General features: G+C 43.5%; 9 protein-coding genes, 4 long non-coding RNA genes and 1 gene segment (V, D, J or C); 6 read left to right on the forward strand and 8 right to left on the reverse strand.

The window, feature by feature from the left end:
• Window positions 1–973: 973 nt before the first annotated feature.
• LOC310692472 (olfactory receptor 6E1-like) lies at window positions 974–1,915 on the forward strand (the record flags this gene model as incomplete). Its single annotated transcript, XM_083473418.1, has 1 exon — window positions 974–1,915. The coding sequence occupies one exon, from the start codon at window positions 974–976 to the stop codon at window positions 1,913–1,915; it is 942 nt and encodes a 313-aa protein (XP_083329544.1).
• Window positions 1,916–6,904: 4,989 nt separating this feature from the next.
• On the forward strand, window positions 6,905–11,513 carry LOC310692473 (olfactory receptor 6E1-like; the record flags this gene model as incomplete). Its single annotated transcript, XM_083473419.1, has 2 exons — window positions 6,905–7,847; window positions 11,494–11,513. The coding sequence occupies 2 exons, from the start codon at window positions 6,905–6,907 to the stop codon at window positions 11,511–11,513; spliced, it is 963 nt and encodes a 320-aa protein (XP_083329545.1).
• A 16-nt stretch (window positions 11,514–11,529) lies between these two features.
• On the forward strand, window positions 11,530–12,480 carry LOC310692474 (olfactory receptor 6E1-like; the record flags this gene model as incomplete). Its single annotated transcript, XM_083473420.1, has 1 exon — window positions 11,530–12,480. The coding sequence occupies one exon, from the start codon at window positions 11,530–11,532 to the stop codon at window positions 12,478–12,480; it is 951 nt and encodes a 316-aa protein (XP_083329546.1).
• Window positions 12,481–17,856: 5,376 nt separating this feature from the next.
• On the forward strand, window positions 17,857–18,879 carry LOC310692475 (olfactory receptor 6C74-like; the record flags this gene model as incomplete). The annotated part of the gene is made up of 1 exon (XM_083473421.1): window positions 17,857–18,879. The coding sequence occupies one exon, from the start codon at window positions 17,857–17,859 to the stop codon at window positions 18,877–18,879; it is 1,023 nt and encodes a 340-aa protein (XP_083329547.1).
• An 8,726-nt stretch (window positions 18,880–27,605) lies between these two features.
• Window positions 27,606–28,577, reverse strand: LOC310692476 (olfactory receptor 6J1-like; the record flags this gene model as incomplete). Its single annotated transcript, XM_083473422.1, has 1 exon — window positions 27,606–28,577. One exon carries the CDS (start codon window positions 28,575–28,577, stop codon window positions 27,606–27,608), a length of 972 nt encoding a protein of 323 aa, XP_083329548.1.
• Window positions 28,578–30,839: 2,262 nt separating this feature from the next.
• On the reverse strand, window positions 30,840–34,805 carry LOC310691419 (olfactory receptor 6M1-like). Its single transcript, XM_083471206.1, is given in 3 exon segments — window positions 30,840–31,878; window positions 31,880–32,084; window positions 34,025–34,805. Coding segments are annotated over 2 exon segments (978 nt in total). The 5' UTR covers window positions 32,059–32,084; window positions 34,025–34,805; the 3' UTR covers window positions 30,840–31,079.
• A 3,867-nt stretch (window positions 34,806–38,672) lies between these two features.
• On the reverse strand, window positions 38,673–41,653 carry LOC310691472. Its single transcript, XR_014518497.1, has 2 exons — window positions 41,338–41,653; window positions 38,673–39,093 (listed from the first exon to the last, which is right to left on the reverse strand). It is a non-coding gene; the product is annotated as an uncharacterized lncRNA (long non-coding RNA).
• Window positions 41,654–42,741: 1,088 nt separating this feature from the next.
• On the reverse strand, window positions 42,742–46,886 carry LOC310691473. The gene is made up of 2 exons (XR_014518498.1): window positions 46,090–46,886; window positions 42,742–43,045 (listed from the first exon to the last, which is right to left on the reverse strand). It is a non-coding gene; the product is annotated as an uncharacterized lncRNA (long non-coding RNA).
• A 4,770-nt stretch (window positions 46,887–51,656) lies between these two features.
• On the reverse strand, window positions 51,657–66,543 carry ABHD4 (abhydrolase domain containing 4, N-acyl phospholipase B). Of its 2 annotated transcripts, none has more exons than XM_083471188.1 (7): window positions 66,404–66,543; window positions 61,097–61,185; window positions 58,493–58,868; window positions 57,381–57,535; window positions 56,089–56,200; window positions 55,764–55,950; window positions 51,657–53,732 (listed from the first exon to the last, which is right to left on the reverse strand). In XM_083471188.1, exons 2-7 carry the CDS (start codon window positions 61,134–61,136, stop codon window positions 53,643–53,645), a joined length of 960 nt encoding a protein of 319 aa, XP_083327314.1. In that variant the 5' UTR covers window positions 61,137–61,185; window positions 66,404–66,543; the 3' UTR covers window positions 51,657–53,642. The 2 variants fall into 2 exon arrangements, with proteins under 2 accessions (XP_083327314.1, XP_083327313.1); XM_083471187.1 differs by lacking the exon at window positions 66,404–66,543 and adding an exon at window positions 64,728–65,734.
• DAD1 (defender against cell death 1) lies at window positions 66,174–69,656 on the forward strand. The gene is made up of 3 exons (XM_083471283.1): window positions 66,174–66,524; window positions 68,517–68,663; window positions 69,486–69,656. The coding sequence occupies exons 1-2, from the start codon at window positions 66,281–66,283 to the stop codon at window positions 68,645–68,647; spliced, it is 375 nt and encodes a 124-aa protein (XP_083327409.1). The 5' UTR covers window positions 66,174–66,280; the 3' UTR covers window positions 68,648–68,663; window positions 69,486–69,656.
• Window positions 69,657–78,453: 8,797 nt separating this feature from the next.
• Window positions 78,454–193,009, reverse strand: LOC310691403 (T cell receptor alpha chain MC.7.G5-like). The segment is given in 7 exons: window positions 192,869–193,009; window positions 191,862–192,168; window positions 98,804–98,856; window positions 82,386–82,661; window positions 81,169–81,216; window positions 80,363–80,470; window positions 78,454–78,810 (listed from the first exon to the last, which is right to left on the reverse strand).
• Window positions 156,125–157,322, forward strand: LOC310691491. Its single transcript, XR_014518521.1, has 3 exons — window positions 156,125–156,140; window positions 156,683–156,776; window positions 157,220–157,322. It is a non-coding gene; the product is annotated as an uncharacterized lncRNA (long non-coding RNA).
• Window positions 193,010–232,909: 39,900 nt separating the features above from the next.
• LOC310691482 lies at window positions 232,910–233,976 on the reverse strand. The gene is made up of 2 exons (XR_014518510.1): window positions 233,843–233,976; window positions 232,910–233,337 (listed from the first exon to the last, which is right to left on the reverse strand). It is a non-coding gene; the product is annotated as an uncharacterized lncRNA (long non-coding RNA).
• Window positions 233,977–242,132: 8,156 nt separating this feature from the next.
• LOC310692477 (vomeronasal type-2 receptor 26-like) lies at window positions 242,133–252,711 on the reverse strand (the record flags this gene model as incomplete). The annotated part of the gene is made up of 6 exons (XM_083473423.1): window positions 242,133–243,034; window positions 246,420–246,546; window positions 248,394–248,489; window positions 249,354–250,214; window positions 250,436–250,727; window positions 252,497–252,711. 6 exons carry the CDS (start codon window positions 252,709–252,711, stop codon window positions 242,133–242,135), a joined length of 2,493 nt encoding a protein of 830 aa, XP_083329549.1.
• Window positions 252,712–288,358: the final 35,647 nt, after the last annotated feature.

Below are 288,358 nucleotides of genomic sequence, written 5' to 3' on the forward strand. Positions count from 1 at the left end.
CATATGAGATGCTTATTCACAGAATCATTTAGATTTCGCTATGCTTATTGTTATTGTGATGCATCATATATGGAGATGTCTTTGAAGAGCATTTGGATGGGAACTGGCAAGGGCCTGCTTTGGTGGACATATCAGTGCAGACAATTCCCATGTCCCACCCACCCATCCAAGTTCAATGAAAATATGTTGCTTTGGTTCTGTTCCAGGGGTGGTAAACTTGTGGTTATTCACATGTCACTGGACTCCAACTCAGGGTTGATGGGGGTTTAAGTCCAATAATATTTGGAAGGCCATCTCTGATCTAAATAGTCTGGGAGTACCGAGACCAGGGAGAAGACTCAGTGGAAGAAGATTGGGGGAAATTTAAAACCTATTTGCAGAAATATTGTAAAATTTCTGAATGTTGATGACATTGAAATGAAATGCTGGGGTTCTAGCAACAAGGTAAAATCTAAGATTAAACCAACAACAGATAAATTAATGGGCCATGAATTTGCTGAACCAACTTTTAAAAGGGATACAAGAACGGGGGATGTGAGGAAGTCAAGCAAATATGTGAATTTAAGATGTAAAATTAAGGAAGAGGGAATTTTTGTGTCTTTCCTATATGTGCTTTTTCTTTTTATTATTAGTTTTTAATGTATGCATTTTGGTATTTTGTATTTTTGTGCTTAATGTTTGTATTGTTGTATTTTGTAGTATGTATTTTGTGTCTTTATATTCTTTTTGTCTTTGTCTTTGTATTTTTTTTTCTATACTTTGCATTGTTAAAATTTAATAAAAAACTTAAAAAAAATAGTCTGGGAGTAGGGTCTCTAAAGGACTGAAACAGATCTACTGGTCTGATCCAATTCTTCATGATATCCGAAACAGTCACACTCAGGCAATTGCAGAGAGTTAAAATTGATTTTTTAAAGGCTAACACAGCTCTGAGGTTTGATTTCCCATTCCTTTTAGGGAAGTGCCAACAACGATGAACAACACCATGGTGAGAGAGTTTATATTGTTGGGTTTGACGGACAACCATCAACTTAAAATTATACTTTTCATCCTGCTAATTGGGGTATACCTTTTGACGATAATGGGGAACATACTGATAATTGTAATAACACTGGTGAATCAACAGCTCTACACCCCAATGTATTTCTTCCTACGACACGTTGCATTTGTGGAGATTGGGTATACCAGTGCCATTATTCCTAAAACACTGGACAACATGGCTACTGGCCAGAAGACTATCTCTCTAGCTGGTTGCTTCACACAGTCCTTTGTGCACTTTGTCCTGGGAACCACAGAATTCCTTCTGCTGGCAGCAATGTCCATTGACAGGTATGTTGCCATCTGCAACCCTCTTCGCTACTCAACCGTCATGAACAATCGGGTCTGCTCATTGCTGGTGCTCTGGTGTTGGGTTGGGGCATTGTTGCTGATCATCGTTCCTGCAGTTGTACTATTCCGGATGCCCTTTTGCGGCCCAAACACCATCAACCATTTTTTCTGTGACAATGGGCCATTGGTCAAACTTGCATGTGCCGACACCAGTCTGCTGAATCTCCTCAATTTCGTCACTGCTACCCTCTCCCTCCTTGGGACCTTGTCTGTAAATACTGCGTCTTATGTCCACATTATCTCTACCATCATGCGCATCCGATCCACTTCAGGGAGGCAAAAGGCTTTCTCCACTTGCGCTTCTCACATCACAGTGGTCTCCATCACTTACAGCAGTTGCATTTTTATGTACATAAAACCCAACCATGATAGTGAAGTGGACTACAGCAAAGGGGTGGCTCTTCTGAACACTGTACTGGCTCCTCTTCTTGTCCCATTCATGTACTGCCTTAGGAACACACAAGTCCAGGATGCCTTGAGAGGAGCATGTAGACAGCTTGTTGCTATTAGGAAGCTCTCAAGATGATTTGGGGTTCAGTTGACACCAGAATAAACATTAATATTAAGCACTGACCATGGAGACACCCATTCAAAATCTGAATCTTGATTTCTTTCAATATCTGAATGCCAGTTATATTCGAGTACCATACATGAGTAAAATATATATCTTTGTTTAGAAAAATCAAGAAAAATCAGATGAAATTCAATATAATTTTTTGCAAATGCAAAACGTACATTCTTTTTGGAAGTTGATAATTCATGTAATAAATGAAATGTTTTGCCAACTAATCCCTTTTGGTTATGTTTATTATTGACTTTTTTACTGCATTGAGAGATGGCCATTCATTTACAAGAAGCTGCCTGTACAATAATCAGCTGCAGTGAGAATAATCTTTGTTTTCTGACACTGGCTGATCGATGAATGCTGTTATGAGAGGATGTTCATATGGTTAAATTGACAGATCTGGTTAACATGTGAGGAAGAAGACAACACAGTAATCAATTTATTGAAAAATTGAACCCTTTTTGTTAACTATGGGTGGAACAAACTGCAAGATAACATTGACCTGTATATTTTGTAAGGAACTTTATGCAGCCAGAATTAGGATAAGGCTTTAAATAGCAAATGATAAGTAAATAATAAACTAAAATTCTTTTTCTGTCTTTTGATTATATGTAACAAATTATATTATTATGCTATTATATATATTTCATAGAATCATAGAATCATAGAGTTGGAATAGGCCACAAGGGCCATCGAGTCCAACCCCCTGCCAAGCAGGAAACGCCATCAGAGCACTCCTGACATATGGTTGTCAAGCCTCTGCTTAAAGACCTCCAAAGTAGGAGACTCCACCACACTCCTTGGCAGCAAATTCCACTGTCAAACAGCTCTTACTGTCAGGAAGTTCTTCCTAATGTTTAGGTGGAATCTTCTTTCTTGTAGTTTGGATCCATTGCTCCGTGTCCGCTTCTCTGGAGCAGCAGAAAACAGCCTTTCTCCCTCCTCTATGTGACATCCTTTTATATATTTGAACATGGCTATCATATCACCCCTTAACCTCCTCTTCTCCAGGCTAAACATGCCCAGCTCCCTTAGCCATTCCTCATAAGGCATCGTTTCCAGGCCTTTGACCATTTTGGTTGCCCTCCTCTGGACACGTTCCAGTTTGTCAGTGTCCTTCTTGAACTGTGGCGCCCAGAACTGGACACAGTACTCCAGGTGAGGTCTGACCAGAGCAGAATACAGTGGCACTATTACTTCCCTTGATCTAGATGCTATACTCCTATTGATGCAGCCCAGAATTGCATTGGCTTTTTTAGCTGCTGCGTCACACTGTTGGCTCATGTCAAGTTTGTGGTCAACCAAGACTCCTAGATCCTTTTCACATGTACTGCTCTCAAGCCAGGTGTCACCCATCTTGTATTTGTGCCTCTCATTTTTTTTGCCCAAGTGCAATACTTTACATTTCTCCCTGTTAAAGTTCATCTTGTTTGTTTTGGCCCAGTTCTCTAATCTGTCGTTTTGAAGTGTGATCCTGTCCTCTGGGGTGTTAGCCACCTCTCCCAGTTTGGTGTCATCTGCAAATTTGATCAGGATGCCCTTGAGTCCATCATCCAAGTCGTTGATAAAGATGTTGAATAAGACCGGGCCCAAGACAGAACCCTGTGGCACCCCACTAGTCACTCTTCTCCAGGATGAAGAGGAACCATTAATGAGCACCCTTTGGAAGGTGGAAGGTGCTGTCCCATATATAATGTTGAAATAGATCTGATAAAGTTCTGTGTGTGGAATCTGGTTGGCCCATCTTCTCCTTTTCCCAGATAGGCAATTGTGTAAATTTGTGGAATCCCTTGCTTTTTATGCACAATGCATTGTGTCCAAGTTAACCTCACTCACTTTGAGTGGCCTTATGTAGCTCTGATACGCTTGCCTCTCACAACTAAATACCTTAGCATATAATGCCTACAGACCTTAAATGCTGTGAGTTTCCCTCAGATTTCCCTCTCTTCTTGGTCCCTTGCTCCATTAGTTCCCTACATCTTCCCAATCCAGCCTTCTCTTCAGTCACGAAACATTCCCTTGTGTTTCTCCTTCTCCATTCATTGCCCATTCAGTCCTTTCCTGCCTATGGATAACCAGCTTCCCCACCCCCGCCATCATTTTATGACCATTCAGGTACAGCCAATCTATTTCAGTGTGCCCAAAAGCATAAGCACTTCTCCTCATGACATTCACACCCACTGGTGACATTCATATCCTCCACACCAAATTTGTCCCTCTGTGTCCTATTGTGTGGGGTAGATTCTGTCAGGAGTTCAGCCTACACTCGAGTAGGACCCTGGCAGAGACACATGCCCAACTGGCATGTTCCCTCCCTCCTGGTTGATCATTTGGGAGCTTCATAAGCTTTCTTCACCCTAAACATCACAGCGACCGATGCCAACCGACACCGGCACACTTAGGGATCCACAGAGTTTGCGCATTTCGCGTGACAGACCTCAGCAACTCAGCGTTTTGGCTAATCTACTTTATTTACATATAAACACACACGGAGCACTGCAACATAGCTCCCGCTCTCTCTAGCATCAGACAGCAAAGAGAGAGAGAAAAAGAACAAAGGACAATAGTCCCACTTCACGGAACACAGTAACATAAACATCCTGTTTCTGTCACTTCCCACTCTGTGGAGTCAAAACATATAATGTCACGTGAAAGACAACAATCCCATGACTGCAATCATGGAGCAGGAATTCTAACAGATTCATCTTATTTTTATTTATTTATTCTGTTAATGTCTATTTCACTTCTGGCCTGGAGAAGGATTATAAAACTGAATGCAGTGGGCCATAGAAGGCCTGGCTATGACAATATTCATGGAATCACATCATATTGTACAAGCTCAGTATAGGTAAGTGAAGGTTAGGTAGGCAACCTACATGTCAGCTATGCTCCTTTGCTGACAGGGAATGAGGAAAATAACATAGAGAGAGAGCAGCTAGGAATGGAATGTGTGTGTGGGGGGGGAGAGAATCCGCATAGAGCAGCAGTAACAATCTCTGAGCATAGAGATACCGGAAGGGAGAGCCAGAGTGAAAGAATGCAGCTTGTCAGCTCAGACATGGACTCGGACACAAGAACACCAGCAGTGCTCTCTCCAAAATCTCATAGGGTCACAAGACTTTACGAGAAGCACGAAAAGGAAAGGAAGAGAAGGTGGGGGTTTTCCTATTGGGTGAAAAGGGGGCAGAGCTTAGTTCCTGCAACTGTGCCATCGGATGATGCCAAAGCCTAGCTGAGCTCTGACCCAGGGTTTGTTATTTGATTAATAAATCTGAAATAATGAACTGCTAGAGTCGTCTTGCGTGTGTGGGAGAGACCCAAGCCATTACACTACATGTCATTTGCAGAACATTAGAGCATGTGATGGATTCGGCCAAAGTCCCATCTTGTCCAACCAGGTGCCTATGGGAAGCCCTCCTGAGCAATTTTCATACAACTCACAATAAGTCTGTTGCTCTTTAGAGAAGCAATATGCATGTCCCTTGTGTATCCTAACAAGCAAAGAGTGAATACCTCTTGCATCATGTGTTTAGGAACATGAACCAGCACCTAGAGATTGCTTCAGTCTTCACCAATGCAGCAAAATATTACTAAGGTAACTAGTTTGTGCAGAAAGCAAGCAAGTAACCCTCCACAAAGCGTTAAGGATGTGGCATGTTCATGGGTTGTGAAAACAGGGAGTGGGAGCCTAAGGTCCATTTACTTAGTTAGCAGGAGAACATTGCCACCATCGCAACTGATGGTTTACTCTTCACCATCATAACCCGCAGGTTCCAACAACTTGGTTTGCATTTGTGAAAATAAGAGCATAGTCTCTCCTCCCTAATTTGATTTTACTGGTAATTGGTGAGTATTTCACTACAACCTCATGTTTTGGCAGTGCAAGAAGTGTTGCGAAGTATTGCAAAAAATTAAAAAGGGAACTGATTGTACATGCATGCATATTTACAACATCATTTAGATTAGATCATGTGTGGAATTGATTATGATGAGCCTTTGGATGGTGACCTAGAGGGGCCTGCACTAATTCATTGGACTGCTGGGGATGGAACATCAACTTTTAATATTTCCAGGACACCCCCCCCCATGTGCAATGAAAATCTTCTGCTTTGGATTCCAGGTAAGGGAAACCTGTTTTTCTCCAGATGTTGCTACACTCCAACTGCCGTCAGCCTCACCCAGCACGACCAATAGTCATGGAAGATTGCAGCGGGAGTCTTAACGTTATCGAGAAAGTCACAGGTTCCCCATTCCTAATCCATACCATTCTAAATAGCCTGAGAGCAAAGTATCTGAAGGACTGTCACATTCTATATGAGAGAGACTGTTCTGAAATATATGGTATATAAATAAATTCTGAATGGCATGATACAAAACAAAAACAACCTGTATCTTTAGCTGGAAGAATAAATGAGAACAGAAACTGATTAAGGCTTTATGGTACATTTATGTGCTTGCCGGATATAATGGGAGTTGTAGTCCAAAAAATCTGGAGGACACCACATTAGTGAAGGCTGGTTTACATGGTAGTTATGAGTCCTTTTGGACAGAGACAGCAGATAATTGACTACCAGATATGGGGTGGGTGGAGGGAAAGACACAACAGAGAACAGCCATCAGCTTGCCTGTGGCTGACAACCAACAGAGGTGGATTCAGGGGAGCACAGCCAGTTCATCCGCATTGGATGCTGAGCTGAGAGGATGGCACAGAGGGCACCACAGCAATAACTTATAATGAAGGCCAGAGGTGGTGGGGTGCCAAATTTTGACATCGCACAGGGTGCTGCTGAAATTTGAAAGCCCAAAGTCCATTGCTGCAACCCCTGAGATGATCCAATACTTCATGATACTAGTGGCAATGCAAGAATCAAAGCTGAACAACTTGTGCTTATTTTAAGTGGTCAGTATTGAAATGATTGATGTCTCTTTACTTACAGAGATGTGCCTAAAATGAGGAACAACACCATGGTGAGAGAATTAATACTTTTGGGCTTGACGGGCAACCATGAACTTGAAATCATCCTTTTCCTACTGCTAATGGGGGTATACCTTTTGACAATAGTGGGAAACATACTGATTATTCTAATAACACTGGTAAATCAACAGCTCTATACCCCAATGTATTTCTTCCTACGACATGTTGCATTTGTGGAGATTGGGTATACCAGTGCCATTGTTCCTAAAGCTTTGGCCAACATAGCCATAGGCCAGAAGACTATCTCTCTAGCTGGTTGCTTCACACAGTCCTTTCTGTACTTTGTCCTGGGAACCACAGAGTTCCTTCTGCTGGCAGCAATGTCCATTGACAGGTATGTGGCCATCTGCAACCCTCTTCGCTACTCTACCATCATGAACAATCGGATCTGCTCATTGCTAGTGCTCTGGTCTTGGGCTGGGGCATTGTTGCTGATCATCGTTCCTGCAGTTGTATTATTTCGGATGCCCTTTTGCGGCCCAAACACCATCAACCATTTTTTCTGTGACAATGGCCCACTGATGAAACTTGCATGTGCCGACACAAGTCTGCTGGAGCTCCTCAGTTTCCTCATTGCTGTTCTTTCTCTCCTTGGGACCTTAGCCATAAACATTGTGTCCTACATCAATATTATCTGCACCATCATGCACATCCCGTCAACCACAGGGAGGCAAAAGGCTTTCTCCACTTGTGTTTCTCACTTCACTGTGGTCTCCATCACTTATGGCAGTTGCATTTTCATGTACATAAAACCAAGAGGGACCAGTGAGTTAGGCTTCAGGAAAGGGGTGGCTGTTCTAAACACTGTTGTCTCTCCTCTTCTGATCCCATTCATATACTGCTTGAGGAATAAACAGGTTCAAGATGCTTTGAGAGCAACAATTAGACAGCTTGTTGCATTTTGGAAGGGTGGTTCAGGTATATCAGAGCAAAAAAATAATACTAAACAGTAAGTATTATACATATGGTTGCTGAAGCTGTACTTAGAAACTAACTTTCTTTTGTCAACTTCTAGGAACTCAATGTCATTTATATTCTGGTAATATATTGTGGGATAACCAGCTTCATATAAGCAATATGCTTAAGTTAAATTAATGCATGAAGGAGTTAATGCCATGGTGTAAGCTGTCCTGCCAGTCTTAGTTCCCTCCACCTCACACAGGCCTACTGTTGTACTTCAGTCAACCAGAGAAGTTCAGTGGTGAAAGAGGTCTGAACTAGTTTCTCCAAGTTCAGACTGTGTGGCTCTTACGAGACATTCTTGTGTTCCTATACCAATTATTTAAGAAACTTCACCACTGTAACTAAGCCAAGTTTTACTGCCTGTGCCACATTTTTTTGAATGCTGTATGGAAAAGCACATGAACCTGACCTTTGGAAAGTTTGTAAGTAAACAATTTCTTTAACTTACCAGATGCAGGGTCTTTTTCTATCATAATGGAAGAGGGAAATTTTGGAAGGAACTCACAAGGGCATATTTTAAAGGTCTAATGGCCTATATTTCCACTCTTTACTTTGCTGCACAGTTTGCGATTTTAAATCTTTGCTGCGGTTCTCTCCCCAAAGAGCACTTGCCCCAAATCTGGATATTGGCATTGAAGGAATTCTCCTTTTAATACCATATTTTTTTCCTTGCCACCAACATGTATGTGGGAAATGTGTGTGTGTGTGTGTGTGTGTGTGTGTGTGTGTGTGAGAGAGAGAGAGAGAGAGAGAGAGAGTGCACTGATTCACCAACACTGTATTCAGGAAATGTGAGACATTTTCAAGAAAAGAGCAAATACAGATAATCTGGACACAGAACTCCCCACTAGCCTACATTCCAAAACAGGAATTCAGGAAGTTGTGGTATGAAGTTTGTAAGGAGTGTGGTTTAGTAGTTAAGAGTATTGGACTGGGACTGGATAGCTCAGGCTTAAATCTGCACTCAACTTGTAAGATCTCTGTGTGACCCTTAGGCCAGTCAATCTTTCTTAGCCTTACCTACTTCACAGACCTCTTGCGAGGATAAAGTGTGGAGGAGAATCAACATATATCGCCTTGAGCTCCATGAAGAAAGACAGAAAATGCATACATACATATTTACATATGTGCATACATAATTCATAGGTGTGAGACAGTGGACACTTTTTGGGGTTTGATGCTGTGTGGGAAAAGTGATATTTGAATGGTCACTTGAGTTCCACAAGCATACTGATGTGTCTTTGCTTGCAGAAGGCTTATTGATTTTGAGGAATATTTCATCAAAGGGGAGGAGAAGGTAATTCCTTTTCTTTCCTTCTCTCTACATTGTCCCATACTTCCCTTCAAGTCTGCTCTAGAAGGTTGGAAGACCCTGTGGAACAGCATGAGACATGATGTTGGGAGCTAGAAGAGAAACACAATACAGTATTTGCTGAAAAACACCTTCCCTAAGTTGAAGGACAACACAGAAAACAAGGCTGACTATTTGTTCAATTGTTATGAATGGAGCATTTGTTAGAAATGTCTGTTCAGTCACCTGAGGGCACTGTGCTAGTTTAGGAGGTTAAAGGAAAGACCATGTGGCACACAAAGTTTTGCCCTTCAACACCTCACCATTTGTCAGGCTTTGGGGACTCGGCTTCCTCCCCGCTTTGGCTGGAGATAAGCAGAACAAAGCAAAAAGAGTTGCATACCATTTAAAGAGTCTTGAATGATCACAGCAAAAGAACAAAGCAGCCATTCTCAGAATGACGGTGTTCCCAATTAAGGTTTCCACCCACTTCCTCTCTAGTCACTTCCGCGCCTTGCAACCTGATCTCGCAACCGCTTCGCTTTCTGGGCTGCCACCTTATCTGCTCGCTGTGATCTTGGGCTGGGCAGATGTGGGCTTTCAAGTGAGAGAGTCAGATAACTCTCTCTCTCCCCCAGTTCTTCTTCTTCTAGCTGTTCACCACCACCACCCCCAGTTCGTCCCAACTTTTGTCTTCAGAACTATGCCCCTCTGCAAACCACTGCTTCAAATCTATACTGCTCCACTGCTCCTGGGCAGCTTCACAGTCCTGGTCAGGAGCAGGGGGCGGCTCCCACCATTCCTCATCAGGGCAGTATTCCTCAGCCTGGTCTCTGACATCATTGCTCCCTGCTGCTCACCATCCTTGCATGAAGTGGCCCTCTCATTCCAGCCAATGGTAGGGCCAGCACTGTCCATTGGTCCATTGGCCAAATCAAACAAAATTAACAAAGCATCCCAACAAAAATTTTGCATTCCTTAGGTAGCCAACTGATACCACCCTAACAAGATGTCAGTTCCGTGTGATGTAGAAATTAGGTCTTTAGTGTGGTGGCACTACTCTCTCCCATTTCATGCCTGACAGTGACCACCTCTGTTGTCTTCAAAGCACCAACTGATGACCTTCTTTTTCAAGGCATTTAAGTGGAGATTTTTATCATCCCTGGCTGCATCTACATTGAATTTCAAATTGTCTCTATATATGGCATTTAAAAAAATGTTTTACATACAAAACTGTTGTAATTGTTTTATCATCAGTGCTTTTATTATAAAATATATTCTAGATATTTTATAGGCAGTGATTCATGAATAGGGGTAAAATAAACTAAATGAATCCCAGCTTCGAAGTAAAGCAGTCCCTGCCTCCCACATCCCCGTACACAAAGTGAATTCTCTAGTGAATTTAGTTACGGTATTCACCAATTAACCTCAATGGGAATAGTTACAAGAGCAAAGGAGGAAAAACTTTGGCAAGCATGATGATGTCATCCTTATTGAACCAAGAAAGATGATCATTATTTATACAGGCACGAGAAGCAGCTTGAAAGATTTATCTCTCCTTCTTTTCCCCACCCCAGTCCCCACAAATTTTCCTCTCGCCGCTCTTTCCTTCTTTCTGTGTGTTCCACTGCCCTGAATGCGACACTGCTGTAGGCAGCTTGAGAAAGAACCATCCACCTTGGGCCTGCCTATAAGAAACAAGTCTAGAGTGAGAGACCTGGAACTGTTATCATTGTGGAACTTTTGTGGGTGAGGTGAGAGTTTGTTTCGACCCTGGGTGAAAACCTGGGGGCTGAGAGTTGTATTAATGGAACATTTTTATATGTAACTGTATATTTTTGTAATATTTTGTTTAAGTTGTCTGTGGTTGCTTGAGATTTTTGTACACTGCTTAGAGATATTTTTAATATATTAAGTGGAGAATAAAGTAAATAATCAACCAATCTTCAGCTAGTGGGTCAGTACCCACTAATAGATCATGACCTGTTCCAAGGTGGATTGCAACAGGAGAAAATATATGGCAAATATTAAGAAATAGGTCCATAAATGTATATTTGCCTTAAAAGCAGATCCTGGATCTGTAAAGACTGAAGGTCAATGTGTTGACTATTTGAGAAAGATATAAATGTTTAACTTAACATACATTGATTAATTCCTCCCATTGTTTCATTTTCCAAATTGCTTTATTCTTGGTTGCTCATATTTCAGCATTCCCTACAGATTGCTGTCAATGCTGCCTTTAGACATTATAACAATGGCTGGAGACATCTTGAGTTTTCCATTACCAATTGGATTTCTTTTCTTTTCTAGAAAACCTTCTCTACAAATGAATGATGAATGCCTACAATGGAAAACAAGTCTACCATAGTTGCTGAATTCATCCTTGTGGGCTTCACCAGTGTCCGGTGGCTACAACTTCTCCTGTTCATACTTCTCCTCATCACCTACTTCTTGACCATTGGTGGGAACGTCCTCATCATCTCCATCACCTTGCTTGACCATCGTCTCCAGACCCCCATGTATTTCTTCCTCAGAAATTTCTCTCTCTTGGAAATTGGTTTCACCTCTTCCACCATCCCCAAGGTTTTGCTCAACCTGGCCTTTGATGTCAAAACCATTTCTGTTGCAGGCTGTTTCACTCAGTCCTTTTTCTATTTCATACTGGGGACCACTGAATTCTTCCTCTTGGCTACTATGTCCTTTGACAGATACGTGGCCATCTGTAATCCACTTCGCTATACAACCATCATGAACAGTCGTCTCTGTACCCACTTAGTGTTGGGTTCTTGGATATTCAGTTTCCTATATCTTATTGTTCCTCTTATTTTGTTGTTCCGTTTACCCTTCTGTGGCCCAAATGTCATCAATCACTTCTTCTGTGATAATCTGCCATTGGTAAAGCTTGCTTGCACTGATACTCAGTCCCTAGAATTGCTGGATTTTCTCCTGGCCACTTTCAGTGTCCTGGGAACTTTAACTGTGACCATAGTTTCATATATTAAGATTATTTCTACTATCATGCACATCCCTTCAAAGGCAGGGCAGCAGAAAGCCTTCTCAACCTGTGCCTCCCACCTTCTGGTTGTCTTCATCACCTATGGAAGCTGCATTTTTATGTATGTCAAACCAAGGCAGAGTGGGGGACTGGACCTCAGCACAACGGTCGGTGTTCTGAACAATGTGGTGTCTCCGCTACTCAACCCGTTCATCTACAGCTTGAGGAACAAGCAGGTCAAGGAGGCCCTGAAAGATGTAATTGGTCAGAGAATTAAGTTTTCTGGGATTTCCAAGCACTGATGATTTGAAATGGGACTGTAGAAAGGTTTTAGAAACATGGGAGGGTGTATTGTACTGAGAGAGACCTTTGGTGCATCTGGCCCTGTATTTTCTATACTGATGGGTAGAGACTTGCCAAGGGTTCAGACAGAGGACATTCCTAATCCTATGTGGAGATGCAAGGGATTGAACCAGTGACCTTTTGTGTGCTCAGTCAAATACATGCTACCCCCACACAAAAGGTGGATGTTCTGCCCACACAAACACCGTTATTGTTTTGCTAATAGTGATCCTTCCTTTTCCTCTTTCTGCTCCTTCTATTCACTCCCCTCTGAATCAAACAGCAACAGTGTTCATTACATAGTATCAGTGACTAAAACAATTTAGGTAAAGAGCATCCAGGTTCAGGATTGAATTTGTTACCAGCAGAATGAATTCTCATTGTTTCCCAACGGCATTCAGTTCAACTGATATTCTGCCAACAAACGCAAAGGCATTCAGTGTGAATGGTTGGCAAAAAAACTTGAAAACTGCTGAGATAATAAAATAAAAAGGAGGGTAAAAGAAGGAAGAAAGCAAAGTTTTGGGAGAAAATAGTTTTCTTTTGTTAGTTACTGCCAATATACAGTGGTACCTCGGTTTGCCTACGTCTTGGTTTGCATATGTTTTGGATTACAAACACATCAAATCCGGAAGTGTGTGTCCAGGTTTGCAACCTCTCTTTTTTTATTACAACCCATTATTTTTTTGGGGACTACGAACAATTTTTGGGGGAGGCCTCATTGGCGAAAGCGCACCTTGGGTTACAACCTGTTTTGGTTTACAAACGGACCTCCGGAACGGATTATGGCTGTAAACCAAGGTACCACTGTATATGTAATTTTCATGTAAACCAATGAAGATTTTAAGTTGTATGAGTAACACCTCACATAATACAATTCACTCTAGGCTTTGCACACATTGTTTTCCAGCAAGCTAATACAAATATTAAAATTACAAAATGAAAAAGCAACAAAATAAGCACACACCAAAAGACTCCTAAAAGGAACAGATAATAAACTATCAAGGAGGTAAGTAAAGGTTGAACACTATACAGTGGTACCTCGCAAGACGAATGCCTCGCAAGACAAAAAACTCGCTAGACGAAAGGTTTTTCCTTTTTCGATTTGCCTCGCAAGACGAATTTCCCTATGGGCTTGCTTTGCAAGACGAAAACGTCTCGCGACTTTTTTTTCTTTGTCTAAAAACAAAGACATTTTTTGTTTATAAAGTTAATTTATTTTCCCTTAAATTTTTGAACTGCTCTTTACAGTATGTGTGACTTTAAAGAGCAGTTAATAAACTGTTGTTGTACCAAATTTGGCTTTGTTTGGACTTTTTTTTACCATAGGAACGCATTAATTGATTTTCAATGCATTCCTATGGGATTTCGTGATTCGCAAGACGAAAAATTCGCTAGATGACAAAAATTGCGAACGAATTAATTTCGTCTTGCAGGGCACCACTGTATTACATATTGGTTTGAATCTACAAAAATAATACTATGAAATGACTAAAAAGAACTTGCCAATGCACATGGAATGCACATCTATAACCTATGACCCTTACAGACTAATATGTTACAAAATTAGCTTTATTCATCAGTTGTACAGTAGGTTTCCTGCTCCTCAGAGAATTAGAACAAACGTCTCTTGTGTAGCCTACCTAGTAAAGACCCAATATCTCTTATGCTTTGTGCTTAGGGATGTCAGCATGCACCACTATGTCTGAGAGGCTGATTCCATGTTCAGTCCTGATGCAAAGAGATGTAGAAATACATACAGTCATGCTGATATGCTTATATGGAGCAAGGAAGCAAAGAATATTCAGGAAGGCATAGTCAACTGAGAAAAATGGAAAATGGGAAACCCATGTGTTCTAAACTAGGAGTAAATCCCCTATAATAGTGAGCCGTGTGCAGTTTTTAGCCTTTACCTTTGCTTGGGAAGCAAGCAGGAAATCAGCTTCAGCACAACTGAGTCTTGCATTTAAGATCCTTTAACAGCTGCAGCTTGCAAGTTCTAGGCACTCATCTACCATCTGCAGAAATCAGAGACTAGGCACCATTCTGCAGAGGACCAAGGAGAATATGCTGAAGCCCTCTGGTGAGTGTGGAGTGTAAGTGGTGAGTACTTTGCAGAGAACTCGTATCTGGATGGTGAATGGCTGTGTTATAAACAATATAACACTGCAACTCTCTTCTAACAACTTCTTCTCTCTGTAAGATGCGCAGCTTGGGGCTAGGTTTCTGAGAGTTACATCTGAATTATTATTATTATTATTATTATTATTATTATTATTATTATTATTATCCTCAGCTTACAACATAATAAAAACATCAATCCTTAAAAAGTTCCCTAAACAGGGCTGCCTTTTAGAAGAACAGATAGTTGTTTATTTCCTCGACATCTGATGGGAGGGCGTTCCACAAGGAGGGCACCCCTATCGAGAAGGCCCTCTGTCTGGTTCCCTATAACCTCGCAGTAAGGGAACTGCCAGAAGGCCCTCAGCACTGGACCTCAGTGTCTAGGCTGAACGATGGGGGTGGAGACCCTCCTTCAGGTATACTGGGCCAAGGCTGTTTAGGGTTTTAAAGGTCAGCACCAACACTTTGAATTGTGCTTGGAAATGTACTGTGAGTCAGTGAAGATCCTTTAGAACAGGTGTTATATGGTCCTGGCAGCCACTCCCAGTCACCTTCAAAGGTAGCCCTACATACAGCACATTGCAGTAGTCCAAGTGGAAGATAACCAGAGCATGTACCACTCTGGCAAGATAGTCTGCGGGCACGAAGGGTCTCAGCCTGCGAACCAGATGGAACTGGTAAACAGCTGCCCTGGACATATAGAATTGACCTGTGTCTCCATGGACAGCTATGAGTCCAAAATTACTCCCAGGCTACACACCTGGTCTTTCAAGGGCACGGTTATTCTGCTCAGGACCAGGGAGTCCTCCACACTCACCCACCCCCTGTCCCCCAAGAACAGTACTTCTGTCTTGTCAGAATTCAACCTCAACCTATTAGCTGCCATCCATCCGCCAACCACATCTGCTACAACAGATAGTAAGTACAGTGGTACCTCGGGTTAAGTACTTAATTTGTTCCGGAGGTCTGTTCTTAACCTGAAACTGTTCTTAACCTGAAGCACCACTTTAGCTAATGGGCCTCCTGCTGCCGCCACGCCGCCGGAGCCCGATTTCTGTTGTTATCCTGAAGCAAAGTTCTTAACCTGAAACACTATTTCTGGGTTAGCGGAGTGTGTAACCTGAAGTGTATGTAACCTGAAGCGTATGTAACCTGAGGTACCACTGTACCTGTATATATTTCCTACCACTATCATTACCAATCAAAAGGCAAGTGTGTATGATAAAATAATTTATTGAGATACAAATATTAAAAGGTCTGATGATTGATTAGTGTTACAGAAGTTTTACAGAGTCTTATTGGTTACATACAACACAGCGACTAATAACAGTGCTGGGCCTCCTTTATTAAACTAACTCTGCCACCATCCAAACACTCTTCCCATATCTCACTGCAATTACCACACAATTGTTTCTCTGAACTGTCTCCCATTATTCACACTCCCTTTCAAATTCTTATCCAATCACTACTCACTTCCCACATTCCAAGCAGACTCTCTTCCTCTCCCAACCAAACTCATACCCCAATTCATATATTATTGTTACCTACACATTTACTACTTATTAGTTTACCATAGTTTCTGTAATATTATTACATATCCGCACAATATTATTTACATAAATTCCAGATTTACAGTGCCCACATTTCTTCCTCCTTCCTCAAACAATTCAGCTGTGTTTGAAGAATCCATGCCAAAAGAATTCATATTGAACTGCTGAAAAATGGGGACCTCACAACTTTACACTGGCACCAAAATTCACTGATACATGGAGGCAACCAAAAATTTAGAGACAAACAACTGAGGGTCACAGTCCTCAGACATCTGGTTTGCCACTGTGGGAGAAAAAATATGATGGATTGCTTAGTGTCACGAGGGAGCTGACAGGCAACACACTTAGCGAACAGCCAAGAGAAACCAGGCATGCAGCAAGCTTCTTCTTCAGTTCATTTATTAGTATCAAGCAGAAACACATGGAGTCTACTCCCTCAAAGCTTGAGCTGTTGCCCAGAGTGTCCTCTCCTCACCAGATCACTTTCTATGTGTCTGCCCCCTCATGCTGCCTATGGCTGTTGCCAAAGGACTGTCTCTGTCTCTGTCTGGTTTTCTGCTCTGTGACATGGATGAAACACCTGGTCTTAGGAAAGGAGAGGGATGTGGCAGGCTCTCAAGGGACATACTGTCAACTGACTCCGGTACTGTCTCTGTCACATCTGGTTCCTGCCTCTGTTCAGAGCTGCTGTACCTGCTGGCTTCCCCCTGGTCCTCACTGTGGCGTTTGCCTCCTAGGATGGGTCATAAGGAAAGGGTTAAAATGGGTGTGATGTGATTGGCCAGTGAGGATGCAAGAGGGGAGTAAAAGTTAGAGTGGGAGGTTTTGAAAGTCAGTTGAGGTTTGGGAGTTGGAGAAGGAAGAGGGAGGAATAGGTAGTGGGTTGGTCGAGTTGTATTGTGAGAGAGTGAGAGGAATTGTTAGGTTGAGTCAGACAGATAGTTGGAATAATCAGTTTGGAGTTGTTAGGAACTAAGATTAAGAAACTGACAAGAGAAAAATAAACAGAATCCATACGCTTGTTCCTGCATTTAAAAATAAACTTGATTATTTGTTAATGTTAACAACTGTCTGGACTGTGTGTCCCCGTGAGAAGCGGGGTGGTGGCAGCAGTGAAGAAAGCAATCACAGTGGTGGCAGAGGGTAAATAGACTGTCAAACGTCCGGGGGACCTGTGTGATCGCCACACTCACCCTCCAATATGTCCCAGTTCCTTTCTTCTGGGGTGTGTCCTGTTTCCTACCACCATGAACCTGGGTCCATATTACCTACTTCTGTGCTCTCCCTGGAAGCCTCCTGGTCAGGCGGTCTCCACCACTCCTCCAGTGTGGTGTAGTGGTTAAGAATGTAATCTGGGGAACCGGGTTCGTGTCTCCGCTCCTCCACATGCAGCTGCTGGGTGACCTTGGGCCAGTCACACTTCTTTGAAGTCTCTCATCCCCACTCACCTCACAGAGTGTTTGTTGTGGTGAAGGAAGGGAAAGGAGATTGTTAGCCGCTTTGAGACTCCTGAAGGGGGAGTGAAAGGCGGGATATCAAATCCAAACTCTTCCTCATCCAGCCAGTCCCTGACACATAGAGACCTTGATTGGTTTCAGCAAGTCCATTCTTAAATATATGAGGAATTACTGTATTGATTTAATGGGAGTGAATCAACACTAAATGACTTCTGCTTTTGGAGAGGCCAGCCTTATTGACTCATTTTCCTTCACTTTGTTTTCAGAGAAGTGCCCAGAAATGAGGAACAACACTGTTGTGAGTGAATTCATACTCCTGGGCTTCAGTGACAAATGCTGGCTTGAAATCTTGATCTTTCTCCTGCTCTCCACCACGTATTTTCTGACCATATTGGGAAACACAGTGATTATTCTGATCACGCTGGTGAATAACCAGCTCTACACCCCAATGTATTTCTTCCTCCGACATCTTGCAATTGTGGACATTGGTTTCACCAGCACCGTCCTTCCAAAAGCTTTGACCAACATGGCCAATGGCCAACGGACTATCTCCCTACCTGGTTGTTTCACGCAGGTGTATCTATTCCTGGTTGTGGGAACCACAGAGTTTGCTCTGCTGGCAGTCATGTCCATTGACAGATATGTGGCTATCCGCAACCCTCTTCACTACTCAACCATAATGAATGGCCGAACCTGCTCATTGATGGTGCTCTGCTCTTGGGCTGGGGGATTTTTGCTTATCATGGCTCCAGCAATTACATTATTTCAAATGCCCTTTTGTGGTCCAAATGCCATGGACCATTTTTTCTGTGACATTGGGCCTCTGATTAAACTGGCATGCACAGATACAAGTCTTCTGGAACTCATGGTTCTCCTCATTGCTGTTCTTTCTCTCCTCGGGACCTTGGCTATAAACATTGTATCCTACATCAATATTATTTCCACCATCATGCGCATCCCGTCAACAGCAGGGAGGCAAAAGGCTTTCTCCACTTGCGCTTCTCACAGCATCGTGGTCTCTCTCGGCTACGGCAGTTGCATTTTCATGTACATAAAACCAAAAGGCGCCAATGAATTAATTTTCAACAAAGGGGTGGCTCTTCTGAACACTGTGGTGGCCCCTCTTCTCGTCCCTTTCATATATTGCCTTAGGAACAGACAGGTCCAGGATGCCTTGAGAGGAACAACTAGGCAATTTGTTGGGAGGTTTTGTAAGACTCCAAGTTGATTTTGGGTAGGATTTGGCATCAAAATCAGGAACCTTTGGGTGCCGGCTGCAATAGGCAACCATTTCCATTAAATTCTGTTTTGTGGAATGGGTCACATTCACACCATGCATTTAAAGCAGTGTTGCGCCTCTTTAAACTCCCATGGCTTCCCCTCAAAGTATCCCAGGAACTGTAGTTTATTAAGGGTTCTTAGAGTTGTTAGGTGTCAGGGACCGTGCTGAGGAGGGCTACAATGAGGAGGCATGGTGGGAGCCACTGCCTCCCCCTGACCCTGAATCTCCCCAGCAGCAGGAGGACAGTATAGATGTAGAGCAGTGGTTTGCAGAGGGGCATAGTTCAGAAGGGAAAAGCTGGGAAAATGGATGAAGAGCAGCTTGGAGAAGAAACACTGGAAGAGAGAGGGTTAAGAGATTCACAGTTGTTGTATAGCATCCCCCTTCCCTTCCCTCTCCACATTCTAGGAGAGCTGAGAAAATTGCTGAACAGAAAGTACAGCAACTACAGGCTCGGGTTACCAGACATAGGGGTGACGTAGATTGGGAGGGTGTGTGTGTGTGTAGCCTTAATTGGAAGTACCGCCATTCTTAGTGGGAGACATTTGTTATCCCTCGCTGTGATTCTTATAGAATTCAAACTGGTAAGAAGACTCCGCTCACTTTGTTTTGCTTATCTACTGCCAAGGGAGGAGGAAGCCGATTCCTTGAAGCCTGACATTAGGAGATCCCTTTTTCCCTTCCGGAGTGGTTTAACAACTCTTAACCCAGGAAGTGAGGGATGAGCCTGTTTGAGAGCTGCTATATAAGGGTCTCTATATACTAATGGAAGTCCTCACATTTATCAGTTGTGGATATTTTCTGTTGTAATCTTTGGAAGAATCAGGTCTTCTCTACACATTATCAGTATGTACTGGGAGCTTTTTCTGAATGGATATTGTATGTGCTCAACAGAATTAGTGATGGGGAAAGAGTTTTTTCAGTTCACATTTCAAGATGAGCCCACCTAATTCACACTTTCTGAAATAATGTGAGAACCAAAACATGGCCATTCTTTGAAATTTGCACCTCTTTGAATTTGTTTGTATTGGATCCCTTGCTATTTCGTATTTATTTGGATATCTCAATCTAGTTATCTCTTTTGCCTTTGCTGATTAAATTTGGTTTAAAAAAAATAAAGCTGGAGGGAGGTTGCTTTTTAAAATCAACAAAAAAACAATTAACTCATAGTGAGTTCTTTCCTTGAATCTTACGGGATTACTTTCCAATTGTTCTAAAATTACCAAGTTAAAGAATGGGGCACTTTAAAAAGCTATGTTTTTAATCATGACTGATCGTGCTGCGGTGTCAGGCTGCGGAGTCAGCCAAGAATCAGAGAAATGATTAAAAAAAATTACCAAGCAATTTATTCAAAAATTCACAGAAAGCAATGAAGGAATGCAGCCTTCCCTAATAATGGCATTGCTCCAAGTAAAGTCCCACCCCACTGCATCTTCCCTATTCTGCATTGGCTAATCTGAGCTTTCTGCCTCTGAGCTTTCTGTTCTACTACCTTCAATGCACGCCTGGTCCGGGGGGGGGGGTCAGGTATGCTTTCCAAGGTCACTGAGTCTGTCAGCTGCCTCTCTCCTGGCACTTCTTCTTCCTGCTGTTCCTGCTGTTCCTCTTCCAATATTTCCCAGCTTCTGCCATCTGCAGTGTTTAACTAAATACTGTTCTAAATCTATACTGTCCTCCTGTTCTCGGGAAGGTTCAGGAGAAAAGGGGGTGGCCTCCACCATTCCTCCTCAGTCCAGCCCCTGACATGGGGTCACACATGTCTTGTGGCATGGATCCTGTTTCCCAACGTTGCAAGAAAAGGTGTGGAGGTGCACCCTGAGGGAAGAGTTGAGGCAGGCCTTCAACACTTCTGTTGGGATTCTGTCTTATCCTGGGAGTTGATGGTGTTCTTCAGCTCATCAGGGGGAGGAAGGACATCTAACTCTTCCAAGATAGGCAGAGTCTGGATGCAGTCAATGGCTGTGTCAGCAACCATGCTTTCCTGCGAGTACAGTTCTTGATAGAACCTTCAAGGAAGGAGAGTCCACAACCTTCCAAGGGAGTCCATTTCACTGTAGGACAGCTCTTACCCTCAGAAAGTTCCTCCTGTTGTTTAGTTAGAATCTCCTTTCTTGTAACTTGGAGCCATTGGTTTGAGTACTACCAACGAGCCATTGGTTTGAGTACTACCAAGTAGTTTGTACTACCAACCAAATACAGTAAGTAGTTTCAACAAACTGCTGGGAAAACCAGTTTTCTGGGTGCAATTCACAATATATTCCAAGCACTTGAACAAAAATGTATTTCAGGTGTATTGATTTTGCATTTCATTTCATTAATTTACCGTACTTTATTCTTTAATAGTTTAATAGCTACTGTTAAATCTCTGGTTGATTTGTAGTAGATCAGGCAAAGTTTCTGACTCTCAACTGTCTGAAAATAACAGCAGTTAAAAATCTCCTTCACCTTCTAAATCTGGCTACTGAAAAGGCATTATCATAGTTCAATTATATGTTCCACTCATACATAGTGTGTGGTTTGGGGAAAGTCCTGAAAATCAAAAAGAGAGGCCAGGAGAACCACATTTGTCTCCCAAACCTGAGATAGCTCACCCCTGATAAACAAAATGCACCTGTCTTAGGACTAGATAGTTCCCTCTTCATCTCAGAGAATGATGACATGGTCCACTACAGTACATTTAGTTCAACTGTAAGGTATAAGTGCAGGTAAAATCACCACAATTCTTTCTATCATACCAAGTTTCTGGTGATCGTCTCACGAGCGAACAAGAGCTTACATTGAAAGAGTGTAGCTGAAAACAGATTTTTGAGGAATTGAACATGAGAGTCACTGGAAAGTTCCAGCTACGTATTGAAGTCAATGCTTTGCCCACAAAATTAAGCATGATTCATGAGCAGCTTCCGAAGCTTCTGAGTCTCCGAAGCTTTGCCCTGACCAAAAATCCCTTGCAAGATGCCCTTGACCAAATCATTTCTCAGTGTATACACGAAAGGACTCAGGAATGGGTTGACTATGCTACTCAGTAATGCTGGAACCTTGTGAGCCCCCAAAGCAGATTTCTTAGATGGGATCACATACAGTAAGATGGAGATGCTTACAGCCATTAGGAACAAGGTGAGATGAGAGGCGCATGTGTTGAAGGCCTTCTTCCTCCCAGTGTCAGTGGGTATGGCCAAAATGGTGGAGACAATGTACGCATAGGAGATGAGAGTTAGAACCAAGGAGCAGAGGATGACCATTGTTGACAGCAGAAAAGTGATTATCTGTATCAAGCCTGTATCGGTACAGGATAGTTTCAGCAGAGGCTCACTGTCACAGAAGAAGTGGTCAATGACATGGGACTTGCAATAGGAGAACTTGGTGATCATGATGGTTGGATAGAGGACAGAGATGAACCCACCCAGCCAGCAGACCAATACCAATTGGACACAAACCTGGCCATTCATAATGATGGGGTAACGTAATGGGTTGCATATGGCCACGTAACGGTCATAGGACATGGACGTCAAGAGGAAGTACTCCACTGTGGCCAAAAAGAAATAGAAGTAGGATTGGGCCATGCAGCTAGCAAAAGAAATGGTTTTGGCTCCAGAAAGAAGGCCCCTTAGCAAGCTCGGAACAGTCACAGTCGAAAAAGCAAGGTCCAGGATGGAGAGGTTGCCAAGGAAGAAGTACATGGGTGTATGGAGGCTGCTGTTGGTGGAGGTAATGAACAGAACGACCATGTTACCCAAGAGTGTCAAGATGTACACAGCTATGAGAACTGTTGCCAACAGAATCTCTGCTTCACGTTGCATCAGAAAACCTATCAGGATGAAGTCTTCATATCCGGTGTGGTTTCCCATCTCTAATCTTTCAAAACAAAACACACACACACACACAAACAAACAAACAAACAAACACAAAGAGAATTTGCCTCCATAAATTGGCATACAACAGCAATAGAATTAATTTCTAGCGCAGGTTTGAGTTTCAAAGAGTTGGAAGGGACCTCAGAAATCTTGTAGACCAACTCCCTGCTGATGTAGGCTATGTGTTGCTACACCATCCCTGAAAGGCTGTCATCCAGCATCTGCCTAAAAGTTTCTAATGAAATCTGGGAGCCCATGGAATCATATACAGATTCGGCTGCCTAAATTTCAAATACAGTTTTAAGGATTGTATATCAGCATTGAAAACTGTACTTCTTCTTCCTCCCTCCTCATCCCCCATCTACAACCACAACCTGATGATCTACAGCAGGGGTGTGCAGATTTCTGACTTGTCAGATCTATTTTGAATGATGATGAACTATAATCCTAAGATCTACCAAGCAGAACCAGGTGGAAAAGACTTCCAAATAGACTGAGAGACCTTGGTGCCTCTGAGTGGAACTGAGCTAAACTGAGAAGTACTCTCTTGGTTAGCTTTCTTCATTTCCGCAGTCCAATTCAGCAGAAGAAGCAATTTTGTTGCTCTCAATGCCCAATGATTGGGAGTTTGAAACCCTTTCTGGTCTACTGCAAATCAGCTACACAACTCCCAGTAACTCCTGGTCAACCTTATTTTAGGGTTGCCATATTTTAAATAGTGAAAATCCAGACAGAAAAGTTGTTGAGCCATTTTTATGGGAAATCAGCAAAAATGACACTGTTGACATGGGTTGCTATACGTCCAGATTTTGCCAGATATTTCTGCCGATTTCCACCCAGACACCGCTACCAACTACAATATTCCATATACATCCGGGGAATTTCAGACCTATGTCACCCCTACTGATCTACAGCATTTGTTCACTGATTGTGGTTTTGAAACTGTAAGACAATTGACCCAAGAGGCTTAGAGAGGACAACAGGAGGAGGGGACTGTGGCATATAATCCAAACTTTACAAAGTGACTTCTGATTTGTCCTGAAAACAAAGTAATACCCCTTTTGTGCACATTTTCTCCCATTATCAACATTTTTGTACACTTTTTTTTTGGTTTAGTAAAACCCTCCAGATTATTCACACAAGAAAGACTAGCCTCATCCTACAATATAAATGGAAGGCAACTTGCCTGAAACAATGAAAAGCGGCTGTGTAAAAATACTCACTTTAGCATATGAACAAGATGCAGTCTGATGTTCCTTTTAGTTCCATTTCATTTAATGAGAGACACTAGGTGCTCTTCTTCTTTGCTGTATCCATCTAGTGATGAATGAGCATCTATCCTCTTTTTAATTGTCTAACAGCACATTCGTAAGACTCAGAAGTAAGTCCCCCTGAGTTTGAAATGACTTTGCTGAATCACTGCATTGAAAGGAAGGAACCTCAAAGGTCATTTGGTCTTCAGCCCTTGTGGCTGAAGTGTCACACTTCCCGCAAACCACTTCATGTAGTATTAGCTTAATCTACCATTAGCTTAATCCATTTTGGAAGCATATAGAAATGGCAATATTGTTGTTCCAGGGAAACAACTGAGACAGCATGAAACGGTCAGTCCGCACTTTCCCTGCTTACCAGTGTTTTAAGCATGAATTTTTGGGAGCTTAAATGAACATCCCCTTCAATAAGAGATCACAACATGTAGGGGTGTTTTCCTCCTAAAATAGTTTTATACAAATGCTGTTTCTGTGGAGTTGATTGATAGCAAATGTGTAGACAGAATGGATTGGAAGGAAAGGGAATGAGACAGAAAAAGGCCCACTTACTGACAGGAGAGACATTATTCCAAAAGTATTTAAAGGAAAAATGGGAAGTGAGGTGAGTCCATAAGTTGAACAAGAAGTCAATGTTCAATTTGTACTCTACAGAAAAATCTGAAGCTTCTTCTCACCCAAAATCTCATCCCTCCTCCCCTTCTGCAGCCTACTTTCCCAATCCGTTGTGTGTTCACTTTCCTAAGATGATTCTATTCATTTTCTCTAGGGATGCGATCAGAAGAACATCCCAAGGCAAGGCTTACTTGTTAACAGGAAGCTAAGGGAGTCCATTATTTGTCACCCTACAAGGTGAAGCACATCTACCACTGAATTTAATGAGACTTCAGGACAGAAGTTCAATGGTAGGGCACATACTGTGCACACTGAAGGTCCCAGGTTTTGCCCCCTGGGATCTCCTGACAGGGCTGGCGTTAGAGTTATGGTTGCATTGGAAAAGGAGAAAACCTCTTTCTGAAGCTTTGGGAATCTTTTGCCAATCACTGTGGGCAATACTGAGCCAGATGGACCAAGGATCTGACTTGGTGAAAGGCAGCTTCCTGTATTTCTATGCTTTTTAGCAAATCTGTATATTTTCCAGTCATCATGCCAAGGCTTGCATCTACGTAGTTCCCGCACTGTGTCTATACATAACAAAAATTCTGAATTTTATTATTTCCTTTCTTATGCGTACGTTCTGCCTTTCTTCCATCATGGAATCCAAGGTGGTATGTGCATATGGTTCTCAAGTGGTAATCCATCTAACCACTGGCCAGACACAGACCTACTTAGTTTCAGTGGTGGCATCATGTGCCTTCATATGGTATTGACCTTGATTAAAAAAAACACAAAAACTACAAAGTTATATACAGCTGCATCAGAACAAAGTTCCCCTTAGAACATTGATCCATCAAGCTCAGTGTTGTCTCCAATGAGCACCTGTCAGTCAGTGAAGACCATTCTGAACTAGATGGACCAACGACCTGTCTCAGGATAAGACAGCTTCCTGTGTAGCCCATAATCTTGTGGCCTACACTGAGTAGTCCAGGGATGGGGGACCTTTTTCAGCCCAAAGATCACATGCAATTCTGGGCAACCATCTCAGGGCCACATACCAACGATGCGTCAGCTAGGAGTGTTAAGTGGATGGAGCCATGAATGTTAATTTTACCACTGTACACACAGACACCTCCATCCTCCATCCAGTTTAGCAAGAGACTTTATCAGTCAGGGTTCAGGGATACATTGTAGCTGGGGGGAAACACTCAAGAAGGTTGTGAAGCAGGATTGGTTGGGGGGGGTGGCCTGGAAATAGTCCTAAGGGCCAGAAAGGGACATGAAGCGCTGCTGTCAGTCATTGGGCCTAAGGTCCACCAGCCCTGGACTCTGCCTCAGCAACAATACTCTTTTGTTGTTCTGTGATTTCCCACCCCCCATATCCTTTTGAAGCAATCTAAAAACCACTTCTCACACCAGTCAGCTCCAGAAGTTTAGTATTTTGTGAAAAAGTATTTTACCTGGTATGTTCTAAATCTGTTACCAGTCAATATCAGGGTGACCTAGGTTGTTATAGCAGTGTCCTTACCCAGGAGAAGCCTAGGCATGGTCAGTTCATTTATGTTAGGGATAGAAAACTGGTGGCCCCCTAAATGTTGCTCCCGCAGTCCCTGACCTCCAGGTCAAACCGACTGGTACTGATGAGAGCTCATGTCCAACAATGTAAGCAGGTCCAGAAGTTCAGTTTCCTTAATTTATATACCTCATTTCACACATGCATCATGTTCAAAGTGTTTTGTTTAATAAAAAATAGAGAATTTAACTTCGTCTGCTATTGCCTTTCCTTCCTTTAATCACAGTGATTACACACTTACTCCCAAGCAAAACAATTGGATTTTGTTTCATTTCATTCTCTCCTTGATCCTCTGAGTCACCTGCAAACTTGTTTAAAAGGGCCTTTTTTCCCTCCATGGAGGGAACAGCGGTACCTTGGGTTACAGATGCTTCAGGTTACAGACACTTCAGGTTACAGACTCCGCTAACCCAGAAATAGTACCTCGGGTTAAGAACTTTGCTTCAGGATGAGAACAGAAATTTTGGGGCAGCAGCAGCAGCAGGAGGCCCCATTAGCTAAAGTGGTACCTCAGGTTAAGAACAGTTTCAGGTTAAGAATGGACCTCCAGAACGAATTAAGTTCTTAACCCGAGGTACCACTGTAATCAACACCTTGTATTGCCTCAACACATCTTTCAGTTCCTGCTTCACAGTGTCATTTTTCAATGTTTCCTCAGCGCCCTAACCCAGAAGAAGCCTGATTGAAGTCAGTTTATTCATATCAGGGACAGGGAACATGTGGCCCTCTAAATGTTGCTCCCACCATCCCTGACCACTGAGGCCTGATTGACCATCACTGATGAGAATTTGTGCCAGGCAATGTCAGCTAGTCCACAAGTTCACCTTCCTCGAGTTACGTACTGCATTTCACACAGATTCACCATGTTTAAAGTGGGGGGTATTTTTAAAAGGAAATAGAGATTTCCAAACAGTATGAAAGACATATATTTTTAGTAAATGCATTCCAAATACTATTCTATTTATCCATATACTATCAGCACCTAAAAGCAATCCATTCATACGTTGCAAGAGTTGTCATATCTTTGGTCCGTTGTTCAAAGGGGACCATGGTATTATCTTTCCAATCATAGACTCGAAGAGTTGAAAGGGGCCCAAGACTCTCATCTAGTCCAAACCCCTGCAATGATCAATATCAGTCTTTGGCAGAAGTTAGGGCATGGAGAGTCCATCTACATTTATATGCTGTCAAACTTCATATAAGCGGTGTATGGTTTAAAATAATAATATTTGAGAATTTTAAATCCCCCCTCCAAAATGGTATATATACATTGGCTCTCCTCCCTTCAATCACAGTGACTACAAAGTCTCAAACAAAACAACTGGATGTTGTTTTAGCTTCTTCCATTTTCCCCTTGTGCCTATGAGTCACCTCTAAACTTACTTAAAAGGGTCTTTTCTTTTGCAAGGAACCCCAAGCTTTCTGAGTGATCAACACCTTGTACTGTCTCAACACATCTTTCAGTGCCTGCTTCACAGTGTCATTTTTCAATGTGAAGATAAATGGGTTCAGAAAGGGGCAGACGATGGTGGTGAGAACGGCAGGCACTTTGTGAACTTCCAAGGTCTCTTTCTGGGAAGGTGTAACATAGATGAAGATGCTGATGCTGCAGGAGATGGAGATTATGGTCAGGTGTGAAGCACAGGTGTTGAAAGCCTTGGCCCGGCCAGTGGAGGTGGAGATGCGCATTACCGCTGAGATGATGAACATGTAGGAAAACAGAGTCACAGTCAATGAGCATATGATGACAACAGCAGACAGAAAAAAGTCCATTAGCTCAATGAAACTGGTATCGCTGCATGACAGTTCCAGCAGTGGGCCGCTGTCACAAAAGAAATGATTGATGACGTTGGACCTACAGAATGACAATCTGGTGATCAGGATGGTGGGAAAGAGGACCGAGAGGAATCCACCCAGCCAGGAACCAACCAGCATTTGAATGCACACCTGGCTGTTCATAATGGCATGATACTGCAGGGGCCTGCAAATGGCAACATATCGGTCATAGGACATGGAGGTCAAGAAGATGAACTCCACCGTGCCCAGAAAGAAGTAAAAATAGGATTGGGTCATGCAGCCAGCAAAAGAGATGGTCTTGTCGTTGGAAAAGAGATCCCACAGCAGCTGTGGGCTGATGGCCGAGGTGAAGAAGATATCTAGGGCAGCAAAGTTGCCAAGGAAGAAGTACATTGGGGTGTGGAGCCGGTTGTCCACCAACACCACAAAGAGGATGACCATGTTGCCCAGCACGGTCACAACGTAGAGGACCAAAAAGAAGAGGGCGAGAAGGATCTCTTCGTGGCGGTCAATGGAGAAGCCCAGCAGGATGAATTCAGACACGCTCTGGTTCTCCATCAGACTTTCCCCTCTTCACTCTCAGCACATTTTCTTGAAGGAACAGTAGAATGGTGAGAGTCAAAACTTTGAACTCAAAACACAGGTGGTGCTTTACAATCCTTATTCATCTTTCCCACCAAACTTTTTAGGCATTTATTTGGGATGGGATATAACTCTACTAAATGACTTTAATCAAATACACAATTATGACAAACATGAACATTTACTTACTGTAGCAAGCAAAAATCCAGTCATGTCCAATACTGAATTTGTAGGCATGGTTGCAAGGAAGATGCTTCTAGAAACCTGCTGTCTGTCTATCAAACTGGATTTGTAAAATACTCCATTCTTCAACCCTCTTTGATCTCAACTGCCCCTGTTTTCTTAAAAGAAGAATTCTACTGAAAAATCTTCCTCCCTCCATGCTCTGTAGCCAGTAACCCACCCATTTGTAGTTAGAATTGAATTGTTTCCAATGTGTGCAAATGAGAGAGGACAGATTTGAGGAATCTCATTTAGTAATGCATTGAGAGTCTGAAGTCATTAGTGGGGCTCTAGAGAGACAGACTCCAGGGATATTGTTAGAATAATTCTCTAATACAAAAGTTGATGTGGTAGTCGATGAAATGGGAATTTCATTTAGCTCTTTTGAACCAGTTCCTTTCTAATAAAATCATCATCATCATCCTATTCTCCCATTTACCAATATACTGTGCTGGAATGAGTGTTCAATTTCAGGTGGAGAGTTTTGGACTCAAAAAAATGTTCTTCTATGAAATGCACTGGGTGGCCTTGGGATAATCACTATGTGTATCTCAGCCGAACTTACATCACAGGGATCCTGAGTGGAAAGGAGCATTGGAATAGAACACAGCCATGTTGCATCAAGTCAAAGGCCCTTCTAGTCAAGAATTGTGTTCTCACTGTGGCCAGCCAGATACCCATAGGAATAACTGCACAATAGAATGTGAACACAACACAAGTTGTCATTCCCAGTGACTGGTGTTCAGGTGCATACTGCCTCTGATGGTGGGGGCAGAACATAGACACTGTGGATATGGAATAGCCCTTGGTAGTCTTCATGAGTTTGTCTAATCCTCTTTTAAAGCTATCCATTTGCTCAGTCATGATGCTTGCTCTTCTGGGAGCAACTTCCTTAAAATGGAAAACTGGGAGCAGGGGGTCAAAGCCTTGCAGCAGTGTCAGACAGAAAGAAGTTGAGTTATTCTCTGGCTCAAATCAAGATCCAAGCCAGAGAAGAACTCAGGGGATTATAGTGTTCCAATTTACATTCAAGATGAGTTTTATGAGTTGCTAAGAATCAGGTGACGCAGGTGGCGCTGTGGGTAAAACCTCAGCGCCTAGGACTTGCCGATCGCATGGTCAGTGGTTCGAATCCCCGCGGCGGGGTGCGCTCCCATCGTTCGGTCCCAGCGCCTGCCAACCTAGCAGTTCGAAAGCGCCTCTGGGTGCAAGTAGATAAATAGGGACCGCTTACCAGCGGGAAGGTAAACGGCGTTCTGTGTGCTGCGCTGGCTCGCCAGATGCAGCTTGTCACGCTGGCCACGTGACCCGGAAGTGTCTGCGGACAGCGCTGGCTCCCGGCCAATAGAGTGAGATGAGCGCACAACCCTAGAGTCTGGCAAGACTGGCCTGTACGGGCAGGGGTACCTTTACCTTTAAGAATCATAAGCCAAGTGAAGTAATATTCATATCATGTCTCTAATATTTTGCCAGATGAATAGGATGAGATGTGATGAGAATTCAGTGCATACTCAAAGGTATGCAGTACCAGCACTTTTTTTCTATTAAAAAGCACTGTTTAAAAGAATGCCTATACTTGCACCATACAAGAATTGGGCATGCAAACTTTAAATCAGTTCAAATCAACATAAATGTCATTTTGTGAAAGTTAGCAAGAATATCTATGACAGTCTTCCACCTCAAATTCTTCCCTTGAGAGATTCTTCTCCTTTCCCTCTCCCGCTACCTGCAATTCCAGGCCAGCATTTCTTGTACATCAGCAACTGTGCCTGACACAGACAAAAAATCACTCATTTTATGCGTTGACCACAAGGGGACAGTCCTTTTCAGTGTACTCAGTTCACACTTTCAGCTACTCTTCTGGACCATTCAACATGTGTGAATCATGGTCTGGGGCTAGGGTCTGACAGTACACAGTGCAACAACTACGTAGAAGCTAAGCAAGTCCAGGTCTGGTCAGTGCCTAGATGGGAGATTTCCTGGAAACCATATGAATGTTGAATGGAGTTTAAGACATTTGAGATGTAAAATGCATTTATTAACCTAGAAGTAGAAGTAAATAAATGGAACTGAAAGTGATTCTTGGGTTACAATGAGTAAATCATCTTGCTCTGGGGAAGAAAGAAGAATATACTTGTTTCATAAATAGAAATTAGTCCAACATTGCCTTGAAGGTACTCAGTGAAGGAGCTCCCATCCTTCCCTGTGGAAATGTAGCAGGACCCCCAAGACCTACATCCGGTCACACCAGCAGCTTCACATCTCACTTGCCACAATTTTGTGAAAGTTCTTCCCAGTCTTTTCCTTTACTTCTTCCTTGAGGCACAGTCCTCTCTTCCTTGCAACATCTCGAAGGGCTTCCTTGACCTTCTCATTCCGCAGGGTGTAGATGAAGGGGTTGAGCGATGGGGCCACCACACTAGTCAAAAGAGCCACCACTTTGTCCACCCTTTCGGTATAGGTGTGTGTGGTGCGGACATGCATGAAGATGTGGCTGCCGTATACTATGGTGACCACAACCATGTGGGAGGCGCAAGTGGAGAAGGCCTTGCTTCGACCTTGCACGGAGGGGATCCTCAGAACAGCCAGGGTGATCAAACAATAGGAGATGACAGTCAGAACCAAGGATCCGAGGATGAGCCCCCCAGCCAGAACCAAGTTGATGGTCTCCACCCATTCGGTGTCAGTGCAAGCCAGGTTCACCAAGGGCGTGCGGTCGCAGAAGAAATGGTTGATGACGTTGGAGGCACAGTAGGGTAGACCAGTGACCATGATGAGCGGGCCAAGGATGGTGAAGAAGGCTGCTACCCATGTCCCACAGACCAGCTTAAGGCAGAACTTCCTGGTCATCAGTGCTGGGTAGCGCAAGGGGTTGCACACGGCTTGATAGCGGTCAAAGGACATGACTCCTAAAAGCAAGAGCTCCGTAGCCCCGAGGAGAAAGTAGAAGTAACATTGAGTCATGCAACCAGCGAAGGAGATGGTGTGGCTTCCCCAGAGGAACCCGGCCAAAAGCTTAGGCACCGTCACCGTCGTGAACCAAATTTCTGCAAAGAAACATGGGGCTCTGCAGGCGATGGTCGGACAGAGTGATGCAGATGATGACTGTGTTCCCTGAGAGTGTGATGAGGTAGTTGGTCAACACCAGGAAGAAGAGAAGCAACTGCGTGGAAGGTTCTGTGGGGAAGCCCACCAGGTAGAACTCCCGCACGGCTGAAGAATTGGCATAAGGCATGGACGGATAGTCAACTCTGGTCTTTTCTGCAGGGGCAAAACAAAATTCGCAAATGACATTCAACTCCGGATGGGGGAGAAATCAGATTGCGTTCACAGATTGCGTACCTCGGGTTACGTACTTAATTCGTTCTGGAGGTCCGTTCCTAACCTGAAACTGTTCTTAACCTGAAGCACCACTTTAGCTAATGGGGCCTCCTGCTGCCGCCGCACCATCGGAGCACGTTTTCTGTTTTCATCCTGAAGCAAAGTTCTTAACCCGAGGTATTATTTCTAGGTTAGCGGAGTCTGTAACCTGAAGTGTATGTAACCTGAAGCATACGTAACCCGAGGTACCACTGTATATGCATTTTGGTACATATTACTGGGCTGAAGAATTGCGTTGCAAATTTCAGAGAAGTATGGCTGTGCTTCGAATCACATTTCATTCTAGAAATTGCACATTGGGCAGGTTTACCTTTAAATGTGAATTGAATGGGTTTCTGCCCCATCCCTTGCTGAGCCCCAGCTCTGTAACAAAGATCTATTCTACCTTCAAGAGGCTTAGGATTCTCTGCTTGGTTTTGTGTGCTCACTAACAGTGTCAAGGGAGCCTGATGATTTGGAGGGAGCAGAATCCAAACTGTACATATTTTACACTCTGACTCTAAGTACACCTCTGCAGATGTTCATCCCATTGAAATCAATGGCATTACCTCAACCAAGAGGATAAAAACTTTATAAATGAATGGGGGAAAATTATAAACTATTTAGGAGACCACTGTAGGCAGATGGAAACATTAGCGGGATTTTTATTTCACTTGTTGTGTACCAATTACCATGGATAATTATGGATTGATATAAAAGTTGGAGTATCAAAGAATATGCAGTATTAAATGTTTAAAATTGGACCCCATGGAGGGGATGAGTGGAAGTCCTGAGATTCAGAGGAATCTCTGTTTATGGATTTATATTTGGATAACTTTGTATTTGTAAAGCCAAATAAAAATGTTTTCAAAAAAAAGGAGAAATCAATGGCATTACCCCTAACTGATGATGTGAGGAGCTTCTAGCAGGCCATGTCATTACAACATTCCAATGAAATATATATCACGTTGCTCATTATAATCCCTTACCTCAAACAGGTGTGCATTCTACAGCATGGAGCACATATATATTTTGTAGAATCTGTTTTTGTTTTTGTTGTTGTTTGCTGTGTTTAAACTACAATTTTATTTGTACAGCCCCTGTAGAGCTGTTTGGTCAAGTAAATGTGGCTCCTTTTTTTGTCAGTGAGCCAGTAAATGTGTTAGCACATGGGTAGGCAAACTAAGGCCCGGGGGCCGGATCCAGCCCAATTGCCTTCTAAATCTGGCCTACAGACGGTCCAGGAATCAGCATGTTTTTACATGAGTAGAATCTGTCCTTTTATTTAAAATGCATCTCTGGGTTATTTGTGGGGCCTGCCTGGTGTTTTTACATGAGTAGAATGTGTGCTTTTATTTAAAATGCACCTCTGGGTTATTTGTGGGGCATAGGAATTTGTTCATTATTTTTTTTCAAAATATAGTCCGGCCCTCCACAAGGTCTGAAGGACAGTGGACTGGCCTCCTCCTGAAAAAGTTTGCCGACCCCTGTACAGTTAGCAGATGCATAATATTTCTAAGCATCTTTGAATGGTGTGTATGATTTATTTCATTTTAGTTTATTCAGATGTGCTTTCTATATCCGCACATATATAATTCAGTGCTCTGTGTGAATAGAGCCCAAAGGCATGTTCAAAGTCCGTTTTGGGGGCCACCTTTATGCAGCCCCTATGGCAGTTGTTTTATTGGGGTCAAATCCTTAAAAAGAAAGCTCAACAAGCTCATTCTTAAATAAAAGCTCAACAACTCTGCCCTCACGCATGTTCACTTCATCAAATCTGGCCCTCTTTGAAAAAAGTTTGGGCACCCCAGCACTAGAGAGACCGTAGCAATTCCACATACCTACCCTAGTGCTCACAGCCAAGATCACCCCTCGGAAGCTGTTTTGTCTTCCATCACAGAGGCTGGGTGAGGAAGGTCAGAAGCAAGGTGATGTCTTGACAAAAGAGAAAAATGATGATGAACTGTGTGCATACGAGAGACACAAGAATTAGAATGGGGCTCAGCATCAGCGTCTTAATGCTTTGGTGAGGATCGTTTCCCTGATTTCAGAAGCGTTTAAAGGAAGCTATTCTCCGGGGGCAGAAATCCCAATAGAAAAGTGGCTGTTGAAAAAAGATGAAGTATGTAAAGCTAATCTAGGATTCATTGGCCTGAGATGTTGACATGATAAACTTATTGCTTGAATGTGCAGAAGCTCCCTGCATTTAAGTGATCAGAGCCCTTAAGCTGCAGTTCCATGAAAATATTAAATATTTCATACTGTATATAGCTATCAAGGATAGCTTCAAGGATGCATGGTTCTATCCCACCCCACCCCCCACTGCATTATATATTCACAACACCCCTGTGAGGTAGATTGGATTGAGAGACAATGTGGATTTCATCACGTGTTTTAAGATCAGATTGGTGTTTGGTTTGGCTAGGAATCCAGCATTTCCTTAGTACTTTGCCCAGCTTAAGCCCATGGTAAATACAATGACAAAGAGGGTATGAAACCAGGAGACATATTCATGGCGGGCTGCACAGTTTCTTGTGTAGGCTTGAAGATGCTCGAGAACTGGAGTTTTAACTCTGTAACAGAGCTAGGAAGATCGCAGTGCCAAGCTCCATCACAGTTTCACAGAATTCCATGCAGTCCCAGAGGACGCGGGTGGCGCTGTGGGTTAAACCACAGAGCCTAGGACTTGCCAATCAGAAGGTTGGCCGTTCGAATCCCCGCGACAGGGTGAGCTCCCGTTGCTCGGTCCCAGCTCCTGCCAACCTAGCAGTTCGAAAGCACGTCAAAGTGCAAGTAGATAAATAGGTACCACTCTGGTGGGAAGGTAAACGGCATTTCCGTGCGCTGCTCTGGTTCGCCAGAAGTGGCTGAGTCATGCTGGCACATGACGCGGAAGCTCCCTCGGCCAATAAAGCGAGATGAGCGCCGCAACCCCAGAGTTGGCCATGACTGGACCGAATGGTCAGGGGTCCCTTTACCTTTTAATAATAATAATAATAATTTAATAAAGAGGCCTAGAGTTTGAACCTCCCTGTGGACACTGACAAACTGGAACGTGTCCAGAGGAGGGCAACCAAAATGGTCAAAGGCCTGGAAACGATGCCTTATGAGGAACGGCTAAGGGAGCTGGGCATGTTTAGCCTGGAGAAGAGGAGGTTAAGGGGTGATATGATAGCCATGTTCAAGTATATAAAAGGATGTCACATAGAGGAGGGAGAAAGGTTGTTTTCTGCTGCTCCAGAGAAGCGGACACGGAGCAATGGATCCAAACTACAAGAAAGAAGATTCCACCTAAACATTAGGAAGAACTTCCTGACAGTAAGAGCTGTTCGACAGTGGAATTTGCTGCCAAGGAGTGTGGTGGAGTCTCCTACTTTGGAGGTCTTTAAGCAGAGGCTTGACAACCATATGTCAGGAGTGCTCTGATGGTGTTTCCTGCTTGACAGGGGGTTGGACTCGATGGCCCTTGTGGTCTCTTCCAACTCTATGATTCTATGATTCTATGATTCTATGTGTACAGGCACCAGTAGGTCGCTGCATCACATTGGAATGTACCTTTTACCAGAGGCAAAGCACTCTGAGAAATAAAGATGGGGGCCAGAATGACACAAGAAACTAAGAAAAGCCCTGCTTGATCAAGCCAAAGGCTCATTTAGTCCAGCACCCTGTTCTTCACAGTGGCCAACCAGAAGCCTGAACGCAGGATGTGAGCAAAGGATGTGGTATTTTCAGAGGCATAAGACTTAGAACAGTGGAGGGAGAATATAGCCATTGTGGTACATAGCCATTGATGTCCACGATGGACTGTCTGGTGCTTTGCTCTGCAATGCACCAACTTGGTTTTTAAAAAAGAGGACAGACATTGTGGTTGACTGCCACTAACGGGATGGAGTTATTTTGGGATGACCTTGTGCCATACTGGTGCCACTGGTTCCACACAATAAAACAGTCCTTGTGTTACATCAGCATCTTGCAATATGCTGCCTTATGGTCCATTGTCTTTAACATTCAATACTTTTACACCTTGCATTGATGTATCCATTGGGGTCTAATAATTTATAATAATATTTTATTATTTATACCCCAACCATCTGGCTGGGTTTCCCCAGCCACTCTGGGCGGCTCCCAACAGAATAACAATAATAATAATAATAGCGATAAAACATCAAACATTAAAAACTTCTCTAAACAGGGCTGCCTTCAGATGTCTTCTAAAAGTCAGAGAGTTGTTTATTTCCTTGACATCTGATGGGAAGGTATTCCACAGGGCGGGCGCCACCACCAAAAAGGCCCTCTGCCTGGTTCCCTGTAACCTCACTTCTCGCAGGTAGGGAACCGCCAGAAGGCCCTCAGAGCTGGACCTCAGTGTCCAGGTTGAACGATAGGGGTGGAGACACTACTTCAGGTATACTGGACTGAGACTGTAAATGGGGGTAAATGGTGTTGGACTCCAGGAAATCAAAGGTGCTCAGATTCAGCTCAGAATCTCCGCTTGACCACGTGATGCTATCTACGGTTGAAATGTACCAACTTTCTGGAATCACTAGAGTAGTAAGTTTCATTGAACTATGCTGGATGTTGCACCTGAGAATATAATTAGTAATGAGCTACAAAACTTTAGTCTAAGATCCCCATTCCCTTAAGAAATTGCCCAATTAAACTTTGTGGTGAACTTCTTTTAAACAAAAAACAAAAAAAACAGGATTGGGAGCTAGCAGCTCATAGACCTAATTAAGAGCAAGGGATCCCCTGGGTCAAAGAATATCCCTGGACAGGTGATCCTCTCCTTAATTAGAAGGAGTTTGTTTTTCCCCCAGTCCCCCTTAGTTTATTTTAGGGAAAAAGGAGAGTTTCCACAGATTTTAAAAGTCCCACCTGAGCATAGTTCTGCTTCCCCCTCCCACTGTTTACTGATGAAATAATCCTATTATTTTTATGTTTCTTTCTATCACTGCCAACAAACTGCTAGTAGAATAAGCATCCACTGTCCTAAGCCACCCCTAATATGGTGAGGGCTTGTAGACTTGTCCGTGATGCACAGCAGTTAGGCATGTATTGCTTCAAAACACTTTGGCCCTGACTTTCATTAAAAATATATTCAAAATATATTCAATTGCATATATTTGTGTGCACCTCACTGTTTTTACCCAGGGTTGGGTGTCCTTGGAATGAAGGTCAACTCTAACGTTTGGCCTATTTTCCTCCATCCTAGAATGAGTGGCGTATCACCAGGTGAGGCGGAAAAGGGGCTCAATTTTAAGATGCTGATGATGGATACTTAGCTGAGCAGCTAAGGCCACTAGCTAACAAATAAGCCTTCCTAGATGATGATGGTGGTGATGATGGTGGTGATGATGCCACATATCTGACTGGTTTGCCCAAGCCACTCTAGGCAACTTCCAGTAAATTGTAAAACCTCAAACATTAACACCTTCCCTACGCACGGCTGCATTCAAATGTCTTCTAAAAGTCTGTTGTTATTCTGTTTGACATCTGATGGGAGGGTGTTCCATGAGGCTGGCGCCACTACCAAGAAGGCCTTCTACCTGGTTCCTGGTAACCTCACTTCTCTCAATGAGGGAATTGCCAGAAGGCCCTCAGATCTGGATCTGAGGCTGACCAATGGGGCTGGAGATTGGTTCAGCATCCTATTCTGAACCTCTCTGGGAAGAAGATCACAGGCATAGAAGGGAGCTATGGTTATCATCAAGACTGATCCTCCAAACCTTTAACAATACCAGTGGTACCTCGGTTAAGAACTTAATTCGTTCCGGAGGTCCGTTCTTAACCTGAAACTGTTCTTAACCTGAGGTACCACTTTAGCTAATGGGGCCTCCTGCTGCCGCTCCATGATTTCTGTTCTCATCCTGAGGTCAAATTCTTAACCCGAGGTACTACTTCCGGGTTAGTGTAGTCTGTAACCCGAAGTGTTTATAACCCAAGGTGTTTGACCGTACACCCATATACAGCCCACATCTTCAGCGCCTGCATGGGCTGGGGGTCGGTAGCACCTTCTTCGACCTTCCGATCACAGGAACACAGCAACAGCAGCACAGCATTCTGCTGGAACAGGTCCTGGTGTAGTGGACTCACATTTGCTATTGTGAGCACCTCAAAAGCAGCAGAGAAACAGAAACAAAACTGTGGAGGTTTTGTTGCATACCTAATTTTAGTTCTACTGATTAAACAAATAAAAGCACACAACAAACATGTACAAGAGAGTCAGCTCTCTCATACTGCCATCCTGTCTCTAGACAGATCAAAAGAAAACAGGCACAGTGCTAGGGACGGAAGTCTGGAAGAATGGTGTCCACCCCCTCCTTTCTCAGAGACAAAAAGTAAAACAAACATGATCTGGTGATCTTTGCAATGGGAGGGATGAAAATACTGACAGTGTTTGTAACCCAAGGTACCACTGTATGTGCTTCTGTTTTTCACAACTGACATAGCCATGGTTGGAATAAGGAGACACAAAGGCACGCCATGAGATGCTTCTACCAGATGTTTCATTTTATTCTCCCCTCTGGGTGCCATGGTCAAGGTTGAGGTGGGGCAAGGGATGCCCTTCTGCCATGATCATGCCGTTAGCCAGGTATCGGAGGGGAGGAGGAGGAGGTGGACCCACAGCATCGTCTCTTGGGACCTCATACCACGTGGGGGGAGGCAAGTCTTCTTCTGCCACCATGGAAGAGACAAGGTTCCCCATCAAACGGTGATACCTGTAGTTCTCTTCGCGCTCGCCCCCATCTCCGGCCACCCACAACGTTAAAGAGGACAGTGGAGGACAAGATCTCTGAGCCGCCCGGCGGAGACGGGCACCTCTACGTCCCCAGGAAGACAGCATCTCCTTTCGAATGGGGTCCAGGTCTTGGTAGAATATCTCACTAGGGGCAAGCGATATTTCTTTGGGCTGGAACAAAAGGTTTGAGGTGAAATGGCTCCCTTTCTTAGGTGGAGTGGGGAGAGACAATCAAGAACAATAGCAAATTGCAAGGTACAGTGGACCCTCGAGTTACATACCCCTCTGGATACGTAACTTGTGGGTTGCGAATGTGGTAAACCTGGAAGTGTATACTTCCGGGTTTCACCGGGCACGCATGTGCAGAAGCACTCTATCGCACCACACGCGTGTGCAGAAAAGGGCGCCTCCAGTTACAGACTTTTCAGGTTAAGTACGGACCCCCGGAATGAATTTAATCCGCACCTGGAGGGTCCACTGTATTTGACATCCTTGTTTCCCTTTGGAAATCCTGGTGGTTAAATGGAAATAGACAAATGGGGGCCATGTTCAGCGCCATCCAGTGGCTAAACTGTATAATGACACTTATCCATGCATACACAATGGTCATATCAAGAAAGGTTTTGAAAGTATGACATGCCTAATGGTAGGCCACATTCATGGATGGGTTTGACTTTGTTAATAATAATAATAATAATAATAATAATAATAATAATAATAATAAATACACCACCCGTCTGGGTTTTGCCAGCCACTCTGGACAGCTTCCAGCAAAATATATAAAATAATAAAATGTCAAACGTTAAAAACTTCCCAATACAGGGCTGCCCTCAGGTGCATTCTAAAGTTGTATAGTTCTTAACTCCTTGACATCTGAAGGGAGGGCATTCCACAGGTTGGGTGCCACTACCGAGAAGGCCCTCTGCATAGTTCCCTGTAACTTCACTTCTCACAGTGAGGGAACTAGCAGAAGACCGTCCAGGCTGAATCATGGAGGTGGAGATACTCCTTCAGGTATACTGTTTCATAGTGATTTCTCTTCTTTTCATGGTATTGATTGAAAAGTGTCTGTACTTGTTTCAGAGTACGAATGCAATCATTTCAGTTTGTTACAAAATCACTTATGCTGTTATAAGGAAGGTGAATGAACTATATGCTAGATTGAGTCTGGCCTAATTTGAAATGAAACCATTCCACTTCATTTTACACACACATACACTTTTCAAGAATTGAGGCGAGCAATGGGTGTTAGGAAGTGGTGTTTTTAACTTGAAATAATCAACATGAATGGGAGTCACCTTCATGTAAATGGGTGCATAGGACAGCCCAATAAATGCACTTTGACCTTCTCTTTAACAATAAATTGCAGCCCCTAGTGATATTCAGTTTAACTCAAAGCAGACTAATTGCAGCAAGAGAGGGGGGGGGGGAAGAAAAATCTTGACTTGGGTCCTCCTGACAAATGTGCTTCAGAAATTAAATGATATGTTCTCATGCTTCTCATGTTTATGCATTTTCTGTTAAAGATCTTCATTTGAAGGTCTTTTTTTAAATGCAAAATACTAAATTCACCATTTGTATTGTTGCTTCATACCTTCTGTGAAGACCACCAATGTTCGACTGTGCATCTCCCGCAATCACAAATTTCTTGCCCCTTTCTAAAATTAATTTACTGGTGTGTGTGTGTGGTATTTTCCCTTTTTGTAAATCTAGCAAAGAATAAAATGAAATCAGAATTAAGTTTTTCTCAGCACTCGCTCTTCTTCTGAGAGGAAATGTTCTGTGGGGGCACACAGAAAAAGGGGGGGTCAAGGCACATCGGTCAAGCATGCCCCCTTGCCCCCCATGACTGAGGGAGCTTTTTTAAGGATTGAAGTTGTTGAGGTTTATGAAAGATTTTACCACAGGAAATAAACTGCCAAAGGGGCCAGATTAAACCGACCGATGGGCCGCTGAAACGGACTTTGGACATGCTTGATCTAGGGTGAGAAGCTATTATTTATTATTATTATTATTATTGAATTTATATACCACCCTTTACCTTGAGGTCCCAGGGCGGTTCATGGAACAAAATCAAAATATAAAACCACAAAATATATAATCAAAAGAAAAAAACAACAACTCCATAACACGCCTCCCAACTCCAACCCCCCCCCCCCAACATTTAAAAAGGGCATAGGGTGTCAATCAGATCAACCAAAGGCCTGGTTAAAAAGGAATGTTTTTGCCTGGTGCCTACAGGTGTATAATGAAGGCAAACTTCCCTGGGGAGAGAATCCCACAGGCAGGGAGCCACTGCAGAGAAGGCCCCGTTCTCGTGCTTCCACCCTCCAGACCTCTCAAGGAGGCGGCACATGAAGAAGGCCCTTGAGACCCAACGGCCCTGCAATGCCACTTCCATACCCCAATACTCACTGCCCATTGGCCTCTCCGAAAGAACTTCATCAACCCCTGACTTCCCCTGTCTGGTTTCTCTGACTTAGGTTCTTCATCACCTGTTGCCTCCAGCTTCCTTCCGGAGGCCCAGTTCCCCATTCCAGGGGGCTCACCCCCCCTCTTGCTGGGAGATGCCCTTCCCCCCTTTCTCCGGCTTTCCCCTATGTGGCCACCACCACTGGGGCTGAGGGCTGTGGTGGGGATGGAGCCATTGTGACCTCAGCTGGTCGCTGCCAAGGAGATATTGAGACCTATGGCCTTGACTCCAACCTCTTCGGGAGCTGTGCAATTCGGGCTGTCTGAATGAACAGGAATCCGTCCATCCCTTGTCGGACCAACACAATTCTTTTTGTTTATTTTGTCTGAAAAGCAATAGTGGGGAACTTCTTGCCTGCCTGAAAGACCTTCCAAGGGCCACATGCCAATGGCAGGCAGGGCCATAGGCAAAAGTGGGTGGGGTGATTATGCAAATGTTACTCTGGTTTAGCAGGCTGGTTTCACTACATCTCTCTTTGTCCTCATAGAACCGCAGAGTTGGGAGGTCACCTAGCCCCAACTCCCTGCAATGCAGGGATCTCAACTGGAGATTCATCCAGGCAAGCAAAGTTCAAGGACACAATCCAGCCAGGGGAACCTCCACTTGGCGGCAGTGAGAGATGCATCTGTGGGATTGCTCTAAGGACCAAACAGAGAGGTCAGCAGGGACAGACATTCCCTATCCCTGCATTTAGGGGACGACCTATGCCATGGAAGTCGGAGGGGACATTTCCAAACTGTCTTCAAAGGCAGCCCCAACTATAACACATTTCCACAATCTAACATAGCAACAACAACAGCTTTTTATTTATACACCGCCCTTGCCGGTTCAAAAACTGGGCTCAGGGTGGCTAACAACAAAGCAGCATAAAATACAGTATAAAAACATGAATAACAATAAAATTCAAAATTCTGAAATCAATTTAGGGGTAAATTAACATTAGATAATCCCCAGGGCTAGCTGGCTGAATTAGTCCTACTTGGGTAAACCTAGAGTTTACCAGAGTCTGTACAAGAGAAACTAGACCGTTGGCCCTCAGGACTCAAACCCCTCACTCTCCTTGCATGTTTTTGGCCTGGCTGGAATGTGTTATTGAACTCTGAAAATAGCTCTTGCTTGTCTGGAAGGAGCATAGGGAGGGCAAAGTATGTGTAGAAACTAGTCTACTGTACAAAGTTTGCCCCATTTTGCTACTGGCCCTTCTGACTGCTTCATGTGGCCCCTCAAAATGTTTGTGACCCTTGATCCCCACCTTTGGTGTGAAAACACCTCACCACAAAATGTATGGCGGGGGACCTCCCTTCTTACCGACCAACAATGTAATCAAAATGACCTGGAATGAAGACTTAGCTCTCAGATCTTTATTGTCCAGCAAAACGCACAATTTACCCCTTCAAAATTCCCCCCTACAGCCCCTCAGAACATTGTCAGGTTTTTCCATCGGCGCTTGATCTCACGGGCTGCTTGATCCAGCCACCACTCTGCGTACATGACCTCCTGGAGCCAGAGCTGGAACTTTTCCCATTCGTAGGAATTCTTGAAATCCTGAGACGTCAGCTCCAAAAGAGCCGTCTCCAGCCTACGGAGCGTGGCACTGGAAAGTCGCAGGTTCCGATAGCGGAAATTCTCTTTCCAGCCTCTGACTTGCCCCTGTAACACAGAGTTGGTTACGCAACAGGGTTACACTTTCATTTCTTACCACCTCTGGCAGGGCTACCAGGGGCAGATTAAGACCTTTGGAGGCCTTAAGCACTTAAAGGATTTTGGTGCCCCCATATATATATCTAATTCAAAACATAAACAATAATAAACCGTAAAATAATATTTTATTTTTCAAAATGAAATGAAAACTATGGTAGGATGGAAAATAATGTGGTGGGGTTTTTTTGTATACTTCCACTTTATTAATTTTTTAATTTCCCTCCCTACATTTTCTAATTGCAAAGTCTTTGATCAGATCTTCAGGGTACAGGGTTATAAAGACTAGGACTAGCCTCCTGAGAAACAGTTTCTATTCAAATGAGATTTTGGTTTTAAACGCAGTGTAAGGTAGTCTCTATGGGAGTATATTGTATTTAATTATGGGGTACCATAGTTTTTAGGGGGCTAACCAGGCTGGGATAGCTGGGATAGCATGCTTGTTGGTTTCTGAATGTCTGATGTAGATTTTCGATTTCGTTGTGCTGTATGGGACAATGACAATAAAGATTATCGCATCGTATCTTCAAATCAAAACTTACATAACACATCTGCTTCTATACTTAGTAAAGATAAAGAATTCAGCCTGCCTCATTGCATAGTTCTTCTGTTTTAATGTAATGGAACCTCAGTTTTCAAACGTAATCCTTCCCGGAAGACCGTTCGACTTCCGAAACGTTCAAAAACCGAAGCAGTTATTTCCAGGTTTCCGGCGTTCGAAAGTCGAAATGTTCGACTCCCTAGACGATCGAAAACCGAGGTTCCACTGTATATTTCAAATGAGAAAACAAATGGCTCCACTGAGCAATTTGCTTCACCCCGCCCCACAGCCAGCACAGCACACAACATGGAGTTGGAGCTGCTTCGGAGGCAAATGGCAAACAGCAGCACCATCAAAATAAATAAATAAAGTGCAATGGAATGGGGTCCTTTGGCCTAAAATGGCAAGACAGGCTGGGGTGGAGGCCTGTCTACCCCCTTCTATGGATGTGGCAGCTGCCCCCTTTCCAGTCTGTCCCCTTTCCAGTCCTCAGAAATGGCACAATCCTGTGTGATCCAGAAGATCGTCAGCAGCAGAAGCAAAGGTGCTCTCCCACCAGCAGGGGGCAGCACAGAATCATCACAGAACAATAGACCCGTAACACTGGGGGTTTGTGACTATTTATGTTAAAAATCCAGCAATGGAAAATTTCTGTGGTGCTCCTCTTCCCTCGATGCCCTAAGCATGGGCTTATCTTGCTAATCCAATTCAGCGGCGACAGCCAGCATGCGGCGGGGTGTTGGTGGCAAGAGGCCGGACACCCACAATTTTTTTTTGTATGGGTGCCCCCAAGCCCCCCTGGAGTTAGCACCCCTATCAAAAGTAAGTACTTTTGATAATAAAGAGTTACTGTGTTTTTCTGTGTATAAGACGCCCCCATGTATAAGATGACCCCTATTTTTTAAACCCAAAATTAAGAAATTGTTTAGCTTTGGGGGGGGGGAGTGGGGGAAGTCACTTCCACCAATCGCTCACCAGCCTGCCCGCCACTACTGACCCCTTGCCACAGCCTCTGCCGATCACGCACTTCGCTGCAGCCACCAATTGTCTACCCGCTTGCCGCCACCAACAGCCCACCTGCCCACTTGCCGCAGCTGCCAATCATCTGCCTGCCTCGCCACAGCCACCAATCACCCACCCAATCGCCGCTGCCATTCTCCCGCTTGCTGCTGCCATTAATCGCACACACCCCTCTGAATTCACTATCCATGTATAAGACGACACTCGATTTTTGCCTATTTTTGTTTTTTAGTAAAAAGCATTGTCTTATACATGGAAAAATTCGGTAATTCCTGACTCTGGACATCCCTTGCCTGATGGCGCCATGACAGGCATTAACTCTGAATCGATACTGGTTGGGGAGTAGAAATAATTCCTTGAATGAGATTGGCTGCACCAACAAGCAAACTTTAATCTTACATTGACCGAGCATAATAATATCCGCGTAGAAAGCTACTGTTGGGGCCATAGCTCAGTGGTAGAGCATCTGCCTTGGATGTCAAAGGTCCCAAGTTCAATCCCCAACATTTCCAAGCAGGGCTGGAAGAGACCTTTGTCCAAAACTCAGAAGTGACCCTGCCAGTCAACATGGCCAGAAGTATGCTAGATCAGCCATCTTCAAACTTGGATCTCTATATGTCTTTGGACTCCTATCATCACCGACCGTTGGCTAAGCTTTCTGGGGATCAGAGTTGCAGTCCAGCAATATCTGGTGACTCAAGGTTGAAGAGCGATGAGCTAGATCAGGGGTTCTTAACCTGTGGGTCCCCAGATGTTGTTGGACTAGATCTCCCATCATCCCTGAGCTCTGGCCTTGCTAGCTAGGGGTGATGGGAGTTGTAGTTCAACAACATCTGGGGGATCCACAGGTTGAGAAAAGCTAAGTTAGATAGACCAGTGGTCAACATAAGGCAGCTTCTTGGGTTCCTATGAGAAAAACCACCCATGCCCTGTGGCTTGTGGCAGTGAATCTTCTGAAGATGTCCATCCAATGGTAAAGGTAAAAAGGTAAAGGACCCCTGGATGGTTAAGTCCAGTCAAAGGCGACCATGGAGTTGCAGCGCTCATCTCGCTTTCAGGCCGAAGGAGCTGGCGTTTGTCCATAGATAGCTTTCCAGGTCAAGTGGCCAGCATGACTAAACCACTTCTGGTGCAACAGAACACCATGACGGAAACCAGAGCGCACGCAAACATTGTCTACCTTCCCGTCACAGTGGTACCTATTTATCTACTTGCACTGGTGTGCTTCTGAACTGCTAGGTTGGCAGGAGCTGGGACAGAGCAACAGGAGCTCACTCCGTTGCAGGGATTCCAATCAACCTTCTGATCAGCAAGCCCTAGAGGCTCAGTGGTTTAGACCACTGCGCCACCCACATCCCTCCAATGGCATGTTAGTTAAAACATCAACTCTCACGTTGCCTTCCCTGTCTTCCTCCTTCACTTCCCCCATACTCACAGCACAACAAATCCTTGGCCAACAGCAGTCAAACAGGTCCAGCTGTTTCTCCGGTCTTCTTGGGCTGCTGGATGTTGCCTGGCTGAGCCCAACTTGGGAAGGAACACTCCCCATTAGCCCCCCAGGGTGCTGGTTGGGACGGAGGCTCTGCTGTGGCTTTTGCTATGTGGAATGAAAGGAGCCCTTCCCATGCTGCTCTGGTGGCTTCAAGACCCCGCCTGACCTCACAATGCAAAGGTGAAATCACAGAGAAACCATGCACACTATCTCTGCAATATCCATAAGGGTTGTGAACAGGGCCACAACCCAAGGGAAATCATGCCTGATCTGGATCTGCCCCCATATCAATTCAAGGATAGGGCTCATGTTTAATTAGGGTTTCTAATTAAAGATACATTTGGGAGGGGAAGCAAGGAGACACTAAGTTCTGTTCCCTCCCTCTCAACCACACTGTGAGCCGGAGGGTTTAATCCTGCTGGGGCAGCCTGCCTCTACTTCCTGACTGCTGCCTCACCTTGTGGCAGGGACCAGATTCCTCCAGGTGACTCGACTCAACCTAGGGCTGCCTGGGGCTATCTCCACCCAAGTGGGATGCAGGTGGCGCTGTGGTCTAAACCACTGAGCCTCTTGGGCTTGCTGATCAGAATGTTGCTGGTTCAAATCCCTGTGAGGGGGTGAGCTCCCGTTGCTCTGTTCCAGCTCCTGCCAACCTAGCAGTTCGAAAGCACACCAGTGCAAGTAGATAAATAGGTACCACTGAGGCAGGAAGGTAAACAGTGTTTCCTTGTGCTCTGGTTTCTGTCACGGTATCGTCCCATTGTGCCAGAAGCGGTTTAGTCATGCTGGCCACATGACCTGGAAAGTTGTTTGTGGACAAATGCCAGCTCCCTCGGCCTGAAAGCGAGATGAGCACCACAACCCCATAGTCGCCTTTGACTGGACTTAACTGTCCAGTGGTCCTTTTCCTTTACCTTTTTTTTTTTATCACCACCCAACTCAGCTGAAGCGCAAATCCTTCTGGATCGGCTTGATTCTGATCAGGGGCTAGGATTTAGCCAAATTTGGCACACAGCCCTAATATATATCCCTTACCCCCCAAAAACCAGGATTTCCAAAAAAACATGGAGGGGGGGAGGAGGATCTGCAACAGAACTGATGGTTTGCTCTTCAGTCAATATTTCGCTGACTGATAGATCTAGTGGTTGGAGTGAACTGGTTTGGTTTAACAAATTTAAATGCATTACCTCCAAAATCTCCAAGCTATGCCAGACAATAGTGACCATAAAGCCTGGGTGAAAGTAATATGAATTAAGTTAATTTTGAGGTGGGCTGCTTTGAATGATTTTTAGGTCATCTTCAAGTTCATTTTCTTGCTTGTGTGTTTTTTGTTTCGGTCCTTTAAGCATGAAGGTCATAATTGCTGCAGGAAAATAAACTTAAATGTTTTGCCATTTTGTGCTTGAACTTAAAAGGGTCCAAGAAAAAAAAAAGACAATAGGGGGGGGTAGGATGTCTAATTTAAAGAAATTCCCTGGCCCGGGATATGCAAAAGAACAGTTATGGAGAAGTAAGTGTAAAGAAGCCCTACTCTATCCTTCATTGCCTCAAAGAAATGGCTGCAGTGGCTACTTTAGTGACTAAGAGTGCTCGGGCCTCAGAGTTCTGAGTTCAAATCCTCACTCAGCCATGAAGCTCACCTTGGGCCAGTCACTGTCTCTCTGCCTAACCTACAGGGTTACTGTGGTACCTCGGGTTACAGAGGCTTCAGGTTACAGACTCCGGTGCTAACTCAGAAATAGTACCTCGGGTTAAGAACTTTGCTTCAGGATGAGAACAGAAATAGCAGGAGGCCCCATTAGCTAAAGTGGTACCTCAGGTTAAGAATGGACCTCCAGAACGAATTAAGTTCTTAACCCGAGGTACCCACTGTATTGTGATGACAAAATGAGGGGAGAACCAGGTACACCCCTTGAAGTCTGTGGAGGAATATAAACGCACAACCAGCAAGGTTAAATATTATTGTCACTCCAGAGGAAACACGGAAGACATGAAAGCTGTGTGTCCACAAGATGGCCGCTGGATGGCAGCAGAGGATCTAGAATGGGAAGAATAAAAGGTGAAAGCAGCAGCAGCAACCTGGATGGCAATTTTGTCTCCTGCCTGAAGAGGAAGGAGGAGGAGGTCTGTAGAGCAGGAGTCATGAAGCCCTGGCCCGGATCAGTCTCCACCCAAGCAACCCTCCCAGCAAGACAAGAAGGGAGTGACATTAGATATCACTAGGAATTGCTGTTTAGTCATTTAGTCGTGTCCGACTCTTTGTGACCCCATGGACCAGAGCACGCCAGGCACTTCTGTCCTCCACTGCCTCCCGCAGTTTGGTCAAACTCATGCTGGTAGCTTCGAGAACACTGTCCCACCATCTCGTCCTCTGTCGTCCCCTTCTCCTTGTGCCCTCCATCTTTCCCTACATCAGGGTCTTTTCCAGGGAGTCTTCTCTTCTCATGAGGTGGCCAAAGTATTGGAGCCTCAGCTTCAGGATCTGTCCTTCCAGTGAGCACTCAGGGCTGATTTTCTTCAGAATGGATCGGTTTGATCTTCTTGCAGTCCATGGGACTCTCAGGAATCTCCTCCAGCACCATAATTCAAAAGCATCAATTCTTTGTCGATCAGCCTTCTTTATGGTCCAGCTTTCACTTCCATATCACTAGGAATAGCACCCCTGAAATATGCTGCATGTGATCAATGCCCAAATTCTCTTTTTCCCTCCAGACACAATCTGGGCCTTGGGATCCCAGTTTGTACCTTCAAATGCTACTTCCTCTTCCAAGGCAGAATGGCAGACCGAATAGGGAAGATTCCTCCTTTTTAAATTTATTGTATTTATACACAGTCCTTCCTTCTTGCTGCTCAGCACATTACCCCCTTCGCCACCCACGTTCTATCCTCACCATAAGACTGTGGTGTAGTTTCGGTTGTGCTCTCTATTCTTCCATCTCTCCAGACCAACGTAAGGTCCTCTATAGTTGGACTGTAACTCCCATCATCGCCAGTTAGCATGGCCAACGGCCAGGGATTATGCAAATAGAGGAACTGGAAGGGGCTGGCAGTGAAATCTACTACTTAGGGTAACAGTGCACAGAGACTTGATTGGTTTTCATTCACACTTCATCTTTCCTTCATCATGCAACTCTTAAGTGATGTGCATGGGGGCAGGAGGTCTCCCATCCAAACACTGACCAGGCCTTGACCTGCTTAGCTTCAGCAAATGGGTTGCATCACGTGCCTCCATGCCACAGGCTTTGGCCTCCTTCATTTCTGGCATTCCAAGTCGCGACAAAACCAAACTAAGACTTAGCAACTCCCCACCCCCCGCTGAAGATAACTGGACATTTTGAAAGCTAGTTTCCTGCAGTTTGAAGCCCATGGCTCAAAATATGGAGTGTACATTCTCATGTGCTGAGAAGCTGTAAATATTCCACCTCCCTCCCAAAAAAATAAATCACATTTAACAGAAATAAGCTGTCTCCGATGTTGCTTATTGAAGTCCACCAGATGGCAGCAGAGTTCAGCTTTCCGCCTCCGTACTTTCAGGTGGTGCTTAAGTTTCTCAGGCTATGTGCACATTTTAAATTCAAATGTGCATTGAATGCTGTTTTTCCTGTGTCTTTTGACTGCACACCCCTTCCTCTCCCTGTTCACTGAGCAGTGCCCAAGTCAATCTGCAACTGAGCATACCCCACCCATTGTCAAGCATTCAGTATTTCTTACCTGAACCTGTGTCTTCCAATGTGAACCGTCTCTTCCAATGTGATACAGCAACCTACGGGTGCCTGTACACACGGAGGTTCAAACTCTAGGTCTCTTTATTAAATATTATTATTATTATTATTATTATTATTATTATTATTATTAGGTAAAGGGACCCCTGATCATTAGGTCCAGTCGCGGACGACTCTGTGGTTGTGGCGCTTATTTTGCTTTATTGGCCAAGGGAGCCGGCGTACAGCTTCCGGGTCATGTGGCCAGCATGACTAGAGTATCTCATGGAAACAGTATTTACCTTCCCACCAGAGCGGTACCTATTTATCTACTTGCACTTTGACATGCTTTCAAACTGCTAGGTTGACAGAAGCAGGGACCCAGCAACGGGAGCTCACCCCGTTGCGGGGATTCAAACCGCCAACCTTCTGATCGGCAAGCCCTAGGCTCTGTGGTTTAGACCACAGCGCCACCCGTGTCCCTATTATTATTATTATATACCATATATTATATTATGATAATAATAATTCAACTTATACAGCACCCTATATATAGAGGTCTCAGAGCGGTTCACAACAAGACCACGACATATAAAATCAAACCAAAAGCAATAACCCAATACACCCCCCTCAAGCCACATTCTAAAAGGGTGTTAGATGTCTGTAGGATCAACCAAAGGCCTGGTTACAAAGGAATGTTTTGGCATGGCACCTAAAGCTGTATAATAAAGGTGCCAGGCGAACTTCCCTGGGGGCAGCATTCCACAGATGGGGAGCCACTGCAGAGAAGGCCCCGTTCTCGTGTTGCCACCCTCCAGACCTCTCAAGGAGGCACACGAATGAGGGCCTTGGAAGGTGATCTCAGGGTACGAGTAGGTTCATATTGGAAAAGGTCCTTGAGGTACTGCGGTCCTGAGCCATTTAAGGCTTTATAGGTCAAAACCAGCACTATGAATTGGGCCCCGAAACTAACTGGTTGCCAGTTCAGCTGGACCAGGATCGGTGTAATATGCTCAAACAGTCTTGCTCTGGTGAGCAACCTGGCCACTGAATTCTGCACTAGCTGAAGTTTCTGAACCGCCTTCAGAGGCAGCCCTACGTATAACACATTGAAGTAATCTAACCTTGAAGTTACCAGAGCATAGACAACAGTAGTTAGGCTATCCCTGTCCAGATAGGGGCATAGCTGGGCCACCAGCTGAAGCTGATGGAAGGCACACTGGGCCACCTGAGCATCAGGCAACAGCAAAGGATCCAGGGGGATCCCCAAGCTATGATCCTGCTCCTTCTATCAAATTCTCAGGACTCTGTGCCCAGGACACCCCCCCTCCTCTCACCACCCCCCACTCTTCAGCTTCAAATGCTACTTCCTGGCTGAAGTGTGTTCTTGACTTCAGTAATGCCTCTGGCCTGCCTGCGTGGAAAAATGTGCCTGGATCATACAATCATAGAATTGGAAGGGACCATAAGGATCATCTAGTCTAACCCTCTGCAATGTAGGAATCTTCCACCCGATATAGGGCTCGAACCCACAACCTTGAAATTAAGAATCTCACACTCTACTGACTGAGCGGTCCATTTCAGGATGTACTTTGATAAACCTCCGAATTTGGCAAGGCTGGGATGCAAGCCTGCTCCACAATCCTAAGTGTCGCATCCTTTGCCCCTCCCACTTTTGCCTAAAGCCCCGCCCACCACGGGCATGCTGTCCATGAGGGAAATGGCTCATGCCTCAGAGAAAAACATGGGGCATGAAGGAACGGCAGAGAAAAGGGGTGCGAGGAAACGCATAGAAATGACACGACCTCCTTCAAAACAACACTTTTGTTTTACTTTACTAAACATACAAAATTTAGTACAAACCGAGGTGAATTCTATACAAAGCACCGGCAGGCGATTAGGATCAACCTCCCACAGATAACGTTAACATGGCACCACCGAGCAGGTTACACACGCATGCGCTACTAGAAGGCCACAGCTCCCAATGGGCCTAAGGAGACGGGATAGATTCTTTTATTTTTGCCCTTTCAGTAAGTGCATCTCCCCCACCTCAGCCATTGCCTCATGCAGCAGGGGAGTTGGGGGCGGCGAGTTCGAGACAGCTAACATCTCAGTAAAAATAGCAAAGGAAGAGGAAAGCAGGCAACATGGGGTTCTTTCCTGCCCCCCCACCAAGATGGCAGTTAGTAGGGATTGTGGACGTGTAAGTGTCTGAAAGAAAGGAGCATCTTTTGCAGGCAGGAACCCATCTCATGGGGTAAATGGTCACACAACCTGCGCCACTAGGTGCCAACCTGCGCCACTAGGTGGGGCAAGTGAGAGAGCAGAGCAGGAGCGATTCCCAAAACCCTTGCGCTGTGAAAGCCAACCGTGCTTGTTCTCTCTCTCTCTCTCCCTCTCTAGGCAATTTTTGACTGCTGCCGTCCGGAGTTGGACAACGGTACATAAACCGAACACTTCTGAGGTTATGTCAGGATTCTCAAGCTTTCTTAAAATATTAAATTCCTCTGCCCCTGCAAAAAAAAAAAAAAGGCCAATTCACAAACGGCAAAAACAGAATTTGTGAATACCATGAGATTGCAGAAATGGTTGTGGCCGAGGGATACAAATACTGGGGTGCTCTTTGTTTGATGGAGGGTGCTGGGCTGTTTTCAGCCTCCCCTCCCTGCCACAAAAGTGCTAAAAAGGTCTTCCTTTAGAAGGACAACCTATCGTTTCCTTGTTCTAGTGATCTGATTCTCCCCTAGCATCAGAGAGGATGTAGTAGGGCCAGCAAATCATGCTCAAGCAACAACTGTCCCCCCCCCCCCGATTTCTTGATCCCATCTGATGTGGCTAGAGGTCTTAGCCGCATCCCCGCTTCCCAAACTCATTATATTGTCCTGATTCAGGACTGCCTCGAGTTGCTGTCTTTGCATCATGCCTGGAGCATTGCATGGCAGCCCACAACGGACCCAGACTACCTTGATGTGCACACCTTGATCGTGCTCTCCTATTGGTGAGCAGGCATGGCCACAGCCCTCTCCCACAGCCAATGACCATTCAAGTGGATATCGGTACAGAACGGCGCCGCCTTAAAGAGAAAGGGGCAATAGGGACACATATCTCAATTCCCCTCCAATCCTGGCTGTCTTCTTGATTTAGGTGAGGTTAAAAGTGGCATCTGCCAAAGGGAAATATAATTGCATTCCTTCCAGCTTCATAAACCAAGTAGCCTTGACTGACCAGATTTGCAATAGCATCTCTGGCAGGGAGAAAAACAGTCTCCACATTTAACCACTGGCCTGAGAGAGAGTGCAGGTATAAGCAAATGTTACCCCAGTGTGACATCAGTGGTTGCAACAGAATTTTTTTTTTTTTTTAAAAAAAAAGCTTTCCAGCATGCAAATATTGTGGATGGCATTGCAAAAACAAAATGAATGGGAAGAACCAACAGCCAAGGGGGTCAGAAAGGTGAGTGAGGTAGCAGAGGACAGTCCTGTTGCAGCACAGAAAGAGGAATGTCTTGGAGGAGGGAGGCAGGATAAAGCACACCAGGAGGCACATGAAATTAGGGGGAAATAAAATGACTGGAGCTTCGATTAACCCAAAGCAGGCGGCCTGCAACCTTTAAGTTAGAATGAAGATTCAGGGACAAATCTGGGAAGGAGGGGAGGGGGGCAAGTATCCTCCAAGACCAGCTGGCGGCCATCTTGAGGAGCTGGCGTCCCCGCTTCTCGGGGCGCACAAGCGATGTCTTGCGTGTGTGTTGTGTGTCTTGTGTGCGTCGCACCAGCTCTTCTGGGTCACGGGCGGTCAGTCAACAGAGTCGCAGATCTCTGCCACAGCAGCGTTGAAGGCATGGGGTTGGTCGGCATAGACGTGGTGGGAGGCACCCGGAATAGCCTGAGGGCAAGGGGGAGAATCAGAAGGGGAGACAGAAATACGCCCCAGCCTCAGGCAGCCACCCGTCAACAAAGCATGCCCCTCAAAGTCCAGAGGTAGAAGTTGCGTACAGACGCGGACTCGCCATGGACAAATTTAACAATATTTGGAATTCATTTTTATAAATACTGACTTAGGTTAAGGTGTGGTTAACTACCATAATAAACTTTCTTATTTTTATTTTTTGGTTCTGTTTTTTGTTTTCTACATGGGTGCTGTCTCTTTTTCTTTTTCTTCTTCACGTATCATCTTACTCTGTGCACTTGTAATTACAGTCGTACCTTGGTTCTTGAACGTAGTCCGTTCGGCTTCCGAAACATTCAAAAACCAAGGTGCAGCTTCCGATTGGCTGCAGGAGCTTCCTGCACTCAAGCAGAAGCCACATCAGACATTCGGCTTCTGAAAAAAGTTCAAAAACCGGAACACTTACCTCCAGGTTTTGGGCATTCGGGAGCCAAAACATACAAGTACCAAGGCGTTCGAGAGCCAAGGTATGACTGTACTTCTTATTTTCAATAAAGAATATGAAATTTTTAAAAAGGTCCAGAAGAACCAACCTCCCCATGAATAAGGGCCTTCAAGAACAAGGTGTCTCCTTGAAAGCAATAAAGCTTGAAGTCTGGGCTAACCATTTGCACCTGAGTCAGAGCCTTCAGCCTACATGAGCACTCAGACCCAGAGGGTTTATTGCTTAACACCACAGCTCCTTAGCTGTGCAACTGGCTTCCTGTTCCTGATTCCTACTCTTGTGCTACTGACCCCTGTGAATACCTCCGCACTTTTGAATCCTGACTGCCTTTGGCCTGCTCTGCTGTGTGTGGCGCTGGTCTTCCCTTATGATGCTGCTATTGCTCCACTCATGGACTGCCTCACTGTGCATGAGTCGAGCTTAGGGCCCTGCATATCTGACTGATTTGAACAGCGGCGTAGCGTGGGTTGTCAGCACCCGGGGCAAGGCAAGTAATTTGCGCCCCCTAACCCCTAACCTGCCGCCGCTGCCAACTTCTTCTTGCTCCTGCCTGGTCTGGTCTGGTGTGGTTCTCTCCCGCACTCAGCGCTGCGCTGGGCGGCCGCTGCACTGTCCCTCCCCCAGATAGTCCCTCGCTCTCTCTCCGCACCGCACGCCTGGCACCCACCCCCTCCACAGTGGGCGGCGACCCAGCGGCTCGGATCGGATTCGCACAGCCAGCACTGCAGTGAGAGAGAGTGAGTGAGCCAGGTAGGGGCAGAGAGCTGCGAGTGCGAGCGCGTGCCCCCCCAGATGTTGCGCCCGGTGCGGCCGGCCCCCCCTGCACCCCCCACGCTACGCCACTGGATATGAAACAGGACAGCTTCCCTGCAGTCCCCAACCAACCCTGACACATCAAAGTGCTCTACTGAGATGCCTCAAGCAAAACCATTTTGGAGTTACACATCAGAAGTGCTTCTAGCTGGCTTTTTGACCACAAGGTCTTCAGGGCAGCTGAAGAAGTTAAAACGTCATATGTCACTGAATGGGGAGAAATCACTATGCAGAAGGATTCCAGTGCCTGATTATGGGTGGGAGGGAGGCGCAGAGCCAGGGTACCACTGATTCATTCTCCTATGCACGTATGTTGAAAAAGTGGAATTCTAACTCTCCTACCCTCTATGCTCAGTCCTCTTTAGCTCCTGACTGTCACTAGAATTTGGCCACGTTTTCCCCCTAAGTCATAGGGATGGGGAAATCTGAATTGCAAAAATGCTGAGGATTTTAGGCTAGACTGCAGCCTTTCTCAACTTGTGGGTCCCCAGATGTTGTTGAACTACAACTCCCATCACCCCTAGCTAGGAAGGCCAGAGCTCAGGGATGATGGGAGTTGTAGTCCAACAACATCATGGAGACCTACAGGTTGAGAACTGCTGGGCTACAGGATTCTCCACTTAGGCCTCTATTCCCACACTGGGAACATCCAATGCAATGACAGCTACGATCATGCTCTGCTCCCCATCTCTACATGCCAAAGTTCCTACCATGTCGCAGACGTAGCTCCCTGGCCGCAAGATCTTGACCTTCTCCCCGGTGCTGGTATCAATCCAGGAATTGGCACCGTAAATGAGAGTGATCGGCAAGTCGCGGCGCACCAGGTGGATGCGTTCCAACATGGGGCGCCGGGCCCAACCAAACGCCTCCGACATGGCCTTGAACCCGGCCTCGCCACTGCAATGAGGGAGCGCATGGATGGAAACACAGTAGAGTTAATTACAGGAACATGGACTGCAGCACATTCCCCACAGCAGCTGGTATTCCGAGGCATTCTGCCTCTGACAGCGGACATGAAATAGTGGAGGCCCTCACCTGGGTGTCTGGGCATTGCAGTGGTAGATGTACTCCGAGATGGTATCGTCATCAAAGAAATCGGCAAACTTCTGCTTGAAGTCTGGACGGAAGCGCTGCACTAGCCCAGGCCCTGGAGGAAAGGGTGGAGGATGCAATCAGTAGGTTCTCATCAAACTTTTCCTTGAGCTTCCAATAAAAAATAAAAACATAGCGATGAACGAATTTCTCTTTTCAAGTTGGGTAGCAGCCTTCCTCTTTGCCAAGGGTCCACGAGCAGGACTGTAGATCTGAAAACATCATTGTTTACATCTCCAAAAGAACTGCCATCCCAAGTGATTCCTGTGAGAACAGCTTCCTCTCCGTGTTTATCTCCAAACACAGCTCTGCCCATTTTACAGATGGAAGTGCTAAGGGAGGTGGGTGATGCCTCATTTGAGGTCATCCCGCAAGCGTGTGAGATATGGGACTAGGTGTCCTGGATTCAAGTCCTAGGGCAAATGTTTTCATCATCCATGCAATCTCAACCTACCCATATGCACTTGAGATTATGTCCCCCTCAATATCTATGGGACTGGTCTTCTGGGATTGTTTGCTTTTTAAGGAGGAAAAAAAAGATAAGTAAAGGAAGGTTTGCATGGAATGGAGAAAGTGAAAAGAGCTTTTCTCCCACTTATTTAAATATTAGATATTAGGGTCACCCAATTTGGGAATATTCAGGAAGAGAGGTAGAAACAGCTCAGAACAAGAGAGTCTTGTGGCACCTTAAAGATCAATAAATGTGCTATGGCTTAAGCTTTTGTGATGGATAATCCACATCAGATGCATGAAGTATTCCAGGAAGGGAATTCACTTTTCTTAAATACTAGAAAACAGAATTCTTTGAGCATGGATACTTAGGTAGCCAAAATGCATGCTATCAACAGGCTTGGGGAAACCCTGAGATTTACAAAAGTACAAAAAAAAAATGTTTTAAGGAAAAATAGAAATAATCAAAGGCAGAGTAAAATAGCCCAATGAGGACTGAGAATGTACGGTGGCAACAGAATGCTAACTAATTGGGGTGGGGGGATCCAGAAAACCAGGGAGAACGGAATGCAATGGAGTATCATGAAAGTGGGTATGGCTGTCACCCTTGACATAAGTATTTCACCTATAGCATTTTTGTTGCAGGTACCACTTGCCTCAGCAACTTTCAACAACAGGGATAAGAAGCTCGGCCACTTCTACTATGAACAAGTGACAATTCCGGCACATCCCGCTGCTTATTCTCCCGGCACTCTCCGTTTAATCTTCTTGCCAATTTCACTCACCCCAGGGCCCAGCAGCTCGAAGCACAGCCAGAGGGTTGGACCGTCCCAGCACCGTCGCCACAGCCTTGACCCAGGTTGGAGGGGCGCGGATCTGAGCCGGGTCGGACGGACGCATGGGGAAGCCCCAGGGGTCCACGAGGATCAGATGTTTCACCCTGGGTCAGGAGACGCATGAAAAGCCGCCTAAGGCTACAATCCTACACCAGTGAAGTCAGTGGGGTTTACTTCAGGGTACATGCGCACAGAGGCCACTCACAAACAGTGTTCAAAATCTCCATTGTTTAATCTAGGCACATTTTGTAACCGGGAATTTCATTAGCACGAGCAGTTTCTGGGCTCTGGGTGCAGTACTGCGCCTAAGATTTCAGATTAAAACTGCAGAGTGAAATGAAAGTAGGACCTTTTTCTGCTTCCCCACTTTCAGCTACTCTCTGAAGACTGGAGAAGAGACCCCCTTAAGAATATTAGAGGAGTGGGCAGGAGAAGTACTAGACCATGTGAAAAATGAGCATAATATTTTAGCTGCAGTTCATTTATTTTCAGCTATGTATTCTTATTTTAAAGAGCACCTAGACATTCCACTGTTGTGCCCATAACCCAGGTTTAAGGTGTCATTTAGCTCCTAGTTTTCATATCTCAGTTTCTAACACTGGTCACAAATCCAGCTGACTGCTAAAGAAAATAATAATTCCCCACTCTAAAAACTCTGCATGTTGGAAAAATAGCATGTTAGGAAGATCTTTTCTCTGATATACTAGCTTTCTATTTAAGAGGATCATTCATTTATGATACTTAGTTGAGTATCTGATTTCCCACACCTAAATTCTCAAGTGGTACAAACCAGCAAAGGATATACCATCCAACATTTATCCCAAGAGCCTACATAGGTACCCAATTAAGTACCTCCAGGGAGGCCAGCTTCTTAATAACATCTATATGCTTGACTTAGATGGGAAAGGCCGAAGGTCAGGCATTACTGGCAGGTCTATTCCACTAGAAATTATGACAACACTACAGATTCTCTGCTGTCCTAGCCTTAGGAACATTCTGGAACTTCTGTAAGACCTACCTGTCCAATTCCCATCATCCCTGCCTAAAGCCACAAAACGTACCTCTCTGGATACTGCAAGCTGTAGGAGGCTGCCAGGAAGCCACCAAGACTATGGCCGAGCAAGATCATGCTGGGGATGCCCATCTCCCGACGCCAGGCCTCAATGGAGTTCACAAACTCCTCTTCGGCCCCCTGGGCATCCCGGGGAAAGGGGGGCCGGGAACTGCGGCCAAACCCCAGGAGGTCAAAGGCGTGGAGAGGGCGACGTTGGCTCAGCGAGTCTAGGTTGAGGATCCAGAGTCCGATGCCCCCACCAAAGCCATGCACCATCACCAGGGGGGTGCGTCCCTTGCCCCGTTCCGGAGACAGTGATACGGTCCAGATCTTGGCATGGTTTGGGAGGGAGATGTATCGGGCCACAAATCGGTTCTGGAGGCCTGAAGATGGGAGAGAGAAGGGGGAAGGTGTGCATCTATTATCCAGGATCCCAAAAACCCCAATTCTGTCAGATGTTGCAAGGCACACTAGCACTAATAGCTGCAGAAAGGGATTTGATGGGATGGGAGGAAAAATGTACCCTGGATATAGGGGAAACTGTGGGTTCCAACTATCATCAGTCCCACCCAGCATGGCCAATCGTCCAGAAAGATGGGTTGTTGTCTTCAGGTCCCTGCTTACAAATCTCGTCTATCTAAAAGGTCTACCTAAAAGATTTTGTCAACTCATCAGTTAGGCTAATCATTTCAAAAACCTTCTGACCGATTAGCAAGGTGCCCATGGCAATTTTCAGATCAGATCACAATGAGCAGAGATCTGTTTTAGAAGAGGCATTCCACTTTCTCTCACCCCCACTCCGTTAAATGCTTCTTCTACCCAAGAAGCTTAGACAAAAGAAAGCTTTTCTTCCTCCAAAAAGCATTTGTCTGTGTGCAAATGCATGCATGCATAAACTGACTGATCCATTGAAACTCACCTGATTAAGCAATCAAGATTTCTTTAAGAAGGCGGTGGCTCTAGTTACGAGCAGTAAGATCTAGGGGGGAAATCTTCATATTCAGGATCACAATACTACCAGGTATTATATGCTGTACGTTGACAGAGAGGGCTCTCTTGACAGCCACGCTCAGAAGTGTGGGGAATGGCTCTCTCTGTGGTAACCTATAAGCTGAGGAACTCCTGCCCCACAGAGGTGCATCTAGGATCTTCATTACACAGCTTCCGATGTATGCTGAAGTCACACCTCTTTACCCTGACAGTTAGGCAATTGTTATGAGACCCAACTCTTTTACTCTGGTAAATCTATACTGAGTTGGTTTTGCTTGGAAGTGTTTTTACCCGCTTTTAATATTGGCTCAAAATTGTTTTACGTGTTTGTTCTATTGTGTGACTGCACTTCTAATGCAATGGAAGACTAATACAACTCATAAGCAAGTACACGAGGAGCATTGTGGGAAATAAAAATGGCACCTTAGGCCCAACCACCTGGTTTTGCTCAAGAGTGCTGGGCCAGGGGGAAGCAAATACCAGGGAAGCCCTGAGCAGGCAACCACAGTGAGCCTTGGGGTGCCAGGTGTAGACATCCTAAAACTGATGCTCAAGGTAAGAAGCAAAACCCTTCCACTTCCTGGTGGATCTTAATTAAACCACAGAAACTCCCCCCCCCCACTGTTATTTGCCAGCTAAGATTAATATGGAGCCATGACATTATTTTTTTCCTGGCACCTTCTCTGGAAAGTTTCTCTCTGTGCCTGTCTTGGCTTAAATTTGAGGCCATTCAATGAAGCTGAATGTTGGAGGACTCGGGACAAACAAAGGAAAGCACTTCTTCTTACTGCACATCATTAAACCATGGAAATCGTTCCCAACCAGAGGTAGCGACGGCTGCCAACTCGGGACAGCTTCAAAAGAGGATCAGACAAAATTCCTAGTGGGCAAAATTCCTAGTGTGTCCCTGTAACAGCAATGAAGTCGAAACCATTGGGCATGTCATCTTATACTGCCCACTATATCGAGACTCGAGAAAAGAGTTGATCGAACCGATTCTGAGGAAAATACCTCGTAGTACAGACGACACCTATATCAGACACCTCTTAGCTGACAAAGAGCCCTAAATTAACAGGTCCGTGGCAAAGTACTGTTACATTGCAACAAGAATAAGACAAGCAATAATGTCTACAAAGGAGTCCAAACTGTAAACATCGAAGGAATGATAATAAACAGTAGCGACTCCTGAATTGAATTTTAAAAACTTAAAACTCGAAACCTGGTCATAAATATAAGCACCAATTCTGAGAATTGGCCATATTTTTTTACTGCTACTTGTAGCACAATACTACTCTTAATGTCATATTTTATAAATTGCTTCCTGGTCACTGACCGTATTAAAGATATTTGATTTGATTTCCTAGTGGGCAAGGTTATCAGTGGCTACCAACCCTGATGACTCTGTTCTCCCTCCACTGTCAGAGGGGAGTTGCTAGGAATTGCAAGAGGGGAGTGTCCTGTTGTGCTCAGGTTCTGCTTGTGGGCTTCCCATAGGTTGGCTGCTGTGAGAACAGGATAATGGACTAGATGGGTCTTTGGACAGATCTTATAGGATATCAGTTAGCATCTCTATTTTGGACAAAGGAGAAAGAGGACGCTTCTCAAGCCCTCCTTTACTTACACTGCAGGATCCGAGCTTCCACGTTCTTGAGGTGGGACATGGAGGTGGGACGCCAGGCAGGCAGCCAGCCCCCTAGCCAGCCTTGGGTCCTGTGGAAGGGATATAGTTTTGTTGAGACATGGGTGGGCAGAGGCAGGCAGAAAGGGAGAGCAAAGGGGTTGGGAGAAGAAAGGAAAAGGAAGACGTCGAGGGGGTCAGTGATAAACAGCTGCTTCCCATAGCAAGCTTTTGCAACTCTGTGATCTTTGGGGGAGAATGTGACTTGCTAAGAGCAGGAAAAAGCCCTTGAATAACTAGGGTCTCTATAGCACAAAGAGAAGGGATATGTTCACATTTTCCCAAAAAGCACCCAGAGGAAATGCTACCATGTTTCTAGGCGTCACTCCTGATGGGCCACCTTGTTTTTCTCAGTAAAATGCAAAGCTTTCACTTCCCGAAAGTGAGAGCTGATGCAATGCAAATAACTCCACACGCAAATACTGAAAATGAACAGAAAGGGCGGCCACATGGAAGTTTCAAAGCAGAGGTTAGATAGCCTTCTGTCCTGGATGCTTTAGTTGAGATTCCTGCATTGCAGGGGGCTGGACTAGATGACCCTTGGGGTCTCTTTCCAACTCTACAATTCTGTGATTCAACAAGGCTGCCACCCTACATTATGAACCTAGGTCCCATTAAGGGCAAAGTGAGTTAATACCTAAGTAAATACGTTTAAGAATGGGCTTAATAATCAGCCCTGAACTCACTTAGTGGCCCAAAGGCAATACCTTCTCCCTTAGCCTCCCTTTCTCACCGCAAGGGTGATAATACAGGTTCAGCAGGATACTGACACACCTATCCGTGAAATCGCTGAAAACCTGCCAATATCCTAGCAGTGCTTTTCAGTTTTGAATCATGCAGAGTTTTCACCACAGCCTGAAGACTAGCCACTTGCATCTTTTTGTTTCACTTAGGGTACGGCAGCCCATGATGGTCAAAGCAGAGTGTGGATTAAACCTGGGTCTCCCTGGTCCTAGCCTGACACTCTAGAATAAAAACACGATTAGATAATACCGGCCAAGCTTGTGGGACTGTTGTAAGGAATAATGTGTACACCATCATCAAATTTTGGGGGAAGGTCTTTAACTTAGTGGTAGAGCACCTGAATCCGTTCCGGAAGTCCGTTCAAAACGTTTAGAAACCAAGGCATGGCTTTCGACTGGCGTTGGACGTTCGGGTTCCACAGAACGTTCGCAAACCGGAACACTCACTTCCAGGTTTGTGGCATTCGGGAGCCTAAACGTTCGACTTGCAAGGCGTTTGACTTCCGAGGTATGCCTGTACTGCACTAGATGGACTGACTCAGCATGAGGCAGCTTCCTCTATTCCAACATGCAATGAAACTTCCAATATGTTGTATAAACGCTGAACTTTATCCTTATGGTGGTATCAGAGTCCGTTCCATGATCCTGTGAGTGACAGGATCCCCTATAGCCAGAGTCATGTGATCAGGTAGGCAGTTTTCAGTGCCTGCCTGCCTGCCTGCCTCCCTCTCTTAACAGTTTGCAGTGGACGGAGCGGGGGGGGGGAGAGATTAAACTACTGGACTCGCATTTAAGTTTCTGCCATTTCATCTCCTGCCCCCTGGATTTCCACATAAACCCCACTATCAAAATTCTAGTTATGAGAGCTTAGTTTGCAAAGAAGCAGTGGAGAGGTAAGGGTCCTCCCTTTCCAAACTTCAGCCAAGGAAGTTGATAACAACACTGTAACTAACATATAGCACACATCAGCACATTTAGAGTCATTGCAAGCACTGGGTCAGTTGCCAAACAGCACCACTCACACCCCCTGCAGAGTCTTTGTGGGAATGGAAAATGGTTACATTGAAAAGACATTGGCTGCCTTCCTTGTCCAGGGTGGAGGGGAAGCTTGGGAGAACAAGGCTCTACTGTTATGATGCAATGATAAGGACAGCTAGACAAATTGCCTAGTCACTCTCCTTTTCTGCTGAATCACTTCCAACTCACAACCACCTGGTACCTTGAATTAGAGACAGCGCAGACCTACACAGCGAGAGACATTCTGAAAGGGTTTAATTGCAGGGCCAAGTAAAACTAGTAGCCATTCCAAAGTCTTTCCTTAAACCGGGCAAGTCTGCTTCCTTCCAATAGCACCACAGCTAATAATTGTATCTGGGCACAAAGGATATTTCTTCAGCATCTGGAGTTCAGAGGTGTTTGCCTCTCTTGTTGCCTGGGCAACTGCTCCCCTTCAAAATCAGTTCAGGAACCCAGCACCTAACCCCAGACTATGTAAAGATGCAAGAAACTCTGAGCACATGCAGAGGATTTCTCCCCCCCACACACACACTTCACCACTGAATAGTCCCGTCCCACCAGCTAGGATTGGAAGAGAGAAAGAGATCTGTTTTCATACTAACTCTGAATTCCAGAACCTCTCATTTAGAACTTAATCATCACTGCCTCTGGAATTATGAATAACAGTCTGTCTCTTGCCAAGACCTTGAAACTCTGCCTAAAATGCTGCAAGCCTTGTTACTTAGTTCTGTGTGGGAGGGAGGGATGTTATGCTTAACTAGCAGAGAGGGCACTGTATTCATGCTCACATGCAGTCTGGAATTCACACATTCCAGCTAGACACTCTAGTGCAGAAAACAGTTCATGGGGCATGGGGTAGATTTATATTCTGCCTTTCAATTCATATGAATGTAAGATCAGGCCAATGCCCCATCTTCTCCAGCATCCTGGATCTCACGCTGGCCAAGCGGATGCTTGTAGGAAACCCACAAGCAGGGCCCAAGAGCAAGAGGACTCTCCCCTCTTTTGTTTAACAGCAACTGGCATTTCTGTGGCAGCAGAGCAAAGCTATTATGGTTAGTAGCCTTTGATAGCCCTCCCCTCCACAAATTTGTCTAATGCTCTTTAAAAGCCATTTAAGTTGTTGGTCATCTCTGCCTCCTGTGGAAGCGAGTTCCATAGTTTAATTATGGTTTGGTGGGAAAGTTAATTTATCCTGGTAATTAATCCCCCTCATTCTTTTCACATACTTCCCCTTGGCTTGCAGGCTATAATTTCATCTCACAGGCCTGATTCCCTCAGTATCTTCCCCTGTTAAATCCTTCCTCCCTTGCCATTGGGAGGGTCTTTTGCCTGCCCACCACACCTAGCTTCTCCTGAGCACCCATTTGCCTTAGGAGAGAAGGCAGGTTTAGCCTTAAGCCTGATACAGATTCTGGTCTGCCTTTTCTTCCTTCTTCCCCTGCCAGCTTCTTTGCAAACCCAGCCTGCCTCATCCCTTTCTAAGATCAGACCAGAACACCTTCCCCCTCAGCAGAACCCAGAGCAACGCTTCCATCAGCAAGTCTCTTTAACTCCTTCTAAGTGCTGAGCCAAAAGAGTGCTTAGCCAACAACCCACACAACAAAGCACATCGGACCCGAAACCACCTGTAGGAGCGAGTGAAATGCACAACTCCGTACACTGTAGGGCCTACATTAACAACCACCCCGTTTCAAACCTTAATCCCCTCCCCCCCTTCCCTCCAGAACCAGGATCTGTATTAAAGCAGCAAAATTAAATTAATCTATGACTGAGTGGCTCCGCGACCCGGAAATATCCCACAGTGAACTCACGACTGCTCAAGGTCTTCCTCCATTACTTCCCAAGAAGGAAAACATCACAACAGCTGGTGAGGAAAGGCGTGCGTAAGGAAGGGGTGGAACTAGAACTTGGGGGCGTGGTTCATATTTTATGAATGGCTTGGGGTTGGCGGGGAGGTGTGGGTGAGGCCAGTTGTATAACCTTCCTGCTGGGTTATATAAGGGGGGCGGGAGGGATTCTCCAAAAGAGAGCGCAGCAGCCCTCCCTGGACTCCCTCCGCTTGCCGGGTAGATTGGAGTGAAAGAGAGAACAAGAGGGCGGGCTCTTTCCCCCCTGATGTGGGCGGAGGCATCATAAAGAGGGGAGGAGTCTAGCGGGGGTGATTGATGGCTGCAGGGAGGAGGGGCAGGATTAGAAAAAGGGGGAAATAATGGGGAGTTTTTTCTGTGCAATAGCGAAAAGAGAACTTGCAAGGGTTGGGAGGGAAAAGCGTTCGTAGTGTGGGTCCCAGTTAGGAGGAAAAAGGACAGTCTACGATCCTGCACCCCCGGACTAGTTTTCGGTGTCAATGCTTTCTTGCATGCATTCGTTTATTGAAATCATTTTTTTTTCTTTCATCCCTTATGATGCGACATTAGCAAATTATTGTATTCTGTATGTATTAAATGTCCACTATTCTTTCCCCGCTCATCATTAAAAAATGGTTCTCAGGGTTGTTGGCCGGGAGAGTTTCTGAACACAAGCAGAGGGGCATTGCCTCTTTTTCAGTTAAGGGCTGCTACTTCCATCCACCACGAATTCTAAGGTAATTTTGAAACGACCGCATAGGGCACTTGTTACCTATCTGTAACTGCATAGGGCATTTGTAATTGTATTAGGTAGCCTATGTTGTTAGTAGCATGGGGCGTTTGAGGGTATAATTATGGGGTGGAAAGCGGCATGCTATGGAATGGGAAGCTATAATGATGTGCAAAGCGCCTTCCTTTCAAGCTGCAGCTTGCAAAGCTGTTTACTTTCGTTACCGTGAGGCTGGAAGCAGGGAGTTCTAATTCCGCATGCGCAATCAGAACCTATATGTTCTATATGACACCTTCTCGTAACTGCCAGTTGAACAAACGCATGCGCATTGAATTCTCTCCTTAAATTGGATGCCTGCAGCGCAAATTAATAGACCCTTAACAGCATACTATTGCTGCTAGTTTTGCTCTTTTCATTTTTTAAAATTTAAGACATGCTTTCTTTTAACTTCTGCCTTGAACCAAAAGCTTATGTGTAAGGATGAGTGTACCACACATGCGCAATAGACAGCCCCTACCAGGAAAAGGTCCGTGATGGTTTCCAATCCGATTGTGCGCCTGCGCTGCCTTCTTGCCGCCCCTCATGCACAACGCATGCGCACGAATCAGCCCATTCTAGAATTGCCCTTTCGGCAACCCAAATGCACAACACGCATGCGTAGTAGGGACTATACCGTCTCTGCGCATGCGCCTTGCCCCATACTGACACGGGAAGCGTTTACCCGCTTCCGGCCACCTCATTTTTATTTTTTCTTTAATTCAAGTTGTGCGAAACCCTCTCCGTCGCTATGTCAGGCGCAGCTTCTGGGTCGTCCGGGGCCGGAGCGAGCTCGGTGGGCTCGGTAGTGCGGCGCTTCCTAGCCGAGTACAGCAGCGGAACGCCGAGCCGCCTGAAGGTGCTGGACGCCTACCTGCTCTACGTCATGCTCACGGGAGCGCTGCAGTTCGGCTACTGCCTCGGCGTCGGCACCTTCCCTTTCAACTCCTTCCTGTCGGGGTTCATCTCCGCCGTGGGGAGCTTCATCTTGGGCGGTGAGGACGCTCCTTGACTTGGCAGCTTCGAACGCGAAGCCGTTGCTTTTTAAATTTAAGTGAGGGGGGACGTGTGCAACGGTCGCCGGGTCAGCCTACCAACGGTCTTTCCGTGAGGGAGGGGGGGTGTTCACATGGCAACGTCGCGGGGGTTCCATGTGGTGACGTAGAAACTTAGCCTTTAGGGATGGTGAGGGGCGCGAAGGTTCTGCGTCATCGTGGCAACGGCGCTGTTCAGCTAATGGAGACAAGGAACAGGGCGGGGTTATGACAATTGCCATGGCAACTGCGGAGTGTGCGTGGGAGGGGGAGTGGGGGCTATGCTAGTGACTCCCACCTATGCTCTCCTCTGGGTCTTCCTTCAAGCAGGACTACAACTCCCATCAGCCCCTGCCAATATAAGCAGTTGCTTTAGGGACTCGTACAGCATCTGCAGGAGTAGTAATAAGAATAATAAGCCACTCTGGGCGGCTTCCAACAAAATATTAAAATACAGCAATGCATCAAACATTAAAAGCTTCCCTAAACAGGGCTGCCTTCAGATGTCTTCTAAAAGTCTGGTAGTTATCTTTGACATTTGGTGGGAGGGCGTTCCACAGGGCAGGCGCCACTACCGAGAAGGCCCTCTGCCTGGTTCCCTGTAACCTCACTTCTCGGAGGGAGGGAACTGCCAGAAGGCCCTCGGAGTTGGACCTCAGTGTCCGGGCTGGACGATGGGGGTGGAGACGCTCCTTCAGGTATACAGGACCAAGGCCGTTTAGGGCTTTAAAGGTCAGCATCAACACTTTGAATTGTGCTCAGAAATGTACTGGGAGCCAATGCAGATATTTCAAAACCGGTGTTATATGGTCTCGGTGGCTGCTCCCAGTCACCAGTCTAGCTGCTGCATTCTGGATTAGTTGTAGTTTCCAGGTCACCTTCAAAAGTATCCCCACGTAGAGCGCATTGCAGTAGTCCAAGCGAGAGATAACCAGAGCATGCACCACTCTGCGAGACAGTCTGCTGGGAGATAGGGTCTCAGCCTGCATACCAGATGGAGCTGGTAAACAGCTGCCCTAGACACAGAATTGACCTGTGCCTCCATGGACAGCTGCGAGTCCAAACTGACTCCCAGGCTGCACACCTGGTCCTTCAGGGACACAGTTACCCTATTCAGGACCAGGGAGTCCTCCACACCCGCCCGCCTCCTGTCTCCCCAAAACAGTACTTACGTCTTGTCAGGATTCAACATCAATCTGTTAGCCGCCATCCATTCTCTCCAACCGCCTCCAGACACTCACACAGGACCTTCACTGGTTCTGATTTGAAAGAGAGGTAGTTCCCATCCCTCCTGTTAAGCGTCTCATCCAGACCAGTGAGCCGCCCTATTTGGAGCCCCTTACCCCATGGTCATGGTTGTGACTCAGCCCCAGGACTAACGTTGGGGGGTCAGCACACGTGCCAGTGGGCCCAGAATGGCTCGTTCCCATGCCCACCAAGGCACCTACCTGGCCTTGCTGCAGAGTGGGCGCTGGGCACATGGTGTGAATGCTACTGCCCATCACTTGCCTTCCCTGGATGTATTTCTGACCGGTGATGGAAGCGTCGGCATTGTGCAGGATATCCATCTTAGATATCCAAAAATGCAATACCTGGACCTCAGAGCACTGATGTGCTTTACAAAGTCCTGCCTGCCTGCCTGCCTGCCTGCCTGCCTGCCTGCCTGCCTAGAAAACATGTTGGAGCCCAGAGGGTGGAGGGTAGTGATGTGTGATGACTGTTCCTACTATAAAAGCAGTTCTGGGAGATTTATTTTCTAAACACAAAAGGGCAAAGGTTCTTGCCAGAATAGATAACTGGTGGCAAGGATCCACAGTCTCACTTTGTAGTTCTTAAATTGGAGTATGAGGTTATGGTAATTCTTTAAAACTTGCTCCGCTCTTTAGTGTGATGTGCTGCATTTTCTTCCGGCAATCCATTACAGTTTGGATTTTCTTCTCTGTCCCTCTCAAGTTTGTTTGAGGATCCAGATCAACCCACAGAACAAAGGAGAATTTCAGGGGATCTCACCAGAGCGAGCCTTTGCTGACTTCCTCTTTGCCAGCACTATCCTGCATCTTGTAGTCATCAACTTTGTGGGCTGATACTGAAGACTTGGAGGTATGTATACCTGGCCGGGGTATATGATTTTAGAAGGGAAGACTTCGTAGTCAAAGTATTGGCTGATGCCATCCTTACATTCATCTCTTATTTAGGTGGTAGATTTCCCAGGTAAGATTCAAGACTTAGCACTTGGAAATTGTGTACTAGTGTAGGCTAGAAAAAATGCTTAGAAGTGCCCTGAGTATTCTCTACTACTTTGGTATAGTTTTTATTCCTATCATGACTTCTTACAGCTGAACCTCATTATACAAATAAGGTCAGAGAGTCTCAATGATGGGTGGAGAAGAGGGACTGCTTTAGTGGGGCCTGGGGTGAGATCCTCTCCTTCTGTGTCTTTTCAGCTTGTGAACATTTTAGAGAATCCCCTGGAATATTGTCTTGAATTTTTCTTGAGTCAGTGAAGTCACAGCTTGATGGGGTTCTCAGAGTAAAGCCTTTCACACTGAACCAATGTTAGAATTCCATATTTGTGAAGGTACACACACACAGTATTTGTGTTACCTATAAATAAATACTTGTGTATACAGTGTGGACTTCGGGCATAACTTTAGTTTTATACTCCTGATTGTAAAACCCTATTCCTTTGCACTGACTGAAAAGGCGATAAGTCATTATGGGTCTGAGCATGGGGTGGGCTTTTTACCAAAGAGAGGATTAGCATGTGGCTGAGTTTAGTGCCTACCAATCATTTAAAATTCCAGTATTTGACTTGTATGTGTGTTTCAATTGCAACACGGTGTGTTGGTATACAATATAAGCCCTCAATTTCTTGCAATCTCCACATTAAAAGCTCTTCACTTTTTTCTTTCCTTCTTGTAGGTCCTGGATTTGTCTTGTTTGCTGAAAACCCAGCATTCCACTGAACAGGCATCACACCACACATCACAGACTCTGAATAAGTTCCCTGGTGGCAGTAGGGATGGGAATGTTCCCTGAAACATATGGCCATTGCCTTCACTTTCTATGATTTTCAATAAACCTCTTTTCTTAAATTTCATGTATCTTAACTCTCGGTGATAAGTGGAGAAGAGGGCCAGCCTTGATGAGCTTTGGGGTGAGATCCTTCTCCTGTGTCTTTAAACCCATGAAGGGCATCTTGCTGAACCTATTGGAGTATTGTTCTTTTGGAGATCACTCCTTGTGATCTGTCCTGGGAATAACAAATAAATAGCCTATCCCAAAACCTAAGTATTACTTTAATCCAGGAATCCGTTTCTGTCATTTGAGCCCTACTGATTTAAACAAAAATCGCACTGTGGCAGTGTGTGGCATAGTTTGCATGACACATTAAACCACAGCTTAAACCAAACTATCATTTAGTGTGAACGTGTTCCTGAGGTGCTGCTTCTCCACACCAGCTGCTTACAGGCCGTGGACTAAATGACAAGCCCGTGAGTAAGATGCAGTCCAGGAACCTTTGAGTACAGGGCATCACCTAAACTCTTCTAAGCTGAAGTAACAAGATAATGATTCCTTATAACTAGGATGATTGGAATGGAAAGGTTTGTCTGGCAGGAGAGAGAGAGAGAGAGACAGTGATAATACAGAGCCAAATCCTCAAATCCAGCATGGGCCCAGATGATTAGGAACTTCTTACTCAACAGTTCCTGCAATATTTTTTCTCTTTCACTATCTTTTGCTGCCATCTAGTGTATGATTCTGTGAAGTGCATCTTCAAACCTCATGTCAACTGGGAGGGTAGATTTAGAAGAAGTCCTTAAAGCTGTGCTTTTTTTCTGGGGGGATGCAGGGATACGCATACCCCTAAACATTTTGTGAATCTTTGCCCTTTTGTCCATTTAATGCATTTATTTTTCCTGATTTGAACTATAAAATGGTGATTTTCTTGAGTCAAAATGAGAGTACCCCCAAACATTTTTTAAAGAAAAAAGCATTGCCTTAAAGTATATTGAGATCTGTAGGAAACAAAACAAATCTCCCACAGTTCAAGACAGCACAATTCCACCAATGCCCATAGCTTTTCACTTGCCCGTGTTTGTTGAAATCTGGATCCAGCAACCTTGAAAAACCTACCTTCCAAGACTAGAGTAAATGGGTATTTGCACAACTGTATTGAGATCAGTAATTCAGAATTCACAAAACACCCAGCAGACTACTTGCTACAGTCTCCATGGGAACATGACACCTTGGATATGCATGCACAGGACGGCATATTAGAATTCACCCATCCCAACTGACCCAAGCTTTTGGCTCTTATTTCCCATTTATATGCTGGATTTGTACAACTTTGTCATATGACTTCCTCCCTTGACTTAGTTGACTGGTTTGGGCCAGTTTACAGTTTGGAGTTGTGTGCTCAGTGATCTATGCTTGTAAAGGAAACCAATGATGTTTAGATGTGGGTTCTCCCTCTCTGGTAAGTGTGTGTATGTGTGGAGGAATATAAAAAATTATCAGTCTGTTGCTCAAGACAGGCCACTAGCCATCTTAATTGCAGCTTTTCACCATCTTCACCAGAAGTTCCCAAAAGCTGCAATGGGGACTTGCTGTTGTGGGAAGTGATACATAAATTCAGCATGCTCAAAAATGTAAGCAATTATGACTGAAATCTCAATAGCTGTTGGGTTCAATGGGATTCTTAGTAACTAGTGAGTATGGCTTGATGGGCCTACATAGTGCTTTACCAGTCCCAGGACCAGTAGATACTATGCAAAATAAATGTCAAAGAAGTGAAAATAGGGTACAAACTCTTATATCCCATCTATAAATGGTTACTGGTGTAGATGTCTCCCAGCAGTATCTAGAATTCTAGATGAACTAGTATAGATAGGTCTGCTAATAGCTTTTCATTATCCACTCCTCAACAGAGGTGGAATCTCTTCTGTACAGAGGTAGCATAATTCTGAATACTCTCAGAGCTGGGGGAAGATAGCAGGGGATCGCTTTTGGGTTTATTTCCCTGAAATGGGCTTCTGGGGGGTCATTGGCTGACCACTTGGAAAAGAGAATCTGGGGACAGATAGAACCTCAGTCTGATCTTGATGAACACAGCTGTTGCCAATAGTTGGTGCCTTAGCCAATATCAGAACTGCAGGAAGGAAAACCCATGTTTCATAAACACTTCTGTATCTATCCACTGTCTACCAAATAACACTTCCCACCATATGTAGCTGGGAAATCTGTACCTATTTCACTTGGGCTTTAGTGACTGCATGGACAGAACTGGGTATTTGGTACATGGATAGAGAAGCAACCAAGTGACTATTAACAGCATCACTAAAGAACCTGCACTGATAACTTGTTTGATACTGGGCTAGATTTAGGTTTCAAGGACCTGAACTGCTTGGGCCTAGGTTACCTGGGAGGCAGCATAGATTGTCATAGAGATCAGAGACCATCCTTGTGCCACAGCCTGCAGATGTCCATCTAGCAACCACCACAGAGTGTCTTCTGTATTGATGCTCACACTCTGGAATGGCCCTCCTTCCTCCCCAAACCCCCACGGTCTGGCATGTACCAGCTGATATAATTTGAGTGCATACTTTTAAAAAAATAATGATCCTGTTCACCACGTCCTTTGCTGGCTTTTGATGCTGGCTGCTGTTGCATTTTAAGTATTAAGAACATAAACATAGGAAGAGCCTGGATCGGGTCAACGTCCCATCTAGTTTAGCATCCCCTTCTCTCAGTGGCCAATCGGATGCTTCTGGGAATCCAGCAGGCAGGACCTGAGCAAAAGATGTACCCTTCTGCTCTTTACAGCAACGTATTCAGAAGCTATACTGCACCAGACCCTCAGAATATAGCCATCGTGGCTGGTAGCCATTGATAGGTTCTCCATATATCTGTCCAGTCCTCTTAAAGCTGTCCAAGTTGATAGACCTGGGAGTGACGAAAAAAGTATTCGTACCAGCTGGTCTGTTTAGGTTTGATTTCATTTCTGCATCTTGCCTATTAATCATAGGACTCAGCAAACTTTTTCAGCAGGGGGCTGGTCCACTGTCCCTCAGACCTTGGGGGGGGGGGGCAGACGATATTTTTTTTTTGGGGGGGGGGACAAATTCCTATGTCCCACAAATAACCCAGAGATGCATTTTAAATAAAAGCACACATTCTGCTCCTGTGAAAACACCAGGCAGGCTCCACAAATAACCCAGAGAGGCATTTTAAATAAAAGTACACATTCTGCTCATGTAAAAACATGCTGATTCCCGGACCGTCCGCGGGCCGGATTGAGAAGGCGATTGGGCTGGATCTGGCCCCCGGGCCTTAGTTTGCCTACCCATGCGTTAATGTGTGTTGCCTTGAAGTGGAGGCATGATAGGTAATATATAGGTGTCTTAATAAATAAAAGTATTCAGTTTTGACTCTGGAAGACTCTCCCATTCAAAGAGGGTGTTGGAGGTCTTCAGTTGCCCCAGATTTCATTTCCAACCTGCCCACAACTAAAGCAGCCACGAAGTTATTCTTAGACCTTGCAGACTCCTTGAGTGGTGATATACTTAGCTATTCTCTGCTTCTCACCCCCCCCCCCACTTTGCACCTGCAGCCTCCATCTTGACTCCACGCAGCACCTTGAACCCTGCGCTTGCGGTCTAACGTTTTCTCCGCCTCCCTGGCTGCCTGCTCGAGCCCTGCCACGTGCCGTCTCTTTGAAGCTCCCCACCTCTCTGGAAAACAACCCTTGTTTTCGAGAGGAAGTGGTTTCTGTGGGGTGAGCTTCAAACGCTGACCCAGAAACACCCACACGCTTCTGACATCATGGAAGTGAGCTGGTTGGCTTTGACCCATTTAGGGGGTTGACATAGTTTCCACTTCCTGCTGCCTTGTTGCCACCTTACCTAGCTTGGGGTGGCGGGGAGAAGTTATTTTTGAGAATTAAAACTTAAATAGGGTCACTGGGTTAGGGGTTGAAGGCACCTGTTTGGCGGAGGCTAAAAATAAGCTCACGAGGTCAAGTTTCTAAAAGAAAGTGGGTCTTTGACCTAGGCTGGCTGAACATCAAAGTCTCCCCCCCCCCCCGGGTTGGCTGTGCACAAGTTATTCTCGGTCTTGCACACCAGTGCTAACTGCAGTTGCCCCCACAATAAGTCCACATCTGCTTTGTTGTTGTTTAGTTTTTTAGTCGTGTCCAACTCTTTGTGACCCCATGGACCAGAGCACGCCAGGCACTCCTGTCTTCCACTGCCTCCCACAGTTTGGTCCAACTCATGTTGGTAGCTTCGAGAACACTGTCCAACCATCTCGTCCTCTGTCGTCCCCTTCTCCTTGTGCCCTCCATCTTTCCCAACATCAGGGTCTTTTCCAGGGAGTCTTCTCTTCTCATGAGGTGGCCAAAGTATTAGAGCCTCAGCTTCACGATCTGTCCTTCCAGTGAGCACTCAGGGCTGATTTCCCTAAGAATGGATAGGTTTGATCTTCTTGCAGTCATAGTTCATTTTATTTGTGGATGATTCCTTGTGTAGAACATGTGACTATGAGTTAAGGGTATCTGAGCCATACATTTAAAACACTTCTTTATCAATCATGGCTTCCCCCACTGCATCCCGGGAAGTGTAGTTTGTTAGGGGTGCTGAGAATTGTCAGGAGACCCCTGTTCCCTTCATGGAATCAAAATCTCCAGAGTGCTTTAACAATCCCCTTTCCCGGAGAAATGGGAATTGTAGCTCTGTGAAGGAAATAAGGGTGCTGGGACTTGTTACGTGACTCCCTAACAAACTACAGTTCCCAGGATGCCTTGAGTGAAGCCATGGCTGTTAAAGTGGTATAATAGTGCTTTAAAGAGCCAGTGTGCTGTGGTGCTTAGAGTGCTGGAGTAAGACCTGGGAGACCCGGGTTCAAATCCTCTCTCGGTTGTGAAGCCTACTGGACCAGGCAGACACTCTCTCAGCCTAACCTTCCTCACAGAGTTGTTGGCAGAGTAAAATGGGGAGAAGTCTATGAGCCTCCGTGAGCTCTCAGGAGGAGATATAAATGTAATAAATGACAGATAAATGTTTGGTGTGGATGTGACCCAAGTCCCATTCATTGCACAACAGCTATGGGACTTAGGATAGGAGTGCCAACTTTAAGGTAAGCAGTGGAACAGATTCTAGAGTGGATGGGACACGAATAATACAATTGTTATTAATAATTATTATAGTTCTGCCTTTTAACAGTTGGGCAAGAGAGAGTTTTGCTGTCTTCTCTTGGTCTTGCCATGCCAAAATCCCCTCCACTAAGAGTGTGGACCCCTGACCCCTGCTGAATCTGATCATTATTCATCTATGCAGGAGAGAGCACTTTGCTGATGGGATGGATGGTGGTGTTATTTTTTTAAATAAATCAGTAAAGTATTATCTGAGACAAATAGGGATCTTACATGGCTACCAGCCGTGATGGTTTTGCTCTGCCTCCACAGAGAGAGTAATACCAGTTGCTGTAAATCATAGGAGGAGAGAGGGCTCTCCTGCCCAGGTCAAGCTTACCAGTTTCCCACAAGCCACAGTGAGAACTGGTTGCTGGACTCGATGGTCCATTGGCCTGATTCAGCAGGCTCTAACCTTTGTACGTCTTCTGCAGACACCGAACCCAGAAGACACCTGGATTTTCACTCCTCTGCTGATGTGCATTGGGCAGTTGTGATGGTAACTAATCAGATACGGAATCACAGAGTTGCAGGCCAGGGTGGAACAGCTCAGGCCGAAAGGCCAAATGTGGACCTCCAGGTCTGTCTATCTGGCCCTCAGGACTCACCCAAAGCTATTCTCCTTCACCAGCCCTGCTCCATAACCCTCCTTGGGTGTCTCTTGTCAGGCTGGGATGTGTGATAGAACTGCAAGAATGCTTCTTGCTGTCTGGATGGAAAACAAAGTGCATTGGTTCCCCCAAAGAATCCTGTACCCCTCGCAGGTATACAGTTCCCAGCCCATTCAACGCATTTTAGTTCCTACATTTCTTTGGGCATGTGCTTTAAATGCAAGGTGACTGAAATTCGTATCCATTGCTCCACCCATTTTTGTCTCTGGCCCTGCCCATCACTGCCACGTGACCCATGGACGATTTCCCCCAAAGGAATGTAGCCTGAAAAAACTTGGCTTCATTTCCAAACTCCTCTAATTGTTAAGAAGCGTTTCCTAGTGTTCAACTGAAATCCACCCTTCAGTAGTAACCTTAAGAGCATGAGATCCAAGGTCCTTTCACATATTACACTGGACACACACAGGTCCAAGCTATCTCTACGCATGTGCAAGCATTTGTGTGAAAGAGTGTACACATGTCATTTTGATGTGGGTTTAGGGCTGAAAACCTGGCTTAATGCCCAGCCAGGTTTCAATTCCAATAACTCTCACTAAAGAAAAATATGTATTGCATTGTAGGCAGATAAAGGACTGAGAAGGTGATTTTAACCTCTGGGAAAAACTTTGGAAAAATGATTTGAAGTTTACAGCATGTTATTCTTTGAAAATGTTTTACAGATGGTATTTAACTCCAACTAGGCTTGCTAAGATGTATACGACTGAATCAGATAAGTGCAATGAGGTTGAGGGAACATTCTTTCACATGTGGTGGACTTGTAAAGGGGTAAAAGAATATTCGGAAATTATCCATAATGAACTGGAAAAAAAGTTTAAAAGTACTTTTCCAAAAAAACCAGAGTCCTTTTTGTTGGGGATAATTCAGATGGATATTCCAAGTTGTAAAAAAAAAGGGGGGGGTATTTATGTATGCCAGTACTGCAGCCTGTATTTTGTTAGCCCAAAAATGGAAAACGAGCGAGGTCCCAACTAAAGATGAATGGTAACTTAAGTTGACAGAATATGCGCAGCTTGCAGAGAACTAGAACATATGTTTAGAGAAGATTGGAAAACATTTATTGAATATATGGGGGAAATTGTGTACACTTGAAAACATTGGCAGCAATAAGATAAATTCAACGGTGTAAATAAGTTTTGATGGATGTAATAATGGAATACTGAATGGTTTCATTTTTGTAAATTGTGCAGGGATCTATGATATGTAAAATGAACCATGGAAGGAGAAGAAGGGAAGTCACTGATATTTTAAGGATGTTTAAATGAATATTTTAAATGGTAAAACAGAAAAGTTAATAAAAAATATATGTAAAAAAAAGGGGGGGATTGAGAAGGCGATCAGGCCAATGGCCCATCAAGACCAGCTGCCCATTCTCAACATGGCCAACTAGATACCTATATGAAACCTATATGCAGGACCTGAGCACAAGATCGTTCTCACCACCTGTGGTTTCCAGCAACTGGTATTGTGAAGAATTTCTGCCTCTGACTGCAGAGGCAGAACCGAGCAATCATGTCTAGTTGCTATTGATGGGTTCTTCCCATCTCACCACAGCACTCTGGTTTGGAGGAAGCATACTCAAGGACAAGCCCTGCTCTTCATGCCAAAACCGCAACCTGGCAAAAGAAAGTACCCCTGGGCATGTGCAGAGTGCCTTCCCCTAACTTCACAGTAATTTCACTCACCTGCCTACCTATTATTGGAAGATGGGTTTCAAGATTAGAGTATTTGACTTGCAGACATATGAGGCCTCAACAGCTCTCATTTCAGTAATTAAGTAACAAGCAAATAACTTTTTCTCCCCCTTTCCTAGAGTTCCCACACTCCATCTCATTATGCCTCGAAGGGATGAAAATGCAATCTGGGTGTTTAGCTTTTGTGTCCTTATAACATTTGTATAAGGGCACATTGCTAACTTGGCGGAGGGGAGTCAAGAAATAACTAGCAAAATATGAGATCGAGTTCCCGAGGAGGGCAAACAGGATGTTGCAGACTGAGTTGAGGGATACAGTGGTACCTTGGGTTAAGAACTTAATTCATTCTGGAGGTCCGTTCTTAACCTAAAACTGTTCTTAACCTGAGGTACCACTTTAGCTAATGAGGCCTCCTGCAGTCATCGCGCCGCCAGCGATTGATTTTAGTTCTGAAGCAAAGTTCTTAACCCGAGGTACTATTTCGTTAGCGGAGTCTGTAACCTGAAGTGTCCGAATCTGAATCATCTGTAACCTGAAGTGTCTGTAACCCGAGGTACTATTGTAATTGTATGATATATTTTAGCATCGTGTTAACCTCTGACCCTTCCGGTCTCTCTCATTTCTTCCTCTTGGCTACAAATGTGAACTCTCCTTAGAAGCTACTTCTGAATAAGAATTCAGAACAACACATTTCACGCCTATGTTACTGTCGTTTCTGAATTTCTTATTTGTCTATCATGTAGCAGCAAGAACTTTCTGACAGCAAGAGTTGTTTGACAGTAGAACAGACTCCCTCAGAAAGTGCTGGGCTCTGCTTCATTGGAGGTTTGAAAGGAGAAGTTAGATGGCCATCTGCCATGGATGCTTCAGTTGAGATTCTTGTGTCGTGGGGGTTGGACTTGATCCGTCCTAACTCTACAATTCTAGTATTCTACCATTTCATTTTTGTGGACCAGTGGGCGGGGGTGGAGAAAAACCACCACATATTCATAGAATCATAGAGTTGGAAGAGACCACAAGGGCCATCGAGTCCAACCCCCTGCCAAGCAGGAAACACCATCAGAGCACTCCTGACATATGGTTGTCAAGCCTCTGCTTAAAGACCTCCCAAAGTAGGAGACTCCACCACACTCCTTGGCAGCAAATTCCACTGTCGAACAGCTCTTACTGTCAGGAAGTTCTTCCTAATGTTTAGGTGGAATCTTCTTTCATGTAGTTTGGATCCATTGCTCCGTGTCCGCTTCTCTGGAGCAGCAGAAAACAACCTTTCTCCCTCCTCTATGTGACATCCTTTTATATATTTGAACATGGCTATCATAAAGCACCAAACATGCATAGAGGATTTAAACATATACACTTTTAATATTCTGTAACAATACAGGATGCTTTGTGTCGGTTATATTCACAAGATAGTGCGATACAATGAAGCAGGATGTTGGTTTGTTGACGTTATCTCTCTCCCAGAGCTCATGAGCATTAAGCAGCTGTACAAAAAAAAAAGCAGAAATCCAGAAGTTGAAGCTTTTCCCCTGTCAGAATAAAAGCTGGCGGCACCCCTAGCTGAAAGGAGTGCAAGAGTACGGTTCTTTCCAAGCAGTTGTAGATGTTCCTCATGTACTGGAGATGACTTTGTACATGTCTCTGTTCTTCCACAATGTACCAGATATGTTCCCCATGTTTCTGCCATTTCTGAACTGGAAGAAGAGATTGAGAAATCCTGGTTATTATCTAGATCGGAAGCCATTGCATAGGCAGTTGCAGAAAGATGCATGCATCAAAGACAGGAAAACATACATTCAGCTACAGGGTTTATGGCTTTTGTTACAGGGAGTGAGGAAGGCAATCTGGTCCCCTAGATACTTTTGCAATTGCATAATAACAGAGCCCTGCAGAAGCAGACAAGGATGGAGAACCTGTGGTCCTTCAGATCTTGATGAGACTACAATTCCCATCAGTCCTGTGTAGCATCCCCAATGGCCAAGGATGATGGGAGTTGTAGTCCAGCAACATCTGGAGGGTCACAGGTTCCCTGCACCTGCTAAATAGATAAGGGAAAAGGTAAAGGACCGGTTAAGTCCAGTCAAAGGTGACTATTGGGCATCTCGTTTTTCAGGCTGAGGGAGCCAGCATTTGTCCACAGACAGATTTCCGGATCATGTGGCCAGCATGACTAAACCGCTTCTGGCACAATGCAACACTGTGATGAGTGCCAGAGAGCACAGCAATGCCATGCTATAAATGGACACCTTAACTCATTCATCCAACTCCCACCAATCCCAGCCATCATGGGCAATGGTCAGGGATGATGGGAGCTGTGGTCCCACATCTAGAGGGTCTGTTTAATCCAGCATCCCCCCACCCGGCAAGCAACATTGCCCAGCCCACAAATGTCTTTGTGAAGCCCACGAACAGATCAGCCCTCTCCATCCAGGATCCATGGACCTACTGGTCTCAGGTTGAAGGTCCCATTTGGCCTTCATGGACTGAAAGCCTCAGGATAATTCTTAGCCTCTGTGGATTTGTCTATCTCCCCATCTCAGGCAATGAATTCTATAAATTAAGCTTCCATAACTAATCCAGTTCTTCAGTCCAAAAGGATGTAAAATCAAACCCTAACACCTTGGTACCCATTCATCAGAACAGAGTTGGAGAGGACCTCCAGTCTGCAGGTCAACCAGCCAGTTTGCCCTGCGACACCACTTTCCCCAAACCACGCCCACCTGTCAATCAGCTGGTGGCATTAGGTGATGGGGGAGGGGCTCAGTCCTGCCTTGCTCAGCTTCCCCAGTGTGTTCCCAGTAGGGAATGCTCTGGCATAACAAAACCTCGGCAAAGAGCAGGATTGGCACCTCTGCTCATCAGCTGGTGAATGGAAAGTTCAAGCCTGCATGTTCCTTGTTGACCACTCCTCTCCAGCAGGTCAACTTTGGCATGGCGCTGACATCATCATGATGTCAGGTGGTGGTGGGGCCTTCTGGGAAAGTGGGGAGATTAAGAACTGCCACCACCTTCCAGGCCAAAAAGGTTCCTCACTCCTGTACCAGAGCACAAGGATAAGGAGCGACGATGGTTCCTCTGGGGCAACAGCCCAACTGATGGTGAACTGTGAATCACCGTGAGATACGGAGACCATATTAGGGAAAAAGCCAGAGCTCCAAAGACAACCTTCGCTGACCAGATACATTTTGGACCACAGCTCCCATCAGCCCCAGCCAGGACTCTTAAGTGAGTCTGTTCCTTGCTTACCTCAGCTAGACCAAGCGTGGAAGGTGAACAGCAGGTTGAAGGCAACACACTTGAGGAAAACGACTCGCAGTCCTAGCACGGTGAGGGAGAGGAGATTCAACCTCTCGTCTGATTAAAACAAAGGATGGGGGAAGAGAGAAAGAGAGAATAAATGTCACAAAAGAACAGGTGTCCGTTTGCAAGCTACTGTCATGGACAATTTGGACGATGAGTGTTGTTGTTTTTAAAGCAACGAGGTCTCTTCTGGACTCTCGCCATTTTTGTGGGAGGGATTCAATCACAAACTGGCATATTTAGGTTGGCCCAATTAAAGTGGATTGACGTGCTCAGATGCACGACGGAGAGGGCTCCTAGCCACAATGGCGACACCCTGTTGCCACAGTTGGAGGCAGAAATGCTTCTGAATAACGCTTGCTAGAGACTACAGGAGGGGAGAGGGCTCCTGTGCTCAAATCCTGTTTGCTGGCTTCCCACATGCAACTGTTCAGTCACTAGGCGAAAAGGATACTGGACCAGATGGGCCATTGGCCTGATCCAACGGGCTCTTCTTGCCTTCTTAAGCAACAAACCTACTTTTCTTTTTAGGCCAGAGTGTGCTATTATTACACCAATGGCATGTTGCAGAATACACCCCCCCTTTAATATTCTCACTGGGTCTGCTTTAGTCAAATTCTGGCAACTAATCTATAGAGAGCTAAGCCAGAATGGCTGGTTGTCAACCCTATTTGCTCACGGGGGCAAGATTATGATTTGATTTTCATTCGGTTCCCAGTCAAGTTGCACATCCCTTTTTGCACATAACGTACCTGTCTCAAAACCGCCTGTTGTCTTTTCTGAGCAGGTGGTTGCAGCCTCTGTAACAATGATGGGAATGACAATTAATGATGATGATAAAGGATTATTACATTTTCAGTTTTCATTGATTCTCTTTCCTTTATCAAATAATTTTTAGTGAAGTTTTAAAATTACAAGGAAAGGGGGGGATTGGAGAAAGGAAGGAGAGAAAGATGTTGCAAGAAAAGCATTAAGCAGCATCAATGCAGGCGTGAAACATGCATATAGCAAAATATGAGGTAAAAGGATGGGACTGAATTTCCTGATCCCTTGACCTCAGGAAGCAAGGCTGGTGACGAAGCTATTGCAGCTTCCAACCTGTACACCACAACTTGCCAGATGTGGTGTCTCCTCACTGAAATTGTTTTAGGTGGTTGGTAAGAAGAAAACTGGGACGCGGATGGTGCTGTGGGTAAATCCTCAGCGCCTAGGGCTTGCCGATCGCATGGTCGGCGGTTCGAATCCCCGCGGAGGGGTGAGCTCCCGTCTGCGGTCCCAGCTCCTGCCCACCTAGCAGTTCGAAAGCACCCCTAAAGGACAAGTAGATAAATAGGTACCGCTTTCTAGTGGGAAGGTAAACGGCGTTTCCGTGTGCTGTACTGGTGCAGGCTTGCCAGAGCAGCTTCGTCACGCTGGCCACGTGACCCGGAAGTGTCTCCGGACAGCGCTGGCCCCCGGCCTCTTAAGTGAGATGTGTGCACAACCCTAGAGTCGGACACGACTGGCCCGTACGGGCAGGGGTATCTTTAAGAAAAAAACTACCTTTTCTAAAAATGCTTTCACACCACTGTTCAGTTTTGGCTGGTTCGCCTTTGTGGACAGTTAAAGCACAAATAATCAATCAATTCTTTCCCCAAAATAATCCTGGGACACTGCAGATCACCCCTCACTGAGCTACAGTATCCAGCACTTTTGAGAAACTGCAGAATTATTCTGGGTTGAAATAATGTGATTTAAAGAATGTTTCTTTATGTGACCTTTGTTTTGATGGCTATTTTGGGTTGTGGTTATGGGGTCTTAGCACAGACGCCAACGGTTGTGGCTTCAGTGGGCACTGTTGTCTCCTCATTGCTTTTTAGCGTTTTGGATGGTAAGCTGCCTTGAGACTTTTTGAAGACCAGGCAGAATATATAGCTTTTCAGATCATCATCCAATTGGCTTGCAAACATTTACACAGTCTGCTTTTTACCTGCTGACTCCGATGGAAATCTATTGTTATTTTGCTCAGCATAACAACCATCAGCGTCTTTGTCTTTGCCCCAGATCACTTCGCCGTAGCTGGGTGTATCCTTGCCATTTTCTTTCACTACGACGACTGAGCCGTTGACCTTGTGTTCATCAATTCCATCAGCCCCCACTTTGATGGGTGCGGGGGAAAAGTCGGTGATAAGGCAGGCAGAAATGTCTCTGTCTCCTTCCTTGGATGACTGTAGTTTGTAGACGGAAGGCTCAGATGGCTCAAGCTCTGAATGGGGGGAAGCAAAGGATAACCAGAAGTTAGAAACTGCAGCTGAAATTGACATATGCCGTGAAAGTCAATGCCATACTAATAATGGGTAAAGGGGTGGGTGAGAGGCAGAATTAAATTATCCATCCATTCCGCAAAAATCTGACTCTGGTTACATATGATCTCCCCTCTCTCTTTCACCGGTCCTTCAAGAAAAAAGGCATTCAAGGCATCTCAGAATGAAAACTTATGGAAAACAATATAAAAATGCACCACTCAACAATAATCTTCAAAGAAAATATCAGAATAAATCAGTAGCAGAGAATCTCTGCCCCTCCAGATATTGTCATACTCCGACTCCCATCATCCCTGATCATTGGCCATGCTGGCTGTGGTGGGCTTATGGGAGCTGGAGTTTCTGGAGAGATTCCATTTATCCCTGGAATAAGCGGACTGAAGAAAGGTTTGTATCCAACTAAGTCTTAGGCCACTTTCACACCATGCACTTATAGTGATGCCACTTTAAACCGTCATGGCTTCCCCCAAAGGATTCTGGGAGCTGTAGTTTGGTAAAGGTGTAGAGAGTTGTTAGGAATCCCCTGATCACCTTGCAGAGCTACAATACCCAGCGTTCCCTGTAAAAATGGACTGATTGTTAAACAACTCACTGTAGCTGTGAGGGGAATAGAGGGTCTGCTAAGACCTCTCAGCACCTTCAGCAAACTACAGCTCCCAGAATCCTTTGGGTGGGTGGGTGGAAGCCATGACTGTTTAAGATGAATCATGAATCATAGAGCTAGTCCACCAATCTCGGAATGCAGGCATAATTGTATCATAGCACTATAAATGTATGGAATGAATATAGCCCAGAGTAAACAGAGAAATTAATGCTTCTATTTTAGCCATTCTTCTCAACAAGCATATGTTGGAATGTATGTTGCAACAGCTTGCTCTGAGTAGAACTACCATTAGCTACAACCCCAAGTGAGCTGATGCTTGTTTTGCATTGTTTTGCAGTGAGCAACTGGCAAAAAGTTTGCACTGAAGGACCCTGTCTGCTCCGCTGAGCTCTCGCTCAGTGCAACCGAGAGCACACTCCTCCAGCTCTCAGAAACCATTTCCCAGAAGCGCCCACAAAGTTCACACCTCGCTGTGGGCTGTTGTTTCGCTATGAGGATGACGGCACAACCTGAGAAGCAACCCACAGCTCTTCTCTACAGTTCAGTGAGTAAATGAAGGCATATCCGCAGGTTCCCCAACCCTGCTATAGAGCAACTCCAGGGTCAGCAGCCGACGAGCAACGACTAATCCCACCAATAACTACAATAAAGCTTAAAATATGCATAATGGTGAATTGGATGGTACTGAACTGGCAAGGTCCAGAATTCCATGAGGACGCTGGGGCATGGTTGGAATTTTTGCATAAGCCATTTTATTTATTTATTGAATTTATATACTGCTCTACACCCAGACATCCCATCATTGTGGTTCCTGCATTTCAGGAGGTTGAACTTGATGACCATTTTGGTCCCTTCCAACTCTATGATTCCCCTTTCTCATTCAAATATACTTAATTCTGCATATGCCTCTTGTGCAGTGAAGAATAACTGGATCCAAACATATTCCAGAGCATATTATTTCTCTCCTTCTTTCTCTCTCTCTCTCACATACACATACATACACCCTGACACACTCGCAGAAAGCTACCTTAATAATAATAATAATAAAATTTTATTTATATCCCGCCCTCCCCAGACGAAGTGGGGCTCAGAGCAGCTAACAACAGTAAATGTAACACATCCCAAGCACATAAAATCACAATCAATTAATTGAAATACATTCTAAAATCAATTCATTCTAAAATCAATTCAGCATGCTAACATTAAATTTGCAACCTAATCCCAAAAACTTTATATGAAAATAACTCCTACTGAAATGAATGGAAGTTCCACAAAAGGTGTTTGGGATCAAGACAATAATTTCCATTTAGGGCAGCAGATTCCTAGATTCAGGATATTATAGAAAAGCTTTAACAACAATTACTGTACATTCTGTAATGTACATACTGTACACATTAGATTATTTCACTGTGATGTTATATAAACCTAAATATGTTTCTGTTTTAACTGACCTATTTTTATCTAATATTTATTGGTGTAAATAGATGTTTAAAAAGGTATTTTCCTGGACAAGTCTGAGTCAGATCTTTGGTCTATCTAACTCAGTACTGTCTGCACTGACTGGGAACAGGTTATTCAGGATTTCAGGCCAGAGTCTTTCCCAACCCTACCTGGAGCTGAAGGGGATTGAACCAGGTACGATCTGGATGCAAAGGAGATGCTCTACCACTAAGCCATGGCTCCATCCCCATTTGAATGTTTCCAATATTTGACTTACTTGGTTTAACACTCAGTTGAGTCCCACCTCCAAACAACAATTTGTTAGCAGTTCCTCCATAAGTCACCCAGTGGGTTAGGGTACGACAAAAACACATCATGACATAATAGGGAACATCATGGGAGCACAGGAAGCTACCTCCAACCAAGGTAGGCCAATGGCCCAGCTAACTCAGTAAGGCTGATGCTAACTTGCTACGCCTTTCCAGGATTTCAGCAACGTCTAGGCAACACGATGACCATGTACATATGCAACAGACAATCTTTATAGAATTCCTTCAAACCATAACAGTACAAAATGAAATCTTTAGTCTCAAAGTCTCTGAAAATCTTTAAATGAAGCGAGGTACCAGACTTTGTACGATGACAGACAAGCTGTGAAGCTTTGTGTATTCAGCAAGAAGGATATAGAATTGCTACATAAACTGAAAATCAAATTTTATTTTCAGTTTTTGAAGCAATTCTATATCCTCCCACCACACTGACGAAGAATTCTACAAAACAGAAGTCAATATCCAGAATCACTGTTCAGTGTTGGACATCATATTTGCCGAGTACACAGAGCTTCACAGCTTGTCTTTCATCGTACAAAGTCTGGTACCTCGCTTCATTTAAAGATTTTCAGAGACTAACACGGACCTCCAACCCCTCCCACCTTTATGTTTAGGGGTGAAGTCATAAGAGCATAAGGATGTATCCAACTAAGTTATTGTCAAAATAGGTACACTGAAATTAATGGATCTAATTTAGTCATGCCCATTCGTTTCAATGTGTGTACTCTGACAGCATTGTAAATACAGTTACCCATGTTCTTCTTTCCCTGTCCTGCCCCCCAGGGTTTGGCTCAATGGGTGGCTGGAACAGCCCGAATATGAGTTGGCTGAACTGTGTTGGGTGAAACTCTGTTGGGCTGCATGTGCACCCAATCTCTCTGTGGATCAACAGGGCAGGTGGGCACGGTACATTGCTGACAACGGCTTGGGGTAGCTACATTAGCTCTTTGAATCTCAGTCGACACCACCAATGTAATCATCATCAATGTTGCTGTTGTCATTCATCACCATCAATTATTGCCATTTATTATTAACACAGTTATCGTAATCTACTGCCAATGCTCCATAAATAAATATATACATATGCAGTGTTTTAAATTAATCCTGTTTGCTTATCTTTGAGCTGCCTATGGATTTTGGTGGGCTTCTCTGAACGTTTGAAGCATTTTGAGAGAGTCTAAAAACATAAGAAGAGCCCATTGGATCAGTTCAGTGACCCATCTAGTTCAACTTCCTCTTAGCCAATTAGATACCTGTGGGAAACCCACAAGCAGGAGGATCCAAGCTCCAACCTCCTGTAGTTTCCAGAAAATGGTATTTTCCAGCAGGTGCTTCCAGTTGTGGAGGTAGAATATAGCCATTGTGGCTAGTAGCCATCAAGAGCCTTCTTCTGCATGAGTGTGTGAATGCTCTGTCAAGGTGGTAGACAAAACCCATACAGTGCGAACTATACTAAGTGTTCAAAGGAACTAAGAGGTACCAAATCCAGTAGTAAGGGGGCATGAGAGTTTACTCGCTGCAAGCCAATCAGATCTTTGGGGTAGTTGAAAATTCTAATAAATAGATGGTGGACTGGACCAGAATGAATGGACCTGACCAATGCTTAGAAAACATTTTGGAACCTGTGTGGTTGGAAAATGACATCACAACTTCCCACCCAAGAGATGGCAGAACTATAGAATGCATTAAAATTGTGTGCATGGAGGGCGGGGAGAAAAATAACATTTTTACACCATTCTCCATGTTCCCTCAAAACCAGCACAAACAGAAGTGTCAACTTACCAGGGGTAACTACAAGTCTGGTCCCACCTCCCAATGTGAATTTAAATCCAGCAGTATTATCACTGTGAGACACGTCTATACAAAATGGTGGTTCTGTGGAAGCTGACGTGTGCCATGGTTCAGCCTGTTGGATGGCATGCTATTAGAACCATGTGGGGACTTTCCCACTTAAAAAAAGTAATATTTCAGAATGAAAAGTCCACTTTTGAGTGTCTTGTAAATATTTTGATCTACAAGAGGTTTGAGACTCCTGGGTAAAGTAAAAATCAACAAATCTGCAGAATACATGGTTGGATAGATCAGTACATGTCTCCTTGTGTCAGACTAACCTGGTTTAATTTTATACTACCTGATGCTCTAAGCAGTCTAAAAAAGCATCAATAGTCTGAGATCCAAAGAACAGACCAATGAGTGGTTTGGATATGGGGTTTTTTGCTTGTTTTCATCCACACTCCTTACTTCCCACCCAACAAAAACTACTTTTCAGAACAGTTTCACAACTTCTTTGTGATAAGGCCTACTGTTCTAAGATGAATAAGAGAAAACGGAAATCCAAAAGGGTGAACCCAAAGCCTTTGGGAGTGCACAGAGTAGCCTTTGGGATCTTGGCCAAAATAAGCAAATAATGTTATTTGCTCACCATGTCCCACTGACAACCTTGTCTCACTCCCAAATATAATTGTATTACCTGCATAGTTCACCGGTCCTCTTATAAATACATGTCTTTAAATAAATGCAAAGATGTGAATTTCTGCTGTCTGTGACCACCATTTGAATAGTTTCCTAATGTGAGAATTGGGTGGTGTTGATGATGGTAGTTGTGGTAAAGAACACAGAAGCATAAACATTGCAATCTTATATGGCAGAAATGGTCTGCTAGCATTCTTCCTCTCAACAGTGGTCAACTACAGTGACAAGAAGGACATTATGCTATCCACTCCTTATTAGTCTCAGAGAGGTTATATCTAGCCAGGTTACACTCACAGTAAATACTGGCTCCTTAAAAAGAGGACTGAGCTTTATAGAACAAATCAAGAAATTCCCCACAAAAGTACATAAAATGAACACCCAAGTTTCCCATGATGCCAGTATAGGCAGAAATGCTAACTTACCCGGTATAACAACAAGTTTGGTCCCACTTCCAAATATTTGAGACCAACCAACATTGTTAACACTGTAAGACACGTCTCTACAAAATGGTGGCTCTGTGAGATTTGACATGTATCAGTCAAGTTGTCCATTTGGTTATTATTGCATGGAGGGAAATATGAAAATGTAGTCGTGTTTTAGACAGAAAAACTATAGACCATTTCTATAAAAGAAAAAATTTGCTTGCTCTACAACTGAAATGTATGAGGGTTGAATCCAGACTTTCAACCTTGCCATCTTTAGACTAAATAGTATTGTCCTCCTCAGAATAGACATAGGACTAATTGTGCATTTACCTCAACATTATGATTGCAAACTGACACCAGTTAGGTCCCTTCTGGAAGGTGATAAAGAGGACATGAATGAGTTAGTCAGTTCCTGTTGCTAGTCCCCAGCACCGAATGCCCAAAAGTTTAATTGAATTGACACATATCCAACCCAGGAAAGGGGATCCTGTGGTCCTCCAAATAATGATGGACTCCAGCTCCCATCAACCCCAGCCAGCATGGGCAATGGTCAAGGGTGATGGGACCAACAGCTAGAGGGCCACAGGTTCTTCATCCCTGAACCTATAACAATGCATAGAAATCTCACAGCCTACAAGAACAGAGTCCTCTGGAAATTAATGTAACCATAACTTGAAAATAGAAAGTCCCAATTGACTGTGATATGGAATGAATCAAGACAAAAGGTACCTCTCTAAAAGGTAACTTTTGTCCTCCTCTCAATTCTATTAATTGATCAATCAATCAATCAATCAATCACAGAGTTTCCAAACTTGGGTTGCCTTCTGTTTTTGGACTACAACTCCCACCATCCCTAGCTAGCAGGACCAGTGGTCAGGAATTATAGGAGTTGTAGTCCAGAAACGGCTGGAGACTCAAGCTTGGGAACCCCTGATCTATCATATCAATATTGCTTTAAAACACGAAGAAGGAAAAATATATAAAGAAGTTCACTTACTAGGCAGAATTACAAGTTTTGTCCCACTTCCAAATATGGGTTTATTCCATCCACCACTGTTAACACTATGACACACACCTTTACACCATGTTGGAACAGGTAGTGCTACCTGCTAAATTTGTCTTCTGCAAAACTTACATACATTGTAGCCTGCATGTTCACAGCAGCAATCTGTGTAGTCTATATTTTTACAAGTTAGGTCAGGAACATTATGCTCATATTCCAGATATGGGGCAGATCCAGCCATCCACCTAAAGCAACCTAGAGAGTTAACAGCAGTTGTCCCCATGTAGCATAAAATGACCATAAAGAAGGCTGATCGCCGAAGAATTGATGCTTTTGAATTACGGTGCTGGAGGAGAATCCCATGGACTGCAAGAACCTATCCATTCTTAAGGAAATCAGCCCTGAGTGCTCACTGGAAGGACGGATCCTGAAGCTGAGGCTCCAAGACTTTGGCCACCTCATGAGAAGAGAAGACTCCCTGGGAAAGACCCTGATGTTGGGAAAGATTGAGGGCACAAGGGGAAGGGGACGACAGAGGACGAGATGGTTGGACAGTGTTCTTGAAGTTACCAGCATGAGTTTGACCAAACTGCGGGAGGCAGTGGAAGACAGGAATGCCTGGCGTGCTCTGGTCCATGGGGTCACGAAGAGTCGGGCACGACTAAATGACAACAAAGCATAAAATGGCACATATGAAATAGATCTCAAATGACCTAAGGAATCTAGGTCAGGGATAGGGAATATGTGATCCTCCATATGCTGGATTCCATCTCCCATCAACCCTAGCTAGTATGGCCAATGGTGAGGAATGATGGGAGTTGCAGTTAGTTCATGATCTAGATTGAGTAGGTCATTTGAGATTGTTTTCATATGAGATCATTTCCATTTTTGTTACATAGTGGAAACCTCCCTATAATAAAAATATTGTATACCACCATTCAGGTATAAGTACACAACTTTTACTTTTTTGTGGGTGCAGGTCACACTTGTACATATGCTAAGCTATCAAATCCACATATGTGGAATAAATCATTGCCACAAACTTAAAATATTATGCTGGGCACATTTTCCTCTGGAGAGTGAAAGGTCAATACAAGCTAAAGAAAATCCATCTTGTTCTGGTAAGTGGTCATTAATATGTATCTAGCGCATTTACAAGATTTGGGCCAAAATGGCTCACCTGCCAACTAGAATATTTCCTGTATTTGACTTACTTGGTTTAACAATCAGTTTGGTCCCCGCTCCAAATAATAATTTGGTGCCAGCTCCTCCATATACACAGTGACTTCATGTATAACGAAAACCCAGGTTTCACTTTGTATCCCTCAAGAATCAAAAATGAATAGCCACTTAGAACACAGTGTGACCAGAAAATCCAGTTTTCTGCCCAACTGCGTTAAGGAATAAATGAATATATATTTGTTTTTAAAAAAGATTTTTACGTTACAGTCAAGTGTTCTTAAACAGCGGCAGCAACAGAAATGCCAACTTACCAGGAACAATTGCAAGCGTGGTCCCACCGCCAAATATGAATTTTCCCCATCCACTATTAACACCATAACATGTACCTCTACAAAATGGTGGACTTGTAAGACTTTAATGCATCATGTTGCCTGCTCTATTGGTGCTACACGGTGGTGGTTGTGAATATCTAGTCATGTTTCAGAAGGAAAGAACTTCAAAAAGCATCCATGACAGATCCACAACCTCTTGAGGGAGACTGTTCCACTGTCAAACAGCTCTTACTGTCAGAAAGTTTTTCTGTCTAGTCAGAATCTCCTTTCCTGAAACTTGAAACCATTGGTTCAAGTCCTATCTTCCAGAGCAGGAGAAAACAAGCTTGCTCCATCCTCCATGTGACAGCTTTTCAGATATTTGAAGATGGCTATCCTATCTCCTCTCAGTATCCCCTCAGTAGGTCACTATTTTAAAATAACAACCCCCCCAGACACAGAACTGGCACCTAGCAGTCAGAGATATGATATAACAGACAAATATACTGTCGATTATCCATCCCAAAGTCCAGTTCTTTTTATCTCAAAGGTGTTGTTTCTTTTAAGGCAGTTGTATACCTTCTCTAGAAGAGAATGCCAATTTACATTGGGTGATAGTCAACTGAACAATACTCAGAGTAGACTCATTGAAATCGATGCACTTAAATTACAAAAGTCCATTGATTTCCAGTGGTGTGTTCTAACTATGACTAACATTGAATATCACTGATAGTAGATGCTTCCATCCAATTTGTAAAAAAATGCTTGTGATAGTGTCATGCAATATATGGAAGCAACATACCAAGGCAGATAATGATCTACCATGAATACCTTAAACATAACAATACGTGAAAAAAAAGAAGTGTCATCTTACCAGGGAGTATTACTAGTTTGGTCCCACTTCCAAATGCAAGTTTACCAAATCCACCAGCAGTGTTAGCACTGTGATATGTACCTTTACAAAATGGCGGCCTTCTTATGGGCCCAGGCATTATCCTGGTCCTTTGCACCAGAGATATAACAACATATATAGAGCCGATTGCCCATTGGCTTCTCCTTTTCAAGGCACTCAGATATCAATTTGGAAGTTAGGTCAAACAAACTTTGGGTCATATTCAGACTAGACCCACTGAAATCAATGTAGTTATGTCACACAAGTCCATGGCTGTGATCGCCGTGTATGGTTGACATTGGCTCATCACTCATGGATATTAGATGCCTCCATCCAATGGGTAGATTGGACTATGTCATGCTATTGAGGCAAATAACACATCCACTGGGATAAATAATGGTGTACCATGATTACTATGAGAAAATTAACATAAAAAAATGTAAAAAGTCTCTGCTTACCAGGAAGTACTACTAGTCTGGTCCCACTTCCAAATGTGGGTTTCCCAATCCCACTAGCAGTTGTAAGCACTGTGAGATGCACCTTTACAAAATAGTGGCTAAACTCTTTGTCCTGTGGGCTGGGGTGAGGAACCTTTGTCCCTTCAGCTGCTGCTAAACTACAACTCCCATCATCCCCGGCCATTGGCCATGCTTGCTGGGTGTTATGGGAGCAGCAGTTCAGGAATATCTGGAGTGCAAAGCACCTAATAAAGTGGTAAATACAAGCATACTGTGTAATATCTTAGCCATAGAGTAAATCCATTTATTTCAATGGGTCTACTCTATCATTGGATAGCATAATCATAAATTGAAATTAATTGTGATTTCAAACCAGTTTTGGGTTTTTTTAAAAGAAAAAGAAATAATGTTCTCAATTAGGTTGTATAAAGAATCAAGAATTATCCCACAAAGATAAACAGAGTAGGGATGATGTATTGGTATAATCAGAAAATTTCAATACACAACAAATCATGAAAAAGAATCCCATAAAAATGCACAAATCCAGTTTCTTTAAATGTCACTGTAAACAGCAATGTCGACTCACCAGGAATAACCACAAGCTTGGTCCCACTTCCAAATATCTTTTTCCAACCAACATTTTCAGCACTGTGAGACACATTTCTACAAAATGGTGGCTGTCTGAGAGTTCATTGACATGCATTATGGTGCAGCGGTGTGTGTGTGTGTGTGAAAATGGAGTTAGGATTGTAGATTAAATCCATTGGGGTAGTAAAAATAATGGGGAGGGGGGAGGACAGAATGTAAGCGATAGGCAAGGCTTAGTTAGAATAATCTATACTACTTTGTCCATCCCAGCAGCTACAAGTCAAAGGTTTAATTGAATGGACTTTTATTCATACTTACACCAACCAATCTGAACCAAAGCAGAGAAATTTGAGACCCCAAAGTCCACCACTGAGCAAATCACAACTCTCTCAAGGTCTGAGCAGGGGTGAGAAACCCACAGCCCTCTTAATGGTGTTGGATTCCCAACTCCCACCTGCTTCAGCTGGCATTTCCAATGGTCAGGGTGATAGGATTCAAAGTCCAACAAGATTAGCAGCTTCCCCACCCCAAGCTAAATAACAGAGTCAGCTGGCTGGTGCTGATGGGAGTGGCATAGCGATGGACTTACAACATTTTCTGATTGTCAGATACCTGTGCTATGTGATTCTGTTCCAGAGCCAAATAAAACAATTCTTGCATTTTCATGGTTGGTCACACATGGTGACTGTTGGTCACACACATTTCCCCCCCTGGATTTGACATCAAGCACAAATTGAATGAGCCTTGATACTTACTGGGATTCACCTTCAGGATAGTTCCTTTTCCAAATATCACCTTATTTCCAGCTGCATTCCCACAGTGATTCAATGTCTCACAAAAACCTCTAGAAGAGGGACAGGGAACATGTGTCTTTCCAGATGGTGTTGGACTACAACTCCCATCACCCATGACCATGGGACTTGGTGACTGGGGCTAATGGGAGTTGTAGTCCAGGAACCTCTGGAGCACACAAGGTTAGTTAGGCATAGCTGCTGTGTGAACCAACACAGTATTCCTGGTCTCCCCCCTAATCTCAATTTATTTATGGCATTGTAAGACTTGGAGCCCTGCAACATCTTGAGGGCTAGCTGTAGGCAACAGGATGATTGTTTAAATGCTGGCTGGTAGCTAATACCTACATTATCTGTGGTGCTGGAACTTTGTAAATATATGTATGTTTCGAAGGCAAGAGAGTTGGCATGGGACTCCAATGGTATGTTCATGGTTTGAGGGAATTCACAAAGCTTTCAGCTGCAACTCCCATCATCCCTGACCATTGGCCATGCTGGGTTGAGCTGTTGGACTACAAAAGGCCCCGAAGGGCAAAAAAAAAAAAGGTTAGAGAAAGTTGCTAAAGACTGCCTTCTTGGTTGCTCTGTGAAGCTCAACTTGACCAGGGCTTTTTTCCAGCTGAAACTCACCAAAGGTTCCAGCAGCTCTCAAGTGAGCCATTGCCATTCTAAGAGAATGAGGAAGGTGTTCATGGTGAGTTCCAGCACCTCTTTTCCTAGAAAAATAGCACTGGGCAACACAATTTCAAATTTGGAGGGTTGCATTTGGATGAGGAAGAGGGGGGTATTCTGATCTGTCACACTCACAAAATGAAACTAAATAAGGGTTTAAATTTACCTGGTGTCACGATTAGCCTAGTCCCACTGCCAAAGATTACTTTCCAGTTACCAGTTACACACAGTGCTTCCTGCTTTGATAAAAATTGCCCAGACACAAGGAGTGTACAATGTGCTCAGGGATAGTATAGAGCAGGGATGGTGAACCTGGTGTCTCCGAGACTGGACCACATCTTCTATCATCCTTGATCATCAGATGCTGGATGATGCGGATGGGAGTCATGGTCCAAAGCAATTGGAGGATGCAATGTTGGACAAAGATGCTTCACAGACTAATATTGTGTTCCTGGTCACTCCACTTACTCCAGACCAAGTTTTGGGGACTGCATTTGTTTGGAAAAGAAGGTATTATGATCTGTTGCACATAGAAGGAATTAAGGCTTGAAACTTACTTGGTGTCACAACCAGTCTTGTTCCACTTCCAAAGGTTACTTTTCCATAACCAGTGGAAGACCCACAGTGTTTCCTGCCTTGACAAAAATTGTCCATGCACAAAGAGCTGGACATGAGAAAGGGTAGCATAGGCAGGGAGGAGAATCTGATGTCCTCTAGATATGCCTGGACTGCAACCTTCATCACCGCTGACCATTAGCCATGCTGACAGGGGCTGATGTGAACTGGAATCCAACATCATTTGAAGAACCACAAATTCCCCATCTCTGGTATAGGGATGGACTTGCAACACTTTTTGATTGGCAGATACCCATACTATGTGATTCTGTTCCAGAGCCAAATAAAACAATTCTTGCCTTTTCATGGTTGATCACACATGGTGACTGCTGGTTACACACATTTCCCCCTTGGATTTGACATCAAGCACAAATTAAATGAGCCTTGATACTTACTGGGATTCACCTTCAGGATAGTTCCTTTCCCAAATATCACCTTCTTTCCAGCTACATTCCCACAGTGATTCAATGTCTCACAAAAACCTCTAGAAGAGGGACAGGGAACATGTGTCTTTCCAGATGGTGTTCAACTACAACTCCCATCACCATGACCATGGGACATAGTGACTGGGGCTAATGGGAGTTGTAGTCCAGGAACCTCTGAAGCACACAAGGTTAGTTAGGCATAGCTGCTGTGTGAACCAACACAGTATTTCTGCCCCCCGCCCCTAATCTCAACCTATTTATGGCAATGTAAGACTAGGTTCTAGGGGACACGGGTGGCGCTGTGTGTTAAACCACAGAGCCTAGGGCTTGCCGATCAGAAGGTTGGCGGTTCGAATCCCCGCAATTGGGTGAGCTCCCGTTGTTCAGTCCCAGCTCCTGCCCTCCTAGCAGTTCGAAAGAACGTCAAGTAGATAAATAGGTACCGTTCCAGTGGGAAGGTAAACAGTGTTTCCGTGTGCTGCTTTGGTTCGCCAGAAGTGGCTTATTCATGCTGGCCACATGACCTGGAAGCTGTCTGCGGACAAACGCCGACTCCCTCAGCCTATAGAGCGAGATGAGAGCCGCAACCCCAGAGTCATCCACAACTAGACCTAATGGCCAGGGTATGTTAACCTTTACCTTTAAGACTAGGTTTTGGTGTTGCACTTGGATGAAGAGGTGTAACCCAAACTGCCATACACCCAGAATTTAAGAGATTAAGAACTATAACTAACTTGGTGCCACCACCAGTCTAGTCCCACTTCCAAAGATTACTTTGAAGGACCCACTAAACACCCAGAGTGTTTCCTCCCTTGACGAATATGGCTCAGTCACAAGAAACACACAAAGTTAAGAGTTGAACGTGCTAATAGATATTATAGGGCAGACGATATGAGGCAGCTGATGTCCTCCAAATTATATTGGGACTACAACTGGGTTGGCTGAGGCTGATGGGAGTTGTAGTCATAAGCACCTGGAGAGCTCAAAGTTGGAGGGAGCTGCTCTAGGGACTAGCACTGTGTTCCTGGTTGCCCCCCTAGGCTCAACCTGAAGACTAGGTTGGGGGGTGGGCTGCCTTTGTTTGGGGAAGGGTGGAGGTAATCTGGTCCATTACACATGCAAAATGGAAGGAATTAAACATGGAAACTTACTTGGTGTCACAACCAGTCTTGTCCCACTTCCAAAGGTTACTTTCCAGTTACTACTAGAAGACCCACAGTGTTTCCTCTCTTGACAAAAATTACCCAGGCAGAAGGAGCACACAGAGGATGGGGATAGTCTAGGACAAGAAGGGTATCTGGTATCCTGCAGATATTGCCTGACTACAACCACGACCCCTTGCCACTGACTATGCTGACTGGGGCTAAGGGGAGGTGGAGCCCAACAACATATGGGGGGAGTCACAGGTTCCCCATCAATGGTGTAGGGATGGACTTGCAATGCTCTTTGGTTGTTAGATACCATCCTATCTGTGGTGGACCTTGGGGTCTCAAATTTCAGTGGCACCCTGTGTGATACTAAAATTTGGTGCCCCCTTACTCTTGCACTGCATTCTAAATAATAGTTGTGGCATCCCCTGCAGTGCCCATTGTGACGCAACTGGTTGTGCTCCTCTAAATCTTCCTCTGATCCTATACAGTTCAACTCCAAGGCTGAGTTCTAGGGAGAGAGCTTTCCTTGCTTCTTTTCAAGAATGGAATGGTGGAATTCCTCTATATGAGCTTTCTTCTTCTATCCGCTTCGCCTTAGGAATTAACCCCCCTCGATTCGGAATTAAGCCCTGTGCTCCCCAATGTGGTTGGATTCCAACTCCCATAAGCCTCAGGCAGCATGACCAATGGTCAGAGAGGATGGGAGCAATCTCTGGAGGGACACGGACTCCGCACCCTTGCAATCAAACAATTCTGACATTCTCATGGCCAGGGTAAGTGTTAATAAATACTAGCATATTCAAGATGACACAATAGTGTGTTGGGCTGAACAGGATTCCCTTTCCTCAACAAGATTTGTTGCTAAAACAACAACATGGGGAACACTGGGTCATCTGCAGATACCCTTAACTCATTGTCACACGTTCCACACACAGAAACATCCACAAATAAAATGAACTATGACTGCAAAAAGATCAAACCTATTCATTCTGAAGGAAATCAGCCCTGAGTGCTCACTGGACAGACAGATCCTGAAGCTGAGGCTCCAATACTCTGGCCACCTCATGAGAAGAGAAGACTCCCTGGAAAAGACCCTGATGTTGGGAAAGATTGAGGGCACAAGGAGACGACGAGATGGTTGGACAGTGTTCTCGAAGCTACCAACATGAGTTTGACCAAACTGTGGGAGGCAGTGGAGGACAGAAGTGCCTGGTGTGCTCTGGTCCATGGGGTCACGAAGAGTCGGACACGACTAAACAACTAAACAACAACATGATACTTACTGGGATTCACCTTCAGCTTAGTCCCTTTGCCAAAGATCACCTTGTCTCCACTGTATTCCCACAGTGATTCAAAGTCTCTCAAAAACCTCTAGAAGAGGGACAGGGAGCCTATATCTTGTCAGATGGTATTGGACTACAACTCCCATCACCCTTGACCCTTGGGCATGGCGGCTAGGTCTCATGGGAGTTGTAGTCTGACAATACCTGGCACAAGGGCACAAGGTTAGGAAATCTATGGATCAACACTGTTTGGGGTGTTGAATGGTCAGGGGGGGGGGGAGCTGCAGCCCAGAAACATCTGCAGGGTCACAGCTTTCCCACCCTGCAATAAAACAATTCTTACATTCTCATAGTCAAGGTTAAAGTCTAGTATTTTCAAAATAGCAGTGCAGGGCAGTGCACAGAAAAGGCTTTCCTTCCCCCAGTAGTCTTTGCTTCTAGAAAATTCACAGCCATCACTGATTCATGAGTAAACACACAAGACGTAGCCGGCTGTACATTTGAATAAATAAGGTATACTATTCATTGTATCAAATTGTAGATTTCAACAGAAGTCTCATAAAGTTCCACATGTAAAGGGTTGTTACAGTTCCACATCGGTAGAACAGGCTCATATGCAATATTACAGGATAGTGGATCTTATAGCATAGTAGTGGTTGAAGCCTAGGATGGTGAAAGGCTAATATTCCGAAAATCCTTGTCTTAGACTCTGTGAAAGGATTCTATGGAACTGTAACAACCCTTCATGTGGATTATTGGACTCTATGAAAAGACAGGTGGAATAGACACTTATACATGTATGGACCTTATGCATGAACTGACTAGAGAATGAACTGATCCACAGGGTCTTCTGCTTTTTTCATTGAACTTTATGAGACTTCCGTTGAAATCTACGATTTGATACAATGAATAGTATACCTTATTTATTCAAAAGTGCAGCCAGTTACGTCTTGTGTGTTTATTGAGCATTTATAACTGCAGCCCTTAACTGTTAGTAACTCTCACCATCACCAACACCATGCTCTGGATTTGATATCATGAACAAATAATATGAACCATGATACTTACTGGGATTCACTTTCAGGACAGTCCCTTTACCAAAGACCACCTTGTTTGCATTGTTTCCCCACAGTGATTCAATGTCACTCAAAAACCTCTAGAACAAGTGGTGGGGAGACCTGTGGCTCTGCAGATGATGTTGGACTACAGCTCTTATCATCCTTGACCCTTAGACATGGTGTCTGGTCTGATGGGAGTTGTAGTCCAATGACACCTGGAGGACACATGTTTAGAGACTGCTGCTCTAGGGATTGACACTGCATTTCTGAGTCCAACTTGCATACAATTGTATAAGTCAAAGTTTTGCATGTTGCATTTGTGTGGGGAATAGTATTCCCAATCACCATCCATCCAAAACAAAAGGGATTAAGAGCTGAAACTTACTTGGTGTCACCACCAGTCGGGTTCCACTTCCAAAAGCTACTTTCCAGGATCCACTGATATAGCCACAGTGTTTCCTGCCTTGACAAAAAGTGACCCAGGGGCAGACTTAAGAGGAGAAGGTGATAAGGGATAATATAGGGCAGCGATCATGGGATATCTGGTGTCTCCCATATGACAGTAGACTACGACTCCCATCATCCCTGATGATTGGCTGTGCTGGCTGAGGTTGATGGGAGTTGTAGTCAAAAGTGCCTGCAGAGTTCAAGTTTGGAGGAAGCTTTCTATAGAGTAGCCCTGCAAGTTTAATTGGTTGTCTTTGGTTAGGGAAGGGGATCCCGATCGCTCACAGTCACAAAATGAAATGAATTAAAGGCTAAAACTTACTTGGTGTCACAACCAGTTTAGTCCCCTTTCCAAAGGTTACCTTCCTGCTGCTAGTGCCATCCCCACAATGTTTCCTGCTTTGACAAAAACTGCTCAGGCTCAAGGAGCACACAAAACCAAGAACTGAAGGGGATAGCCTAGGATAGGGATGGAAAACCAGTGCCCTCCACATCCTTTTTTGGACTACAATTCCCATCACGCCCAGCCAGCATAGCCAATGGTTGGGGATGATAGGAACTGTAGTCCAACATTGTCTATGGTGGCACAGGTTCCCCACCCTTGCATTTCCTGGTATGGACATAAACACTGACTGCTAATGTTCCCCAGACTCTAACTTCTATTGAAGATACAGGCACAGAAGCATCTGGGAAAGCTGACAGTTCTTTAGAAATAAAACTCTTTTTTAAAGAAAATAAATAAATCAGAATGACCTGTGTGGAGAACTCAGAGAATTTTCAATTATGAACGAAAGCTGTGTTTTGGTTCACATATTGTTTTGAAAATTGTAAATTAGGTAGGGTCACAAATCCAAAATCAAGTATGTTTCCCTCTTGACAACATACAAGGAGAACATTATGTGAAGTTTGAATCTAAGGAGGTGTATGTGGTGGGGTATATATATATATATATATGCTTTCGTAGATTTTCACGGGTACAGGAATGCAGGTTTTGGTGTCTTCGGGTGTCTTCCCGTGTAAGAGTTGGGGTGTCTAGGCGACGTTTCGACGAGGTCTCACTCGTCATCTTCAGGCTGGTGCTTTCGGCTTCTTGTTACTGGAACAGAGCAGGATCTCAGTGTTTGAGTTCCTATAAATACTGTTGAGGGGGTGTGGTGTATAGCCTCCGACGTTCTGGGCAGAGAGGAAGTTCCCAGGTTAGTGTGCCTTTTCTTCTTTTGTTCCTTAATTACTTGAGGGATATCTTGAGTGATTTCTTGAGTGATATTCTGAGTACCACTTAGGAGGGTCATTAAGTGTGGATTAGTTGCTAAAGCTTTCGTGTCTTGACCTCTTGAGCTTGTGAAGAGTTTTTCTGAGAAGATGGCTGTACTGCACTTAGTTGTGCTCTGGCTTGGCTTCGTGTATAGGGGCGAGCTGTGGTTTTGTGCCCTGTGCCAGCCAGATTTGTGTAGGGATTGCAGGGGGGTGTAGCATCCGGAGGTGCCACTATGGTTTGGCTACTGGATGGTGTCTGTAATTTATCTGTGGAGAGGGTCTGGGTTTGGGTCTGGTGGGGAGGGCTAATTTCCAGATGTCTGGCAGGCGGGACGTGTCGTCACGCTTGTTCATGTTGTGAGGGTGTTTCTCTATCTCGATGGCCCTCCCCACAAAAACCGACACCAGAACCAGAGGCACACAGAACGCCATCACCAATCAACCAGCACCTCCGGATGCTACACCCCCCTGCAATCCCTACACAAATCTGGCTGGCACAGGGCACAAAACCACAGCTCGCCCCTATACACGAAGCCAAGCCAGAGCACAACTAAGTGCAGTACAGCCATCTTCTCAGAAAAACTCTTCACAAGCTCAAGAGGTCAAGACACGAAAGCTTTAGCAACTAATCCACACTTAATGACCCTCCTAAGTGGTACTCAGAATATCACTCAAGAAATCACTCAAGATATCCCTCAAGTAATTAAGGAACAAAAGAAGAAAAGGCACACTAACCTGGGAACTTCCTCTCTGCCCAGAACGTCGGAGGCTATACACCACACCCCCTCAACAGTATTTATAGGAACTCAAACACTGAGATCCTGCTCTGTTCCAGTAACAAGAAGCCGAAAGCACCAGCCTGAAGATGACGAGTGAGACCTCGTCGAAACGTCGCCTAGACACCCCAACTCTTACACGGGAAGACACCCGAAGACACCAAAACCTGCATATATATATATATATATATATATATATATATATATATATATATATAATATTGAGGCATTCATGTTGTAAAATCCCTTAAAGATAGAGATGAAAAATCTCCAACCCATAGGAGGGTCTCAATTTGAGGAGTGAAAATGATTTTCCCTAGGGGCAAACAACAAGGGAACCTTCAAATAATTTCTGTAAACTGTGGAGGCAGAAACAGAATATTTGGCTAACAGCACAATCCCAAACATGACGACTCAGAAGTACGTCCCATTGAATTCAGTGGGGTGTATCCTCCAGTAAGTATGGTTAGAACTGCAACCTTAATGGTTCTAGCAAGGCTACCTGTATAATCTACTTCTAGAAAGTAGTTTACATTACTTACTTGGCTCCACCACTAATCTTGTTCCTTTCCCGAAAACCAGCTTGAAGTTCCCGGTATTCACACAGTAAGATTAGCCATAGCAAAAACCCAGCAAGTGTGTTTTGCCCTTGCTGAAAACCAAAGCAGCATGTTCTGTCACAAAAAAAGATCTACCAGGAGGCTGACTGTGCTGCAGTGCAGGCATGGGGAATCTTTGGCCCACCAAATATTGCCAAACTACAACTTCTGTCAGCCCCACCAAGCATGGCCAATGGCCAGAGAAGATGGGAGCTGTAGTTCAGCAACCTATGGAAGTGCAAAGGTTCCTCACACTTGCTGTAGTGGAAAGGCACCACACAGCCAGGATTTGATAGGGAGCAGATCACAAAGCAAGGACTCTTGACATCTACTGCTGTGGTGTCAATTAGACAACACTCTTAGAAATGCAGAGGCTACCTTATTCCAGTATTGATCCATCTAGCTCAGAATTATCCACACCAGAGATGGGGAATGTGTCTCTACAAACATTACTGGACACCAGTTTCCCGTAGTCCCAACCAGGATGGCCGACAATGAGGGATGATGGAAGATATAGTACAACACTTGATTGACTACACTGATTGACCATGGCTCTCAGGTTTTCAGGCTCTAAAGGTGCCCAATCCTTCCCAAAGGTGCTGGGGATTGAACCTGGGACTTTCTGCATGCAAAGCAGATGCTCTACAACTGAGCTACAGTCCTTCGCTAATATCCCCAGAAGTGGTAAGTTAGCATTTAGCACGTCCCATGCCTGAAACACTCAATTTCCATGGAGGAAGAAGAAACAGAAGGAGCATTCTGGGGAAAGCGCCTTTGCAGGTGGAAGCAGGGAGCTCTCTATCACCCTTGGAGGTCTCATTTTGCAGGAGGGGGGAGCCTGCAGCCATTTAGATGTTGTTGAACTACAGCTCCCATCACCCAGGCCATTAGCCATCTGGTTGGGGGTGATGGGGGCTGCAGTCCAATGATATCTTGATGGCCACAGGTCCTCCAACCCTGGATTAGATAGAACTTTCAGTCTGATCCAGAATGTATCTTTTGAAATGATATTTCTATTGGCTGGAGGGCATACTGAGAACATATAAAATACACACTCATGTTTTTCATAGATTGAAAATGACTTACTTGGCTCCACAATTAATCTCGTTCCTTTTCCAAAAGTGATTTTGTAATTGGAGCCTCCACTATTCACAGTCATACAGGCCATAACAAAAACCCAGCAGGTGTGTCTAGGACACTGGGGGACTACCTCCTCTCTCAGAAACATTCACCTGTATATCAACTATCCATGTTTTCAGCCCGAGGACCACATTCCCTGATAGGCAACTTTCCAGTCCAGTGGTGGGTGAGGCCAGGGGCATAAAGTGGGTGGGACCAAAGCAAAAGTGGGAGGAGTGACAGAGGTGCATAGCGGGTGAAACGCCAACAATGCGATGTCAATTTTAGTTTCTACTAGTTTCCAATTTTCCCAATCTTAACTTCACCTCTTTACATGTCTGCATCAATTCATGATTTTTATAAAAAAGCCTTATGGAAATTCAATAAGTGTGAATTATGTAGTTTTGCACTAAAATACAAAGGCTATCTATAACTTCCCAGCCCTACGTATATTCAGGGATAAGGGATAAATTCAATGCAATTCACATTTAAAGGTGCGTTTACATGATTTGCACTTTCTAAAGCAATATGTAAAGCAATACACTTCCATCCTTCAAAATTCACACTTCTCTCCAAATTTTGCATTGCAGTTCTCCTGTCAAGTAATATATGCAAAAATGCATATGCTAGGCTAAGTTTGCATAAAGTTTGCATAGAGCTGCATATATTAGTGAAAACAACACACCAAAGATGCATCATATTAGGGAAAATATAAATATTAGGGAAAATACGATTGGCAAAAATGTGTATATTAGACCAAAATGCATATAAACTGTGTAAGGAGAAATTTGCACTTAAATGCTGGTGAATTTTCAGGAGGAATCAAACTGATTTAGAAATGTGGAGGACAGGATTGGAAGAAAGAGAAATAAATAAAAATGGACAGATTTTTCTATTTCGACTTGCTAACAGCTTCAAGTTTCAAATTTGGTGGTTCAAGATATTTGGATGCCTGAGGGAGAAAACCCAAGATGGGGTTCTTCCCATGGTCACATCTCTGACATACGCTTAAAGCACCATTATGCCAGACATGGAGAATCATGGGAACTATCATTTTTTAAGGGTGCTTGAAACTCTTGGTCTTTGTGGTCAGCACCCCTTAACAAACTAAGAAACTAAGAACTTTCCCCAAGTTTCTTCAGGGGAAACCATAACTGTTAAAGTAGTATAAGGGTCCATATAATTTGTGGTGTGGATGTGACCCGTGACAACAATGCAATAAAAATGAATGAAAGAGCAGAAAAGTATGCTACTTTGATGATATCCTGCCACAAGGAAGAGGGGCACAGGGATGAAAGAAATGGAAAATAAATTCTGTCTGCTGTCACATTTGAAGAACTGGACAAATGAAGTCAGACTTACTGGGCAGGACAGTCAGACTAGTTCCTGATCCAAATGTCACCTTCTCACCAGAGCTCCTCACTGTGTTCTTCACCTTAACATAAACTCAAGAATTGCTACATCTACCAAGTGTGAAGAGAGGGAAGTTTCTAAGATTGTCAAGCTGAACTATATACCATGATGAGATGTATGGATGTTTGCTACATTTGTATGGGATATAATTGGGGGCAGTCGTGGAGGTTTCTGGAAAGGGAAGAATATCCTGAATTGCTGTGCCCAATACAAATACAAGACCAGGGGACTGAAAGAGCAGGGCCTGCCTGAAGTTGATGGGAGTTGTAGTCCAAAGTGCCTGCAGAGTTCAAGTTTAAAGGAAGCTGCTCTATGGACTAGCCATGCATTGTATATCAGACCAAGTTTAATTGGTTGTCTTTGGTTAGGGAAGGGGATCGTGATCACTGACAATCACAAAATGAAATGAATTAAAGGCTGAAACTTACTTGGTGTCACAACCAGCTTTGTTCCACTTCCAAACGTGAGCTTAGTGTAGCTAGTGCCAGACCCACAGTGCTTCCTGCCTTGACAATAAAGTCCTCCCCATTTTAGTGGTTCCCATCTCAGCTTTCTTTCTTTTTTAAAAAAGTAAGTTTCTAGTCCCCATGACTGAAATATTGGTACTCTTTCCTACGGTAAATCTAAAGTCACGTTTCTCTACACTTCTGCAACCACATGGCATTCATGTATTCTGTCTGGGATTGTAGCAGAGGTGGGATGATTGCTGCTAACCTGTCATTGTGCCTTGAAGCAAGTAGAATTGTTGGGAAATGGGTAGAGATTTTTTTAAAAAGCAGATTGCATTTTAGTTAGATTTGATGGCTGTGATGGAGAATGTATGAAGAGCTCTGGTGCATCAGGTCAACAGCCCATCTAGTCTTGCATACTGGTCTCACAGTGCCCAATCTCAAACAGTACCAGAGCACTTTCGGACTTATGAACCCAGTAAGTGATATTCAGAGGCATACTTCCCCTGATATTGAAGGTGGCACATAGCCATCATGATAGCCTTCTCCTCCATTACGAAACAACAACTCCATAGTGTTTCTTGCAGAGCTATAGACAACTCATTTAAAATAATAATAATAATAATAATCTTCCTGGCTGGTTGATTTACCTCTTCTGTTCTCAGTAAACAAGACAGAAAGTTCTTAACTACGTGACCAGATTCAAACCTTTAACCGCGTTTAAGTGTGCCCACAAAATTTGAAAACATTTTCAGTTTCTATTTTTGAAATCCCACACAGAGAACTACTTTGTAATCTAAAATGTGTGGAAGCATTGTAGGATGACAATATGCCATATCAACTTACAAAATCCAAGGCATAGCTGCCTTTTACTTAACTCGCCCCATGGGTGAAATGTTCACAAGCCCATACAATAATAACATTGTTTAGAAAAGGTCTCTGGCCATCTAAATCATCACTAGTGAATTTTCTTCAATGTTTATTTCAGCTCTGCTGCACATGGATCATTTATTTATATTTTTATGGAAAGGTATAAAGGACTACTGGAAAATGTTGCACTGGAAGCCGATCTTTTTAAAGCAATAATGCAAGCAAAACAGAAAATGAATGAATTAACTGATTTTGGGGAATGTAGCTGCTTTTGAGCAAACAAAGCAAACTTACGTGGCACGACAAGCAACTTTGTCCCAGATCCAAATGTCACCTTGTTTCCAAAATTTACACAGTGATTTCTCCTTTAGCATAAACTCATACAATGCAACATAAGGGGGAGTGCACACATTGGAGAATACTTTGCACAAACAACAACACTTCTGGGCCACATCAGTGGTAATTCTTACCTGCCCTGCCTCTAAGTCTAACATTGTAGTAGCATGAAAAGTTTGCCATATCTCCCCCTTGTTTCCAATACAATCAAATGCTGAAGGAGACTGCCTGTGTTTTTTACTCACACTTTACCATGAATATTCATACTGGTACTCAGTTGCAAATTTTGAAGCAGTGCTCCTTTCAAAGGATGCATGATTGTGTTTCAGTTCACACACTGCTTTAGGATGTGCAAATTAGGTACATTCATCTATAAATGCAAACTGGGCAGAATTCAACACCCATCTCTACTTGCAGGTGCAAGAGCCTTGGGGGGATATTCTTATGATTCTACTTTCCTGCAGAATGGAAGGAGTCAACAGCTGAAACTTACTTGGAGTCACAACCAGTTTAGTTCCACTTCCAAAGGTTAGCTTGTAAGTGCCACTAGTATACTCACAGTGCTTCCTGCCTTAACAAAAAAAAGAGTCCAGCATATAAGAAGACTGGCGCAAGAATGAAATGGAGGGATTGCCCACACTTCTGCCACTTCAACCCAGAAAACCTGCTCTTTAGTTCTACATTTGAACTGCGGTTCCTGGGAACATCAATGCTGTTTGTGCCGATTCAGCACTAAAGATTGGGTTTCTCCAGGGGAAAGCGATGGGCAAACGGGGGTGCAAAAAAGCCCTAAGAGGGGAATGGTGAAAGGAGGGTTTATATTTTGTCTGTGTGGTTGTTTTCAAGGAAACAAAACAAACCTACAGGGCAGGACAAGCAATCTTGTCCCAGATCCAAGTGTCATCTTCTGACCTTAATCCAAATTGTGATTTTCACTTTAGTGTAAGCCATGGTTTCCCAAACTTGGATCTGCAGCTGTTTTTGGACTACAATTCCCATCATCCCTGACCACTGGTCCTACTAGATAGGGATGATGTGAGTTGTAGTCCAAAAACAGCTGGAGACCCAAGTTTGGGAAACTCATACAGTGCAACATCTGTGGTCATCTGCATATTGGGAAATACTTTGCATACAAACCATTCTTCTGCGTGGCATCAATGAACCTGACTATCTGCCCTGGGCTGCTCCTTCTGTTCTGCCCAAAATTATTATGTTGTAACAGAGTGGGAAGTTATCCATATATTTCCCCTGTTGCCAATGCAGTCTGATGTTGGAATACACTGCTTGCCTCATTTGCAGCCCTGTTAATCCCTTAATCCTTTGAGTAAAACCATTTTGGGTGTATTTACAGTTCTGGGTCATTGTTGGAAACTGAATGCTGAGCTAAATGGGAAGTGATATGTTTTCTTAACCCATTAGCTATATTTTCTTCTTCCAACAACCAGGGTTACGATTAATAAAAGGTTACCCTTTTCATAATGATTCAGGATAAAAAAAAACTTTAAAATAGATTGTTGGAAATCCCACTGTAATCATTAGTTCACCTGTAGTTCTTCATAACTACAGAACCTTTTTTCACATTTGCTGCTATTTCAGCATCTCAATTTCTCATCCCCCCCATCTTAAATTCAGTTCTTTACATTTCCTAATCACTTTGCAAATTCCGGGACCTAAACTGGAAATGGTGGGGATTGAACCTTCTCCATGCAAAGAAGATGCTCAGATTTCTATGCTATATTATGGTCAGACAACATAAGCTTAACACATGAGCTTTTGTGTAGCTAATAGCTAAGTATGTTTATTTAACAGGTACTGGTGGCTGCAAGAGGTTTACTTAAATGCTTGGTGCTCACTAGTTAGCTTCCAAATGGTCCAAATATTGTCAGATTTGCTAACTTGCAAGGGAGAGAGCCGAGTTAAGGGCATGGTGATGTTTTGGGTGAAATGATGCTGTTTTGGAGACTAGCACTATCTGCCTGGTTGCTCTCCCGTGCTCATACAGTAAAAACTGAGTATTTTTTTGGGGGGGGTGCAAGTGTCAAGGAAGATACCTAGAGCTGCTATTTCTAGCAAAACTGGAGGAATTAAAGAGCTGAAACTTACTTGGAGTTACAACCAGCCTAGTTCCACTTCCAAAGGTTACTTTGTAAAGACCAGTGCCAGACCCACAATGTTTCCTGCCTTGACAAAAATTCACCTGGGAACAAGGAGAAGGCTGGCACAAAAATGAAACTAAAGGGGTGAAAGTTTTGCTCTTGGATTTTAGATACCCATGCTGAAGAATTCTTTGCAAACATTCCCTTTACAGTAAAGCAACTGTAGCAAAGATAAGAAGAAATATATATTTTCCCATTTATCATTCAGCTGAACTTCTGCATCTAGGTGACCACTGTTAGTTACATAATGCTAGAATACAGAGGCATCAGTCTGAACTGATAAATCGATCAAGTTCAGCTTGAACAGGCTAACATGAAACGGGCTCCCCTATGAACTTAAAGTTTCTACTCCTCATATTTTATGTCTCTCCACCTAGAAGCAATCAAAGACGCTTTGGCAAGAAACCCAAAAAATCAAAAAGGTTCGCCCCATGGTTGCAGAAACGCAATAACAAACTGAATAATGTAATGGTTCTCTTCATAGTATCCTACAGTCAAAGGTGAATAAAAGGGGAACCGAAAAGGCAATCTGCTTGCTATTAGGTGTGCAGATTCAGGCAAACAGAAGAGACTTACGAGGCTGGACAGTCAACCTGGTTCCAGAGCCAAATATAATCTTGTAGCCATCATTAACACAGTGGTTTATGCTTCAACATAAACTCATGCAGTGATGCAGATCCCAAGACAGGCTCTGGGATTGCAAACCAAAATGATATAATACACTTTGCACTTAAAAAAAGAGAAAAGCTCCTAAATTTTAGAGTGCAAAGAACCCCAAATTTTCTACCCCAAAAAATGGAACCCAGTTTATGCTGATCCTTGCAAGCTTGAGAAACTTTCTTCATAGATTTTAGGTGAGATTCTCAGGATCTTGTAAACTGAATTTACAAAGAAATGAGTATGAGACCATCTTTGTCTTTATAGGAATTGGCATTGGTAATATTTATAAGACTTTTAGACAGGGACCACAGCATTTTGCTATTCTTGTACAGCACCTAGCACATTGTCAGCATGTAATTGAAAGTATAGTAACTAACAGGGAATTTGGGGGGCACCTTAAAAATCTAACAAATCATGCAATGATATATTTGCTGGCTTCTCAGATGCCTTGTTCTTTATGCTGCAACAGACTGACACAGCAGCCTCGGGAAGACAGGAAATATAGAACTATATCTCTCCCATAGCTGTTTCTATTACTGTCGTCATACAATGAGAGATGACATTTGCTACAGCCAGCCGATGTCTGTTTAGTGGGCACTGATGGCTACAAGACCCATAACCTTTACTAGTTATGGAGTATGAAGAAACCACTTTGACCATTTAGAATGAAAGCAGCTCTAAGGACTCTAAGGGAGCAAGGATGCTTTGGGGAAATCGATGCTGCTTTGCAGACTAGCACTGCCAGCCTAGCTGCTCCCTTGTGCTCAACTTTGATAAGATACAGACCAAGGTTTTTTGTGGGGGGTCTGTGTCTGCAAGTGTGTGTGAGGATCTTCTATTTTCTAGCAGAATTCATAGCTGAAACTTACTTGGAGTCACAAGAAGTTGTGTTCCACTTCCAAAGGTTATTTTGTTAAAACCACTAGTATACCCACAGTGTTTCCTGCCTTGACAAAAATGTCTGGTGCTCTTGAGGTACTGATGTCTCTTTGCCGGCTACCATGGTCAGGCTTATTTTTCCTCTGTGCTCAACTTGGATAAAAATGGCAAAAAAGCTGGGATAGAGCCGTTGGTAGAGAATGAGGCCCTAAATCCGAGGGTTGTGGGTTTGATCCCCATGTTGGGCAAACCAGTTCCTGCATTGCAGAGGGCTGGACTAGATAACTTTTATGGTCCCTTCCAACTCTACAATTCTATGATTTTAAGCATTTGGGGTTTCAAGTGTGGGTTAGAAGTGGGGTGCTATCCTGAACTGCTTTTCATAGCAGAATGTCAGGAATGAAGGGCCAAATTCTTAACAAAAGATGGAATCTAAGGTTGCTTGCAGATGACCTATTTATTGGGTGTTCATTGTGAGGAGGTCACATAACATAAGAAGAGGCTGCTTCATGAGGTCAAAGGCCATCTTGTTCAGTATCTCTTTCTAGATAAAGGTAAAGGGACCCCTGACCATTAGGTCCAGTCATGGCTGACTCTGGGGTTACAGCGCTCATCTTGCGATGCCGAGCGAGCTGGCGTACAGCTTCCAGGTCATGTGGCTAGCATGACTAAGCCACTTCTGGCGAACCAGAGCAGCACATGGAAACACCGTTTACCTTCCCGCTGGAGTGGTACCTATTTATCTACTTGCACTTTGACGTGCTTTTGAACTGCTAGGTTGGCAGGAGCAGGGACCGAACAATGGGAGCTCACCCCGTTGCGGGGATTCGAACCGCCAACCTTCTGATCAGCAAGTCCTAGGCTCTGTGGTTTAACCCACAGCGCCACCCGCGTATCTTCTTCTAATAGTGGTCAAATAGATGTCCATTGTGGGAAACCCAAGAGCAGGACTTGGGCACTTGTGATTCCCAGCAACTGGCATTCAGAGGCATATACTATCCTCTGAAAATGGCAGTAGGACATAAGCATCATGGCTAGGAGCCACTGACAGCCTTACCCTCCATAAAGGCTTATATGAAGCCACTCCAAGCAATGCTATCCACACTTTCAAGTGCATTTTCTTAGTGCAAAAAGTATTGGGTGGTTTTTTGGGGGAATCCAATTTGTTGTGCAACAGTGTCAAATCCACTTAAATCCTGTAACCTGAATTTGCTGCTATGCAACTGAACCTCACCCACAAAATAGTGACAGATTGAAAGCATCCTAAGGGGGAATGGTGATACTATCTGTTCATAGATGCCCACACTGAATAATCTGCTTGGCAGCAATTATTTGGGGAGGGTGTGTGGCATGGAAAGATTTTGCGAACGGCTAACAGCTAGCAAGATAGAAGAAAACAAGAGCTGAAACTTACTTGGTGTTACAAGCAGTTTGGTCCCACTTCCAAAGGTTAGCTTATTGAAGTTTCCACTAGACCCACAGTGTTTCTTCCCTTGACAAAATCTGCTCAAGAGGGAAGGAAGAATCTAACAGGAGAGTGGAACTACCTAAGAGGTGAGGGAAAGGCAATGCCTTCGGATTCATAGAATTCCCCTCACTTCTGTTCCAGTGGTGTAGTAGTGAATTCTGAGGTGCAGACACTTTTCCTGACAAATCTCCATGCCACACTCTTTCTAAGGCTATACACCAAATATGAATTTTTGACCCATGCAGACCTTGGCTACACTTACAGCATACATTTAAGTCACTGTGATACCACTTTAAACAGGCATAGCTTTCCCCAAAGAATTCTGGCAGCTGTAGTGGCACTGCCATGACACCCATACCCTCAACCCATCATCAAATGTAATAATTTACTGTAACTCAGTTCTGGCATCTCTTGGGTGGGCGCCATTGCCATTATAAGAGAAGAAGGGAGGTGTTCCTGGTGAGTTCAGGCACCTCTTTTTCTAGAAAAATAGCACTGGGGACATCATCATCATCGTCAATTTTATTCCTTATACCCCACCCATCTGATTGGGTTGTCCCAGACATTCCCAACATATATAAAGACATCATAAAAGATAAAACTTTTTTAAAACTTCCATATACAGGGTTGCCTTCAGATGTCTTCTAAAGGTTGTCTAGTTACTTATTTCCTTGGCTTGGGGGTCGCATAACTCCATACCTTCCAACATTTCTGCAATGAAACTAAGGACATCTTACCATGCTCTCCTACATCTCATCGATGAAAACAGGGATGTCCAAAGGGAAACCAGAACATTCTGGGATCAAACCAGAAACCAGGATGGTGTCTGTAAATATGGGACTGTCCCTGGAAAATAGGGACACTTGGAGGGTCTGATCTACTCCAGCATGCCATTCTCACAGTGGCCAAGCAGATGCTCAGATGGGAAACCTGCAAACAGAACTCCTCCTCTACCATGGCTGCCAGCAACTGGGATTTAGAACAACAATGCCTCTCAACAGTGGAGGAGAAACATAGCCATGGTGGGCAGCACCCACTGATGGCCTTGTCCTCTCTGACCTACAGTAATTAAGCATTGAATCTCTTGTGACTGGGAGGTCTATTCCATTCTCATACTAGTCAACCCACAGTAATCACAAAATCAATTGCCGAGATGGTCATGCTCTTCCGATGTTGTCAGAGACAGTACAAGTATGTCTCTGGACACCAGTTGTTGTGAATCACAAATGGGGAGAATGCATCTAGTTGGAAACTGTGAGAACAGAATGCTGGGCTAGATGGGTCTTTAGCCTGATCCAGTAGGGCAGGCATAGGCAAATCTGGCCCTCCAGATGTTTTGGGACTACAGCTCCCATCATCCCTAGCTAACAGGACCAGTGGTCAGGGATGATGGGAGTTGTAGTCCCAAAACATCTGGAGGACCGAGTTTGCCTATGCCTGCAGTAGGCTCTAGCGTTTCTTGAGTATCAATTAATTGCATAACATTTCAAGTCCTGCTTATTCAGTCCACCACAAAATATGATACTTACTGGGATTCACCCTCAGAATGGTTCCTTTACCAAAGATAATATTTCTTGCAGCTGTATTCACACAGTGATTGGAGGCCCTTCAAAAACTTTTTTAAAAAAGACTTCCTGACTAGTCTTTAGGGATCAGATCTGCAGCAACAGCTGAAGCAAAATTCTAGAGACCTTCAGAATGCAGTGGAATGTTCCAGGTAAGCCTGGAAAAAGTCCTTCAAAACTTTAAATATTCATATATCAAATCCTGAAATTTTGTTTTGGGGAATTCTCTTTCCCCTTACCCCAAGATAGTCACATGAAATTTCAGAATTCAAGAAAGAGAATTAAAAGCTCCACAGTCAAACCTGATATGTACAAATAATGAAATTTTCCTCTCTACCACGTTTTTGATAAAAAGAATAACTAATAATAATATCGCCCATCCCAATCCAGGAAAGGTAAGCACGATAATCACATCCACACCACATATTTAAGCGCATTTAACACACATTGAAAGCAAATTATTTTCTCCAAAGAAACCTGGGAACAGTCATTTGTTAAGGGTGCTGGGAATTGTAGCTCTGTGAGGATGAAACTAAAATATCCAGGATCCTTTGAAGGAAGACATGTGTTTAAATGTTTGGTGTGGATATGACCCATGGGTTGTATCCAACTAAGGCCTTCTCAGAAGAGACCCACTGAAATGAATGAGCTTTAGCTAGTCATGTTCACTAACTTCAATGGGTCTACTCTGAGTTGGATACAACCCTATCCAGTGCAACCCTCTAATTCCTCAGAAGTAAGTCTCATTTCAGCATCCTTTTGTCTAAGCAGAAATATCCTTATCTCTCCAGCCCCATAGATTCCTTTCCTCTCTAGGTACTCTTGCCTCCAGATGGGAGAGATTCAAGCACATACTAGGCATTTAAGTTTGCATAATTAAAAAGGCATAAAGTGCACTGACACGAAACATCCACCTTTTTTAAAAAGAGAGAGAGATAGAGATGAGGATATGCACCGAAAATTTGGATGCACCAATGATTAACTGGGAAGCCTATCAAGATGAATCCTCATTGTTGTACAACCTCCCTGGAAACAACTCAGAACGAATCTTCATTAAAAGCATAGTCTAACCTCTATGTTAGATTTGCTCAAGCAAATCAGAGCAAACACTCAAAAAAGGAGTCATCTGAAGGAGCTCCATCTCTGCCATAAAACTTACTAGGTGAGATGAGAAGTCTTGAGCCACCACCAAAGACGAGTTTGTTACCAGCTCCAACATCCACACAGTGGTTGAGTCTAAGACAAAAACTCCAGCAAGGGTGCTAGAAACTGGTGTACTGGTCACTTATCACGCAGAAAAACAAAAAACAAAACACCTCAGGATTGGGATTGTGTAAACCATCCAGAATGAGTTCCAGTAAACGGCTACTGTTTTCTAAGCAGGCCCCATTCACTTCAATGGGGGGAAGGAAGTTCTAAACAGAGCAGAGGTCTGAAAGGAACACTTTGGGAATGCAGATGTGTGTAACGTGGGGAAAATAATTCTGAATTTTCGTTATCTTGAACAATGGAAGTAATGTAGGCTTAAGAAACTTACTTGGTGTCACAATCAATCTAGTCCCACTGCCAAAGGTGTACCTGTAGCCTTGGGATTCCCACAGTATTTCCTGCCTTGACAAAAATCACCCTGGTGAACTGTGTAGTCTAGAACTGGGTGAGTGAAGTCTAGAACTAGGGAGGGGAACATTCACAGATTTTCAGATATCCAAGCTGAGGAATCCTTTCCAAAAGAGAAAGTTCCCTTCTCTTCACTAGAAACCGAAATGGAGGCACCCAATTTCAAGGATAAGGTAGCATTTCCTCTGCTTTCTACTGGAATTAACCTCCTAATTTTGTACACTTTTCGGGAATCAGCAAGGCCAATAAACGAGCATCTGCATTGCATGCACAAGGCCACATATCCAACCCCTGGCATCCCCAAGTAATATTGGTGAAGGTTCCTGCCTGAAATTCTGGATAGCAGCTACCAATCACTCTAGTCTAGACAATACTGAACTACATGGACCAATGTTCCAACTTGGTATGGACTAGTTGCCTATGGTCCTGTTGTCTCACAGTCTTCCAGTTTTAGTGCATGCTTTTCAACTTCCATTTCTTGAAGTCTCTAGTCCTCTTGATGGAAACTGCCTCCTGCTGCTACTGAAAAAATCTCAACTCTTGCTTGCACTTCTGCACCTTCTGCAGATGTGACCTCTCCTCTGAGCTCTGTATTTGCTAGAAAACACGGGGTTCTGTGGTTCTAAGCAAGGGAGAGGGCTGAATGGGGTTCAAAGGTCATGCTGATGCTCAACTTGGGTGAGATAAAGACCAAGTATTTGGGGCTGCAAGTGTGTGGGAAGATGCTCTTAGCTGCATTTTTCTTTTCATTTAGAAAAATGGAAGGAATTAAGGTCTGGAACTTACTTGGAACTACCACCAGTCTCGTTCCACTTCCAAAGAGTGGCTTGGAAGCAGCATTGCCATACCCACAGTGTTTCCTGCCTTGACAAAAATTGCTCAGATGCAAGGAGAAGGGATTTGGTTCACAGAGGCAATTCTGATATTCCTATAGCGGGGTGGGCATTTGTTCTACTTCAGAGAGGATAATCTACTCTGAGTAAATGTTAGCTGAATCCTACCCATTATCTCTACAAAGGGATCTATTCATATAGATTAGCACATGCAAGTTATATGCAAACCCGCTTCCATTTCTGCCACTTTTTAGTGATGCATGTACTTTTTTATATACGTGGTTTATTTTTTGGCAGTGCATAACTGGACATCCTATCCTATTTTTTAGCATGAGTAGGCGAGCAGAGGTGAGAATGATTCCCTTCCCTGAATAAGATTTATTTTTAAAACACACACACACAGAGAGAGAGAGAGAGCGCACAAAAATGGTAACTAGGTGATTTGTAACCCTCTTTAACAATCAGCCATATGACTCTTTTTGTTCCATTAGTTAGTAAAGGAAATCAAGCATGACTTACTAGGATTCACCTGCAAAAGGGTTCCCCCGCCAAAGACCACTTTTGTGTTTGTATTCCCACAGTGACAGGAAGCCCTTCAAAAACCCCTCTAGCACCTTTCTCTCCTTGACTACCTAAGGCTCATTAAGGCTGGCTTTCAAGGCAAGAGCTGAAATGAAACACAACCCACATTTCATTGTCCTGGTGCAGTTTTCAACTGCTCTTGTTTTCAGCATTGCTGCATTTCGGTCCTATACATGGTCACCTTACAGTGCAGTCATCTTGGATGCTTCATATTGGAAGCCAATCCCACTGCAGTCAATGGGGCTTGCTCCCAAGGAAGCATGCACGGGATTGCAGTGTTAGGCTGTGTTCAAAATTCCCCAGGTACTAGGCACGTTTTCCTACTGGCACAGGTCCAATTGCAACTACGTGGAGATTTCTGGGTGCCAGGCTGGCAAACATGGCTTGAAAACCTCTGCCTTAGTCCATACCATTTCCATTTCCACTGTGTGTATTTCTGCTTCTTCCATACTGGGACAAGTGAATTGAGCAAACTACAGTCATGCAACGTAGCCGAGATAATCGAATCATAGAATTGAAGCATTAAAAGGTACCCTGATGGGCATTTAGCTCAACCTCTTGGCAAATAAACATTTTGTTGTGGCTACCATAGCCCAGATTTAAGCTGCCATTCATTGCCTAGCTTATATATACTGCTGTTAGGATGCATTTATTGCTCAACATGAAGCTGCATTAAAGGTAAAGGGACCCCTATTTATCTACTTGCACTTTGGGCTTTTGAACTGCTAGGTTGGCAGGAGCAGGGACCGAGCAACAGAAGCTAACCCCGTGTTGCGGGGATTTGAACCGCCAACCTTCTGATCGGCAAGCCCTAGGCTCTGTGGTTTAGGCAGTAGACTGAGGAAGCACACAAGCCATGGTGAACCCCCCTCCCCACCATCTAAATCTGGGGTCAGCAACCTTTTTCAGCTGTGGGCCGGTCCACTGTCCCTCAGACCATGTGGTGGGCTGGACTATTTTTTTTTTGGGGGGGGGGGAATGAACAAATTCCTATGCCCCACAAATAACCCAGAGATGCATTTTAAATAAAAGGGCACATTCTACTCATGTAAAAACATGCCGATTCCCGGAACGTCTGTGGGCCGGATTTAGAAGGTGATTGGGCCACATCCGTCCCATGGGCCTTAGGTTGTCTACCCCTGATCTAAATCATAGTAATTATTTCTAAATCTGTCGCTAGCAAGGAAGAGAGTTGAGTAGGACTCTAATGACAGGGTGATGCTTTCTGGAAACTGGTGCTGCTCTGCAGGTTAACACTGTCTAGATGATGACTCTCCTGTGCTCATCTTAGAAGAAATAAAGACCAAGTTAGTGTGTGGGAGGATATCCTGACCTGATTTTTTATTTTTTAAAAAATGGAGGGAATGAAGATCTGAAACTTACTTGGGGTCACAACCAGTCTACTTCCACTTCCAAAGATTAGCTTGCCAGCACCACCACTGCCATACCCACAGTGTTTCCTGCCTTGACAAAAATTGCCACATGCACAAGGAAAATAGATGTGGGTCTTTATAGTGGGCAGTCTTTTCTGAGTAATAAGTTAGTTGAATTTCTAGCAGCGCAAAATTCAGCACCCTATCCTATAGTAGTTACAAAGTATTAACAACAGATCAGTATTTTCAACATAGTATAATAGCAGTGAAAATGACTCACTTCCCCAAATAAGATTTATTGCTAAATAAAACCCTACACCTATCACTGGGTTATTAGCAACCATCATAGAATCATAGAATCATAGAGTTGGAAGAGACCACAAGGACCATCGAGTCCAACCCCCAAAAGACACCCTAACTGCCAACATGCACCGACGAGGGTGGGATTCGAACCCACGCGTGCAGAGCACAATGGATTAGCAGTCCATCGCCTTAACCACTCGGCCACCTCGTCCTTAACAATTAGTCACAAAACTTTTTCCTTCAACTGTTAGCAAAGAAAACCAACCATGGAACTTACTGAAATCCAGTGCACCCCCCAAAATATATATATATATTTAGGGGTACTCTCATTTTCCTGCTCTTATTGAAATACTACCCCTCAATGAGGCCAAACTTAGATTCACAAAATGTTTAGGGGTATGCGTACCCCTGCGTCCCCCCAGAAAAAAAGTACTGCTTAAATTCACCTGCAGAAGAGTACCTCTACCAAAGACCACCTTTGTGTTTGCATTCCCACAGTGCTATGAAGCCCTTAAAAAAGGCGTATTGCACCTCGCAATCCCTGACCACCTAAATTTTCTTAAGGTTGAATTTTGAAACACATACTGAACTATAATCCAACATATATTTCCTTTTGCTGATGCAGCTTTTAGTTGATCACTTTTTAAAAAACACCACATTTTTTTGCCCTATAGATGGTCATTTTATGGTATAATCATATGCAAGCTTACTCAGAAACCAATCCCACTGGGTTTAATGGGGCTTACTCCCAAGTAAGCACACACAGACTGTTTTAGGCTACATTTCATTGCTGTAAGCTCCCTGCAAACAAATCAGGTTGAAAGAATAATAATAATAATAATAATAATAATAATAATAATAATAATAATGATTTATTATTTATACCCTGCCCATCTGTCTGGGTTTCCCCAGTCACTCTGGGCTGCTTCCAACAAAATATGAAAATACAATAGTCCTACAGATATTAAAAGCTTCCCTAAACAGGGCTGCCTTCAGATGTCACCTAAAAGTCTGGTAGTCGTTTTTTCCTTTGACATCCGATGGGGGGCATTCCACAGGGCAGGGGCCACTACCAAGAAGCCCTCTGCCTGGTTCCCTGTAACCTCACTTCTCGCAGGGAGGGAACTGCCAGAAGGCCCTTGGAGCTGGACCTCAGGCAGAACGATGGGGGTGGAGATGCTCCTTCAGGTATACTGGGTCGAGGCAGTTTAGGGCTTTAGAGGTCAGCACCAGCACTTTGAATTATGCTCGGAAACATACTGGGAGGTCTCGGCGGATGTTGCACTGCACACAGAGATTGGGCAAATTTGGTGCACACTATCAAGAAGAGGTTATCTGAAAGTTACCAAAGTGCTTTTGGGGTGGAGGAGTCTTTGTGGTGTGGGAGGGGGGTATCCCTGAACTGCTACAACAGACTGAAATGAAGAGCTGAAACTTACTTGGGATCACAGCCAGTCTGGTTCCACTTCCAAAGATTAACTTCTCAGCACTCCCACCATAACCACAGTGTTTCCTGCCTTGACAAAAATTACTCAGCACAAGGTTCTGGACTTAGTTCTTGTGGCAAGGTGAGGATGCATCGTACTTTGCAGGTGCAGGGCTCCATTTGGTGAGTTGTAAGAGGACAGTCTTCTATTTGAAAGTGTCCCCTATTTGAAAAACTGTGTGGTCAAAGTCCAGTTAAAAAAATCAAGAACCCTAAGAAGGGACACTATAGAATTGTAGAGTTGGAAGGGACTTTGAGGATCATCCAGTCAAAAAAGGAATATGCAACCATCCCATACAGGGATCGAACCTGCAACCTTGGTGTTATCAGCACCACATTCTAACCCACTGAGCTGTCCAAGGAGATCCATGAGGTTGCTGATCATCCACAGCTAGCATCTAAAAGCTAGACAGTAGGCTGAGCAGGCACACAAGCCACAATGAAAAAAAAATATGTTGGTTCTCTTAAAAAAAATAAGATAGAGGGATGATTTTTTAAATTCCATCTATTAATAAAAAAAAAAAGCACATGCAAATTTTACACAAACTGGCACCATCTTTTGATATTTTTTGGGTGGTATATTCCCTTTTGGCTGGGTGTGTGTGCATAATTGGGCACCCAGTCTTACATGGTAAAGATTACTAAGTAATAAAGAATAGTTTCATAAACTACTTTGAGATTTTTGTTCTGTTTTCTTCAGTCAAGTGGTGTATAGATTTTATGACATTAATAAATATAAATCAATAACTGGGGCATTTGCGATTGCTTTAACAGTCAGGCACATGAGACTTTTGGATGCATCTCTTAGCAGAGAAAATCAGCCATGAAACTTACTGGGATTCACCTGCAGAAATGTTCCTTCACCAAAGACCACCTTTCTTCCATTGATATTCTCACCGTGATCTGAAGCCTTTCAAAAAGCCCTTGATGTCCCCAGCTGCCTGAGATACATTAAGGCTGAGTTTCAAAGAAAGAGTCCAAATCCAATCCAACAGAAATTTCATTCTGTTGATGCTATTTATTTTTGGTCACTATTGCTTTAAGAATTCCTGGTTATTGCCGTATAGCTGGTCTTTTTATGATGTAATCATGGGCATGATTGCTTGGAAGGCAACCCCACTATGTTCAATGGGGCTTACCCCCAAATAAGCATGTACAGGCTGTGTGGGCTGCATTTTACACCTTGATGTGAGATTTGTATAGCCTCCCTGCAAACAAATAAGACTGAACGCTAAATAAACCATGGGTATCATATCACACATGCACACTGCAAATTTGTGCACAACATCAGAATGAGAGCTCAATAAACAGGTTGCCTGGAAGTGATCCAAATTCTCCCCCCCCCCATTTTTTTGGGGGGTTGCTTATGATGGGAGGGTATGCTTGAACTTCTGCAACAGAATGGAAGGAATAAAGAGCTCAAACTTACTTGGAGTCACCACCAATCTAGTGCCTCTTCCGAAGACTGGCTTATAGCCAGTCCCCTGAGACACACAGTGCTTCCTGCCTTGACAAAAATTGCCCAGAGCTCAAGAATACAGTGGTACCTTGGTTTACGAACTTAATCCGTTCCGGAAGTCCGTTCTTAAACCAAGGTGTTCTTAAACCAAGGTGTGCTTTCCCATAGCAGTGGGGGACTCGGTTAACAAATGGAACACACTCAACATGTTCTGCTTCCAAGGCAAAGTTCACAAACCAAAACACCTACTTCCAGGTTTGCAGTGTTCTTAATCCAAGTTGTTCATAAACTAAGCTGTTCTTAAATCAAGGTACCACTGTAAATAGAAAAATGAGTGAACCATGGAATGATAGGTCAGGGGAATGTGAAGACTCTCCAATTCCTACTCAAAAGGGCGGGGGGCACCTCCTTATTTCAGTTCCCAAGCAGCCAACTTTCCACTGATAATCAGACTTTCTCTCTGGTCTCAGCAGGGTCAAATAAACAACAGAGCATCCTCATAACAACGAGTCACACACTCACTCACTGTAGTTCATTGTGGTCCCCCCGACCCAAGATTATGTTGATGGTTTGGGGGACTGATGCTGTTCCATTTAGAGGAGATAAACATTAAGTTCTTAGGAGTGCATGGGTGAATATCAAGACTTGCATTTTTTAAAAAAAAGAAAGAAAAAATGGAAGGGATTAAGACCTGAAACTTACTTGGCATCACAACCAGCCTAGTTCCACTTCCAAAGGTTAGTTTGCCTGCAGTACCACCGCCATAACCACAGTGCTTCCTGCCTTGACAAAAATTGCTCTGCATATGAGGAGAATGGGTGTGGGTCTGGTCCATGGAAGCCAATTCTTAGATTCCTATTTCTCCTATTGAATCTATTCATAATAATTAGCATATGCAAATTTTGCACACATCAGAGTCCATCTTCTTCCATGGTGAGTCCCCTCCTTTTGTGGTGCATGACTGGGAATCCTTAAATATCCTTAAATATCATAGGGTGCCAGGCAAAGCCTTTCCTCTATAACAAAGCCCTTATCTGTGGCCATTTAGAAGTCGGTGCGATATTTAAAAAGTATTTCTTTTTCCCCTTGGTTTTAATGTATTTATGTGGGAGCTTTCGTTTGCCTGTTTGCTTTGGGTTACTCTGGGCAAGACTAGCAAATTAAACAAACAAATAATCCTATCCTATATGTAAAAGTTACATGTATTAATAAAATACCAATATTTTTAACACGACTAGACAGGGTTGCGGTGAGAATGACTCCCTTGCCTTTAAAAAGTTGGTTTTTTAAAAAGGGCCCACCACAACCCACATTCATTATTAGGTCATTTGCAACTGTCCTTGACAATTAGCCACACAACACTTTTTGCTCCATCTGTTAGCAACGAAAATCAGCCATGAAACTTACTGGGATTCACCTGCAGAACGGTTCCCCTGCCAAAGACCACCTTTTTTGTGTTTGCATTCCCACAGTGATCTGAAGCCTTTCAAAAAGCCCTCTCCCTGCCACTGCTGCCCCTGATTACCTAAAGTCCTTTAAGGCTTGGGTTTGAAACAAGAGCTGAAATGCAACCCAACCCACATTTCATTTTGCTGATATAGACTTTAGCTCTTCTTGCTTTAATCATTCATAGTTTTCATCCTATTGTTGGTCTTTTTAGGGCACAATCTTATGCATGCTGGCTCAGAAGCTATTCCCTCTGTGTGCACTGGGGTTTACTCCCAAGTAAGTGTGCACAGGCTGTATTTTATTGCTTGGTGTGACATTGTACAATCTCCCCACAAATGAATCAGATTGGAAGCTCAATAAACCATGGATGTTAACTCTCTCTCACACAAACCTTTATCCAGCATCTTATTTGCACACTATCAAGATGAATGCCTGAAAGAGACCTGTCTGTTTTGTTTTTGTTTTTTGGTGAGGGGGGATGTTTGTGGCGTAGGTAGGAGGTTATCCCCAAACTGTTACAAAAGAATGGAAAGAGTAAAGAACTGAAACTTACTTGGGGTCACAACCAGTCTAGTTCCACTACCAAAGACTGGCTTATAGGCACCACTCTGTGCCACACAGTGGTTCCTGCCTTCACAAAAACTGCCCAGATCTCAAGAAGAATCAGAACAACCAGCTACCCATGGAGCCCAGTGCTTTTTTTTTCTTTCAAAAAAAGTTTGCAGGGGTCAGCAAACCTTTTCAGCAGGGGGCCGGTCCACTGTCCCTCAAACCTTGTGGGGGGCAGGACTATATTTTGGAGGGGGGGAAATGAATGAATTCCTATGCTCCACAAATAACCCAGAGATGTATTTTAAATAAAAAGACACATTCTACTCCTGTAAAAACACACTGATTCCTGGACTGCCTGCAGGCCAGATTTAGAAGGTGATTGGACCGGATCCAGCCCCTTCACCTTAGTTTGCCTACCCCTGGTTTAGAGGTACTCTCATTTTGACTCAAGAAAATCACCATTTTATAGTTCAAATCAGGAAAAAATGAACACGGTTAATGGACAAAAGTACAAAGATTCATAAAATGTTCAGGGGTATGCGTACCCCCAGAAAAAAAGCAGTGATGGAGCCCAAGGTCAGGACGATGGGGAGATGTTCCAAGTTCTACTCAGGAGCATAGTGGGAAACACCTCCTTGTTTCTGTTCTGAATCAGCCCACTTTCCATTGAGAATCAACTTTCTTCCTGGCCTCAGAAGGATCCAATAAACCACAGGGCATTATAAAAGCAAGAAGTCACATGCTTACAGCAACCCTGGACACTTGCTTTCATGTGCTCAGCTTGGGTGAGATAAAGACCAAGTTTCTTGGAGGTAGGAAAATACCCTGAGATGTTATTTTCTAGAAAAATTGAAGGAATTAAGAGCTGGAACTTACTTGGGGTCACAACCAGTCTGGTTCCACTTCCAAAGGTTAACTTGCCAGTGTTACTGCTATAACCACAGTGTTTCCTGCCTTGACAAAAACTGCTCAGCACATGAGAATTATTGTTGTTCTAGTCTATCAAGAATGTTCTTAATTTCTCATGGCCAGGTGGGAACCTGTCCTACTTTACAGAGGCAGTGCTCCATATGGTGAGTTTTCTATTTGAAGGTGCCCCCTATTTGAAAGACTTTCTGGTCCAATTCCAGTTTAACCTTAAGGAGGAAGAGCAGGAACATCTGTGAAGTTGCCTATCATCAACAGTTAACATCTGAACACAAGTTGCCTAATCATAGCCTCTCTATTATTTTGAGATTTCTCCTCCCTTTTGGGGTGATGCATCTCCTATCTTTTTGGGGTGGGAGCATGCAGGGAGATAATTGGCAACCCTATCCCATACTAAAGTGAAATAGGTTTTCCTGAAATACCACTATTCTTAACATGACCTGACAGAGTAGAGTTGAAAAAGCACCCTTTCCTCTAAATAAGATTTATTGCAAAATAAAACTCAAATAGTGACCACCAGATCATTTGCATCCATTCTTAACAATTCGCCACATGGTACTTTCCGTTAGTAAGGAAAACCAGCCAAGGAACTTACTGGGATTCAACTGCAGAACAGTTCCTCTATCAAACACCACCTTTCTGTCTCTTTTCCCACAATGATCTGAAGCCCCTTTCAAACAGCCCTCTGATCCCTTGCTTTTCCTTTAAGTCCCTTAAGGCTGAGGTTTGAAGCTAGAGCTGAAATGCAATGCAACACAACACACATTTCATTTTGCTAATGTGTGTGTCTGTGTTTTAGTTGTACTTGTTTTAAACTTTCCTAGTTTTTGTTCAACAGTTGGTCATTTTTGATGGTGCAATGATACGCATGCTTACTCAAAAGCTAATCCCATGGTGTCTGATGGGACTTACTCTCAAGTAACTGTGGACAGGCTGTATGTATTTTCTGGCTGTGTGTAATTAGGCAACTATTCTTATATAGCAAATCTTGCTAAGTATTAATAAAATACCAGTGTTTTCAACATGACTAGGTAGAAGAGAAGTGAGAATGACTCACTTCCCTGAAGAGGGTTTATATGAAAAGAAAAACAAAACAAACCAGTAATGATCGCTGGATCACTTGCAACTGCCCTTAAGAATTAGCCACATCATATAATTTTTGCTCCATCTGATAGCAAAGAAAATCAGCCATGCAACTTACTGGGATTCACCTGCAGAATTGTTCCTCTACCAAAGACCACCTTTTCTGTGTTCCTATTCCCACAGTGATCTGAAGCCTTTCAAAAACCCATATTGCACCCTACCATCTCTGACTACCTTAATTCCCTTAACGCTGAGCCTAGAAGTGAGAGCTGAAATAAAACCCAGCACAGATTTCATTTTGCTGATGCAGGTTTTTAGCTGTACAGGCTGTGTTGGGCAGCAATTTATTGCTTGATGTGATGTTGTATAAACTCCCTGCAAGTAAATGCTCAATAAACCGTGAATGTACCAAACACACCCCACACATTTTGTGCACAATATCAGAATGAAAGCTCGGTAATCAAGTTGTCTGGAAGTGTTTGTGTGGAAGGTTGTGTGGAGTGTTTATGTTGTGGGAGCGTGAAGTGCTACAAAAGAATAGAAAGAATAAGGAGTGGAAACTTACCTGGAGAGATAATCAGTTTAGTGCCACTTCCAAATGCGAGTTTATAGTCGTATACCCACAGTGTTCCCTGCCTTGACAAAAGAACCAAACCCACTGCGTTTCCTGCCTTGACAAAAAATGCCCAGAGCTTGGGAGAAGTAGAACAGTGAGTGAATGATGGAACAAAAAGTCAGGGGAAATGGAGAGACTCTCCAAGTGCTACTCAAGAAAGTGAGGAAACACATCCTTGCCTTTGTTCCCAAGCAGCCCACTTTCAATTGAGAAATAAACTTTCCGTCTGGCTTCAGCAGGGTTCAATAAACTACAGAGCATCCTAGGAGCAAATAGTTACACAAACACACACTTACTGAGGTCTGGTGTGGTTCCCCACTCTTGGCACTTTTGTTGGCTTCATTAAAGCTCTATCTATCATCTATCTATCTATCTATCTATCTATCTATCTATCTATCTATCTATCTATCTATCTATCTATCTATCTATCTCTATCTATCTATCATCTATCTATCTATTTATCTATCCATCCATCCACCCACCCACCCACCCACCCATCCATCCATCCATCTATCATATCTCTCTCTCTCTCTCTCTCTCTCTCTCTCTCTCTCTCTCTCTCTCTCTCATCTAGCTATCTTTTAATCTTTTATCATTTATCTTATATCACAGTGAATCACAGACTCTCCAAGTATCCCTGTTTTCCAGAGACAGTCCTAGATTTACAGAAGCCACCCCAGCTTCTTATTTGATGCCAGAATGTCCCACTTTTCCTCACATCTCTGTTTTCATCGGAGAAACATTGGAGGGTATGGAGTTATATGTACCCCCCCCCAAGTCAAAGAGATAAGTAACTATACCACCTTTAGAAGACAGCTGAAGGCAGCCCTGTACAGTCAAACCTCGGTTGTCGAACGTAATCCATTCTAGAAGCCTGTTCTGCTTCCGAAACGTTCGACGACTGAGGTGCAGCTTCCGAATGGTTGCAGGAGCTTCCTGCACTCAAGCGGAAGCCACGTCGGACGTTTGGCTTCTGGAAAATGTTTGAAAACCGGAGCATTTACTTCTGGGTTTTCAGTGTCCGGGAGCCGAAAAGTTCCAAAATGGAGCCGTTCGAGAACCAAGGTTTGACTGTATAGGAAAGCTTTTAAATGTTTAATGTTTGATTATGTTTTTATATCTGTTGGACGCAACCTAGAGCGGCTGGGGCAACCCAGTAAGATAGGTTGTTGATAAAGTTGTTGTTGTTGTTGAACATTTTCATGTAAGATAAGTTGTTGATAAAGTTGTTGTTGTTGAACATTTTCATGTAAGATAAGTTGTTGATAAAGTTGTTGTTGTTGTTGAACATTTTCATTGGAGAAATGTTGGAGGGTATGGAATCACTCACAGGAACACAGGAAACTGGCTTGGTATATACTGAGTCAGTATATACTGAGTCCCTCTAGCTCATTTCAGTCTACACTGACTGGCAGTGACTGTCCGGGACTCTAGGCAGGGTTCACTCTCAGCCCTACCTGGAGATGCAAGGGCTTGAACATAGGAACCTTCTGCATGGAAAGCAAATGCTCTACCACCAAAACAAGGCCCTTCCCCTTATTCCTTCTAACAGTGAACCAAGGGGGCACTTGACAGCAGAAACTGAGCATGCTATGCAGCAATGGAATGTTGATTTGAAAATTAACAAGAAAAGCAGGAGGGAGAAAGCCCCTTACATCTCATAGTGCAAGGATGGGAAACCTGGTGGCCCCTCAGATAATGCTGGACTTCAACTCCCATCAGCCATACCCAATGATCAGGGATAATGGGAGTTCTAGTCTGGCAACATCTGGAGGTCCACTGATTCCCCCATCTGTTATAGTAGCTTGGAAAAAGGAATAGCTGTCTGTCAGGAATGCTGCACCAGAGCACTCTTGCAACAAGGATATACTGCACCATTTTGTTGCAGAACCTAGATGTGTTTTACTAAGCAGTCAAAAGGAAACGGGCAAAATTACTTGGTACTGGGATTCTTGCAGACAGTCTAGTTTTGCAATCAGTTCCAGTTCTTATCTGAAAATGGAAACTGCCTTCAGAAATCAGTGGTGATTGTGGTTCTCCAACATGAGGCAATAGCTATAGTTCTAAATTCTACCTTAAATATTTCAATTATCCGACCAGAGCTTTGGCAGCTGGTTGTGGATTTGGAGCACAAGAGGAACCAATATTAGATAACTGCCTCAAGTCTGCCTCAAGAAGGGCAGCCCAAAACTGTCTATTTAATATACAGTGGTACCTCGGGTTAAGTACTTAATTCATTTCGGAGGTCCGTTCTTAACCTGAAACTGTTCTTAACCTGAAGCACCACTTTAGCTAATGGGGCCTCCTGCTGCTGCCACGCCGCCGGAGCACTATTTCTGTTGTTATCCTGAAGCAAAGTTCTTAACCTGAAGCACTATTTCTGGGTTAGTGGAGTCTGTAAGCTGAAGTGTATGTAACCTGAAGCGTATGTAACTCGAGGTACCACTGTAGTCCCCTGCTGCATGCTGATAGCAGAAACCACAAAGAAGTTCGAGATTTGAATCAGCTCCTGTGCCAGTCTAAAACCAAATGCACACATTTCTTCCAGTAACTCAGAGTCCAAAAACCTCCCAACAACAATAGATGTGACCATCACCTACCAGGAATCACCACTAGTCTTGTCCCAGCCCCAAAGATGACTTTCCGGTTCGACCCAGTGTCACACAGTGATCCACCCCATGACAAAAACTAGAAAGTATGTCTTTTACCCTTTAGGACCCACCAACCAAAACTCCATTGGAATGAAAGCTGAAAACATAGGCAAGACACTGCATAGGATAGGAACATTGGAAGGCTGCCTTATATGGAGTCAGGACATTGAGCTAGCTGATTATTCCCTGCACTGACAGGCAACAGCAGCTTTGCAGGTTTTTAAGTAGGGGGCTCTCCCATCCCTACTTGGAAGTTTTTACGCGTATTATACTATGACCAGGCAATGTAAGTTTAAAATTTCCTCTTGGCTTAGCTAAACATGTTTGTTCTAGAGGGACTGGTGGCTACAGGAGGCTTGCTTAAATGCTAGCTGGCAATGACTAGCAGCCAAAGGCAAACACCTTAGAAAAAAAAGACTTTGCAAATTTTGAATGTGATTAGCAAGGGAGAGAGCTGAGCAGGACTCTAAGGGTAGGTGATGTTTTGGGCAAACAGATGAGGAAGGCTGACACTGCCTGGATGGTTAGCTACTTTCCTGTGGTCAACATGGATGAGATAGTGATCAAGTTCTTGGGGGTTTGGGAAGATACCGTGAGGTGCTGTTTACTAGAAAGAATGACAGAGTTAAGAGCTGGAACTTACTTGGGATCACTACCAGTCTAGTCCCACTTCCAAAGATTTGCTTGTTGCCACCACTGCCATACCCACAGTGTTTCCTGCCTTGACAAAAATTGCTCAGGGGACATGGAGAGTGCTCTACCACTCAGCTTCAGACCTTCTCCCTTCTCTTGAGCAGCTTATTAAATGCAATGAAAGGTGATATTAATGCAGCAGACTTACTTGGCAAGACAATCAGCCTCGTTCCAGACCCAAACGTAGGTTTGGGGCTTGCATTTGATCACAGTCATACATTTCCTTACAAAAAACCCATCAACTCACAACTTTGTCAGTTTCGTTTTTTCTTAATTTCTCACTGTTTCAAACTTCATCTCAGTTCATTTCATTTATTCACCAATCTGTGATGTTCTTTAAAAGTCTCCATGAAACTTTCTCCTGATAATATACCCACATATTTCCTAATAAACACCTTTTTTATTTGCAAGTTCCCTTGCAATTCCCCTTTACACGGATATTTCTACCTACGCAACGCAGATTCCCCCCTCATATAATCATTTGCACGTGATAGCTGAATCCACACATTTTATGTGACTGTTTTGCTAACGCTTGCTCTTTCAATACACTTTTTTTTGGGGGGGGTGGTTGAGAAATGCCATTTCAAATTTGGGAGAACTTCAAATTTCAAAATTTCAGTTCACAAATTCGTTTATGAAGCTCAAATTGTGTAAGTTTGCATTTTAAATTTTAAATGCAAACAAAACCATACAGGTATTTTTCTCCCCAGTCATTAGTGACTAGGCTGACATGCATTTTTTTAAAAAATCCCATTATCCATGCATTATTCCAACTCCTCTCAAAACATCAATCTCCTAGCAATTTTTTAAAAAAAGTTGTGTGCATAGAGGTGATGTGGACCGGGGCCCTGAGAAAGGGGATGGAGTGCTTTAACCCTTCGTAATATTAATCCCCCCCCTTGCATCAGACACACACAGCCCTACTTTTTTGTTTTCCTGCAATAGTAGGCTTGGGGGATGAAATCTGGGCCAGAAAAAAGTAGGAGCATGATCCAGCAAGGTTATCCAGTGCAATCTTCTGTTTCCTCAGAAGTAAGCTCCACTTTAGCAACCTTTGTTTTAATAAATAAGAAGAGCCCTGCTGGACCAGACTAATGGTCCATCTAGTCCAGCACCCTATTCTCACAGTGGTCACCCAGGTGCTTGCAGGAAAATTCACAAGAGAATTCTCACTTCCTGTGCTCTCCATCAACTGGTATTCAGAAGTATCACAGCTTCCAACCAGGCAGAACATAGCCCTCATGGCTGGTAAAACAGAATAGTATTAGACTCATGCCCACCTCTCCAGCCCCATAGATTTCTTCCTTTCCTAAATATTCCCATACCACCAGCAGCACCATCCATCTCAACCTTATGCAAAACATCTAACACTTACTGGGTGTGATGAGAAGTCTCGAGCCAGCACCAAAGACGGTTTTGTAGCCACCACCACCACCATCCCCACAGTGATTTGGTCTCAGACAAAAACTCCAGGAAGCAAGCCAGAAACTGGTATAATGGGCACATCTTACATAGGAAAAAAAAAGCTCAGGATTGGGAGTATGGAAGCTGTAATCCAGTACAAAGTCCAGTAAACAACTACATGTTTGCATTCATTTCAAGAGAGGGAGGTTAAGGGTACAGCAGGTGCTTCAAGTGGAAATGGGGAGGTCTGTGTGGCCCATCCAGCATCTGGAGATCACAGCATTAACTACCCTATATTTCATATCTGCACAGATGGCACACAGAAAGTGACCTTCTTTGCCAACCCAGGCAATACTGGAACGAAAGAACTAGTGCAGTCTGCTTTTAACTTTCATGAGCATGAAAGAGATGGAAAGGAGAGACTAAGATGTATAGCAGAACTGAGGAACCTGTGGCCACAAATCCTTCTTACTGTTGGAGCCACTGAAAACAATGTGACTTTGACAATGAATCATTTGCCCCATTGTTTTCAGCGGGACCTACTTTCAAGTAATTTGTGATAGGTCAGTCCTTAATCCTCAGACCTATTGGGTTTGTGTTTATGCATCCATAGACAATATAAATTTAATAAGGGGACTGTCAAGGTTTTAAGCATGATCAGCATATTAAATTTTCTTGGTTCCCTACCGGATCAGGGAGAGCCCTAGATGGTCTCAGTAGATGACAAGTCTTGGAACAAAGACAGTGGAAGCCACAAGAACCTAACCATATAAGAAAAGGCTTTATTTCTTTGTATGGGGGTGGTTGCCTCCTAATGACTTGAGCATCAGTTAGCGCCTGCACATCTGGGATGTATAGCATGAAGTCCTCTTTCCTTAGGGTCAGAGGTGGAAAATAAGGTTGGTTGTATGGGTCTCAGGTGCTCAGAGCTCTGCCCTTCTGCCAGGGGTACCAATCTGAAGAAAATATTAGAGGAGCCCATGGAAGCCCCATCCCAAATAATCAATCACACAACATGACACATGCACACCATTTGGATGGCAATGTCCATCAAATATTTTTTTGGGGGGGGCATGAAGGGACCTTAGCCCCTAGGAGTTGACTCCTATGCCATCTACAAAGCTCTGTACAAGGTCTCAGGTGTATCCTCCTTGTTTTATCTCTCTCCCTCCCTAATCCTAATTAAATCCAGATTTGATGCAAGCATAAGAGTAGTTGAACCATTGCAGCCTTCTAGTGCTAGGATTAAGTGGCTACAGAATCAATGTGGGCAGGGTGGGGGAATCACACATTACAAAATTATTGGGAAATGGATTCTTCAGCTACGAGACCTATTAGCAAGGATTAAAGATTCCATGATCGAGGTGGTTACAACACTTTTGCTACCATATGCAGCAGTGAAAGACATGACCTTGGTGCTATGCTCGCATCTGGTGGGTCTTAGGGAGAAATAGATGGTTTTGTTAGATCAGAAATGGGGAAATGGGGACCCTGCAGATATTTTTGGACTACAACACCTACTTTCCCTGACAAAGTGGCCATGCTGAAAAGGAATAGGATCTCCATCTTTGGATTAGACGGAACGTCCAGCCTGAATGTAAAATTTGAAATTATTATTTTTAATGACTGGAAGGCATACTGAGCACAGAGAACATATAAAATACATGCTTGGGTTTTCAATATATTTTAAATTACTTACTTGGCTTCACAGCTAATCTCGTTCCTTTCCCAAAAATGACTTTGTAGCCTCCAGTATTCACACAGTCCTACAGGTCATAACAAAAACCCTGCAGGTGTGTGGATGGCACTCAGGGAGAACTTCCTAGAAGTAACTTTTAACTGTTATCTCTAGCACAACAGAAGTAATACACTTACTTGGTCTCACAGTCACTCTAGTCCCACTGCCAAAGGTTAGCTTATCATAGCCTTGTGAGGCCCACAGTGTTGCCTCCCTTGACAAAAAATGCCCAGGAGAACTATGAAGGAAGTCTAGAACTAGCCAGTGAAGGATAGTGATGTTCTCAGATCTTTACATACCCAACGTGAGAAAATCTTTCCAGATGAGAAAATACCCTTTTCTTCACTAGAAACTAGAAAAGTGTTGCCCGATTCAAAGAATATATTTTCTCTATTTTCCACTGGAATTAATCTCCTCTTAATTTTTCACTCTAATTTTGGACTCAGGGGGACCAACAAATTATGGAGCATTCTGAGGCCACTAAACACTGGTCTAACAGACTTCCATTTCCCACATTTCAGTAGCCAATTCTTAAAGCAGAGTTGGGGGCCCTCAGCCGAGGGCCCTTCTGGGTAGCCTTCTGAGGGCCAAATGCCTGAGCTAGGTGGGGCCACAGGCAGAAGAAGACAGAGCAACACATGCACCTTTCACAGCAGGCTGGTTTCTACACATGCTCACACACTCCTCTCTAGCATTTATCCAGACAAGGGTGGGGCACTGGCCATAAATTTGTTTTAATGCACCTGAAAAGGATCGTGTTTGGTTCTGGAATTCACAGGTGAATATAGTTTAGTATATTGTACAGTGCTGCGTCAAACTCTCTTCCTCTATTTTGCAAAAATAAAATAAATCATGTCAAGATTATGACCAAACAATTGTAGAAAGAAAGACGGAAGGAAGGAAATAATTTGGACAAGGCAGATATAATAACTTACTGGGTCGGATAAGCAACTTTGTCCCCAATCCAAAAGTTATCCTGGTTTGATCACACAGTGATATTCACTTTTGCATAAAGTTGTGCACCTGGGACAGGCATGAGAACAGCGTTTGTTGGCTTAGAACAATGGTCCTTCCTGGCTATAGTCTTGGGGTGGAGAACCTGTGTCCCTCCAGATATTATTGGGCTCCATCTCTCATCACCATAACTTAAAAGAAGAAGAAGAAAGCCAAGACATACCAGGAATCACCATCACTGTTGTCCCAGGCCCAAAGATGACTTTCTCACTTCCCCATGATCCACACAGTGACCCATCCAATAACAAAAACTACAAACCACCCACATCCTTTCTGTTTATAATGTTATACTACCCATCCCATTGTGTCAGCTACCAAATACAATGACCTGTGATATCTATTTTGCCAACTTACTTGGAAGTACGCTCAGCCTTGTACCAGACCCTAAGACGAACTTGAAGTTGTTATTATTCACAGCAGTGCAACCCTTTACAAAAATTCATCCACTCTAGGCATTGCCATTGAGCCAAAACCTGTAATTAAACACCTGTCCATTAGGTGCCTGTTTAGCACCACAAAGATCCACACCAGTGACTCCTAGACTGACCCTTTTCGTCCTCCTATCTAGAGACACTTCTGTAAATTTTCAGTGTTTGAAATCTGAAGGCTTGTTACACTGAACACAGACACATGCTGTCTCTGGCCCAAAGATGATATTCCTCCCTGTCCCAAAATTCACACAGTGATCCACCCAATGACAACCCCACCCAAATTGTTATAATATGTCTCTTCTAATATGCCTTTCGGAAGTTAGGAATTGATCTCCTAGAGATACCTCTGCATGGCAATCAAAACCCAAGGCATGGTAAAATATTTATCCCATTGTGTGAAATATCAAATGTCATAATCTATTGTGTCTCTTCTGCCTACTTACTTGGGAGTACGCTCAGCCTTGTACCAGACCCAAAGGTGAACTTGTAGTTGCTATTGCCCACAGCAGTACAACCTCTTACAAAAACCCATCAGTATTGCCATTGAGCCAGAGCATCCATTTAAGCTCCCATCTATTTGGTATCCATTCTGGACCATAAATATCCATCCTAGTAACTCGTGGACTGAACCATTTGTCCTCCCACCCAGTTCATCCTCTTTCGCCATTTTTTAATGATGCATTTGCTCTCTTATTTATTTTTATTTTTACAATGGCACTGCATAATTAGGCACGCTTCCCTACATGACAGATATGTCCAACATAACAAGGCAGAGTAGAAATGAAAAAACAGTCCCTTCCCAAAAAAAGATTGATTGCTAAATAAAAACCCTGGCATGATCAATGCCAACTGTCCTTAACAAAAATGGAAATGGAAATTTGTCAACATTTTAGTGTGAATTTCTCCTGATATCCAGCTGTTTTGTATGAAGCAGTTTCCCCATATGTGATGCTTTTTCGCCGCAGTGTATGTATTTTTGTACCCATTAAGTGACTGGAGAACTGCAGTGAAGACACCTCATTTCTATAGTCTCCCACTGTGCGCTGATAGCAAAAATCACACTACAATCAAATTCACACACTCTTCCACAATCCTGATCCAAACAGATGCCACCATCATCTACCTACCAGGAGTTACGACCAGTTGTGTCCCAGTCCCAAAAGTTACTTTCTGGGTTCCCTGAGATTCCACACAGTGATCCAAACAATGACAAAAACTGGAAAGTAGGTCAGATTCTTCAAGGCTATATTGCACAAGTCAGGAATCTCACCCTCTAGAACCCCCCTACAAAACTCCAACAGAATGAACACAGGAGGGACAGGAAAGCTGCTTTGTACTGAGTCAGACTATCAGTTTATCTAGCTCAGTGTTGTTTATACTGACTGGTAGCAACAACCATCCAGGGTTTTAGACAGGGGAGAATCGCAGCCCTACATGCCAATTATTATAGTGAGGCAATAAGATTTAGAATTGGCTTGAGTGTAGCTAGTAGCTGGATGTGTTTATTCTAATGGGCAGTGATGGCTCTAAGAGACTTGCTTAAGTTTTTTCATAACTCATATTTGAAAACTCAGGTGCCACATCACCTATCAGGTAAAGGTAAAGGTAAAGGACTCCTGGATGGTTAACTCCAGTTAAAGGTGACAATGGGGTTGCAGTGCTCATCTCGCTTTCAGGACAAGGAAGCCGGTGTTTGTCCATAGACAGCTTTCTGGGTCATGTGGCCAGCATGACTAAACCGCTTCTGGTGCAACGGAACACCGTGACTGAAGCCAGAGCACACAGAAATCCCATTTACCTTCCTGTCACAGCAGTACCTATTTACTTGCACTGGTGTGCTTTTGAACTGCTAGGTTGGCAGGAGCTGGGACAGAGCAATGGGAGCTCACCCCATCACAGGGATTGGAACCACTGACCTTCCAACTGGCAAGCCCAAGAGGCTCAGTGGTTTAGACCACAGTGTCCTAGCCCTAAAGGTGACCTTCATGTTTGACCCAGATAACACACAGACATCTAGGCTGTGACAAAACCTAGCGAGAAGGTCCTATCCTTTCCCCCAAAGTACTGACTTAATGGATTTCACCCTCTGGTACCTACCTACAAAAGCTCCATTGGAAATAAAGGTGGAACCCAGGTATGTGAGACTTACCAAATGCAATAAAGAGGAGTTATATTATTTCAGCAGACTTACTTGGCAACACGACCAGCCTTGTACCAGACCCAAAGGCAGGTTTCAAGGCTTGGCTGTTACCCAGTGATACATTCCTTAACAAAAACTCAAAATTGTCAATTTACTTTTCTGTGTTTCAACCTTAACTTCAGTATCTTATGATGATTTTCACAAGGTCTGGATTAAAATTTCTCCTAATACCCAGATTTGCCCCTAACAGTGGGTAAGAGGGTGAAGCAAAATATTTTATGGGCAGAGGAAAGATAAAGTAAGGCTGAGTATTTGGGCAAAAGAGATGGAACAAAAGAGGATCCCCGAATAATATATTAAAAGCTGAAACTTACTTGGTGTAACAAGCAGTCTACTGCCACGTCCGAAGACTGGCTTACTGAAACTTGTACCAGACCCACAGTGTTTCATGCCTTGACAAAAATGTTCAAAGGCATGAGGAGAATGGTGATTTTGAGATGCATTTCAACATGAAGCTGTGAAATGGCTGACAACAACGACCCTCCTCACACCTGTTTACAAAGGGCCTGAACACAAAACTTCACTTTGGCTTAAACTCCCTCCCCCCACCCAATTTCCCCCTCATCTCAGCAGTATGATTTTGGGAATCAATTCCACACAGCTATTGTAAACCAACTGGGAGTCAGAAATCCTTGCAGATCTACTTGCAAATCGCCCAGAGATCTATTCAGAGATCAAAACACACCTTTAAGGTGTCCCTGCTTTAAGATGCCATTAAAAGTCCTTGTTATGAGGCACAGAATCATAGAACTATAAAGGGACCCTGAGGCTCATCTAGTCCAACCCCTGCAATAATTATTATTATTATTATTATTATTATTATTATTATTATTATTATTATTATTATTATTATTATTATCCCTGGGCTTCCCCAGCCACTCTGGATGGCTTCCAACCAAATATGAAAATACAGTAATGAATCAAACATTAAAAATTTCCCTAAGCAATGCAGAAATATGCAGCTCTCCCATACGGGGACAGAACCTGCAACCTTGGCATTATCAGCAACACACTCTAATCAGCTGAGCTATCCATAGGAGGCACGATGTCAGATTTGAAACCTTGGGTCTTCCAGGTCCTGATGGATGCACATGCCTAGATTCTGCTTGCCTTTGAACATACCTGGCTGGATTGTTAAGCTGGTCCCCTGGCCAAATACCAGCTTCCCATAACTAGCTGTGCCTGCACAGTGAAAAGGTGCTTTACCAAAAGTGCAGGAAGAAAATAGTTGGTTACCCTTTTCCACTCTACTCACCAAACAAACCCAATCTCTCCTCTGAAAAAAAACCCCTTTTTGGATGGAACTAAATGTTGGATTTAGTTCCTCATCCCCAAACTGAAGAAGATTATGTGAGTGAATCTGCAATTTTTTTCCACTGCCTTTTGAAACCCCAGGGAAAAGTTGTGGTTCAGTGGCAGGGCATCTGCTGAGCATCTCCAGATAGGGCTGGAAGAGATTACCGTATTTTTTGCACCATAGGACTCACCGGACAATAGGACACACCTTGTTTTAGAGGGGGGAGAACAAGAAAAAAAAAATCTCTCCCTCTCTGCCCAGCACCCCTTCAGCGAAGCGGCAGGAGGCGCTGCACAGAGAGGGGGAGAATTCCCCCCCTCTTGTTTTCCCCCTCTAAAACAAGGTGCCGTTTAAGGTGCGTTCAGACCCCTCTCGCTCTCCAGGCTTCAGGTTCCTTTCGACCTGATCTTTGGGGCTGGCGGGGGAAGCCCACCACCAGCCCCAAAGAGCAGGTCGGGGAGCAGTGCTAAGGCGCGTGGCTATAGAGGCTCCTGCCAGCTGCCCTCTCCTGGCTGCCTGTCACCTCTCCAGCCGGGAGAGGGTCGCGGGGGGCTTCTTTAGCCCCGTGCACGCTCTCCCAGCTGGAGAGATGGCACGCGGCTAAAGAGGCTGCTGCAATTGCTGTGTGTCACCTCTCCAGCCGGGAGAGTGTAAGCGGTGCTTCTTTAGCCCCGCGCGCGCTCTCCCAGCTGGAGAGGTGGCGCGCGGCTATAGAGGCTCCTGCCATAGCTGCGTGTCACCTCTCCAGCTGGGAGAGGGTAAGCGGGGCTTCTTTAGCCCCGAGCGAGCTCTCCCGGCTGGAGAGGTGGCGCGCAGCTATAGAGGCTCCTGCCATAAGAAGAAGAAGAAGAGTTTGGATTTGATATCCCGCTTTATCACTACCCGAAGGAGTCTCAAAGCGGCTAACAATCTCCTTTCCCTTCCTCCCCCACAACAAACACTCTGTGAGGTAAGTGGGGCTGAGAGACTTCAAAGAAGTGTGACTGGCCCAAGGTCACCCAGCAGCTGCATGTGGAGGAGCAGGGAATCGAACCCAGTTCACCAGATTGCAAGACTACTGCTCTTAACCACTACACCACACTGGCTCTCACACCACACTGGCAGAGGGTCGCGGGGCTATGCTGTCTTCGCTCCATAGGACGCACACACATTCCCCCTTCATTTTTGAAGGGGAAAAAGTGCGTCCTATGGTGCGAAAAATACGGTACTTGCCTTGCACCAAGCAATCAGTGTAGGCAACCCACAGTTAATGAACCACTGGTCAGACTCTGTATAAGGCCGCTTTCCATGGTCCTAAAACCCACTTGCTCTCAACTTTTCAGACTGCAACTTCCATGAGGACGTTTGTCCTTATGCAATTCTGCAAAGCTCAAAGTACGCTGGTGCTACAGCATGAATAACACCAAGGTAGAACTCAGGTTGATTACTGAAGATAAAGCAGGCAACGCCTCCCCCAGCCTAAATTACAAAATATATAATTTGTTTTATTCAAACGACATAAAAAAATGCATTATGGTGAGGCGAATTTCCTTGTGGTCAACTTACTTGGGTGAACTCTCAGCCTTGTTCCACTACCAAATACAGGTTTGCGATTTCCTCCTGCATTACACTGCGAAACAGACCTTTACTTTATCTCCTCAGCTGAGATTTACTTGACTAGCTAGACTTGGCTGATGAAAGGGGCAGGAGGTTTCCAAGCGAAATCTGCCCATCAAAATTCATTTGTCAACATTTGAATCAATGATCTTTGAATGTTATCTTTTGCAATATACCCGCTTATGGGTGCTGTGCATTTTTACAGCTTTAAATATTTGCATCTTTGTTTATCTATTTTTGGTTCAGCGCTACCCACCAGTTCAGTACCTACCAAGTACTTACACCAATAGGTGTATCTGGGCATTTATCTTGGGTGCAAAACAGGGGAATTTTTTCCTCCCCGAGGGTCACATTCTCTTCCAAGGGCCACATGCAAGTAGTGAATGGGGATAGGGGTAGAAGTGGTCAGAGAAACAATGTCAGTATTACTACTGTACAGTAGATTAGTTTACACATGTAAACACACATCCTTCTCTGTTCTCCAACTAGACAAGCAAGAGTCATTATCAGAGTTTAAGGTCACGTTTTTCTGAACCGAAAACATTTGTGGGCAGGGAGTCAGGCTGTGGTCTTTGCTGAGGGTGGAGGCTGTGGAGATTTCTGGGGGCCAAAAAGTGAACCACGGAGGGCCACCTGAGATTCCCCAACCCTAATATAAAAGGGAGGAGTTTAGTGGACACAGTAGATTGTTAGAGCTTTAAATATATGCATTCGTATTTATTTATCATTGATTCAGTATCAGCAGAGGATAAATTAAGCGGCAGGTTTGTAGATCTGGCACATAATTACTTGGTGTCACCATCAGTCTAGTTCCACTTCGAAACAATGGCTTACTGAAGGTACTGCCATACCCACAGTGCCCCACACCCTTAAAAAAATAGACAAGGCCACATGGGGAAAATAGAGAAAAGAATAGGGAACCTGTGGCTCTTCAGATATTGTTGGACTCCTCCCTTCAGCCCCAGAAAATGCAATGGTCCAGCAATGCAAGCGATGGTCCAGAATGATGGGAGTTGTACTTTAGCAGCATCTTGAGGGCCACAGGTCCCCCATCCCTGATAGAGAGTGAAGAAGGGATAAAGAATGAGGGACTGAGGGAATGGGTTTTTACAAAATAGATCGCAGGCACAGCAGTGATCTGTCCTGTCCTGATAAAAGGGGTAGTGGGAGTTGGGATTAGTTATTTTTTCATTTATTCTAAATAACTAGCTTTTTTAAAAAAAAAAAGTTAAAAACTTACTTGGATAAACTCTCAGTCTTGTCCCACCTCCAAATATAACTTTGTTATTGCTTCCAAAATCACACACTGGAACAGAGCTTTGCAAAAACTGGCTGGCAACGTTTGGGGTGAGGGAGTTTCAAGCAAAATTTGACACGTTTTTGGAAAACAAATTGAGAATTTTTGGATTGTATCCAATAATAGTCATATGCAGAGCAGACCGATTGAAATGAGTAAGCATGTCTAACTTAGGTTGATTAACTTCAGTGAGTGTACTCTGATCATAACTTAGTTATTGGGTCATTAAGCAAGCAAGCAAGCAAGCAAGCAAGCAAGCAAGAAAGAAAGAAAGAAAGAAAGAAAGAAAAAAACAATATTACCAAGAAGGGTGTGTATCTGAAGAAGTGTGCATGCACACGAAAGCTCATACCAAGAACTAACTTAGTTGGTCTTTAAGGTGCAACTGGAAGGAATTTTTTTTTATTTTGACCAAGAAGGGAGTATTTGTGAGTTTAGAGATTTTACCAGTTTTTGAATTTGTGCAGAATTTCATCTCTACTGTTACTAGTTATTTTTCCCTATACAAACTGGTAGCTCCATCTTTATCTTTTCTCATAGAAACTATAGCCTTAAGTCAAGCAAGTTATTCAAGTTCTTTTCTTTAGTGATGAACTTTCAAGCCCTCTCCCATCAACTGAGAATACCCACAGGACATGAAATGGAGCTATGCAGAACACCCAGATCATGTTCAAACATGCCCAAAATTCACAATGATTAATACACATTTATGGAATTATGTTTTTTTCTCCTCATAGGGGAGGTTCAAAACAACCCCAGCAATATAAAACAGGGCAGGAGGGAATCATTTTGGAGCTGGTATTGTTAACTAACAGGAAGTCAGAAATCTTTCTTGATCTACTCTGCTTTTGTGCAAAACAGGCATGGAAAATCTTTCTGCTAAGATGAAGCAAATTGCTAGAGAGGGGTTTTAGTTTGTAAGCTTTCTGGACCGTTCCTGTTTAAAGTACAGTGGTACCTCGGGTTACAGACGCTTCAGGTTACATACGCTTCAGGTTACAGACTCCGCTAACCCAGAAATAATACCTCAGGTTAACAACTTTGCTTCAGGAAGAGAACAGAAATCGTGCTCCAGCAGCGCAGCGGCAGGGGGAGGCCCCATTAGCTAAAGTGGTGCTTCAGGTTAAGAACAGTTTCAGGTTAAGAACGGACCTCGAACGAATTAAGTACTTAACCTGAGGTACCACTGTACATCTCCAAGCAGCTACCAGTGCAAGACAAATATTAACCAGGAGAGAGAAAAAAGAGTCTCAAAACATAACCAGGAAGGGGTATCTTTTTAAATATCTGAAATAGTGACTAAAAGAGGGGAAATTGAGCATCATATTTGTACATTTCAGACATACGTACTTGGTGTCACAATTAATCTAGTTCCACTTCCAAACACTGGCTTACTGTAGGCACCGTTAGACCCACAGTGGTCCAGACCCTTACAAAAAATAGACAAGGACACCAGGAGGGCATAGAGGGGGAATGGGGAACCTGTGGCCACCCAGATATTGTAGAACTTTAGCTCCCTTCAGCCCCAGCCAACACCCAGGAGCTCTCATCCAGCAATATCTGACGAGTAATAGGTCCCTCACCCGCGGCAGAGAGTGAGAGCAGAGCACAGAGAATGAGATACTGCAAAACAACTAGTGAACAAGGAAGTATTCCAGAATGGGTGATAAAATGGGTAGTGGGACTTGCAAGTACAGTGGTACCTCGGGTTAAGTACTTAATTCGTTCCAGAGGTCCGTTCTTAACCTGAAACTGTTCTTAACCTGAAGTACCACTTTAGCTAATGGGGCCTCCTGCTGCTGCCGCTCTGCCGGAGCATGATTTCTGTTCTCATCCTTTAAGAAGCAAAGTTCTTAACCCGAGGTACTATTTCTGGGTTAGCGGAGTCTGTAACCTGAAGTGTATGTAACCTGAGGTACCACTGTAATTTGATTTCCATCTGTTCTGGAGAGCTAGCTGAAAGAAAGTGTTAAGACTTACTTACTTGGAGAAACATTCAATCTTGTCCCCCCTCCAAATATAATTTTGTAGCCATCTCCAGAATTACACAGTGGAACAGAGCTTTGCAAAAAGGTGCCAGAGACCATTTTTTATATTAATTTGGGAAACTCAAGCTAACTTTGACATTTTGGGGAAAGCAACTCGAGAATCAATAATCAGCTGAATGTCAAAGAGGTAGAAAAGCTAGGGTCAGGGAAAAACACACCAATTATTCCAGGGAGCTAGGCTTTGTTTGTGTTTAACTATTGAAACTTACTTGGATAAACCCTCAGCCTTGTCCCACCTCCAAATATAACTTTCCTGCTGTTTCCCACATTACACAGTGCAACAGACCTTTGCAAAAACTGTGGCAGTACATTCTAGATATTAACTTGGGTCATGGGAGTCTCAAGCAAATTTTGACCGTTCGGGAAGGCAATTTGAGAATCAATATTCCTGTGTGATTTTTTAACAAAGCAAGATTGACAATGAGCAAGTGTTTTCCAGTCGAAAGATGTGCCAAATTTCTTGTGCAAAATTTGTGTTCAAACACAGAAGTCACAGACCAGATCAGTCATAGCAATTTCATCACAGTTATGGAATTATTCCCCACCCGCTTAGTGGATGTTCCAAGAAGTTTATCCTGAACATCCTTAAGTCCTTTTTGCCCCAGGCATTTGGTGGTGGAGTGGTTATTTTAATTATGTTTTATTTAGTTCACATTAGATCATGTACCTGCTTTTGAATTATGGTGCTGGAGGAGACTCTTGAGAGTCCCATGCACTGCAAGAAGATCAAACCTATTCATTCTTAAGGAAATCAGCCCTGAGTGCTCACTGGAAGGACAGATCGTGAAGCTGAATACTTTGGCCACCTCATGAGAAGAGAAGACTCCCTGGAAAAGACCCTGATGTTGGGAAAGATGGAGGGCACAAGGAGAAGGGGACGACAGAGGACGAGATGGTTGGATAGTGTTCTCGAAGCTACCAGCATGAATTTGACCAAACTGCGGGAGGCAGTGGAAGACAGGAGTGCCTAGTGTGCTCTGGTACATGGGGTTATGAAGAGTCGGACACGACTAAACGACTAAACAACAACAACAAGATCATGTACCATCTGTATCTGAGACGCCATGGGCTATAAACATTCCACGCAAAGCTTGAGAAGCATAGGGACATAGGAAGCTGCTTTTTACAGAGTGGCATTGGTGCGTCTGAATCACTATTGTCTACCCTGACTGACGACTGCTTTCCAGAGTTTCAAGCAGGGGACATTCCCAACTATGCCTGGAGATACCCAGGATTGAACCAGGGACCATGTGTTTGCAGAGTGGATGTTCTGTTATAGAGCTATGGGCTTTCCCTTACAAAAAACACCAAACACACAAACCTTTCTTCCTAAATACCTAATGGGGTCCACAGATGTTGTGAAGTTACTTCTCTGAAGACCCAGGCTGGGAATGAATCTGGTTGCTTCTGACCTACCTGGCTGGATGGCTAATCGGGTTCCCAGACCAAACATCACTTTCCCATAGCTGCCTGTAGTTAGGCACACTAAGAAAACCCTTTACAAAAATGGCAGGTGAAAAAATGGCTGATGGCTGCTTTTTGCTTTCTTATCATCTGCTCAAGTTAAATAGACAATGGACTGTCATGATCCACAACTGAAACAGAGCCTAAGTTAGCAGTTGTGAACACACTTACCTGGAAGTAAGTCCAAGTGAGCTCAGTGAGGTTTACTTCCAAGTAGTGACCAGGAGAAATTTGATTCACTTCTCATTTAAAGGCAAACCTACCTAATCTGTACCTTCCAAAGCAATACATAAACCAAAGCACAGCCATCCTTTGAAATTCACACCCCTTCCGTTTTGTTTTGTTTTGCAATGCAGTTTTTCAGCCAAGTAAAATGTGCATTCAAATATGAAATGCAGATGCATAACATATACATATATTGATGAGAATAAAATAGAAAAATGAATTCTATTTGAGGAAATTGGGAAAAAAATTCATATGTAAGTGTGTGTATAGAAAGGGAGATTCACACTTAACTGTTAATTAATTTTCATGAGGAACCACTCCTGCTAAGGAGCTGAGATAACATTGCGACATTTTGTTGCAGGTCCTACTTTTCATGCGTGTGAGAAAGATACAAATTCTCTGTGTAAGACACAACTTGGAATAGATCTCGATCTCTCTCTCATGCACACACACACACACACACACACACACACACAGGTTGCCATATCTAGAAGAGCAAAAAAGAGGACAACCTGGGCTGCTGCCAGTCTGAGCCGGGGAATGAAGTGCATGGGCACTGCAGTGGCCCTGCACACCCCTTTCTCTGGCTCAGGCTGGCAGCAACCACAGCAAGCAGAGCAGCCCATGTCTGTGCCTGAGCCACCGGCGCCCAAGCCACCCCACCCCCACCTGGACATTTCCTTTAAAATGTAAAAATCCCCCTGGATGGGCATGTTGGCCCCCCAAAAGAGGACATGTCTGAGAATTCCCAGACTTATGGCAACCCTAACACACACACACACACACACACACACACACAGTTTAATGGCAGACAAAGCCCAACACACAAGCGACATGTGATATGCTATTTATCTCATTGCTTACAATATCAAATGCAACTATCTGTGAGGTTTATTCTTCCTACTTACTTGGGAGGACAACCAGCCTCGTCCCAGACCCAATGGTAAGATCATAGTTATTGCCCACAGCAACACAACCCTTTACAAAAACCCATCAGTACTAGGCATTGTGTCAGGCCAGCAAAGGTGACTATCATCCTCACATTCAAGCAGAGGAGGTCAACCACTTCATATTTCGTCTCCCAGAAGCTGGTGGGTGATGTCAATGGACAGTGCAGTACTCTATCGTGATATCCAACTCATACTCAGTCATACTCAGAGGAGACACCCTTCAAATGAATGGTGTGTGCATGGAGGGGGGTACATTTTGATATCTGAAATAGTTTTGATATCTGAAATAGTTGCCAACAAAGAGAGTTGGGAGTTGACCACAACATTTCTGCTTCTCAGACATACATCTTTGGTGTCACCATCAACCTAGTCCTGCTTATTGTTGGTACCACTAGACCCACTGTGTTCAGTTCCCTTACCAAATATTACACACACACACACACACAGAGAGAGAGAGAGAGAGAGAGAGAATTTCTGAGCACAATTCAAAGTGTTGGTGTTGACCTTTAAAGCCCTAAACGGCCTCGGCCCAGTATATCTGAAGGAGCATCTCCACCCCCATCATTCAGCCCTGACTCTGAGGTCCAGTGCCGAGGGCCTTCTGGCAGTTCCCTCATTGCGAGAAGCAAAGCTACAGGGAACCAGGCAGAGGACCTTCTCAGTAGTGGCGCCTGACCTGTGGAACACCCTCCCACCAGATGTCAAAGAGATAAACAACTACTGGACTTTTAGAAGACATCTGAAGGCAGCCCTGTTCAGGGAAGTTTAAAATGTGTGACATTTTAATGTATTTTTAATCTTTGTTGGAAGCCATCCAGAGTGGCTTGGGAGGCCCAGCCAGATGGGCAGGGTACAAATAAATTATTATTATTATTATTATTATTATTATTATTATTATTATTATTATCCTTAGTTGTGTTTTGGGAAACCTCTGCTCTCCTCTTAGCTTGTAGTTGCCAGGCATGCACAGAAACTGGAACGGAAAAGTCCCTGCTTAAGTAGAGACTTCAGTAAGTGCTGGCAGTTCAGCTGGAAGGGAGTTTCATACTTCTCTCTATCATATACCACTTGCTCACCTTTCCTTCTGAACTAAAAAGCTCCTAAATATTGCAACATTCGCTCACAGGAGGATTTCTAGAGTTCCTTGATTATTTTAGGAGCCTGTTTCCCGAAAGCTTTTCAGAGAGGCCATCACATACCAGGAATCACCGCCAACGTTGTCCCCGTCCCAAAGGAGATTTTGCCACCTGATATAGATTCACACAGTGATTCATCCTGTGGCAAAAACCCTATGGTCATTCACAGGTCTCATCTAAAAGCATTTCTTTTAAGAGTATCACAGTGTAGCCCATTGCAATGACAGCTGAACACTCCCCCCCCCCCCAAGCATCTTGTTAGGGATTGGGGGGCAGATTCCATTCTCTTCACATTTTAATGCAAGCCTACCTAATTCACATTCCCCCAAACAATATATGAACGAAAAGGCAGCTGACATTGGAAATGCAAGCTTCTCTGAATTTTGCAAAACAGTTTCCCAACCAAAACATTGAGTAGACAAATGCATATACTCATGGAAGGTCTGTAAAAATTGTGTAAGTGGTGAAAAGAACGAATAAAAAAGCATTATATTAGGGACCGCTGTTTGAAAAAGGTGCATATTAGGGGAAATTGCATGCAAAACTATGTATATTAGGAGGGATGTACACTAAGATTATTGTGAATTTTCATGCAGACATTTCTTAAAATAATAACCATATTGCTGCAGATATGTGATGGACTGAACTTAAGATCAGAAAAATGAGAAACCAAATATGACAGAATCATCCATCTCTATGTTTCTTACACGTGACTAGATGTGAAACGGAGCCAAAAATGGACTTTTTTTCTCTGCTCTATAAACTTACTTGGTGATACAACCAGCCTTGTACCAGATCCCAAAGTGAACTTAGCATTGTTGCTCACAGTAGTACAGACCTTTACGAAAATGCATCTACTTACATTGAGATCTCATACAGATCCACTCAGAAGCCAGTTCCATTCAGTTCAATGGCATGAGGTTGCAACACATGCACATTCCTGTTTCATAGCTGCTGTGATGAAAGCAGAGGACTCCCTATAACTTGTTAAGATATTCTTTTGCAATTGCTCTGTCATCCTTCTGCTCACAAGAAGAAAATGTCCCTCAATGCACTCTCATTTCAAAAATGCACACTGGGAAAATCTCTATTCTAAAGGAAGGGATGGAAAGAAGCTATAGGCCCCCATGATGATGATGATGATTACATAAATACACATTATTCATTTAAAAGTAGCAATATTTTATTGGACTCCAACATCCATCAGCTCTCCTGGCCAGCATTGACAATGGTGGGGGGGGGGTGACAGGCACCTCAACCCAGGAAGGTAAACAGTGTTTCCGTGCGCTCTGGTTTCTGTCAGTGTTCCGTTGCACCAGAAGCAGTTTAGTCTTGCTGCCCACATGACCCAGAAAGCTGTCAGTGGACAAACGCTGGCTCCCTCAGCCTGAAAGCGAGATGAGCGCCACAACCCCATAGTCTCCTTTGAGTGGTCTTAACCCTCCAGGGGTACTTTACCTTTTACCTTATCCTGAACGTATTTGACCTGGCCAGGCAATAGATGGGTAAAGGTAAAAGTAAAGGGACCTCTGACTGTTAAGTCCAGTTGCGAACAACTCTGGGGTTGCACGCTCATCTCGCTCTATAATGCCGAGGGAGCTGGCGTTTGTCCGCAAACAGCTTCTGGGTCATGTGGCCAGCATGACTAAGCCACTTCTGGCAAACCAGAGCAGCACACGGAAACGCCATTCACCTTCCCGCCGGAGTGGTACCTATTTATCTACTTGCACTTTGACATGCTTTCGAACTGCTAGGTTGGCAGGAGCAGGGACCAAACAATGGGAGCTCACCCGTCGCAGGGATTTGAACTGCCGACCTTCTGATCGGCAAGCCCTAGGCTCAGTGGTTTAGACCACAGTGCCACCCGCGTCTCATGGTTAGAGTCTAGTAAATTAAAATGTGTTTACTATCCCATTTTTATTGATTGCAGGATTGATTTGCAAATACCAAGCATGTCTAAGACAGGGGAGGGATTGGAAGCTTATATAAAGAAACGAGCGTTCTTCTCAAGGCTGGCAGTTATTAACTTGTTGGAAACTACAACGTGAACCTAGAGATGAGGTGAATCCCCCCCCCGGATTCGCAACCAAACACGATGGACCAAGCTACTTGAACCTGCTTCCTCCTGAAATACCTGGTTGGATTGTCAGCATGGTCCCTTGGCCAAAGATCAACTTTCCAGCATTGCCTTGTCTTACACAGTGAGAAAGCACTTTACAAAAACTTCAGAAGCACAGCAGCTAGCAATTGCTTTTCACTCTTCCCTAAAGTATGCATTGGGGAATGGGCACAGCTCAGTGACGGAGCATCTCTGAAGGAATATAGGAAGCTGCCTTATACAGAATCAGTCTCAGCATCAAGCCCCAGTTTCTTCCAGTAGGGCTGGGAATGCCCCTTCTTGGAGAACAACAGCAGTCAGTGTGGACAACACTGAGTTAGGTGGACTCAGGACAAGGCAGTTTCTCATGTTCCTGATCTGAGGAGCATTAGGATTTGCTGCTTACTTGATTGTTGTCCTATTGAAAGGAAACACTTATTAGATTGTACACATCCTATGCTACAAAGAGCTCTGTTTTGGTGCAATTGCATTTGCTTGTATTGGTCTCTCGCTGCCATTTCCCTCCTCTTTCTCCCCAAGCCCACATTAGGACAATTATTTTATTACACCATCCAAAATCTCAAAAAATAGTATGAAGTTTTTGAGTTCTCCAGAACTTTACATCAGGCTAGGTGAAGAGTTCTGAAGGGTTCAAAAGCTTGCACACTATTTTGTGGCATTTTTAGTTAGCCTAATAAAGGGGTGTTTTCACAGACAACCATCTGTATTTTGGATTTTTATTTTTTTATGAGGCAATACATTTAGTTTTTGTGTGACTTGGAGATTTCTCTTGGTTGTCACCTTCACAGTCAACACTTTTGATTGTAAAGGACAGAGACCAGGTTTTGTTTGGTTGTGGATTTTGTTCTGTTTTGTTTTTGCTTCTGCAGTTTTTCAAAGAACTCTGTACATTTATGATACTAAATAATCCATTCAACTTTAAAATGAGACTAAGAAGATAAGAACTTTCTTTAAACAAACACCAACAGTCACTCGCTTGAGTGAGTTATAAATATAAATCTTCAGTTCTTTGGCTTGCAACATAGCTTTGGTGATGAGCTTGTGATGTGAGCACAATAAGCTACTGCTCCTTATCTCAATATGGTTCCTGTTCCAAGTCACAACGCTGTACTGGAAAATAATAATCAAATTTTCATTTTGGAGGAACACCTTTGAGATGGAATCACTGTTAGGCTCATTATTATTGAGGGCAGTGTTATGTCCATGACTAGACCACAAGACAGGAAAGAACCAGGTACAAGGAAGTTTCTGATTCATACAGTAAAAAATGGATGCAGTTAGTTGTACTTAATGGACTGTGGTGGGAAGAGAGATGGTGACGTGCCAGGTTGGCAGAAGGTGGTTGAGTGGAGGAAGAACAGTTAAGATAATGCATATGTGCCTATATATTGTGCTCTCGCAGACTCTTTGAACTCTGTCCAGTCATGCATTACTGAATTTGGTGTGAGTCTCCATATGAGAATCCTTAAGGGGAATTTCTCAATCCCTTATTATATGCTGCTTCCCACTAGCTAAAACCTCTATATGCCCTCAGTGGAGAATTTCTCTCACACTTTCATAAGACTGGATCCTAAATTATGCTTGTCAGTTTGAATACACTGTGAAGTAGTCACATATCACAGACAGTTACTTGCATTATGCTTTTCTTTAGAAAACACTAAACCAGAAGATGAGTAGGGAGGTGGAGGAGGGAGACCTGTGACAAATTATTGTAGATACTCTAGTTCATCCTTGCTCTACTTCAGGATACCCTATTCCACTCACATCCAACTTTTCTATATCCACCTTGTAATATTCAGTTGGCAATACACTATCATTGTTTTCAAAGATCCTTTTCTACATTTTTTTTAACAAACAAACAAACACAATTTTGGTACTGTGGAAAACACTGGGTACCCCTAAATCTGCTAATACCGATCCTTTGTGAATGAATAGTGCTGTTTTGGCTGCATGAGAATCCACACAAACACACCCCTTGTACCTTGGAAATAGAGGGGACAACACCAAATGGCTATCATGGCCATAATTGGCCAAGGAGAAAAGAGGTGGTGAAAATTTTGAACTAGGGCAAAGATTTATTCTGAATGACTCATTCATAGAAAGTGTGACGTGGGTTCTTCAGCTCAGTGAAGAGGATCAAAGCTCTTCAGGTTTTTGTGCAGCTGGCCTTGCATTTCCCACCACTGTGTCACTTGCAGCACAATGGTAGATCCCGGCGTCCCCCATCTCCACCTTGCTGATGGACAGCTCTGTAGACAGGTTGCCTTTGTCAGTGTCCATCTCAAACCGTTCTTTCTTCTCGGTTTTAGAGTAACTGTAGATGACTATGGAAGGGGCTGCATCTTGGGCTTGCTTGTACCAGAAGACCGAATCATATGTAGAGAGTCCGTGTTTACAGGAGATCCGCGCTGTTTCCCCCAAAGAAAATGAAACTTCAGAAAGCTGAGAAGCATCACCACTGACATATTTGCCTGGAAAAGGAAAAACCATCATTGATCCATAACTCCATGGCTCTTCAACATGCCTCTCAATACCAGATGGCGAGCCTTCCAAGTGGGAAGAGTGCTGTTGTGCTGACATCCTGCTTGCAGACTTCCCAGAGACATCTGCTTGGTCCTTCTAAGAACAGGATCCTTGACTAGACAGAATATTGGTTTGACTCCACAAGGTTCGTATGTTCACATTTCCTTGGAATCTTCCATAGATATACACAATTGCCATGATGATCTTACTGAGTACAGTTAATAGTAATAAGTCAATAACTGTGTCTAATATCAGTTACACACCAAGAGTATAAAATTCTAAAAATCAGTAGCAATACATTTGATATCACTTAGCGACCACTAGCTAATAAAGGTTCAATTGTGTGAACACTTCAATTCCAGATCCATGTCAGTTCTATTACTGGTGGTACTGGTAATAATCATTGCCATATGGCTTCTCCTCCTCATAGTAGTAGGAATTAGCTTATGTTGGTCTTTGGACAAATGGAATCCACTGAACGGAGGATAGACAGAGAGATCCCAGAGGAAACAGCAAAGTAAGCATATTTCTGTGGAGTAGACATTATTAGCTACTTTTCTCCTCTTGTTACGGGTTAATATATTCTGTAAGTTTTGGAAGCTGCCTTATTCTGAGTTGTTCCCTTGTTCCATCTAACTCAATATAGTCTACACTGAAGGGCAGCAGCCCTCCAGAATTTTCAGACGGGGTTTTCTCTAAGCCCTACCTGGAGAACCGAGAGAATGAACCTGGTTTCCTTTGCATACAAAGCTCTACCACTGAGCTCCGTCCCTTCCCCAAATTACTAAGGATTCCCCAACTTACACAGCAGAAATAGCCCAAGGAGAATCCACTGAGCTGGGTGGACTCTCGAGGTCATTCTGAAGAACCCAGATGCTCTCACCAACAGAGATTCCTCCTAGTAAGGTCTGGAAATTCAGAAGAAACTAAGGTCGCCGTCTTCCCCAGTTCAATGAATTAGCAATGTGTGCTTTCTCTTTGCCTTTTTATTTTTGGCTCTCTCCTGCTAGTCAGAAGTAGAATTGTGAAAATCTTAAGTTAACACAGCTAATGAAGGGTTTTGTGAGGCAAGAATGACTCCTCATTGCTATCTAGTGGAAGAAAACAAAGATAGCAGGGTTGCTTACAAATTGTGTTTGTGGCTTCTGTCTTGTGGTTTTCTTTTGAGCAGATGGTTTTTTAGTTACATTGGGGTCACATATACGGGTGCTATCAGCTTCCCCTTAACAGATCTGACCTTATGCCAAGGGTCTCTCAACACTTTTTGGGGGTACATTTTGGAATCCAAGAAACTGTGGTGGACACCAGAAAGCACTTGTCTCACAGAAGGAAAAATGGATGCTCAGAACACACATGCACCCCATCACAAACCAGGTGAAACACTTAAGCAAATAAAGCACCCTGAACAAAAAAAACCAGGCAACCTTCCCAGAAACACCCCCTATCTATATACTTTTTCAGAAATAAAAAATTCAGAGGATCAGGGGCCCTTGATATCCACCAAGGGAGATTGCCTAATGGCGCCACCTTGGGGATCCCTGAAAGTGATGCTTTTAAATGCAAATGATGCAATGAGTTTCTAGGAAGACCAGAGAGAGTAGGCACAATCTGTTGTGTGTATTCTACATCAAAGGTGTTGATGTGTTCACAATCTACTCTTGGGTTTTCTTCTTTAACAGACTTGCAGCAGAGTTTCTTTTTTAGTTTAGTATCTTTATTATTTACAAAAATTTACACTGGTCGAATACAAATAAAGTAACATAATCCTTTCCTCTTCCAGCCTCCCAGACCTAATGCTGACTCATGCTCATTTATACACTGACAATTTTACACTGACCCTTATTGACCACATGACCTTAATAAAGGCACCTGTTTGCTCCGTAGGTTTTTCTGTTGCTTAGCAACCTGTTCAAGACCATATTCCAACCAAAGGTTGGGCAGGAGCAGCAAAGTTATGATAAGAGAGGTTGCCAGTTAAAGCACGACGCACACTAGAAATTCTTAAATTATTATTATTATTTATTAAATTTGTTTACCGCTCCCTACCTGCAGGTCTAACATTGTCCCTAAGGCTTATTCTTCTAAGAAAACCTCTGAGTTTTCTTTTTTCTCATCCTGCTAAGGAAAATGTCCTTCTACATTCTTAACTACAACTGTTTCAGAATTATGATGTACATTTTTGTTTTCAAATTGTGGGTCAGCTTGCTGCCTAAGGCTCCTTCGGGAACAAGAGTGTGATATAAATCCTACTAGTAGCAGTAGTAATAGTATTACTTAACTACTGTCTACATATTTTGGAAAGTTATTTCCCCATAAGTTCTCTATCTGTCCAGACAAGTCTTAAGATATCATAACTAAAATAGGCCCAATGCTTCCTGAGATCAAGGAGAAGGTTTTTCATCTCTGCTTGAATACTATTGGACATCATTTTGATGTTATGATGGCGGACTGAACATAATAATTGCTCTGATTTGAAAATGCCACAACCCAGTTTTGCATAGTGGTGCTTAAGAATGAGGAAGGGCTATCAGTCTATGTTTGCCAGCAATAGGACAATGTTTTAAACCAAGATGGCAGACTGCACTCATTTGTCACTCTCCTGAGATATCACAACTCTCATGTCCTTGGGGGAAGAATCTTCTTCAGAGGAGGACCACCCCCTCAACACACACACAAAGTACATGTTGCAGGGGAGCAGGCTGTGTCAATGGACACTGAGGCAGAGCAGGGGAATCCTGGGCCTTTTGGGTCATGGTACTCCAGTCTCCCCCATGAGATACAGACTCAGAGGCAGATTGGGCCAGAAGTGGGCCATGATGGAAGCAGCTCAACAGATAATCCTCACGTAGTATCTCTAATGGGGAGGAGAGCCTTGAATCATGCTGCTTCGCATCGTTTGCCTATTTGGCTGGCCAGCCCTCTTCAAGAACCCACCCACTTCTCTTTCCAAAAATCTGCATGAGCTCAAACCTTCAGTTCTTTGGCTTGCAACACAGCTCTGGTGAGGAGCTTGTGTTGCAGTCACACTGAGCCACTGCCCCTTGTCTCAATATAGTTCCTGTTCCAAGTCACAACCTTGTATTTGGAAAATAATAATCAAATTTTCAGTTTGGAGGAACAACTTTGAGGTGGGATCACTGTTCGGCTCACTATTATTGAAGCCAATGTTATGTACACAAGTCCATGACTTGACCACAAGGCAGGAAAGAACCAGGTACAAGGAGGTTTCTGATTCATGAAGTAATTAATGGGTTGAGTAAGTTGTACTTAATGGACTGTGGTTGGAAGAGAGATGGTGACATGCCAGGTTGGCAGAAGGTGGTAGAGTGGTGGAAGAACAGTTAAGATAATGCATATTTGCCTATATTTTCTGCTCTCGCAGACTTGTTCTGAACTCTGTTCAGTCATGCATTACTGAATTTGGTGTGAGCCTCCATATTAGAATTCTCAAGGGGAATTTCTCAATCTCTTATTATATGTTGCTTCCCACTAGCTAAAACTTTTGTGTGCCCTTCAATGGAGAATCATAAGATTGGATCCTAAATTATGATTGTCAGTTTGAATACACTGTGAAGTGTTAATATATCATAGACAGTTACTTGAATTATGCTTTTCTTTAGAAAACAGTAAACCAGAAGATGAGTAGGGAGGTGGAGGAGGGAGACCTGTGACAAATTATTGTAGATACTCCAGTTCATCCTTCCCCTACTTCAGGATACCCTATTCCACTCACATGCAACTTTTCTATTTCCACCTTGTAATAATCAGTTGGCAATCCACAATCATTGTTTTCAAATATGCTTTTCTACATTGTTTTTTAAACAAATGTAGAAAAACAAACATAATTTTGGTAGTGTGGAAAACACTGGGTACTCCAAAATCTGCTAATACCACTCTTTTGTTAATGAATGATGCTGTTTTGGCTTCTTGAGAATCCACACAAACACACCCCTAGTACTTTGGAAATAGAGGGGACAACACCAAATGGCTATCATGGCCATAATGGGCCGAGGAGAAAAAGAGGTGGTGAAAAATTTGAACTAGGGCAAAGATTTATTCTGAATGACTCATTCATAAAAAGTGTGACGTGGGTTCTTCAGCTCAGTGAAGAGGATCAAAGCTCTTCAGGTTTTTGTGCAGCTGGCCTTGCATTTCCCACCACTGTGTCACTTGCAGCACAATGGTAGATCCCGGCGTCCCCCATCTCCACCTTGCTGATGAAAAGCTCTGTAGACAGGTTGCCTTTGTCAGTGTCCATTTCAAACCGTTCTTTCTTCTCGGTTTTAGAGTAGCTGTAGATGACTAAAGAAGGGGCTGCATCTCGGGTTTGCTTGTACCAGAAGACCCCATTATAATTAGAGACTCCATGTTTGCAGAAGATCCGAGCTGTTTCTCCAGAAGAAAAGGAGACTTCAGAAAGTTGAGAAGCATTACCACTGATATATCTGCCTGGAAAAAGAAAAATCATCATTGTTCCATAACTCCATAGCTCTTCAACATGCCTCTCAATACCAGATGGCGAGCTTTCCAGGTGGGAAGAGTGCTGTTGTGCTGACATCCTGCTTGCAGACTTCCCAGAGACATCAAGAGTATAAAATTCTAAAAATCAGTAGCAATACATTTGATATCACTCAGTGACAACTGCTAATAAAAGTTCAATTGTGTGTACCATTCCAGATCTATGCTATTTCTATTACTGGTGGTACTGGTAATAATAATTGTCATCTGGCTTCTCCTCCTCATAGTAGTAGGAATGGTATTAGCTTGTATTGGACATTGGACAAATGGAATGGAAGGTAGACAGAGTGGAAGGTAGACAGAGAGATCCCAGAGGGAACAGCAAAGTATTCATATTTCTGTGGAGTAGACATTATTAGCTACTTTTCTCCTCTTGTTAAGGGTTAACATTTTCTGTAAATTTTGGAAGCTGCCTTATACTGAGTTGTTCCCTTGTTCCATCTAGCTCAATATTGTCTACACTGAATGGCAGCAGCCCTCCAGAATTTTCAGAGAGGGGTTTTCTTTAGGCCCTACCTGGAGAACCCAGAGAATGAACCTGGTGTCCTTTGCATACAAAGCTCTACCACTGAGCTCCATCCCTTTCCCAAATTTCTAAGGATTCCCCTACTTACACAGCAGAAATAGCCCAAGAAGAATCCACTGAGCTGAGTGGATTCTTGAGGTCATTCTGAAGAATGCAGATGCTCTCACCAACGCAGATCCCTCCTAGTAAGGTGTGGAAACTCAGAAGAAACTAAGGTCGCCGTCTTCCCCAGTTCAATGAATTATCAATGTGCGCTTTCTCTTTTCCTATTTTTTTCAGCTCTCTCCTGCTAGTCAGAAGTAGAATTGTGAAAATCTTAAGTTAACACAGCTAATGAAGGGTTTTGTGAGGCAAGAATGACTCCTTACTGCTATCTAGTGGAAGAAAACAAAGATAGCAGGGTTGCTTACAAATTGTGTTTGTGGCTTCCGGCTTGTGGTTTTCTTTTGAGCAGATGGATTTTAAGTTACATTGGGGTCACATCTGCTGCCAGCTCCCCTTAACAGATCTGACCTCATGCCAAGGGTCTCCCAATACTTTTCGGGGGTACATTCTGGAATCCAAGAAACTGCTCTCAAAGAGTCTTTTGACTCTGTTCAGTTGCACATTAGTGAATTTGGTCTACCAGAGGGTGATTAACAGATACACTTTATTATCATGTACAGCTGGATGGGGCTAGAAGGACTTGTAGTCCAAAACATCTTGTGGGCATCTGGTTGTTCCACTACTACCCCATAATGTAGGGTTGGTCAATGCAGTGCCCTCCAGATGTTTGTGGAAAGGTTTTTCTTCATCCCTTACCATTCCCCATGTTGAATGGGGCCGGTTATTTACAACTTCTGAAGGGCACAGCATTCGCTGTCCTTGCCATAATGGGACAATTAGAAGAAAACAAGGTGACATTTCTGACCTAGGCCAGTGATTCCTTCTTAATGACTCATTAAGTACAGTGGGATGTGCATGTGGCTCTCCCAGAAGTGAACCTTCAGTGCAGTGAAGGTTTTTGTGCAGCTTGCCTTCCATTTCCCACCACTGTGTCACTTGCAGCACAATAGTAGATCCCGGCGTCCCCCATCTCCACCTTGCTGATGGACAGCTCTGTAGACAGGTTGCCTTCGTCAGTGTCCATCTCCAGCCGTCCTTTCTTCTCAGTTTTAGAGTAACTGTGGATGACTGAGTAAGGGGCTGCATTTTGGGTTTGCTTGTACCAGAAGACCACAGTGTATGAAGCGAGTCCATGTTTGCAGGAGATCTGAGCTGTTTCTCCTGAGGAAAAGTAGACTTCAGAAAGCTGAGAAGCATCACCACTGATATCTCCACCTGTGGGGGGAATCAATGTTATTCCATGACTTCTCATGCTGAGTTTCTGACTGTTTATCATGCGTTGCTTGTGAACCCCCATCTCTCTCCAGCTGACTCTGTCTTTCTGCCTCTTACTTCATCATTAATTTGGTCATCTCATTCATCCACCCATCGCTCCATCTATCATTCTCAAGGGTCTCTCCCTCCTTCGGACATTTCCATTCTATGTATTATAGTCAAGTGATGGATTTTGCTACCCTTATGATGACTGCTAACTTGAACAGCCTTAAAATATGATGAAGCAAATTGATGAAGGGTAAGCTTATCAACAGCTACTACTATTAATTTTTCTTGTTTACTTGATTTATTTGATAACCCACCCTGCCTCCTAAACAATCCACAGCAACTGCTACCCATGATGTCTATATGGTCTCTAGCATACACCAAGCAAACATCATTTTCTTGGAATTGCAAGTGTGGAGAGCCCTGTGGCACTCAAGTCCTGTTTGTTGACATCCCATAGACACCTGGCTGGTCACTGTGAGAACCAAATCCTGGACTAGAGGCTTTTGGTCTGATTCAGTAGAGCTCTTAGGGTCACATTGTCTTGAAATCTCCTATAAATATGCACCATTTTGACCTTTCTGATTGCAGTTAATAGTCCTTCATCACTAACAGTATCTGATAACATCATATTATTATTATTATTATTATTATTATTATTATTATTAAAAGAACAATAGCTATACATCTAATAAGGGTTTCGTTGTGTGTCTCATTCCAGCCGTACATCTCTTTCTATTATTGGTGGTTGTGTTCATAATATTGAAATTGTAACTTGTCTCCTCCTCCTCCTAGGAGTCATAGAGGCATTATGCCTAGATTCTACTCTGCAGTGGATCAATGGAATCAACTGAAGTGAAGCTAGAGAAAGATCCCAGAGTGGATGTAGGTGAGTGTAGAGGAGACATTTCTACCTATTTTCTATTATCAACATTTTCTCTAAGCATAGGAGCTGCCTTATACAGAGTCAGGCCACTGTCCCATCTAGCTGTATTGTCTACACTGACAGCTGCTCTCCAGGATTTCCCAAACAGGGTTGATGTCAAGGTCCTGCCTGAAACTGGGGTCTTCTGCATGAAAAGGATACCATCTCCCACTGGGCTATGGCACTCTCCCAAATTTCTAAGGATTCCCCAACTTACACAGCCAAAATAGCCCCAAAAGAATCCTCCACTGAGCTAGCTGGACTCTTGGGGACATCCTGAAGGACATGGATGTTCTCGCCGTTAAGGATTCCGTCTGGTCCACTCTGAAAATTCAGCAAAGAAACTAAGGTTGTCCTCTCCAACTCAATGAATTCTCTATGTGTGCTTTCTCTTCTCCTTTTCGCAGCTCTCCTCTGACAGTCAGAAGGAGAATCGTGGTTCTTTTGTGAAAACAGGGTTAGAGGAAAACCTCAGAAGGTGAAGAGCCTTCTGTATTTAGTGAAAGGGGACTTTCCCATTGCCACCTGGTGGAAGAAAGCAAGTATGGCGTCAGTGGAAAACCAAGACTTTGGAGTGATTAAAAATTGTGTCTGCGGCTTAAAACCTGTGGTTTTCTTTAGAGCAGATGGATTTTTAGTTACAGTGGGTTCAGTTCTGCAGGTGCTATGACTCTATGCATGGTTATGACCTAATGGTTAGAGTCTCTGACATTTTTTTTTTTTGTGTGTGGGGGGGGGTAGATTGGAAAATATAAGGACCTGTTTCAGACATCACAAAGCACGCTTGTCAGATAAGAGAAAGCAGGGATACTCGGAGCATGCACGCACACACGTACATCAGATAAACATCATGCACATATCTGCAAACAAATAAAACAAGAAGAAAATACACAGATACACAAACATACATATGCATGTTTTTATATGCCTGAAGGAGGGTCTCCACCCCCATCGTTCTGCCCAGACACTGAAGTCCAGCTCTGAGGGCCTTCTGGTGGTTCCCTCACTGCAAGAAATGAGGTTACAGGGAACCAGGCATAGGGCCTTCTCAGTAGTGGTCCCCTCCCTGTGGAACGCCCTCCCATCATGTAAAGGGAACAAACAACTATCTGGCTTTTAGAAGACATCTGAAGGCAGCCCTGTTTAGGGAAGTTTTTAATTTTTTGATGTTTTATTCTGTTCTTAATGTTCTGTTGAAAGCCGCCCAGAGTGGCTGGGGAAACCCACCAGATGGGTGGAGTACGTATGTATGTATAAATAAATAAATAATTTTGTTGTTGTTGTTGTTGTTGTTGTTGTTGTTGTTGTCGTCATCATCCCAACCACAGAAAACCAGTGGCTTATGATTAGTTACAGTTTTGGAGGGCTGTTGTCTTCACACCCCGCTCATGGGATTCCTGTAAGCATCCGATCAGCCAAGTTGTGATTGTAGGTGTTTAGCATTTCCGCTAGAAGAACCTTAGATCTAATCTAGGCTGGGATTCTTATATGTTCCAAAACTGATGTAAAAGAAGAAGAACCAGACCTATGAGAGTCTGTAGGAAACTCCTGCAACTGGACTGATGCCACCACCTGGTGGGGGAAAAGGCACACTGCAGGCTAGATAAGATGCAGAGCCTTAATTGTTTCATCAAAATACTGTAGTCAGACAATTGCTGATTGGCTGGTTAGTTGCTTTAAGCCAGGCTTCTCCAACCTGGTGCCCTCCTGCTGTTTCAAACTACAATTCCCATCAGCCTGAACCACCACATCTGCTGACTGGAGCTGATGGGAGCTGTAGTCCAAGAAAATGCCAGGTTGGAGAACTCTGACTTAAAATAATAAAGGACAGTCCTGGTGTGTGAGCAGAACACATAGCTTAAGTATTATTCTCCCCGCTAAAAAATAAAGAACCCACGAGTGGTAGTAGAGCTTCAGCACAATTTAAACAAGTTGGAACATTCAGAAAAAAGCTGCTGGATAGCTAGGGGAAGATTCAAACATATGTACCCCACTCCCAAAACATATAAAACTAAGTCAAGTGTGTGTTGGAAATGCCAAATGACAGAAGGAACATTTCTTCACATGTGGTGGACTTGCAAAAAAGCTAAGGGCTACTGGGAAATGATATATAATGAGATGGAAAAGATGTTTAAGTTGATGGTTACCAAGAAACCCAAAGCTTTTCTTTCAGGAATTGTAGATAATGATGTTCCAAAAGAGCTGCTTAACTTATTTATGTACACAATGAAAGCAGCACGAGTATTGTATGCCTAAATATGGAAAGAATGTGACCTCCAACAAAGGAAGATTGGCTTTTGGAAATGATGGAAGATCTGGAACTAGCAAAATTAACAGTGAAAATTAGAGACCAAAATGACTAATAATAATAATAATAAAAATCCTTGAGTACTGGAAACTTTTTATTGCATATTTAAAGAACTACTATAGTGAGATGAAAATGTGAGCAGGATTTGAAATATGAGCAATTGCATGAATTATTAAGAAAAATGGGTTAAATTGAATGTATTGAACAGTATAGGCATAATATGCAGCATTTAAGGGTAAATATGGAAACGATGGAAGGGGAGGATAGGAAGTCAATTGATAAAGTAACTTATGGTTTATGTTAAGATTTGTAAAGTTTTTCTTTCTTTGTGAAAAATTCAGAAATAAGATTGAAAAAAAGAAAGAAAGGAATCCAGGGATTGAACCTGGAATGTTATTCCTGCTCCACCAGCGAGCAACATTCAGTCATTCTAGCATTGCAAGTAAGTTCAGGATCAAATCTCCATATTTCAGACTGGTTCGAAGTTAAGTGAATGGCGGTGGCCTCAGCTCCTTGAGCTTCAATGCAATTTGATTTCCCAGCTCATAAAGAATACACACTTTAAACCCCATTGCTATGCCTGCTTCTTTTGCATGTTCTCTGTTGACTTATCTCCCATGCCTCCTCCTGCCTGCCTTAGCTCCTCCTCTGCTCAGACACTGAGAAGAGTTTTTGCACAGGGATAGTCCCTCCTTGACACACTGTGTCACTCAGAGCACAGTAGTAGATAGCAGCATCTGCCAGCTTCACCTGATGGAGAACAAGTGTGCTGGATTTCTTGTCCTGTCCAACGTACACTGTGCTCTTTGGCTCAGCCCCTTCACCAGGATGCCCTGGGATTGCACCAGCAATATACCAAAGCCCTTCTCCTGGGAACTGCCGGTACCACTGGATCACATCACTTGATTCAGAAGAGAGGCTGCAGCTCAGGGTGTGTGGTTGTCCTTCAAATGCTCTAGTAGATCCCGGCTGCTTGACCTCTTGAGCCCATCCAGGGTTATCTGCAATTGAGAAGTTTCAGATTTACAAGATCTCGTATAGATAAAGGGACAGAGATCATTTTGTTTTAAAAGAAATATTATTAAGGTTTTCAAAATATTACAAAATAGAAAAAGAAAAAAAGAAAAATACAAAATAAAAATAGTTAAAAACAATTCAATCTTTCAGTAACTTATCTTTCATTTGCTTATTTCCCGGACCTCCTCTCGCCTCCCTTTTCTGTATTCCAGTTCAGTTTGTTAGTTCAGCAAATCCCTCCCCTCTTTGTTTATCCTGGTCTTCAATCTTAAAATATTTTAGCATTGGATTTTTACCTATTAATAGTTCATTTTCTCATATTCCCTTATAACATTACAGCTATAAACCACTTAGTTTCTATCCAACATCATTCTAACATTCATAAATTTTACAATATTTCTGTAGATAGTCTTTAAACTTTTTCCAATCTTCTTCCACCGACTCTTCTCCCTGGTCTCGGATTCTGCCAGTCATTTCTGCCGATAAAGGGACAGAGATCATGACCCCCAATGATTCCTAGGTCAAAACTGTAATGTGACCTAGCTCAGGGTTTTTCTGGGTGATCCTAGGAGGAAGTAGAAGTGACTTGCCTTTTTAAGAAATGGAAAGGTTAGAAATATGAAGAATGACGGTGAGAAATGTAATAAACACTGTTTGTTTATTTAATAAATGGCACACACACACAGAGAGAGAGGTCTTTCAGGTAAATGTGCACAAGGATTGCTGCTTGGATATCTGAATACGCTATACGTGCTCCCTTTCTCTCATGTCTCTTTCCCCTTTGAATGTTTTTGCTCTGCTTCTCCATTGTTCTACTTCACTGTGTCACTCACGGCACAGAAATAGACAGCAGAGTCATTCAGCTGGCTGGCAGGCTTCACCATGTTGAAGGTCCCCTCGTCTTTCTTGTCTGTCTTCTGCTCGGCTTTGAAGCCAAGAAGAGCCCCATCAGCTCGTGGGTCATAGCTACTCAGGAAAAGCTTGGGAGGTTGGCCTGGATGCTGAATGTACCAGAATAGAGCATAGACAGTCCCTTTGTAGGAACAGTTGAGCGAGATAACCTCTCCTTGGGCGACATGCACAGTGCCTTCTGTTTGGTCCACTGACTGTCCAACACTCCCTTCTGCAGAAAAGATTATGCCATAAGAGATTATGTTAGATGGGCAGGAAGACCAACCGATACATCAGTGGAGAACTCAAGACCAGCTCTGTGGTGCTTGGCATCTTGGGGCTATCTGGAATAGGGTTGGGAATTTTGTAAATCTTCTTCTACATTGTTGGTTCATTATAATTGTGTTAGTTTTGGTTCATTATAAACAAGACTTTTCTTTTTTTACATTTTGACTTGTTTCCTAATTTGGAGGTATAAGCTGTCTCTAAACATGTGCAGGAGTTTTGTGTGAAAGAGTGCCACACTTGTTGATTTGCACAGCTCGCCTGTTGTGTACAATAGTTCAATGTTGCATCTGAACAACTGCACAGCTCGGGTATTGCTTCACACCGATTGTACACTCATTGAAAGTAATGTGTTGTCTCACTGCCCACTTCTACCTCTTTTCCTTCTCCACCTGCACAGGTAACATAACACAGGAACATACTAACCTGCCTTACACAAAGCCAAACCATTTCCGACTCACACACATGTTACATTCAACCCACCAATGGGCTGTGTCATGAGTAAAAGTGTCACAATAAACACTGCATGCTTCTTTCAAGGTGCAAATGTTAACCCACTGAACCATAGCTGTCAACTTTTCCCTTTTCTTGCAAGGAATCCTATTTGGAATAAGGGAATGTTCCTTTAAAAAAGGGAAACGTTGACAGCTATGCACTGAATTAATGAGCTTTAGCCTGCCAAGATAGCCATGCTAATATGGTATTTAGAAAATGAGCAAAAATCAGAAACTCTATACTTACTTAAAGTCACAGCCAAGAAGATAATACATGTTGACATAGCAATCATGGTGATCCAATTTAATAGAAGCTGGCCTGACTTATGATTTATCCTCAGCAGTAAATCAAGTCCATCAGTAAGTTACATTGACTTGATGTTCTGCAGGACAGACTGCTAAAATTTGCCTTCCAGGAGGCTGGCTTCCTCTCTCTGACTTAACCACTAATGGTTTCCTCCTCTCAAGAAATGACTAGTCTGCCACTTCTGCAGGTGATATGAATTCCCTCCCCCTCAAAGCTTAGACTAGAACCACAGCTTTCTTCTTTGTCAGCTGTGATGTGTTTTGTGGATGAAAAGGGGAGAGAGGTGGTGAGTGAATCTGGGGAGTCGTGGCAGTGCCCCCTTGTGGTCCAGGCATGAACTGAAAACTGGAATATCGTGCATTTTGGAAAACTTTATTGGGGTTGAACAAGTTGCAGCTGTTTCAGAACAGATGGTGTCTTCATCGCTTCCAGCCTTGTGATCACGTGTTGTTTCCAAACCTTCCTTTCCAATTTAATTTTTAGTAAACAAGGAGAGCTGACAGCTAAAATTCTATGATGTTCTGCTCCATCCGTTGTATTGGATATCTGCCCAGAAGATGTCTGCCTGGTGCTGGGTGAATTTGACCATTGCAATTTGCCTCCGATCCTTGTTGTTACATGGCTAAATTCAGTTCTCAACATTTCCACATCCCTTTCTGATTATTATTATTTTTTAAAAGAAGGTTTCTCAGAAATACATCACTTCACCCTAATATATTGTATTTTTAATCCTATTTTTCACTGTGCATTTTTATATACACTTTACCCCCCTGTATCAATGTCTGTACATATTACTTGCTTGGAGAACTTCACTGCATTGAAAAAAATCACAAAAATGTGCATCTCGAAGTATGATTCTGTTTCTGTTGCGTATTCTGCAAGGGAAATGCCCCTTTATTAAAATGGAAAGGGGTCAAACCATCAGGTTGGATAGTTACAATGGAATGGTCTTAGGGGTGGGGTGCACATTTTTAGTTGCTATTTATTTATTATTATTACTTTGTTCAAGAAAAAAGGGGGGAAATCCCCTTTAAATACTAAAAAAACTGCACTTCTCTGACACCTGTAATTCTGTGTCATTCGTTGAATTCTGGCTGCTTTTGTCCATTAGACTTAGAGAATGTGCAAATCTCCAGCTTTGCAGAGAACAGGGGAGACTTGAGGGAAATAAGGAATGGCCAAGTTGAGCCCCTCAGTATTTTTTTGGGGGGGAGGGGGGAATCCTAGGCATCTTAACCAGATCCTATGCATGTCTGATATCCTCAGTTCTAATGCCTGCCCTTTTAGCCAGACAGATCTTACATCCAAGCTAAATGAGCAACTTGGATCCCTGAATACTCTGTTCTGTGTTCTGTTCTGCCTTTCTTCTTTGCAAGTTTTTGCTCTGCTTCTCTATTGGCCAACCTCACTGTGTCACTCATGGCACAGAAATAGGCAGCAGAGTCGTTCAGTTGGATGGCTGCTTTCTCCAGATTGAAGGTCTTCTTGTTCTTTTCATGGGTGGCACTGAAGCCTCGAAGATGCCCCTCATCAGATACTTCTTCTGAAAACTCTCTCATGAATAGCTTGGGAGCCTGGCCAGGATGCTGAATGTACCAGAATGGGTAGTTAGTCGCGAAAGATGACTGAAAGGAGCATTTGAGAGAGAGTTTGGATCCTTGTGGGATGATCACAAGACCTTCAGTTTGTTCCACTGTCTGCCCAACACTTCCTTCTGCAGAGAAGATAATAGCACAAGAGGAGATGTTAAATAGACAGGTGGACCAATGAACACATCCAAACCAGCTTTGTGGTGTCTTTTGGATTTCTTTGTTTTTTATAAGTTTCTGTATTTAGCCTTACTTCATTATAGTCCTGTAAACCTGTGCAACATTATTTCTAATGTCTTTCATTTGGGAACTTCAGCTCAATAACTGACTGCCTAGTTTGCACAAGCATCAATGCTGAGAAACTATGGAACGCATGGCAGTTCCATGCGATCTTCTGCATATTTCAAGATGCAAACATTAAGCAGGTGAACGGATGAGTTTGGTGCCAGTTTTGGAGAGCCATTGCCAGCCTATGTCGACCGTCCCGGGTTAGATGGACACCAATGGGCTGAATTGGTATAAGGAAGCTTTCTATGATTTATAGAAAATGAGCAAATGTCCAATGAAAGAAGATATTTTAGAAAACGCTACTCACTTAGAATTGCAGCCAAGAGCATAACACATGCTGACACGGAGATCATGGTGAGGAATCTGTTGACGTCCAGATCCACTTCAGGCAAAGATTCTTTCACTTAAAATGGATCCTCAGCACTAAGCCGATGCAGTCAGTACATTATGAAGACTTGGTGTTGTCTCAAAGTTGCCGTGGAGGAGGCTGGCTTCCTCTTTCTGACTTAACCACAGGTGGTTTCCTCTTTTGTGTAGTTGACTCTGCTTTCCCTTCAAAGGTGAAACTGAAGCCACATTTTAGTCCGCTGCGACCTATTTTGTGGGCATCCCCTGAGATGAACAAAAAGTGGGGAGAGGCAGAGAACCAAACTGTGGGTAACTGTGCCCCCTTGTGGATATAGGCAGCCCTGTTTAGGGAAGTTTTTAATGTTTGTTTTATTGTGTTTTTAATATCCTGTTGGAAGCCACCCAGAGTGGCTGGGAAGGCCTGGCCAGATGGGTGGGGTATAAGTAATAAGTTGTTGTTGTTGTTCAGGTGAAAAAACTAAATCTATGTAACTGGAACCTATGCATGTCTTAGCCAGGGGTCAGCAAACTTTTTCAGCAGGGGGCCGGTCCACTGTCCCTCAGACCTTGTGGGGGGCCGGCCTATTATTTTTTGGGGGGGATTAAATGAATTCCTATACCCCATAAATAACCCAGAGATGCATTTTAAATAAAAGCACACATTCTACTCATGTAAAAACACGCTGATTCCTGGACCGTCCGCGGGCCGGATTGAGAAGGTGATTGGGCCAGATCCTGCCCCCGGGCCTTAGTTTAGTTTGCCTACCCATGTCTTAGGCCATCAGATCCTATGTAAGTAGCCTGGGGGGGGCAGGGGAGAGAGACAATTGAGAATGATACTTTTTCCTTCGGTGATAAGCACAGTGTCTTCTGTATGTTTCACTCACTGTCCAACTCTGGCACCAGATATTATGATAGATGGGGAGAAGGAATATTTCTTTTTTTGTGGAGCTCTTATAATTTTCCCTCTTCCCCTTTCCTTCCTTATACCCTTCTAAGCATGTGCACTTTTAAGTTCGAATCTTTTGTTTTGTGGAAAGGGTAGTATTAGGCTTGTTTCTACATTCTACAACACTGGCACAAGCTGTCTCTACACATCACACAGTGTTTTGCATGGGGGAAAAGAACACTTCTCAAATTGCACAGTTCAGCTGTTGTTTTACACTCACTGAACATTACATGAGCACAGTTGTTGAGTTGTGCAGCTCAGCTGTTCTGTACATATAGTGTCAACACACTGAAGGTTACACCAAAGGAACTTCATGAGTTTGTAGCTTCTGTAAAATCTAACCTGTGTTGATTTCACCGTTAATGCACACTAGAAACCCCGCTTGCACACTGCACTTGCTTCTCTTGAGTGTTGTCTGTTGACTTATCTCCCATGCCTCCTCCTGCCTGCCTTAGCTCCTCCTCTGCTCAGACACTGAGAAGAGTTTTTGCACAGGGAAAGTCCCTCCCTGACACACTGTGTCACTCAGAGCACAGTAGTAGACAGCAGCATCTGCCAGCTTCACCTGATGGAGAACAAGTGTGTTGGATTTCTTGTCCTGTCCAACATACACTGTGCTCTTTGGATCAGCCCCTTCACCAGGAATCCCTGGATATCCACCAGCAATATACCGAAGTCCTTCTCCTGGGAACTGCCGGTACCACTGGATCATATCACTTGACGCAGAAGAGAGGCTGCAGCTGAGGTTGTATGGTTTTCTGTCAAGTGCTGTAGCCAATCCTGGCTGGATGACCTCTTGAGCCCATGCAGGGTTACCTGCAACGAAATTCACAAAGAGCCATTTAGAAAGTCCATACACATGAAATTTGACAACTCTGGTATAGGGATGAGTTCATGATCAATGAAGGTTCAAGCCTTAAATTTCATCTTGCCTGCCTCCAGATAACGACATTTCTGGGTGATTCTGGCAGAAGGAATTAGAAGCTGCCTAGGTGTTTTAAACAGCAGCGCTAGCGACTGCCATAAATCCTGTCCCATAAGCCTAATTTGAAACCACATGAAGAATATCGTGCACCAATTTGGGGGGATCTATTTTGGCTGGAGCAGAGAAGCAGTGCTCCACAGCAGACAGTCCTGAGGTCCTAGCTGGCTTTGAGATTCCATGATGTTTACCAAGATTCCTCTTCGGTAGATCTCTGTCTGATCACTGAGGTTGTTGACCACTGTCAGTGGTCCCTGCTGGCTCAGATGCGCAACAAAGATCCACCAGGATCAGTATTATGGGTCCAATTTTAAAGAACTGTCTTCCAGCTGAGGTCAGACAGGACCCATCCCCATGGAACTTTGGGTGCCTAATGAAGATTTCACTTATTCCAGCTAGTGTTTTAACTGAAATCAGTTTTTTTGGAACTTTTTCTGTATCATATTTCTTGTCCACCTAGAAATAATCATAGTTAAGTGGTATATAAAAAGTCTGAATAAAAATAAAATAATGAAAATTATTTCATGAGGAAAAAGAAAGAAGGGTTGACAGCTAAGTTTTTATCATGTTATCCAGCTCTGAAACACACACCCACACCCTGCAACATTCCTAATTCTATGTCTTTCATTAAATTCTGAATGATTTTGTCAATTAGACTTGGAGCATGTGCATATCTTGAGCTTTAAAGAGAGCAAGGGAGAGTGAGCAAAACATCAAATGCCCATGTTGGGTCCCTTGGTTTTCAAGAACTAATTGGGGGGGGGGTGTAAATATAAGCATGTCTTTTGCCATCAGATCTAATGCAAGTTCTCCAGTGCTACAGAGATCTTCCAAGGATATGAGCACAGGATTGCAGCTTGGATCCCTGGATTTCCTTTGAGTGCTCCTGTGTTTTTCCCCTTTGTATGTTTTTGTTCTGCTTCTCTACCGGCCAGCCTCACTGTGTCAGTCACGGCACAGAAATAGACAGCAGAGTCGTTCAGCTGGCTGGCAGCTTTCTCCAGGTTGAAGGTCTTCGGAGTCTTTTTGTGGGCAGCACTGAAGTCTCGAAGATTTCCCTCATCAGAGTCATCTTTTCCAAAATCCCTCAGGAAAAGCCTGGGAGGCTGGCCAGGATCTTGAATGTACCAGAATGGATAGATGACGCCTGACAAGTCATAGGTGCAGTTCAGAGTCACTTTTTTTCCTTGGGTGATGGTCACAGTGCCTTCTGTTTGCTTTACTGATTCTTCAATACTCTCCTCTACAGAGAAGATAAAGGTAAGATGTGAGATGGGCAGCTGGACTGGCTGATAAATCAGTGGACAACCCCAGACCACTTCTTGGCATCTTCTTTTAAAAAAGCATTTGGGGATGGGAGTTGTGCAACATTCCCCCTTCAGTTTCACTTCATTAAGGTCTTGCAAACCTATGCAACTTTATTTTTGAACCTTTTCATTTCAGGATAAGGCAATATAAAGCTTCTTTCTGCTTTACACTGAACACAGATCCAGGATGTCTCTGAATGTTTACAAGCTCTTTGTGTGATAGAATGTACGCTTCTTGGTTTGTGCAGTTCAACTGTTTTGTGTTCAAAGACTGTTCACTCATTGAAAGTGATGTGTGAGCACCCTTATTGTCTCTCTGCCCTTCCCTTTACATTTTTCTCCTTCTCCCTCCACAAGCCTAACATATCTTAGAAACCTAACAAGCTGCCTCATATTGAGTTTGGTATGAGCCTTCAATGTGGCCCTCAGTGCAAATCCATACATTGTTTACATTCAAACAGACTGCAAAGACTGTAAAATGATCAATGTTAAGAAACTATGTTAACATACATTGATCTTCTGTGGTCTTCTGCACGCTTGTTTCAAGTTGCAGACATTAATGGGGTGAACTGGGTGAGTTTTAGCGGTCAAGATGCTAGATATTCGTAGGCACTGTTAGACTCTCTGCCCGACCAAGTACATTGAGTTAGACAAGAAGATGAACTCATATGAAGTCTCAGAGGTATTTTAGACAAAGGGTGGAAGGCAAGGAGAGAAGAGATCAGTTGTGAGGAATCTGGTGATCCCATGGATGTTGCTGGAGTCAACCCCCACGAGACCCGGCCAGCATTGAAGATGGCCACCAAGGGTTGAAGTTGTAGTTCAACAACATCTGGAGGACAACAGATTCCCCATTCCTTGGGTGAATGCAGCCATTGGTGAAAACAGCCCCAACAGTTGGTGCAAATTCTGAAGAAGCAATGATTTAAGGATTGTAGTTTTGTGGTACAGCATCCATGCAGAAGGTCTCAGGTTCATTCCACAATGACACTTCCTGGTTGCACAGAGAGAGATCTCTTCCTGAAACCTCCAGAGATAATATTATACAGCCCTGAATTAGATGGACCCCAAAGGGCTGAATAGGGTGTCTACATTCCCACGATGTTTGAAAGAAATGAGCACAAATCCAAAGAAATTGGGATGCTAAATATTCTACTTACGTAAAATTATAGCCAGGAACACAAGACATGCTGGTGTGGAGTTCATGGTGAGGAATTTGTCCTCTTCTAGGTTGAATTTATGAGAAGCTGATCTGGCTTCAGATCTATCCTAAGTCATAAGGCAACTATTCCCGTCGCTTACAATGTTCTGCAGCACAGAGGACTAAAAGTTGCCATACAAGATGTTGGCGTCTTTTGTCTCACTTGTGGTTTCCTCTTCTAAGGAATTGACTTGTGTGCAAGCCCTGCAGGTGATATGATTCAACTTCAAAGGTGGGGCTGAAACCAAAGAGGTTTGGTGGGGGGTTTTTTGTTCCTTTTTTGCTTGCTATGACACATTTTGTGTACCTTCCCTGAGCTGAATGAGGCAGCGAATGAGACTCTGCAGTAACAGCAGCACCCCCTTGTGGGCGCATCTATGAAGTGATAGTTGCATCTGTCGTAATAACTTACAGGAAGGTCATTGATAGGTTCATATATATAACAAGACTACCCTTTGCCCAATATGTTCACAGGGACGGTGACAAAAATAAGACAGTATGAAATGTATGCACAATAAACAAAATGTTAATTAATATAATTCTCATCCTTTGGCAGCATCATTAAAAAGGACATAAACGGATTAGATTTTAGAAGCCCGACAGAAAGGGTGAGTCCTCAGCTGGCATCTACAAAAATATGTAATTAGGATGAGTTGTGGCTCAGTGAGAAGAAGCCATTCAACAGATGCAGAGCCACCACAAAGGAGGTGAACCCAACTTCTGAATGATCTTTGGGAGAGTGGTCTGTCTCACTATGTCCAGGATGTAGCTTTTCACAGGGATCAGGAAAACTGACCTCCCCACCCTATTCTCAACAGCAGCAATCTGTCCTGAAGAAGACTAAGTGGTGGCCTTAAGGATGATGGTACCACTGAGCATGTGCTGGAAGCCTTTTCCTCATCACTCAGGGTCATAGACATTTTACACAGATCTTTTTTTTTTAATAATTTTTATTGGGTTTTCACATTTTATATAGACAAAAACAAAACACATAACACCAAGACAAACATAAAAAACAACAAACATGAATAGTTCCAGAAAATCTTATTTTCTAACCCTAGTCCTTGACTTCCCCCCACCCCCTCCCTTGCATCCCTGTTCCCAGGTTTATGTCAGCAAGTTAGCATTTCTTCCGTCTTAATATTAGTCCTTTTATAAAAGCAAAAAATAAATTTTCCCTAAGTTGGACCCCAATTCTCTTCCCTCGATTTCTCATTTTTTCTTGAGTAATTTCCTTATTACTAAACCCCCTGGTCTTGAGTGTTGTTTAAATTTATACTTCCCTCCCTCCCATCCCCGCTTTGCGTCCTTTCCCAAGACATGTCCAAAGTAACAGTTTTTAGCCTGGATTCCGCACATCCGAGGCTCTCAAATCTATTTCAGTCCCTCTCCGCCGGTTTTGTTGGTAGTCCTCTTTGTCAGTCATCGAGTCTCGAAAGATTTCCTTAACATTCAATCCAATCAGTCCATAGTCTCTTCCCATATTTAGAAGCAACTGCTGAAGAATTTCCACAAGGCCTGAGTCTTGGTGATGGTCAAGATCAAAGTCTATGTGGAGGCCCCAATTGTACTTCTTTATTTCGAGTTCCTGAATTCCATAAACTCCCAGGGCCTCCACTTTCGTCTTCTGTATCTTTCGTAGGCTTAAAATAGATTCCATCCAATGGTCTCCTTGCTTGTGTTCTCCAGATGTCGGCTTCTGGTTAGTATTTTCCCACATAACTTGTTCTCTTTCTTGTTTTGTCTTCTCCTCTTCTTTGTTTATTATTTCAAATTCAGCTGTGGGTTCTTTCTCATTCAGGTCCTCATTACATTCAGCAGAGCTACTTGTTTCCATATCCAAGGCCGTCAATTGTTTACTCATAGCTGTAGTCTGCTCCTGTAAGGTTCCCACCAGTGAAAACATCCTTTCGATTTCTCTCAGTATCTTTCCACCCACAGCCATTGTAATTCCACAGAATTCCCCCTAGAGGGAATCTGGTTACTGGATGGTCTTTTCTCCAACAATCCTCTGTCCTATTATTGTTTCTTTGTTTCCCAAAATTTTAGTTCAATTGTAACTCCTTTTTATCCGGAGAGGTCTTAAGTAGCAATTTTTTCACTATTAACAGTCCATTTGACAGCTTTGACAGCTGTCAAATTCTGCTCCTCTATACAGGCTCCAAAGCAGATCGCTCCCGGGCTCGGGAGGGAGGGTTGTTTGCCACAAAACAAAAACTCTTCCAACACTCCACTCTCCTGCTTAAATTTGCTTTTCCAAATCTTGGAAGTTACTGTCTTTTTTTTGGGAGAGTGGTCTGTCTCACTATGTCCAGGATGTAGCTTTTCACAGGGATCAGGAAAACTGACCTCCCCACCCTATTCTCAACAGCAGCAATCTGTCCTGAAGAAGACTAAGTGGTGGCCTTAAGGATGATGGTACCACTGAGCATGTGCTGGAAGCCTTTTCCTCATCACTCAGGGTCATAGACATTTTACACAGATCTTAGGTTAGGGAGCCAAGAGCCTTCAGATCAATGGAGAACCATCCCAACATCTCCTACAATCTGTGTTACAAGAACTATAAGGACAGGTTCCTGAGCTTTCTTTATCCCTCTTCCCTCCCTTTCCATTTTCCCTTGTGTGCTGTGCCTTACTATTTTGTGTTAGCCACCCTAGGAGCCTTTTTCTCTCTCTCTTTGGCTAAAGACTGAGGCATATCCCAAAATGGAAAACGAGCGAGGTCCCAACTGATGGAATGCGTGCAGCTTGCGGATCTAACATATAGAATAAGAGAACAAGAAGAGCATTTCTTTAAAGAAGACTGGGAAATGTTTATTGAATATACGGGGGGGGGGGAGTTGTGTACACTTGAAAACGTTGACAGCATTAAGATAAATTCAACCGTGTAAATAAGTTTTGATGCAAGTAATAAGGGAGTACTGAATGGTTCAGTTCATATAAAATATGCAGGGATTTATGCTATGTAAAATGAACCATGGAAAGAGAAGAAGGGAAATCATTGATATTTTAAGGTTGTATGAATGAGTATTCTAAATGGTAAAACAGAAAATTTGTGTGTGTGTGTGTGTGTGTGTGTGTGTGTGTGTGTGTGTATGGCTGAGGCATCAATGCTTTAAATCAAGAAACTTCAAGGAAAGAGAAGGGAGCACATTCAGTGTCACATGTTGTTGTTGTTGTTTAATCATTTAGTCGTGTCTGACTCTTTGTGACTCCATGGACCAGAGCATGCCAGGCACTCCTGTCTTCCACTGCCTCCTGCAGTTTGGTCAAACTCATGCTGGTAGCTTCAACAACACTATCCAACCATCTCGTCCTCTGTCGTCCCCTTCTCCTTGGGCCCTCCATCTTTCCCAACATCAGGGTCTTTTCCAGGGAGTCTTCTCTTCTCATGAGGTGGCCAAAGTATTGGAGCCTCAGCTTCAGGATCTGTCCTTCCAGTGAGCACTCAGGGCTGATTTCCTTCAGAATGGATAGGTTTGATCTTCTTGCAGTCCATGGGACTCTCAAGAGTCTTCTCCAGCACCATAATTCAAAAGCATCAATTCTTCAGCGATCAGCCTTCTTTATGGTCCAGCTTTCACTTCCATACATCACTACTGGGAAAACCATAGCTTTTACTATACGGAGCTTTGTTGGCAAGGTGATGTCTCTCCTTTTTTTTTTTTCAGTGTCACATAAACCAGGGATTTTATCAGATTTCTACTGGAATGAATTGGACCTTGTCAACTGAGCAGATGACACCACCATTTGTGGAAAAAAGTACTCTGCATGCATCTCTTCATAATGAAGAATGGCTTCATTTAAAAAAAAAATCTCCAATGCAGTTAGACAGTTGCACTGAATCCAAGAAAACATTTTGACACACCTTAAATACTAACCAATATTTTGTGGCATCATTTTTTGTGGACCAGAGACCAGTTTAGTCAGATTGGTCCTTGGTAGGCATGGGTGTGTGGAAAGAGGAGAGTGATGGAGGAGACATTCTAGTTGGTGCACATTTGAAATGGAATCCACCTCATCTGCGCTTCCTGAAACAATATATAAACCAAAACATATGCATCTCTTGAAATTTGCACTTCTCTGAATTTTGCAATGTGGTTCTCTAATCAGTATTGTGCACTGCCAACAAATTTAATATAAATTGGCACATTTCTCATGCAGTTATCATTTCTCTGAAGATCATTTCTATTATGTGTGCTTGTTTTGCATTACATTGTGATAAAATCTGCCTCCTCCCACCACTTTTTACACCATGGTGAATCTGAAATGGTCTGTCAAGTCTGAAGCCTTCTAATAAAACCAGGGTTTGAATCCCCACTCAGCCATGAAGCTCAGTGGGTGGTGTTGGGCCAGTCACTCACTCTCAGCCTAACCTACCTCACAGGGTTGTTGTGAGGTAAGCCACCTTCTGATGCCTCTCTCAGGCAGAAGAATGTCTTGCATTGGCCCTGTTCATAGTGTGTCTGTGGTTGAAGCCAGATTTGAACCAGGAGACTTCCAAATTCATTCTTGCCGTCTTAATTCCAGCCACAAACCCATTTGGCAGACATTCAGAACTGGGGCAAGACTTCATAACGTTCAGCTTGCCTCCCCCATCACAGTCTGTTTTAGCTCCTCCTCCGTTGAGCCTCTGAGGGAGGTTAATGCATGGCGACAGTCCCTCCTGAACACACTGTGTCACTCAGAGCACAGAAGTACACTGCCGCATCTGCCAGAGTGACACGAGAAAAGCTGAACGTTGAGGATGTCTTGTCTTTGGCAAAATGCAATTTGCCCTTGGGATTAGCAGTATCCTCAGTTTCCCCTGGATATGCGCCCGCTAAATACTGAGGTCCTTGTCCTGGGAACTGCTGGTAGAGCTGGATGATTTCTGTGCTAACAGACGAGAGGTTGCAAATGAGGTTGTATGCTGCCCCATCAAACGCTATAGCTGAGCTTGCCTGCTTGATCTCTGCAGCTTTTCCAAGGGAACCTACGAAAGAAAGAGCGACGAAAAATGAGGTTGGTGTTTCATTCACATTGAAATGGCACGAAATGGCAGGCATAAACAAAACATGGGTCTCTGTGTCTCTCTTCCCAGTCTCCAGTCTCCAACACAGGAAGGTCCGAGAGACCCCAGGAGTTTTTAGTGGGAGGATTGAGAAAAAATACTGAATATCACAATGCCAGCTCACGTAAGGCTACTGTTTAGCTGCATTGACTGCCTGTCTGTTTACTGTGTGTATTTAAATAACAGCTGTTCAGCCAACCAGTTTTTCAAGAATTAAAACAAGAACATTTCTATTTTTTTTCAAATAAACAAATGAATTTAGCTAACTTAAAACAGCAAAGCAGCTATCATCAATAGAAAGCACATGCAACAAAAATAGACGTGGGCAAATAAAATCTCCCTGTCAGTAGAAATCTAGCAGGCCAAGCAAAGGTAAGAACCACTCATTTGTTCCCCCTATGCTAGAAGTTTCTTACTCAAAAATGGTATCCCTCATGAGGAACCTGAAACAGTAAAGTCCATTTTATTGCCCACAGAGGACTATACCACTTCAGTCTGTACAAGTGTAGAAACAGCACCAGAAGAGCTCAGGAGCTCTTGAGGAATGGAATTGTCCATGAAAGCGTCACTTACTCAAGACTGATGTGATTAACAATGCCAAGTTACAATGAAGAGTCATTTTCTTGGATGAAGGAAGAAGCATGGAGCCAAGATGGATTTTGAAAAGAATCCAAAGGAATGTGATTCTGACAAGCCTCTGGGATCAGCACTGCGCAATCTGAAGTGTAAGATGGTTTGGAGAAACACTGCCAGCTCTTTTTCTCTTGCTAAGCCTTTTTCCCCTTCTTCTTTTTTTTAAGTACAGGGATTGGTTGACCAAGGGATGTGGTTCGCGGCTAGAATGTCTGTGTGTGTGCAGGAAATTTGCTTTCTAACGTCTTATTTAGGACCCAATATGTGCAGAAGTGGCTCAACGTCTCCACCTTGCGTCTGAAAACCATATAACAGTAGAATAAACGCTTTGGGGTTGTTCACAACACTTGTTTGCGTCTGCATCTCAACTTCACTTTAACTGGGTTCCGGGAAGCAGCATTTCCAGAATATGAGCAATAGGGAGGGAATTATTTCAGTGCTAGGGGAAGCTTCATTGTAGCACTGGCTGTCTTCTTCCAGAGGACAGGATGCTGTCGATATAGTCAATAGGCCCAGGAACAAACATATTTTATTAAAATACGCAGGAGTGCAGCATGAGTAAATTTAGGGTCTTTGGTCAAAGTAGCAGAGGGGCCTAGTAAGGTTCCCCTGGAAGAATTAACAGAGACAAGGCTGCGGATCTTTTAGTAGAAATTTTTATTGCTAGAGTAAAGGTACATTTTAAGATTAATTTTTAATAATAATAATAATAATAATTTTATTAAAGATTTTCCTCATTTACAAAAGCATATACATTGCCTCTTTCTTCAGGTTGCATTTTCTACAGATCTGTTACATTTGTTGTGAGACATTGGTGTTATATGCAGTATTATTATTATTATTATTATTATTATTATTATTATTATTATTATTATTATTATCATTATTATCATTATTAATAATAATACCCCACCTTTCAGGTTGGGTTTCCCCAACCACTCTGGGCAGCTTCCCTATAGAGCTGGGCAAACTTCCCTATAGAGAGCTCCCTTCAATTGTCTTCTAAAAGTCAGATAGTTGTTTATTTCCTTGACATCTGATGGGAGGGCGTTCCACAGAGCGGGTGCCACTATCGAGAAGGCCCTCTGCCTATATGCAGTATAGGATTAATTATTTGCAACTATTTATATATCACCAAGATTAAGGAGCAAAGTCCATGGTGATCAGCATAAGATAAGTAACAAAACTGAAGACACATCAAATACAAAAGACATCACAAATCAGAAGATCAGCTTAATAAATCAACACAGGTAGATCACTCCTTAGGGAAAACCTGGATGAACAAATGAGACTTATCCAGGCATCTAAAGACCAGTACTGTGGCTGCTTGCCTGATGGTCACTGAGGGCACATTCCAAAGGGCAGGGGCCACCACACTAAAGTCCCTGCACTTAGTGAACATAAGAGGATCATTGGGAACATGCAATGCATTGGGAACATGCAATCAAGAGTTTCTCTTGATTGAAGGCTTGTCACAGAAAGGGCAGAGGAAGAAATGAACTACACTGTAGGGTTGCCTAATGCCCAGAATTTCCAGTATGCGGCCATCGGGAACAGTATCCGGATGGAAATCGCTTTAATGTCCAGGAAAATCCGGACATTTGAAAATAGCTCCAAACCCTGTGTCCGGATTTTCACTTTTTGAAATACGGCAACCCTAAACTACAGTATGGACAGATTATGAGGTGGTGGCGAGCTGAGAATTGTTGTACGGGAATGTTGTGGTTGTACAGGTGAGGGAGGGAGAAGGGGGAAAGAGGGGAGTGAGAAAGGGCATGGAAGAGAGAAAGGGAAGATAAGAATTATTACTACAATTAATTTATTGATCTTCTTCTAAACCACTGCCTCGAGGCAATTCATGCACAAGGTAAATAAAAACAGTTAAAAACGCAAACACAGGCAGCAAAAATTTTATGGGCATGCGCATGTTTGGTGTTGCCGATCCGGAAGTAGCCTGAAAATGGGGAAGAATAAGGGCAGGGTAGGGCAAGGGTGGAACAGGATGGGATGGGGTGGGGCAGGCCTACGCGCGCTTTGCTGGATGTGCACAGGAGTCAGGAACAGAGCCCCCCTACAAAATACATTTTTAAAAAGACTAAAACCCTAACAGGTGGACACACAAAAAGAAGTCATAATAGTATGAGAAAGGGGCTGTGTGTAGTGTAATAATTTGTTGATTATTATTATTAATTATTATTATTATTTTAGATTTTTATTCCAGCATTCCTCCAAGATGCTCAAGTGGTTGTCCTCCCTCCTTATTTATTTTTTTAAATATTTTTTATTTGGTTTCACAAGCACAACACCAAATAAATAGCCACATTTAGATTTTCCCCATCCCCTCCATGGGTCTTATTGTCAACGTTTTCAACTGCATCTCATTTCATATTCCATAATTTATATCTGTCCATAATTTCCATAGTAATTGTTACATTACAAGTGTTATTAAAATCCTGCTAATGTTTTCATCTGCTTGCAATGGTCTCCTAAATAAGTTATAAGAATTTTCCCATTCTTTTTTGAAGTTTTTGTCCTCTTGGTTCCTGAGCTTTCCAACCAGTTTTGCCATTTCAGCATAGTCCAACAGCTTAGCTTGCCATGCCTCCCTGGTAAAGTAAAGGTAAAGGGACCCCTGACCATTAGGTCCAGTCGTGACGGACTCTGGGGTTGCGGTGCTCATCTTGCTTTATTGGCCAAGGGAGCTGGCGTACAGCTTCCGGGTCATGTGGCCAGGATGACTAAGCCGCTTCTGGCGAACCAGAGCAGTGCACGGAAACGCCGTTTACCTTCCCGCCAGAGCAGTACCTATTTATCTACTTGCACTTTGACGTGCTTTTGAACTGCTAGGTTGGCAGGAGCAGGGACCGAGCAACGGGAGCTCACCCCATCACAGGAATTCAAACCTTCTGATCGGGAAGCCCTAGACTCTGTGGTTTAACCCACAGTGCCACCCGTGTCTCTTTCCTCCCTGGTAAGGACTCTTTATTCTTTCCATCCCTGGGCTAGTAGCATCTGTGCGGCTGTTGCTGCATACATAAAAAGTCTTTTCTAGTCCTTTGGTATATCGGTACCTACAATTCCTAATAAAAAAGCTTCTAGTTTTTTAAAAAAAATATAAGTCATTTGAAACATTTTTTTCCCAATTCATTATATATCATTTCCCAGAATACTTTTAATACTTTACACGACCACAGCATATGATAACCCTCCCTCCCCATTTTTATCCATACAACAACTCTGGGAGGTAGGTTAGGCTGACAGACCACTGGGCTTCATGGCAGAGCGGGGATTCGAACGCAGGACCTAGTTCAGCACTTTAATCACTGCACCAGTATGATACGCCATCAATACATGTTGGCACATGTTTTGCGTATGTATTTGAATTATGCTGAATGTGTTGGGGGTGTATTTAAATCACCCTAGGAAAAAAATATACATTTGGTGTTCTGCAAGGGAGAAGAATTGGCTTGAGAATTTCTCCCCACATTTCCCCCCGCTGCTGAGCTCAGCACCCTGGCATCACTTTCTGTCTGAATGGAGAGCCTCACTGCGAGACTCAGAGCCCAGAAATAAACACCTCCATCCTAGAGAGAGATGTCTTCCGACATCAGAGGAACTGTCTTGTTTTTAAGAGCCAAAACTTATTCCTCTGAGCAGAAACTGATTCCTCTGAGCAGGATTGTCATAAATCCACAAGATCAGCTGGGTCTCTCTCAAAATATTCACAGTACCAGAAAAGGTATGGACCTGAGATGCTGGTACAGTCCTACCTTGCATCTCAAATGCCTTGCAAGTCGAACATTTTGGCTCCCTAATGCCGCAAACTTGGAAGTGAGTGTTCCGGTTTGCGAACGTTCTTTGGAACCCAAACGCCCTACGGGGCTTCCTGCAGCCAATCAGAAGCCATGCTTTGGTTTCTGAACATTTTGGAAGTCAAACAGACTTCTGGAATGGATTCCGTTTGACTTCCAAGGTAGGAATGTAATGGAATTGCAAGATTAGGTTGCATCCTGACTCCCTTGGGTTTCTGTCTGGCTTGGAGTCTGACTGGAAGACTGAGCTGAGAGACTCCTGTAAAGGAGACATTTGAAAATGCCATGAAGAATTTGTTCACTCTGTTTCACATTGGTCCCATCACTTCCTCTCACAGTTTTGTGCATGTGACAGTGAGCTTTTGCTTCACTGTGGGCTCCAAAGCACAGTAGTACACAGCACTGTCCTCGAGAGAAACCTTTTGAATCTTCAGATCCACTGCCCCTTTTTCTGCACTCATGGTTCCAGAATATTTTGCTGCCTTGTCATCTGCGGGTGAATACTTTGTTTTTGCCAAGATATGCTCTGGAGATTGATTGGGAAACTGACGATACCAATGCAGGTAAGGGTTGATGGATGTCGTGTTGAAAACGCAGTGTAAATGAGCATCTTCTCCTGCTGTGATGAAAATCTCAAAATGTGATTGGGACACAGAGTCACTTTGAACAGCCACTGCAAAAGGGAAGCATGAGAGATGAATTTTTTCTTGCATTATCTATCTATCTATCTATCTATCTATCTATCTATCTATCTCTATCTATCTATCTATCTATCTATCTATCTATCATCTATATCTATCATCTATCATCTATCATCTATCTATCTATCTATCTATCTATCTATCTATCTATCATCTATCTATCTATCTATCTATCTATCTATCTCATATCTACATATCATCTATCTATCTATCTATCTATCTATCTATCTATCATCTATCATCTATCTATCATCTATTATCATCTACTCACTTTTGCTCTTCTCCAGTTTTTTTAAAAAATGACTCATATGCAATGGTCAGCTAAGCCAGTCCTACCATTAGACAGTTGGAGATGGCCACCTCAGGTAGCAGGTCCTTTGGATCTCTAAGGTTAGCCTACAGATCTCAGGTGGGTTGAAAGACTCTCTTCCATCCCCAAAGTTGAAGCGAGATTCAACTGCCAATCTAGTGCATGGAGCAGGGATAGCACCATTGTGTCCTTCACCACAGGAAGCAAAATGTCTTGGGCTGGCGCTAATGGTCAGTATCCAAAGAATACAGTGTGCGCACCTCAATCTCTCCACGTTTTGTCAGATGATGTTATATTTAAGGAAGCTGTGAGGGTTGGTTGTGAGTCGGGTAGGATATGCACCTGGAAAACATCCCGGTGGAGATGCTGAAGTCAGCCTGTGGTCCTTCAGATCCCACATGATGTTAATAGTTTTTGGCTCCATCATCTGTTTTCTAGACACATGCCCCTTGGGTGGGTTGGGGAGAGAATACCCGCCATGAAGCCATGATTCAATAGTGTTGAATCATATAATGTTGGGTGCTCCCAATGAAAAAGAAGCTTAAATTAATTTACAAATGCCATGATGAAAGTCAGTGGAAAAGTTACCTGATTTCAGGAGCATAAAGAACGTTCCGAGAAGGGAAAAGCTGGGGCGTAGTTTAGAAGAGAAAATCATCCTGGCGTTTGCTGAAGCTCTCGCAAGTGAAGCGGCTCCTTCCTGACTTCTTGTGTTTGAAAAGCACACAGCTGGGGCAAACTCTTTCTGTGGCTGGCCACATCTGCTTCCTGGCCTTTGGTGATGCTCATTCATTGCCCCCCAATCACCAACTTGTGGTTTTGAATGAGTTGTGCTTGTATTTTCAAGTGGGAAATAGATCAGTGAGGTAGGTGTGAAGGTCTAGGTTGCCCTCTAGCAACTAGAAATTTAAAAACAGGAAAAGATTGAAGGTGTAGGGAAGACATTGAAGCCTTGGCAGCATGGGTGCTAAGGAAGACAGACGTCTGTGATGGACGCCAGAGCCAGACTAGAGTCTGGTGGTGCAGTTCCTCTGAAACTCTACCAGAGTGCTGGAACCTCTCACTCATGGGCTACAGAGTCAGCTAGTCACAGAAGGGGGAGATACAGCACTTTTGGAGGGGAAGAATAAAATGAGTTTTTTTCTGAGGGAGAGAATTAGAGATGGTGAGAGATGGGGATTGGCTTTGAGATAGGGCTAATGTTCAGGTTAAGAGATAAGGTTTGATTGGAGTTGGGAGTTAGGGAGTGAGATAAGGAGAACTGGTTCTGAGTGAAGTTAAACATGCACACTGAGGAGACTATCCAGAGTGAGAGGACAGAGCCTCGCAGCTTGGATAGGGAGACTGGGTTGAGGGTCTGGGGATGGTCTACAGACAGGAGGGTTCTGGGAGTGCAGTGACTGGACCAGGAGAGGTAGACCTTGTAGATCAGGCTACCTAGGTGTCAGTATAGCCAGGAGAGGAGAGTTTTTCTAGGTACTGAGGAGACTCCCAACCCAGTAAACAAGAGGTCAGGTGAACCCCTGGGTCTGTTATACCATTTATAATACCTCAGGTGTGGGATTGTTAAGAGAGTGGGTAAGTGAGGAAAAGTGCCCCTCGCTCATGAACCAAAGGATTAAGCTGTGAAGGAAGCTGCATGGTGTTAAAAGTATTTAATTGTAATCTCTAAGTGACAGAAACTGAGTTGAGCATTTTACCATCTAGAAGAAGAAGAAGAAGAGTTTGGATTTGATATCCCGCTTTATCACTACCCAAAGGAGTCTCAAAGCGGCTAACATTCTCCTTTCCCTTCCTCCCCCACAACAAACACTGTGAGGTGAGTGGGGCTGAGAGACTTCAAAGAAGTGTGACTGGTCCAAGGTCACCCAGCAGCTGCATGTGGAGGAGCGGAGACGCGAACCCGGTTCACCAGATTACGAGACTACCGCTCTTAACCACTACACCACACTGGCTCTCTAGTCTGGAAATCTGAATATTTATCTACCCAAAGTGTACCAACTGATTGTTAGTGACTGAACTTTAAGAAAAGTTGTGCCTATAATATTTTGTTTAAGCCCGAGACAGTAGTGAAAGTAAATAAATCAAAGGTGGTGAAAGTAAATAAATCAACTTCTACCCGAAATAACGCATTTCCTTACCCACTTAGTTTCATAAACTTCTTTTCCTTTAACAAAACTTTTCTTGTTTGTTGAATCAACTCCTGTCTGAGACTCTAAATCAGTGGTTCTCAACCTGTGGGTCCCCAGATGTTGTTGGACTACAACTCCCATCATCCCTGACCACTGGTCATGCTGGCTAGGAATGATGGGAGTTGTAGTCCAACAACATCTGCGGACCCACAGGTGGAGAACCACTGCTCTAAATCATTAAGTTCTCCCACACACAAGTCCCCCGCTAGATAATCTGTGGTAAACTTGGTGTGATTGGTGTACTGTGAGGTGGGTGCACTATATTTAATTGGGGGCAGTTAGCTTGAGTGAATCTGCCACATTATTAATGGGTGGTATTAATCGGGCGAATTCACTAGAACGTCAAACGACCCACTAAGCAAAATGAGATGGCAGGTCTCCAAATGCAGCAGGACTTATCACAGTTAGTAGGAAAGGAGGTAACACCCACCACAATTTAAAGGGGGGGGGGGCTTGCAAGACCATTAAGTTCAGAATCTAAAACTGCCACTTGTTTCCTTCCTTCAGAAGGTGTCCACCTTACTGATCTTCTATGTACCTTCTTTTGTCAGGAGCAGGAAGAAAGGCTCCTGGGTTTTTTGTACAAGAGAGGCAGTAAGATGCGGCACTGTGTCACTCAGAGCACAGTAGTACACGCCAGAATCTTCAAGAGTAACTCTGTTGAAGGAGAATTCATTGGCCTTTCGATCGCTGGCGATAATCATGGTTCCATCTAGAATTTCACTTGACACATTATCTTTGTATCCAGATACTATGGAATGAGGAGCCTCATTAGGGCGCTGACGGTACCAAAAGATGTTATCATTTGAATTCCGAGGGTGCTTGCAACGGAGATTCAGTTTTTGTCCTTCTGACCCTTCCACGAGAGGATCTTGGATGATCTCACCTTGGCACCGAAGGATCCCTGGGAGGCCAAACAGACAGGAGAAAGTCAACACAGCATACATGGAACTGCTGGGTTTGCAGTCATCCTCTGACATCATATCGGGCAGCACATATTTAAAATCACAGAAATGGGAGACAAAGAGAAAAGGAGAGGAATCAACTCACCTAATGAAGAAAGCATCACGATGAATGAGGCCAAGGTGATGGGCATTACTGACGGTTTTAAAATCTCTCTGGTTTACCAACTGAGAGCAAAATGGAGATGATGAGTCAAGGATCTAATCTTCACGGTGGCTGAAGAACAAACAGAGAATGTCTGAGAAGGAGGCTGGTTGACAGACTGAGAACTGAAGTGATGGATCAAGATGAGCAAAACTCTGCTCCCTTGTGGCCAAGGGCTGGTACTGTGAGGGCTTATCCACACCTAGCTTTTGTCCTGTGCTTTCCAGGCACAGGTACAGTGGTACCTCAGGTTACAAATTTAATTTGTTCCAGAGGTCTGTTATTTAGCCAAAATCATTCTTAACCTGAGGTGCGCTTTCGCTAATGGGGCCTCCCGCTGCCGCCGCACCGCTGGCGCACAATTTCCGTTCTCATCCTGGGTCAAATTTCACAACCCAAAGCAATTACCTCTGGGTTAGTGGAGTTTGTAACCCGAGGTACCACTGCATGCATTTTAAATTTCATTGTCTGAGTGCTGTTTTTCTTTTTCATGAAGCTTTCCCCATGAAAACTTGCTCCGAAGAGCAGCCAGTGGCATTTTGGGTTTTCCTCGGAATGCTGTTTGCTCCGATTCAGCTTTAAAGAGTGGCTTTTCACAGGGAAAGCTTCAGATAGGCACAAAAAGAGGGCACAAAAACAGAGCATGACCTGGAAAGCATGTAGGATAGGTAAGTGTAGATAAGCTCTCAGATAGGTAAATCTCCCCAGTTTGGTTTCTCTCATTTCCCCAATTTTATGTTCATTAGCATTTTATTGTCAAAGGTCTATTAATATATTCATTTCTCTATACCTTTCTGGCAGGGTGTGTGTGTGTGATCTTCAGTACTAAAATAAATTTTTACATGCTGCACACCCACCCACAAACATTTCTATACACACTTTACCCTAGTATACAATTTTTTTATACAACTTGGCTGGAGTACAGCATTGTAAGATTCAAAGGAGTGTGATTTTGATGGACAGCTACTTTTTGGTTTTGTTTATTGTTTTGGGAAGTGCAAATTAGGTAGGTGTCCTTTAAATGTGAACTGAATCACATTTCATGCTCATTCACACGGCCGAGGTTTGCCATATTTCAAAAAGCGAAAATCTGGACACAAAAGTTGTTGAGTTGCACATTTTAAAGCTTTTTTGTTGGGGGAGGGGAATCACCATAAAATCCACAATTCCGATATGGGCTGCCATATGCCTGGGTTTTCCTGGACACTTCCCCCCTGATTTTCAATATTTCCACCAAGTTTGGCAGCCCTAGCCCAGTTTAGATGCTTTATTTGTGTTAATTGACATGCAATACCACACATGTTCCATGGCAATCTTCCACACATTCTTATGCCAGAATGTCACATTTAGATCTGTTGAATCTTGTTTCTTTTTCTCTTTAACATTTTATTTATTTTCCAAACTGGAGGAAATAAATAGCGGTACCTATTGGTCTACTTGCATTGGTGTGCTTTCGAACTGCTAGCAGTACAGTTGTACAATTAAGGGACCCCTGACCATTAGGTCCAGTGGTGACTGACTCTGGAGTTGTGGTGCTTATCTCACTTTACTGGCCAAGGGAGCCAGCGTACTGCTTCTGGGTCATGCGGCCAGCATGACTAAGCCACTTCTGGCAAACCAGAGCAGCGCATGGAAACACCATTTACCTTCCCGCCGGAGCGGTTGCACTTTGATGTTCTTTCAAACTGCTAGATTGGCAGATACTTATCACCAAAAGTGAGTTCCTACTTACTGCTGTTCTGTGTACTTTCTTTCGTCAGGGGCAGGAAGAAAGGCTGCTGGGGTTATTGTACAAAAGCGGCAGTAGGATGTAGCACTGTGTCACTCAGAGCACAGTAGTACATTCCAGAATCTTCGAGAGTAACTCTGTTGAAGGAGAATTCATTGGCCTTTCGATCGCTGGTGATTATCATGGCTCCATCTAGAATTTTACTTGACGCACTACTTTTGTATCCAGATACTATGGAATGAGGAGCCTCATTAGAGCGCTGTCGGTACCAAAAGATTGTTTCTGTTGAAATCTTAGGGTGCTTGCAAGAGAGCTTCACTTTTTCTCCTTCTGACCCTTCCACAAGAGGATCTTGGATGATCTCGCCTTGGCACCGAAGGATCCCTGGGAAGCCAAACAGAGAGGAGAAAGTCAACACAGCATACATGAAACTGCTGAGTTTGAGATTACTACATACCTTCCACAGTATTTCGAATTATAGACTTGCCATTGCTTATGAAGTTGCCGTAGATCAAGTCCATTAGGCCATCCAGCTCAGAATCATCCCAAGAATATTTGGCAAACCTTTATCTGCCCAAGGGCCACATATCCTTCTGGGGAACTTTCTAGGGGCCATGTGCCTGTAAAAGGCAGGGTTGGGGTGAAAGAGGCAGAGCACACAGATATCTTTATCCTGCACCCAGACAGGCAAGATACATTTTCACAGTTCAAGGAAGCAGGTCAGGCATGGTTTGTCCATCAGATGTCAGTCCCACTTACTCCCAGGTAAAGTGTGCAGAGGTTTGTACTGTTTAGGTCTGTACTGTTTAGACATAACTCATAGGGCTAGCAGGTATCACCTTTGGAACTGATCCTTGTCAGGAGGGACATACACATGAATGCACATGCACAACTGGCTCTGTTGTGGTGATATATGTGGTATGATGATGTCTGCCTGGTCTAGTTTATGGGTTCCGATAGCAACAAACTACACAGACCAACTGCCAGAGCATTCACATTTGCCATGGAATGAAGTCCCAACCAAATGGGAGACAATGGGAAGTTGAAGACAAAAGGGGAAGAAATCTACTCACCTAACGAAGAAAGCATCACAATGAATGAGGCCAAGATGATGCACATTCTTGCTTTTTTATAAGACACTATTTCTCTCCCGGCTGCTTACCATACGAGAGCAGAAGGGAGATGGGGAGGCAAGGACGTACTGATCCCTGCCACCAAACAACCAACACAGAACAGGTGACAGACAACTGAGACCTGAAGAATGATACTCTGCTCCCTGGTGGGCAATGGCATCACAGCACACTTCTAAGAGGGCTGGCTGTTCCATTCCACACCTCAGTGTCTCTTGAAGTTTCTACCTCTTGTGGGTAACTGCATCATCCTTAGATCATCCCCTGAGGTCTTCATCTGTGTGCCATGTCCAAAAGAGGACTGGAAGGTGGGGAGGAGAGAACTGTCCTTCTCTAAAGTACCCTGCCGCCACCGCTGCTTCATTTATGGAATGGTCTACCAAGGGAGACACACCTGGCACCCACCTTGTTTTTGTTTTCAATCTCTGGGAGTGGACCAAAGTGAAGCCTCCTCAGGCAGGGTCCGCTCCAGTTGTGCCCCCCCCCACCCCCGCCAAGTTGCCGCAGATAGGCCAGAAATTTGAATCTGGGTTTGGTAGGAACCTGCCAGGCACCACAATGGGCAAGGGAGTGGAGTAACGGTCGGGGAAGATGGTGTGGCCGTGGGAGGACGGGAAAGCCTTGTGCCAGGTCACAACCAACACCCACGTCTGGACTGGGTGAGTGGCCATTTTTTATTATTTCCCAGGCATTGGTGCAACACAAATGATGTGATATTTTATTTATAATAGTGCTTATTTTTTATTAAATCAAGTGTCAACGGCAAGCCATGCTTTGGGGAGGAATCTTTGCAGCCCTGCCTTGAATTCAAGAATTTCCTAATGCAACCCCAGGTTCAATTAAACCCAGGGCTGCAAAGAAAAAAGGGAAGAATCATGAGCATGCTGCCCTTCCGATGCTGCTCTCCTAATTCCATACCCTCCCACACTCCTCAGATGAAAATAGGGACATTTCTCACTCCCATCCAACTGACCATCTTCGACCTCCCGTTTCTGTCCCCCCACCCTGCAGAGCATTTCCACCACAACAACACTGATGGGACACAGCACACACAGCCCCCACCGTCCTGGAAAAAACCCTAAAATCCCTATTTTATTTTATTTTTTTCTTTGGTAGATGTGCAAACAGAAAAACACACACCAATGAACACTGGTGGAGGAAGAGGAGTGGGGGGGGGAGCGCACCGTCCCTAGCAGCGTGATCCCAGTGGGGTGCCATCATGGTTGCCCCCCCCCGCCTGCGCTGGGTGCCACGCCCCAGGACATGCGCCATGCCCCTGTGGGCGGTGCGTCATGCCCCCAGGATGCGTGCCAGCCCCGTCCCCACCTGCTCTCTGCCCCCCTGCTGCCAGAGCATTAAGCTCTGCCACTGCCAATGAATAAATTTTAGAAAGGGGCAAAATTAGACGCGGATGATGTTTCATTGGAGGTTTTAAAGCAGAGCTTGGATCTGTCAGGGATCGTTTAGCCATGATTCCTGCGTTGCAGAGGGTTGAACTAGAGAACCCTTGGGGTCTCTTCAAACTTTACAATTCTATTATTCGATGGCCTCTTACATTTTAACATTGCACTGCCATTTTTTTGAGATAGCATTGCGAAAATATTTGTGCATGTATGAAAATGAGCACATAAACCACGAATGGCCCAGGGCAATGAATGTCAATAAAGGAGTGGGGGTGTAAGGGGTCTGCTTTTACGTAGCAAGAGGAGAAACTCTATAGCAGGCTTCCTCAACCTCGGCCCTCCAGATGTTTTGTGACTAAAGTTCCCATCATCCCTGACCACTGGTCCTGCTAGATAGGGATCATAGGAGTTGTAGGCCAAAAACATCTGGAGGGCCGAGGTTGAGGAAGCCTGCTCTACAGGAACCAGCTGTCTGTATAACAGATGGCTCCACCTTGTGGTGCCTGCTGCTCACTGCAGAGAGGAGCTCCAAGAGCTGAGAGAACTGAAACCCAAAAGGAAGAACCAGTGTTAGATGTCCCTTCTCCACCAGAAGCCTGGGTTGGGGGAAGCCTGTGATATGCCAATGTCAGGACTACTGGTGTCATTTGTAAAGTGGATATATATGATGCACATATAAAACCAAACTCAGGACTCATGGTTTCCCACCAAATGTGATTTTATTTGGCTCCCAGTACGTTACTGAGCACAATTCAAAGTGCTGGTGTTGGCCTTTAAAGCCCTAAATGGCCTTGTCCCAGTATGCCTGAAGGAGCATCTCCACCCCCATCGTTCTGCCCGGACACTGAGGTCCAGCGCTGAGGGCCTTCTGGCGGTTCCCTCACTGCGAGAAGCAAAGTTACAAGGAACTAGGCAGAGGGCCTTCTCAACAGTGGTGTCCTCCCTGTTGAACACCCTCCCATCAGATGTCAAGGAGATAAAGAATTACACAACTTTTAGAAGACATCTGATGGCAGTCGTGTATTGGAAAGTTTATAAGGACTGATGTTTTTAAGAAGAAGAAGAATGCTCATTACTATCAGCCCTCTTCGATTTTGTAAAAGAATATTCCCATTCCCTGGACTGCTCTTGAATTGAACCTTTTATTGTTCTGACCAACATCTAACCATGCATTATGGATTTATAATGGAAAGTTCTTTGTTTTGTGGCACTGTAAAAAGTTTTAATTACTGAAAAAAGCATAACAAAAGATGGAAGGCGAAGAAAAGATCAGTCATAAATCTATGTTGCAAGATCCTAGGAATGCTTTATTGGAATCAACTCTCTTTCCAGTAAATGTGCAAAGGACTGCAGCTCTGGATCTCTAACTCTGTTCTGTTCTGAATGTCCCTGTTCCATTCTGTCTCATTTGCATCTGAATGTTTTTGCTCTGCTTCTCCATTGGCCCACATCACTGTGTCACTCACAGCACAGAAATAGATAGCAGAGTCAGTCAGCACGCTGGCAGCTTTCTCCATGTTGTAAGTCTTGTCTGTCTTCTGCTCAGCTTTGAAGCCAAGAAGAGCCCCATCAGCTCGTGGGTCATAGCTACTCAGGAAAAGCTTGGGAGGTTGGCCTGGATGCTGAATGTACCAAAATAGACCATAAGGAGTCCCTTTGTAGGAACAGTTGAGCGAGATACCCTCTCCTTGGGTGACATGCACGATGCCTTCTGTTTGGTCCACTGTCTGTCCAACACTTCCCTCTGCAGAGGAGAAAAGGGCAGGGGAGATTAGGCAAGATGGGTCAACTGCAGAATTGCTCTGTGGCTCTTAGCTCCTGGTGAATTGCATACGACAAGAATGGGAAATCTGAGCCCCACACCCCACAATATATGTCTCTGAGCTCCAACTCCCATCATCCCCAGCCAGGAAGGTCAACAGCCAAGGCTGATGGGAGCTGTAGTCCAGCAATATTTGGAGTTCCACAACTTCCCTATCCAGGATACACAGCAATATCACATGTTGCATTGAAAGAACGATTTAACTCACTCATAGCTAGAACCCAACCCTCGCTTCCTAAGGGGTCAGACCCACTGTAATGACTTTTAAGTTAAATATTCATAGCATTGCAGAACTAAATGTATTTATTTCTGTTCTTGGTGGCTTTCTTGCATCTCAAAGGCAAATATAAAACCCTAACTCAGTTAGAGAAGGCATTTTATTTCTAAAAGAAGAAGAAAGTTCCTCTCTGGCTTTCTGTCCTACAGAAACTTGGTAGCATGGGGGGGGGGAGTCAAAGTGGCTTTTATCCTAGTGTAGCTTTTCTCAAATTTATGCTCTGCAGATGCTTTGAACTACAGTGTGAATTGGTCCCAGCTGGCATGGAGGGTACCAGTTTGGGAAAGACTGACTCATAAGTAAGACTATTGATTGACTCAGGTTACATAAGCGGCAGAACAAGCTTAGAATAGCTATGAAGTGGGAGAATGGATTGCAACATAGAGGATACATTTTTAAAATACTCATTTTAAGAACACCCTGTCAGCAGAAACGTAGCATAGCAGGGATGCATTTGTTGTTGTTGGTTTCCTTGCCAGGACCTTGAAGTGGTACAGTCCATTCTTTTACCTCTGGACTATACCACTTCCTTTTGTGCAAGGTCAAAATCAGCAAGTGAAGTCAAAAGAATATTAAACATGAAAGTTGGGCTTCCTTGAGTTGCAGGAGAATTTATGAAGCAAATGATAAAAGTTCAAGGCAATTTAAGGTTGCAAGAAGAGAATCAACTTTCACTTACTTAAGAATGCCAGGATCAAGACAGGCCCAGTCCAGAGGAGGGTCATTTTTCAGGGATGAAATTGGTTTCACTCCGATTCTAGGCTTGCACTTCACTACCTGAACAGACATGAGGGAATGTTCATGCCTTCCTCTTTGGTTAGTAGTTTATTTTTCAAAGCAACCGAAAGATGAGGGCTGGTAGGCCACAGGATGTGGTTAGGAGCTGGCTACAATGAGTTGTTTTTTTAAATGTTAAACTCACTCCGCATCTCCACCCTGTACTTGAAATCCACTTCACAACTTTGAGATCAAGCACTGCATTTAGCTGGAACAGGGTTGGGCTGGCTTATGGCAGCCCCTTGGGTGCTTCCCCCAACCCATTCATACAACCCCAAAGATCTACCAGCTGGAGCCAGGTTCACATTAGCGTAGATGTGGTCCATAGTGATCTCCTGAGTCAACTTGGTGGCATGGGTGTTAGAAGACCCTGTTCCTATCCGTCCAATTAGCATTGTAGGAATGCTCTTCAACTTTCTTCCACTTGTGCAGAGCAAGGAGATTCTGACCAAGCATTTTCTGATGGTAAGAGCATACCTTCCAACCTTTTTCCGATGAAAATAGGGACGTCTCATTCCATAATGAGAATTTTACAATTTATACCCCGCATGTCTTACTGGGTTGTCCCAGCCATTCTAGTGTCAGGGACTGGGCAGAAGAGCAATGGTGGAGACCACCTCCCCAACCTGACTTTTCCAGAGAAGAAGACAGTTCAGAATTGCAACAGGGGTTTGAGAGAGGTCACAGCTCAGAGGCAGATATGGGGGAAAGCTGGGGAAAAATGGGAGAGGAGGACGGGGAAGAGGAAACACCAGGAGGGCAACAGCTGACATACACAATGTTTTCAGAAAGCATTCCAGACTCCCCCTCTCCCAGAACCTGGCGAGCCTTGAAAGTAGGAGAGCAAAGAGCTCAGAAGCAAAGGTCCTTCAGCACCACCCATAGAGGAGATGATGGTGAATGAGGAAGTGAGAGGGAAAGGGGGTGGAGAGTTACACGGGACAATGCCATTATTCCAAGAGGCTGCATTCCAAGCCTCTCTCTGTAAATATTGAATAAAAAGCAGATGGTAAGGTCTTTTCCTTTCCTTATCCCTTCCTGGCAACCTGCCATGGTGGTTGTTTTCTCTGCTGCCTGACATGTGGATGGCTTTCAACATATATAAAAACATAAGAAAACATTAAACATTTTAAAAAAGAACGCCAACCCAAAAGGAAGACCAAATGTTGGATGTCCCCTCTCCACCAGAAAAAAAGCCTTTGATCTGCCAATATCAGGGCTGCTTATGTCATTCGTACAGTTTTTAAAAAAAATGAGTGGCATGCCTTTTCTTCTAAAACTTCCTCATATGGGTGTTTCTTTAGCCATTTGGATCACTTAAATTGCCTTTTCTCAAACCTTTCCCAGCTCCACAGTGTCCCTTTTGACCAAAACTGTCATTCTTTCCCCACTACGTTGAAATGCCCCAAACTTTGTACCCTTTCATTAGTGAAATCAGAAATAACTATCAGCTTTAAAGGGAGAATTTTGTCAATATATGAGTATGACAATGCTGAATCAATGCTGAATCAGTTAGTAAAAGTCTTGTTATATATGTTGGCTGCAGTCAGACTGACCATGGCCCCAGGGGCAGAGAAATAAGTCAGACTTTTACCTTAACACCTGGTAAAAAGAACCCTGACTTATTTGATATGTATCTCATGAGGCACTGCTAAGTCAATAAAATGTGCTACTATGCATATTTTAAAACAAACTCATGTTTTGCAGGCTCCCACCAAATGTGATTTTATTAGTACTGATTAGATGTGAATGTTCTTTACGATTAACCCTCTTCACTTCTAGAAAAGAATATTCCCATTCTTTGGGCTGATCTTGGATTGAACCTTTTTATGTTCTGAGGTAAAATCTAACCATGCATTGTGGATCTATAATGGTAAGTCACCACTCGGTTCTTTGTTTTTCTGCAACATAAAATGTTTTGACTACTCAAGAAAAGCACAAAAAATTGTGGGGGTGGTAAAAATCAATAATAGGTCTATTCTTCAAGATTCTATGCATGGCTAGTTGGAATCAACTTACTTTCAGGGGAATGTGCAAAGGATTGCAGCTCTGGATTCTGACTATATTCTGAATGTCCCTGTTCCATTCTTTCTCATTTGCACTTGCATGTTTTTGCTCTGCTTCTCCATTGGCCCACATCACTGTGTCTCTCACGGCACAGAAATAGACAGCAGAGTCGTTCAGCTGGCTGTCAGGTTTCTCCATGTTGAAGGTCCCCTCGTCTTTCTTGTCTTTCTTCTGCTCAGCTTTGAAGCCAAGAAGAGACCCATCTGTTCGTGGGTCATAGCTACTCAGGAAAAGCTTGAGAGGTTGGCCTGGATGCTGAATGTACCAGAACAGATAGTAGACATTCCCTTGGTAGGAACAGTTGAGAAAGATCCTTTCTCCTTGGGCAACATACACAGTGCCTTCTGTTTGGTCCACTGACTGTCCAACACTCCCTTCTGCAGAGAAGAAAAGGGCAGGAGAGATTAGGTGAGATGGGTAGATGGATGTGTGGGTGAGCTGATGGTCAAGAGCAGTCCATCAACCTCTGAAGTGGCCCCCATGAATGAGACACAGCAATAGCACAGACTTTTGTCCTTAACCAACTTTAGAGCATGGGAAAACCTCAAAGCAACTTTAAACATCTGGTGTCCTCCAGATGTTTTGAACAACAGTACATCAGTCTCAGCTGCATGGAGGGTATCAATTTGGGGAGGGTTGATCTATTGAGTTAGAATATCAATTGACTCTTGCTATTGAGTTAGAATATCAATTGACTCTTGCTTGGTTACAGACACAGCAGAAAAAGATTAGACTAGCAACGAGGCAGTAGAACTGATGACAACTGAGATGACATATTTCTGAATACTCCCCTTAGAAACATCCCACCAGTGGAATAATAGCATCACAGGGATGCATGTTGTTGTTGTTGTTGTTGTTGTTGTTGTTGTTGTTGTTGTTGTTTTCCTTGCCAGGACCCTGAAGTGCTACAGTCCATTTTTTTTTACCTCTGGATTATAGCATTTCATGGTTTGCAAGTTCGGAGTCAGCAAGTGAAGCCATAAATGTGAAAGTCTTGTGCTGCAGGAGAATCTAGGAAGTAAAAAAAGGTGTCAATACAATTTTTAGGCTGTGGGTAATGAATTGACCTTCACTTACTTAAGACTGCCAGGATCAAGACAGGCCAGGTCCACAGGAGAGACATTTTTCTGGGATGAAGAAGGGAAGAATCACAGAGGAATTTCCATTCAATCCACTTCTAGGCTTGAACCGCACAATATGAGCAGACTTGATGAAATGAAGTTCATGCCTTCCTCTTTGGCAAGTGTTTATTTTTCAAAGAAACCTAAACTTGAGGGCTGGTAGACCACAGGATGTGGTTAGAAGCTGACTACAACTAGAGTATTTTTCTCTCTCTCTTAAAGTTGAACTTGCTCAGTATCTCCATCTCATGGCTGAAATCCAGATAACAATTTCAAGATAAACAAATTACCGTATTTTTTGCACCATAACACTCACTTTTTTCCTCCTAAAAAGTAAGGGGAAATGTCTGTGCGTGTTATGGAGGGAATGCCTACGGGTGGCATGCCTACGGATTTTCCTCCTCTAAAAACTATGTGCGTGTTATGGTCGGGTGCGTGTTATAGAGCGAAAAATACGGTATCTAGAACAGGGTCTTGCAAGCTTATAAGAGCCACTTGTGTGCTTCTCCATGCTTAACCCAAAAATCTAACAGCTGAAGCCAGGTTCACAATAGTGACTTGGGTCAGAAAACCTTCTTTTAGAACTATGGAGAAGGCTGCCTTTGAGCAAACGCTCAGCCCAGGAATTTGCTTTCGATACCAGAGCTGAGCTCACGGTCCTTTCCCACAATAATCCTCCTCTTGTCTCCCAACCAAAAAAAACTTGTTTGATCTCAGCTGTGTGAAGAAGGAGGAGGAGGATCAACTGTAAATCATGAAGGCAGCAATCCCAGACACAAGAAGCTGTAGGAAAGCAAGCTGCTGTAAATTAAGACAGCATAAAGTTACCGTATTTTTTGCTCTATTAGACTCACTTTTTCCCTCCTAAAAATTAAGGGGAAATGTGTGTGCGTCTTATGGAGCGAATGCAGGCTGCACAGCTATCCCAGAAGCCAGAACAGCAAGAGGGATTGCTGCTTTCACTGCGCAGCAATCCCTCTTGCTGTTCTGGTTTCTGAGATTCAGAATATTTTTTTTTCTTGTTTTCCTCCTCCAAAAACTAGGTGCATCTTGTGGTCTGGTGCGTCTTATAGAGCGAAAAATACGGTACACCAGATCTGCTGCCCTGCTTAACACCACAGAGGGGAAACTAGCCTTTGAAATTACTGTACTTGCCAGGTCATGTAACCAACCAGAATAGGCTCCAGGGATCCATCCGAAGTTCTTCCACTGCACAACTATACCGCCCCTTTTGGGGGGCTTACATCTGCTAGCTGAGGTGGGATGAGCAAATTACACCAGTGTATCTTTGGCTGTGTCAGGGTTGGGGACTTAATGCCAGCTGAGCCATGAATCAGTCAACTGAGCCAGAGATCTGATGCATCCTAAGCTGTTCATCCTGGTGGATCTTGCCACAGGATTCCCCTATTAAGCATTTGGTTAAATCGCCAAAGGGAAAGTTTCCGTGCTGTGGTGTAATTTTTGTTATTGTTATGGTTTGATTTCTCATACATTTATTTTGTGATTTATTGTATTTTTATCTTTACATTTACATTCCATTCCATTCCATTATAAATAGTCCATATTCCATATTTTAAGTTGTATCCCACTCTAGGACTGGTTTCACTGAAGAGTGGATTATATAGCTTCCCCCCAAAATAAAGTGTTTCCACAGTGAAAGCTTTTATGTTTTTGTTTTTCTCCAAACAATTTATGGAACTTTCAAACTGAATTGAAATTACAAAAGAATATAGCAATGATTAGATCTAGACTCAGTCATACAGAGAATAAATCATCTTAAATTTAATTTAAGCAAGGCTTAATTTAATCATTACATTTCAACAGACTATGAATAAATCTGGATCTGACCCATGGACTTCAACTATTTATATTTAAAGTCCAAAGCTTTTTTTTAAAAAAAGGAGTTTTGTTTTGTTTTGTTTTGATGGACTAATGAGATTCTAAATCCTTAATACTTCTGGTGAGACTTGAAAGCTAGAAATTTCAATTCTAACATCCCATATCAAGTGGTTGGGGTGCTCTTCAAAGACCTGAATATAGCGATGTCTGTAACAGCGTCCTTTATTCTCACTCTGTGTGCGTTTAAATTACATTAGGAAAACATGCACTTGGATTTTTGGCAAGCAAATGTAAGACTTGGCTTGAGAATTTATCCTCAGAACTGTTTCAGTGCCCACTCAGCACCCTTGTGTCTCTTTTTGTATAGTGCACAGTCAAGGCTGACTCACTGTGCCACTCAAAGCACAGTAATACACAGCCTCATCCTGGAGAGAGACTCCTTCAATTGTCAGAGGAAAAGTACGCTTTATGATATCCAAACTGGCAGAAAACTTCTCTTCAGCCTTTGGATTCTTTTCAGCTTTGGTAGCACGCAAGAGGATCTGGAGTCTTCTGTCGGCATACTGACGATACCAGAAAAGATATGGGAATGAGTCTCCACTTGTGAATTTGCAATCGAAAGTTACCACCTGCCCCTCTAGAGATTCCATCTGTCTCTGTGGCTGGGACACTGAATCAGTTTGAGAGATACCTATAAAACAGAAATTGAGAAACAAAATTAGACCTTTCTTTCTTTCTTTCGTTCCTTCCTTCCTTCCTAAAGAATGTGTATCTGAAGAAGTGTGCATGCACACGAAAGCTCATACCAAGAACTAACTTAGTTGGTCTTTAAGGTGCTACTGGAAGGAATTTTTTTATTTTTCCTAAAGAATAACCTTCTGAATCATCAACTGAACTATCTTCTTCTTCTCCATTTTAGTTTAAGATTTCTGAGTATATTGTCATTTGCCCCAATTTTTGTGTCAGTATACATCTCACAACCCTGAGATTAAGAGAGTCTCATGTTCTACCAATGGATCCATCCCAAGGCTAATCCCAAGGCTAAGGTCTGTAGGGACGTGAAAGTAAATAATGTAAGTTTACATCTTATCTTTCTTTAACAGTCCACTTCGAAAACAATTGGCACATACAGTCACTTAGGCCAACATCTGTAAAAATGAGGTACATTGGGCTGTATTCATTGATAGTGGTACTCAGAGTAGACCCACTGAAATTAATATTATTCATATTTCTGTATGTCCAGCTGTTTCTCTCTCTGTCAACCCATCCTATTAAGATTTCAAAAATTACCCAAATCTTAGCCTTTCATTCAGTTAGAGGAGACCTATAAAAATTAATGAACCTAAGTTAGTCATTATCTGTTATTTTCAAAGCCTCCACTCTGATTAGGACTAACATTAGATTCAGCCCTAAGTATCCCTCTGATTTTTAAAATCCTCGCCTTCCGAAAATCCTTTTAAAATCCTCACCTTCCAAAACAGAATAGGAACACGACATTTTGTTTTCAATTCTTAAACTTGAAACTCTTACAGTGCCCAGGCTAAGGTAACTTATGTTACCTTACACTCACACTCAGCTGTCAATACATCTCTTTGTAGACTTGACTTGTACAGTCAAAATATGTACCTCTTTGGATAGCGAGGGACTCCAACCATAGGATTGTGAACTGGGAGGTATTCTTACTGAGAAACTTAGAAGATTATCTTATCAATGCTACAGCAGCATCCAAGAGAAATATTACCTGGTTTTGGAAGGAGAAGGAACGCTACCAAAACAGTCAAGCACAACTGCATTTTAGATCAGGAAACCCTCTTTGTTGATGCTTCCAAACAGTGGCTATGGACCTCTCCCTCGTTCCTTGTATTTTAAAAGTTCTCTGGAGAGGCAAACTCCATCTGTACTGTGCCTCGTCTGTTTCCTCCCCTTCTGTGATGCTGGCTCATTGCTGTCAATCATCTTTTGAATGATGACGTATATTTAAATTGAAAGTTAGGTCAATCTGTGAATAGACGTGTGAAGCTCTGGGCTGCGCTCTAGTGGTGAAAAATATTTTTTTTAAAAAAAAAAAAAAAGCAGCTAAGGGAACTGTGTTAAGTAGAACAAAAATGCAAGGTGCATCTGTTTGTTGTGGATTTAAAATGAACTCTCTTAAATAATAGTCAGCAATATTCAACACTCTCACAAAAATGACCCATAATTTTTTTAAAAATGAAAAAGAAACCATGGTTGTCCCCCTCATACCACACATATGGTTCCCTCAAATAAATGTATGATTTTTTGTGTCTTTTTAAGGTGATGAGACTTATTTGTGAAGCATCTCTTTCATCGAGCTAGCATAGCAGGTTTCTAAGTTGGGAGCCAGGATCTGTAAATGGGTTTGACAGTGGTGCTTTAAATCGGTTATGTAAATCATAGAATCACAGAATTTTAGAGTTGGAAAGGATCCAAGGGCCATCTAGTCCAACCCTCTGCAATGCAGGAATCTCAGTTAAAGCATCCATGTCAGATAGCCACCCAACCTTTCCTTAAAAACCTCCAAGGAAGAAGAGTCCACCACCTCTCATGGGAGTCTGTTCCACTGAGGAACAGCTCTGATCATCAGAAAGTTTTTCCAGACGTTTAGTCAGAATCTCCTTTCTTGTAACTTAGAATCATAGAATCATAGAATCATAGAGTTGGAAGAGACCACAAGGGCCATCGAGTCCAACCCCCTGCCAAGCAGGAAACACCATCAGAACACTCCTGACATATGGTTGTCAAGCCTCTGCTTAAAGACCTCCAAAGTAGGAGACTCCACCACACTCCTTGGCAGCAAATTCCACTGTCAAACAGTTCTTACTGTCAGGAAGTTCTTCCTAATGTTTAGGTGGAATCTTCTTTCTTGTAGTTTGGATCCATTGCTCCATGTCCGCTTCTCTGGAGCAGCAGAAAACAACCTTTCTCCCTCCTCTATGTGACATCATTTTATATATTTGAACATGGCTATCATGGCTAACTTGAAGCCCTCATAAACCCTAGTAAACTGCATTCAAACCAGAAGTCAAACCGTTCATACATCCAGTCTCATCAAGCAGATACCCTTGGCCCATTCATTGCCTCTGTCAGATTAACCTACCTCACAGGGTGGTTGTGGGGGATAAAATGAGGAGGAGCAGAAGCATGTTCTTTAAAATGCAATTTGTTTGAATTTGGCATCATCTATATTTACAGACTGAGCATTAGAAAAAATGGCATATTCTATATTAATCCATGCATCTCCAGACTTACCATGTGGACATGCACACAATAATTCTATACAATGATTGTTGAGTTTCTGTAATGGTTCTAGGGGTTGCTCGTGCGTAAATCGGCACCACACCTGGCTGGGTTGCCTGAGTGAACCCTTTCTGTCCGGACAGCCACTCGCCCGTGGCTGTCCCAATCGCTGGCAGAATCCGCCAGTGGGCGTTTCTTGAACTTCTTCCAGCAAAGAAGCTCTTTGACGCCTAGTCTCCACCTACTCTCCCTGCGCGGAAGCCTTCTGCGCAGGGAGGGTGTGGGCAGCGGAGGACCCTGCTCTCCCTGCTGGTCCCCGGCGAGGAGTCATGGAGCCACCTTGCCGATTCCCCCATCTGCCCCCCTTCTCCACTGGTGCTATGCTGATTTCCTTCCCCAGAAGATGTGCTGCTTCTCTCCCTCACGGGACACTCTCCGGAATCCCTCTGGAGCCCACCCTCTCCCCCTGGCTCCGATGGCTGTTCCCTGGCAGTTTCATATATATATATTCCCACTAAGGTTTTTAGCTTTGTCTGAAATATGTCTTTATTATGAATTAGGATAAATTGCATCTATTACATGTCACATAGGTCCCTTCGCGCACACCCCCCAAAATTGATGGGGCTGCCTGCCACGTTGATGGGGCATTGCCTTTCAAATGGTGTGTGTACCAAATCATGTGATTGATTAGACTTACCTGCTTCCCCCCCATTTTTTTTTTAAGTTGGCACCCCTGACATGTCAGTTCACCATATCAGTATAGATCGGTCAAATGATTTGCTTCTGGTGACAACACTGTGATTTGTATATTCTTTGATCACCAAGGAAGACTCCTGGTGAATTGAAATGTACCTAGTCTTTAGCGTAAATGTTACCATTGTTGCTCTTGTGATTCTAATGACTGCGTAATTCCATTCATATTTTTATATGTGCTTATATTTTGGGACAGATTAAAGTTCAATTCTGTTTTATATAAATTCTGGTAGCAATCCCTATCCAGATGTGTAGATGTTGGTGTGTTTCAATCTCTTTCCCTGTTAATTTTAAATGGTTGGATCAGTTGGTTTTAATTATAGAACTCTAGAGTTGTAATGAACCCCAAATGTTATCTAGTCCAACCCTCTGCAATGCTGGAATCTCAACACATGGTCCCCATCCAATTTGAAACCATACTGGACCAGAAAGGGAGGAATTAAGGCAGATCCCAAACCTGTCCATAGGTCCGTGTTGCCAGGTCATGTGACTCAGCTGAAGAGGCTTCGGATTGCCCCTTAAGTGGGCTTCAGAAAACTCCATTATGAAGCTCACCTCTAATTAGGAATAGGGAGAAATTTGATTCACCTCAGCTTTCAAGGCACACCTTGCCAAGTGAACCAAAGCACAGCCACCATCCGAAATTCACGTTTCACTGAGTTTGGAAATGGATGTCTCCAACCGTGTAACATGTACAAAAATGCATATATTGGGGTAAAGTGTGTAAACAGACGCATCTTAATGCAAACGACATTGCCTTGGAAGGTGATGGACTCTCCTTCCCTGGAGGTTTTCAAGGAGAAGTTGGATGGCCATCTCTCAAGGATTATTTAGCTGTGATTCTTGCATTGCAGTGGGGTGAAGTGGGTGATCCTGGGGGGGGGGGTCCTGTCTAATTCTAGTTCTACGATTCTGTGACTTAGAAAGACATAATTATGTTGGGGAAAATCGCTTTACAAAAATGTGTGTATAAGGCAAAATGGCATTCACCCCAGCTCAGAGAAGAGGACTGAAGATCCCCTCTCTCTGCAAGTTTCTGTTCAGCTTCCCTTGTGTTTCTCAACACTGTGTCACTCACTGCATAGTAGTAGACGCCAACATCTCCCATCTCCACCTCACTGATGGAGAGGTTTGTAGAGGTGCTGGTTTTGTCAATGTCCATCACCCAACGCTGTTCTTGTTCCTTCGTATATAAGCCACTGATGATTAAGTGAGGAGCCTTGTCCTGACTCTGTTTGTACCAAAAGAGCCCATTGTAAGAAGAGATTCCGTGGTTACAGGAGATCTGCGCTGTTCCTCCTAGGGGGGTGGATACTTCTGGAGGCTGGGAAATATCTCCAAAGGTTGCTCTGCCTGGAAGAAATCACCATCATTCCATGACTAATCTTTCTGTTCTTCCACTTATTTTTTTCTCTCCCTGTTCCACCTTTCCTTCTTTCCTGTTTTCTTTCTCAAGCCTTCACACACACACACCTCCTGTAGCCCCCTCTCACTCATCCATTGTGAACATGGTTCACCTCTCATTTACCCTTCCTTTATTCCTTCCCTTTCTCCTCCTTGATTTTCATTCCTTCACTTCATGAAGGCTTGTATGCCCTCCCCTGATTTGGATTAATTAATAGCAATGCTAATAATAATTGATGGATCTAATAGTAACTAGCCGTCATGCCCCTAGAAATAGTCTTTGCGCCATCTGGAAGAGTTCTGTTGCAAATCTAACAATATTTGCCATTCTGGTAGTGCTGGTTATGTAAAAACTAAGGCAGAACTACTGGAGCTACTCATCATCTTACCATTAATTGCAATGGCACTACTCCTATTAGTATGGGTATTTGTTAACCAGCAGATTAAGGGAATGTGAGTTTGCAGCAATGGATGATAGCATAAGGGTGAGCAGCTGGGGTGTTGTTTTTCTAAGGAATAATTTTCTAAGAAATTCCTCACTTACATAGAAGTAGTAGTCCAAGCGGATGCTTCCACTTAGCTAGCCAGGCTCTTGAGACCACCATGAAGGTCATGGATGCTTCCGGTGAAGTGTGGTCCTCCTTCCAGAGGGCTCTGTAATGCAGAAGAGAAACAGAGGCTCCCAGATCCTACGGCTCAACTATGCTGCTGTTCCCTCTCTTCTGAGTGCAAGTCAGAAGTAGAGAGTTTGTGGTTATCTTAAGACAGTCAGAGAAACCACAGCTTGTGTCTTCTTTGAGAAAACAGTACTCTCTTGTGCTTTCCAGTGGGGAGAAAAATATCGATCTTGGTTATGCAAAAGAAAAAAGAAGAAGAAAAGATGCTTTAGGCTGCAACAATCATTTTCTGTTCTATAAAATTGCTTAGCACTTTTTTTAAAAAAGAATGTTTTATGGCTGGGATAGGGACATGGATTATCCAAATGTTCATAACAGAATGATAGAATTATAAATTGGAAGGGACCATGCGAGTCTTCTCATCCAACCCCCTGCAATGCAGGAATCTTTTGCCCAAGGTGGGGCTCAAACCCACAACCCTGAGATTAAGAGTCCCATACTCTGCTGACTGAACTATCCCAGCTGCTAGGTTTCAAATTCCATCCGCCCCATCCATCATAGACCAATGGTAATGGACGATGGGAGCTGGAGTCCAGCAATAATAGAATGGTTGCAGGTTTCCACATTCTATGGAATTAAGAGTTAGGATATGTCTCAAGCTCGGAGCTGCCTAGCCTGTTATAGGCTGTCATGGACTCTGACACTGGGTGATGGGCACATGGGCCAAAGGAAGCCCCTCCAAGTGATGAAACTGCTTTATGTCCCCTTCTTTCATGTGTTCAAAATAGATCACAGGTGAGGCAACCTTGTTCTGTGGCCTGTCCTACCTGCTTCTTGCCCATTTACGACACTCATTCATTGCCTTCAGTCAGAGGGTTTGAATAAAGAGGTAAATTAGGTCTGGGTTGCCCTCTTGTGGACAGAATTGTAAAACCATGAAAACTGTTCAGTAGGAGGTGACACGTACAAGGCACATCTGCTTTCCACATTGAAAACAAAATAAAAACAAAAAATTCAGGGCCGGCCCTCCCATTGGACAAGGTGAGCCCCTTGCCTCCAGTCAAAGATCAGGAGAAATGGAAGATTGGTGCCATTTTGCTAACTCACAACTGCCCTCCAGTCCAGTCCTCTCACTTGAAGATGGACTGGCTGGGGATAGGTGCCACCTTCTGCTTTTTTAGTTGACATATGTCTGTCTCAAGAGACACTGCCCCATTGAAGGGGGGAGAGGTGTTTTTGTTGCCTGGTGGTCTTGATCTCAGGAAGGAATGGGTGAATCTGTCTGTTTTAATTTCTCCCAGTTATCCAATTCTCCAATTGTAAGTTCTCTTCCTGACATTTCCACATCAGTTGTCAGGCTGCTGCCAGCAACTCCTGACCAGTTTCCCAGCAATGTACAAAGACAAGGAAATGTTTTTTAACATCCACTTTTTATTCAGTACTTACAGAGAACGGATATAGAACCCAGCCTCTTGGATAATGGCGTTGGCCCAAGAGAATCTCCACTCCCACCCCCCATCTCTCCCATTTCCTCATTCGTCAATCGCATCATCTCTCCTACGGGTGCTGAGAAGTGCCCTCTGTCTTTGAGCTCTTTGCTCTCCTACTTTCAAGGCTCGCTGGGTTCTGGGAGAGGGGGGTCTGGAATGCTTTCTAAAGATACTGTGTCAGTCAGCTGTCACCCCCTGGTGCTTCCTCTTCTCCTCCTCCTCTCCCATTATTTCCCAACTTTCGCCCTCATCTGCCTCTGAGCTGCGACCTCCCTCAAACTCCTCTTGTATTTCTGAACTGTCTTCCTCTCCTTCCTCCCTGAAAGGGTCAAGCTGGGGAGGCAGTTTCCACCATTCCTCACCTGCCCAGTCCCTGACACCAGTTTGCAAATCATTTTTCAAATGCCTTCTTGAAAACTTGTCAGCATTTCAACATAAATCTATCCTAATATCTAAACTTTGTTGTTATTTAGTCGTGTCCGACTCTTCATGACCCCATGGACCAGAGCATGACAGGCACTCCTGTCTTCCACTACCTCCTGCAGTTTGGTCAAACTCATGTTTGTAGCTTCGAGAACACTGTCCAACCATCTCATCCTTTATCGTCCCCTTCTCCTTGTGCCCTCCATCTTTCCCAACACCAGGGTATTTTCCAGGGAGTCTTCTCTTCTCATGAGGTGGCCAAAGTATTGGAGCCTCAGCTTCAGGATCTGTCCTTCCAGTGAACACTGAGGGCTGATTTCCTTCAGAATGGATAGGTTTGATCTTCTTGCAGTCCATGGGACTCTCAAGAGTCTTCTCCAGCACCAGAATTCAAAAGCATCAATTCTTCGGTGATCAGCCTTTTTTATGATCCAGCTCTGACTTCCATACATCACTACTGGGAAAACCATAGCTTTAACTATATGGACCTTTGTCGGCAAGGTGATGTCTCTGCCTCCTCCTCCTCATCATCATCATCACATCACATCACATCACATCATAGAGACATCAGCAGAGATATCAAACTTATCTGTATGCATTTTTAGAAAATTTGCAAAAATGGGGGGGGGGACCCTGAAACATGCACATTGGTATGTCATTTCAACTAATATTTGCATTTTTAGGTGCACTTTATCTCAGTAGATGCATTTATGTATACAGTACATTACTTGGCTGGAAAATTACTTTTGCAAAATTTGGATCAGCTTGAATTTGGAAGGGTGGCTGTGTTTCAGTTCTTGCACTGTTTTGGAAAGTGTGAATAAGTAGGTTAACCTGTAGATGCAAATAATCCCCCCCCCCCACTCCCATATATGTGTGGTTGCTACAAAGGTCATCAGTCGTCATGCAGATCTGGGCTCATTTCCCCTTGCAAGTTTTTGCTCTGCTTATCCACCGACTGACTTTACTGTGTCACTCCCAGCACAGAAATAGACAGCAGAGTCATTCAGCTGGCTGGCAGATTTCTCCATGTTGAAGCTCTTCTTGTTTTTATCATGCTTGGCTTGGAAGTTGTGACTGCGTCCCTCGCCAGAGCTGGTACCATCTCCCAAATCAGTCAAAAAGATCCTTGGAGGTTTTCCAGGAGGCTGAATGTACCAGAAAAGATAGTAGACATTTTTGTCATAAACACAATCAAGAGAGATTCTTGCTCCTTGGTTGACGATCATGGTTCTTTCTTTCTGGGTTACATTCTGTCCAAAACTCCCTTCTGTAAAGAAGATAATGGCAGAAGAGATTGTATTAGATGGAGAGACGGATGGAGCAAAGCCCATAGATTCCCTTATCTACCTGACTTGGAGAATCTTGATCACCTGAGGATACATGAAGGGAGGGGAGATCTCTTCCAATGATGGAGAAATGAATCACTTACTTAAGGCTGAGATGATGATGAGCAGAACCAAGGCACAAAGGAAGGACATTTTCCTGGATCAAGAAACAGCAAGAAATTGGTAAGGACTCCGATGCTAGTTGTAAGCAGTTTATGGGCTTGGCTCCACAAACACAGCTGTATGAAATGATTTGATGAAATGTGGGTGACTCCTTCCTCTTGGTAAGTAATGTCAAAAAAGCAACTTAAGAGAAAAGAGCAGGATGTGGTTTGTGGTCTAGGTACCAATGTGTGCTATTGAATGGGAACTCAATATCTCAATATTTTATAAGTAGAGTAGAGTAGAGGTTGCTTGATATTGCCACCTTCTGTTTGAAAGCCACATGACAGCTTCAAGACCTAGAACACTTAACAAAATATACAGTATGGGACCCCAAATTTAGAAGAGTTTGGATTTGATATCCCGCCTTTCACTCCCTTTAAGGAGTCTCAAAGCGGCTAACATTCTCCTTTCCCTTCCTCCCCCACAACAAACACTCTGTGAGGTGAGTGGGGCTGAGAGACTTCACAGAAGTGTGACTAGCCCAAGGTCACCCAGCAGCTGCATGTGGAGGAGCGGAGACGCGAACCCGGTTCCCCAGATTACAAGACTACCGCTCTTAACCACTACACCACACTGGCTCAGTGTTTAAACTTTCCAGTCCATCACCCAAAGGATAAAAAAGCAGTTTTCCCTCTCTTTCACTCTCTTTAATAAAGTCTGAAATTTCCTTCTTACAGCCTTGCGTTGCAGGATTTTCTTAGTGATGAATAGATAAGTCTATGGTCTTTATCAATTTCACATGTGTTTGTTCACTAGATTGTCCCATCATTAATGTACTTATTTATAAGATTTCTGACCTGACCGGCACCGAATGACCCTCAGGTGGGTGATTGGTATACAATTAAAAAGAAGTAAAAGGGGAAAAGGACATAAAACACTAAAACTCTGCTGGAATGTAGCTGACTCTAGCAAGGGTAAGAGGAGTGTCATGGATAGCTCAGTTGGCTAGAGCGCGGTGCTGATGATGCCAGGGTTGCAGGTTCGATCCCCATATGGGACAGCTGCATTGCAGGGTGTCAGGGGCTGTACTGAGGAGGAATAGTGGGGACCCCCCCTTCTCCTGAAACTTCCCGAGAACAGGAGGACAGTATTGATTTAGAACAGTGGTTTGCAGAAGGGCATAGTTCAGAGGCTGCAGAGGGGTTGTTGTTGCTTAGTCATTTAGTCGTGTCCGACTCTTCATGACCCCATGGACCAGAGCATGCCAGGCACTCCTGTCTTCCACTGCCTCCCGCAGTTTGGTCAAACTTATGCTGGTAGCTTCGAGAACACTGTCTAATCATCTCTTCCTCTGTCGTCCCCTTCTCCTTCTGCCCTCAATCTTTCCCCACATCAGGCTCTTTTCCAGGGAGTCTTCTCTTCTCTTCTCTTCTCTTCTCTTCTCTTCTCTTCTCTTCTCTTCTCATGAGGTGGCCAAAGTATTGGAGCCGAGGGGAGAAGCTGGGAAATATTGGAAGAGGAACAGCAGGAAGAAGAAACACCAGGGAGAGACAGCTGACAGACTCCGTGTCTTTGGAAAGCCTTCCTGATCCTCTCCCCTCCCAGGACCACATGAGCATTGAGGGTAGTAAAAAAGAGAGCTCAGAGGCAGAAAGCTCAGATGAGCTGACGTAAGGGTGACGTAGAATAGGAGAGATGTAGGGGGTGGGACTTTACTTAGAGCAATGCCATTATTTAGGGGAGACTGCATTCCTTCGTCTCTCCCTGTGAAAATTGAATAAATTAATTGGTAAGAACTTTTATTGTCTATCTGCTTCTTGGCTGCCACTGGGGGAGGGATTGGATTTCCTGAAGCCTGACACAGGAGGTTGAGCTAGGTGATCCTCAGGGTTCCTTCCAACTCCACAATTCTGTGTTATATGTATGATTCCTTTAGTCCACCCAGATTTCCCTCTGATCCATCCACCACTGCAATATTGCCCAAGACGGTTTCTTGTAGGGGAATGTGGACAGCTCCTTGCACTGCTGGACAGCTCTTCAGCTTCACTGATCAGTGGAGGTCCAGGCATGAGAGAGCCCCACCAGCTGAAAACAATTTACAGATGGTATTTAACTCCGAGTAGGCTTGTTAAGATGTATAAGGCTGAATCAGATAAGTGCTGGAGATGCAAGGAGGTTGAGGGAATGTTTTTTCATATGTGGTGGACTTGTAAAAGGATAAAAGAGTATTGAGAAATGATCCATAATGAATTGGGGGGGGGGAATGTTTAAAAGTACCTTCCTAAAAAAACAGAGTCCTTTTTGTTGGGTATAATTCAGATGGAAATTTCCAGGTGTCATAAAAGGTTATTTATATATGCCACTACTGAGGCCCGTGTTATTTGTTAACCCAAAAATGGAAAATGAGCGAGGTCAAACTAAAGAAGAATGGCAACTTAAGCTGATGGAATACGCACAGCTTGCAGACCTAACGTATAGAACAAGAAGAGCATACATTTAAAGAGGATTGGAAAATGTTTATTAAATATATGGGGTGAAATCGTGCACACTTGAAAATGCTGGCAGCATTAAGATAAATTCAACAGTGTAAATAAGTTTTGATGGATGCAATAATGGAATACTGAACGGTTTAATTTATGTAAAATATGCAGGGATTTATGGTATGTAAAATGAACCATGGAAAGAGAAGAAGGGAAGTCATTGATATTGTAAGGATGTTTAAATGAGTACTTAAAATTGTAAAACAGGAAATCTAATAAAAATTATATATGCAAAGAGAGAGCCCCACCATCTCTCCTTTCTGAAGGGACATCCTGCTCTCCTCCTCCTCACCACCACCAACACCACCTCCCTGTGCGTGAGATGATGCAGTCAAGCACCTCTGCGGGACTCAGATCACAGTAGTATGTAGCTTCATCTCAAAGAGAAACCTTCCCAGTCTTCAAGTTGGCTGTGCAATTGAAGTCCCAACAAAGCTCTTCCTGCATAGCCACCGCTTGTTTCCCCTTGCAAGTTTTTGCTCTGCTTCTCTACCAGCCCACCCCACTGTGTCGCTCAAAGCACAAAAATAGACAGCAGAGTCACTCAGCTGGCTGGCAATCTTCACCATGTTGAAAGTCTTCTTTTCTTTATCATGCTTGGCTTTGAATCCTAGATTGACCTCATCAGCAGAAGAGGAGCCCCCTCCAAAATCATCCAGGAAGAGCCTGGGAGGTTGGCTGGGTTGCTGAATGTACCAGAATGGGAAGGCTGAGTAAGAAGTTGTGTAGGTGCAGTTGAGAGCAATGCGGTCTCCTTCAGTTATGGTCACAGTGCCTTCAGTTTGGGTCACTGACTCTCCAGCATTCCCCTCTGTACGAAAGATAAGGACAGAAAAGTTAGATGGATAAATGGATGAAACGACAAAGCATTCCTGCTCCTTTGACTCTTAGCTTTCTGTGAACACCTTTTAAAAGAATGTAGTGTTATGTGCACTCTTCCCTGAGCAACACCCTTCACAAAGGCACATGGATAGCATGAGAGTAACACCAAGGGCCTTTAAATGTCACAAGTGAAAACAACAACAGATTCACAGGCAACATTGAGCTTAAACATATCCCTGAGAACAGAAGAGATCAGATTTCAGGTGTATAGGATCGACTTTGATTCATAGTAAAATCCCGAGGACAACTAATTGGAGCCTGATGGACATAGACATACACTTAGAGTTAATGAATTCTGAGGCTAGGAATTTATTTTTGAGTACTAGAACTGAAGGCAGCTCACAGTACTTCCACAGACAAATGGCGTACAGGAGTTTGGCATTTTGGTTGCTGCTTTTAAAATAATTGGGAGTCAAAATACTTGTCAATCTACTGGAGATCATCCACAAATCTTTCCATGGACTCCCTTATCTATCTGACTTGGAGAATCTTGATCACCTGAAGAGACATGAAGCAAAGTTGACCTCTTCCAATGGTGAGGAAATGGATCACTTACTTAAGGCTGAGACGATGATGAGCAGAGCCAAGGCACAAAGGAGAGGCATATTCCTGGATCAAAGACAAGGTGAACAGCAGAAAATTGGTAAGGACTCTGGTGCTAGTTCTGAGCAGTTTATGGGCTTGGCTCCAAAAACATGGGTGTATGAAATGTGGGTGACTTGCATTGCTCTTGGTAAGCAATGTTTAAAAAGCAACTTAAGGTATAAGAAAAGGATGTGGTTAGTGGTCAGGTTGCCAATGTGTGCTATTGAATGAGAACTCAATATCTGGCATCATACTATAGGATGTAGTATTAGCTGAGATTGCTCAACATCTCCACCTTGTGTCTGAAAGCCACCTGAGAGCTTCATCTACATGACATAGCTATCTAGTTATCTGGTTCTTTACAAAAGTTGAAACACTCAAATCAGGGAACTATTTAGCTATCTAGGTAGCTATACCTGAAGGAGCATCTCTACCCCATTGTTTAGCCCAGACACTGAGATTTTCCTCCAGTAGGACTTCTGGTGGTTCTCTCACTGAGAGAAGTGAAGGGAACGGGGCAGGGGGCCTTATCGGCAGTGGTGTCCCTGTGGAACACACACTCCTATCAGATGTCCAGGAGATGAAGAACTACACAACTTTTAGTTGGGAATAACTCAGATGGAAATTCCCAGGTGTCGGAAAACGTTATGTATGCCACTACCACCTTTTGTTAACCCAAAAAGGGAAAATGAGCAAAGTCCTAACTAAAGAAGACTGGCAACCTAAATTGATAGAATATGTGCAGTTTGCGGACCTAACATATATAAGAACAGAAGAACATTTGTTTAAAGGAGTTTGGAAAATGTTTATTCAATATATGGAGGAAAATTGTGTTTATTTGAAAATGCTGGCAGCATTAAGATAAATTCAACAGTGTAAATAAGTTTTGATGGATGTAATAATGGAATACTGAATGGATTAGTTTATATAAAATATGCAGGGATTTACGTTGTGCAAAATGAACCATGGAAAGAGAGGGAGGGAAGTCATTGATATTTTAAGTGGTTGTTTAAGTGAATATTCTAAAATATAAAACAGAAATTTAATAAAAACAAACAAACAAAGAACTGCACAACTTTTAGACGACATCTGAAGGCAGCCCTGTATCAGGAAGTTTTTAATGTTTGATGTTTTACTATGTTTTTATATGTGCTGTAAGAAGCCCCGAGTGGCTGGGGAAACCTAGCCAGATGGGCGAGCTATAAATAATAAAAGTATTATCGTTATCATTTTCATTTTCATCTTCATCTAGTTCACACACACATGAGAAATGGTTGCAAATAAAGTAAAATGTGGCTGTTGTATATGGTCATATGAATGCTGCCATCCATACTTTGCATATAGCCTGTTTTGAGCCTCAATTTAATGTGCACCTAGTAATGCCTTCTCAAGGACATGTTCTTCGCTCAGCCACTGGGTTGGTTTTTGTGCTCCCTGCCTTGTCGTTCTCTTCACTGTATCTCCCAAGGCACAGAAGTAGACAGCTGAGTCTCTTGGCTCACCGGACGCCTTTTTCAAATGAAAGGACTCCTCCTTTTTGTCAAGGACTGCTGAAAACCCACTCTTTTTTGTCTCCTCGCTGGGATCATCATAACTTGAGAGCAAGTGTCGAGGGGGTTCCGGTGGATGCTGTACATACCAGAAAAGAACTGGGGAGAAAGACGACATGTAGCTGCATGGCAGCAAAACACTCTCCCCCTCTTGAATGGTAAAATCAGCTATGGTTTGGTTGAGTCTCCGTAGGCAATTCCTGCAAATAAGGGGGACGACAACGTGAGCTTTATTTATCTATTTTATTCCATAAAATCTCTACACTGCTTGAGTGTAAAAAGCCATTGCAAGAGAAATAAAACAATATAATTATCAGTTGAAAACAGTTAAAAATATTCCAAAAATATTAAAATCTATGACAAAGAGAGATTAAAACACACACATCAATTGCTGATTTTGGCTGGGAATCTCCAAGGCTTTAATCAACCCGAGGTATCAAAAAGCATAGGGAAATATAAAATAAGGGGGATATAAAATAAGCTCAAGGAACATTGATAATGCATGCCAAGGCCAAGAGTGGTGCGGATGCTCAGTAAGAGAGGATGATGTTCCCTCTTTCAAATTTTTAAAAAAGAGAATGCTACTCACTTATAGTTAATGCCAGTAACATAGCAGATGCAGGTGAAAAGATCATGTTGAAGGATGAGGAAGCTGAGTTCTAACCTATTCAGAACTGGCTGTGGTTAAAGATGATGCTGAGCAGGAGGTCACTTCCTTCTCAGGGTTCTCTGACAGTTAGCAATGCCATGTTTGAGCAGGGATGAATTGGCCACACCTCCCCTCCTGGGAGTAGACGGTCTCTCCCATCGAGAGGAGGGTCACATGCTGTTAAGTTCTGTATGTAATCAGGCCTTCCAAGTGTCCCTATTTTCCAGGGGGCAGTCCCAGATTTACAGAAGCTGTCCCGGTTTCTGGTCTGATCCCAGATTGTCCCACTATCCCTTAGGTAAAGGTAAAGAGACCCCTGACCATTAGGTCCAGTCATGACCGACTCTGGGGTTGCGGCGCTCATCTCGCTTTATTGGTCGAGGGAGCCTGCATACAGCTTCTGGGTCATGTGGCCAGCATGACTAAGCCGCTTCTGGCAACCCAGAGCAGCACACGGAAACTCTGTTTACCTTCCCACCAGAGCGGTACCTATTTATCTACTTGCACTTTGACGCGCTTTCAAACTACTAGGTTGGCAGGAGCAGGGACCGAGGAATGGAAGCTCACCCCGTCGCGGGGATTCGAACCGCTGACCTTCTGATCGGCAAGTCCTAGGCTCTGTGGTTTAACCCACAGCGCCCCCCGCGCCCCCCACTATCCATTAGGATGTCCCTATTTTTGTTGGCGAAATATTGGAGGTTATGTGTAAGCGGAATGCCCTGTTGAATTCCCTAATCTGCAACAGCAGCACTGCCACCTTGTGGCACCAGAATGAGATGATGGTTTCATTCATTCATGAAAGGCATTTGCCTATTGCGCAGACAGGCGGAGACCCCCCAACCCCGGGCGACACCCGAGTGGAATAATGACTCAAAACAACGTGTTATGGGATTAAAATTTGGCCACAACTTTATTAAAGCTTTAGATGTAGGGACACCTTGGCTTAGGCACTGGCTGTTTATCCCTCCCAGTCCCCGGCCGGTGATCTGGGAAACATCAGGGTTATCCAGAATGTGTGGGGATTGGGCTGGCTCCGGAGAACGTCTGTTCAAGCAGAGAGCCCGCCCCCCCGTTTTGCCGCAGGGGAGAGCAATGACAACCTATTGGCATATGGCCAATGCCTCCCCTCAAAACAACCCCTTTAATGGGGAACCCTGGGATCGCCACCACAGGGGGGGGCATGGGTCATCGCTTCACCCCCCCCCCCAATTTAGTGAAGATAGACTAAAGGATTCCACCCAAGGCCTGAAACTGCCAAAGTTGTGACGTTTTGCTACAGGGAAGGTAAAACCTGCCCATTCAGGAAATTCCTTTCTGGCCCTTCAACAGTGACCATAACATAGCAGCACCCACGTACCTGTGGAGAAGAGGTTAACCTCCAAAAGAAGGCTTAACTGAGGGAGGGCAGGGTGGGAGAAGCTTTGAAGCCAAGGGAGAACTCCCAGGTAAGTTCCACCCACTATTGTATGGGCAGGGTGACCCCTCCCCTTACCTGGCCAACTCTCTCCTGGCAACACCTCCCCAGCTGGGTTTGGCAGAGGTAGGCAGTTACCTCCAGGTGTCCAGCCTGGGGCGGGGTGTGTGTGTGTGAATCCAGGCTGTACTGCTGGGAGCTTCATGGGATCGGGGTGTGTGTCTGCGTGCGACCACACAAAAGGCGCCCCCCATTTGATGTGGGGATCAGTCATTGCCCTTTATTCATCTCTGTGTGGCTTACTCAGGTTCACTCAGAAACCTCACAAAATCCATGGTTATTACAGCCAGGCAAGTGTGCTGATATGAGATGACTGAGAGGACCACCTTCAAATATCTAAAGGGCTGTCACGGGGAAGATGGAGCAAGCTTGGTGTCTGCTTTTCTAGAGCAGTGTTTCCCAACCACTGTTCCGCGGCACACTAGTGTGCCGCGAGATGTTGCCTGGTGTGCCGTGGGAAAAATTAAAAAGATTTTTTTTTTTTGGTAAAAGTCAAATTAGGTCCTAATCTATCCCTCGAGCGCCCCTTGTCCGTTATTGTGACGCATGAAGCGTGTTCCCACCCACTCCCCGCCCTACCTTGCTTCTCTCTCTCTCTTTCTGTGGCGCTCTCCGCCGCTTCCTGCTGGGCATGCGCAGCTCGCCTCATGCTTCCGTTCCGGCCCCTCCTTCCCCCGACTACCCCGCCGCTCCGTTCCTTTCTCTTTCTCGCGTGTCAGAGAGCGGCGGCGCGAGCACGGCGGTTCCCTCAGGGCTGACGGAGGGCTCGAGGAGGAGGAGGCAGGACGTGGAGGCGGAGAAAGCGGCGGCGGCCACCCCCCACCTCCGGCTCCAGGCCCGTGTAGAAAGCTGAGGGGGAGAGATAGATAGAGGTGGGCGGCGGCGGCGGCGGCCACGACCAACCGCCACAGTAGTTGTAGCGGCGGTGACGGCGAGCAGGGACTCCCGCTCTCTCTCCGTCGTGTCTCTCTCTCTCTCTCCCGGGCCCCTCCGTTGAGTCTCCCGCGCGCCTCGGCTACAAGATGAGCATCGAGATCCCGCCGGGTCTGACTGAGCTGCTGCAGGGCTACACGGTGGAGGTGCTGCGGCACCGGCCGCCGGACCTGCTGGCCTTCGCCGCCGAGTATTTCGCCAAGCCGCGCTCTCTTTCCTGCCTCGTTTTGCTGCCTCCTCCCCCCCCACCCCCAAAGCTTGGAGGTTCCCCGGCGCCGACCCGCAGGTTTGACCCCCTTCTCACACCTGTTCGCGCTCCTTGCACGGAATGGGGCGGATGGGGAGGAACGGGGCTCGCCGCTGCCTCCGCTCGCCCTCCCCCCCTCCACCGGCGGTCCCGCGATTCTTGGCTTTTTGGCGGTTGGCACAGAAGGAAGGCAAGGGGGAGGGGAAAAAATTGAAACTTACACTTTCGTGCGTCCCTCCCGGCGTGACGCTGCGCGCTGACGTCACGGGGCTGTAATGGTGGTGTGCCTCGAGATTTTTTTCATGAGACAAGTGTGCCTTTGCCCAAAAAAGGTTGGGAAACACTGTTCTAGAGGGTAGGACCCAAATGAATGGATTCAAATTTCAAGCAAGAGGATTCTGACTAAACAATAGGAAGAACTTTATAATGGTAGAAGCTGTTTGACACTGACTACTTTGAAAGGCGATGGACCTTCACTGGTGGATATTAAACAGAGGTTGGATGGTCATCTGTCAGGGATCCTTAAGCTGTGATTCCTGCATTGCAAAAGGTTGGACTAAGGGGCTCTCTGGGTCCCTTCCACCTCTACAATTTTACTATTCTGTGAAGGAGGGGAATGACAGTGGGTGGGTGGGTTTGTAGGTGCAAAGGATAGCTTGCCCAAGCTGATGGGAGTTGTAGTCCAAAATATCTGGAGGGCACCAGGTTGGTATACCTCTAAATATAGCAACATACCTAAGTGTACTACTGGTGTGTGTGGTTGTTTTGGTTTGTTTTCCCTAGTTACATTAGGAAAAGAGACATTTGCATTCTTGCAAGGAGAAAAGAACAGAAGTTAAAGGAACCTCTGCTCAGTCCCCACACAGCAGTTTTTGCGCGAACGAAGAGTCAAAGATGACTCACTGTGGGTCTCAGAGCACAGAAATACACAGCCTCATCCTGGAGAGTGGCGCCTTCAATCGTCAGAGGAACAGTCTTATTTTCAAGAAACAAAGTAGTGGAAAATTTTCCCTCAGCAAATTGGTTCTTCCTCTGAGGGTTTTTGTATGCATGAAAGATCAGCTGGGGTCCTCTTCCCATGTGTTGACGGTACCAGAAAAGGTCTGGGCTTGTGCTATAAGAACTAGAAAAATTGCAGAATAAAGAGACAGACTCTCCTTCTTTGATTTCCATCTGACTTGGGGACTGGAACACTGAATCACTTTGGGACGTTCCTACAAAACAGAAACAAATGAATAAAAAAATGGTAAATTATCCGTTTATCTTCTATTTCATATATAAATCTTCTATTTCATATATAAAAGTGATCCATAAATTATTTTCATAATACTAGCCCTAATGATGACAGTGCAGCCATTAGTGTTCAGCTAGGAGCTAGGAGACCAATGGGTCAAATCCCCACATAACCCAAAAGCCTTGGGCCAGACACTGATAATCATCCTAATCTACCTCACATGCAGGTTGCTATGAAGATAAAATACAGGGGGAGAACCATTCATGCCACCTTCAGCTCCTTGGAGGGAAATTGGGTGTATATAAGTTATCGTAAATAAACAATAAAATCCCAAGTCCAACTACCTGTTCAGTTCCTCACACTTTCAAGGTAACCATTGGGAGTATTACCTGATTTCAAGAGCAGAAGGAATGTTCCCAGACTTGTCAAGAAGCAGGGAGCTTTAGAGAGGAAAAGCATCCTTGGGATGATGGAAGTTCTGATACTAAAGCTCTCGTTGTGCTTGAAAATATGGCAGCTGGAGCAAAACTCCCTTTGTGGCCTGCCTCATCAGCTTCCTGTTCTCTTATGCTGCTGCTTCATAATGAAAGTTTCATTACCTTGTAGAATTAAGGTGAGTTGAGTACTTTCTTTCAGTGGGAGGGAAAACCAATGGGGGATGTGTGGAGGTCTAGGTTGCCCTCTGGTGCCTAGAAGGGAGAAATACAGGGTTTGTTTGCCTTACAGATGGTGCCAGATTGCAGCACAAACTAAGTAAGCTACGGGAGGCGGGTGGTGGGTGGTGCTGGGGGTTAAACCACAGAGCCTAGGGCTTGCCGATCAGAAGGTCAGCGGTTTGAATCCCCGCAACGAGGGGTGAGCTCCCGTTGCTCGGTCCCTGCTCCTGCCAACCTAGCAGTTCGAAAGCACGTCAAAGTGCAAGTAGATAAATAGGTACCGCTCCAGCGGGAAGGTAAACGGCGTTTCCGTGTGCTATTCTGGTTCGTCAGAAGCAGCTTAGTCATGCTTGCCACATGACCCGGAAGCTGGACGCCTGCTCCCTCAGCCAATAAAGCGAGATGAGCGCCGCAACCCCAGAGTCGGCCACGACTGGACCTAATGGTCAGGGGTCCCTTTACCTTTACCCTTTTAAGTAAGCTATAGTTTAGGACCACAGGTTAAGATAATGGCATTAATAATAATAGGTGGTGGTTGTTGTTGCTTTCAAGCCTTACATGCTTGGTTTTTTAAAAAAAGAGAACAAGGAAAACAAAAATCTAAAACAGACGTTTTAATTTTCTTTATACTTTCTTTTAGAACAATACACTTGGAGGGAAGGGAGAATAATGGGTTTTTCCCCCAAAGCTGATGTAGTTTAGGACCTCAGCATGACTTAATTTCAGCTCTATTACAAATCTAAAATAGTTTGAAGAAAGTGGGAACTGCAACAAAACGTTGCAGTTGGAGTTTCCCTGTCTGATGCCCTTCTCCAGCATATTCCATTCCCCCTGCTCCAGTGTGTCACTTAGCATTCTGTGGCCAATGAGCACACTCAGTCCTGATAGGACTGTTTGGCAACTCCATCCAAATCACCATTCATTTCCTGCTTGTTTGCTCATTTTGATTTTTACTTGTGCCAACCTTCGGACTCCCCCAAACTTTCTTCTTCGCCTCCTTCTCTTTACCATCGATTTTTTTTTAAAAAAAAATCCCTCTTAAGAAATATTTTCATTAAGGATGGTTATCTCACAGGGATTTATGCTAAAAAGAACAGCTAAAAACACAAAAAACAGCAAATGTATTTAAGACGAACTAAGACCATATGATGGAGCAGGAACCGGCAAGCCACTCCAGTATCCCTGCCAAGAAAACTCCATGGACAAAAACAGGAGTGCCTGGCGTGCTCTGGTCCATGGGGTCACAAAGAGTCGGACACGACTAAACAACAACAACAAAACCATATGAAGCAAAAGCTCATGGCACACACCAGCTGGGAAAGCCTACTGGAACAACAACAATAGCCAACCACTTCAATATCTCAGTAAGAATGATCTTCTGCAGGATACTGCATATATCAGTGAGACCCCCCTAAGATGCAGGGTCTTGAACCATTAACAACCCAGAAGGTCTTGCTTCCCCCAAAGCCACAGCCTTCAATTCAAGCAGAAATCAAACATGGCTCTCACTCTCAGGCTTCTGCCTGAAGCCTACTTCTAGCCCAGCTCTCTCATACAACTCTGGCTGTCCTTCGTGGTTCTCAGAACTAGCCATGTGACAGAGGGCGCCCACCCATTTGCTCTCTGGCTCAGAGCAAATTCCTCAGTGATACCTTGACTTAGAGGCCATTACAGCCCTTGCCGGGCTCATTCAGCAATGGGTTTCCTCCTCCTCCATTAGATTCTAACCCTTCCTGGATCCAGGAATTAGAAGGAACTCAGGCATCATACAGCCTAATTCCCCTTCCAACTCACAATATTGATAGAATCATAGAACTGTAGTGTTAGACGGGACCCTGGGGGTCAACTATCTGACTTTTAGAAGACATCTGAATGCAGACGTGTTTAGGGAAGTATTTAATGTTTGATATGTTACCACTTTTTTATTCTGTTAGGAGCCACCCAGAGTGGGAAACCAGATGGGCAGGGTATAAATAAGTTGTTGTTGTTGTTGTTGTTGTTGTTGTTGTTGTTACCTCCTGCAATGCAAGCATGTGGAGATGGCCTGTAGAGGAGCAAGCCTACGATTTTGGTGTTATCAGCACCACCCTCTAACCAACGGAGCTGGGCAGAGTCTTATTATAGTTCAATCACAGACAAAATTCAGAATGTTCCTGCCCCTTCAGCCACAGATTCCTATTATGTTCACTACGTAGCATCTTGGTCTATGCTGAGGTTCATGCAGAGGAGTTCTGAAGTCCTTTTTATATCTTGCAAACCCCGTTATGCCCTGTTACGCCTTGCTCCTGCCCCGCCACTGTTCCACCCCCGTTCTGCCTTTTTCCAGGTCCAAAAGGACCCATGAGTTGGCAGTTGCCTGAAATGGTCTCTGCCTGTACAGTTTCACAATATGAGTATTTATTATTATCATCACCAGCCCGCCTTTTAGGATACAAATCCTTCCCAGGAAAGTAACATTTTTAAAAATGCATTGAGAAATTCATAACAGCAATAACGATTTGTAACAATTCATCCTGCTCTTCCCCACAAGGCAGTTGTGGCCCCTGCAGGGGAGGAAAACATTGTAGGTGGAAAGAGCTGTGAGACAGACTTCACCTGCTTTCCTCAGTTTCCATGTGCCAAATATTGCCAACGAAGGGCTCTCCTGATGTGTTGAACTCCATCTCCCTTCGGCTAACATGGCCAGCAGTCAGGGAGGACTGGAGCAGAAGAGTATCATATTGGTCCCCCTTTGCAATATTTCACCACCATCTTAAAGCAACCCATGCCATACTGTGGAAAAGTCATGCTACTGCATCTCCTGTAAGTCCTATTTCCATGCATCAGGAGTTCTGCCACCTGCCACCAGGTGGGTTTTTGTCCTGCTCTCTTTAGCATCCTCTTCACTGTGTCACTCATAGCGCAGAAGTAGACAGCCGAGTCTCTCAGCTCAACAGATTTTTTTGTCAGATTGAAGAACTTCTTCTTGGGGTCTGTTGAGAGAGTCCACTTCCAGCCCTTACTTGCCCTTTCATCCTGAGCACCGTAGTTTGAGACCAAGAGCTGAGGGGGCTCCTGTGGGTGTTGTTCATACCAGAGAAGTGTTGGAGCAGAGTAAGAAGTTTCAAAGAGGCAGCTGAGCTCCACATGCCATCCCTCCTGGAATTCAAGGTGACCTTCTGTTTGGGACACAGAGTCTCCCAGGGTCCTTTCTGTAAAAGGAAATGTGTGAAATAGGTTGTTAAATTCAGCTGGAAATCTCCAGACAATCTAAGGCAGGCATAGGCAAACTCGGCCCTTCAGATGTTTTGGGGACTACAACTCCCATCATCCCTGACCAAAACGTCGCAAAATGTCTGGAGGGCTGAGTTTGCCTATGGGGATCTAAGGGGTGTGAAAGAATGGAAGGAAATAAAACAGAGAGCTTTTGAAAGTCTCCCTGTTTTCAGCTTTGAACCACCCAACAAAGCTAAATGTTGGAGAATTCAGGACAAGCAAAAGAAAGTACAGATAGTTAAATGACAGAATTCACTCCCACAATAGGCAGTTAAGGCCACCAGCTTGGGTGCCTCTAGAATAGAGTTGACGAATTCATGAAGGATAGTGCTATCAATGATGGCTATGTTCTGCCTCCACTCTCATATGTATTCCCAGCCAGACTGTCAGTGAAGATGCCCACAAACATCCTCTTGACAGCCACCCTATTAACTGGCAGATTCCTTAGCTTAACTAGGTCAATTCATCAACCATAAATATGTAATCATCTCCACTTGCTTATTGTTAGAGTCGTACATTCCTAGAATTGTTCCATGTCAGTGCATGCCAATCCAAGAAAAGTGTGCACAGCATTAATTAGTTCAATTAATAGCCTAAGACCAGGGACTTATTTACAGTGTTGTCCTAAACATGTCTACTCAGAAGTTTTATTGAATTCAATGGGTCTTATTTCCAGGTAAGTGAGCTTAGGATAGCAGTCGCAATCATTCTTGGCCAGCTTCAACCAATGGAGGCATTGTTTTCAAAGCACACTTGTTTCTGTTTTTAAGTCTTTTTGAGTTATGGGACACAATTGCAACATGAAGTGGAAATTTCTTTCTAACTGTGGATGATCCTTTATTGGGTTGTACATTATCTTCTGGTTCCTTCAGTCCTTCACAGAAGGCAACCACATTTATACTTCATTAATTATTTTAAGTGAATCAATTACAAATTGAATTATTATTATCCATTTACAGAATTATTCTGCTGTCTGTTAAGTACTGCTTCTTCCTGAGCAACTGTTACTAATACCAAGACAATATCTAGAAACCAAGCACTCAACAGTGCAGAAAGTTATTAAACCACCCCAAAATAAGTTTATCAAAATTTGAGCATGTATTCTCAAATTGGTTAACAGATTTAATAGTCAATGGTGTGTCCATCTGGATCTGGGCACTGAGAGTCAATGCTTCTAGAAATTATATTTCATCTCCATTTTGCTGGTGGTTTTTATCTCAGCTCTTCTGCTAGGTCAACCACTGTGTCTCTCAAGGCACAGAAATAAACAGCTGAATCGTTCATCTCAGTAGCTTCTTTTTGCAGATGGAAGGATTTGTTTCTCTTGACATGTTTAGCAGAGAATTCTTCTCTTTTGGTTTGAGTGTGATCTGCAAGCTCCTCTTTCAGCAACAGTTGGGGTGTCCCACCATCAAGTTGCTGGACATACCAAAACAGATAGGGATATCCAGAATATTCATAGGTACAGCTGATGAACAATTGGGCTCCTTCCTTTGCATCTAGGAGACTTTGAGTTTGATTTACGGAGTCATCACCACTAGACTCTTCTGGAGAGAAACAGTATGTGGTTATTATTCTATGTTTTAAAAAAGGCAGAATGTTCTGTGTTCGATATGATTGGACCCAATACAGAAGCTATTATAATGTGCGAGAAGACTTGAGCTGCGTGGAAAACCACACAATTGGGTCATCACCATGAGAGTCACAGCCCAACTCAACTCTCCATTCTGTTACCTATTGCAGAGGAAGGATAGGTGGTCAGAAAGAGGAGAGGGACAAAATGCAGAGCAGGAGGATCTACTGTGGCTTTTGAAAGACTCCTTGAATAATGACTATAATAATGCAAGTAGGAGATGTTCCTTGACTGGCTTATACTTCTCAGGTGCATCTCCCATTTGACTTTCCTGCTGATCCTATATCAGGACCTTGTTTTAAAGGATCCAATACTTTAATCATGTTGGGAAGGGGAAGTTCTCAAGAACGTCACTGGACACATGAAGCAGAGTAAGAAAGAAAACCACGGAGGAGACAGATCAAGAAAGCAACACAGAGTTCCTGTGATCCACAGTGAATGGTGAGAGAGTGAGGATGATGAAATCGTTACCCAAGTTTCTGAAAAAATTATGGCATGGATGCAATCAGGAAACAGAAAAACCTCTCTCTGGAGGAACACAACAGTGATGGGAGACCTGTGGCCCCATAGTCGCCTTCGACTGGACATAACTGTCAAAGGGGTCCTTTACCTTTACCTTTTTTAGATGGTGTTGGATTACAACGATCATATCAAATGTAGAAATACTGACCTGAAGTCTATTGTGATAGAATAATATAATGAGTAAGGAGGCAATCATCATCATTATTACTATTTTAAAAAATATACTTACGTGAAGTTAAAACCAAAAACATAATGAATGCTGATGCAAATATCATGTTGACCCGTAAGTCTTGATCTAATCTCCTTCAACCTGGTGTGAGTTTGAATTTATCCTCAGCAGTAAATCAGGCTCCTTATCTGGATCTCCAGCAGTGGCTCTTCTGTAGCACAGGTGACATAAGAAATGTTTGCTTCCTTTTTCTGGTTTGGGTTAAACCACTTTGTGGTTTTCCTCTTCTAGGGACATGACTCTGCAGATGATATTCTTCAGCTTCTCTTTTAGGAATGGGATGTACACCTCCGAAGGCAAGCAAGAGCAGGAGGAGGAAGAGCTCTGTAGGGGGGAACCTTAATCTAGGTCAGGGGTCTGCAACCCGCGGCTCTGGAGCCGCATGTGGCTCTTTTACATCTTTGCTGCGGCTCCAGGGTGGATACTAGCGAGGGGAGGAGGCGCATTGTGCGCCCTGACACTCCTCACTGTGGCGGGTTCTGTACTGGCTGTGACATCGCATGGGGGCGGTGCGTGCGTTAGTCACGCACCGTCCCGATGTCACCTTCCCACCCGCTGTCAGATCGCGGCTCCGGAGATATATTTGTTTTAAATGTCGCAATGGTTTTGCGGCTCCCAGTTGTTGTTTTTTCTTCAGAAACGGGTCCAAGTGGCTCTTTTTGTCTTAAAGGTTGCAGACCCCTGATCTAGGTAATGCAACAAGGCATGATGAGGATAACTCGTAGCAAAGAATTGGTTCAAGCTTGGGGGCGGAGTGTGAGAAGGGAGCAGAAGCTAAAGTTTCTTCACTTGAAATATAGGTGTACTTTGTGGATGGTCCCTTAGTTGAATTAGAAAGGGGAGCAAAAGGTGGAGAATGAACATCATTCTTCATTGACAGCGCTGCCTCCTAGTGGGCATCAGAATATAGAGGCCAAAATACAATGTCAATGCCAGGCATAGGCAAACTCAGCCCTCCAGCTGTTTTGGGACTACAACTCCCATCAGCCCTAACTAACAGGACCAGTGGTCAGGGATGATGGGAATGGCAGTCCAAAAACAGCTGGAGGGCCAGGTTTGCCTATGCCTGCTCATGCAGTGTGCCAGTGAAAATCTCCAACACATAGAGGGATGAAATATTTTCTTGCCATGCATAAGTCTAAACCAGGGACTGATAATTATCTCTCCCTTATCCCACAGGCCAGATTTAACAAGTAGGCTGGGTGGCAGTCCACCTCAATAGCAGTACTTGCTAAGCCCCACCATGTTCAGTGCTTTGCAATCACATAATTATCAGCTGATCAGTGGCCCATGCCCAATATGATGGATGAGACTTTGCAGGCCCCTGATCAGCTGGTGGGCAGTGTCTGCAGCCTCCCCAATTTTGGCACAGCCAGTCGTTTACCTGCTCCACACCTGTAATTTTATCATATATGTTTCTTTCTAAAACTGCTGATTATTTCCCCATTTTGATCCATTCTATGTCCACTTGTTTTTTTAAGTTTGATTTTATAGGCATTTTAAATGCATATTTTATATTGTTTCATGTAAACTGCTTAGACGCTTTTGTTGATTAAATAGAATATACATATAGTGAAATGAATAAATAAAATGATGCACTGGTCATTTAATCCAAGGTTGTTACTGTTGCTTTAAAAAAATATATATACTTCCTTCTTTTCTAATTTATTTCATTTGCTGATACTGATGCTTTTATTATTTATTTAATAGGAAGAATGGCGTTTAAAATTCCCTTTTAAAAATGATTTGCAGCCTCTGCCTAGCATCAAAATGAAGCATTTAGGAAACGGATGAGGTGAGGAAAGTGTGGCCCTCCAGAAATTGCTGAGATCCACTTCAACTCATGCCATTCTGTTTGTCTGAGAATCAAGAAAATTCATCTACTGAACCACCCTGTTTTACAGAGAAGAAATCCCAGCTGGTTGAGTCAGCTGGTTAAGGTTTGGTTGCAAGTAACACCAAGGTTGCTGGCTTGATCCAGGATTTGTTTTGGGGAAGGGCTGAAACCCGGTGGTAGAGCATCTGTTTTGCATGAAGAAGGTGCCAGGTTCAATCCCAGGCATCTCCAGGTACGGCTGGGAAAATCTCCTGTCTGAAAACCCTGGAGTTACACTGCCAGGCCGCTGGAGAAGGTGTGGTCCTCCAGAGGTTGCTGGCCTCCAACGCCATCAGCCCCAGCCGGCGTGGTCATAGATGATGGGATCCTTAGTCTGAGAACATCTGGAGAGCCACAGGTTCCCCATCCATTGTTTTGTGAAAAGATTATCCAGCAAAACCCCAAATTCTGGATGCTGTTGGATTTAGAAAGGGATTACTAGAACATCAAATGCATCTCCTGTGGCCAGCTGTTATTTATTTGACCTTGGGAACATTTCGGAAACATGCAATCTTTCTCTGCAGGGAAAACTGGCCATGTGCTTTTTCATTTGTAGTTCTGTTCTCCTCCACCAACAACCCAACCTTCATTTAGGGTGAGGCAGAAAGGTTTGTTACACACCAGAGACACCAGGGTGTAGCACTGTGTCACTCAGAGCACAGTAGTACACCGCAGAGTCTCCCAAGGTAACTTTGTTGAAAGAGAACACATTGGACTTTCGATCTCCAGCTACAAGCAAGACCCCCTCTGGACTGTTACTCTTCACTCCTGAACTGTATCCAGAGACAATGAACTGAAGTGTTTGGTTAGGTTGTTGCCGGTACCAGTGGATGGTTTGGGATGAATCAGAATAAGTGCAGGAGAGGTTCAGTTTTCTTCCATCTGATGCTTCCACAAAGGGATCTTGGAAGATCTGAGCTTCGCACTGAAGAAACCCTGAGAAACCAAGGAGGATGGAAGGACATCAACTGGATATTCTTAGCACCAATGGACAAACATGGACCAAGATTGTGACTTCATGGATTTGTAATTACAGACCCTCTCCTCCCCAAAGCCGTTCAAAACATCTCTTAGTTATTACATATGCTTATGCTCCTTCCCTATAACAATGCATTTAGGTCCATGTATTGCAAATTACACTCAAACAATAGCATGGGTGGTATATAAAGCCTGATGATGATGTTGATGAATTTCAATAGCCTGCTGGAATCAAATGCTCATGGGAATCAGAAGATAGGGGAGAAGAGGCTGACCCAAGTCATAACCTGTTCTTCATGTAGGTCTGGAATGGGGAATGTGTGGTTAGACTACAGCTCCCACCATCCCTGATCACTGACCATGGTTGGACCTGTTAAGAGCTGGAGTCCAACAGTATTTGAAGGGACACCAGTTCTCCATCCTTGATGCAGGTCAGCCTCCTTCAACTGTCTGCCCTCCACATGTTGTTGCAGTACAACATCCCCGATCAATGGATACCTTGGCTGTAGCGGCTGGATGCAATGTTCCAAGACATGCAAAGGGCACCAGCTTGGGGAAAGCTGATGTAGGGTCCCAGGATGCTTCCATAAGCAGGATCCTAGATTTTTGTCCAGAACCAGAAGAGGAGGAATGTCAAATAACACAGACCTCTCGCTGGACCACATTAGCCTTTGGCACCACAATAGCTCAGCAGATTAGACTGTGGTGCTGATGATGTCAAGGTTGCAGGTTCAGTCCCCATATGGGACAGCAACATTTTCCTTCATTGCAGGCTGTTGGACTAGATGATTCTCAGCATGCTTTTTAAAAGGGGGTACCTCTTTTTTATTAAAAAGTGTGACACTTACTGTAACAATTTCATGGTGGATACCGGCACCTATTTTTCTAGGGGGGGAAGCACTGATCCTCAGGGTCCCTTCCAACTCTACAGTTCTCTGATTCTATAAAATACTTTACACTGCCAAATGGAAGGAAATCAGCACAGTCTTGGGAGCAAAGATTTAAAGTCTGGATTTTATGAAAAGGGAAAAAGCTACCTACCTAATGAAGAAAACATCACAATGATCGAGATTCCAGAAATGGGCATTATTCACCATCTGAAATGGAAACTTCTTTATAAAATCCCAAATGAGAGAGAGAGAAGAGAGATTCTTTCTTTTTCTTCAGAATAAAGTTCCCTTGAGTGAGGAGGAAAAGAGCCAAGAGTCTGTAGTTCCCTGTTGCAGAAGATCCAAGATGTGGCAGGAGAGGGGGAGCAAAGAAAGCAGACCTGGAGCCTTAGATATTAAAAGCAAGCTGGTTCAGGCTGAATCTCTTTGAAGGAACAAAGGGGCAGGGCTTAGTCCTCCTGGAAGACTAAGAAAGGCTGTGTCACTCAAAGCGGCCTTGTGGCACCACTATGTGGTGAAACATGCACACTGCATGCCACTACCTAAATTGCAGCCAAGAATTGTTTCACAAAATGAATTACCCCTACATGGTTGCTCAGCTGATTTGTGTATGTGTGCGCATCAGCGCAGTGCAGAACACCGAGAATGACAGACCAATAGTCTGTGATTTTATCTGTAATGACAGACTACTAATTTAGCATGGGCTGGGGGCAGCTCTCCAGGGTTTCATATGAAGAATTTCCAGGTCATAAAGGTAAAGGTAAAGGGACCCCTGATCATTAGGTCCAGTCGCGGACGACTCTGGGGTTGTGGCGCTCATCTCGCTTTATTGGCTGAGGGAGCTGGCGTACAGTTTCCGGGTCATGTGGCCAGCATGACTAAGCCACTTCTGGTGAACCAGAGCAGCGCACAGAAATGCCTTTTACCTTCCCGCTGGAGCAGTACCTATTTATCTACTTGCACTTTGATGTGCTTTCGAACTGCTAAGTTGGCTAGGGACCAAGCAATGGGAGCTCACCCCGTCGTGGGGATTCAAACTGCCGACCTTCTGATCGGCAAGCCCTAAACTCTGTAGTTTAACCCACAGCACCACCCGCGTCCTTTTCCAGGTCATAGAAACATGGAATTGTAGAGTTGGAAGCAGAGGCAACATCTAAGGCCCCCCTTAAATTTTCAAGGAGGGGGCTGGGCCCCCTCAATATTCCATGGGAACGTGTGCATGCATGCATGCATGCAACGGAACATGCTCATGTCACTCGCGCATGCCGCACGATGTGCTTGCTTCATGAGCACAAGCCAGGTCAGCATGTTGAGGGGTGTGTGCAAGTGATGTGAGCACTTCACACGGTGCCGGCTCCCTCAATCGCCGGGGCAAGCCAGCACGCCTGGTGGACATGCTATGATGGTGGACATGCTTTTATAAAGTGAGGCCATGAACTGATCTGTCCACTCTGATGCTGTGTGCAGCACTGCAGGGTACTCAGAGATCCTGTATAGGAGGAAATTCAGCTGGATGTGTTCTCCCGCTATGACAGAAACAAATGTGTCCTTCTGGATTATAGCTTCTCCTTGGCCTGAAACACCTAAAGGAGAAAAGGAATATCAGTAAGAGGACAGGTCATTTTTCTTATCCCTTGGAAGGAGAGTGGAGGGAAAGATGGGATGAGGCAGAGGAGAGAGAGAGAGAGAGATGTAAAGGAGAGAAAGATTTTATTTTACTTTTTGCAATGGATCCGATCTAACGAGCAGTTTGTACATCCCTGTGGCTGTTCACATCCAAAGAACCATAGATATTGTGCTGCCCATCCCATTCAATCCAAGTGTTCCTAACTGAGCCCTGGACTTTAAGCCATGCTGAGATCCAAAGGCATTCACACTTTGCAGGAGAGAAAATACATGTGGAGAAAAACAGAACCAAAACAGCCTGTCATTCCTTTCCCTTGCCTATGAGCCTAGGAGACTTAATATGAATTCTGCTAATCTGGAAGCTGTGGGGGCTTTTTTTGTTTTTTGTTTGGTGCAAAACAATGTTTTTCACTGTGACTCCCTTGACAGCAGGTTTTGTGACTGGCAGGATGTGTCTTTGCAGCACTGCGACTCTCAGCGCAGAAGTAGACGAGAGAATCTCCAACTTGAGTGTAGTGCAGAGTTAAAGACATGAATTTCTCCATTGTGTTCAGGCTCAAACTGAAATAGCCATGAGGCTCAGTGGTGGACTTGGTATACAGTGAAGCCAACCACTGGATCTGTCCACTCAGGTGCTGTTTGTACCATTGCAAGGTACTCGGAGTTCCTGTATAGGAGCAATGCAACTGGATGTGTTCTCTGGCTCTGGCAGAAACAAAGGAGTCCTTCTGGATTATAGCTTCTCCTTGGCCTGAAATACCAGGAGGAGAAACAGGATGTCAGGGAGAGGGCAGGTCAGTTCTCTTATCCTTTGCAAGAAAAGTAGAAGAGGAAAAACAGAGATAAAATAATGAGAAGGGAAGAAGTAATGAGGGAGAGGAGTGGACAAAATCTGATGAACCATTAGTGGAAGCTGGAAGCCTCCTTATATCTGAGGAGCCATAGAAAAGATTCTGCTACCCATCCCATGCAGTAAAGTGCCCCTAAATGAGACATGCCAGGATCTTTGCAGGAGAGAAATTACCTGCAGAGAGGGCCAGGACCAAAACAGTCATCCTTTCTCCCAGAGTCAACATCATCTTCTCATTTGTGTGAGAGAATGGATGGATGCATGTCACACAGAGCAGAGCTTCTATGACACAGACCACAAGCTTGTGGGTTGGTTTCATATGCCTGCCTTCTGAGGATCGAAAGGGATGTCAGAATTTGCTCCCTCCCTGTTATTTCAAAGACATTCTAAATCAGGCAAGCCACCCCCAATTTAGAGGAAAGGAGCTTTCCCTACATAATAAAGCAAATTTTCCAGGCTGGATTTAGAAAAGGTATTTAGAACAGAAATGTACAATCTGTTCAAAATCTGAGAGGAGGGCATGCTCGAACAACCCCTTAGATGAAAGAAAAAGAGAGGGTCTACTCCAGTGTTTCCCAACCGGTGTGCCGCGGCACACTACTGTGCCGTGAGACACCGGCTGGTGTGCCGTGGGAGGGAGGCGGGCGAGTCGGGCGGCGAGAGGCGGCGGCGGCGGCGAGGATCCGCGTCGAGCCGGGGGCGGCTCCGCGGTGGTGGTGCCGAGCGGCGGGGCAGCTCGCGCAAAAGGGAGGAGCGCGAGACAGCGGAGGAGGAGGAGGCCGGCATGTCCGGGCAGCAGCAGCAACAGCAGCAGCAGCAACTCCCGGCGACGGCTCCTCCTCCGCCCGCTATCGCCGCCGCCGCCTCAGCTGCCCTCGCTCTGCTGCCTCCTCCCACCCCGGCAAGGGGAAGGGAAAAAACGTTCACTTTTGTGCGTCCCCCCCCCGCGTGACGCTGCGCGCTGACGTCACGGGGCGGGGCTTTAATGGTGGTGTGCCGCGAGATTTTTTTCCGGTAAGCAGGTGTGCCGTTGCCCAAAAACGTTTGGGAAACACTGGTCTACTCTACATAGAAAATAGTGGAAGATAAGGCTACTACTGATTAGCAACCCATATGATTTGGTTCTACTGCCAATTCAGAGGAAGGATGGTTCTGAAGAGTAGTCTGACTAGTAGAGAATCATAAGAGGGGAGAGCACTGGTTTTCCCATAATGGGCATATGTTTGGTGACTCTGGGTGACCTTGGGCCAGTCACTGACTCTCAGCCAACCTACCTCAGGGGGTTGCGGTTGTGGGAATTAAATAATGAGGGGGAGAACCATGTATCTTGAACTTCCTGAAGAAAATGTGAGATACAAATGCAACAGATAAAGAAGAGCTCTTCTGGGTCAGGCCAAAGGCCCCTCTTGCTCAGCTGCATTCAATTGCCAACCAAATGCCTATGGGAAGCCCTCATCCACAGGCCCCCACCTGACATTACCCTCAAATGCTTTGCTGTACGTGCTGTAAGAAACAGCTCAAGCAACTCCAATATTCAAGCGAGCAAATGAATGACATGTATGATCGCCTAATGCACTGTTTCTTCACACTTCCATTATGATGCAGTGTCAGGAAATGGCAGGCTGCCGGCTTAGATAATCAGCACACAGTAGTTGTATTTACAAGAAGATTTATTGTATACAGTCATTAACCTCAGAGCCGCTCACACTAGTGACCATCTATCAAGATGAAGTTGAGGCATCTGAGCTCAAATCGCACCTCCAACAGGAAACATGGAAGCACCCCCCGACCTTCCCGCTGTACTGATAAAGTACAGTCTCTCCTCCATCTAAGAAGGGTGTTGTTTTTTTAGCCCATTGCCTTCAGCTGGCTGAGAAAGAGGCAAGTCTCTTTCTACCTCTTCTGACCGACTTACCCCTCCCCCGCACTCAGACTGCTCATCTTGACTGTGGGATAACTTAGACCTAAATATTAGCAAGACAAAGGCGATGGTGTTGGACTTTCAGAGGAAGGGAGGGGAACTAGCCCTGTTATATATTGGTGGGGGGAGGGTTGTGTGGAGAGAGTCTCTTCCTTTAAATTCCTGGGAGTTTACTTTAGTGAAGACCTCACTTGGAAAAACAATATAACTCAGGTGGTTAGAAAGGCCCAACAGAAACTTCCTTTTCTCAGGGTATTACGAAAGAACAATGTTAAACAACAGTTGATGACCGCCTTCTACTGGTCCACAATAGAAAGTGTCCTCTCATATTGTATCACAGTGTGGTACATTGGCTTGACAGCCATGGACAGAAAGTCTTTACAGAGGGTGGTGAACACAGCACATGATGTCATGGGCTGTCCCCTGAGCCTGCTAGATGACATTGCAAGGGATCATTGCCTTAGGAGAGATAGAAAAATTCTCAGGGACGATTCACACCACACCCCAGCCTGCACCTCTTTAATCTTCTACCCTTGGGCAGGAGATATAGAAGTATATTCAGTCATACCAACAGGCTAAAAAACAGTTTCTATCTGTGGGCTGTTAGGCTACTGAACGGAAGATAATATAGTGCAACTGACTTTCGGGGTTGGTGTGTTGTGCGACAAGCACACAGAGTGCAATGCGATTGTTTGGGGGTGGGGAGGCTCGGTTAATTTCATTGTACACAGGTTGTACATTGACAATAAAGGTATTATTATTAAGTCATGTCCATGACATGCAGCATAATTTAAGTATTCCTTTGAATGGGGTTGCCATATTTCAAAAAGTAAAAACCAGGAAACCCCGAAAGTTGTTCAGCATTTTTTAGGAAGACCACAAAATAGTTGTGGGGGTTTTTTTTTAAGCAAACCACCAAAAAAGGCAAAAAAAAAAAAAAAACCCAACCAAGAGTATAAACATTGGATTTGGCACATCAGTTCTTAAGAGAACTGCCTGAAAATCTATCAGTTTGACGTGGTGTGTAAAATTTCAGGAGACTGAATATAAATTTTACTAATCCAGAAGGCTTTTGATTCAGGGCAAAGCTTTGTTTCTCCCTGTGGCTCCCTTGACAGCAGGTTTTGTGACTGGCAGGATGTGCCTTTACAGCACTGTGACTCTCGGCGCAGAAGTAGACGAGAGAATCTTCAACTTGAGTGCGGTGCAGAGTTAAAAACGTGACCGGCTCCTTTGTATTCAGGCTCATACTGAAATAACCATGAGACTCAGTGGTGGACTTGGTGTTATAGAGCAAGGCCATGAACTGGATCTGTCCACTCGGGTGCTGTTTGTACCATTGCAAGGTATTTGGAGATCCCGAATAGGAGCAATTCAGCTGGGTGGGCTCTCCTGCCTCAGCAGACACAAAGGAGTCCTGGGTTACAGCTTGTCCTTGGCCAGAAACACAGGGAGGAGACAGAATAACTGGGAAAGGCCAGGTCATTTCTCTTATCCTTTAGAAATAGAATTGAACAAAAGGAGAGAGAACTTCCTGAAGGCAAAAGATGGAATGAGGCAGAGGAGAGAGGGGGGAAGGAAGGAAGGAAGGAAGGAAGGAAGGAAGGAAGGAAGGAAGGAAGGAAGGAAGGAAGGAAGGAAGGAAGGAAATGGACATAATCTGGTGAACCATTAGTGTAAGCTGGACAGCTGCTTACATCTGGGGAACTAAAGGGAAGATCCTGATGCCCGTCTCATGTAAGCAAAGTGCCCCTAACTGAGCCCTGGACTTTAAGTCATGTCAAGATCCAGAGGTATAAACAATTCACAAGAGAGAGCATACCTGCAGAGAAGACCAGGAACAAAACAGCCACTCCTTCTCCAAGAGTCAACATTGTATTTTCATTTGTGTGTGAGAACAGATAAGTGTGCATCAAGTCAGTCTCACATGGAGCAGAGCTTCTATGACACAGACCACAAGCTTGTGGCTTGGTTTTATGCGCCTACTTTCAGAGGATCAAAGGGATGTCAGATTTTGCTCCTTTCAAGCAGCCAGAAAGGAAATCTGCATAAGGGAGAAATTTTCTAATTTGGCCCAAAGAATGTACCTCCACTCAGAATTTGAATTTATGAATTGCTGTAATGAATAATAAAAACATAATAAACTATCAATTTAAAGTCTGCATCTGCACTAGATTGGGGGGGGGGATGTGCGTGTGCACCCTGCCCTGTTGCGTCCTGGAGGGCGAGTAGGACGAACACAACAGCTCACGACACCCTCCAAACCCCAGAAGCTGGCAGGGCGTTGTGAGGAACATTCCCCCTCAAACAAACAAAAAAACTGTGCCTGGGTTGACAGCCCCACCCAGCACCAACTCTGACTATGCATAAAGGGCTGAATCTGCAATTCTCTTTGGAGTTCCTACAGCAGGATTTGTTGCATTCCCTGACTCCTGATGTCTCTAAATGTTTCCTTGTGAGTGACATAGCTTTCTCACTCTCTTTAAATCATGCCAAGTATGCTGTTGTTTCCTTTCTGCATAGCAGTTTCTCTTCACTGAACTCTGGATCGGCTCTGGATCCATTCCAGACCGGCTTCCACGCTGCTCATGAGACCGAGACGGCTCTGGTTGCCCTAAAAGATGATCTTCGTAGACAGCTGGATCAAGGTGGTTCGGGGCTGCTGATTCTTCTAGATCTGTCAGCAGCTTTCGACATGGTCGATCACAAACTTCTGGACCACCGCCTTGCCGACGTGGGGATCCAGGGCACAGTCCTTCAATGGCTGCGCTCATTTCTCTCTGGTCGGGAACAGAGGGTGGCACTTGGGGGGGAATTGTCATCGCCCCACTCCTTGGTGTGTGGAGTACCTCAGGGTGCGATACTCTCCCTGATGCTTTTCAACATCTTTATGCTCCCCCTCGCCCAGCTTGTCCGGAGTTTTGGGCTGGGTTGCCATAAGTATGCTGATGACACCCAACTCTATCTGTTGATGGATGGCCATTCTGACTCGGCCCCAGACACACTGACCAGATGTTTGGAAGCTGTGGCTGGATGGTTACGTGGGAGCCGGTTGAAGCTAAATCCTTTGAAGACAGAGGTCCTGTGGCTGGGACGGGACGATATGGGATTGGGGGGGGGGGCAACTCCCATCTCTTGCAGGGGCGCAATTAGTGCCAGCACCATCCGTTAAGAGTTTGGGTGTAATCTTCGACACCTCCCTTTCCATGGAGGCGCAGATTGCAGCTACAACAAAGGCGGCATTTTTCCATCTCCCCAAGCTAAGCAGTTGGCTTCTTACCTCTCTCGCCCTGACCTAGCCACTGTGATCCACGCGACGGTCACCTCCAGGCTGGATTATTGTAACTCGCTCTATGTGGGGCTGCCCTTGAGACTGACTCAGAAACTCCAGCGGGTGCAGAATGCTGCAGCGAGACTCCTTACGGGGTCTTCGCTGCGAGATCACATTCACCCAGTGCTATACCAGCTGCACTGGCTCCCGGTGGAGTACAGGATCAGGTTTAAGGTGCTGGTTTTAACCTTTAAAGCCCTATACGGCCTAGGACCCTCGTACCTACGGGACCGCCTCTCCTGGTATGCCCCACAGAGAAACTTACGGTCTTCAAATAAAAACATCTTGAAGGTCCCAGGCCACAGAGAAGTTAGGCTGGCTTCAACTAGAGCCAGGGCTTTTTTGGCCGTGGCTCCGATCTGGTGGAACACTCTGTCACAAGAGACCAGGGCCCTGCGGGACTTGACATCTTTCCACAGGGCCTGCAAGACGGAGCTGTTCCACCAGGCCTTTGGCCAGGGCACAGCCTGACTCCCTCCCTCGGCAATTTTCGTGGGGCTCTGGCCCAATGGTTGCCAGTGGCTTGAATTAATTAATTTTATAATGAATGATTTTAGAGTGTTGTTTGTGCTGTACTTTTGTACTGTTTTATTGTTGTTAGCCACCCTGAGCCTGGCTTTGGCTGGGGAGGGCGGGATATAAATAAAATTTATTATTATTATTTATTATTATTAACTTAACTGAACAATATAACTATTTTAGTCTCTACACACTTGAAAGGACTTTTCTTCCCAGGGAGATGGAAAACAGGCAAAATGTGAAAAACAGAAGATTGGCAAAATAATGGGAAACAAGGGAAACCAAACTGAAAGATTCATATTTCCTTAACACAAATTTTGCTCTCTGTCTCTGTCTATCTCTCTCTCCCCTTGTCTGTGTGTGTTCGCGCACGTGTGCATGTGTAAAAGAGAGAGAGACTTGGTAAGTTCTTTAATATTGGGCTTTATGAATATTTGTAGGGGAACGTTTTCAGCAGCAGAGTATCACAGACTAAAGGTGAACATCAGAGATGAAGAAGACCGGAACTTATAGTCATGAGCCTCTCCCTTCCAGCACCACTGTGCTCTACGCCACAAAAGTAAGTGTCTGAGTCTTGAATCTGAGCACCAGAGAGATGCAGGCGACTTTCCTTTCCTTTCTCCAAGTACTCTGCTGTGAAGCGTCCTTTGGTTTCATTCTTTTCTTGGGATGCTATATACAAGAGGAGGGTCGGTGCTCTTCCAGGCTGCTGACGGTACCAAAAATGGGTGCGATATTCATTGGGGTTGCTGCAGGTGATGGCAAACAGTCCCCCTTCCTGGATGTTCTGTGAGAAGGGACTCTGGGTCACTTGGGAATCAGAGCTGCAGACTGAAGAATATTGAAGAAGGTATTAAAAGCATGCTAAAGGTTTCCCTTAATGTACACAGTCAGTTTTTATTCAGCAATTGGTAGAAGGAAGTCAAGAAATAATGTCAAAACTGCAGTACATGAAAGAAAGCACTATCTGCACAAGGTATAAATGCAGGAAATGGATGGATAAAGTGAAACACAATATTCCTTCCGCTGTCCATTCCTCACTTTTTAAAAAATGTGTTTTTAAATCGCTGCAGACAAGCTGAAATTTTCCCACAAACACCCAGTCACCCTCCCAGATCCATGTTCTTAAAATATGAGCAGTGCACAAGGAGTTCTGTTTTCTCTCAGGAAGGATGGAAAACTAGGGGAGAGAATGAGTTTCAGAAAGTACTACAGAAAGGGTCACAACTAGCTGGCTGAAACCCTGAACTAAAGCCTCCTACTTGGCAGGCTTCATATTTAATTGTTTCCCACTTTGCTTATTTATGTATCTGTTTCCTAAGCTAAGTTTCCTTACCAATAGTCCACTGATATAGGACAAGTAGTCCAAAGAGATGCCTCCACTGAGTTAGCCAAGTTATTGAGGCCATCCTGGAGCCCATGGGCATCTCCCTCCAATTCAATAATGCAGACAAGCACCAAAGCTTGCTCCTTCCCGAGCTCAGTGACTTCTACAGCCCTTAGTGGGTATCTTACCAGAGTCAGAAAAACCTCAGCCAGTAAACGGCTGCTTTCTTCTAAGAATGGAAGACCTTTTACTGCCATCTATTGGTGGGAGGCTGCATAACTTATTTTGGAAGGTTCTCCAAATAGCCTAAACCCAATATACATCGCCAAACCCTTGGTCCAACTGTCTTGGAGTTATCTACACCCCTTTTCCTAGCCCTTTTCCTAGCCCTGCTTAACTTATTTTTGAAAGTTATCCAAGCCTAAACCCAATAGGAATGTGGGAGCTGCCTTATACATAGCCAAACCCTTGGTCCATCAGTCTTGGAGTTATCTACACCCCCTGGCACCAGCCTCTCCTGGGATTTAGATAGGGGTCTTTTCCTAGCCCTACCTGGAGCTGCAACATTCTGCATACAGGGCAGATGCTCTGCCTCTGAGCTACTGATCTTCCCCTGGAGGTCACACTTTGTTGATTAAACAGTTATTCTTTTTACCCAGAACACCAAAGAAACTTTGTGTGTGTAAAGTTGTTTGTGGGAGAAACAAATAAAACTCCCCTTCACATGTTGTACCTACTAAAATCTTAATCATTAAACTGCTTTGAAGGTGATTTGTGTCTGCAGTGCATAAGTATAACTAATTTTATAGGCTTTTTCCTGCTAGTTTCCCAACAGGCACTAGGGTCTGTATTTATTTAGTTCATAAAAATTATACAATTTTGTCAAAAAAAATGCTATTGTGAGTGAAAACAGATGGCTTAATCCTTTCTTAAATCTTTCTCCGTATTAATTGATCCCTGCTGTTCAGTTCAGGCCTCAGCAGAATGATGTAGCATTTTGGGGAAAAGATACAACCCAGTAACCCAGCACTGGAGGCCAAGATGGAGAAGATCTCCACAGCCACCATGTGCTTCCCTCTTGTGCTCAGGTAGGTGGGAACAAAAGAGATCCAGACACTGCAAAATGCTAACATACTGAAGGTGATGAACTGGGCTTCATTAAAACTGTCAGGTAACTTGCGGGCCAGGAAGGCCACAATGAAACTAGCAATGGCCAAGAGTCCCATGTAGCCCAAGACACCGTAGAACAGGGTGACAGACCCAACGTTACATTGCACAATGGTTTCTTCAGCTACTGAATACATGTCTAGATCAGGGAAGGGGGGAGACGTTGTCAGCCACAGAGTACAGACACCAACTTGAATGAGGGAACCTGAAAGGACAATGGAATGGGCCAGTCTCTTTCCCACCCAGTTCTTCATCTTAGATCCTGGCTTTGTGGCTATGAATGCTAGAGAAACAATGATGGTCTTGGCCAACACACAAGAAACAGCTACGGAGAAGATGATGCCAAAAGCAGGTTGTTGGAGAAGACAGGTCACTTTCCCAGGCTGGCCGAGGAAAAGCAAAGAGGAGAGGAAGCAGAGCAGGAGGGAGACCAGGAGAGTGTAGGTGAGCTCTCGGTTGTTGGCGATGACTATGGGGGTATTCTTGTGCTGGATAAAAATAGCCAACACAAAAGCAGTAATCAAAGAACACAAGACACTAAGTGAGGCTAAAGTGATCCCTAAAGGTTCTTCATAGGATAAAAAATTTATAACTTTGGGGATGCATCCATTTCTCTTCTTGTTTGGATATTGATCTTCTGGGCAATTGAAACACGTGTCCATATCTGAGAAACATAAAGAAAAGCTTAAACAGAAATTCAGTTCCGATTCATCTGACCTAGCCCATTGAATGAACCATGTATTGTGACAAATTGTATCTTATGGCTGTTCTGCCACAGCAATACTGGTTGCCGAGTCACATTTGTGGCACATTGGCCATGAGAGACAGCACACCAACCAGCAGTGAACATACTGTAGCATTTAAAAGTGGCATGAGATGTGGAGGTCTGCTTTGGGGTTCTACATAAGGAGCAAACCTTTTGGTTGGGTGCACTGCCCCTTTAAGGCTTGTTCATTTGTGCAGGGGTCTCTCTCTGCTCACTTTCGCTTGCAGCCTGCCAGCTGCTGTCTTTTGAAGTACCACTTGCTAGCCTATCAGGGCTTCCACTCCTTTGCTGGGTCTTTCTCCCTCCCACAATCATAGTTGGATTTATACCTGAGGACGCTTGCTTCCTCTGGTGAAGCAGCAATTAAACTTCTAACACAATTGCAAACCAACGCCGGGTCAGCCAGGGGTTCAAATTCAATTGAATACCAGAGATTGTAGAAGAGCAAATGCTTCCCTTTGCTGGCCTGAAGCTTTCCCTTTCATAGCTCCTGCTTACTCGGGGTATGCATAAGCTGTCACTCGGTTGCCACGCCCCTAATTCCACTATTCCTTAGTTTGCTTAGGGAAGTGGGCTCTGCTCCATAACTGACCATTAGTTGCAATTCACCATGAACACCTCCCTCATTCTCTTAGTATGGCAATGGTGCCCACTTGAGAGGTACCAGAACTGAGTTCCGGAGAGTTCTGGCTTTAAAAAAGAGCTGTGTGTCACCCAATGGCTGAAGTTCTGCATTTTGAGTTTATCCTCCTCTGCTGATCTTGCTATGTTCACTAAATATAAGTGGTCCAGCTCAAGCCCAGCCTGTGTATCAGTCTCTTTGTTTGGTCATCAGGATTCAAGAGCTTTACCTACCCGTCTGGTTTGAGATCTTCCCCGCTGGGCATGGAGCACAATCATAACAACAAAACTTTTCCCCTTCCTTCCTTTTCTTCTGATGACCAGAGTGGCAGGGTTCATTGCACAAAGAAAAGGGAAGCACCTGTACAAAAAGATGAGAGGAGTTGAAGGTGGAAGTGCCTTCAGATATTCCACCCACAGGAAAATCTTATGCTTCATTTTTAGTGCACTTTCAAGGTAATACTGATTTCAAAGCAGGTAAAGGGAGATTTGGCATATCAATTTCGCATCATATTTCTGAATCAGTGGCGTAGCGTGGGTTGTCAGCACCCGGGGCAAGGCAAGTAATTTGTGCCCCCTAACGCGTGGATTTGCGCCCCCTAACCCTAACCCCTAGATGTTGCGCCCGGTGCGGCCGGCCCCCCCTGCACCCCCCACGCTACGCCACTGTTCTGAATGCACTAGACATCAGTGTAGTTCTTGCTATGCTTGCTGTTATTTAGTAACTTTAGTCATACCAGCAAGCTCTTTGCAGTTTGGTAACTCCAATCCATACCTGGTTAAAACTTTGGTGCCATAGAATTTTGTCCTCATTGATGATTAACTCCTTATCTCCTCTATCACTGAGACCCACCGATCCAACTTTCACTCTCTGGAAAGACGTGTTTGGGAATGTGACCAGATTCATGATGTCAAATCCTCCTCTCATTTCCCTGTTCTCATTAAATGATACCGTTTCTCCCGCTGAGTTGTTAAAGGAAACACCTTGAAGAAATGAGTTGATCTATTTAAAAAGAAGAAGAAGAATCAAACTATTTGAGGTTCCCATGCGAAACAGACTCCAAGATCAAATGATAAGATGAAATGTAAACCAGCAACCATGACTAAGATGCAGAATTTTTTTCCGTTTGTTTGGTTGGTTTTTTACGTATAAGAAGAGGAGCAGTAAAGGGTAGCAGCTCCCTGGTGGAGCAGCTCCTTGCATGGAAAGGGCCCAGATTCAATCCCCAGAATCTTCTGGTAACACTCGGAATCTCATCTTGTGTCAAACCCTGGAGAGCCCGAGCCTGTCAGGGTACACAATGCTGAAACAGATAGATGTCAGGCCTAATTTTGTATAAAGCAATTTCCTGTTCTACTCCTGTCAATCAGTTCATAGACATGAGAAAATTTGGCTCTGCAACATTACCTGCCAAGGCTGCAGAGATGGAAATCCAACACTGTAACCAACGGTCTCTGCTCTGTGTGGGGATCTGGATGAGGAAATGGCATGCAATGCATGAGCTACAGCACAGGCAGCATTATAGATACTGTAGCTCTGCCCAGTCATGTGCATTTCAAAAAGACCTGCCGGGAGACTTTCCAGCCTCTCCTCTCCAGTACACCTTCCATCATCCATGACTGGCATACCAGGATCTGGAAAGAAACAGTCAAATGCCTGCTCCCAGAAGTCCTTCCAAAAGCCATCTGCTCTGGTCCAGTGTGTTTGGATGTTCTGAAGGAAATGGTTGAACTGTAGAAGCTCTTTTGAGTGAATTGTAAAGGAAAGGGCACCGTGCAACCCTTGAAAATCCCAGTTTCTCTGAAGTCCGGTTGATAGGAAATCTATCTGGGCTGTCATGATCCAGACCTTCCCAAATGATGTGTTTTGATTACCTCCATTATATTGGAAAAGTAAAACAGTTCTCAACCATGAAATTGCCCTATAGTCTCCATAGAATATAACTGCCGTGGTCTTTTCATCTGTGAGACCTTGATAAATACTTCCCATTATATCATACATTCCTCCCATATTATCCATATGAGCTTGAAGTGAGATTCTTTTTGTGAAGGCTGAACAGATCCCATTGTTGGAAAACAATAGCTCCAGGGTCCTCAAAAAATGTTCTCCACTATTATTATTCGAAACAAAGAGCCCAACCCATATCCATCTGAAGTACTGAAGTAGGTGGATAATCCCTACATATTGGTGGATTTCCTTTGGGACCATGCTATAAAAAGAAGTTGTCTGCCTTGACTGAATCTCTTCTGAAGCAAATGAGCCATAGGTGAGCTAAAAGAAAATGATAATTTAGAAGAACATTTCCTAAAGATGGTTGAAGGTGGAACTTGAAATAGTCATGGAAGAAAAATCCTGGCTCAATATTTTTTAGTTATCTGAAAATAATTGAATTTCTGGCTATTTCCTTCTCACACTAATATTTCTCTTTTCTTTCTGAATCAAAGAATGTCAGATTCAACTTCCCCACATTCCCCTATGCACTGATTCTACCTGTGGAGCCCTGTAGATACTTAAGATATCTGCCATTTGGATAGAAGTGTCAGAAGTAAGTCCCCCAATCACAGCCATGAGGTTTTTCTGAGTGTCACATTTGTAGTTGGGGACAAATCTTTGCCATTTGAAGAGAAGGTCCAAAGTGCTTCGATAGGTCATTCTCGCATCAGAATAGCTGTCATAGATGTGGAAACCAAGGGTGACATTGGGCAAGATCTTTGGATTGTCATTGATCTCTTTTATGGCAAACACCAAGGCTAGGATGTTCTGGTAGAACTTTGTGGTTACACTGTAAATAGGGAAGATATAAAAAGGGAGGGGAAAATACTTTAATGCATGAGACCGTTATGTCCTCTTCCTATTCAGAAAAACACATTCAGCCAAAATCTGAGTTATGATAGAGAAGAGCAATTGTATTTGTGTTCTGCAGTGTATCTTTGACACACCTGCTCTTCTCTTGGTTTTCCTCTGCACTTTCAGTACAAAGCACCCTAGCAGAATGAACTTATTTGTCTTATGAGTGATTTGTTATCTTTACATTAATTATGTGATTTACATTCCCTCCAAATTTTGGCATTTCATTTCCCTTTGATGGCACTTCTGCACCATGCCTCTCTGCATTTATATGTCCGTATTTATTTCTTTATACCTGAAACTATATCACTGAATAAAACTTTGCCTGTTGATGGTGACAGAAGTTCACAGTTATGTATGATAGTAATAATAATAATTCATTTTTATTTATTAAATTAGTATATCGCCCTTCTCTGGTATATCTAAGGGAAGTTCATAACTTAAAAATAGAACATAACATCACATAATACATTAAAAAAATAAGAAGCAAAAAAAGAAAACACGCTAACCAATACAACCCTTCATTAACTGTTTTTGGTGTCACAGGAATCCTCCATGTTTTTATAATTACATAGTTTTTAATTAGTTCTCTTCTGAAATCTCTCTCTCTCTCTCTCTCTCTCTCTCTCTCTCTCTCTCTCTCACACACACACACACACACACTTGCTCAATTTAACAAAGCTGAAGTGTAATGTTTATGACTACTTTGGCGGCTTTGGTAAGAATGAAAGTTTGCAGTTACAGAAATTGGAGGAATGAATGTTCAGAAGAGCTTCATTTGCTTAAAGTCACTGACTTTGGTACCATCCTGTAGGCTGAGGCGATGTACTGTTAATGTACCCATTGTTCATATCAACACACTTTCTCTTTTCTGATAATATGGGATTGGTTTATATCCCTTTGTTCGTGGGGCATATTATTGCTTACTGTGGGGTGTCAAACAGGTCCTGAGAAGGATGTTCCATGAATAATAATTCCTTAAGATAGTAAGTGATGTGAGAAGCAATCCCACCAATGAGGAGGTCACCTGCCTGGTACCATTCATGGGGCACAGGGATTGGATCAACGGGAAGGCACTTTATTGTCCTGCCTTTGCACATTGTGTGAGGCAGCAGCAGGAGCAGCAAGAGCCTCACCATGGTAGCTTCAAAGCCTCTCTCAGAAGATGCAGGTTCCCCTGTGTCCAAATAACTCCCCCTTCCGACTTTGGCTGTGTTCGTGGTTGCACTTTTAGCTTTCTTTATAACATCAGCAGACAGAGAAATACTTTGAATATGAACCTAAATTATTATTAAAACTCAATGAAAATGAAAAAGAAGTGTTGACAGTAACAAAGCCAGTAAAACCTCTCTCACACATTATGCAACACCCCTGAATCTCACTGGCACAGGAGCATATTTAATGCTCTTACTATGCTGGGTTGTTGACTGTTTCCTGGTATCCTTAGGAAACTCCTGAGATTTCTGTCTAGCTGGAAAAAATATTGTGATCTGGATAATGGCAGAGGGAGATAATTACTTCATTGGATCTTGGACTTTGAGTGGCACTTTTGATCAGAAAAGTATCTTAAAATATTCAGATAGAAAAAGCAGGTTGAATCTGCTCCTTGAAGGACTGAGATGGGGGAATGTGAATGCAGAGTTCTATGGTGAGAAAACACCAGACAGAAAGTGGTACCCTAAAGCACTGCCAGAGGACAGAAAGAAATGCTAAATCCCCAAATGATTACATAGTCTAAAAGCAAGAAATATGTTCTTTCTTATCTATCATTATCATCTATCTATCATCTATCTATCTATCTATCTATCTATCTATCTATCTATCTATCATCTATCTATCTATCTATCTATCTATCTATCTATCTATCTATCATCTATCATCTATCATCTATCATCTATCTATCTATATCTATCTATCATCTATCTATTTATCATCTATCTATCTATCATCTATCTATCATCTATCTATCTATCTATCCATCTATCCATCTAATCTGTTAAAATAGAGGCCAAGGTCCCTTCAGGCCCCCCCCCACCTACAATAAAATTTTGTTGTTTGGGCCGCCCCCTCAGTTGATGGGCATTTCATTCAGAAGCTCTGTGTGTGCTGTGCCATGTGATTATGTGGGGCAGGGCTTACCTTCCCCACCCCAATATTTTATCCAAGCTGACACCTCAGTCAGTTAATAATTTTATACCCAATGTTTTGAGAGTTTCTCCACAGTATAATGTGTGGGTGGCTCACCAGGATACCACAGCTGATGTGGCACCCACAAAAGCCTTCAGTGACATTCTCAGGCAGAACCCCAAACTCTGAACTTGAAAAAAATGGAAGTGAATCTCACAGATTCAACCACGCACAACTACTATTTATTGCAAAGACACTTCCAGGGTGGAGAAACAGAACATTTCAAACCATAGCACATGTAACAAAACACAATCATATTTTCTTTTTTTAAAAAATCAACTCATAAAACCGCATAGGAAACGAGATCAAGTACTAACACTTAATGAATACCTGAATGGAAAGGGGCGACTATCATATTGCAATCAACAATATACATGCAATTTAGAGGAATTCAGCCTGATCTGCAGCATTTCAATACCAAGATTCAGTCATGGAGCAGGCCCTCTTGGGAGACACCTGAAGCAAGCATGTGGTGATAAGACTAATAGGGAAACTAAAATGCAAGGGAAAATATCTGGACAGGGTTTGTAATAATTTGAAATTGAATAACTATGACTAATATTATATGAATGTATCTCCGCCCAGCTACTTTATCCAAGAGACGTTAGGGCACTTGTTTATTGATTTCATAAAATATATACAATTTATTGATTGTAAAACATCTCAAAGATTTTTTTTGAAAAATCCTATGATGAGTGGAGACAGACGGCTTAATCCTTTCTTCGTATTAATTGATCCCTGCTGTTCAGTTCAGGCCTCAGGACAATGATGTAGCATTTTGGGGAAAAGATACAACCCAGTAAACCAGCACTGGAGGCCAAGATGGAGAAGATCTCCACAGCCACCATGTGTTTCCCTTTTGTGCTCAGGTAGGTTGGAACAAAAGAGATCCAAACACTGCAAAATGCTAACATACTGAAGGTGATGAACTGGGCTTCATTAAAACTGTCAGGTAACTTGCGGGCCAGGAAGGCCACAATGAAGCTGGTGAGAGCCAAGAGGCCCATGTAGCCTAAGACACAATAGAACATGGTGACAGACCCAACATTACATTGCACAATGGTTTCTTCAGCTACTGAATACATGTCTAGATCAGGGAAGGGGGGAGACGTTGTCAGCCACAGAGTACAGATACCCACTTGAATGAGGGAACCTAAAAGCAGAATAGAATGGGCCAGTCTCTTTCCCACCCATTTCTTCATCTTAGATCCTGGCTTTGTGGCTATGAATGCTAGAAAAACAATGATGGTCTTGGCCAACACACAAGAAACAGCAACAGAGAAGATGATGCCAAAAGCAGGTTGTTGGAGAAGGCAAGTCACTTTCCCAGGTTGGCCGATGAAAAGCAAAGAGGAGAGGAAGCAGAGCAGAAGGGAGACCAGGAGAGTGTAGGTGAGATCTCGGTTGTTGGCTATGACTATGGGGGTATCTTTGTGCTGGATAAAAATAGCCAAGACCAAAGCAGTAATCAAAGAACATAAGACACTAAGTGAGGCTAAAGTGATCCCTAAAGGTTCTTCATAGGACAAAAAATGTATAACTTTGGGGATGCATCCATTTCTCTTCTTGTTTGGATACTGACCTTCTGGGCAATTGAAACACGCGTCCATATCTGAGAAATGTAAAGAAAATCATTAGTAGAGATCCAGCACCAACTCATCTGACCTAGCACACAAAAGTCTTGTGGTGAATTGTACATTATGGCTGTTCCACCATCATTTCCCAGCAGTACTGAGTGCTGAGGCAGATTTTTGGCATGTTAGCCATGAAGGACAGCACATGAACCAGCAGTGCACATACTGGTGCATTTAAAAGTGGCATGAGATAGGCAGGGCTGCATTTAGGGCCCTATATAAGAGGCACCCAGCTGCCCTCTTCTCCAACAGAAGTTCTTTGGAGGGGTCCTCCATCTGCAGCCTACCTGGGTGTAGAAGGGTGTCCTCCTTACATTGAAAGTAGCCAGGGATTGTTTATTTGAAGATCTGCAGAAGGGACATGGAAGAGACTTAAGGGCCTCGGACATAAGATTACCAGGTTGATGGACTAGATGCAATGGACAGTAAGGACTGACATGACCCGAGACCAGGAAGAAGAGACGTTGGATGAAGATTGGAAGAAAATTTATAAAGAAAAATCTTTATTTAGGGAATTAGCCTAAAATTAATGAATATTAGGGAAAATGTTGGAATGAAACTATATGGCTCTAGTAGAAATGATATCAGGAGTTATGTATAATTGAGTATTAAGTTTCAAGCTCTAAGTTATTTTACGGTAAGATAAGGTTAAATAAATTAAGGTAATTTGAACAACAGAATATGGGGAAAAGATGGAAAGGATTTGTTGAGTTAATTAATAGGTTAAATTGTTAAGATAAATTATTTAATAAAAATTGAGAAAGATGGAAAGAATTTGCTGAAATAGCTAATTAAACTAGAATACAAAAAGGGAGGTGTGAGGAGGTCAATGAAACAAGCAAATGGAAGTTAAAGTTATGTAATATGGGATTTGTGTCTTTTCTTTTCTTTTTTTTATCTTTTTGCTGTATTGTTGTATTGGTTTTTATGTTTTGCTTTTTCCCTTCTTTTTTATGTATTGTAGTGTTGTTTCCTATTTTTTCCTTTTTTTTGTAACTCGGAAACTATTAATAAATATTATTTTTTTAAAAAAGAAGAAAGTAGCCAGGGATTGGTTGCATTTTTGCAGGAGCACACTTGGCCACAACATGGCTGGGGCGAGGGCTATTCCCAGTGCCTGTGCAGGAGACCAGCCCAATACACAGAGCCTTGGGCCCCTTCCTATCTGGCAGCAGCAGCAGCAACAGAAGGCCCAGTGTTTGTGTCAGTAATGGTGACTGAGGACCATTCTGACAGAGGTTTGCTTTGGTGACAACCACAACTGAGGCTCCTCTGGTAGTTGATGGAGACACCTCTGGGAAAGTTAAGTGGGCACCCATGAGTTGTGCTTGCCTTTTTGGTTTGGTGAGTAGCCCCTTGAAGGCATGTCGCTATAAGAACTTGCTGGCCTTTTGAATTTTTCTTGTTGAATCACTAGGTATGCATATCTTAGGCAGATTTGCCAGATTTGCCTTTCCCATGTAACCCATGAGTTGTGTGTGGAGTTGGCAGTCTGGTCTTCTTTCCTTCTGAAGTTTAATGGTCTGTCTTTTTGGAGGGCCAACCGCCTCCTTGAGGATGGGCTTCAGATTTGCTCAGATGAATCATGATATTAGGATTTTGGTGTCTGTATTGGTGACAGCTGGTGCAGTATCCCATACCCACTTCCTGGTCACAGTCTAGACTACTACGACTACTACTACTATAATTTTGTACCATGCCTAGCCAATTTGGGCAGTTCCCAACAAATATAAAAACATGATAAAAGATTAATTCTTAAATACAGGGCTGTCTTCAGATGTCTTCTAAAGGTTATATAGTTACTCATCTGCTTGACAGCTGTTCCACGGAGTCGGTGCCACTACCAAGAATGCCCTCTGCCTGGTTCCCTGCAATCTAATTTCTCACAGTGAGGGAACCTCCAGAAGGCTCTAGGAGCTGGACTTCAGTGTTGTGGCTGAACGATGAGGGTGGAGATGTCCTTCAGGCATACAGGGCCAGGGCCATTTAGGGCTTTACACGTCAGCACCAACACTTTGACTTATGCTTGGAAATGTACTGGGAGCCAATGTAGGTCTCATTTTGGTGTGATAAACACAGGCAGGTGGTTAATAATTTTCACAAGCCATGTTTCTTGTGGGTCAGTGCCTCTGATATTCCTTTAATAGCATGACACACTTCAGGCATTGACAACAGTGTTGCTGATGCTTTATCTCGGAACCAGAAGGACTGCTTCTGCTGCCAGTTGTCCAGTGCCAGGACTTAGCCAGAGGTTTCATGGGGTTACCTACACTCTTGGCCCATTCCAGTGGATTACCTGCTGGAGATTTGTCTTTTCTGCAAGAATAGGAGCCTCTTTGTGAACACCATATGTGTAAAAGAGTCAGGCATTTCCTTTTTGGCCAGATCCAAGGGTTTTCTTGATTCACCTTCGGATTTCAGGATTCACAGGATGCTAGAGGACTTGGCCAGGGAGGCTCCTATTTCCCCAAAATGCAGGCTGTCCATTTTTCCTGACCTACTCAAGGGTCTCTGTCATCAATGGGAAGCTTTGTGCATAAGATCCTATGAAACCGCATAGCTTCATGCTACAGCACTTACTGTGCTGCTGCTGCTGCTGCTGCTGCTGCTGTTGTTGTTGTTGTTGTTGTTGTTGTTGTTGTTGTTGTTGTTGTTGTTGTTGTTTTTACTTCTGCACCAGGATCAGTGAAATGGTAGCTTCCTCTGAAAATGATGCTTCTCATCAGGCTTTTTTAGTTTCAGGATTCACATTTGGTGCAGGACATTGCCCTCAGCTATGTTGCTCCACAACTGACCAGAGAGGCAAGGGTTCAACCATCTGTTTTTCTCAGTATCCCACGGTGGAGTTCTGCTCTGTACAACCTCTTCACAGATTCCTGTGCTTTAGAGGCTCTCCATCAGGGATACTTCTTTACTGATGCTCATTCTTCTCCCTTTTGAATTTTCAATTTTGGCTTGCCGCCAAGATCTCGCACCAGTATTTCAACTTGGAGCAGGTTCTTTTTGGTATGCATTCATTCAGAATTGGGCCACATCATCCATTGTCCCTCTCTCCTCTAAGGTGTGGCCTCAATTTTGGACAGGCAGGGGTGTGTCACTCAATGGCTACTCTTGTAGTTTAAGTTATTTTCCCCTTTAATCGCTAATACCACTCTGGCGGAAAGGTAAACAGCATTATAAAGCAAGATGAGTGCCACAACCCCAGAGTCATTCGCAACTGGACTTAACTGCCAGGGGTCCTTTACCTTTAGCTTTTACCCTGTGCTGATCTTGTTGTGTTCCCTGAATTAATTGACCCATCTCAAGCCCAGCCTGTGTGTCAGTCTCTTTGTTTGGTCATCAGGATGCAAAAGTTTTACCTACCTGTCTGGTTTGAAATCTTCCCTGCTGGGCATGGAGCACAATCATAGCAACAAAACTTTTCCCCTTCCTTCCTTTTCTTCTGATAACCAGAGTGGCAGGGTTCATTGCACAAAGAAAAGGGAAGCACCTGTGCAAAAATGTGAGGGGAGTTCAGGGTGAAAGAGCTTTCATATTTGTCACCCACGGAGTCACATTATGCTTCAGCAACGGGTATTAGCATTATTTATGCACCTATACATTGTATTTTTTTGTGGCTTAAAGGACCTTTTCTGTTCATTTGTTTTGGGGTTTTTAATTTTCAAAGAAAACACATAATATTTTAGCAATATTTGCTAAATTTCAGCCCTGTTTGTGAAGGTAACTTTCCTTTCAGTGTACTTTCAATGTGATATTGATTTCAAAGTTGGAATAGAGGGATTTGGAATGTCAGGTTTGCATCATGGCCCCACTCTTTGAACCTCCTGTGGAATGGGTGCATAGAAAAGGGCGTCAGAGATGACTGCAGGGTCTGAGACAATTCTTATGGGGGAGATATTGGGCTCCTCTGCCAAATCATGCACTTTGAACTGAACGCAGAAAGTAATTCATATCTGGTGTAGTCAGGTCAGGATTGGTGCTATGTGCTGACACAATTTTGCTGCAGTGAGCATCACTGAATCATCAAAGCCTCCCACCCTTAATACATTAAAATAACCTAACTTTGAGGTTCCCATATCGTACACAACAGAAGGCTACTTAAGCCTCAAGCAGACTAGGCAACCTCCCATCTCTCTTGTCTAGGATGGCACTAATAGAGATTTAGTCCTGTTGGGATTTAGCTTCTGTTTATTAGCTCTCATACACTCCATTCCAGAGACAAGACATCGATGCAGCACCTCACCTGCTGCACCTGCTGAAGGAGAGCTTTTTGTCCCCAGCATGTTGCTGGCAATGCACTCCAAATCTCTGGATGAATGAGCAGGTTCATATAAATGTAAAACAACTGTCAGCTTCGCCTTTGAGCCAGTGCCAATGACTGGGCTCAACCTCTTCAGCCCCGACTGGGCCAGGCGAGCTGGGAAAGCAGTCTCAGAGACCTTTCACAGCTCGCCTGGCCCAAGTCAGTGGAGCACAGCAGAGCATGAACCACACGAACGACAGCTCTGAAGTATAACTTCTTTTATTCTCTACAGCTACTGAGTAAACTAACTAAAGACTAATCGGAGACGCTGGACTGCATTAGTGTTACAGCTGCTTGAGCAGCGACCTTATCTATACACAGATAACACTCAGACTCCCTTTGAAGTCTGGCTGGAGTGGAAGAAGTAATGAGCTAAATCCGCCCCCTCCTTTCTGAAACATTGTCAGCAGATTCTTGCAATGGGAGGGGTGAAACATCCTCAACAACATGATAAAGAAAAAAATAGCCTGCAGAACACCAAACAAGAAGCTCCATGGGGCAGAACCACACTCCTCAAAACCACCCTCTGAAAACAACCATCTAAGGAGGGCATTCTGAAGGATGTCATGGTTGATCCTCACTAGCTGATGAGATCACAGAGAATTAACATGGACATGCTCCTCAATCTCTTTCCCAAAACAGATAATCACACATAATGACCACCCAAGTTTCCATGTCAAAACAGAGTCTAAAATGCAATTGAAATTGATTCAGAAAATCTTTTTTATCCATAAGCCAATGGCACGTCCTATTAGATACATTTAAATACTAGCCAATTCACCATAGCCAGCCAGGAAGTCCATCAATGTATCTGAGAAAGATGAAGCACTTGAAATATCATCTACATCAATCATAGAAACAAAAAACGTCATAGAAGGGTCAAAATCAGTCTTCAATATTCAGCAAAAAAATAAATGGAAGCCCTTCTTCCTGATCTCCAATATTTGTATCCTTTATGCAAAGCAATATTAGACAGAACAGGAAATGGCAGAAAGTATTCCTTGTTTTTGCAAAGAGGTTCCCACATTCTCTACCTGGTTAAAACTTTGGTGCCATAGAATTTTGTCCTCATTGATGATAAACTCTTTATCTCCTCTATCACTGAGATCCACCCATCCAACTTTCACTCTCTGGAAAGACGTGTTTGGGAATGTGACCAGATTCATGATGTCAAATCCTCCTTTCATTTCCCTTTTATCATTAAATGATACCGTTTCTCCAGCTGAGTTGTTAAATGAAACACCTTGAAGAAATGAGTTGATCTGTTGTTGTTTTTAAAAGAGAAGACTCAGTTTATTTGAGGTTCCCAACTGAAACAGATTCCAAGGACAAGTTACAAGATGAAATGTTACAAGATGAAATATAAACCATCAAGACTGTAACCACGACATACCCTCAAACACTTCTCCAATGAATATAGGGAAATGCCATTCCATGATGATAAATTTACTATTTAGCACTCCTGACTGTTTCCAACATATATAGAAACATAATGAATTATTAAACATTTAAAAAGCTTCTCTACACAGGATTAACTTCAGATGGCTTGGGGATTGAATAATTCCATACCCTCCAACATTTCCCCAATGAAAATAGGGATATGCTAAGGAAAAGCGAGACATTCTAGGATCAAATCAGAAACAGGAACAGCTTCTCTAAATCAGGGACATCCCTGGAAAATAGGGACACTTGGAGGGTCTGCCATGACTAACATGCAGAATACTTTGCCAGCTCTTTTTTTAACACATGAGAAGAGGGTAGCAGCTCCCTGGTTGAGCAGCTCCTTGCATTGAAAGGGCCCAGATTCAATCCCCAGAAACTTCCGATGGCAATGGGAATCTCACCTTGTCTCAAAATCTGGAGATCCCAACACAGACAGTGAACACAATGATAAAACAGATTTATGAGAGGCCTAACTTTGTAAAAGGGAACTTCCTGTTCTACTCCTGTTAATCAGTTCATTGACATGAGACTATTTGGCTCTGTAACATTACCTGCCAAGGCTGCAGAGATGGAAATCCAACACTGTAACCAACGGTCACTGCTGTGTGTGGGGATCTGGATGAGGAAATGGCACGCAAAGTGTGAGCTACAGCATAGACAGCATTATAGATACTGTAGCTCTGCCCAGACATGTGCATTTCAAAAACACCTGCAGGGAGACTTTCCAGCCTCTCCTCTCCAGTACACGTTCCATCTTCCTTGACAGGCATACCTGGATCAGGATAGAGACAGTCAAATGCCTGCTCCCAGAAGTCCTTCCAAAAGCCATCTGCTTTGGTCCTGTGTGTTTGGATATTCTTAAGGAATTGGTTGAACTCTAGAAGTTCTTCTGAGTGAATTGTAAAGGAAAGGGCACCTTGCAACCCTTGAAAATCCCAGTTTCTCATTAATCCAAATGATACAAAATCTATCTGGGCTGTCATGATCCAGACCTTTCCAAATGATGTGTTTTGCTTATTGCTATTATTTATTATAAATATAGCTACTTTCACATATGCAATTGTAAAATCATCTCCATAGACGATAACCGTACTGGTCTTTTCATCTCTGAGACCTTCATAAATACCTTCAATTTCACCAGATATTTTTTCCAGATCTTCTATAACAACTTGAAGTGGGATTCTTTTTGTGAAGGCTGAACAGATTCCATTCTGGGAGAACAATGGCTCCAGGATCTTCAAAAAATGTTCTCCGCTGTCATATTTGGCAACAAAGAGCCCCACCCACTTCCATCTGAAGTACTGAAGTAACCGGATAATCCCTACATATTGAAGGTCTTCATTTTGGACCATGGTATAAAAAGACTTCTGCATTGATTGACTCTCCTCTGAAGCAAATGAGCCATAGGTGAGCTAAAAGAAAATGATAACATAGAAGAACATTTCCTTAAGAAATTTGTAGGCAAACTTTGAATTACTTTTTTATTTTAAAAAAATTCTGGTTGGATTTCTAGTTATGGGGAAATAATGAAATTTCCAGGTTATTTCTATATCACACTAATATTTCTCTTTTCTTTCTGAATAAAAGTATTACAAAAGAAATTTCCTCACATTCCCCTATGAACCGATTCTACCTGTGGAATCCTGTAGAGACTTAAGATATCTGCCATGTGGATAGATGTGTCAGAAGTGAGTCCCCCAATCACAGCCATGAGGTTTCTCTGAGTGTCACATTTGTAGTTTGGGACAAATCTTTGCCATTTGAAGAGAAGGTCCAATGTGGTTCGATAGGTCATTCTCCCATTGAAGTAGCTGTCATAGATGTGGAAACCAAGCGTGACATTAGGCAAGATCTTCGGATTGTTATTGATCTCTTGTATGGTAAAAACCAAGGCCAAGATGTTCTGATAGAACTTTGTGATTACACTGTCAATAGGGAAGATATTTTGATGCATTAGACTGTTATGCCCTATTCCTGTTCATAAAACATATTCAGCCCAGATCTTTTTTATACTACAGGAGAGCAGTGTTATTTGCAATCTGCTGTGTATCTTTGACACATCTGCTCTTTTCTTGGTTTCTGGCTTTTTCTCCTCTGCACTTTCAACTCTAAGCATCCTAGCAGAATAAACTTATTTCCCAGTCTAATGAGTAATTTGGCACCCTTACATTAATTATTTCATTTTCATTGTCTGCAGTTTTTGGCATTTCCTTTCCCTCTGATGACACTCCTGCACCATGCCTCCCTGCATTTATATATCTATATGTGTTCCTATTAACCTGGAACTATACTATTCTTGAATACTCATATTCTGAACATGATGGGGGTCCACACAAGCTTATGGAATAGAGTATTGTTCACTCTGTTTAGATGTGTATGCTACAATTAACCTTTTCATCTCCTAGGACAAATCTGCAATTGTGTTTTGTGTTTGTTTTTTTATTCAACTTGGTGATCAGACGCAAGTTCACCCTGTGCTAGAATGTAAACTAACATTTAAACCAAACAATAAATTTATAAGACACCAGAATCTGGGCATCCAAGTATTCATCCTCTCTGCCCCTGATTATCTGATTTGGAGCTGATGGAATATTCCAGATTTGTCCAGTCCCAGCTTTCCATGCAAACGGAACTGGCTTTGATCTGGCTCTCCAGTTACTAAGGGACTACCGTAATTGAAACTGCCACATATCAGCTAGATGCCATTGGTAATAGAAGTACAAATGGCAGCTTTCCAATATAGACCTGTTAATGTCATTCAAAATAATCCTTGTGACATAAGAACAGAATAAAATCATATGTAGTATAATTCATAAGATGGAAGGTGCAGTTCTTGGTGGCATCTAAAGGTACCGAGTGTTGGAGCAGGTGGTCCTACACAGAACAGACTACTGGAGCTCTAGGCAGATTGCAGTGGTACCTTGGGTTACAGACGCTTCAGGTTACATACGCTTCAGTTTACAGACTTCACTAACCCAGAAATAGTACCTCGGATTAAGAACTTTGTTTCAGGATAGGAACAGAAATCACAGTGGCAGTGGGAGGCCCCATTAGCTAAAGTGGTACCTCAGGTTAAGAACAGTTTCAGGTTAAGAATGGACCTCCAGAACGAATTAAGTTCTTAACCCAAGGTACTACTGTATATTCCTGTAAGCCTGAAATTATGCTAGTGAGGAAGACTCATCTCCTGAACAACATGGGGTCCACACAAGCTTATGGAATAAAGTATTGTTAAGTCTTTAAGGTGTTTCAGGAGTCCCCTATGCTTTTGTCAATATGTTGGTTTTATTTAGATCTGCAGTAGCTCTGTGTCTGAGAAATAATCTCCACAGGGAAGTTCACTTGATGCCTCCATTATACACCTTTAGGCAACTAGCAAACACGTTCATTTTTAACAAGCCCTTTGCTTGATTTGATTGACATCCTATACCCCTTTAAAATGTGGTTCTTTTGAGGGGCAGTTTTTGGGTTGTTGCTTTTATTTTGATTCTATATATTGTGGATTTATATCATGATTTTAATCTGTGAACCACCTCCGGGTATAGGGCAGAATAGAAATTCAATCAATAAATAAATATTTCTAAATATAATATCTTTGAAAATATAACCTCACATGCAAAGCTGTTTTTTATTGTTCTTTGCTGATTCAGTGAAGCACAGAATAAATAGAGGTGGAGGGAATATTCTTGCTTACTGTGGAATGTCAAACAGCTCCTGAGAAGGATGTACCGTGAATGAAACTTCATTAAAAGCGTAGGTGCTCTGAGTAAGAATTCCACCAATGAAGAGGTCCCCTGCTTGACCCCATTCATGGGGCACGGATATTGGATCAGCTGCAGGGCACTTCATTCTCCTGCCTTTGCACATTGTGTGAGGCAGCAGCAGCAGCAGCATCAGGAGCCTCATCATGGTAGCTTCAAAATCTCTCTTGGAAGATGCAGAGTTGTCCAAACACAATTGACAGTCTTGGAGGATGCACTGTGAGTCTTATTTTTAGCACGATCAGGTGCACAAATGCTTTGAATATGAACTTAAATGATCAAAACTCCATTATAATCATAAAACAAATGTTGACAATAATGACCTCCCCCTCTCTCGGTACCCCACACTCCTACATCTCAGTGGCACAGGAGCATATTTAATACTCTTACTATGCTGGGTTGTTGACTGTTTCCTGATGTCCTTAGGAATTATTATGATCTAGATAATTGCAGAGGGAGATAATTACTTCATTATAATTTGGACTTTGAGCAGCACTTTTGCTCAAAAACATTTAACTTTTTTATTTATTTTTTCCAGATGGAATAACAAGTTGGCTCTGGTCCCTGAAGGACTCAGACAGGGGAAACTGAGTGAAAAGTTCAATGGTGAGTGAACCCCAGACAAGGGCCCTAGACTATGAATTTTTAAAAAGTAATCCTCAATATCTCCCAGAAGGAAAACAATGACATATTAAGTTACACTTTTCTGTATTCTTTTTTTTTAGATATGAGCATCCTTGGTTGCTTTTGTCAGTTATCTCACCAATGAATGGTGTTATCAACCAATGAATGAAGTCAGGGCTGTGAATCATATGTGAGTTGTTTCAACTCCAGACAATAGAAATCTGTGGAGTCTTTTCAAGTTTTGGTTTCCCCACTACCTTTCAGTGGACTTCCCTTGATTCTGTCTTGTTCTCTAGTAGTTCTTGATATTTCCATAATTTGCTGTTCATTTGCCCATGGTAACCAGGATGTACTTTCCTAAGGTTTGTTCATCTGAGTTCAACACTATAGAAGATGTTTCTTGCAAGTACTGCTACACAATCAGCATGGGTGGGTGTTAACATAACCAGCTCCCCCAATTGTGAATGCATGGTGTGATTTAGGCAGGTGTCTTGCTCTGCAACAGCTAACGACCAGGGCCTGTTAACTTCCAGTGCAATGGTATGCATGTCTACTAAGAAGTATGTCTCTGTGTTTATTGATTACCTCCAAGTATGTGGGTACAGGGTGAATTTCATAGAAGAATGCAGCCTCCAAATATGGCAGAAGGTTTCAAATCACAGTCCGGAATATCTGCACCAGATGATACACCTGTACTGTCCAGGGTAGGGCAACCCATTTAGAAGAGGTCACCTTCCTGCTACCCATATCCAAGAGCCATACTCCACACACCTCTATGTTTAGCTCTATTCTCAGACCCTAATCTGACCATTAATGACACCAGACACCCATCAAGCAGCGAATTCTTACATCAGGGAGAGGAAGACATGGCTCCATCAGGATATTGATGAGACTTCACTCCAAATCTAAAGATCAGCACTCCCAAAGCTGCCCTACAGAGGTTGATGAGCATGGTGGACAGAATAGAACACTGCTGGACTGAGCAGAAATCCCCACTCCAATTCATCTGGAAGTACAATTCCCTTTCCACAGGAAAACATGTAGGACCCCTTGGAACTTCACTGTCAGGCAGACAGAAACACACAAGAGTATGCGGCCAGGATTCTGGTCCCAATGAATTGGAAGAGTGAAATTACACCTACAAAGTCAGAATGGCAGGTAAAAAGGACAGAATACATCCAATTGGCAATAATGATGGGGGGAGTTAGAGGGTACTCGGAGTAGAGGGTGAATAAAGAATGGATAGTATTTTAAAGAATATTTGAAAAACTACTGTGGTAGCAAAAATCTCCTGTCAGACCTTGAATGATTCTTGTAATTTATAGATAATAAACAAAGGATTTTTCTCTGAAGGAAATTAAGGAAACAAATTATACTAACATAATACCGTGTAAAAAAATAACAAATGAGATTCAGTTTTTTGAGAACAATCTGAAGTTTATTTTATTCTTTCTTATCTTCTTCATTTTCTTTTTTCTTCTTCTCTATTTGTTGTCATATTTTTCTTCTTTCCCATGTAGTGTACATGCATAAATTGTAACATGGTAAATTGTTGTGTCAATATGTGTTGAATGTTTAATACAGATAGATAGATAAATAGATAGATAAATGAAACACATAAGAGGAGGCTAGCTCTTATGAGTCAATAAGGAAAAGGGCTAAGATTTTTGTGATAAGTCAAATACTCTCAAATATCTTCCCCAAATCATAAAGTCTCAATGAACTGAAAATAACCCCAAGTAAATGGTTCTGGTTCTCCTTTCCAATTAGGGTTACACTAAAATTTTCTTAATTAAAAGGAATCATGACATGCTGTTTGAAATTTGATTCTCTTTGCATTGTAAGAAGAAACTAACATTCTCTTTTCTTGACACATTATGCAAGCAAAAACACAGCTATCATTGAAAATTGGAACTTCTTTGAACTTTGTGGCACAACTCTCCAATAAATCATTTTGGGGGAAATATGCAACCAATGCATATATTTATAGAAATAACATGAAAATGCATTCTATTAGGAAATATTGGATAGAGAAACCTGTATATCACGAGAAATGGTACAGAAATAATCATGAGGGGTTCTTGGGTTGTTTGTTTGTTTTTAAAAAATGAATATATAGCAATTTGCTTTGGAAATAAAAGATGGATTAAAGTTCAAAAGAGCAAGAAACTGAGATAAATTATACTGACAGTTTTCTCCAACCACAACATCTCTTTGTTGAAAAAACTTCCAGAGTAAAGAAACAGAAAGAATCCACAGCACATGTAATAAAACACAAATAGATTCCCCCCCCCAACTAATAAAATGAGAAATTCTGATACAGAAATTACGGGACCAATCACAGTTATCAATATCCAATGAAGGCCTGAGTGGAAAACAGAGTCCATTACATCACATAAAAAAAAATATTTATGTGATGTTGAGAAAATTAAGCTTTTTTTCAATATCCCTTAAAGATCAATATTTCATCATGGAACACATCAACATGTCAGACAACTGAAGAAAGTATTTGGTTATGTACCCTAAAAGGGAAACTGAAATGCAGCTTAAACTTTGAAGAGAAGTGTATTGATAACTTCACTTTTTTCCAGATGGAATAACAAGCTGGCTCTGGTCCCTGAAGGACTCAGACAGGGGAAAATGAGTGAAAAGTTCAATGGTGAGTGAACCCCATACAAGGGCCCCAGACTATGAATTTTTTAAAAATAATACTCAATATCTCCTAGAAGGAAAACAATGACATATTAAGTTACAATTTTCTGTATTCTTTTTTTTAGATATGAGCATCCTTGGTTGCTTTTGTCAGTGTTATCAACCAATGAATGAAGTCAGGGCTGTGAATCATATCTGAGTTGTTTCAACCCCAGACAATAGAAATCTGTGGAGTCTTTTCAAGTTTTTCTTTCCCCACTACCTTTCAGTGGACTTCCCATGATTCTGTCTTGTTCTCTAGTAGTTCTTGATATTTCCATAATTTGCTGTTCATTTGCCCATGGTAACCAGGATGTACATTCCTAAGGTTGGCTCATCTGAGTTGAACCCTATAGAAGATATTTCTTGCAAGTACTGCTACACAATCAGCATGGGTGGGTGTTAACATAACCAACTCAACAAAATGTGAATGCAGTGTGATTTATGTGGGCTCTTGCTGTGCAGCAGCTTATGACCAGAGCCTGTTAACTCCCAGTACAATGGTATGCATGTCTACTAAGAAGCATGTCTCCTTGTGTTTATTGATTACCTCCAAGTAAGTGGGTACAGGATGAGTTTCAAAGAAAATTATAGCCTCCAAAGATGGCAAGAGGTTTCAAATCACAGGCCAGAATATTTGCACCAGATGATGCACCTGTAGTGTCAAGGGTAGGGCAACCCATCTAGAAGAGGTCCCTTCCTGCTACCCATATCCAAGAGCCATACTCCACACACCTCTATGTTTAGCTATATTCTCAGACCCTAATTTGCCCATGAATGACTCCAGACACCAATCAAGCAGCTAATTCTTAGGTCAGGGAGAAGAAGTCTTAGCTCCATCGGGATATTGATGAGGACTTCACTCCAAGATCAGCACTCCCAAAGCTGCCATACAGATGTTGAAGAGCATGGTGGGGGGAAAGGAACACCGCTGGACTGAGTAAAAATCCCCACTCATATTCACTCCCAGAATAAAGAAAGAGAAAGAAACCACAGCACATGTAATAATACACAAATAGGTTTGTTTTTTCAACTGATAAAATGAGAAATTCAAATACAGTAATGAAGGAAGCCATCACAGCTACCAATGTCCAATGAAGGCCTGAGTAGAAAAGGGAGTCCATTATATGACAATCAAAAATATGTGTGTGACATATAAAATTTCAGCTATTTCAGTATCCATTAAATACCAATATTTCTTCATAGAACCTGTCAGACATCTGAACAATCCATTTGGTACTGTATCCTAACAGGGAAATTGAAATGCAGCTTAAACATTGTAGTGAAATGTAATGACAACTTTAATACGAATGTCTATAACTAATGTTGTGTGCATGTACTTTCTCCCAACTGCCTTCTCCAACACCAATTAAGGTATGATGAGACCAGAGAGATGGCTTAATCCTTTCTTCGTATTAATCGATCCCTGCAGTTCAGTTCAGGCCTCAGCACAATGATGTAGCATTTTGGGGAAAAGATACAACCCAGTAATCCAGCACTGGAGGCCAGGATGGAGAAGATCTCCACAGCCACCATGTGTTTCCCTCTTGTGCTCAGGTAGGTGGGAACAAAAGAGACCCAAACACTGCAAAATGCTAACATACTGAAGGTAATGAACTGGGCTTCATTAAAACTGTCAGGTAACTTGCGGGCCAGGAAGGCCACAATGAAACTAGCAATGGCCAAGAAGCCCATGTAGCCTAAGACACAATAGAACATGGTGACAGACCCAACATTACATTGCACAATGGTTTCTTCAGCTACTGAATTCATGTCTAGATCAGGGAAGGGGGGAGACGTTGTCAGCCACAGAGTACAGATACCAACTTGAATGAGGGAACCTGAAAGGACAATGGAATGGGCCAGTCTCTTTCCCACCCATTTCTTCATCTTAGATCCTGGCTTTGTGGCTATGAATGCTAGAGAAACAATGATGGTCTTGGCCAACACACAAGAAACAGCTACAGAGAAGATGATGCCAAAAGCAGGTTGTTGGAGAAGGCAAGTCACTTTCCCAGGTTGGCCGAGGAAAAGCAAAGAGGAGAGGAAGCAGAGCAAGAGGGAGACCAGGAGAGTGTAGGTGAGCTCTCGGTTGTTGGCTATGACTATGGGGGTATCTTTGTGCTGCATAAAAATAACCAACACCAAAGCTGTAATCAAAGAACACAAGACACAAACTGAAGCTAAAGTGATCCCTAAAGGTTCTTTATAGGACAGAAAATGCATAACTTTGGGGATGCATCCATTTCTCTTCTTGTTTGGATATTGATCTTCTGGGCAACTGAAACATCCGTCCATATCTGAGAAAAATAATGAAATGTATATATAGAAATCCAGCACCAATTCATCTGACCTAGCCCATTGAATAAACCGTGTATTGTGACAAATTGTACATTATGGCTGTTCCACCACAGGACTGGCTACCAAGGCACATTTGTGGCACATTGGCCAAGAGACACATCACACCAACCAGCAGTAAACATATTGCCACATTTAAAAGAGGTATGAGATGGGGAGGTCTGCTTTAGGGCCTTATATGAGGAGCAAATCCTTGATTTGATTCCCAGCCCTTCTAATGCTTGTTCATTAGTGCTCCCTTTCACTTGAAGCCTGCTAGTTGCTATCTTTTGAAGAACCACATTCTAGCCTATCACAGTTTTCTCTCCTTTGCTGGAGCTTTTGGTTTTTCTCTCTCCCACAGTCGTACCTGGATTGATACCTGAGGATTCTTGCATCCTCTGGTGAAGCAGCAATTAATCTGCTAGCACAATCGCAAAGCAAAGCAGAGTCAGGCAGAGTTTCAAAATCAAAAGGCAACCAGAGATTGTAGGGTGGCAAATGCTTTCCTTTGCTGGCCTGAGGCTTTTCCTTTCATAGCTCCTGTCAATTCAGGGTATGCATAGGTTGTCACTGGGTTACAATGCCCCTAATTCCCCCTATGCCTTAGTTTGCTTTGAGTTTCTTTCAAAGATGATGCCTCTCACAGGGCTTCTTTGTTTCAGGATTTATGTATGGAAGGGGAGCAGGCTCTGCTCCAAAACTGACCAGTTAGGCAAGGATTCAATAGCTTCAACTCACCATGAACACCTCCCTCATTCTCTGAGAGGTACCAGCACTGATTTCCAGTGTGTTCTGGCTTTTAAAAAGCCCTGTGTGTCACCCAATGGCTAAAATTCTGCCTTTAGAATTTATCCTTATCTGCTGATCTTGTTATGTTCACGAAATAAAAGTGACCCATCTCAAGCCCAGCCTGTGTGTCAGTCTCTTTGTTTGGTCATCAGGATGCAAGAGCTTTACCTACCAGTCTGGTTTGAAATCTTCCCTTCTGGGCATGGAGCACAATCATAGCAACAAAACTTTTCCCCTTCCTTCCTTTTCTTCTGATGACCAGAGTGGCAGGGTTCATTGCACAAAGAACAGGGAATCACCTGTACAAAAATATGGGAAAGTTGGGGGTAGAAGTGCCTTCCTATATGGCACCCACAGGACAAGCTTATGCTTTATTTTTAGTGCACTTTCAGGGTAATACTGATTTCAAAGTAAGAAAATGGAGATTTGGCAAATCAATTTCGCATCATATTTCTGCATGCACTAGACATCACTCTTGTTCTTCTTATTCCTGTTGCTATTTAGTAGCTTTACTCTTACCTGCAAACTCTCTGCAGGTGAGTAACTATAATCCGTACCTGGTTAAAACTTTTGTGCCATAAAATTTTGTCCTCATTTATGATTAACTCATTATTTCCTCTATCACTGAGACCCACCGATCCAACTTTTACTCTCTGGAAAGATGTGTTTGGGAATGTGACAAGATTCATGATATCAAATCCTCCTCTCATTTCCTTGTTATCATTAAATGATACCGTTTCTCCCGCTGAGTTGTTAAAGGAAACACCTTGAAGAAATGAGTTGATCTATTTAAAAAGAAAAAGAAGAATCAAACTTTCTGAGGTTCCAAGTGGAACAGATTACAAGGTCAAGTTACATGGTGAAATGTAAACCAGGAAGAGTGTAACCATGACTAAGATGCAGAATACTTTATCATCTGTTTTTTTAAATATGAGAAGAGGAGCTGTAAAGGGGAGCAGCTCACTGGTTGAGCATCTCCTTGCATGGAAGGGCGCAAATTCAATCCCCAGAATCTTCAGTGAGACTGGGAATCTCATCTTGTCTCAAACCCTGGACAGTCCAAACCAGACAGAGTACAGAACACTGAAACAGATGGATCTGAGGCCTAACTTAGTATACAGCAACTTCCTGTCCTTCTGCTAATCAGTCCATTGACATGAATTGAAATTGATAGGTCCCAGATTCAATTGCCAGAATCTTCAGGTAACACTGGGGATCTGATCTTCACTTAAACCCTAGGGAAGCCAAAGCCCGTTGGAGCACCCAGGGCTTTCCAAACTTGGGTCTCCATCTGTTTTTGCACTAAAAGAGCAATCATTCCTAGCTAGCAGGACCAGTGGTCAGGGATGATGGGAATGGCAGTCCAAAAACAGCGGGAGGCCCAAGTTTGGAAAGCTCTAGAGTACACAATACTGAAACTGATGACTGAAAGGCCTAACTCAGTATAAGGAACTTCCGGTGTTCTTTCTGCTAATTGATCCATTGACATGAGAATATTTGGCTCTGCAACATTACCTGCCAAGGCTGCAGAGATGGAAATCCAACACTGTAACCAGCGGTCACTGCTCTGTGTGGGGATCTGGATGAGGAAATGGCTTGCAATGTGTGAGCTACAGCATAGGCAGCATTATAGATACTGTAGCTCTGCCCAGTCATGTGCATTTCAAAAAGACCTGACGGGAGACTTTCTAGCCTCTCCTCTCCAGTACACGTTCCATCTTCCTTGATACCTGGATCAGGATAGAGACAGTCAAATGCCTGCTCCCAGAAGTCCTTCCAAAAGCCATCTGCTTTGGTCCTGTGTGTTTGGATATTCTTAAGGAATTGGTTGAACTGTAGAAGTTCTTCTGAGTGAATTGTAAAGCAAAGGGCACCTTGGAACCCTTGAAAATCCATGTTTCTCAGAAATCCAAATGATACAAAATCTATCTGGGCTGTCATGATCCAGACCTTCCCAAATGATGTGTTTTGCTTATTGCTATAATCTATTGCAAACATCGCTGTTTTCAGCCATGCAATTGTCCCATCACCTCCATAGATGATAAGGGTACTGGCCTTTTCATCTCTGAGACCTTCATAAACACCTTCAATTTCACCAGATATTTTTTCCAGATCTTCTATACGAATTTGAGTTGAGATTCTTTTTGTGAAGGCTGAACAGATTCCATTCTGGCTAAACAATGGCTCCAGGATCTTCAAAAAATGTTCTCCGCTGTCATATTTGGTGACAAAGAGCCCCACCCACTTCCATCTGAAATACTGGAGTAACTGGATAATCCCTACATATTGAAGGTCTTCATTTGGGACCATGGTATAAAAAGACTTCTGCATTGATTGACTCTCTTCTGAAGCAAATGAGCCATAGGTGAGCTAAAAGAAAACGATAATTTAGCAGAATATTTCATTAAGAAATTTGTAGGAAAACTTTGAATTAGTTTTTTATTAAAAAAAGTTCTTGTTAGATTTCTTGTTATGGGGAAGTAATGAAATTTTCAGGTTATTTCTCTATCACACTAATATTTCTCTTTTACTTCTGAATAAAAGAATTGCAAAAGAAACTTCCCCACATTCCCCTATGCACCGATTCTACCTGTGGAGCCCTGTAGAGACTTAAGATATCTGCCATGTGGATAGAAGTGTCAGAAGTAAGTCCCCCAATCACAGCCATGAGGTTTTTCTGAGTGTCACATTTGTAGTTGGGGACAAATCTTTGCCATTTGAAGAGAAGGTCCAAAGTGGTTCGATAGGTCATTCTCCCATCGAAGTAGCTGTCATAGATGTGGAAACCAAATGTGACATTAGGCAAGATCTTCGGATTGTCATTGATCTCTTTTATGGCAAACACCAAAGCCAAGATGTTCTGATAGAACTTCGTGGTTACACTGTCAATAGGGAAGATATTTTCATGCATGAGACTCTTATGCCCTTTTCCTGTTCATAAAACATATTCAGCCCAAATCATTTTTATGGTCGAGGAGAGCAGCGTTATTTGCCGTTTGCAGTGTGTCTTTGACACATTTGCTCTTTTCTTGGTTTCTGGCTTTTTCTCCTCTGCACTTTCACCTCTAAGCATCCTAGCAGAATAAACTTATTTCCCAGTCTAATGAGTAATTTGGCACGCTTACATTAATTATTTCATTTTCATTGTCTGCAGTTTTTGGCATTTCCTTTCCCTCTGATGACACTCCTGCACCATGCCTCCCTGCATTTATATATCTATATGTGTTCCTATTAACCTGGAACTATACTATTCTTGAATTCTCATATTCTGAACATGATGGGGGTCCACACAAGTTTATGGAATAAAGTATTGTTCACACTGTTTAGATGTGTATGCTACAATTAACCTTTTCATCTCCTAGGACAAACCTGCAATTGTGTTTTGTGTTTTGTTTTAATCAACCTGGTGATCAGACCCAAGTTTACCCTGTGCTAGAATGTAAACTAACATTTAAAACAAAACAATAAATTTATAAGACACCCAAATCTGGGCATCCAAGTATTCATCCTCTCTGCCCCTGGTTATCTGATTTGGAGCTGATGGAATATTCCAGATTAGTCCAGTCCCAGCTTTCCATGCTAACTGATACATTGCACTGGCTCTCCAATTAATAATGGACTAATTGAAACAGCTACATATCAGCTAGATGCCATTGTTAATAGAAGAACAAATGGCAGCTTTCCAATATAGACCTGCTAGTGTCATTCAAAATAATCCTTGTGACAAAAGAGCAAAATAAAATCATATGTAGTATAATTCATAAGATGCTATTTCTTTTTCAATCAATACCAGTCATCCTGAAAGATGAATGCTTTAAAAAATGGCAGAAAGAGATTTCAAGATTTATTTGGGGGGGGGGGAGCCAAGGATAAAACATAAAATACTTACAGATGTAAAAAATAGAGGTGGGTTTGCCCTCCCAGACCTTAAATTGTATTATTAATCTGCTTGTTTGGTATGGATCAGGGACTGGATGAGATTGGATAAGCAAGAGGCATTAGAACTAGAAGGAAATGACTACAGATTTGGCTGGCACGGATACTTATGGTACGGGAAAGGAAAGGTTCATAGAGGTTTTTACAACCATATCATCAAAAATTCACTAATGAGAGTATGGAAGAGATACAAAGACTTATTGGAACAATAAGTGAACATGTCGTGGCTTTCACCACATGAAGCATTACTGCTCAAACCACTTGGAAAAAAAGGAAAATAGCTCACATATGCTGATTTATTAAAGGAACATGATGGAAAATGGAAATTAAGAGATTATGATGAGATCATAGACCGCTTTCAGAGTTGGTTGCATTATCGACAATTATATGAAACACATAAAGAAGACAGCAAGAAAGGATTTAGTTATACTAGATCTAGGTTTCAAACGGAAGTGATTGAAGGGAAAGTGAAACTACTGAAGGCCGCATACAGCATACTATTAGAATGGGAGACGAAACATGAAGAGGTAAAATCAGTTATGATTAAATGGGCACCAGATGTAGGGCACAACCTTATGATGGAAGATTGGGTTAAATTATGGAAAACTGACTTAAAATTTACAGATTGTTCCCTGTTGAAGGAGAATTACATGAAGATGATGTATAGATGGTACACAACACCAGTGCAGTTAGGGAAAATGTAAAAAAACTAGTTCATATATATGTTGGAAGTGTAAGGAAAAGGAGGGAACATTTTATCATATGTGGTAGGATTGTAAGGTAATTTAAAAAAAGGGGGGAAATGATTTAAAATGAATTGAGGAAAATGTTCCATTTAACATTTCTTTAAAAACCCAAGGCCTTTTTGTTGGGGATTGTAGGGAAAGACCTGCCAAAAAAGTAAAAAAAAACATCTTCATGTATGCGACAACGGCCGCGAGAGTTCTGGTAGCACAAGGATGGAAGACTGAAGAAACCCCAACTAAAGAATCATGGCAAGAAAAATTGACGGACTATGCAGAACTGGCAAAACTGACATATAAGCTACGGGACAAGGATAACTGTGACTTTAAGGATGAACGGGAACCTTTCACAAAGTATTTGAAGATGCAACAAAGCGAACTGGACTCCTTGGCAGGTTTTGAATAAACATTCACAAACCTTTTATTGATAATAATCAGCTAAAAAGTTTGAGGATCGATACAACTTTGTAACATGCAGAAAACAGCATTCTTAGAGAAACCAAAGACTGAAACTGAGGGAAGTTGGGGGTGGGGGCTAGGTTTAGTGTGGGAGGGGGGAGGGAGGAAAAATGGGGAAAGAAACAAGGATGATATGTTTTTGGATAATATGTCTTGTTATAATTTTGAATTAAAAAAAATTAAAAAGAAAGAAAGACTGGACCTCCAGAACGAATTAAGCTCCTAACCCAAGGTACCATTGTATATTCCTGTAAACCTGAAATTATGCTACTGAGGAAGACTCATCTCCTGATCATCTTGGGGTTCCACACAAGCTTATGGAATAAAGTATTGTTAAGTCTTTAAGGTGTTTCAGGAGTCCCCTATGCTTATGTCAATATGTTGGTTTTATTTAGCTTTCTGTTCAGTCGGGTTTCAATTCAGTTTGAATATACACGTACATATCCATATACATTTTATAATTTTCTTCTATTTGATTAACAAGGGATTTGAGGGTTGACTGTTTCTTACTGAGGTGCCAGTCTAGCAAAGATGCCTGCCTCTCCACCATTTTCCTGCTCTCAATCTCAGTAAGCAGGGGGAAAAGAACCTACTGTCAGCAGAATATTTTTCTTACTCTGCCTCGCCAAGCATGCTGCTTCTCCTTCTAGTCCTGTTGTGCTGGATGAGTTTCAGTTGGTAACGCTCGAGGATGTGGACAAGGTGCTCAGATCAGTCAGGGTGACCACTAGCACTCTACACCCTTGCCCCTCTTGGCTGGTAAAAACCAGCAGGGAGGCACACTTGGTTGGTCCAGTGAGGTGATCAGTGCCTCTATATGAGAGAGGGTGGTTCCTGCCTGTTTGAAGGAGGCAGTGGTAAAACTACTCCTTCAGAAAGCTTCCCTGGATTCAGAAAACTCAACTAATTACCAGCCAATTGCTAATATCCCTTTCCTGAGCAAGGTTCTGGAGCAAGTGGTCGCAGACCAGATCCAGGTGCTTTGGGAAGAAACTGATTTTCTGGATCCATATGGTTTTGGAACAGAAACTGCTTTGGTTGCCCTGTATGATGACCTCTGTTGAGAAAGAGGCAAGGGAAACATGTCCCTGATAATTCTTCTTGACCCTCAGCAGCTTTCAATACCATAGACCCTCGTATCTTTCTGGAGCGACTGTCTGAACTAGGGGTGGGGGCACCACTTTGTGGTGGCTTCATTCCTACTTGGATGGTCGTTCCCAGACGGTGTTAGTTGGGGAATGCTTTTCAGCCCCGTGGAACCTTCAGTGTGGGGTTTTTGAGGGCACAATCCTATCTCCTACATTGTTCAACGTCTACATAAAATTGCTGGGTGGGGTTATCCGGATCTTTGAAATACACTGTCAGCAGTATGCTGACGACACTCAGCTGTATTCCTCCTTTACATCTGCAGGAGAGGCACTGGAAGTGCTGGACCAGTGTATTGCCTCTTTAATGGACTGGATAAGAATCAACAAACTGAAGCTCTATCCAGATAAGACAGAGGCACTGTTAGTGGGTGGTTCCCTAGACCAGATGGGTTGGAGAGCACTTGCTCTTGATGGGGTTACACTTCCTCTGAAGGAGCAGGTTCATAGCTTCGGGGTACTCCTGGATTCTTTGCGGTCACTCAAGGCTCAGGTGGCCTCAGTGGCCCTGAGTGCCTACCATCAGCTTTGTCTGGTGGCCCAGCTACACTCCTACAATATCTGGACAGGGATAGCCCAACTACTTTTGAATGCTTTTATTTTGATGCTTTTGAATTATGGTGCTGGAGGAGACTCTTGAGAGTCCCATGAACTGCAAGAAGATCAAACCTATCCATGACTGACCGAACCCAAAGGGTGCTCATCAATGGTTCCTCTTCATCCTGGAGAAGAGTGACTAGTGGGGTGCCACAGGGTTCTGTCTTGGGCCCGGTCTTATTCAACATCTTTATCAACGACTTGGATGATGGACTCAAGGGCATCCTGATCAAATTTGCAGATGACACCAAACTGGGGGGGGGGGTGGCTAACACCCCAGAGGACAGGATCACACTTCAAAACGACCTTGACAGATTAGAGAACTGGGCCAAAACAAACAAGATGAAATTTTACAGGGAGAAATGTAAAGTATTGCACTTGGGCAAAAAAAAATGAGAGGCACAAATACAAGATGGGTGACACCTGGCTTGAGAGTAGTACATGTGAAAAGGATCTAGGAGTCTTGGTTGACCACAAACTTGACATGAGCCAACAGTGTGACGCGGCAGCTAAAAAAGCCAATGCAATTCTGGGCTGCATCAATAGGAGTATAGCATCTAGATCAAGGGAAGTAATAGTGCTACTGTATTCTGCTCTGGTCAGACCTCACCTGGAGTACTGTGTCCAGTTCTGGGCACCACAGTTCAAGAAGGACACTGACAAACTGGAACGTGTCCAGAGGAGGGCAACCAAAATGGTCAAAGGCCTGGAAACGATGCCTTATGAGGAACGGCTAAGGGAGCTGGGCATGTTTAGCCTGGAGAAGAGGAGGTTAAGGGGTGATATGATAGCCATGTTCAAATATATAAAAGGATGTCACATAGAGGAGGGAGAAAGGTTGTTTTCTGCTGCTCCAGAGAAGCAGACACGGAGCAATGGATCCAAACTACAAGAAAGAAGATTCCACCTAAACATTAGGAAGAACTTCCTGACAGTAAGAGCTGTTCGACAGTGGAATTTGCTGCCAAGGAGTGTGGTGGAGTCTCCTTCTTTGGAGGTCTTTAAGCAGAGGCTTGACAACCATATGTCAGGAGTGCTCTGATGGTGTTTCCTGCTTGGCAGGGAGTTGGACTCGATGGCCCTTGTGGTCTCTTCCAACTCTATGATTCTATGATTCATTCTTAAGGAAATCAGCCATGAGTGCTCACTGGAAGGACAGACTGTGAAGCTGAGGCTCCAATACTTTGGCCACCTCATGAGAAGAGAAGACTCCCTGGAAAAGACCCTGATGTTAGGAAAGATGGAGGGCACAAGGAGAAGGGGATGGCAGAGGACGAGATGACAGTGTTCTCGAAGCTACCAGCATGAGTTTGACCAAACTGTGGGAGGCAGTGGAAGACAGAAGAGCCTGGCGTGCTCTGGTCCATGGGGTCACGAAGAGTCGGACACGACTAAATGACTAAACAACAACAAAGCCTAACTACTGCTGTCTATGCTCTGGTAACCTCAAAGTTAAATTACCGCAATGTGTTATATGTAGGGCTTCCTCTGAAGATGATTCAGAAACTTCATCTGGTTCACAGTTCAGCGGCCAGGTTGCTCACCAGAGCAAGATGGTTTGAGCTTATTACGCTGATCTGGGTTCGACTGCACTGGATACCAATGAGTTTGGGGGCACAATTTAAAATGCTGATTTTGACCTATAAAGCCCATAAAAACTGCAATACCTCAAGGACCACCTCTTTCCATAAGAACCTCTCCATGTGCCTCTTCCTCGAGAGGTCCAGAGGATGGCAACACAAGAACGGGCCTTCTCTGCAGTAGCTCTGTGTCTGTGGAATTCTCTCTCTAGGAAATTTCACCTGACGTCTCTATTATACACCTTTAGGCACCAGGCAAAAACGTTCATTTTTAACAAGCCCTTTGCTTGATTTGATTGACATCCTATGCCCCTTTAAAATGTGGTTCTTTTGGGGGGGGGTATTGGGTTGTTGTTTTTATTTTGATTCTATAAATTGTGGATTTCTATCATTATTTTAATCTGTGAACCACCTCTGGGTATAGGGCAGTCTATAAATTCAATAAATAAATAAATATTTCTAAATATAATATCTTTGAACATATAATCTCACATGCAAAGCTGTTTGTTATTGTTCTTTCCTGATTCAGTGGAGCGTAGAATAAATAGAGGTGGAGGGAATATTCTTGCTTACTGTGGAATGTCAAACAGCTCCTGAGAAGGATGTACCGTGAATGAAACTTCATTAAAAACGTAGGTGCTCTGAGTAACAATTCCACCAATGAAGAGGTCCCCTGCTTGACCCCATTCATGGGGCACGAATATTGGATCAGCTGCAGGGCACTTCATTCTCCTGCCTTTGCACATTGTGTGAGGCAGCAGCAGCAGCAGCATCAGGAGCCTCACCATGGTAGTTTCAAAATCTCTCTTGGAAGATGCAGAGTTGTCCAAACACATCCCCTGTCTCAACTGAACCGTCTTGGAGGATGCACTGTGAGCCTTATTTTCAGCACAAGCAGGCGTTCAAATGCTTTGAATATGAAGTTAAATGATTAAAACTCCATTATAATCATAAAACAAATGTTGACAATAATGACCTCCACCTGTCTCAATACCCCACACTCCTACATCTCAGTGGCACAGGAGCGTATTTAATACTCTTACCATGCTGGGTTGTTGACTGTTTCCTGATGTCCTTAGGAAACTCTTGAATGCTCTGTCTGGCTGAACAAATTATTATGATCTAGATAACTGCAGAGGGAGATAATTACTTCATTACAATTTCGAGTTTGAGCGGCACATTTGCTCAAAAACTTTTTACTTTTTTATTAATTTTTTCCAGATGGAATAACAAGTTGGCCCTGAAGGACTCAGACAGGGGAAATTGAGTGAAAAGTTCAATGGTGAGTGAACCCCATACAAGGGTCCCAGACGATGAATTTTTAAAAAGTAATCCTCAATATCTCCCACAAGGAAAACAATGACATGTTGAGTTACACTTTTCTATATATATTTTTAGATATGAGCATCCTTGGTTGCTTTTGTCAGTGTTATCAACCAATGAATGAAGTCAGGGCTGTGAATCATATGTGAGCTGTTTCAACCCCAGACAATAGAAATCTGTGGAGTCTTTTCAAGTTTTGGTTTCCCCACTACCTTTCAGTGGACTTCCCTTGATTCTGTCTTGTTCTCTAGTAGTTCTTGATATTTCCATAATTTGCTGTTCATTTGCCCATGGTAACCAGGATGTACTTTCCTAAGGTTGGTTCATCTGAGTTCAACACTATAGAAGATGTTTCTTGCAAGTACTGCTACACAATCAGCATGGGTGGGTGTTAACATAACCAGCTCCCCCAATTGTGAATGCATGGTGTGATTTAGGCAGGTGTCTTGCTCTGCAACAGCTAACGACCAGGGCCTGTTAACTTCCAGTACAATGGTATGCATGTCTACTAAGTAGTATTTCTCTGTGTTTATTGATTACCTCCAAGTATGTGGCTACAGGGTGAATTTCATAGAAGAAGGCAGCCTCCAAATATGGCAGCAGGTTTCAAATCACAGTCCGGAATATCTGCACTAGATGATGCACCTGTACTGTCAAGGGTAGGGCAACCCATCTAGAAGAGGTCACCTTCCTGCTTCCCATATCCAAGAGCCATACTCCACACACCTCTATGTTTAGCTTTATTCTCAGACCCTAATTTGCCCATCAATGACTCCAGACACCCATCAAGCAGCTAATTCTTACGTCAGGGAGAAGAAGACAATGCTCCATCAGGATATTGATGAGACTTCACTCCAAATCTAAAGATCAGCACTCCCAAAGCTGCCCTACAGAGGTTGATGAGCATGGTGGGCAGACCAAAACACTGCTGGACTGAGCAGAAATCCCCACTCCAATTCATCTGGAAGTACAATTCCCTGTAGAAACCCTTGGAATCTCCACTGACAGGCACACAGAAACACAAAAGAGTATGCAGCCAGGATTCTGGTCCCAATGAATTGGAAGAGTGAAATTACACCTACAAAGTCAGAATGGCAGGTAAAAAGGACAGAATACATCCAATTGGCAATAATGATGAGGAGAGTTAGAGGGTACTCAGTGTAGAAGGTGAATAAAGAATGGATAGTATTTTAAAGAATATTTGAAAAACTACTGTGGTAGCAAAAATCTCCTGTCAGACCTTGAATGATTCTTGTAATTTAATAAACAAGATAATAAACAAAGGATTTTTCTCTGAAGGAAATTAAGGAAACAAAGTACACTAACATGATACCGTGTAAAAAAATAACAAATGAGATTCAGTTTTTTGAGAACAATCTGAAGTTTATTTTATCTTTCTTAGCTTTATTCTTCATTTTCTTTTTTCTTCTTCTCTATTTGTTGTCGTATCTTTCTTCTTTCCAATGTAGTGTACATGCATAAATTGTAACATGGTAAATTGTTGTGGAAATATGTGTTGAATGTTTAATACAGATAGATAGATAAATGAAACACACAAGAGTAGGCTATCTCTTATGAGTCAATAAGGAAAAGGGCTAAGATTTTTGTGATAGGTCAAATACTCTCAAATATCTTCCCCAAATCAAATAGACTCAATGAACTGAAAAATAACCCCAAGTAAATGGTACTGGTTCTCCTTTCCAATTCTGGATTACACTTCTATTTTCTTAAATAAAAAGAATCATGACATGCTGTTTCTGGTGGAAAAATTTGATTCTCTTTGCATTTTAAGAAGAAAATAACATTCTCTTTTCTTGACACATTATGCAAGCAAAAACACAGCTATCATTGAAAACTGGAACTTCTTTGAACTTTGTGGCACAACTCTCCAATAAATCATTTTGGGGGAAATATTCAACCAATGCATATATTTATAGAAATAACATGAAAATATATTCTATTAGGAAATATTGGATACAGAAAAGTGTATATCAGGAGAAATGACCCCTAAAACCCCTGAAAATAACCATGAGGGGTTCTTGGGTTGTTATGTTTGTTTTTTTAAAACTCTTTTTAAAATTAAAGTTTGTTTGTTTGTTTGTTTGTTTAAAGAATGAGTATATAGCAATTTGCTTTGGAAATTTCAAAAGAACAAGAACCTGAGATAAATTATACTGACAGTTTTCTCCAACCACAACATCTCTTTGTTGAAAAAACTCCCAGAGTAAAGAAATAGAAAGAATCCACAGCACATGTAATAAAACACAAATAGATTTTTAATTTTTAACTAATAAAATGAGAAATTCTGATACATAAATGAAGGGACCCATAACAGCTATCAATATCCAATGAAGGCCTGAGTGGAAAACAGAGTCAATTACATCACAATAAAAAAAATATTTATGTGATGTAGAGAAGATTAAACTTTTTTCAATATCCCTTAAAGATCAATATTTCATCATTTTCTCCCAACTGCCTTCTCCAACAGACAATAGGGTGTGATGAGCGAAGACAGATAGCTTAATCCTTTCTTCGTATTAATTGATCCCTGCAGTTCAGTTCAGGCCTCAGCACAATGATGTAGCATTTTGGGGAAAAGATACAACCCAGTAATCCAGCACTGGAGGCCAGGATGGAGAAGATCTCCACAGCCACCATGTGTTTCCCTCTTGTGCTCAGGTAGGTGGGAACAAAAGAGACCCAAACACTGCAAAATGCTAACATACTGAAGGTAATGAACTGGGCTTCATTAAAACTGTCAGGTAACTTGCGGGCCAGGAAGGCCACAATGAAGCTGGTGAGAGCCAAGAGGCCCATGTAGCCTAAAACACAATAGAACATGGTGACAGACCCAACATTACATTGCACAATGGTTTCTTCAGCTACTGAATTCATGTCTAGATCAGGGAAGGGGGGAGACGTTGTCAGCCACAGAGTACAGATACCCACTTGAATGAGGGAACCTAAAAGCACAATAGAATGGGCCAGTCTCTTTCCCACCCATTTCTTCATCTTAGAGCCAGGCTTTGTGGCTATGAATGCTAAAGAAACAATGATGGTCTTTGCCAACACACAAGAAACAGCTATGGAGAAGATGATGCCAAAAGCAGTTTGTTGGAGAAGGCAAGTGACTTTCCCAGGTTCGCCGAGGAAAAGCAAAGCGGAGAGGAAGCAGAGCAGGAGGGAGACCAGGAGAGTGTAGGTGAGCTCTCGGTTGTTGGCTATGACTATGGGGGTATCTTTGTGCTGGATAAAAATAGCCAACACCAAAGCAGTAATCAAAGAACATGAGACACAAACTGAGGCTAAAGTAATCCCTAAAGGTTCTGCATAGGACAGAAAACATATTGCTTTTGGGATGCATCCATTTCTCTTCTTGTTTGGATACTGACCTTCTGGGCAATTGAAACATGCATCCATATCTGAGAAATGTAAAGAAAATCATTAGTAGAAATCCAGCACCAACTCATCTGACCTAGCACACAAAGTCTTGTGGTGAATTGTACATTATGGCTGTTCCACCATCATTTCCCAGTAGTACTGACTGCTGAGGCAGATTTGTGGCACGTTAGCCATGAAGGACAGCACATGAACCAGCAGTGCACATACTGGTACATTTAAAAGTGGCATGAGATAGGCAGGGCTGCATTTTGGGCCCTATATAAGAGGCACCCAGCTGCCCTCTTCTCCAACAGAAGCTCTTTGGAGGGGTCCTCCATCTGCAGCCTACCTGGGTGTAGAAGGGTGTCCTCCTTACTTGAAAGTAGCCAGGGATTGGTTGCATTTTTGCAGAAGCACACTTGGCCACAACATGGCTGGGGCGAGGGCTATTCCCAGTGCCTGTGCAGGAGACCAGCCCAATACACAGAGCCTTGGGCCCCTTCCTATCTGGCAGCAGCAGCAACAGAAGGCCCAGTGTTTGTGTCAGTAATGGTGACTGAGGACCATTCTGACAGAGGTTTGCTTTGGTGACAACCACAACTGAGGCTCCTCTGGTAGTTGATGGAGACACCTATGAGAAAGTTAAGTGGGCACCCATGAGTTGTGCTTGCCTTTTGGGTTTGGTGAGTAGCCCCTTGAAGGCATGTCACTATAAGAACTTGCTGGCCTTTTGAATTTTTCTTGAATCACTAGGTATGCATATCTTAGGCAGATTTGCCAGATTTGCCTTTCCCATGTAACCCATGAGTTGTGTGTGGAGTTGGCAGTCTGGTCTTCTTTCCTTCTGAAGTTTGATGGTCTGTCTTTTTGGAGGGCCAACCGCCTCCTTGAGGATGGGCTTCAGATTTGCTCAGATGAATCATGATATTAGGATTTGGGTGTCTGTATTGGTGACAGCTGGTGCAGTATCCCATACCCACTTCCTGGTCACAGTCTAGACTACTATGACTACTACTACTATAATTTTGTACCATGCCTAGCCAATTTGGGCAGTTCCCAACAAATATAAAAACATAATAAAATATTAATTATTAAAAAGCTTCCCTGTACAGGGCTGTCTTCAGATGTCTTCTAAAGGTTATATAGTTACTCATCTGCTTGACAGGTGTTCCACGGAGTCGGTGCCACTACCGAGAATGCCCTCTGCCTGGTTCCCTGCAATCTAATTTCTCACAGTGAGGGAACCTCCAGAAGGCTCTAGGAGCTGGACTTCAGTGTTGTGGCTGAACGATGAGGGTGGAGATGTCCTTCAGGCATACAGGGCCAGGGCCATTTAGGGCTTTACACGTCAGCACCAACACTTTGACTTATGCTTGGAAATGTACTGGGAGCCAATGTAGGTCTCATTTTGGTGTGATAAACACAGGCAGGTGGTTAATAATTTTCACAAGCCATGTTTCTTGTGGGTCAGTGCCTCTGATATTCCTTTAATAGCATGACACACTTCAGGCATTGACAACAGTGTTGCTGATGCTTTATCTCGGAACCAGAAGGACTGCTTCTGCTGCCAGTTGTCCAGTGCCAGGACTCAACCAGAGGTTTCATGGGGTTACCTACACTCTTGGCCCATTCCAGTGGATTACCTGCTGGAGATTTGTGTTTGCTGCAAGAATAGGAGCCTCTTAGTGAACACCATATGTGTAAAAGAGTCGGGCATTTCCTTCTTGGCCAGATCCAAGGGTTTTCTTGATTCACCTTCGGATTTCAGGATTCACAGGATGCTAGAGGACTTGGCCAGGGAGGCTCCTATTGCCCCAAAATGCAGGCTGTGTATTTCTCCTGACCTACTCAAGGGTCTCTGTCATCAATGGGAAGCTTTGTGTATAAGATCCTATGGAACCGCATGGCTTCATGCTACAGCACTTACTGTGCTGCTGCTGCTGCTGTTGTTGTTGTTGTTGTTTTGTTGTTGTTTTACTTCTGCACCAGGATCAGTGAAATGGTAGCTTCCTCTGAAAATGATGCTTCTCATCAGGCTTTTTTAGTTTCAGGATTCACATTTGGTGCAGGACATTGCCCTCAGCTATGTTGCTCCACAACTGACCAGAGAGGCAAGGGTTCAATCATCTGTTTTTCTCAGTATCCCACGGTGGAGTTCTGCTCTGTACAACCTCTTCACAGATTCCTGTGCTTTAGAGGCTCTCAATCAGGGATACTTCTTTACTGATGCTCATTCTTCTCCCTTTTGAATTTTCAATTTTGGCTTGCCGCCAAGATCTCGCACCAGTATTTCAACTTGGAGCAGGTTCTTTTTGGTATACATTCATTCAGAATTGGGCCACATCAGCCATTGACCCTCTCTCCTCTAAGGTGTGGCCTCGATTTTTGACAGGCAGGGGTGTGTCACTCAATGGCTACTCTTGTAGTTTAAGTTATTTTCCCCTTTAAACGCTAATACCACTCTGGCGGAAAGCAAGATGAGTGCCACAACCCCAGAGTCATATGGAACTGGATTTAACTGTCAGGGGTCCTTTACCTTTAGCTTTTACCCTGTGCTGATCTTGTTGTGTTCCCTGAATTAATAGGCCCATCTCAAGCCCAGCCTGTGTGTCACTCTGTTTGTTTGGTCATCAGGATGCAAAAGTTTTACCTACCAGTCTGCTTTGAAATCTTCCCTTCTGGGCATGGAACACAATCATAGCAACAAAACTTTTCCCCTTCCTTCCTTTTCTTCTGATGACCAGAGTGGCAGGGTTCATTGCACAAAGAAAAGGGAAGCACCTATAGAAAGGTATAGGGGGTGGAATAGCTTTCATATATGTCACCCGCAGAACCACATTATGTTTCAACAACGAAACGGGAAGCACCTGTACAAGAAAAGGGAAGCACCTGTACAAAAATGTGAGGGGAGTTCAGGGTGAAAGAGCTTTCATATTTGTCACCCACAGAGTCACATTATGCTTCAGCAACAGGTATTAGCATTATTTATGCACCTATACATTGTATTTTTTGTGGCTTAAAGGACCTTTTCTGTTCATTTGTTTTGGGGTTTTTAATTTTCAAAGAAAACACATAATATTTTAGCAATATTTGCTAAATTTCAGCCCTGTTTGTGAAGGTAACTTTCCTTTCAGTGTACTTTCAATGTGATATTGATTTCAAAGTTGGAATATAGGGATTTGGAATGTCAGGTTAGCATCATGTCCCCACTCTTTGGACCTCCTGTGGAATGGGTGCATAGAAAAGGGCGTCAGAGATGACTGCAGGCTCTGAGACAATTCTTATGGGGGAGATATTGGGCTCCTCTGCCAAATCATGCACTTTGAACTGAACGCAGAAAGTAATTTATATCTGGTGTAGTCAGTGCAGGATTGGTGCTATGTGCTGACACAATTTTGCTGCAGTGAGCATCCTAATCACTGAATCATCAAAGCCTCCCACCCTTAATACATTAAAATAACACAACTTTGAGGTTACCAGATCGTACACAACAGAAGGCCACTTAAGCCTCAAGCAGACCAGGCAACCTCCCATCTCTCTTGTCTAGGATGGCACTAATAGAGCTTTAGTCCTGTTGGGATTCAGCTTCTGTTCTTAGCTCTCATACACTCCATTCCAGAGACAAGACATCGATGCAGCACCTCACCTGCTGCACCTGCTGAAGTAGAGCTTTTTGTCCCCAGCATGTTGCTGGCAATGCACTCCAAATCTCCAGATGAATGAGCAGGTTCATATTTGTGTAAAACAACTGGCAGCTTCGCCTTTGAGCCAGTGCCAATGACTGGGCTCAACCTCTTCAGCTCCAACTGGGCCAGGCGAGCTGGGAAAGCAGTCTCAGAGACCTTCCACTGCAGGGAGCAGGCCTAAGTGCTGTGGACTCACAACCTAGAGCTGTGAGCACCAATCTCAGTTTCAAAAGTCAGTGGAGCACAGCAGAGCATGAACCACACGAACGACAGCTCTGAAGTATAACTTCTTTTATTCTCTACAGCTACTGAATAAACTAAAGACTAATCTGAGACGCTGGACTGCATGAGTGTTACAGCTGCTTGACCAGCGACCTTATCTATACACAGATAAAACTCAGACTCCCTTTGAAGTCAAGCTGGAGTGGAAGAGGTAATGAGCTAAATCCGCCCCCTCCTTTCTGAAACATTGTCAGCAGATTCTTGCAGTGGGAGGGGTGAAACATCCTCAACAACATGATAAAGAAAACAATAGCCTGCAGAACACCAAAGAAGCTCCAAGGGGCAGAACCACATTCCTCAAAACCACCCTCTGAAAAAAACCATCTAATAATAATAATAATAATAATAAATTTTATTTATATCCCGCCCTCCCCAGCCGAAGCCGGGCTCAGGGCGGCTAACAACACTAAAATAGTGCACCATTATAAAACATCATAAGGATTAATTAAAATCAAAATTGATGGCAACCATAGACTAAAGTATTGTAAAGATTGCCAAAGGAGGGAGTCAGGCTGTGCCCTAACCAAAGGCCTGGTGGAACAGCTCTGTCTTGCAGGCCCTGCGGAAAGATGTCAAGTCCTGCAGGGCCCTTGTCTCTTGTGACAGAGCGTTCCACCAGGTTGGAGCCGCAGCCGAAAAAGCCCTGGCTCTAGTTGAGGCCAGCCTAACCTCTCTGTGGCCTGGGACCTTCAAGATGTTTTTATTTGAGGACCGTAAGTTCCTCTGTGGGGCATACCAGGAGAGGCGGTCCCGTAGATACGAGGGTCCTAGGCCGTGTAGGGCTTTGAAGGTTAAAACCAGCACCTTAAACCTGATCCTGTACTCCACCGGGAGCCAGTGCAGCTGGTATAGCACCGGATGAATGTGATCCCGCAGCGAAGACCCCGTAAGGAGTCTCGCTGCGGCATTCTGCACCCGCTGGAGTTTCTGGGTCAGTCTCAAGGGCAGCCCCACGTAGAGCGAGTTACAATAATCCAGTCTGGAGGTGACCGTCGCGTGGATCACAGTGGCTGGGTCAGGGCGAGAGAGGTAAGGAGCCAACTGCTTAGCTTGGCGGAGATGAAAAAATGCCGCCTTTGTTATAGCTGCAATCTGCGCCTCCATGGAGAGGGAGGTATCGAAGATTACACCCAAACTCTTAACGGACGGTGCTGGCACTAATTGCACCCCCGCAAGAGATGGGAGTTGCCCCCTCAATCCCATATCATCCCGTCCCAGCCAGAGGACCTCTGTCTTCGAAGGATTTAACTTCAACCGGCTCCCACGTAGCCATCCAGCCACAGCTTCCAAGCATCTGATCAGTGTGTCTGGGGCCGAGTCAGGATGGCCATCCATCAACAGATAGAGTTGGGTGTCATCAGCATACTGATGGCAGCCCAGCCCAAAACTCCGGACAAGCTGGGCGAGGGGGTGCATAAAGATGTTAAAAAGCATCGGGGAGAGAATCCTGAAGGAAGTCATGGTTGATCCTCACTAGCTGATGAGATCACAGAGAATTAACATGGACATGCTCCTCAATCTCTTTCCCAAAACCCTAATCACACTGAATGACCAACCAAGTTTCCATGTCAAAACAGTGCCTAAAATGCAATAGAAATTGATTCAGAAAATCTGTTTTATCCATAAGCCAATGGCACGTCCTGTTAGATACATTTAAATACTAGCCAATTCACCATAGCCAGCCAAGACGTCCATCAATGTATCTGAGAAGAGATGAAGCACTTGAAATCTCATCTACATCAATCATAGAAACAAAAAATGTCATAGAAGGGGCAAAATCAGTCTTCAATAAACAGCAAAAAAATAAATAGAAGTCCTTCTTCCTGATCTCCAACAACTCTAACTTATTTTTGAAGGCTACAATATTTTTATCCTTTATGCAAAGCAACATTAGACAGAACAGGAAATGGCAGAAAGTATTCCTTGTTTTTGCAAAGAGGTTCCCACATTCTCTACCTGGTTAAAACTTTGGTGCCATAGAATTTTGTCCTCATTGATGATAAACTCTTTATCTCCTCTATCACTGAGATCCACCCATCCAACTTTCACTCTCTGGAAAGACGTGTTTGGGAATGTGACCAGATTCATGATGTCAAATCCTCCTCTCACTTCCCTTTTATCATTAAATGATACCGTTTCTCCAGCTGAGTTGTTAAATGAAACACCTTGAAGAAATGAGTTGATCTGTTGTTGTTTTTAAAAGAGAAGACTCAGTTTATTTGAGGTTCCCAATTGAAACAGATTCCAAGGACAAGTTACAAGATGAAATGTTACAAGATGAAATATAAACCAGCAAGACTGTAACCACGACATACCCTCAAACATTTCTCCAATGAATATAGGGAAATCCCATTCCATGATGATAACTTTACTATTTAGCACTCCTGACTGTTTCCAACATATATAGAAACATAATGAATTATTAAACATTTAAAAAGCTTCTCTACACAGGATTAACTTCAGATGGCTTGGGGATTGAATAATTCCATACCCTCCAACATTTCCCCAATGAAAATAGGGATATGCTAAGGAAAAGTGAGACATTCTAGGATCAAATCAGAAACAGGAACAGCTTCTCTAAATCAGGGACATCCCTGGAAAATAGGGACACTTGGAGGGTCTGCCATGACTAAGATGCAGAATACTTTGCCAGCTCTTTTTTTAACACATGAGAAGAGGGGCCGTAAAGGGTAGCAGCTCCCTGGTTGAGCATCTCCTTGCATGGAAGGGGCCCAGATTCAATCCCCAGAAACCACCGGTGACACTGGGAATCTCATCTTGTCTCAAAATCTGGAGATCCCAAGCCAGACAGTGTACACAAAACTGAAACAGATGGATAAGATGCCTAACTTTGTAAAAGTAAACTTCCTGTCCTCCTTCTGTTAATCAGTTCATCAGCATGAGACTATTTGTCTCTGTAACATTACCTGCCAAGGCTGCAAAGATGGAAATCCAACACTGTAACCAATGGCCACTGCTTTCTGTGGGGATCTGGATGAGGAAATGGCATGCAAAGTGTGAGCTACAGCATAGGCAGCATTATAGATACTGTAGCTGTGCCCAGTCATGTGCATTTCAAAAACACCCGCAGGGAGACTTTCCAGCCTCTCCTCTCCAGTACATGTTCCATCTTCCTTGACAGGCATACCTGGATCAGGATAGAGACAGTCAAATGCCTGCTCCCAGAAGTCCTTCCAAAAGCCATCTGCTTTGGTCCTGTGTGTTTGGATATTCTTAAGGAATTGGTTGAACTCTAGAAGTTCTTCTGAGTGAATTGTAAAGGAAAGGGCACCTTGCAACCCTTGAAAATCCATGTTTCTCAGAAATCCAAATGATACAAAATCTATCTGAGCTGTCATGATCCAGACCTTCCCAAATGATGAGTTTTGCTTATTGCTATAATCTATTACAAACATAGCTGTTTTCAGCCATGCAATTGTCCCATCATCTCCATAGATGATAACCGTACTTGTCTTTTCATCTCTGAGACCTTCATAAATACCTCCAATTTCACCAGATATTTTTTCCAGATCTTTTATACGAGCTTGAAGTGGGATCGTTTTTGTGAAGGCTGAACAGATTCCATTATGGGAAAACAATGGCTCCAGGATCTTCAAAAAATGTTCTCCGCTGTCATATTTGGCGACAAAGAGCCCCACCCACTTCCATCTGAAATACTTAAGTAACTGGATAATCCCTACATATTGAAGGTCTTCATTTGGGACCATGGTATAAAAAGACTTCTGCATTGATTGACTCTCCTCTGAAGCAAATGAGCCATAGGTGAGCTAAAAGAAAATGATAATTTAGCAGAATATTTCCTTAAGAAATTTGTAGGAAAACTTTGATTTAGTTTTTTATTAAACAAAAGTTCTGGTTGGATTTCTAGTTATCGGGAAATAATGAAATTTCTAGGTTATTTCTCTCTCACACTAATATTTCTTTTTTCCTTCTGAATAAAACTATTGCAAAAGAATCTTCCCCACATTCCCCTATGCACTGATTCTACCTGTGGAATCCTGTAGAGACTTAAGATATCTGCCATGTGGATAGAAGTGTCAGAAGTAAGTCCCCCAATCACAGCCATGAGGTTTTTCTGATTGTCACATTTGTAGTTTGGCACAAATCTTTGCCATTTGAAGAGCAGGTCCAGAGTGGTTCGATAGGTCATTCTCCCATCGATGTAGCTGTCATAGATGTGGAAACCAAGCGTGACATTAGGCAAGATCTTCGGATTGTCATTGATCTCTTTTATCGCAAACACCAAGGCCAAGATGTTCTGATAGAACTTCGTGGTTACACTGAGAATAGGGAAGGTATTTTCATGCATGAGACTGTTATGCCCTTTTCCTGTTCAGAAAACATATTCAGCCCAAATCTTTTTTAGAGTAGAAGAGAGCAGTGTTATTTGCAATTTGTTGTGTATCTTTGACACACCTACTCCTTTATTGGTTTCTGGCTTTTTCTCCTCATCACTTCCAACTCTAAGCATCCTAGCAGAATAAACTTATTTCACAGTATAATGCGTAATTTGGTATCCTTACATTAATTATTTCATTTTCATTGTCTGCAGTTTTTGGCATTTGCTTTCCCTCTGATAACATTCCTGCACCATGCCTCTCTGCATTTATATATCTATATGTGTTCCTGTAAACCTGAAACTATACTATTGTTGAATACTCATATTCTGAACATGATGGGGGTCCACACAAGTTTATGGAATAGAGTATTGTTCACTCTGTTTAGATGTGTATGCTACAATTAACCTTTTCATCTCCTAGGACAAACCTGCAATTGTATTTTGTGTTTTGTTTTAATCAACTTGGTGATCACACCCAAGTTTACCCTGTGCTAGAATGTAAACTAACGTTTAAAGCAAAACAATAAATTTATAAGACACCCGAATCTGGGCATCCAAGTATTCATCCTCTCTGCCCCTGGTTATCTGATTTGGAGCTGATGGAATATTCCAGATTTGTCCAGTTCCAGCTTTCTATGCTAACGGATACATTGCACTGGCTCTCCGATTGATAACGGACTAATTGAAACAGCCACATATCAGCTAGATGCCATTGTTAATAGAAGAACAAATGGCAGCTTTCCAATATAGATCTGTTAGTGTCATTCAAAATAATCCTTGTGACAAAAGAGCAAAATAAAATCATATGTAGTATAATTCATAAGATGCTATTTCTTTTTCAATCAATACCAGTCATACTGAAAGATGAATGCTTTAAATAATGACAGAAAGTGTAGCACCCTGCTTGTGGTTAACGCTTAGCTGGAATGAAATATTCAACGCAGCAATAGAGAAATTAAAATAATAATTTATTTGTCAGACAAATAAATGAGAGGCACAGTGGTATATGGTTACCAAGCTCTGGCCTGGTCTCCTGCCATTATGGCCAGCACTTATATTCCCTCAGCTCAGCCCCCTTGCTCCTCCTTTGGCTGCCTCTGTCCAATCAGCCTGGTTGAATTTCCTATTGGCTGATTGCTATAACCAATCCTAAAAGATACACCCATTTCCTATTGCCTTTTATGGGATACAAAAAGCTATATATTCTTCTATCTATAAATGACAAATAAGTAGTCATATATCTTACATTTGTCTCAACAAGGAACCTTAATTACCAGCTCACCTCTTGCCCTCCTTGCCCTATTGCCCTATTGCCCTTCAAAACAGATGGTTAATAGTTTTAAATTTTTATCTTAAACAGATGTCAGAGATCTTGGGTTCACATTCTCATGCATCATCATGAAAGATCTCCTTTTTGGAGGTCTTTAAACAAAGGCCTGACAACCATATGTCAGGAGTGCTCGATGGCGTCTCCTGTCCGGCAGGGGGCTGGGCTCGTTTGCCCCTCTGGTCTCCTACAGCAATATGACTCTATGAAATAAGAATTTAACATTTCTTTCTTTCTAGATCCTTTGCATAATTACATTTAAGTCAGTATATTTCATACATTATCATAGATAGCTTTTTAGAAGAATAAACCTTCTCAAATTAATAGGAAGGAATAGTTTACAGCCTCAAAATAAAATAGGAAAAAAAGCCCTTCTCCAGCCAGTTGCTTTCTTTTCCATTTGCTATTGGCCTTTAACCTTAGGAAGATATGGCTCAAGTTTAATGGAGGCACATGGTTTTATTTTACTATTTACCAACTATTAATTATGTAGGGTCTGTGTAACCTTAGTCTTCAGCCTGTAATTCCCTTTTTACGACTTTGAGAATTGTTTTCTGCTATAAATCAGGGGGGCCCCTTGTCCAGGAGGATAAACATCTTGCCAAAGTACTTAGGCAGCTGGTCTTCTGCCTGGCATAAAACATTTGAAAATCTTTAAGCTCATTTTAAAATACAGACCCTAATAAAACTATAAGCCTTGATAAAAATGCAGGCTATGATTAGATGCCTCAAAAGAGATTTCAAGATTTATCGGGGGGGGGGCAAAAGGCTAAGGTTAAAACATAAAATACTTACAGATGCAAAAGATAGAGGTGGTTTTGCCCTCCCAGACCTTAAATTGTATTATGAATCTGCTTGTTTGTTATGGATCAGGGACTGGATGAGATTGGATAAGCAAGAGGCATTAGAACTAGAAGGACATGACAACAGATTTGGCTGGCACGGATACTTATGGTACGGGAAAGGAAAGGTTCATAGAAGGTTTTACAACCATATCATCAGGAAATCACTAATGAGAGTATGGGAGAGATACAAACACTTATTAGAACAAAAGACCCCGCCGTGGCTTTCACCGCATGAAGCATTACTGCTCAAACTACTTGGAAAGAAAGGAAAATGGCTCACATATGCTGATTTATTAAAGGAACATGATGGAAAATGGAAATTAAGAGATTATGATGAGATCATAGACCACTTTCAGAGTTGGTTGCATTATTGACAATTATATGAAACACAAAAAGAAGACAGCAAGAAAGGATTTAGTTATACTAAATCTAGGTTTCAAATGGAAGTGATTGAAGGGAAAGTGAAACTACTGAAGGCCGCATACAGCATACTATTAGAATGGGAGATGAAACATGAAGAGGTAAAATCAGTTATGATTAAATGGGCACCAGATGTAGGGCACAACATTATGATGGAAGATTAGGTTAAATTATGGAAAACTGACTTAAAATTTACAGATTGTTCCCTATTGAAGGAGAATTACATGAAGATGATGTACAGATGGTACACAACACCAGTGCAGTTAGGGGAAATGTACAAAACTAGTTCAAATATAGGTTGGAAGTGTAAGGAAAAGGAGGGAACATTTTATCATATGTGGTGGGATTGTAAGGTAATTTTAAAAATTTGGGAAATGATTTAAAATGAATTGAAGAAAATGTTCCATTTAACATTTGTTAAAAACCCAAGGCATTTTTGTTGGGGATTGTAGGGAAAGACCTGCCAAAAAAGTTGAAAAACATCTTCATGTTTGCGACAATGGCCACGAGAGTTTTGGTAGCACATGGATGGAAGACTGAAGAAACCCCAACTAAAGAATCATGGCAAGAAAAATTGACGGACTTTACAGAACTGGCAAAACTGACATAAAAGCTAGGGGACAAGGAAAACTGTGATTTTAAGGATGAATGGGAACCCTTTACAAAGTATCTGAAGACGCAACAAAGCGAACAGGACTCCTTGGCAGGTTTTGAATAAACATTCACAAACCTTTTATTGATAATAATCAGCTAAATAGTTTGAGGATCGATACAACTTTGTAACATGCAGAAAACAGCATTCTTAGAGAAACCAAAGACTGGAACTGAGGGAAGTTGGGGGTGGGGGCTAGGTTTAGTGTGGGAGGGGGGAGGGAGGAAAAATGGGGAAAGAAACAAGGATGATATGTTTTTGGATAATATGTCTTGTTATAATTTTGAATTTAAAAAAAAATAAAAAGAAGGAAAGACTGGACCTCCAGAACGAATTAAGTTCTTAACCCAAGGTACCACTGTATATTCCTGTAAACCTGAAATTATGCTACTGAGGAAGACTCATCTCCTAATCATCATGGGGTTCCACACAAGCTTATAACTAAAGTATTGTTAAGCCTTTAAGGTGTTTCAGGAGTCCCCTATGCTTATGTCAATATGTTGGTTTTATTTAGCTCTCTGTTCAGTCAGGTTTCAAACAGTTTGAATATATACATACATATGCATATACATTTTATAATTTTCTTCTATTTGATTAACAAGGGATTTGAGGGTTGACTGTTTCTTACTGAGGTGCCATTCTGGCACAGATGCCTGCCTCTCCCCCATTTTCTTGCTCTCAATCTCAGTAAGCAGGGGAGAAAGAACCAACTGTCAGCAGAATATTTTTCTTGTTCTGCTTCACCAAGCATGCTGCCTCTCCTTCACATGGAGCTTGCTTTCCAAAAAGAAAATTTAATATATTTTATACTCTCAGTATAATTCAGAATATGCAGAAAGCAGTTCAGAAGGAGGCCTGACCCTGGATTGAACAATTTCATTATGACGTCTGACAGAGTTCTTCCAGATTGTACGGGGCCTTTTACACTCTGTCCCAATGGAGGTGATAGAACCAATGGTAGCTCATTGTGACTTGCTTGCAAAGCATTTTAGGGATAAAATCGCTTGCATCCACCCAAACCCTGTTATAACAGATGAATCTCATGAGGTGTCCACAGCATGGTCTAGTCCTGTTGTGTTGGATGAGTTTCAGTTGGTAACGCTCGATGATGTGGACAAGGTTCTCAGATCAGTCAGAGTGACCACTAGCACTCTACACCCTTGCTCCTCTTGGCTGGTAAAAACCAGCAGTTGGGCCAGGGAGGTGATCAGTGCCTCTATATGAGAGAGGGTGGTCCCTGCCTGTTTGAATGAGGCAGTGGTAAAACTACTCCTTCAGAAAGCTTCCCTGGATTCAGAAAACCCAACTAATTACCAGCCAATTGATTATATCCCTTTCCTAAGCAAGGTTCTGGAGCGAGTGGTCACAAATCAGATCCAGGCACTTTTGGAAGAAACTGATTTTCTAGATCCATATAGTTTTGGCACAAAAACTGCTTTGGTCACCCGTATGATGACCTCTGTTGAGAAAGAGGCAAGGGAAACATGTACCTGGTAATTCTTCTTGACCTTTCACCAGCTTTCAATACCATTGACCCTGGTATCTTTCTGAAGTGAGTGTCTGAACAAAGGGTGGGGGCACTCCATTGTGGTGGTTCCAGTCCTATTTGGATGGTCGTTTCTAGACGGTGTTACTTAGGGAATGCCTTTAAGCACTGAGGAATCTCCAATGTGGGGTTTCACCTGGCTCAATCCTATTCCCTACATTGTTCAATGTCTACATGAAATTGCTGAGTGAGGTTATCTGGAGCTTTGAAATACATTGTCAGCAGTATGCTGACGACACTCAACTGTATTCCTCCTTTACATCTGCAGGTGAGGCAGAGGAAGTACTGGACCAGTGCCTTGCCTCAGTAATGGGCTGGATAAGAGTCAACAAACTGAAGCTCTATCCAGATAAGACAGAGGCACTGTTAGTGGGTGGTTCCCTAGACCAGATGGGTTGGAGAGCACTTGTTCTTGATGGGGTTACACTTCCCCTGAAGGAGCAGGTTTGTAGCTTCATGGTACTCCTGGATCCTTTGCTTTCACTCAAGGCTCAGGTGGCCTCAGTGGCCCTGAGTGCCTACCATCAGCTTTGTCTGGTGGCCCAGCTACATTCCTACAGTATCTGAACAGGGATAGCCTAACTACTGCTGTCAGTGCTCTGGTAACCTCAAAGTTAGATTACCGCAATGCATTATATGTACGGCTTCCTCTGAAGACAGTTTGGAAACTTCAGCTGGTTCACAATTCAGTGGCCAGGTTACTCACCAGAGCAAGATGGTTTGAGCTTATTCCACTGATTGGGGTTTGACTGCACTGGCTACCAATTAGTTTGCAGGCCCAAGTTAAAATGCTGATTTTGACTTATAAAGCCTATAAAAGACTGCAATACCTCAAGGACCAACTCTTTCCATATGAACCGACCCGGACCCTGGGATCATCTTCTGAGGCCATTCTTCATGTGCGTCTTCCTCAAGAGGTCCAGAGGGTGGCAACACAAGAACGGGCGTTCTCTGCAGTAGCTCTGTATCTGTGGAATTCTCTCCCTAGGGAAGTTCACCTGATGCCTCCATTATACACCTTTAGACACCTGGCAAAAACGTTCATTTTTAACAAGCCCTTTGCTTGATTTGATTGATATCCTATGCCCTTTAAAATGTGGTTCTTTTGGGGGGCGGTTATTGGGTTGTTGTTTTTATTTTAATTCTATATATTGTGGATTTATATCATGATTTTAATCTGTGAACCACCTCTGGGTATAGGGCAGTATATGAATTCAATAAATAAATAAATATTTCTGAATATAGTATCTTTGAATATATAATCTCACATGCAAAGCTGTTTGTTATTGTTCTTTGCTGATTCAGTGGAGCGTAAAATAAATAGAGGTGGAGAGAATATTCTTGCTTACTGTGGAATGTCAAGCAGCTCCTGAGAAGGATGTACTGTGAATGAAACTTCATTAAAAACGTAGATGCTCTGAGTAACAATTCCACCAATGAAGAGGTCCCCTGCTTGACCCCATTCATGGGGCACGGATATTGGATCAACTGCAGGGCACTTCATTCTCCTGCCTTTGCACATTGTGTGAGGCAGCAGCAGTAGCATCAGCAGCATCAGGAGCCTCACCATGGTAGCTTCAAAATCTCTCTTGGAAGATGCAGAGTTGTCCAAACACAATTGAACAGCCTTGGAGGATGCAGTGTGAGCCTTATTTTTAGCACAAGCAGGCGTACAAATGCTTTGAATATGAACTTAAATGATCAAAAGTCCATTATAATCATAAAACAAATGTTGACAATAATGACCTCCCCCTCTCTCGGTACCCCACACTCCTACGTCTCACTGGCACAGGAGCATATTTAATACTCTTACTATGCTGGGTTGTAGACTGTTTACTGATGTCTAGCTGAACAAATTATTATGATCTAGTTAATTGCAGATGGAGATAATTACTTCATTACAATTTCGAGTTTGAGCGTCACATTTGCTCAAAAACTTTTTACTTTTTTATTTATTTATTTTCCAGATGGACTAACAAGTTGGCTCTGGTCCCTGAAGGACTCAGACAGGGGAAATTGAGTGAAAAGTTCAATGGGTGAGTGAACCCCATACAAGGGCCCCAGACGATGAATTTTTAAAAAGTAATCCTCAATATCTTCCACAAGGAAAACAATGACATGTTGAGTTACACTTTTCTTTATTTTTTTTTTAGATATGAGCATCCTTGGTTGCTTTTGTCAGTTATCAACCAATGAATGAAGTCAGGGCTGTGAATCATATGTGAGCTGTTTCAACCCCAGACAATAGAAATCTGTGGAGTCTTTTAAAGTTTTGTTTTGTTTTTTAAAATACATTTTTTATTAAAGTTTCACAAATTTTAAACAAACACAAAAACACAAACAAACACAACACAAATAACAAGTATAGTTTCAAATCCTTATTTTCTTAACATCTTTCCCTGACTTCCCCACACCTCCCCTTCTTGTATTCCAATTCCAATAATTAGCTCAGCAAGTTCTTATCCCCAACTTTTACCTTATTATTATTATACTTAATTCATCTTAATTAACCAATTTTAACTTATAGACCTCAATTTAAACAACAATACTCATTCTTTACACCCTTTTCTAAGGTCGACCCAAATTCCCTTCCACGAATTTCCCAATTTTTATATTAATTACAAAACAAAATAACAGAGAAACAACATATAATTATACACCCTTTGGATTCCAAAACTCTCACCCCCCCTTCCCGGTTTCGATCCCCCCAAAAATGTCCATCAGTCCATCAACAATCAGCCTGAAGATCTCACGTCCGAGGCCCTCAAATCTCTCTCAGTCCCTCTCTGCCAGTTTTTTTGGTAGTCCTTTATATTAGACATCAAGTCTCAGAGAAGCTCTGTCCTGATAGGGTCTATGTTTCTTCCAGCCAGACCTCCATGTTCAAAAGTGGAGCCCAAATCTTGTTTCTTGTTGCTTTTGAGTCCAAATGTCCCAAATGCCCCAAAAGCTCCAACTTTCGCCTTGAACAGAATTGTAATCCATAGGTCTTCAGATCTCCCCAAAGGGAGATCCCTCCATTCTTCATTCTCCAATTCAAACCAAACTCTCATCATCCAAGTCTTGTTT

Source organism: Podarcis liolepis, assembly GCF_965112155.1.
Source record: "Podarcis liolepis genome assembly, chromosome: 13".
Taxonomy (NCBI): Eukaryota; Metazoa; Chordata; class Lepidosauria; order Squamata; family Lacertidae; genus Podarcis; species Podarcis liolepis.

Bases quoted from the DNA above. Each gene is read 5' to 3' on its own strand.
- DAD1 (XM_083471283.1), top strand. From the start codon at position 66,281: ATGTCAGGCGCAGCTTCTGGGTCGTCCGGGGCCGGAGCGAGCTCGGTG. The intron at 66,525-68,516 runs GTGAGGACGCTC...GTCCCTCTCAAG, and splicing joins GGGGAGCTTCATCTTGGGCG to TTTGTTTGAGGATCCAGATC.
- ABHD4 (XM_083471187.1), bottom strand. From the start codon at position 64,750: ATGGAGGAAGACCTTGAGCAGTC. The intron at 57,536-58,492 runs GTACGTTTTGTG...CTCCTGACCCAG, and splicing joins AGCTTGCAGTATCCAGAGAG to GGTGAAACATCTGATCCTCG. The intron at 55,951-56,088 runs GTGAGGGCCTCC...CCCTCATTGCAG, and splicing joins TGCAATGCCCAGACACCCAG to TGGCGAGGCCGGGTTCAAGG.